The sequence below is a fragment of the Maylandia zebra genome, linkage group LG11 (assembly GCF_041146795.1).
Source record: "Maylandia zebra isolate NMK-2024a linkage group LG11, Mzebra_GT3a, whole genome shotgun sequence".
NCBI classification, from domain to species: domain Eukaryota; kingdom Metazoa; phylum Chordata; class Actinopteri; order Cichliformes; family Cichlidae; genus Maylandia; species Maylandia zebra.
In genome coordinates this window covers 23698315-23926834 of record NC_135177.1, presented here as the reverse complement: position 1 = coordinate 23926834, position 228520 = coordinate 23698315, and the positions used below count along the sequence as shown (strand labels likewise).

General features: G+C 41.5%; 18 protein-coding genes and 1 long non-coding RNA gene across 30 annotated transcripts; 10 read left to right on the top strand and 9 right to left on the bottom strand.

Annotated features, from left to right (window-relative positions):
• The first annotated feature begins 1619 nt into the window (after positions 1-1619).
• Positions 1620-7185, top strand: styk1b (serine/threonine/tyrosine kinase 1b). The gene is made up of 10 exons (XM_004550755.3): positions 1620-1997; positions 2814-2869; positions 3099-3266; positions 3831-4166; positions 4260-4441; positions 4588-4662; positions 4792-5000; positions 5190-5230; positions 6237-6333; positions 6442-7185. The coding sequence occupies exons 2-10, from the start codon at positions 2815-2817 to the stop codon at positions 6632-6634; spliced, it is 1356 nt and encodes a 451-aa protein (XP_004550812.3). The 5' UTR covers positions 1620-1997; position 2814; the 3' UTR covers positions 6635-7185.
• A 49-nt stretch (positions 7186-7234) lies between these two features.
• Positions 7235-14487, bottom strand: phc1 (polyhomeotic homolog 1). Its single transcript, XM_004550754.5, has 14 exons — positions 14329-14487; positions 13503-13624; positions 13255-13368; positions 13091-13156; positions 12603-12746; positions 12247-12390; positions 11380-12138; positions 11148-11280; positions 10866-11044; positions 10712-10775; positions 10537-10624; positions 8664-8835; positions 8227-8458; positions 7235-8138 (listed from the first exon to the last, which is right to left on the bottom strand). Exons 2-14 carry the CDS (start codon positions 13617-13619, stop codon positions 7987-7989), a joined length of 2364 nt encoding a protein of 787 aa, XP_004550811.1. The 5' UTR covers positions 13620-13624; positions 14329-14487; the 3' UTR covers positions 7235-7986.
• A 735-nt stretch (positions 14488-15222) lies between these two features.
• m6pr (mannose-6-phosphate receptor (cation dependent)) lies at positions 15223-26132 on the bottom strand. 2 transcript variants are annotated; one of them, XM_076890059.1, is made up of 7 exons: positions 25995-26132; positions 19159-19331; positions 18831-18994; positions 18547-18656; positions 18035-18183; positions 17823-17949; positions 15223-17711 (listed from the first exon to the last, which is right to left on the bottom strand). In XM_076890059.1, exons 2-7 carry the CDS (start codon positions 19296-19298, stop codon positions 17589-17591), a joined length of 813 nt encoding a protein of 270 aa, XP_076746174.1. In that variant the 5' UTR covers positions 19299-19331; positions 25995-26132; the 3' UTR covers positions 15223-17588. The 2 variants fall into 2 exon arrangements, with proteins under 2 accessions (XP_076746174.1, XP_004550810.1); XM_004550753.5 differs by lacking the exon at positions 25995-26132 and adding an exon at positions 20757-21110.
• A 61-nt stretch (positions 26133-26193) lies between these two features.
• On the top strand, positions 26194-40244 carry arhgef5 (Rho guanine nucleotide exchange factor (GEF) 5). Of its 3 annotated transcripts, XM_012919065.5 has the most exons (16): positions 26199-26630; positions 27175-27691; positions 29108-30530; positions 31306-31351; positions 32096-32145; positions 32813-33174; positions 34025-34185; positions 34518-34670; positions 37261-37390; positions 37484-37558; positions 37703-37792; positions 37953-38095; positions 38292-38435; positions 38525-38595; positions 39349-39453; positions 39551-40244. In XM_012919065.5, the coding sequence occupies exons 2-16, from the start codon at positions 27197-27199 to the stop codon at positions 39691-39693; spliced, it is 3591 nt and encodes a 1196-aa protein (XP_012774519.3). In that variant the 5' UTR covers positions 26199-26630; positions 27175-27196; the 3' UTR covers positions 39694-40244. The 3 variants fall into 3 exon arrangements, with proteins under 3 accessions (XP_004551153.4, XP_012774518.3, XP_012774519.3); XM_004551096.6 differs by having other exon boundaries at positions 26194-26630; positions 27175-30530; XM_012919064.5 differs by having other exon boundaries at positions 26198-26630; positions 27175-29873.
• Positions 40245-46562: 6318 nt separating this feature from the next.
• On the top strand, positions 46563-50712 carry zgc:92606 (gamma-aminobutyric acid receptor-associated protein-like 1). The gene is made up of 5 exons (XM_012919085.5): positions 46563-46749; positions 47648-47737; positions 48391-48469; positions 49297-49415; positions 50225-50712. Exons 2-5 carry the CDS (start codon positions 47648-47650, stop codon positions 50288-50290), a joined length of 354 nt encoding a protein of 117 aa, XP_012774539.1. The 5' UTR covers positions 46563-46749; the 3' UTR covers positions 50291-50712.
• A 2540-nt stretch (positions 50713-53252) lies between these two features.
• On the top strand, positions 53253-58694 carry si:dkey-26c10.5 (C-type lectin domain family 6 member A). 2 transcript variants are annotated; one of them, XM_004550746.5, is made up of 7 exons: positions 53253-53410; positions 53659-53757; positions 56690-56797; positions 57081-57209; positions 57568-57719; positions 57855-57952; positions 58228-58694. In XM_004550746.5, the coding sequence occupies exons 1-7, from the start codon at positions 53320-53322 to the stop codon at positions 58355-58357; spliced, it is 807 nt and encodes a 268-aa protein (XP_004550803.2). In that variant the 5' UTR covers positions 53253-53319; the 3' UTR covers positions 58358-58694. The 2 variants fall into 2 exon arrangements, with proteins under 2 accessions (XP_004550803.2, XP_004550804.1); XM_004550747.6 differs by lacking the exons at positions 53253-53410; positions 53659-53757 and adding an exon at positions 56418-56609.
• On the bottom strand, positions 58641-67970 carry trpv6 (transient receptor potential cation channel, subfamily V, member 6). Of its 3 annotated transcripts, none has more exons than XM_004550748.5 (17): positions 67844-67970; positions 67523-67670; positions 67330-67427; positions 67120-67242; positions 66411-66551; positions 66151-66249; positions 62879-63054; positions 62638-62784; positions 62452-62531; positions 62211-62346; positions 61355-61441; positions 61184-61260; positions 60926-61091; positions 60707-60773; positions 60340-60608; positions 60139-60245; positions 58641-59180 (listed from the first exon to the last, which is right to left on the bottom strand). In XM_004550748.5, exons 2-17 carry the CDS (start codon positions 67651-67653, stop codon positions 58949-58951), a joined length of 2136 nt encoding a protein of 711 aa, XP_004550805.1. In that variant the 5' UTR covers positions 67654-67670; positions 67844-67970; the 3' UTR covers positions 58641-58948. The 3 variants fall into 3 exon arrangements, with proteins under 3 accessions (XP_004550805.1, XP_076746172.1, XP_076746173.1); XM_076890057.1 differs by having other exon boundaries at positions 67849-67954; XM_076890058.1 differs by lacking the exon at positions 66151-66249.
• A 7351-nt stretch (positions 67971-75321) lies between these two features.
• On the bottom strand, positions 75322-119625 carry ephb6 (eph receptor B6). Its single transcript, XM_004550745.5, has 19 exons — positions 119511-119625; positions 108566-108630; positions 102177-102449; positions 97964-98133; positions 97581-97876; positions 86448-86603; positions 85774-86045; positions 85340-85421; positions 84501-84625; positions 82937-83099; positions 81238-81352; positions 81096-81151; positions 80729-80845; positions 80388-80635; positions 80077-80295; positions 79837-79986; positions 78576-78760; positions 78306-78464; positions 75322-76819 (listed from the first exon to the last, which is right to left on the bottom strand). Exons 1-19 carry the CDS (start codon positions 119566-119568, stop codon positions 76714-76716), a joined length of 3015 nt encoding a protein of 1004 aa, XP_004550802.1. The 5' UTR covers positions 119569-119625; the 3' UTR covers positions 75322-76713.
• Positions 119626-121801: 2176 nt separating this feature from the next.
• slc2a3b (solute carrier family 2 member 3b) lies at positions 121802-132291 on the bottom strand. Of its 2 annotated transcripts, none has more exons than XM_004550743.6 (12): positions 131978-132291; positions 131456-131524; positions 131203-131318; positions 128282-128386; positions 127628-127788; positions 127281-127521; positions 126715-126877; positions 126340-126527; positions 124468-124572; positions 124271-124372; positions 123973-124176; positions 121802-123861 (listed from the first exon to the last, which is right to left on the bottom strand). In XM_004550743.6, the coding sequence occupies exons 3-12, from the start codon at positions 131224-131226 to the stop codon at positions 123610-123612; spliced, it is 1545 nt and encodes a 514-aa protein (XP_004550800.1). In that variant the 5' UTR covers positions 131227-131318; positions 131456-131524; positions 131978-132291; the 3' UTR covers positions 121802-123609. The 2 variants fall into 2 exon arrangements, with proteins under 2 accessions (XP_004550800.1, XP_076746171.1); XM_076890056.1 differs by having other exon boundaries at positions 132133-132290.
• A 2389-nt stretch (positions 132292-134680) lies between these two features.
• Positions 134681-163081, top strand: rasip1 (Ras interacting protein 1). 2 transcript variants are annotated; one of them, XM_076890055.1, is made up of 16 exons: positions 134681-134697; positions 155693-155814; positions 156060-156511; positions 156685-156945; positions 157055-157296; positions 157376-157540; positions 158070-158274; positions 158520-158818; positions 158924-159085; positions 160010-160050; positions 160329-160483; positions 160633-160745; positions 161543-161837; positions 162045-162208; positions 162296-162437; positions 162540-163081. In XM_076890055.1, the coding sequence occupies exons 2-16, from the start codon at positions 155693-155695 to the stop codon at positions 162716-162718; spliced, it is 2997 nt and encodes a 998-aa protein (XP_076746170.1). In that variant the 5' UTR covers positions 134681-134697; the 3' UTR covers positions 162719-163081. The 2 variants fall into 2 exon arrangements, with proteins under 2 accessions (XP_076746170.1, XP_012774522.1); XM_012919068.4 differs by lacking the exon at positions 134681-134697 and adding an exon at positions 154737-155019.
• cox6b2 (cytochrome c oxidase subunit 6B2) lies at positions 149408-152452 on the bottom strand. Of its 2 annotated transcripts, none has more exons than XM_004550741.4 (4): positions 152332-152452; positions 151752-151921; positions 150137-150237; positions 149408-149765 (listed from the first exon to the last, which is right to left on the bottom strand). In XM_004550741.4, the coding sequence occupies exons 2-4, from the start codon at positions 151855-151857 to the stop codon at positions 149712-149714; spliced, it is 261 nt and encodes an 86-aa protein (XP_004550798.1). In that variant the 5' UTR covers positions 151858-151921; positions 152332-152452; the 3' UTR covers positions 149408-149711. The 2 variants fall into 2 exon arrangements, with proteins under 2 accessions (XP_004550798.1, XP_004550799.1); XM_004550742.5 differs by having other exon boundaries at positions 152274-152371.
• Positions 163082-174844: 11763 nt separating the features above from the next.
• il11a (interleukin 11a) lies at positions 174845-180887 on the top strand. Of its 2 annotated transcripts, none has more exons than XM_004550739.4 (5): positions 174845-175251; positions 176002-176159; positions 178814-178909; positions 179033-179194; positions 179293-180887. In XM_004550739.4, the coding sequence occupies exons 1-5, from the start codon at positions 175245-175247 to the stop codon at positions 179470-179472; spliced, it is 603 nt and encodes a 200-aa protein (XP_004550796.1). In that variant the 5' UTR covers positions 174845-175244; the 3' UTR covers positions 179473-180887. The 2 variants fall into 2 exon arrangements, with proteins under 2 accessions (XP_004550796.1, XP_076746169.1); XM_076890054.1 differs by lacking the exon at positions 174845-175251 and adding an exon at positions 175619-175754.
• Positions 180888-181247: 360 nt separating this feature from the next.
• On the top strand, positions 181248-191435 carry znf628 (zinc finger protein 628). Its single transcript, XM_004550738.3, has 9 exons — positions 181248-181380; positions 181833-182397; positions 184887-184959; positions 185047-185985; positions 186598-186768; positions 187728-188061; positions 188210-188364; positions 188758-189000; positions 189100-191435. The coding sequence occupies exons 2-9, from the start codon at positions 182012-182014 to the stop codon at positions 191095-191097; spliced, it is 4299 nt and encodes a 1432-aa protein (XP_004550795.1). The 5' UTR covers positions 181248-181380; positions 181833-182011; the 3' UTR covers positions 191098-191435.
• On the bottom strand, positions 187927-201702 carry LOC143421087 (uncharacterized). Its single transcript, XR_013100837.1, has 5 exons — positions 201588-201702; positions 200191-200298; positions 199902-199978; positions 188805-188991; positions 187927-188052 (listed from the first exon to the last, which is right to left on the bottom strand). It is a non-coding gene; the product is annotated as an uncharacterized LOC143421087 (long non-coding RNA).
• Positions 194018-196064, top strand: nat14 (N-acetyltransferase 14 (GCN5-related, putative)). 2 transcript variants are annotated; one of them, XM_004550736.3, is made up of 4 exons: positions 194018-194233; positions 194669-194836; positions 194945-195250; positions 195334-196064. In XM_004550736.3, the coding sequence occupies exons 2-4, from the start codon at positions 194756-194758 to the stop codon at positions 195775-195777; spliced, it is 831 nt and encodes a 276-aa protein (XP_004550793.1). In that variant the 5' UTR covers positions 194018-194233; positions 194669-194755; the 3' UTR covers positions 195778-196064. The 2 variants fall into 2 exon arrangements, with proteins under 2 accessions (XP_004550793.1, XP_004550794.1); XM_004550737.3 differs by having other exon boundaries at positions 194623-194836.
• On the top strand, positions 199122-201026 carry aicda (activation-induced cytidine deaminase). Its single transcript, XM_004550735.2, has 5 exons — positions 199122-199186; positions 199826-199991; positions 200102-200384; positions 200526-200638; positions 200752-201026. Exons 1-5 carry the CDS (start codon positions 199125-199127, stop codon positions 200800-200802), a joined length of 675 nt encoding a protein of 224 aa, XP_004550792.2. The 5' UTR covers positions 199122-199124; the 3' UTR covers positions 200803-201026.
• LOC101488106 (adaptin ear-binding coat-associated protein 1) lies at positions 201453-209530 on the top strand. The gene is made up of 7 exons (XM_004550734.4): positions 201453-201639; positions 202565-202665; positions 204658-204762; positions 205232-205313; positions 205437-205545; positions 205745-205892; positions 207940-209530. Exons 1-7 carry the CDS (start codon positions 201539-201541, stop codon positions 208050-208052), a joined length of 759 nt encoding a protein of 252 aa, XP_004550791.1. The 5' UTR covers positions 201453-201538; the 3' UTR covers positions 208053-209530.
• Positions 209531-209602: 72 nt separating this feature from the next.
• mfap5 (microfibril associated protein 5) lies at positions 209603-213107 on the bottom strand. The gene is made up of 7 exons (XM_004551095.5): positions 212997-213107; positions 211979-212053; positions 211835-211867; positions 211714-211740; positions 211546-211633; positions 210662-210735; positions 209603-210168 (listed from the first exon to the last, which is right to left on the bottom strand). Exons 2-7 carry the CDS (start codon positions 212019-212021, stop codon positions 210056-210058), a joined length of 378 nt encoding a protein of 125 aa, XP_004551152.2. The 5' UTR covers positions 212022-212053; positions 212997-213107; the 3' UTR covers positions 209603-210055.
• A 4436-nt stretch (positions 213108-217543) lies between these two features.
• On the bottom strand, positions 217544-222223 carry sbk3 (SH3 domain binding kinase family, member 3). The gene is made up of 4 exons (XM_004550733.5): positions 221866-222223; positions 220052-220199; positions 219444-219646; positions 217544-218525 (listed from the first exon to the last, which is right to left on the bottom strand). The coding sequence occupies exons 1-4, from the start codon at positions 221869-221871 to the stop codon at positions 217740-217742; spliced, it is 1143 nt and encodes a 380-aa protein (XP_004550790.1). The 5' UTR covers positions 221872-222223; the 3' UTR covers positions 217544-217739.
• Positions 222224-228520: the final 6297 nt, after the last annotated feature.

Below are 228520 nucleotides of genomic sequence, written 5' to 3'. Positions count from 1 at the left end.
ATATTTAAAAAAAAACAATAATAATGAGTCATTATTCATTAAATGTACATTACAATTTACATTTAAGAGTGAATCATTCAAGGCACCAAAACCTTCATATGTAAAGTTTTTGTAACAGAGCAAAAGTGTTTTCTGCCTTTATGATCTCGTCTAAATATAAAAATACTTCTCATATATTTTCTTTCCTGTTTAGTAGTCCTGGCATCAAATTACAACACCATAAAAAGGCTTTTCATTTAAATTATTAACAACTAATGACTTTACAGTAATTTGAACTGGAATATCTGATGGGCCGTTTCTGGCCCTTGTGCCACAGGTTTGAAACACCTTTCCTGACGGAAAGTTCAGACGTTCTTAGAAAGACGAGATGAGATTTTTGTCACCTCGCTGAGAACTACTACGTCATTATTAATTAATCCATCGATCCCTTTGTAACCCATCATTCACAGCAAGCAGGTTTTGAATTTCAACCCTTTCACAGGTAGGCAAGCAGAGGCCTTCATATCCTCCCTCAGTTGAACTGCATTCAGGTATTAATGTTGGAGAGGATGTGGCTTTTTGTTTGTTTTAGATTTGTGTGAGATTAATGACCTGTTGTGGGCGTAAATATCCTCTCTTTTCCTGGTCTGGGTAAGAACGGGATGTGGAAATGGATAAATGCATTAAATGTTTGTTATGTCACAAATGTATGATGCCACAACATAAAGTGGAAAGAAAGACGCTACAGTATACTGAAATACTGCACTTGCTGTTGTGCAAATAGCTGAAATCACTTCGACAGCACTGGCGCAGTGTCTACAGTCCCGTGCCCCTTTGATTGTATGCCTCGCCTCAAACGGCAGGGCAGCTCGGCTGTTAAACTCCTGAATAAAATCAAATGATTCATGCATAAAGTTCAGTTCAATTCATTTTTAATTATATAACACCAAATCACAACAACAGTCGCTTCAAAGTGCTTTATATCGTAAGGTAGAGACCCTATAATAACGCAGAGAAAACCCCCAACAATCAAGCGACTCCCCTACAGATGAGCACTTGGCAACAGTTGGAAGGAAAAACTCCCCTTTAACAGGAAGAAACCTCCAGCAGAAGCAGGCAGCCATCTGCTGTGATCAGTTGGGAGTTTAAGTGCTGAAGACGGGACAAAAGACACACTGAGTGGAGAGCCAGCGATTAATGTGTGGTGTGTGAGCACATAGTGTATCGTAAAGTAACACAAGTCTGTGTGTGTTCAGCATTTCTAATGTTTAGCTTGAACTACGTGTTTTCTTGACAATAACTGTAATATTGCAAACATCAAGTATTGCTGTCATATGAATAATTACTTGTAAATATACTGTAAGTAACCGTGTCTTTGTACAGTGAAGGTTACAGACTCTCCTTCTACCCCCTACATTAAAATTTTAGGTGTAAATATTTTGCACTAAACACAAAAAAAAGAATCTGTTATGTGGTTGCTGTGAATTCTTTGGACCAAGATAATCTTTTCACTAGAGATGGCAGAGCTTGTTATACCAGTTCTGAGCAAAAGACTACCAAACACGTTTAACAAAGGGCCAGCGACTGAAACAAAATTACAAGGAGCAGCAGTACCAGTTTCCTTACACAAAGACGAGGAAGGCAAGGGTCACGAGTCGCTGCTGTACTTCAGGGAAAAGCACATTACAGAATGTGGTAGAGCACATCAGCACACTCTGAGGAGGAGGGAGGTGGAAAGGAGGAAGAAGGAAGGAGTAAATAGGAGAAGGATATGGTGAAGCAGGTGAGGGTGGAGTTAAGAAAACACAGAAGGCTGAACGAAGAGTAGGAGAGAGCGCATTGATCCCCTGAGCCTGACAAATCACCTGAGAACAACAAGACAATGAAGCTCTGAACAGCCCAGCTGAGCCCGGACTCTTCAGCAGGGAAGATGTATGAAAAGTGCCTGACCGCAATAACAGGATTTCACTTTTGATTATTTCTCGTTTGGCTGTTAAGAGTAAACTGCAGGTGGTGAGGTAAGGCTTTGACCCCTATTTTTCTTCTGTCTGTTTGTAACACATGACCTGTCCTTGTGGCAGCATGTAGGAAGAGTGAGCTGATTAATGCACGCTATGTTAACTTTATGAAAGCGGCTGTAGTGTGGTTGGAGCCTTTTAGTGATTTTTATGACATAATGTATTATTTTTAGTCTGGGTGAATGAGCCGGTGCTGTTTTGCCAATCATGTTTGGCCTTTGGGCGTGTAGTGCATCACTGGAACTAATGTGATGAAAAAATGCAGGTAAACAGGTTTGGAGCTCTTGGCTGTGACGTAAAAGCGTGCTCATGAAGATGAGCTTCTATGAATTTAGACATAAATCATTAGGACTGCTTTGTTAGGCTTTCTCTGATATACATCTTTGATTAAAGTAGTCCAAAAGCCTCCGTGACAAAAATAAAGGTGCTAGACTTTAACTCTGACGGGCTGTTTATGTTTATGACTAGTTTGTAGCAGGAGGGAAATGCTCCGTATACCTCACAGATAGCAATACGACATTTGACGTTTCTGGTCTCAGTTACCTGTTTGCTCAGATGCCTCCTCGTACTGATTACCTGTAAGAGTCACATTACTATTAACAGATTCTGTTGCAGGAACAACAGGCCTGTCAGGCAATACATTCTAATTTGACTACTTCATCCATAACAAAGAAATCAATGGTTTTCCTACTGAGAAAATATCTGGACAACTTTTAAGTGTATGAAAGCACTAAAAACCTCCTCAGTATGAAGTCTGGTTGTGTGAGCTTCTTGCATCTCTTCATCGCTTTTTATTTTCTTTTAAATATGTGACAGGATGTCTTCAGTATCAGCTGCAGACTCTCAGTGCAAAACTGGAGACGCTATCTGTGGTAAGTTTTGTGGCTACTTCTGCTGACTAAACAGGTCTGACCATTTATGGGGCTTGACGAGCCTAACCCTTGTTAGAGAGACGTCTTCTGTCTTCGCCTGAAGATAGAAGATAAACTCTGCACGTCAGCTGAGCAAAAATATTAGCATAGACTGCATAACCACATCTGCCTCTTTAAGTACTTTGAATCTAAAGACGGACGTTTCCTTGTGTACATTCCCTGTTTGCAGAGATCCGAGTGTACGAACAGGAGGTGATCGTCGTGCCCGTCTTCCTGTTGGCCAGCTTTCTGATAACTCTGGTCTTCATTTTACTGCTGCGCTTCTGTCCAGAGAAGGTCGATCGTATCCGTCCAAAGTCAAAGGTCACTACCAGGAGGATACTGCATGGCATTGATGGTAAGAACACAAAAAAGAATGAAGTCGACTCTTGTTGTGATTTGGGGCTGCATAAATAAAATTTAATTGATTGAATGTTTTTTGTGATATTGGTAGTTTAAGTCAAATTTGTGGCCTGTATTTGCTTGTTCATGAAACAACATTATATAAAATTTAATCTAAATGAACAAAAATAATACAATAATAATATTTTAAGCTTTTGTGTCCTTTTAATTTTGTTCACTTCTGTGAGACGTGCAAATTTTAATTGTTTTTCTGGAACTGTTTAATTTATTTAACTCATATAAGCAAACACGAACATTTAATAAATGGTTTGTAACACACTGTAATGTTGTGTTAGGCAGATGTAACTTCAGGTGAAGGAGTTTACAAATACTGTGCATTAATAAGTACTGAAAAAATCCTTATATAAGCAACTACTACAATTTTATGTGTTCAAAACCACATGCATGTTTCTGCTTCTCAACTTTTTATAAATGTTAAATAACATGACTTGAAATAGTGTCTAGGTTATGGTCTCATTTACTCCCTGTGTTTTCATACGAGCCTCTATTCTCTCTGCAGCTCCATCAGGTATCAATGTTCTGGAGCATGAAAGCATTGCTTTGGACATGCCCAATTCCTACTCTACCTTCCAGTCCCCGCACACCTACCTCAATAAAGCATTTTCCAATTCTGTGGAGACACTCCCTCAACATCCCAGCCCACCGCCACAGGAGATTTTCAAGCCCACTTTCACTCTCCCGCCGCAGCCCAGAGAGCTGCCCCGCCAGAGGCTCCCCGAGTCCTTCAACCTGGTCACGCCTCTCTCTGGCACCTTCTCCCTGCGCACAGACTCCTCCGTGTCCATCTACAGGGCCCGTATGGAAAACAGGAATGTGGTACTGCGAGTGCTAAATGGTGAGATTTTCACCGAGGTTTGTCTGTGAGTTTTGCAGATCTCATTTGGTTTTCAGTGCAAGATTCAGCATTTTCTTTTTCTCTCGTTGGCAGACTCGGCTAATGCCACAGAAAGGCACAACTTCCTGGGCTTTGCTTCCTTCCTGGCCCAGCTCGGACCACATCCCTTCCTGCCTGAGCTCCTAGGTGTGGTGTCACTGCGAGCTCCCCTGGTTACAGTTGTGGAAGAACTGGAAAACAGAGACCTGCTCAGCTTCTTGTGGAGATGCAGAGAGGTAGGGAGATACATTTTTAATGAGCTTCAAAGATGCAGCGTGTGCTACATTGATTCTCCTTCAAGTATGATAAAATCTAAATGTAAATCTCCAAATCGAGATGTAAAAGAAGAATTATTTAGACATTTTTGTGACTGCCTTTCCAGGACAATGGGGATCCGCCATGTGAAATGACAGAGAGACAAATATTTACCATGGCAAACCAGGTGGCCAGTGCACTGGTTAGTATACAAATATACTGTATTTTCATTGGCTCTTTTTTAATGCTTGAGGGCAGTCTTTTAATATTTATAGGAACTGCACATGCTCATCTGGTTAATCTTGACTTCGCTGTCATGTTGCCCGATCAGGCGTTCCTTCACAGCAAAGATCTTCTCCATGGAAACATCCGTGCCCGTAGTGTACTGATCAGTAAGATGTTCACAGCCAAGCTTTGGGGCCTGCATGGAGTCTATACACGAAAGAACCAAGGAGCCACGCAGAGGGAGGATCCGAGCATGAAGAAATGGCAGGCACCAGAGGTGCTAGCCAAGAGGCCTGCCAGTGAGAAAAGCGACGTGTGAGTTCTTGTTAGATCTCATTTGAGCCTAATTTTATGTGTCACGTCTATAAAAGATGTCTTGGTGCTGTTTACCTTAATATCCTCTGATAGAGATGTTGCTACATGAAATGTGTAGTCTACAAGCTTGTTATTAAACTCCTGGAAGAAAGACTGTAACATCAGTTGCTTTTGTCTGTCCCTTTTTAGCTGGTCCTTTGGTATCTTATTGTATGAAATGACAACTTTGGGTAAGTTCAATTCTTACTTTTTAGAATATACTCGTAACTTTAAAAATTATTAATGAATACATCTTTCAAGAGTTGAATAATAGAACAATTTGAATTAGCTGTTAGACATGTCTCTGTACTTTTTACTCTGGGTTCCTGTGTGCAGATGGACTCAGTGTTTTAAAAACAATACATTTGTGTGACAGTAATTTTGGATTTTTGTGCCGGTGTTGATCCTTAATCTGTAAATTATTTAATTCGATAGAGTTACCTAAGAAAGTCATGCAAACCGTTAGAATTTACTGTATTTTAACATTGCAAAGTAACACTTGTGTACTTATTTCTATGCAGTCACATGAAACTTTGCTCAGTTCAGATTAATTTATCCACTGCTCTTCTAAAGTCTTACCACAGCATTTCAGTCAGATTGAGGTCATTTGAGCAATTCTGTTGTTTTAGCTATCAGATTGATGGCCTCATATTTGACTCTAGAATACTTTGGTATACAGAGGACTTCACAGTTAACTCAGTGTTTGATTTGACCAAACATCTCCACTTTAGTCTCTTTGCTCCAGAAGTCTTGTGGTTTCTTCAAATGCAGCTTTGCAAATCCAAGTCATGCTGCCGTGTTCTTTTCAGAGAGAAGAGGTTCTCTCCTGGCAAGCCTTCCAAACAAGTCGTACTTGTGCAGTCTTTTTCTAATTGTACTGTCATTAACTTCACAAGCTTCTCTGAGCTTTGCACAGTCCGGCCTCACTGACTCCTGGCAGCTGTCTTGAATGTTTTCCATGTGAATCACGGACTTCAAATTGTTTGAAAATAGCCTTTCAATTCCTCCAAGATTGATGGACAGCACCAGTTTCTTCTTTTAGATCATTACTGGTATCTTTTCCCAGACTGCTACTTACCATCTTAATTCCTATGGAAAGAGTAAGGGTGGACTTGGTTTTTTTCACAGGATTGCATCAAAGAGTTTTCACATTTATACGCTATAATGTATCTACTAATTTCTCTTGCGTTTGTCCAGGTGAAGCTCCGTTTGCAGAGATCCCGGCTAATGAGCTTCTGCAGTTTCATCAGCGAGGAAAAAATCTTAAAAAACCATCAAACTGCTCCAACACACTGTGAGTGTCCACTGCAATACTCCAGAAACGCCAAACATGAAGCGCTACACTTCCTCTCGTTAATCACCGCAAAAGTCAGATAAATTTCTTCATCTCTTCTTCGCACAGGTACACGATCATTAAAGGTTGCTGCCAGTGGAAGGATCAAGAAAGACCCACTCTGGCAGAAGTGCGCAAGAAGCTGGCTTCAGGAGAGAAGGCGGCCTCTGACAAGGTCATCAAGGCATCTGGGACAGTTAACATTGAGCAATACCTTCAAGAAGCTGGATACGGCGAAGCCAACAGCTACACTGTTTTCTGATTGCAGTTATCCTCAGCAAAAGCACTTTTACGAAACAAAAAAATGACGTTCAGATGCAATACAATAGCTCAAAACTCTGGGTATGATCACTCTGGGAATTGAAATTGCTCCTTTTTCCTTCTTTCAACAGTTAACTTTGGGAAACATTAGGTTGTTTTTTTTCTTTTTTTCCCCCAAATTTCATTCATGTGTCTTGCCTTTCCCAATGTCTCTAATGTTCAGTTGGAGAAATAAAACCTCCGACTCGACATTTGGACCCGTAAACCTGACCGACGTACAGCTTCAACCTGAACCTGTGCTAAATACTGTCCATACATGATGGTTTGCTAATTTTGTTTGAAGATGCCAATGTATGTTCCAATATATATATTTGCCACATTTTTTCATGATTTCGTATCAGACATAAGTGTGGAAATGAAGGACCCATCAATGTAATTTTGCCATTATTTCCATTGTAAATTATGTTTACTGATCAAGTTCAGTTTATGTGAACATGAAAATCTGTTTACATGAACTCAAATGTGAATAAAATAAAGATGACCTTATTTTTCCATGCGGCTTTCATTAAGTGGAGGAGATAAAAACAAAAACACACAAAGCTCCAGTAACAGGTACTTTTTATTGGTAGTACTGCATACACGCACAGAGAGCGCTTCCAGTTGTTGAAAGAGCAAACCATGAGGAAAACCTATTTTCAGGTAGTTAGGTTGATTAAAGCCACTAAAACTACAGTATCCATGAAAAAATAATTTTGTTTGTAGTATAAAATGGAAAAGATACAAAACTAAACTTTTAATAACCTAATTTAAAAAGCCCAGGCTTTCTGTGTCTTTTCCGTGATATGATTGGAGCCTGGATGGAACATCTATGGCAAACTATAAGCTTAACTACAAAAAGAACGGAAATATCAACGTAATGGACTGTTGCTAATCACGTCGCTAAAGTTAAAGCACCGATTGAAATACAACAAGAAGGCAAGGTTCTTTTTTTTTTTTTGCACCCAAGTGGTGAACTGTCCTAGCACCGATGTCGCTATGCTGTCTGATTTGCAGTTTCTCCTTCCACGCGTAAAAACGCCTCTACTCACAGTGACAGAAAAAAAACAAAAGAAAAACACTACTGACATGTATACTGGACTTCTCACGAACCACTCACACATATGCATTCATGTCTTCTGCACATTCAGTGTCCTGAAAGTAAACTCGCCATCTTCTTGTCTCTACAAGACCGATGGAGCATCTTCATTAATCCCAAAGTTCTCAGTCTTTTTTTTTTTTTTTTTAAGAGTCCAAGTGTTGATTTCAGTGAGAAGTTGGCTATGAGAACACAATCCTGGAGTCCTTCTGGCAGCATTACTCACGCAGGCTGTTGATGGAGGCACAGATCTTGAGAGCGGGACCCAGCTTGATGTTCATGGTGGAGATGAGATGGTCCTCACGCAAAAGCAGCAGCGCCTGCCCGTCTATTTCCTGAGACTGAAACTGGGCAGCCAGCTCCTCACAACCTGATCGACCAAGAGACTCAGTTAATGCAGGAGACAATAAAGAGAAACAACATGTGACGAGTGAACTGTAATCAGATGGACCACCAACCTTGAAGTGAGGAGATAAACCTGTAGACTTCGTCCACGCTCCACTGGGAAGGAGTCGAAGACAGGAAGCTAGCCCCCTCTAGTGGAAGACTTCCAGGAGCTGAGCTGTCAGACTGAAGAGCGCTGTGCTCGGCTCTTGAGCAGGAGCGGGAAGAACTCGGAGACAGTGAAGGAGAATCGTCTTCTTCGCCATCGCTGGATACTTCATCTGAACGACTGGACTCTGAGTTAAACTGCACCCAAAACAGCAGACATTGAACTACAATCAGCAGCATTTTTATACTATTATTATGTTGCAGGACAAAAAAGAAAAAAGGATTTCCAAAAACAGCTGTGAATGTTAGTTTTCAAACATAATGGCCTTGATTTTTGTTTTGTTTTTAAGACTGTTAAACACAGAAAACACACGAGACATCCTTTAAAACCTACAGGTGTTACCTTGACAGGTAGATGCTTGGTTGATATTTTATTAGAGGTGATATTAGAACTGCTCCTGCGAGTGGAGCCCCTACGCCTAGCAGTGCTCTCTGTGGGTGCTGGATTTGGTGCCAGCCCTGCAGCTGTTCTCCCTCTGCTGGATTTGTAGTGCTGGCTGCAGCTTACATTATACCTGCAAATGAAAAGCAAAGTCAGCACTGAGAGAGACATTCTTGTTTGTTTGCCTCCCCTGAGTAAATTTCCAGTGTTACTATTGTCTAAAAAGGGGGTCAAACTTAGTTTCACATTTAACGAAACGGGTAAAATAAAAATCACATTAAGGATCAGATGTCTTCAGCACACATATCTTGCTTAATCTTCTCAAATAAAGCCAATTAACAGCAAATCGATGAACATATTTTTTAGCCATCTTTCTGTCAAGAAAAATGTTTTCAGATAAGAGTAGGCCACCATGGCGCCAACTCACAACAGCCTGAGTATAAAAGCTACTGCCTGAATTAAAAAAGAAAAAAGCTTCCTGATGTTAAAGCAGAATATTTTTGTTCTTGCACAGCATTTCTCACAAGCCCGAACATGAAACAGCTTTATCTGTGCCATAGTGGCAAATTGGAAACTGCATTCAAAGCCCCATCAATTTGAGATTTAGCTGAAAAAATATTTCAAAGATGTACATCACTTTCTACTACACTAACTTTCTCAAGCTTTTGTTCTCTGGCTCTGTGGCTCTGCAGCTGTGTAGATTCAAAATTACAATGCTAATTACAGGATTTTTAAAATGGCAGAGACTGTCTCTGACAAAGGGCTACGTGAGCCCTAGATAAAGAAGTACTTCCACCTCCTTTGAATCTGTCTACTTTCATCATTTGCTTTAATCGGTCGTGCCACCCTGTTAGCTAGTGTGCTAGCTTCAAACTTCAGTGTAAGTGGGTAAATTTGCTTATTTTAGCCCTTAGACAAGACCTGCAGATGGCAGCTTCAACTAGATAGGCCAGAACATAGTAAGAAACTTGCTCTCTTTTTAAAGCATTTTTAAAGCAAATAAATGCAAAAATACCCTCCAAATAATTCAAATTCACTGTAAGCACATTGTTTCTTTGCTTTGAATTTCACTCTTCAGAGCTTGCATGTTCTAACCCAGTGCTAGACCCCCCTTTGTTTTACAAGAAACATCTTCGATACATTTTCAAAAAATGCCCGTCTGTGCAAAATGAGTTTAAAAACATAAACAACTGTGGGATACTGTCTGTCCATGATTTGGACGGGGGGAACAAATTATGGCAGGATCAGCCTGATATTATTTGTATCCCACTGTAACTTTACTGTATGAAGAGCTAACATCTCCAAAATGTCAGGAGTAGTTAGTTATTATAAGAAGTGTTTGTGAACTTAAAATCAAGAATGTGGGATACTGTTTGTCCGTGATTTGGAGAGCCCAGCGCGTGCTCCCGACGCAGGGAAAACCAATTCTGCAGGGGAGACCTACCTTGGAACTTGTGCAGGTGAAGCCAAATTTGGCGAAGCTTCATCTCCTGCTTTGCGTTTGTGTGGGAGCCCCGTCAAAAACCTCTCCATTATGCTACCAGTGTGCAAGCAGTCTTTTTTTTCTCATATCGTGCCGCCCCCTGCAATGGCTCTGCGCACCCCCCCCCCGCAATGGCTCTGCGCCCCCCCCCCCCCCGGGGGGCACGCCCCACACTTTGGGAACCTCTGTTCTAACCAAATACTGCAGTCAGTGGCTTAAACTGCAAAGGCTTTAGCTGTTTTCCTAATAAGATATGAATGTCCTTTGAACCTCTGAGCTTTTATGGCTAATTAAGAAGGAACAAAACAACACATAATGTGTATGTAAGCTGAAACAGAAACAAAACTGTACCTTTTGGCGCAAGTATTAGTACAGAACCTCTTTGATCCTCTGAACTGGCTGGCTGGAGCAAGGTTCCCACAGTATTCACACTTCAACACTGAGTAGGGAAAGAAAGACTTTACACTACTGACCATAAACACAGCTTAAAGCTACCATACTTAATGAATAATAAACCACCACTTACATGGAGGTCCATTTTCTGTGCAGCCAACCAGGGCAAAATCTCCGTCTTTGGGAAGCCGAGCAACCTGTCACATCAAGCTAGTAAGACACTTTTTTTTTTTCTCATGGTAACCTTAACATTCATTATCTGACTGTGCATGTATTATCACACTTACAGGGAAGGGCTCAGCTCCCTCCTGAATCACAAAGCCCTCGATAACATGAGTGAGAACTTGTGGTTTGACGACAGCCTGGGGAACAGGTGCTCTGTCTTTGTCCCCGTGCCCTACTCTTGACAATGGGAGAGGCAAAGAAAGCGTGGGAGGAGATGAGAAGGCAGCTTCTGAAGGAGGAGCTGGTGAATCATGAAAAAGAAAAAATAATGAGCTTACAGTGAGAATTTTGAAGACGTTCTACAAACGTTTTATGCATGAATTGGAGAAGACAAGCTGACGTACCTGAGTCCTTTGTAGGTGCAGGAGATAAAGGAGGAGCAGAGTCTTTCATGGGTGCTGAGTCTGAAGATTCTGTCATCTCATTCAGGCCATCACAGTCATATTTCCTCTTGAGAGAGCCAAGAGGAGCTTTTGTCTAACAGCATGTGGGGGGGGGAAAAAGCCTTGTTACAATCCCTTGTACAAAGACGTCTCTCCCTACACCTAACCCAAGCAGTAAATCCTTTGATCTTACCATAGTACTGTTGCTGGAGACCGTGCCAACATTCCCACCAGATGGACTTTCCTGGGCTGTGCTATTTCGTGCCTGTGCCAGGGCCACAGCTTGCATATTTCCTGCTACGCCCTGCCTGGCTCCCACAAGCTGGACAGGGATGTGAGGAGGGTTGTGACCTGCAGCAGTGGACTGATTATTGCTAGGTGGAGCTGGGAGAATGGGCGGTGGGTGTCGAGGGGGCAGCTGCAACGGTAAACGGTGTCCCTGAACTGTCTTGGGCTGTATTGGAACAGGACCTTTGTCTACATTAGTGCTGGACTGTTGCAGGGGTTGCACCACCAGAGTTTGAGTGTTAACATTTGCCTTTGGTGCTACTGAGCCAATAGGGTAGCCCTGGGTGGAGGTAGGAACATTTGACGTGGGTACTAGGATCACCGGTGCAGCAGAGGGGGTCAGGAGGAGTTGGGAGAGAGGGAGTCCTGGAGAGGAAGTGGATGAAGAAGCTACAGAAGAAGTAGGAGTTACAGTCATGGCAGCCTGATTTCCAGTCTTTACAGTCAGTGGATTTGTGGCAGACTGTTGTGTAAAGCTGCTCTTGGCAATTTGTTGTTGCTGTTGTGGTTGCACTTGTTGCTGCTGAACTGTCTGTGGGAAACTCTGTTGCTGTTGCTGCTGCTGACCAAGAGGAAAGCCAGAAGCATCTTTCCTTTCTGGAAGCTCAGATTTAACAGCAACTGCTTTGGTTGTGGAAGCACAGTGTAAGGCAAGGTTCTGCACCTGAGAGATGAAGAAAGGAGCAGCGTGTGATCAAATTTAAATAGTTCTTCCTTCACAACCATTTCTTCAAGATTACATGGCTAGAGCATTTGGTAAAAGCACACAAACCTGATCATTGTCAGACTGGGTGCTAGCACCGGTAGAAGCAACTTCGTGCTGTTGTTGCTGCTGCTGGGGCTGAGTTTGAGCAACTGCTGCAACAGTAGCAGTTGCTGGGCCACCAGGCATGAAGATGAGCTGAGAACGGTTGACCTATGTGGGAAACAGCAGAGATGGTTAACCTTTATTTCTCTTAATGACTGCAAGAAAGATTTAATGATTTCCCTGCATTTTCTCTGGATTGTCAGTGTGAATTTTACACAAAGGTTTCCAACCGTTCTTACTATATCATAACAATATGTTACATAAATTAATTCAAAGTATATGCATTTAATAGATTTTGTGGATAATCAGTTTTAACCCACTCTAAGATACATCTGTCCCGGTCCTGCTGAGTTTCCACCCAGCAGCACTGACTGGTTGATAGCAGTTTTGGTTGCAGAGGTGGCTGGACCATGAGGACGAGGACTGGACATAGTCCCTCCCGCAGAGGTGGTGCTTAGATTGACCTGGAAGGCACACACATATTTATATTTTAACTCAAACTTTAAGAGAGCCAAGGCTGAGGTGTTTTGAACATGTACAGAGGATTGATAGTGGATATATTGGACAAAGAATACTGAATATAGAGCTGGTAAGTAAGACGAATAGAGGAAAATCAGAGAGAAGGTTCGTGGATGTAGTGAAGGAGGACATGCAGATTGTTGGTGTTACAAAAGAGGAAGCAAGGGATAAACTGTGATGAACATAAATGATCCGTTGTGGCAACCCCTAAAGGGTGCAGCTGAAAGAAGATTCAAATCTTTCTAATTATCTGTCAGATATAATTAAATAATAATTTACAAAAACTTACAGTGGTGGGCACTTGGGAGATGCTGTTACTTGGAGTATTGGACTGGCGACTAGCAGCAAGTGTGGCCTGTTTTAAAGAGACATGAAAAGGTTTGATTGGGACATGTCTGTTTGTTTTTATTTTAGTCTTTTTCTTGTTGTTGTGCATGTATATTCTTGTCATACCTGTTGCACAGCAGCTAAGTTGTGGAACTGAGCACTATTTGCGATCTGCTGCTGCAGCATGAGCTGCTGGAAGTACTGAGCAGCATTAGGCTGTCTTTGCAGAGCTTGCAGAGCCTAAAAAAAACACATACATACTTATTTGGCTAATACCAATTCAAAAGTTTGTTTTTCATTTTTTAATTTAAATGGTACTGTTATTGTAACATGTAAAGCATTCGTTTTGTTAACATTTGGACACAATCACTCACCTGTACAGCCTGTCTCTCATACAGAGACATGCGGGCTATCTGTGGTGCATGAGAATTGCCACTTGTCTGAGAATTTCCATTGTTGGTGCCTGTATTTTGGTCTTCACCTGCATCCATGTTTACTGCTCAAAACGAAAAGGCCAATCATCAGAAGTAGCTGTGTCAACAGTTTTAACTATAAACGATCTATATGGTGTATTTGCTATTTCTCACTGTGGGTACAGAGAAAAATAAAGAAAAAAATAATTAATAGACGACAAATGAAATGATTAGTCACTAAATATAAACAAAGGCGGATTATTAAACGTCCTTTGTTGGACTGCACCCTCAAAGTTTCCAATTGATTGTTTATGTTTTTAAAGTGCAGCAGATTATTCGCTCTTGTGGGCATATCACGAGTTTTTACTATCGTGGCAAGCAGGAGCATTGTGGTATTTTCTACAGCAGGCCTGTTGTCAAGATGATAGATGGGTAGAAAAGAAAGACCAACATGGAGGAAAAGTTGAAAATAGCAAAGGAAGCTAGCTATCCAGCGATGGCTAACTACAAAGGATTACACAGGTTTAACGATCTCTCGACACTAGTACAGTATACCATAGTTTAAAAAATGCATTCCCGTGTGCAGCAAAACTCCGAATGCATATATAGAAAAATGAAAGTAGATGAGTCGTTTGTTTGACGCAAACACCTAACTAAAAAACATAAACAGAGGCTAACTAATTAGCAATGCTATCTGTTTTCTGCAGAGAGAAAGCAAGCAGCTAGCTGACTATTACTGCTGCTACATGTCAGAGCTTAATGCCTTTCGGTGTCCGTTTGTGTCTACCTCTTCTTGGCTTTCCGTCCTTTTCACAGTTAAATTGAGTTCTTTTTCGGATATTGGTTGTAGCTGCCAACAACGACAGGGATTTCTAGGTTTTTTGCCTCCAACAAAACCCCGCCCCTCACAAAGCAGTTCTTTTCCCCTCCTTCTTCTTCTTTTTTGGATATTCTGGAAGACTGTAAACCATTGTTAACAGACGGACGGAGCCACCTACTGTTTCAGTGTGTAAACTGCATCGAAATCTATTTGTGTACTTTGGCAAACAAACTGGGATTTATGCAATTAGTTTTTATATGTTTTTTAAAAACTTACAGCGAGCTAACCTTTGTAATGAATAGAAGTACTTTTGATAACTACAGTATTCTGCAAAAGACACTCTTCATTTCTTTATATTTTCTAGGAGTCATACACTAACCTTTTAGTGATTCAAGCATAAAAAGACGCCTAGCCTAAATCTTCACAGTGTTCCCAGAAACACTGTCAGTACAGTGAAAACATACCTCCCCATAGCCTGGACCTCAATTTTACTGAAGGAGTGCGGGATTATTTTGACAACGGAGCAAAAATTACCCAACACCTAAAGAAGAGTTTTGAATGTCTTCAAGAAGCCTGGAGGACTATTCCTGAAGGCTACTTAAAAATTACAAGAAAGCTGCTAAAAGATGTGTGCTCAAGAATAAACATTGGTCATGTCTGAGCCTCTTTCTCCATGTTAGTTAACAACAGTTTATCACTATAAGCGCTTAATTGCACCTAATTTAATACAAGGTTTATGACTATTCTAGTTTATGAATGCATTTGTTTATATAATCCATTATTTCTAATATAACCTAATTTATTCCATCAAATCCTAAAAGATGAGTGCACATAGGTTTATGGAGTTATCACAGCATAAACTAGTTTTATCATTTCTTTTTAATAGAATCAGAAAAAAAAAACAAAGATTTGTGACTTGTGTCAACTTTTAGCCAAACATAACATTAATCATATGAAACCTCAGACCAGTGAACTAAGCAAAGAAAATTCAGTGTTAACACAAAAGCGAAAAAGACCAAATATCAGTGCTCACAGTGAATACAAGTAGTAACTCAATGATAATTAATAGAAAAATAACACTCATGTCCTGTTCAAAAAAAAAAAGCCTGGTTCAGTCCTTAGCAGCACTGATGTTTAGGTTTATGTAAAAATATTATAAATCCCAAGTTTAAAAGTGTAACATTTTTACAACTAGAGTACTGAAAATGAAGTACCCTCATTGCTGCCGTATGTATCTCCTACTGCAGCCTGAACATGAGTCTATAGTAGTAAGGTGGGTACATGTAGCACTGTTTCTGCGCTTTGGGTCAATTTCACCACATCAAGAAGCAGGTCAGCGTTTAAGCACTATAATGTTCATTATTAAACTGTTTTGTGATTATTAAAATGTAAATATTCCTTTATATTTGATTATTTCATGAAAAAGCACAGAAGACAATTTCTGAATAAGTATAAATAGCAGAATTCAGATATAATTGCCTTCAAATTCTCATCACATTTAAATGACAAAAGATACATTAAGTGAATTTAATTTTGAATTTTAGTTGGATGCTTTGCTCCTCACCACAAATTTCGTTGGTATTGCGTCAGCACCACTGACCTCTGACAAAAATTAAACCGTGGAGCTCAGATTTCAGTCAAGCAGCCGACCTTCTGACTGGGATCTTAGCGCTAAGCTTCTCTGCAACATGTGAGAAAGGACGACGCCCAGCTAAAAATCAAATTCAGTTCAACTTTGGTTTGTTTGCACTGATTTCTAAATGTGTGGTAAGGCTGTAAGTACAGTCCCTGTACTTAAACATTTACATTCACATGTTACAAACCTGACTTTTTAACCTAAACAATAACTGTTTAAACTGCACACACATTTATTTGTATGCCTGTGAACATTAAGCAAGCTCAACCCAAATAAACACAGAGGGGTGTACTATGAAGCCAGATTAATGGGTTAGCGAGGTATGTTGGGCTTTCATTCACTCTCTTTTTAGCATCTTAACTACTGTCATACACGTAGCCTGGTCCTGCGCAGCCTTTCGGTTTGTAATTGAACTGAAAAGCCACATTTTCACTGATTCTCTTATTTACAGTAAGCTTTAGCTGCAATACAGATTCTCTGCTGTAGGAATGTCATTTATCCAGAATATAAAACCTGTTGAGACACTTCTAAAACAGCACTGCAGATTCTAACTGGAATATTCAATTTTTCTTTTATAAATGTCTTTATTTTTGGTCCTAATCTGCTAGAATTTCACCTACTGGAACAAAGTTTAGAACTGTTACACCAAGAATTCTGAATGAATAAAAGTAATTTATCTTACAAGTGACGACAAACTGAAGTGATGCTTTCTTTAGGCTGTGGGAGTGTGTTAAAGTTTAAGAGCTGTAATTTGTCACATTAGAAATCAACAGCAGAGGTGAAATAAATATATTATGAGGTAAACTATTTCATTTACTGATAAGTGTGCGTGTAATGATCGTGACTTCTTTTTTACTCTCGTTTCCTTTGCAGCTGCAGTGTTGCATGTTATTTATAGATCTGTATCACCTGATTAGACGGAGCTCAAATGATCGATTTTGTAAAGTCAAAGAGTTAAATGACGCATCTAAAACTGCACAGAGCATGAAGCAGAAAGCCTGAGTTAATGAAGAAAACTGATAACCACCATTGTAACCCTTATCTCTTATCGGGGCTTCTAGGCTTTTATCAAGCCAGCTAACACAACCCCACCAATTATATTGAATTTGCTTTTCAGTACACCCCTCTGCTCGTGACAAACCAACAACATCTGAGAAAAAAAATAAAGCATTCGTTTAGCAGAAAAGAACTGTACACAATGTGGCATTTAGCTGACACAAGATAGAAATATGATTCTTCAAATTCTCCCTTTTCTGCCAGATTTTCACAGAAGAGTCTTTATTGTGAAATAGCTTTCTTGAAGGAATCACTCATTTGTCTGACATCAAACAACTGTTTGAAACGTACGGTGTAAAAAGTGTGGACATGATCATCAGCCCTATGAGTAACATGCCCTCCTGTGTGACAGGGAGATGAAAGATTTTTTTGCCCTAGGCACAAGTCTGGAATAAACACAGAATTAGCAAGTACTGACGTAATTCACTCACAACCCCCCCACAAGAAAACAGACTTGTGTCTACAAGCAGCCTGATAAGCTGTAACCGATTAAACTGCATCACACGGTGAAGATTTTAGTCCCAACATACTAAGGTCACATAGGCAGCAACTGGTCATCTCTCTCCTCTGGCTCTTCCTGTAAATTGTCTGTAGCCTCTCCCCTGTAAGCTGGCGATTCCTCTCGCTTGCGCGACCGGCACACAAAGTCACATCCATCCTGTAAGCACAGCGAAGAAAAAAACAAAAACAATTGTCCTTATTTATTTATTTTTATTTCATCAGACTCTGACCTTTCACTGACGGTGTTCATCAATTAGATTTAGCTTACCGCTGCCAGGTTTCCAAACTCCACCCAAAAAGCATAATTGGGGAATTGCTCCACCCCTTTAGCTCCAACGATCACCCGCTGGTAGAGGAAACCTCCAACAAGGTAAACAGCCAGAAGAGAGAAACCACTGAAATGTGAGAGGTTATGATTATTGATCATCTGTAATATCACAAGCTCTCACATTCATTAAATTAACAGATGACTTTACATACATGATGAGAATAATGGAGCCAGTGCTGATAATGGAGCCAGTGCTGAGCTTGGACTCAATTACAGGACACACTGAACTGGTGTCCAACTCAAACAGATAGAAACAGTTTTCCTCCTTTTCCCTCTCCTCCAGACCCACCTCCAGCTTACTCTGGGAGAGAGAGTGAAACACAGGTGTATACAAAGTGTCTTTGTGCAACTTTCTAAACATGCAACATGTGTATAACATGTTTTTATTTCAATAACTCTACTGTTTAATACAAATAGGCTCATTCTGTGTTCCACTGTATTAAACGTCTTCGTCACTCTACTGTAAATATCCTTGCTTGGTTTCAGGTGTCTGGAAAGCCTTGAGCTTCACGGAAACATTATTCAGAGCGTCCTCATGGATCAAATTTCATTTTCACAGACCTGATGCAACATGCCGCCACGGCTGCAGCTGACTGCTTTTTGTTTCTGTTTTTTTCCTCAAACTCAAATCTGCTCGGCTAGAAGCTTTGCACAATTCTTTTACCACTTTTACATTCCTGTCGCAAGAGATCATAATGATGGCTTTCCTTTCTTCCTTATTGCAGTGTGCATCGTATTTTTCACCATTTGTGTAGATCAGCATCACCCAGTCACCTGAAAGGACACGTTTGATAAGATTTAGATTTCTACTCCTCAGAGTTGGCCTCAGGCTATGATGCAATTATGAATTATTTATCAGTTTCCAATACAGTTAAGATTCACGCACATGCCCTTACGGTCATGTCTGAACTAATAAGAGAATGTTTTTCGGATTTTGCATAGTCTTACTTCCTCCAATGGCCTGTGTATGCGTGTATTTGCCAATCACTGTTGTCTTCTGTGTTTTCTTGTCCACTTGAATAACCCCAGCATTGGGAGCACCCCCTGCATCCCCACATAACTGGAACACATATGTGTAGCTCTCGTTCGAAGCCTTGTCCTCAGCTGTAAAGCTGTCAAAAAAGAACAAATCCCAGAGAAAATTTAAATAAACATGGCCCATATAGATTCTTCCTTTAACATAAAATTATATTATTAAACACAACAGGGATTCCAAAAACATCTCATCTCCTAACAAGCACTGAATACGCTGGTACACAAGTGACTCATTCCTTACTTCTTTCCTACGAGCGGCTCTAGTCGCTCCAGAACTTTCTGCTGTAATGGACTGTGAGATAACAGTTTGCAGTCTTTGGTGCTCTTCACACTATACACCCCACTCACAGAGAGGACCAGATGAAATGCCATGATCCACATGAGGAACGAGATTCCTCTGCAGCTACTGAACACCTGGAACAGATGTTAGATGATAAAGAAAAAACAATCAAAATGGGCAATTCTCAATTGTGATTGCTTGCTATTTGTTTCATGTTAGTAGGATTACGTTTATTGTGAGACCATACAAACTGTCTAATGCAAGACTGTTTCATACCATTTACATTACAGTAATATAAACGGTGGCATTATTGAAATACTTGCGGTCAACAATACAAAGGCAGTGGAGATGAGCATCAGGGGTAATTTGTAACTGAAGGATAGTAGCAAGATTGAACGGGAAGGCTTACATGATTATAGTGAGATGGTAAAGGAGACAGTGGGTCTAAAATAGCAGGCACACAGGAGGTAGCAGAGCTGAAGATGCTAAGATCTTCAGTCAGAGTGATCAGAAGGGACAGGATTAGAAATGAGTACATCCGAGGGACGGCGGACGTAGAGCGGTCTAGAAAGATAGTTTGAGAGACAAGGTTGTGATGTGCAGAGGAGGGATTTTAGATTCATATGGAGCTGCCAGCCAGGAGAAAAGAGGAAAATCACAGGGTAGATTCATGCATGTCGTGAAGGAGGACATGCATGTGACAGAAGATAAAGGTAGCTTAAGCTGAAAGCAGATGTGCTGTGGCGACCTCTAAAGGGAGCAACCAAATAAGAAGCAGAAACAACTGCAGTGTGGTAGCTATCCCTTTAAGAGCTGAAACAGTTATTGGGTAATGTCATAGTCATATGACAGAAAACTAGAAAAAGAAATATATTTAAAAAATTGAAAAACAAATATTTACTCATTTAATTTGAATATTCATCATCTGTTATATTCAGCTGAATTCTTTTGGGTTTTAAGACTGCTATCTAGAAAAAAATCTAAATATTTAGCAGCACTTTTTTTGATAATCGTCTGACACTTCAAAACACAATGAACCTCTTATGTTAGTTTAATGTGTACATTAAAATGAATCTGTGGCAGTTCTCATGCTTTTGACACCTTGTTACAGGTTGCAGGTTTTTGCATTAACACAAAGTACCTCAGTTATCAGGTACTTACATTTAATGCATTATTCCACAAACCGTTTGCGTTTTTTAACACCACAGTTCATAAAAATAGGTAAAACAAGGGAATACTCAAAGCTTCAGTGGTTAAACTTTGAATATGAAGCACCTTTCACATGCTTCCTGAACAAAGAGAGGGGAGTAAAGAGACGCCCACTTTCCTATTCATTTAAAAATTTAAAGACATAAAACATAGCACTAAACTAAAAGACAATAACGATATAGGAAATTCAGTTGTGAAAGGCGATGTTTGCAAGTCTTTCCTGAAAAGAAAGTATGCATCCAAAATGTCTGCTTCTATTTGCACGAGGCAATAAGTTTTACTGATGAGAAAACAGTCCGTTTATAATTTCTCTGACAAAGATGCTGCTTTGGCCTGGATTGCACACCTACCTTCATGATTTCCGTCACGGCGAATCAGCGGGGAAATCTTCTTTGTGAGAAATCTAACAGTTTATCATACAAGCTGACAGTTTAAACAGTTGCTCTGAGCTTCCTCACGCTAACGTCGCTTCCTGGTTGACTCAATTAGCAACTAGTCGACTCTTTAGATATGCGCATAAAACAAACTTCATCTGCGCGGAGTCTGTTTTATATTATTATTTTTAATCAACGTTTTCCGCCCTTTTAATTCTGCCCTGAAGAGATAACACGCTTTCCATTCAACTGTGCCCAAGAGGCTAACAGGCTAGAGATAGCGGTGAAGGAGTGCGGAAGTGAAACCAAACAGAGCAACACGCGCATGTGACAGTCCAAATGAAACTCAGCCAATGAAAGGCGGCTGAGGCCACGCACACCCGCGTCAGCTGACAGGGGAGCAAGCGTCACAGAAAGGTTTACTAAGTCACAGCGTCACCATTCATGGTATTTCTATGTCAGGCAAAAAAAATTAATACATACAATAATAAATAAAATAAATACGTAAGTAAATAAACAAGATAAACAAAAAAATGAATAATAAATACATAATACATATAAATACAATAAAATAAATGCATAACTAATACATAAAATAAAACTAAAATAAATAAAATAAAGTAAGCAAATGAATAAATGCGCTTGATGGTATAATGTGGAGTTTTGTGTGCGCTGCTAAACAGAATTAAACAACTATTATTCAAACAAATGTATCTAACTAAAACCTGTAAATTTAATTGATCACTGATATAAATAGCAAATATTATCTTTATAACTACATAGTGGAAATTCTTGTTTGTTCAAACAATGTCACATGTGACATTGTTTGGAGTTATTTCTATGATTTAGATCCAAAAAACATATTTTGGTAAAGAAATCATAATTAAAGAAAATTACTTAATTTTAATAATAATATGTCATAATACACAATACTGTCTTGTGCTTCATTTACCTGACAATCTAATAAGATGAATTTATGTAAATACATGTTTTTCAAATTTGCTAAATGTAGTAAAAATTACATTAAAATCAACATTGCTTTAATTTAAAATGAGCTAAAAAAATTTTTTGACTAAGTATAAAAAATAATTTCAGTTTCAGTATTTAGTCAGGTGGTGAAGGTTTTCACTGTGACTCAGACTCTACATGATTGCCAGTCAGCTGCCGACAATAAGTATTTTAATTTGTATGGTATTACTTCCCTATCATGATCATTAAAAAGACTAAAACACTGAAATGAATCAAAATTAAGAAAACATTTCCGAACAATAAAAATAATTCACCTTCTTGATTGGAAAACAAAACTACTTTCTGGGGAGTGAGCATGCATAAATGGAATTAAAACAACTTTGTCTATCTAAAAAGGGTGTTATGGGCTTGGCACATGGTATCATACCTGATGAATATTGCAATGAAGTTGGATGAAAATATCAGTTCCTCGCCTGCAAAATTTTGGTTACTATAGACATCTGCTGCTGGAAATCAGACATCCAAATATTTATAGTTCAAGCAAGCCATCATTCTGTGTTAGCCTGAGCTACATTCCTGAGAATTCATATTCAGAGACATGAATATGTCAGATATTTACCCCAAAAGTTTTTAAGGACCTAGCTCAAGACATTTATCCCAGATGCCTTGATTCTGATGTTTTAGACATTCTTTCAGCTCTGTTTGAAAAAGAGATCAATAAAAGGATTGAACATCAAGAAAATTCATCAGAAAACTTGTATCTGGTATCTCATTGTTTTAATTACCCAGGGATTGTGACTATAGGTGCACCTCCCAAGAAAAGTAACTACATGTCAGATTAGCACAGTCTACAGATGTTGTCATTGGCCTGTTCGGCACGTTCCTCCTGTCGATTTCCCAGTAATGAACATGGCTGCATTGTAACACTGAACAAACCCAAAAACCTATGCAACAGTGTACTAGAAGTTTGAGGCCACTCTGGTAAAAAAAACAATCATAAAACCTCACACCACCTGTCAACCTCAGTGGTTGAGCGATGATGATTTGGGTTTATTTTGCAGCCATAGAACCTGAGCACCTTGCAGTCACTGAGTCGACGAGGAACTCCTTTGTATACCAAAGCATTCTTGAGCCAAGTACAAGGGCAGCTGTTCAAAAGCTTAGTCTTAGCCAGAACTGCGTCATACAACAGGGCAATGATCCCAGTTCTGAAAAAGAAATTAATCAAGGTGTTGCAATGGTCCAGTCAATAGATCTGTCTGACCTTAATAGAGCTGTGCAAGAAATGCCTGCAAACCTCAATGAACCGAAGCACCATTGTAAAGTTGTGGCAAAATTTCTGTGCAACTAAATGATAGACTCATAAAGTCATACAGAAAAGAATTATTTTAAGTTATTGACACCAAAGGTGCTTCTACAAGCGACTGAATCATGGGGTGTAGTTTCTCACAAGCTGCTTTTGCATTTTGTTAAATAAGGATGGGGGAATATGTCATATGTTGCTGTTAATGTCAGGTTGTATTTAGAGAATTTGAGAACATGCTAACGAACAGGTAATTTTTAATATGTTGTGATAAGTAAAACCTTAGAGCTGAAAGAGAGTGTACTTTCACTTTCACATGTCAGAATGTTTACTTGTGGATGACTGGTAGACCAACAACACAGATTTCCATTTCAAGATGGCATAACTGAGGTTACTGAAATATAATCATTACTCAGTGTTTTGAAAGGCAGATTAACCCCCACACTACTCTAGCGTAAACTAAACAATAGCCTCTAAAATTACCATGAACTTGAAATTCATTTAGTAACAGTGGTCAAGTATGGACTTGCTCAGCTTTCGTACAATGTATATACACACACACACACACACACACACACACACACACACACACACACACACACACACACACACACACACACACACACACACCTTGATCACTGTTTCACTTCCCTCAGTATTTTTAGATTGATCTCTGACTGTGTGTTTGAGAATCTATGGCCCTCAGTGTCTGTTGCATTCTGCTGGATTTCACTAAAAGGTAATAAGCTGCACTCGCTATGCTTGAGACCAGTAAGTGTGCTATAAGAGCTCTTTCATTCCTGCATGCTCTGATTAGCTCAGCTACATCAGGCTCTTTGACTTCATTTACATTGTACGTACCGTCTTTTTTATACCATTTTCAGAAATATCAGAAAGTTGACTCTGTTCATCTGGATGTAGCATTTTCAGATCAACAGAATCAACTTTCTGGGATTTCCTTGCCTGAATGATTGAGCATTTATCGAGATCCTTTTTTAAAATGTCATTTTTAGCTCATCTGGTTGAAACACTTGTTGAGATGTTCGCGAGGCGGCCCTTCACAGTTGCTACTCTTCCTGCAGTATTGGTAAGATTTTAGTTAACCTTTCACACAATATATCACCTAATGGACTTGCATCTAAATTAAGGTCAAGAGCGTATCAATTGTTTTATGAATACGTTTCCACTTTCATAAAAATCACTACTTCTCTTAGATTATTGGTCAGATTTTAGTGACATGAGATTAATGCATCTCGGATATGACTGTTTTTGAGGGTCTTTGAGTTTTCAGTGGATTTTAATCCTCATTAGCTTGTGCAATGCAGCCAATCCCCGACAAGGAATCCTATAATTTGCTTTCTGTACTTCTCACATTATAGCAACCTTTGAATAGTGATGGACCATGAGCTGGATGGACTAGTCTTTCCATTCAGGTTTTTTGCTTTAAAGAACTCTGTCTTACTATTTGGTTTGTTCATTCTCTGTTGTATCAGCCACCCTGAACTACTGATAGAAGGCAGGATGAATCCATGCCTTCATGTTGTTTACAGCATGTTGAATGTCACAGTAGAAATTGAGAGTCGTCAGACTAGGAAACATTTCTCCAAGCTTATGTTGTCCCAACGGGAATTTACCCGTTCTTAGCTGACAGGAGTGGCACTCGGTGTGGTCTTCAGCTATTTTAGTCCATCTCTTTATCATTATAAGTGGTTATTTGAGTTACTGTCGTCCCTAGCTGTCTGACCATTCTCCTCTGACACCAATATTTTCACCCAGAGAAGTGTCGCTCTGTGGATTTTTTCTCTTTCTGAGACCATTCTCTGTAAACTCTAAAGATGTTGGTGTGCGAAAATCCCAGTAGACCAGCAGCTTCTGAAATATTCAGACCAGCTTGTCTGGTCCTAACAACCATCCAACATTCAAAGTCATTTAAATCACCCATCTTCCTCATTCTGATGCTCAGTTTGAACTTCAGGTTGTCAGCATTTCTACATGCCTAAATGCAATGAAATCCTGTAGTTCACTGGTGAGACGCTGAGTAGGCATGCCTAATATAATAGGTAGTGCACAAATCTGTTTATAAGATTGGGGAAAGCTGCAATCAGCTGAGACTGAAGAAGTCACTTGGATAAGTGACAAAACGTTTCTCCCACTGAAAATGCTACGTCCAGATGAACAGAATCTACTTTTGGACATAAATCTGACAGTGATAAAATCTTCTCAAACGACAGAGTGCTGAACAAGTCATTTAAACAAGGTGTGGCCATGTATATAAAATCATCTGACAGATTTTAAAGTAAACGGATTTCCTTGTTATAAAGTAAATGGGAAAGGCAAAGTGTAAGAAACACCTTTCAGCTTTAAGTAAAATGCAGTAAAGTTGACTCATGGGGTGTAGTTACTTCTTGGAAGTTGGATCTGTTGCAGTTAGCCAGGTGTGTGTGTGTGTGTGTGTGTGTGTGTGTGTGTAGCAGACAGTATTTTTGTTTTTAAAAAACGTGGTGTTGTGCAAATTCGGTTAGCAAGTGTATAAAATCTGAGCGCAGCTGAAAGTGCAACAAAGTTGTGAAACAGGGCAGTGTGACAGTAATCATGTGGGTTTCTATTTAACAATGCTAATGAGAGTGAGTCACAGCATTTCAGAGCTTTCATGTCAGGCTTTCTCAGTAGTTAATAACCATAGTAAAGTTGTCATTGTTATACAAATCACTCACATATCACCCCTCCCTTAGTTTCCCCCTCTGTGTTTGCTTCATCTCTCTCTCTTTTTAAATCATAAGGAACAGTTGGTGTTTCTCCCTCCCTGCTGCCTCCCTCTGTACAACCTCTCCAGGGAACGCAGGCAAGTTTTACTAGGCCTCTGTTTGCTTTGCTCCAAAGAAGTTAGTATTTTCAAACCTACTTTCTTCCTCCCCTCCCCCACTCTCCTTCAGCGCCCTTACCTGGCTGTGTGTGTCCGTGTGTGTGTGTAGCGCAGACACACCCGACTACCGCATATCAACCAATCACTGATCCAAGAGAGGCGCTCCAAGGAGGTGTGCTTCCTGTACTTCGTGTGAGACAGGAATGGTGCAGGAGTGCGTAGAGAGTTGTGTATTGTGTGATTTGTTTTGGGTTTTTTTTTTTTTTTTTTTTCGGGGGGTCCACAGAGGCGATCTCATCGGCGGAACACGGGAGTGAAGGAGTGAAGCCGTGGACGCACTCGGTTCGAGTTTTGCTTGATTTATGAGAGGTCTCCCTGTTCAGCGACTGCGAGGACAAGACTGGGAGAAAAAGGAGGGCAAAGATAAGTGTCAATCTGTTGAGACTTGTTTGGGAATTTGAGCGAAGACGGGAGGTGGGGGAGAGGCAGCAAAGACATTTTAGGCGTAAACATTAACTTCTCACCAGAGGAAAAGCCAGAGGAGATTTAAAGCTGAATGTATGTATTCTTTAAAAAAGGAGAACTTTTTCTTGGGTCAATCTGATAATGTGAACGCAAGGAGGGAATTTTCTGTGTTGTGCAATCCCATGTTTTTGAGCTGAGCTGGGGAGGAGGAGGAGGAGGAGACCAGATCTTCACCGGATACAACATTCAGGTGAGTTGTTTATTATTATTATTATTATTATTATTATTATTTTAGATGGATTAAAAACACCACGCTGTAAATTGCTTCTGCTTTGAAGACAGATTTAGATCTGGTTAAGCTGCGAGATGTGGTTTGCATGCTACATGCCGTGCCTATGTGTCACTGGGCCTTGCTTTCTCGAAGGCTGCTTTTGGTATGCTGTTCTTTGCAGGTCTCTAATGCATTCTTAAATACTGTAAAAGGGTGTCCCTTTCTTCCACTGACTTGCTTCTTGATTTCCTGTTGTTAAAAAAAGATCTTGTCATTGATTTTTGTTTAAAGTGCAAAACTTGTTAAAAATGCAGACAGAAAACGCACAGATTATTGTCCAAGTTATAACATTTTAGAGGCTGTGGCTCTCCAGATGATTGATATGTCACTAATAGTCATTCAAATTTTTATTAAGCTTTATACTTTACTTAATTTGGTCAATATCGTAGTCATTTATCTGACATATTGGTTTGAATCTTAATGCAATGCAATTTCGAGACTGACACTGACTGCTCTTTTCTAGGTTCTCCAATAACAATGGTACTATGGGGACCAAAAGGCCCAGTTGGACCCTCTTTGACACTTTAACAAAAACAAGCAGGTCTGACCACAAGCTTCAGCCAGGTGGAAAAATCCCCCTGGATTCAAGTCCCAGACCAGCAATGACTGGTTGGTTTAAGCGAGAGCTAGAACGCACGACAAAGAAAGGTGACACATTTCCCAGAATGAAAAAAGGTCTTACAAGTCCTGATAGAAGATTGTGCACTGAGATGGATGAAGAAAGAGGGGAAAGGAGGTGTAATGACAGGCCCCCCAAAAAAGCAGAGACTGATGTCTGGGGCCAAGAAAGAGAGAGGACATTCCAGGTTGAGAAGGAAAGATATGAGGGTAGACGCAGAGAAAAGGATGAGGGGAAACCCACTGGAAGAGGATACATAGAAGATGAGAAGTTACGCCAGAGGGGACGATATCAGGAGTTGTCTGATATTAGGTTTCAAGACGGCAGAAGAGAGGTGGATGAATCTTGGGATAGAAGAATGGTAAGAATGGGTTCCCCACACAGAAGAAAGGAGAGAGAGAACTATGCAGACAGAAAGGAGAATGAGAATGCAAGAAGAAGAGAGAAAAGGAGAGACATCAGGAGTGAAGGTGATGATGATGAGAGAAGGCCGAGGAGGGAAAGAGGGAGGGACAGAGAGAGGGAGGAGCTGATACTTCAATACAGCAGAAGTGAGGGGGACTACATGGGCAAAATGGCAAATGACAGAGATCGAGAAATGCAGCGATATAGAGACAGAAACAGAGACAAAGAAAGAAGGAAAGAAACTGACAGGCAGGACAAGGAAGGTGGGAGAGACTTAAAGGAAGATAGAAGAGACAGAAGAGAGTACGAGCCTGAGAGAGACAGGAAAAAGAGGGGAAAAGAAGCTGGTACTAGAATAGTTGATGCAACAGGCAGGAGCAGTCGATCACCGAAGGAGTGGGCTCCCGGTCCGCCAGCACGAGATCACAGCAGTGGAGAGTGGAGCAGTGATCCTGACAATGAGAAGAGACACAGAATATACAGGGACAGGTATGAAGAACGGGAATCAAGGAGAGACAGCAGTTTTGAAAAGAAAAGAGAGAGAGAAACATGGAGGGATCAAGACAGAACTGCTGATAAAAGTCAAAGGCAAATAAGAAATGAGAGACAAGAGAGCGATAAAGGAGAAAAGACTGGCAATATGCCAGAGCAGAGAAGGATGTGGTTAGAGCCACAGAGGGGCAAGAATAGCACAGACAAATTTGTAGACAGCAACAGGCACACAGAGCGGAAAGAGCTACGGGGAGAAGGAGAGATGAGTATGTACTCCCAGACGGAGAGAGGAAGAGATGGGCGACCAGTAAAAGAGGAACCAGATTGTGAAAGAAGGCAGGGGGGGAGAAGTGAGTACAGGGAAGACGCACAGAGGGAACAGGAGGGAGTCGGTGCAGATCAGGAGAGTGTGGGGGAAATCAGGAGAGGGAAGGAACATATGTCTGACAATGATGCAGGGGTTGAGGAAAGCTGGCAAAAGGATGAACAAGGAGACAACGTCGTAGACGACAGAGAGGATGAGAATGGGAGCAATAACTGGCCACCCTCTGAGAGTGAAGGAGGAAGTGAGGCAGGGTGGAAGAAAGAGAGAAATGAAATGCCATCCACAGAGGATGGCTTCGTGACCGTGTCAAGTGGAGGAGAGGACAGTGAAGAAGGGTTTAGGGACTGTCAGGAATTCCAGGAAGGTGGAACCCAGGCACCTGCTGGCTTCCAGGGGTTTGTGGGAGATCAGAAGAGGGAGGAAGGACGGACAGTGGGGGAGGTGGAAACAGCTGACGGGGAGGATCAGGGGGAGGAGAAGCAGCCAAAGTACGTCTTCTGTGTGGTTGGGCAAACTCTTCCCCGATCAAAACCCAGCAATATTTTACCATTGCAGGTTGATCAGATTGGAGGAGTGGAAAGAAGCGACACGAATTTAGAAACTCACCATGAGTTGGTTGATGACATCACTCAGCAGCCTCAGAAAGACTTGCTTCAGAGATCATGTAGAAATGATGAGCACCCAATGATAAACAACTGGGACACAGGAAGTGAGCATAAAGTTCAGAGGGAGGAGAGGCTCTCCACAGAAGAAGCAACTGAAAGCAAAATCCACTCCAGAGCGCCTTCAGCGGTTCATAATTTAAAATATAGAAAGGAAATGAGACGTAAAGTGAAACAGTCATATTCTGAAATGGGAAGAAAGGACTCAAAAACTGAGAGACTTCTCCAGGAATGGAGAGAGAAAACTAAAGAGCCAACAGACAAAAAAGAGATGCAAACTCCAATTTCTCAATCAGCGATAGATCAACTGCAGCCCATCTTGGATCAGATAAACACTACAGGAATGAGTCCAGAGGAGGTGGAAGCTATTCGGATCAGACTGAGTGGGACATGGAGCGTGTCTGAGGAGCCCAAGCGGCATTCCCAAGCCCCCCACCTTAAATGGGCTAAAAATGTGGTCCGTGAGATCCTGGGACATTCAGAGGAAGAACCAAGCACAGAGGCCCAGGAAGATCAACCAGCTGCCAACCAGACTGAGACCAGCAACGCCAAGCCACAAGAGGAAGTTGCAGAAGAAACAAGGGAGGTACCTGCGATTAAGCTGAGTATGGAAGAAGATGACTTAGAGCCAGAGCTGGAAGAGCTGTTCGATGCGAGAGGTATGGGGCAGAGCCAAGCCCACATGCATGCTGACCAGTTCACGGCTATGCATGTTGTAACGCATACACACACTCATGCTGACACGGCGCTAGAATCAGAAAGGAAGGAAGATTGCAGCATGGACAAAACAACTTTAGAGCCTTCTGGTGAAGTTCAGTTAGGAAAGTCAGACATAAAGGTGACAGTCAGTGAAACTGAAGACGATGAGGTTAATTTGAAAGAAAGCGAAAAAGAAAAACTCAGAGAGAAGGAAGCGGAGATGTATTTAAGTGCGAACAACACCCTTTACAAGCCTAACAGCTGCCCTATTCTTTATCATGACTGCGAGTCTGAGCTCCTGTGCCCCTCTAGTGAGGGTGAGAGCCAGGGGGTGGACTATGGAAGGGATGAAAGTGAAGAAGAAAGACAAGGAAGGGAGCCTGAAGATAGGGTTAATGCAGTGGACGTGATAGTACCAGAACTGACTGAGGTGAATTGCGTAGAGGCAGAAGGGCAAGTAGGGAATCTGGAGAGCTCCTACAGTTCTCAGAAACTGGGTTCCAAAGTGCCGTCTCGAAGAAAGGGAGTCCATAAAACAACTCAAAGAAGAAATGTAGACGTGGAAGAAGATGAAGGTGTTGGAAGGGATCGCAGAACCAGAGTATTTTATGCAACAGGTAAAGAAAGAAGGTTGAGGATGGAAACATTGTGGCTGTCTTCTCAGTTCAGTCCTAATGTTTCCAGGAAAGCTGCATAGTTACCTCACCTCCCTCCTTTTTACTCATTTTTTTTAAAACAAAAAAAACGTCTTTCCTCTTTCAAATCAAATGGCAACGCATGAAATTTTAATCATTTAATCAATGACATTTCAAGATAGACTGACCTCAGAGGAAACTAGATTTAAACGTCTCAGGATTTACTCATGCACCAAATGATGCTTCACGACTGTGTTGGTTTATTTATTTTTTTAAAATGAATTTTACTTAATAGTCATCTTGTCATTTCCACTTACTTGAAGCCTTTACTTTTATTTTTGCTCCTTTTTTTTTTTTTTTTTTTTTTAAATAATTGTTTTAAATTTAATTTAATTTATTTTGAATCAGTCACGGGGACCTCAGATCATAGGCAGACTTCATTATCATTACCCCGATCTGAGCACAAAACGCTACCTTCATTGGAAACTACGTCAATGTTGAGTATACAGGTAGTGGGAGGAGATAAGAGTAGGTGGAGATGGACAAACTCCTGCCCCGGGAAAACCCAGAGCAGGAGTTAAAAAGTCACAGTTGAGCCACAAGAAAGACACAAGAAATAAGCTTTGGACACACTAATCTCTTCAGTTATTTATCAAGCTTACTAAATTAACCAGCTTATTTATTTAAATTATTGCCTATTTAAATGCAACTATGTTGCTGTACAATGTGTCAACAAATGGATACTTTTATATTGCAGATGATGAGGATGATCGGAGCAAAAGCTTGAGCGAAATGGGGCTGAGGTGAGAATAACTGTCACATATACTGTGTGTGCGTGTGTGCGTGCGTGTGTGCGTGTGTGTGTGTGTGTGTGTACAGATGCACATATATATGCTCTTTTTTTTTTTTTTTTTTTCTTTTTTTTTAAACATTTGATGTACCTGATATTAAGAACAGTCTTGTCTTAACTTGTCTTAACTGTGTTGTTTGAGTTTGGGAGTGCTTAACAAATTTATTAGACAGCTTGTGTTTAAAACTAAAAAGGGTATATTGTTATTTATTAGGGCAAATAACAAATTTGAACTGGCACTCTGCAGTTCTCTGAAAATTCAGAATAGCTATCAATTAATTCATATCAATTAAGTAATCAAGCATATATAATCATTTTTCTGTTAATGAATGTAATTAAATTACTAATTTGGCATCTCAAAGAATAATAATATGCTTTACTGTGCTGTTTTTTTTTTCTGCTTTTGTGTAAAACAGTAAATTTGAACATTGGTGGAAAGCCACAATAATTCGTTTTAGTATTAAAAATATAATTTTGATTAAAAGGTTTGGATATTACAGAAGCATTAAAAAAGGATTTGGGCAAATGCTGTTAGGGCGGCTGTGGTGGTCTAATAAATTTGTTAAGTACTGTACATATTTCAGTGAAAGGTCACTCGTAATGTAAATTAATAAAAGAGAAATGCCTATAATTTACTCATTAATGCAAATAGGTCATGTCACATTTCTTATATTTAATTTCCTTCCTGTCGCTGTAGGAATCTTTTGGGCACAATCGAAAGACAGAAAAGTAATTCAAGGTTCTACAGTGAGTATCTCTGCTCTACCTGTCTTTTTTGCTTCTTTACCTTTTTAAAGTAGCCCATTATATATACTTTACATACAAGCCGAGCACATCAACTCAGTTCTTACGATGATTCATTGGAAGAAGGCAACAATATGTCGGTAACAAAGTGACAGGTTGTACTCTGCTCTAATTACAGTCGGGAAAAGTGTGATGCAACTTGAGTATTTCCCTCGAATGTGTGTGATTCATTGGCTTATAACTATAAAGGCCATAAACTTCGAGTGCTGTATACTAGTGCCTTGTCACGTTTATAAATGATGACTTAAAAGATCTAAAATGGCAGTGGTCCTTTTGCCTAATGATATTATGAAATGGATATTGGGAGAAATGGGGCAGTAATGTGTCTTTGGCTGCACTGTATATACCGGTGTATTTGAAAGTCACAGGCGTGTTTCTGCAAGCGTTCATATTTTCTAACATGTTGAGAGGAAACAGCTGCTTCTACAACTTTGCCTCCACACACCTACTTGTTGGAATGCAAAGACAAATGCAAACAGCTCCTTATGGGTAGTGCTGTTCCTGTCTGGCCTGTTTTCCTTTGCTCCTTTTAATTTAAAAAAAAATGTCTACCTTATTTTTCTCTCGTGCACTCTTTATTTATTCGTCTCTCTTCCTGCCTCTCACCCAGATGCTGCACAACTCTATCAGCAATACAGTGAGGCAGCCCAGAACTCTGAGATCCTGCGTCAGGCTCGTTCTGAATTCCTCTCTGTGAGTGAGGACCAAACTTCGTCTCCTCTTCCCTCACCTCCTCCTGCCCGCAGAGCTCTTCCTCCCATTCCCCCACAACCACATCCCAAGTCCTTCTCCCACACAGGCTCTTTCCCTATCCAAAGCTTGCATCTCCCTGAATGCCCCAGGGGTGAACGTAGAGCTTCTTCCCCACGTCTGTCAATCTCACAGTCGTCCTCGCTGTGGCGAGATCTGCCGGGGGTCAGGAACAGTGCTGAGCTAGATGAGCTCACAGAGGACCAGAGGCGGCTACAAGAGGTAACTTTGACTTAATCCACATATGAAAGGGTCGGCATTTGATTGCATAAAAATCATCACAAATCATGCATTTTCCTTTAGACTTCACTGGAGCAGGAATATTATGCAAGTAACTTTCCATCAGATGATCAATAGCAGTAATATTATTAGTCATTTTTTCATAGATGGGCTGTCTTAATAGCAGCTGTTTGCATCACAGTTATCTGTGACTTTCCTTACAGACTTCCTCTTAAGCTTCTGAGCTTGATTTAATTGTAAATTTGATATTTATGTGTAAATGTTAAGGATCAGTGTAACAGTCTGTATTTGCATTTCTGGGGAAAAAACTGGCAAAACATTTTTGCGTAGTGGAAATTCAGACTCCTCCAGATACTTAAATGCCGTTTTTAACATTTCTAGACTTACTCATTGTTTCTTTTGAGTTTTTCTTAAGATTGTAGTGATTCGGCTCCTTTTGCTCAATGTTTCATACAAGTGCTCAGATTGCATTTTACGTTGTCAGCTTTTTAAAAACTGTTTATAGGAAGTCACGTGACTTACGTGAATCAGCTTTTCATTATCATTGCATCACACTTATGCCCACTCAAATTGTCTAAATTATTCCTTGTATTATTCCACACTAACCCTCCGGGTTTTCTACGTTTTACTGGCAGATGTGCATCTCTTGCGAGAATATTCAGTTGCATAAACATGTGCATTTTTCCTTGTAAACTCCCAAAGACTTGTTGTGAAATTGTGCTCCTTGGAAATTTCCCAGCCTCTAGCAGACTGACAGCAGTGTGGTTATTAGCTGCAGTTTTTGGGCAGTTGACACATGCTTAACGTTCGCACTTTTGATTTTGGTTTCAAGGTGAGGTTTGAAGTTATTACCTCAGAAGCTTCCTACTGCCGGAGTTTGGAAATTGTCGTTGACCACTTTGTCAAGTCTAAACAGCTGGGGGCACAGCTGACCACTCAGGACAAGAACTGGCTCTTTTCAAGGCTGGTTGATGTTCGTGCCATTAGCCACAGGTCAGAACTATAACTCTGCTATACATTTGCATTTACTTGAAATAGTTGTCTTTACATTTAGATACAGCTATGAGACTAAAGCCTGTCATTTACTGCTTTTTGTTAGATTTAAGATTAAAGCTGTCTGGATCAAATTCATTATTAAAATATGCATTTGCTCAAAAACCTCTTCTTATCAGTTACATGATTGTAGTTACTCATCATAATAAAGGTGTACTAATATATAGTAATAGTTTTGGCATGCATCGATATTCTTGTGCCCATTGTGCTTTGCAGGCACAAAGTTTGAAGTCGTTGGTTTTTTAAAAAAAATGCTGCTTTGTGATTTTTAGTTTTCTGTCAAAACTGGAGGAGCGGGTGGAATCAGATGTCATGCACTTCACCGTCTGCGACATCATTTATCGGCAGTGTCCGCTCTTCAGAAAAGCCTATGTGCCCTACCTCACCAACCAGTCCTATCAGGATGCAACTTATCAGAGACTCATGTAAGCCACTGAATCATGCTGTGTTTCCTCTGTTTGGTTCTAAAATCTTGTATCGATTTATTTTATTTTATTTTTATTTATTCATTTGTGGTGTGTTGGCTCCATCTTTTGGTCCCATTGAAACGAATTTCAAACTTCATTTGTGGTGTGTTGGCTCTCTCTAGTGGTATGCCTAGAGTGGTACGGCCTGTCTACCCTTTCAGGAACCATTGGAATTCTTTAGATTGCGCGAACTATTCATTAGTTAAGGTAATGGAAAGGGTGTATGCTTGGTGGAAAACTCCATATCCCACAATTCATAGTACGCCTCTGCCGAGTCAAACAATGGCGGCCACTACTTTGTTTTTATATTGCTCTTATTACTGTTTCTAGGTCACCAAATAAACTTTTAAGACATTTTCAGGCGAGAATGTTGCTGTGTAAACTTCAAATATCTGCTCGTTTTATCAATACATCCCATATTAGCAACAGTGTTCAGATGTCGTTGGTGCCGCCTGACCGCTAACTCCCTAGCTAGCTAGTGCGGCTTGGCTGACAAGCGACAGCCCGGCCTGGATGCCAGCAAGGGCGGCTCACTCTCTCGTTTCACCCTTTCGTGATGAGTCTGGGTCACAGCTGGACTTATTTTTTGTTTATATGGGCCGTTGATTTATTTATTCAGTGAAATGTGGTGGATCTGCCAGATGTTAACTTCAAATATCTGCTCGTTTTATCAAGACATCCCATATTAGCAAAAGTGCTCTGACGTTCTGCAAAGAGCTAGACAGCTAGCTAGCTAGCCCGGGCTGTCTGACAACGATCCTGGCTAATTAAAGCCAGCGAGAAAACCTCACTCTCTGGATGTCGTTTTCTCTCTCTCACACACACACACACACACACACACAAACACCGGTCTTTCTCGTTGACTCTGTGTCATAGATGGACTTATTTTTCATTTTTATGGGCCGATGATTTATGTATTCATTTTAATAATGGTATAACAGTAGAAGGTGGTGAATTGTCCAGATGCTGGTCAATGTGAAAAAATAACTCAGTTCTTTGGTGGTGGCTAACGCGGAGCTCCAGCAGAGGCCAGCCGTTTTATGAAACAAAGGACAAGCAGAGACCCGAGGGCCGCCGGTCCGAGTGTCAGGTGAACTTAACTTCAGGTGAGAAGTTTTGACCTGGAGTCTATCTGGGTCTGATATAAACCAAGTTTAGGTGTAGTTTAGTTTCGTTGTGCTGACTTTTTACAATCAGTTACAATAACTCGTACTGCGTGCTAGCTAGCATGACAGAGTTTCTATACAGCTGTGTGCGTGCTATGTTACTGATGTTGAACTTTATTTTATTCATAAGGTTAGTTAGTAGAGTTGCCAACCATCCCGTACAAACGGAATCATCCTACATTCAGAGAAAATATTACTGTTTCGTATTGAGCTGAAAAGGAACACAGTTTGGCCCGTACTTCAGCTAGAATGGGGGGGGGAGACACAAAGCTGGATTTATTCTGTCATTACGCTGCACAGCTGCCTCTTGTGCTGTCATTCTATCCCTCTCTCGCCTGTTGTAACTTCAATCATGAACCTGATCAATGATCAGCTGATCGGCTTTTCTCTCGTGTTTGTTTATCGCCCACTTTGCGCCAGAAAGAGGAAACCAACGGATATCGTGCTAAACAACAGCAGCGCGTTTAAGCTTTATCAGCTTTTGTTAGAATTTATTTGATATTAATTTCTAGTATCAGCTGATGTTTGCTGGAGCCACAGCTGTAAAAGCTGCTGGTCATTATGTCGGTTTGGATATCCTAGTGAGAGGGGAAACATGAAGATGAAACCAGGAGATGTCCTTACTGAATCATCAGAGCTGAACAGGTGATGGAGAAACAGGTTTACCTTTTAGGTGACATGAATGAGTTGAAGGGAAGTTATGAACGGTTTCTGAAAGACAAATAACACCAGGATCCTTTTCTACAGCTGACAGCAGGTAACTGTGCAGGAGCGGATCTGGCAAAGTTTTTGCTAGGGGGGCCAGATAGGGCATTAAAAAGGAAAGGGGGGCACAAAGAAATACTTTTCTTTCTTATTCTCATTTAATATCTAGCTTTTATTAAATAATTATCTGAATCTCACAACCAAAGTTTGTATAATAATGCAAAAGATTGGCTGTAGACCATTGTCAATCAATCAGAACGCTGTGTAAAAATAACAAAAAACAGAATAGTGAATGCAAAATTGTGATGTACTTGCAGCCTCGTCCTCTTGTCTCTCTGTATGCTGCGCTGCATATAGGAGAGATCAAAATACAGTTTACTTTGATTTGCGCCTTGACCTGAATTTTAAAAATATTTGGGGAAAAAGCACTATGCTGCAAAAAATGAAAAATAAATATTTGCAAAATATCTGGATAAATATTTATTTTACGTGTTTGATGTGTGTGGCGGGGTGTGGTCTGCAGTGTCGCTGCAGGGGAGGTGGACCCACCTGAGCAGCATCTGCAATCGCGCCTCTCCGGGTTAAAGTCGGACATAAAGTCCGGCATAGGCACACTTAAAATTTCTTCTGAAATTTTCGCTGTCTAGTTATGGTTAAAATTTCTCTTTTCCTTCCAGGAATGAGAATCCAAGGTTTAAAATGATCGTGGAGAAAATAGAGAAGAGTGCTGTTTGTGAGAGACTTCCTCTTCGCTCCTTCCTTGTGCTTCCCTTCCAAAGGATTACAAGACTTAAGTTGCTGGTCCAGGTGTGTATGAAAGCTCTCTGCAGCAGTTTTAGTTGACGTTTGGTCCTTTTTGCTATTTTGTCACCTGAACACATTCATGCTGTTTCTGTCCAGAATATTGTCAAGAGAACAACACGCGGCACGGCGGAGGCAACGCAGGCCATCAAAGCTCTAAAACAACTGGAGAAGGTACAGCGACACACTTTTTTTTTTTTTTTTTTTTTAATTCACTGAATATTTACAAATAATAGCAAAATTACAGTTACTAAAAATAAGCGGAATATCTCAAGACTACTTGTTGTGAAATCAGTGTTTTATTTGTCGCTCTTCTAGATTATTCAACAAGGTAATGACAGCATCTCTCAAATGAAAAGCATCGAGTCTCTGGTTTCTCTCAGTGCTAAGGTGGACTTTGAGTGCAAGGTGGGTAATTAACGACCTTCCAAATGTGTCCAGTATGCTTCTCAACAATCAAAACTACCAAATCTCTGGAGTTAATTTTTCCCCATTTAAATAGTTTGGCATTAACAGTTAATATCTGCTTTATCTTCCTTTTTTTCTTTGTGTATTTTTTCTATTGCAGACTCTTCCTTTGATTAGCCAGTCTCGGAGGATGGTTCGAGAAGGTCCTGTCACTCAGCTGATGGATTTCTCTCTTAAGGAGACAGAGAAAAATGCTTATTTGCACCTCTTCAATGACTACTTGCTGCTTTCACTACCAAAGGAGTAAGAACAATCACGCTGTTTTGTGAATGCACAGTAATCCATCACAAGGCATTAAGCATCTCTCTCATTATCATTTGGTTCATCCTGTTACCCTCATATCTACTGTCTTATGTCGTCACCTCTTCAGTAATCAGTATTTCCTTCCGCTGTCTCATTTCTTCTGTGATTTTTTTTTTTTTTCTCTTGCTGTTTGCAGAGGGGGAAGATTTACGGTAATTGATCACTGTCCAGTATCAGAGCTGCGTGTTGAGAACTGTCGTGTCAAACTTCACTCCCTACAGAAGAATCTGTTCCTGTTGTATATGGCACAAAAATCCCTGCTCCTCAGGACTGATGCACCGTAAGAGATTGGATAGTAGCAGTAGTGTCTGCAGTGTTTACCGCATAATAAAAATTTGTATAAGATGCATCTTATTTGTATTTTTCCAGGAGTGATAAGCTTCGTTGGATATCCGCCCTCTCCAGGCCCCATACTGAAGTAGATTTTTCTAGTGCACAAGGTAAAGTTTTCACCTTGGGTTAGATGTTGCAATTTGTTTAGTTCATGGTTAAATGTGAGTGAAACCCTTGAATTCCCTTTATAGCAGTCAATAAACCCAACAGTGTGTTAAAGATTCTTCTCCGGTTTATATCATCAATAACAATATGAATTTGTACATGACAGTAAATTAAACATCCGGCTAAAGCAAAGCATTTGATGTTTACCAAAAATAGGAACAGAAATTTTTTTTTAAATCAGATTTTTCTTTCACAGCAGTGCTGAGATTTGGAGAGTCTAGCATTCAAAACAGAGGCCTTTAGATGCAACATTGTAGACAATCTTGTATGGGCAAGTGACCTCAGTCTTAAAGGGAGAAAAGACTCTTGTCTGTTGTCTGTAATGTGACGTTCCTGCACCTAATGCATTTTTTCTGGGTGCTCTGCTTTCCTCCCATAATCCAAAAACACGATTGTTGGGTTAATTGGTGACTAACTAATGCTAATGTAACTAATGTAACTACCTATTGCCCAATGTCAGCCGATGCATAGTTGGATGGACTACTGCAAAGGAAAACATTAAATTTGGCCCAAGATTTTGATTCATACAACTGTAGCATGATGATTTGTCTAAACACACATCAGTCCATTCAGTACTGGAGACAGCATCCCACAGTCTCCTGCAAATAACCTAAATATGTAAACAGTGGGAAACTTTAAGACAATAGTGTGTTAACTTCCTTTAACTTTTATCCTTTCCATTTTTCCTCTTGCAGATTTCGAACAGATGCAATGTATCCGAGCTTTTTTTGCTCAACAGCCAGATGAGTTGTCCTTAGAAAAAGCTGATGTCATTCTGGTGCACCAGGAAAGCAGTGATAGTAAGATCATCTCATTACTTTCATTGTCATTCCCAACTAGAAATGCCTACAAGTATTTGAAGAAATCACTTATGTTGGATTCTATCCTTTTTTCCAGACTGGGTAGAAGGGACGAAGCTCTCTGATCGGCAACGTGGATGGGTGCCCAAATCCCATCTGGAAACCATAGCCAGCTCCAGAGTCAAGAGTCATAACCTGTCAGATGCTCTCAAACTGACAGCGGCCACAGCCACAGCCTGACCCGAGAGTGGACACTATAAAGGATCAAACTCAGTTATCTGATTCAGGAACTGCTGGATTAAAGATGATGGACATTCAGTGACATTTCTAGAGGACAATGCAGCAGCTCAAAATGCTATAAGATTGCATCTCAGTGTAGCAGTGGCTCTCATTTGTTTCATGTGTTGAAACAATGTATTCACTTTACTGCATGAAGCAGCAAAGTGAACTGCTGAAGACTGCCAGAAAGGGGGTGTGGGTATTATGGTTTTTATCTGCTATGCACAGTACATTACAAATATTGTGTGTACATCAGTAGATTTGTTTTAAAAAAATATTTTCTTATGGAAATGACTTTTTCCCAAGAAATATTATTCTTGGAATCTGTATTATTTTTTGTGTTGTAATATACGGTTTTTGAAAAATGGGCCCCTGCGTGCAGGAGAGAAATCATGAGATGTATCATAAGAGATCTGCCAGACAATTCCAAGACGTACAACGAGGTTCATAGGTTACATGGGACACATTTCAGTAAACGCAGACTTATGAAATAAAAACATATTTGAACATTGTGTGTGACTTGACAATGAATTGAGGCTGATTTCAAGCTGAACTTTTAAATTTTAAGCTGAACTACATCAGCAGACGGACACAATGCCAGGATTCTGATTTTTAGGTGGGCCACAGTACTTCAGGTTGGGCCTTGTAATTACATAAGTAAATGGTTTTAATACTACATTCATAAATTATTACAAGCAGGCACACCCGGGTTTACAAATTAAGGAAACAATACTCAATCTATCACTCATGTCTTTGTTGTAGACCAATAATTTTCCTGTTGACTTAAACTCTGAGATCCGTATTGCAATAATTCTGTCACATTCAAATGATTATAGCTGATAGACTGGGTGAGCTACATTGAGCAATATCACAGTGGAGAGAGAGCTCAACATACCACAGATTCATAAATGAATGTCAATAGAAACTGCACGTTCTAAATGTTGTCCTACTTTTAATAGAAAATGTAGTTGCTACATTGAGTGACTTCATCCTTACTCTAACACAAATCCAGTTAACACCTGAATTATGCTTATGTGCTTTACCAGTTACCATTCGTTGCAGCCACAAACTGAAAGAATTTTCCTACTGCAAAAAATGTGAAGGCCTGAATAAAAATGCAAGAAAAAAACACATCAGTTAGTCAGAGGTGATCTGTGATCAAAAGCACAGCTGACATTGAATAAAACACAAAGGAAGTGGTTCTCTTTTTTTCATAGTTAAAAACTTAATATTCTAACATTTTTCACCATGTTCGTGTAAAGTATAATGTAGTGTTTAGACTCAATGTAAGCCTTTGTCAGCTGATTCCAATTTATTATTCCTCTCGAACACAAAACATCAGGGGAAAAAAACAGCTTTTTTGAGGAAAGACACAAACCCAAGTGTGTTTGTGTGACACGTAGAGGTCCACAAATTTGGAGTGAGGGTCAAAGCACTACCAGCAAAGACTACGAACATGTTAATGTCTTCAAACAAACTTTAATGCAACAGTTGCTGCTTAAATATGTTTGATTTTGAAACAAGTCAACTTTGATGAAGTGGCACTGTCTCACAATTCAACTACATAGTCATAAAAATCTAAATTCAGTAAACCTTCTCATGACATATAGGTCACTATTACATTTACAACAACACTGAACAGTCAGAGTTCACATTCTCTGACTTGGTCATTTAAAGCTTGTCTCATGTCGTGTTTTGGAGGATGGTGCTGCAGTGTTCTTGTTGGTTCCCAATAATGGGAGAAAACTCAAGATAATGCTGCTGTTATTTGTGGGTTAAGACTAGTTTATGGTGCTGCACCTAAACAAAGACAATTTTGGGAATGTGGCCGACAGGGAAGCTATTGAGACACCGTTATGTCCACTAAAGATTCAGTCTTCTCTATAGAGAGGTTAAAGCCAACAGCTCAAGCATAAACAAGAGTATAGCCCAATTTCCAGTTGAACCACATATTTTTTTTAAACTGCAGACAAGTTTCAACAAAAATCTACTCTATCTAGACTTGCCTGTAAACGTTTGCCCTGCACCAGTGCAGGCATAATGGTGGAGCCTTGAATTACTTCACTTTATGTGCTTAAATTGCTGACCAGTTTTAACATGTTAACTGTTGATGATGTTTTGGAGACATAGCAAGTGGCTGCACCTCTCTTTCTCTCCACGACAGGAAATTGTAAACTAAAATTAGGACTCCAATAGGAATACTAGGAATCTGAATATTTGTCCTCTGACAACAAATATTACGCAATTGTGTGTGCTGTGCTCCCAGGAATAGACTCCTAGAGTCCCGCATTTCCATAAAAACAGCCTTTTTAAAAATATAGAAATATGTTTGTGTTATTACAAGTGACGCAGTAATAGAGGAAATTAAATCGTCTAGATGATGTTGAGTTCACCTGCAGTTTAATTATAAAACTATGAATTTGCAATGAGAAAGTACAGTGAGCAGAGACATGCAGCTGGTCTCCTCTGAGTCCTCATGTCAGCAGCATGTTGTCCATTGTCCTTGATATTGCAGACAGTTGTCTTTTTGTTACGACATGGTGTAAACTCCACAACACTTATTTGTTGGTAGATTTAAAACTTTGGTAAAGAAATTGTGCTTAGAGAAGATCGCTTATTTATTATTTGTCTCCGATCCCAGTTAAACGATGTGTCATTAATTTGTTGATTGTTTTAAGCCAACTTTTATTTTGGCATTTAAACAAACTGATCTCAGCTTATAATTTAAATCACTGTGACAAATGAAATTCATTAAGCCAACTGACCTATGGAAAAAAAAAAACAATAAATTAAATTTTAAAAAAATCTAATCTATGTCTAAACCCAACGATACAAAGCACACAGGCACACACACAAAACAACAACAACAAAAACACAGATCCTATGTCTCTTGTTTTCTCACACTGTATTTCACTTCCTCATCATCTCCTGTTTTCTCCAAAGTCCATTTTCACCTCTTCCAGTACGCTCACAGCTCAGCTTACAGAGTCCCACACCTTCAGCTTCCACTCAGGGTCTCAGGGTACAGACTACAGCATCCCTGGGTGTCTGCGACGTGAGCAAGTAGTCAGTCGGTGGGAAGATCGCGCATGCTCTCTGTGGACTATCTATGTAAGCTGGCTCTGAGATCCACTGCTTTTTCTTTTCTTTTTTATTTAAATTTTAATTTTCAAAGTTGCCAAAGGGAATACTAATTACAGTATTTAATATAAATGTAGCGATACATGTACATGTACTGTATCTGTACAGATAAAAATAAAGGGCAGGGTGCGACATTAAATTAAAATCCACATATACAAGGAGGGCGGGAAACACAGGTAAGATATATTTTATCTCATACGTCGAATTCATTGGGGAAAATAAATGCACTATAACTTAATAATACTGTAGATGCATGTTTGCTATTAGACATTTAATATTAGCTTGAAACTCAGGGAACCTGATCAGACTTACATTCTCCTTACTGTAAATCATTACAGAAATATCTGAAATATCTCACAAACAACAGGAGGGTTAGTGTTAAAAAAACAAAATCATGCCCAAGATATGCATTCACAGGAGTATCAGGAGCACCAACGAAGCTTGCTCCCCCCTTACTAAACAAATAAATAACCAGCTAGCACTAAGTAGACATTTTTCGAGGCAGTATCTCAAAATTTCGACATATCTCTCTAGTAAATAAAGTTTTATGGCTTTTGGATAGTTAAAAAAGCAAAAAACAAAAAAGCTTCCTTATTAATGAGCGCTTTTTATCCGTGCAGTCACGTGCCAAATGGGTGTGCTACAAGTGTAGATCAGAACACATCCAATGAATTCTGGATTTTTAACCTTCAGGTAGTGTCCTTTAGTGCAGGGCTAAACTTTCCACTGCACATTTTATGGTGACGCACCCACAGAGTAAGGAAATCGGCTACTGATTAGATCTTTGTTATTTCCTGAATTACAAAGCTCAACAAAACTCGACAAATCTAACAATTGTCTGAGCTGATAAAAAATGAAGGAAAGTTGCTTATTGTGAACAGAATAATGACTGTATGTGTCAAGCTGTGATGCTCACTTATTAAAATAGGTCATAAGTGTTATACAGCTCACAGAGTGAACAGCAGGCAAACTCAATTATCAATCAAGGAATCAATGGTGTCACAGGGTTAACATCCACCTGTGATTGTTGGCACAGAGGCACAGTGGTACGCCCCTGTCATCCTGTCTCACATTATTGTCTGAAGGTGATGTTGACATGGATTTGGCACAAACTTTTCATGGAATTTGTTTTTTCCTGCAATGTCTTTAATCTCATAAATTTTATGACATAATTTGTTGCTGTTAGTGGGAAATGATGAATCTGTGTACAGAAATAACTGGAACTCAGGAAGTATGTAAACACAAAAGAGGATCCCCAGTTAAACTGGGCCCTATACTACGAAACAAGTTCAAACTATCTAAGATATCTTTCCATTCTCTGATTCACTTCACCTAAATTGGGATAAACAGCCACACATCAGCATGCTAAGTCATCCCAGGGTTTCCCCGGTCCATTCATGGACAAGGAGTGGTTTTGGCAGCATCTGGTCAATCTAAGAGGGACATGTCACGGGTCATATGACTTCACAGGAAAATGTCTTGGTGGTAGGTAGTAGGTGTCATATTTTAGGATTGTATATTAATGCTTATAGAACAATATAGAAAATTGATGTAAAATTGTTTGCTGCTAAAAGAAGAAAATTAAGAAAAAAAATTGGTAGAGGAATGTATATTTTAAAATTGTGCTGATTCTTATTTCATACACTGTTATCACGATTAACCTTTGCATATTTCATCTTTCCTGTTTTCTGTTATCTGACCTGAACATGTGCATGCTGTTTCGGACCAGAATATTGTCAAGAAAACAACACGCAGCATTGCAGAGGCAACAATTAAAACTAAAACTTCTTGAGAAGGTAAAGAAAGGGGCTCCTTCAGATTTTTCCAAAGGTGTGGCCATATGGGGGCCACTAAAAGGATTCGGGTGGCACGCTAAAAGCGGAATTACAAGTTTTATTATGCTGTTGTCAAATATAGGTTACTTGAAAAATACGACAAAAAAGAGAGAAAGAAAAGCAAATTGGGCCCCCCCCCCCCCAGCGGTCCCCCACTTGGAGGCACCCCTGGGTACAGCAATGCTCTCTTTTCACAAAAAATACCAAGATAAAAGTTAAATAGAAAGTAGTCTGAATATCTTCGACGTCTTGTTGATAAATCTCTTTTTCTTTCATTTTCTTCTCTTCTGAATTACTCGAGTAATGAAATCATCTGCTAAAGTATTGAGTCTCTGGTCTCGTTTAAGGGTGGACTTTGAATGCAGATTAGATGCAAGGGTGGCCCAAATCTCTGCAGAATGCCTCCCACAGAATATCAGAAGCACTGGATCTGCATCACAAGGAAATCTCTCATTACCAGTTGTTTCATCCTGTTAGACAGTTTTGTGTCGTCATCTTTTCAGTCTTATCACAGTTTTCCTTCCGTTATCTCATTTATCTTGTATTTTTGCTTTTTGCAGACAGTGGAGATTTACAGCAACTGGTTACTTGTCTGGTATGAGAGCTGCCTAGAGATGATGATGTTCCAGTTGAATGACACAAAACTCCTTGCTTTTATGGGCTGATTCACCATAAGAGACTTAGACAAGAGCAGTTGTGTCTGTCACCTTATTATAAAAGCTTGCATAAAATGCAGCTTTCTTTTATTTTCCCAGGAGTGATAAGCTTCTTAAAATATATATGTCGCCCAAGGTAAAGTTTTCATGCTGGGTTAATGTTGAATTGTGTTTACTTTATGGTTAAACGTGAGTACAGCCATTCATTCCCTTCACAGCAGTCAATAAACATTTAAAACTTCTTTAGTTTGCATTATCAGTAACAATGTATAACTTATGATAGCAATTTACACAACTAGCTAAAGCCAGACATTGAGTTGCGTGAGTTTTAACAAAACAAAAATGTTAACGTTTCAACTTTAATACACTTAAAAAAGCAGAATGTGCCACACGGAAAACATAAATAGAGAAGGCGAGCAGCAGAAAATGTTAACCTCACCTCCCTAGTTATAATTATGAGAATAATTGCATGGTTTATAAACATGCCTAAACTAAACTTCTGTGGATTCGTATTGGGAAATGCAACTGTCTAGAGCTATTATAAAAAAATCCACAATCCAGCAAACAAAGTTTCCATACCTGATACACTGCATTAAGTAATCGATCTTGCAATCTTAATCTTTATGTGGTGTATTTTTTGTGCATTGTATGTTTTTGAAATTGGGCCCTGCATGCAGGAGAGTGGACTCATATAATGCAAAATCTACAGGACATATCCAAGATGTACATACAGCAGCATAAAACATAACAAAACAATGTACAACACGTATTTGAACATTGTACAACACGCTTGGAGTTCTTTCAATCAATGTTGTTTTTTGTAAACAAAAACTTCACCACCGGCGGTAATTTTGCACGTACACAGTAAGAGTTCACTTGCATTAAACTGCTGGCATGCGTCTGCAGGAGCTGTTTCTAGAACAAAATGAACAGTTCAGATAAAGAAAAAAAAATCACGCTGTGCACGTAGCCAGACTGTGTGCGATCATGGGTGTGGGGCATGGCTCAAGTGCAATCTCACATACAGCCACATATTGGTTATGTCTGCCGTCACTCAAGGAATATGAGGCGGTGACAACTGGTCACGGATCGAGAAATCCACCCAATAGATTCCGTGCTTTCCGCTGTCAATCTACTTGCTCGTCCCCGATTGGCTAAGTTTACAGTGGGCGGGGTTTAAAGTGTTTGTTGTTGTTTTCGTTGAACAGAATAAGTAGAGCGGTCGACATCTTTGACAGCGATAGCCGTCTCGTGCGTGATCGTGCGTTTTTTATTAGCATTTAAAAAGAATTCTGGTTATTTTTTGGGGGGAAATTTGAAAGCCCAGAGCATCACTGGAGTATATCTTTTTTTCTGACCTGTTTTGACTAAAACTTGTTTTAAAGGTATGTGAGCAGTCAGTCTTGATACGTTAGCTGCCGTTACTAGCATTACATAGCATCGTATCGGATTTCTCTCACTGTAATTACGATCGGCCTTTACATGCTAGACTTGGAGGCACTTGGACTTGAATGATTTTAAGGGTTTGGTTGTTTTATGGTTGCTTAACATACGGGAAGCGAGCTTAGTCCGGTGCTGTTGTGAGAAATGACGTGGCCTAACTTCATAATGACCCCAACCTACGTGAACCCACAAACGGGTGTAACCATGATCACAACGGTACATCTGTACAATCTGCACAATCTCTACACTGATAAAAATCAGTCAAGGAAATGTCATACATTATTTTTGTCCATCAGGAGCAACCTGACTGAACCTAAAATGCGTTTTAAGTCTAATTGTCATGGTCGTGCCCTGTTTTAGTAGAGTTAATGAACATGTAAACATTGTTTTGTTTCCTAAAAATAAATCTAATCAAAATAAAATAAAAAATTAGCCCATCATAACTTTGCAGAGCTGACTGTGAGGTCTGCAAAGTTTGACAAAAATAAAAATACATTTCCCGTTCCAAAAACGGCAATGGGTATTGTGCTGTTGACAGATAGATTTAAGGTACAATTTTGTGTTGTTTTTATTTTAATGGAAAACTCTAACCCTGCTTACAAAAATATGCAATGTACACAATGTCCATAATGTCCACAATTCCTAATACGACCTTTGCAAAACTCTTGACCTAAAGATGGATTGATATTAAACAATGATGCACTCTTCCAGCTGTCATCATCACTTGTTAACTGAATGCACTGGGCACTGAAGTCAGTCCACCAGTGTGCTTTCTCCTTTGTCTACTGCATAAATATAGCTATTGTGAGAAACTTCATGTTTCCCTGTGTATGGTTTCAGATGGGCAGTCAGTACCAGCGCTCAGTACCACTAGAAGTGAGGAGAGCAGAGGGAGAGAGAGTTCGGGCCAAGCATCCCGACAAGATACCGGTGAGTACAACAACAGTGACTTTTTCCCAGTAAACTTGATTAATTTTTATAAATTTATACACGGACAACAAAGTGCCTTAACAAGTTTAGCAATTTACTCTTGAAAATTATGCACAGCTAATTTAAGGTGGACTTTCTATGGTCATTTTAAGCATTTTTTTTTTAAATTCTTGGGCTCTATTAGAGTATCTTCGGTTAAAAAAAGATCTTTCTTTGTCTTCTACTGGACCTCAGTTCATCATCTCTCTAAAGCAACTGTTGTAGCCACTCTCCCTTTAAGACAACTTTCATCTGATTGGCTGGCACTTTAAAGTGGCACTTTTGCCTCTCAGGGATTATTTGGACATCTGCTGACCTCAATATTTGGAACTTTGGCCATGTTTAATGTGAGCACCCACCATTGTAACAGTATATATGTGACAGAAAGCAAATAAAAGTGTAATAGATCTACTTCATAGGTTTGTAATAAAAAAAAATGACAACAACATTATTATTCTTTAAGACTCATTTTAATTGGTGGTATGTAGACTGCTGTTTTATATATATATATATATAAATGATAAATGATTTTTTTCTTGTTTATATTCAGGTACTTGTTCTCTGTGCCTTTGTTTGTTAATGATTGCTTTTTGTTTCGGGGTGTGTTTTTGCAGATCATTGTTGAGAGGTCCCCGAGGTCACGAGCTCCTGAACTGGACAAGAAGAAATACTTAGTACCCTCCGATTTAACAGGTGAAACGACATTACAGATATTTTGAAACCAAAGGAAAAATTAAAAAGTGAATGATTGAAGAGTATTTGTAAGCAGGACGTGTTATATTTTAACAGGGCCTGACAAACTATGCAATGTCAAAGCTGTTTTCAAATTACTTTAAGCCAGTGTCAACTTTGCTCTTCTGGTTTTGGTGATCAGCCAACACAGGACTAAACAGCAAATATCTGCTCTATCCACACAAGCCAACCGTATCTCCTATGATGTACTTTCCAAAGCTTTTGGACCAGACAGGATGTCCCTAATAAGTTAAAAGCTTTTGCGGGCATCTTTTTAAACATATTTAGAGATTTTCAAGTGTCAGTGGAGGAGCAGCACAGCAGGAGGCCATTCACTTTGATTAAAACAAAACTAACCACCTCCCATTACCAGTTTTAATGCATTTTTATGTAAATCAAAAGTGAATAAAAAGTACTATTTACATATATATGTAACTGTACATACTCATAATTTCAAACGAAATTCTGCTATTACTGCAACCCTCCCGCAGTACCTTCCCTGTCAACCAGGGGGCACCAGCCACACTTTGGGAATCATAGGTCTGTTTGATAATAACTCGATAAAATTACAGAGAGCTCTCCAGTTCTCCTTTAATGGTCTCTTCAATCTATTGGTAGTTCTCTTAACTTTACAGAAGTTTTGTTTTACGGTAACTGGTTGAGTCACAGACTGATCTGTGACTTGTCATGATCAGTTTTTTCCTCCTTTCTCATCTTACATGAAGTGAAACTCCTGTGTCTGCTATACACTGACCATCCACTCCTTTATCTCCTTCCCCTTTTTTTAGTCGGCCAGTTGTGCTTCCTAATCCGTCAGCGTGTGTCTTTGAGACCAGAGGAGGCGCTCTTCTTCTTTGTCAACAACTCTCTTCCCCCATCCAGCTCCCCTCTTTCTGCAGTATATGAGGTAAACATTTCAGTGCACGCACGCACAGACTCACAACAACAGTTATCCACATTTAGAGATTGCTTTCCTTTTCCAAAACAAAAAATGCAAAAAACACTACACTGTGGAATAGTCTTGAGTAGCCCCTCATTTCTTTATATTTTTCTAGGAAAATGGAAAATAGGTGCAGAAATGTATTGAAACAGGCACAAACCGGGAATGTTTTTAATAGATCCAACTAAAGAAATTAAAATTGGTTCTCTGCTAATTTGTCTGGTATGTATAGACACAACACTGGTTCATCCCTTGAGTTCGGTGCCTTTTTAATGCTTGAATAATTTGAAGGTCCATGTTAAGTGGCTTAAAAAGTAGGAAAAAGCTTTAAAAAGTTGCTGCTCTGGGCATAACATACTGAATTTGTCTTCACATTCTGAAACTCTTTTGGCAGATCTGCTTAGGCAGCAGTGTTACTTCGCTTTTTCTAATCCTATTAATACGCGCCTAACAGAAAGTAAACAGAAGTAAGGATGAGCTAAGTGATATTTTATCATCCGAAAAGTGATGCCAAAATCAGAATATATAGAAAAGAGAAGTGAACATCTTGATACAGTTGAGGGTTTGATTAGCTCTAAAGGTAACGTGTAAATGAAGACACATTTTTTTCCCATTCTTTTTACACTTCGTCAGAGAAGGAAGTTAGATAAATTGCTGACTTGTTTTATTTCACATCCAAAATAAACTTCTGTTTTTCATTGTTGTTGTGTGTCTCCAAGTTCACAAACTTTTCATGCTCATTTGTGGATTATTCCCTGCTATTTTAATGTGTTCAGGAGCACCATGAAGAGGACCTGTTTCTCTACATGACCTACAGTAATGAGAGCGTGTACGGTGCATGAGGACGAACGAAAGACTCAAGCAAGCAAGAGAGCAAATGAGAAGAGTGATATGGGCTGAAGAAAGAATTGGGGCTGTTTCGAAATGCTTCACATCCACCTTTTATTCTCTATAATAGTAGCTTTGATAAGTAACTACCGTGCATGGTGGAAGAAAAGCTTTGTATAAAACAATGTGGTGCTGGCATGGTTTTAACTTTCAACAGTATTTTAAGGGGCGAAGGATGGGTAAGTCATGTTGATTTCCTTACTCAGTAAACAAAAACACAGGAAGGTTTGAAAGCACGAATTCTTTGTAAGAAGTGGAACTTATTGCAATTATGTTGAGAGAGCTCTTTTTTTCCTCACTTACCTGTATTTAATGCAAATAGTACTTTTGTTTTTGTAAATTATCATAAACTTTTGTGGAAAAAAAAAAGAAGCCATCCATTGTGTGCGTTCTTTTCTTATTTGTTTGCCACTGAACGGCTAACGTGAAGTACCCCTGAGCAAGGTACCGTCCCTACACATTGCTCCCCAGGCGCCTGATTGGTGGCTGCCCACTGCTTCACTAAGTGAATGGGTTAAATGCAGAGAGAGTAATCCCCACGGGGATCAATAAAGTGAATATTATTAGTATTTATAATAATAATAATATGTGTGTGTGTGTGTGTGTGTGTATATATATATATATAACAGCAGTCTACATACCACCAGACGCTAATGTTAGATCAGCGCTTGTCTACCTGCATCCTGCATGAGTCAATCTCCGAACAGCAACGGGCGTGTCCAGAGGAGTACACATTGTTGCGGGGACATCAACAAAGCATGCTTAAGAACTGTGCTGCCTAAATTTGTTCAACATGTGAAATGCCCTACGAGAGGGAACAAAACTTTGGACCATGTTTACTCAATTATTAACCAAGCCTACAGATCTGTTCCCCTCCCCCACCCGAGCATGTCTGACCACCTCTCTCTGCTCATTGTCCTGGCATACACACCACTCAGGAAAAGGACAAAGGGCACCAACCAAACTATCAACACCTTTTTTAGGAAGCTCTGGCTCAGCTGCAGGACTGTTTTGCCTTCACAGAGTGGAGTGTCTTCGAACATGTCGACCTAGAGACTCGCACTGCTGCAGTGCTAGGTTACATCAAGCACTGCATGGACACTGTCACCATGTAAAAGCGGGTACGGGTAGACCACAGCCATAAACCCTGGATGACAAGTAAGGTTCAGGCATTATTAAAGGCACGCAACTCTGCATACCAATCTGGGGACCAGGATATGTAGAGCAGAGAAAGAGCAGACCTTTAAAAAAGCATCAGAGCAGCAAAACTTGACTATTTAAATAAACTATCGGATCGCTTCTCAGATAACAACTCTAAGAAGGTATGGGAGTGCCTGAAACACACCACAAACTACAAAGGCAATAGGGCAAATACAGATAAAATAGACATCTCATTAGCAGAGGAACTTAACCACTTCTTAGCCTGCTTTGAGAGAACTGTAAACACCCTTACCATTCACACCACCCTGCCCATAGCTGCCTTTGAGCACAGCCCACACACATTTACTCCCCAAGAACACCAGGTTTACAATGTGTTCAAAGCAGTTGATCAGAGAAAAGCCGCTGGCACTGACGGAATACCTGGGAGTGTCTTCAAAGTCTGAGCTGACCAGCTGGCTCCTGTGTTCACCAGACTATTCAGCCTCTCCCTGTTACATGCCACTGTCCCTCACTGCCTGAAATCAGCGACAATAGTACCAGTCCCCAAGTCCACCATCATCAGTGGCCTCAATGACTACAGACCCATCACACTGACACCAGTGGTTGCAAAGTGTTTTGAGAAGCTGGTCCTAAAGCACATAAAGGACTGCCGCCCACTCAGCTTTGGCCCTCGCAGGTCCACAGAGGATGCTGTTTCCACTGCCCTAAACTCTGCTTAGAATCTTGGGACTTCAGTAAGGAAGTCTCTTCATTGATTTCAGCTCGGTTTTCAATACCATCATCCCAGACATCCTTATAGCCAAGCTGGTAAACTTAGACTCCTCCCCCCGCTACATGTGCATGGATCAAAAACTTTATCACAATCTGTCATCAGATCGTCCTCCCTGTCACTCAGCACTGGCTCACCATAGGGATGTGTGCTGAGTCCTCTCCCATACACCATCTACACCAGTGACTGCACCCCCCGCAACCCCGCAACATCATCATCAAATTTGCAGATGACACCACCCTGATGAGAATCATCACCAACGTTGACAACACAGACAGAGGTCCAGGGTCTGACAGAATGGTGTGACCACAATAACCTTACCCTAAACACAGGGAAACCACCTGTCCCCTCTCCATAAAAGGTGACTACATGGAGAGGTTGTCCTCCTTCAAGTTCCTCGGTACCCACATTTCTGAGGACCTGTCCTGGACTACAAATACATCAGCCTGAATGAAGAAAGCTCAGCAGCTCCTCCATTTATTGAGGGTTCTGAGATGCAACAGGCTGCAGACTGACCTCCTAGTGTCCTTCTATCGTGCCACAATCGAGAGTGTGCTGGTGCACGCCATCCCTGTGTGGTACGTTGGTTGCACAACAGCCAATAAGGAGAGAGGGTCATCCAGACCCTCTCTCCTTATTGGTCATCAAAACTGCAGAGAAGGTGTCCACTCTCCATTCTGGACTCCATTACCAGCTCTAGATGTCTCTCCATTTAATGTAAAATGTCTTTTTTGTGCAATATTTTGGCAGATGTGCAGTTTCCATCCACCCTTTTTTATTATTTGTTATATTCTAGTGTACATAGTGTTCCTATATATTTTTTTCTTCTTCTATATTGTCTTTTACTTTTAAACCTTGTGGTCTTGTTACGTAATTCCATTGTGCAAGCAACTGTAAAATGACAATAAAAGGTCTAAGTCCAAGTTCAAGTCTAAGTCACTTAGTGTCTGTGCAACTGCATGACAAGTTACATAAGCTCATTGTCAGTTGACTAGGCAGGTCTGAAAAGCTCCAGCAAAATCGAAACTGTGAGAAAACAAGAAGAGGGGAGCCATGGAGATGCAAGAGATCCCCAAAGAGACGGAAAAAGCCAAAGAAGGGGATGAAGGACCGAGCAAACCGATGCTGGAGGTGAAAAAAGAAGGTAAAAAAAAAGAAGCTGTTTACATTGTACCAAAGTCTAAATTAAAATTATGTATACAAGTCATGCAAATGTTATGTAAAGTAAGTAAACTGTGCAAAAGATTCAAAACTTGTTTAATAAAAAGAAAATCCTTAAAGTTTTGAGATTTTTAAAAAAGTTTACTTTAGAAAATCCAGATTATTTGAAAGCCGACCACAGTTGGTTCATTTCTCTTGCTAAAATGTGTCCATCTGTATTTTTATCTTTAGAGGAAGCAGAACAAGACCACTACGCCAAACTGCAAATTTCATCTGAGGATGTCTATTCAGAAGCTTTCTCTGCGGCTGGTTCACGAAAACAAATACTGGGTACAGTTTTACACAAAATATTTGTGTCTTCAGCTGGTTGGTTGCCCAGTTTCGGCTCGTTCTTTCTTTTTTCAGTACGTGCTTTAGGTAAAACACAGGATTTAGTATCATTATTATACAGAATAATAATAAATGTGTTTTTTGTCTTTATAATCTACCATCTGGGAGATAAATTAAAGCAGTAAATATTTTGGTTTCTCACAAAAAACGATTCAACCAAAGAGAAAAGAAAAAAAAAAGCAGAAGTGGGTTTTTTTTGGTAATCTTCAAACCGCATCACCAGTTACAGTAAAATGTGTATAATAGTAACCATTGCAGTGAAATTGCGCATGTTTAAATCTTTGTAGAATTTACTGTAGAGTCTGTATAATACTATTCTTTAATGTTTTTGTAGGATTATCAAATAAATATAGTACTGAATATTTGATATATGGTATTAAATGTTTCAGTTTGTAGTATTTAGGGCTGTGACCGTCTTTTTATTTTTAGTGATTTATTGTTGATGTTTTCTTGTTTTACACTAAAACTTACAATGTAGAGGCAGATTTCTTGTCTTTATTAAGACAATGATCTTTGACGTGATACATTATTTGTTGCTTTTCAAAACAAATGAATTTATTGACCATTTTGTCCTAAGTAAATTGTTTCGGCATAAAAAGCTCCCTCAGTTTTTCCCATGCATTTATAATGCTAATGATATGCATCAAGAAAATGTGTTTTTACTAATGTCTGGAGATATTGCAATATATATAAAAAAGAATTTGTGTTAAAAAGTAGAAAAATGAAAATCACTGCGGAGTAACAATGTAAGTTTACCTGAAATATAAGGTACTCTGAAATATTGCTGTCTTATAATTAGAAGCAGTATTAATACAGCTGCCACTGCTAATAAAACTGTTACTTAACATAATCAATAATCTTACCATTAAAGAGTAATATACAGGAAAATAGAACTAGATATATTGGTGGCGTTTCATGATTTCGCAACTTATGGTGTTATTGTCATGCGCTTTCGGTTTAATTCGTCTAAATCACATGGAAATTGTGCAATTTTTAGTATCTAAAAATGCTTTTAAGCAGGCTCAGCAGAACATGGGATTCAGGATTTTCTGTTTTAATGGAGAGAAGAGAAGAAGGGTGAAAAAAATGTTTTTCATTTAGTGTGTACTTTGGGATACTTTAGAGAAAAACTTATTGTGCCCTCTTCTTGTTTAGTTTTTTAATTGTATAATCATTTATGTTATCATATAATCAATTAATTACAAAAATATTTTCTTTATTAATCATTTGTTTAGCATTAATTTTCATGTCTCTTATAGAGTAAAATGTGATATAGAATATTTTACTAATAATTACCTTCTATCTACACGTTAGTATCAAAGGTACTGGCTGTATCGTCAAGGGTCTGAACCTCCCTTACTACATTATAAATATATATTATATTACTATATTATATTAAATAAAATAAAATAATAGTTTCTCTTTACTCTTCTCTTTGTAGGTATATACTGGAAACTGTCCAGAGTACCTATAGTAATTAAATTTCACGTATGTCAACTGTAAATGCTAAGTATCACTAAAAGTAAGTATGTTTAGTTAATCAAATTACATCCTAAGTCCAGAAGAATTACTTACGTAATTGTGTAAAATTACTCTGTAAGATCTGGGCTTTGTTATGAAATGCTACTGCTATAATTTATGTTGGTTAATTAAGCTTAGTTCATGAGTTTTTCCTTCATCTGTTACATCATTTTAATCCAATTTGCGTGCAACCATTATGATAAGACCACATGTAGTTTGAGGTTGCTGTGCTGTTAATGTAACCCAGTGCGAATAAAAATTCGCCCACAGCCTGAAGGCAAAACGGTCTGACAGGAAGTCTGTCTGTTGTGTGTCTTTACAAAGAACAATTTTAACTAAACTTCCCTCTAACCACATTACTCACAACCTGTTGTAGTTTGGCCTTTGTGTTGAACTTCCATCGTTCTTTATTGTTGTAGTGAGTCAGTTTAGTCGTTAAGACAACAACAACAGCTGCATAAATAAATAAATAAATAAGTACATAAGACGGCATGACAACATGGCACAGCAATGTGTCTAACTTTTTTATGATCACTAACCCGCAAAAAGGCAACAAAGCCAATTAAAGCTATCACAGCACGAGTCATGTTCTTTTTTGCAATTTGGTGAAATCAAATAATGGTTTTGTTTACAAGAATATGTTGTTAATTAGATTAATGGAAGATATTTTTATTACATTGCTGAGGTACAAACAAACAAGTCTTGCTTTCTTGTGCTTCATTAAGTCGTCACCCACGTCCTCTTTCTTTGCAAAACCTTGTACTATAACATGATATTTACAGACTAATGTTTTAAATCTGCATCAGTGACGTGTGCATCCTCCGTATCTCCAAAGCATTAGACATAAATACTGATCTGAAATTAGTTATCTGCTGTTTTGAAGGAGAAAGTCTGCTGTGTCTGTGTTTTTCTCAGAACTTTGTCACACACACAGACTAATGTTTAAAATGAGAGAGACAGGAAGAGAGTTTAAAGTTTGGGTCATTCAAGGACAAGCCAGGCACTGTGCTCCATGAATAACTTAGGAATCTATGAAGGTCAAGTTGCTATGGTGATGAGACAAAGGGGGCGTCCTATAACTGCACTGTTGCAGCCAGTCTTGAGTCAGCAGAGAAGACGGAGCACAACAGAGCAAACAAGCTTTCTCTCAAATACCAGGACGTTTTTCTCCATGTATATTAAATTCTGCCGCAGTTACGGTGAGGATAAGAAAGATGAGGCTGATGAAAACTTGCAACCCAAATTATCGGTTGAACTGGAGGGGAAGAAAGGTAGGAAGCTGCAGCTTTTGCAGGCTTCATGGCGGTCTTTGTTGTGCTCATTAACATTTATCTGATGTCGTCTTCCTCAGGCAAAGAACCGACTGGAGGAAATGTGCGTCTGTACCGTGGAGTGTGCTTATTCCTCACCTTAATGTGCATCGTCCTTCTGGTGGTTGTCATTATCCTCAGCCTGAAACGTGAGTAGCTGCAGCCATGGATCTGAATTCATGTCAGCGCTGTGATAACAAACCCTTCCTGGCACCACCATGTTTATAACACCAAAGCAGATTACATAAGACTGAAGGTCCTGGCAGAGCAGGATCAAAATGGTGCACAGTTGTTTTCAGCTATGGATTTTTAAAATTCTATTTCTCATAACAGTGCATAACAAAGGAGTAAAACTATTGCTTATTGCTTTGCTGCAGCCTCAGGGCATTATTCCTTCTCTCAAATCTCCTCCCATTGTGCTCTGATTTCTAGTGCAAACTGGACCCACAGTCTGCCCGGTGGTAGAGGAAAGCGCAACAGCTAAAGAAGCAGTACCTGCGTTTGCTCCAGGATGCTCCTTCGAGAACTGCCAGGCCCAGTTCCCAGCTATTCACATTAAACGTGAGCAGGCACAAAAAGTGGGGGGGATTCTTTCTCAATCACCTTGTTTTTAGCTATAGTTCTGCTTTCATAATGATTCAAATTAGTTTTTAAACAAGTCTCGACTCAAGTTCGTGTTCGTCTTTGGCTTCTTTTTTTGTTTATAGAACAGGAAAAATTGAGACTCTTTTAGATTTCTGTGCAACTGAAAAAATACATGCATAAAGATGAAAATATGATGAAAATTAAATCACAAGCAAAACCCTTGAATATGCAAAGGAAAAAAAGAGTGTGGGAAGCTTCAGGTCTGATTAACAGCTTTTTACTTTTTCATTAACCTGTTTTTTAAATAAGCTTTTCCTGTTCTCTCTGCTTCCAGATCATGGCTGCCGGCTGTGTGGTGATGGGTGGATGACCTTTGGCCGATCGTGCTTTTTCCTGTCGACTTTTAGACTGAAGTGGCACCAGAGCGAGCAGAACTGCACCTCCAGAGGGGGATCTCTGGCTGTTATTACAAGCAAAGAAGTTCAGGTGAATCTGATAACTTTTATGCCGCTCTCTTCCTTCCTTGAGTTATTAACTATATGCTTATATATTACAAGCAAGCAGTTTATGAAGTGGTAATAATTGCTAATAGTTACGCATCAATGGTGTTTTTTCTTTTAGGACTTTCTGACACAGAAAGGGAATCTCCAATACTGGATCGGCACCATTAAAAAAGGCACTGAATGGACCTGGGTTGACAGCACAAAGCTGCAAGAGAGGTCTTTATTCTATAAATGATTCTATAAATAGTTATTAAAACAGACAATTGACTAGTTTAGACATAGTTGTTTGTGGTTTAGATCAGGGTTGCCACTATTGCACTGTGCATATTGGTGTTTGTACATGTGTTAATAAGCTTATAAAATATTTATTGCACAGCTGGCAAATTGAATTACAAGTGTACCTAATAAAGTGGACACTTTGTTCAAACAAAGAAAAAATCCAGATATAGATTGCAGAATAATAGTTAATGACTCTTTCTTTTGTTTTGCAGCTATTGGGCAGAAGATCCAAGAACTGGGAATTGTGGGATCCTAGACAGCACAGGCCCATCTGCCAGAAACTGGATTAGAGCTCCCTGCAACGTCGCCACTTACTTCATCTGTCAGCTGCAGCTCTTGTAAAAGAACCGCGAGCAAATCTGTTCCGCCAGCAAGCATCAAATTCAACAATAACATGCCAAGACATCTCTTTCCAGTATCCAGCAAAGAAATATAAACAAGCTTTTTAGATAACAGTTGCTAAGTCTGACACTTAGCAGTTTATTTACAGTAGATTTTCTTGCAGCTTAGTGTGGAATAATTTCTGCTCTAATATTTGATTGTAAAGCTTTGTAAGTGCCTTGCTCCTTTGTTTTGTATGATTTTATTATCTGCTGTCTGCTTTACAAATGAAGTGACAGTGAAACTGTTTTAAGAAAGTTTTATTCTCATATAAAATTACTCATTACCTACATGATAAGATGAATCTCTATGTTGTTTTTTTTAGCATATATTCCTGCTAGACATCTTTCATATTTCTATAAAAATCACAGTCTGTTCTATGGCATAATACTGCGGAAATAATTGCACTGTTTACTATGTTGAAAAATCAAGATAGTGTGGTTCTTTCACCCCAAGGTCACTGAAATTCAGCAATTCTTTACATCTACTTAATATGTATATGACTCAAAGTTGATGATAGGAAGGAACTTCTGGGTTAGATGGCATCTCTCTCTAAACATATTTAATGCTCTGTTCCTCCTCTGGCTCATCCTGTTCCATCTCCAAACCTAAAGCGCTGTGTCGAACCAGCTCCCACCATCCTCCTTTGTTTTTAAGTCTCAGCTTCAAGGTTCCCTTGAAGTCAGAATTTTCATCTCCCTCCGTTTCCTTTTCATCCTCTTTGGAGAAGACGTTTACGTAACGCCGCATCTTTTGCATCATGGAGTCATTTCTTTCCTCAACCCTGCAAAGAAGACGAATAAAGAAAAAGTCACGCATGTTTCAAAATTAATTATGTTACACTCTTCTTTTTAGTTTCCGGTTTTTTTTGGGGCCCCACCTACAAAACAAAAAGCTTATTCACTTACAGAAGGAAAACAGTTTTGCCCACTGACACTAAATGAAAGCCTTTGATGGACTTCACCCATGAGTAATGCTGTGCCTGCAGTGAGAAGCACCATTCTTATCGTATTACTAATACTATATTTTTCCCCCTACTTATACATATATAACCTACTATTACACTTAAAAGGGTGTATTATGCACATTTTCCCTGTCTACACTAGCTTTCCATAACTTGCAGTTCAAAATGATCCTTATTAGTCTTATACTGGCTTGGAGCAACTCATATTTGTCCAATTCACTTTAAACTACCTGTCTTCTGATTGGTTGGCCCTCACAAACAGGAGCTTGTGCTCAAACAAGGGCTTGCATTCAAAGTTGTATGTCAAGAGTAGAAAGAACTTATAAAACTGAGTTACAGCACTTCGAATTTCAAGCTTTTGGCTTTTGTTTCATGTTTTCTTTCATATGAGCATTCACCAGTTGAGATAAAATAAGAAAAAACACAACCAAAGGAATATTTGATGTGTTGAGAAATAGACTGAATTGATTTGTACTGAAAGGCAGCTTTTGTTAGCCAGGCTGAATGTTTTTCCTCTTTAACCTTGATGAGACGGACGCAAAAATGAAAAGAATCGACTAAGAAAAACATGCAGTGTAGCCTTAGGAGGTGTGAAAGTAATATAAAAACGACAATAAAAAAAAAAGAATTGAGCATTTTATAGCGTGACATGAGCTGTGGCTGTCGTTTCTGTACAAACTTCCTGTTTGACTTTATTTTTAAAGATAACATCCCTTTCTGCTGTGTTAGGTGATTTCTGTGGGTTTTCGTCTGTTCCTGACACAAGGTTGCATCTTACCTGAGATACCAGCACTCTTTCAGGCCATAGTTCAGCCCACAGACCCCAAGTCGAGGCCAGAGACAGCGAGGAAGCCTCCTCTCCAGCATGAGCGTCGTGGCCACCACCTGAATAACAACATTACAGCTGTAAACATGACACAGCAATGCTTAACGCACGCTGAAGAGGTGATTACACATGTGTGTGTAATAACCCTGTTACCTGAGTCCTCCAGAGCTCATCTCTCTCCTGGCCCACCCTCCATTGTGTGTCACTCATCATGGCGGTGAGCAGATTTAGCAGAAGGATGTGGGAAACCAGAGAGGAGGTGCAGTGCAACACATGGACAATCGCAGGTATAGGGATGGTGTGGTCCACAGGCAGATCGATGAGGCCAACGCTGAGCTCAAATTGGGAGAAGAGGCTGATGGGATATGAGCGATACGCAGGAAGGGAATCTACCTCCTGAGTCATGTAGACTATCCAGAGGGCTGAGAAGAAAAAAATGTTTGTAAGAGAGCAGGAAGGTCTCCTTTAAAGAATGTTTTGTAAAATTTGTGTTTATTTTTATTGCTAACAATATACTCACAGGTGGAAAAGGCAAAGAGCACAATGGAAATCAGCCACATAAACTTTGTCAGGTCTCCAAATATAATCTAGGGGGAAACGAGACACAAGCGAGCTCAGTCTGAAAATGTAAAACCTCAAAAACCAAAACAACAAATGAAAACATGTGTGAGCAGGTGTGTGAGCAGAGCAAGCTCATGTTTTTGTTACTCATGGAGCTCGTGTAGAAACCCATCCGCACCTTCTGTATCGTGATGACGTAAGGGCCAAGCATTTCGAAGCCACGGGCGAAGAACATGACATTACACCAGCCGAGGACCAAACACACTGCCATCACCTCGGCCTCCCTCTGCACCTCACAGGCTCTGAACACGCACAGCAGCACCACCAAGCAGGCATAGCTGATACTGGTCAAAAACAAGAGCGGCAGCAAGGTTAGGCAGTGTTCCCAAACATTATGCTTTGCTTGGGTTCTCAGAGGGTGTGTGTGCTTGCTTACAGGATAACATGGAAAGGGCCTCCCAGTGCCGTCTGGCCAAAGTAGCGCTTTGCTCCAACTCTCAGAATATCTGGGATCTGTTAGGAGCACAGGGGATGCATGAGGTCAGAACAGTTCACAGTAATGTACTGTTGAATATTTTTAAACAAAAAGCATATTTTAAATGTCCACCTCCAGCACAAGGATGACAAAAGCTCCAATGACGCTGATAATCTCTCCTGCGAGCCGCACATTATCCCCATGTGTTGTATAACTCTCCTGAGGTGGACAAAGAGGAAATGATGCTGTTATAAATATTAAAATCTCATTATTGTCTGACAGTGTAACTTATGTAGGTGTAAAGTTTGGCATTTACACATGCATTTAGTGGATCTTATGTATTTGAATTTTTACGTAAGTTATGGCTGAAGTAATTTGGGGCAAAAAAACCTCTGGTGGTGCTGTAGTTCAGGAAGTACTAACTGCCAAAGTAGAAGTGACACGCTATGAAAGTGTTGCCTTCCTAAAATGTGTAGCAGGCCCCAGTGCAGGTGGGGACTGGGAAAATAGGGGGTAATAATGGATTCAATTAGAGGAATCTGAATTTTTAGTGGGGACTGACCTAAACATCTACACCCAAAACGTCAACTCCATAAAACTCATGTAATAGAAGTACAAACTGAAAAAATTAAACAAAGATAAGAGGGTAGAAAACTAAATCAAAGTACTCATTATGCAGATTCGGTCGACTATTTGGATCATAATAATTAGTACTAACACGTGAGAGCTGGTTTAATGTTACTTCTAGGCAGTCAGTTTTATAAATGTTCATATTTTATTTCCAAAAGGTTAATCTGAAATATGACTCTTTAAAATAAATGTGCTGTAATAAAAATCTAATTATATTTTTGGGATAGTTCAAAAACAGTCAGCACATTGAACATAAAAATTTCACTTTAGGTGTCTCATTCAAACAGTATAGTGAGTAAAATGTTGAGATCTGTTTAAGGTTTTCTAATGTCTATGATAATTCATAGTTCTGGCCCACCTTGAGCGTCTTCTGAACCCAGACAGTTTTGTCTGCATCTGACGTTGTGTAGTTCTCTGGAGCGTTCTTTAGGGGGCGAAACATACAGCACATTGTGAAAGTCCCGATGTACAAGAGATACAGAAACAGCAGAAACCTAACAACAAAAAGGGAGGAAGAAACCCAGTGTGTTAAACAGCAATAGACATGTGTACAATTCAAGTATTTTAGTTCAGATTTAACAAAACTAACAAAATCTTACCTGAAGTAATGTTTCCCATACAGGTTCCACTTCAGACTAACCAGCTGCCTCACAGGAGTGACCTCCAGGATCTTCCTTGCCTGGAGAGCAAAAATAGAAGAGATATAAAAAATCTCAGAGTCAGAACTAACTTCCTGATAACAATTAGCATTTTCTCCTGAATGCTACCTACATATTCTTCTGTACCTCTTTCTGCTGGCTGGCCACAATGACCTCCAGCACTGACATGCTATCGGCCCACGAGTCGATCTCGGACAGGTCATACAGGTGAGAGGTCAAAGGGCCCAGACTCCACTGGACTACACGCCTTTTGTTAACTAGGTGCTGGAATATCTTTAAGAGACAGGGGGTTAGGATGAGATTAGGAACAATCTGTTCCACCTTTCATGTTTGGGTCACCATGTGAATCTTCCATGGTACTACTCACCACTGTGTTTCCCTCTTTTGCAGCCAGCTTAAAAGGTGTAAGGCCTCGGGAGTTGGGAACCATATCAAGGGGCACTTGCTGGTCCAGCTCTGCATCGCGTGCCATAATCAAGTCAATGACCTGGCAGGCAATGTTCTTGTTGGGCTGCAAGACCAAAATGTGAAGCACTGTGTTGCCTGTATGGAGAGTGTGTACGCAGGAGGCACAAGAAGACAGGAGAAAGCTATTAATTGTTAATAAGACGCTCATATTCAGATATGCACAGCTGGGTTAACCTCCTGAAGGTCCCCATAAACCAGAAATCAGTCATTACTCTGAAACATTTAGCTATGTGAGCAAAAACTGGCAACAATTAGTTTAGCATTTAAAAATGTTTTTTTAATTTTTAACCTATACTCTCGAGGTACTTCAATGATCTTCTTTTAATTACTGACTCTGGGTGCCCCGCGGCCTTAGTTTTGTTGGACCTGTCCTCTGCTTTTGAGCTGTTGGACCATAACATTCTCTTAATAAGGCTTGAACATCTGGTTGCATTACAGGTATGGTCCTTGGTTGGTTTAATTCCTACTTATCGGAGAGGTCCTTCTCTGTCACCATGGGTACCTACTCCTCTTCCATTGCCCCTGTTACCTGTGGTGTCCCTCAAGGGTCTGTGCTGGGTCCTATGCTGTTTTCTCTATATATGTCACCCCTTGGTCATATTATTGAAAAGTACAAACTCTCTTATCATTGCTACACGGATGACATTCAAATTTATTTTGAAATGACTGAGGGTGATACTTCATCAATGCTTCGCTTCTTCGATTGTATAAGTGAAGTTACCCACATAGCAAGCAGTTCTGGCCCGGATCTGGTATCAAGCCGGCACTGCTGGCTGACTTCTGGCATGTAAAAACATATGTCATCCAGATATGGGCCAGGCCTGGCATAGATGGCACTGTCTATGCGATGGCATGCCATATCTGGCTCAATTGTGGTTTGGTTTATGTGGCCCGGGCCCATAGAAAACAGGTCTGGCCCAGATCTGGCATCAAGGTGGCACATCTGACTGACCGGTGTCATGGCAGGGTGTATGTCAACCAGATGTGGGCCAGGTCTGGCAATGGTGGCACTATTTATGTTCCTATTTTCCTATTTTAGTTAGAAGACCCAAATGCCATGTTGCAATACGATACTGCTATGGTAGCCAAGATTTCAAATGCAGGTTTGACAGGTTTGTGAGTGTACACTTTATCCAAAACCAAGTGACGGTTTACTCATCTTCACCAGTGGGTGGCTGTAGCTCAGGCGGTAGAGCAGTTTACCTACTGATCGGAAGGTTAGTGGTTCCAGCCCTGGCTTATCTAGTCTGCATGTTAAGAATGTGAATGTGTATGAATGCAGTTAGGTAGCACTCAGTTAAGAGAAAGTATGTGTGATTGGGTGAATGTGGCATGTTGTATAGAGCACTTTGAGTAATCCGGGAGACTAGAAAAGCGCCATATAAGAATCAGTCCATTCACTGTCTGAACAGAGTTTTCTCATGTTATGGTAAATGGTAAATGGCCTGCATTTGTATAGCGCTTTTCTAGTCCATAGGACCCCAAAGCGCTTTACACTACATTCAGTCATCCACCCATTCACACACACATTCACACACTGGCGATAGCAAGCTACATTGTAGCCACAGCTGCCCTGGGGCGCACTGACAGAGGCGAGGCTGCCGGACACAGACCAGTGTGTCTGCAACTGGCCTTGTGCTGGCCCATGTGTGGGCCACATCTGGCAAACCTGATCTGGGCCACCAAAGGGCCGTCGTTCTTTGCGGTATGTGGGCCATGTGTAAGCACATTGTGTGGGCCAGATCCGGGTCATACCAATTTTGCTATGTGGGTAAAGACTGGCTGCTGAGCAATTCCCTTAATGACAAGAAAACAGAAATTGTAATCTTTGACAGTCACACCCCTAGAGCCCATCTAACTGGTGTCCTCGGGCCCTTCGCTGATTATCTTTCCGATTCTGCAAGTAATTTGGGTGTTTACCAGGACGGCTCCTTTAAACTTGACAAGCATGTGTCCTCTGTTATTAAATCTTGTTTCTATCAACTTCGTTTAATTTCTAAGGCCAAGCCATATTTACCATGTGAGGATCTAGAAAAGCTTATCCATGCCTTTGTCACATCCAGGTTAGACTCCCTATACAGTGGGATTCATTCTGCCCTTCTTCATAGATTGCAAGTCGTCCATAACGCCGCGGCTCGCCTTCTAACTGGTACTCGTAGGCTTGAGTCTATCACCCCAATTCTCACTGGCCTCCACTGGCTTCCAATTAAACATCACATTGATTTCAAAGTCCTACTGCTTACTTGTAAAATCATAAATAATATTGCACCTAGCTACCTTATTGATCTCCTTAGCGTGAATACTCCCAGTAGAACACTGAGATCGTCTTACTTTTGGTGCAACCTAGGTCACGGCTGCAAACCAGAGGTGACCGCACCTAACCTCTGGAATAACCTCCCTCATACTATTCACGCGTCTCACTCGATCCAGACCTTCAAGTCTCGATTGAAAACAAACCTTTTTAGCTTAGCCTTCCCGGCCTCCTAGAGCATGCCTTTTAATTGTACTTTCTTGCCCTCCCCTTTCCTCTCTTTTACTCTTTTACTTACATTGTTTTATTGTTTTTATCGTTAAGTCTTGCTTCCTTATCTGCGTACTTGTGTACTTGTATGCTTGTTTAAACAATGCCGCCCACCTGCTAGCTTATCCGCCTTTGTACTTTACTACTGTTTTATTGGATTATGTGAAGCACTTTGGCAACCTCTGGTTTTAAATGTGCTATACAAATAACGTTTTATTGTATTGTATTGTATTGTATAATGCCTCAGTAGTGTCTTTGATATGAACAGTTTCCTCAATATAATTTAGCTTTGACAAAAAAGAAGCCTGAAACTTTTACCTTTTCAGGCTGATGTCAATTTTTCTTTTTGCATTTTCAGCTGTTGGTTAGATAAGAAAATTGCTAGTTTGAGCCTGACAGTAATTCTTGAGGTTCTTTGAGTTTAAATTACAAGACCAGTGCCAGAAAGCTGCAATTAGTGGCAAACCCATCAGGGTTGATTTTGTCCTTTAGTGGTGAGAATTTTAGACAATGCTGTGATAAATCAAATTAAAAATAAGACCCTAATAACACATGGGATGCAGAATATTTTGTGGCTTAAGCAGTCACACAGTCAAATTTCCTAGCAGTGTAAAATAATACTTGATCTTCTCTCACTCAAGGGCTCATACCTTTGTAATCCTGGATCCTGGTGCTGGCGCCTGCATCGATTACCATGGAGATGATATCCATATTCCCAGCACAAGCAGCAAAAGACAGGATGTGCTCGCCTGATGAAAAGCCACGCGTTTTGTTATTTTGCACAAAATCTCTCTCTGCCTTGTTTTTATCACATATGTTGGGACCAGTTTGGGGTTTTATTGTCCTGCCACTGGCCTTGTAATTAATGGTTGAAACATTTCTTTACGTAAGTTCACTCATGCTGGCTTACCACAGTACATAAGTCCTCCTATCCTCTTCCTGAAATACAGACCAGTGACTCTAGGTGTGGACACGTCACCACCGCGACTAATCAGATGACGAACCAGGTCGATGTTCTGATTCACCACAGCAATGTGGAGAGGAGTAATCCCTGAGGCGGAGCACAGAGAGAAAGTGTACATCAGTTCACTGCCAACACACTGGTTTTCGTTTCACCAGCTTTGGTAAAACCTACACTTAATGCTTTTGCTTTATCCACCACTGTAACCCTGACAGGGTTTGCTCTCCAAAAGCAGCAGATGAGGCCTCATAATTGGAATTTGTTGCCCTTTATTGATTTATTGTTAGATGAATAAAATAATGAAGTAAAAAAAAACAAAACCTCAGCGATATGATTTGACTAATTAAAATATTTTTTAAAATATTAGGGAGCTTAGAAAGAAAGTGACTAAGACTTCTTTAAGTTTCTTTAAGTTTCTTCAGTTCGCTTACTTTCTAAGGTCCTTAGATTTTTTAAAAACCTGCTTAAATTGTTGTGTTAGGCTTTTACATGCCCTTGTATCCACTGTATCAAAAATCTCACAGATTTTGCTAATAAGCTGAATTATTTGAATTGCAGACCAAAAAGCTGCCAACTTGACATCTATATAGTTACACACAGCACTCAGTCTGCATGATGTGCATTGGTGTTTTGCAGTTATGAATTTCTGCATGTCAACCTTGGAAAAGTTCAGAGGTCATGGGCTCGTTAATGAGGTCAGGAGCTCCATCCATCAGAGCCACAGCAGCATCCAGGTTATCGTTCATAACAGCAACGTGAAGGGCCGTCTCTCCCAGGGAGCCTGAACAAGAAGATACACCTTCTAAAATCACGGAAAACACACCAAAAAGGCAGCAATGTAAGGTTTAAACTCCTTGTTCAGTCGTACCTCTCTCAAAGATATTCGTGGATGCACAACCTAGCAGTTTCTTGATGCAACCAGCACTGTTGTTTTTAGCCGCATAGAAGAGAGGAATGTCATTCACACTGAGGGACAGAAGGACAGAAACAAGAAATCAGATTTATGGTAAAACTTTAAACAAAACTGAATGTACTGGAAAGTGGCGTCAGCAGGAGTTTACCCTTTTGTGTAGAGCAGAAATGTCTCATCCAGCATTTCATTCCATCCTTTTTTGTTCTGAAGGCGAAACTTCAGCTGGCTCCACCAATGGTTGAGCTCGCTCGGAGCAGATCTGGCTAAAGACGGTGACATTGGCACCTGAGGTTTGACTAGAATTGTGAAACGAAAAGTTAGGAATGTTTTTTAAGAAACTCAAGAAAGACAAAAGTAGAGTGGGTGAAAAATAAATGCTATGGAGTCTAAATCCACAGGTGGAAAAAAAAATTGTTCATTTTGGTAGTTTTTTCTATTAATAAATTAAAGTAAATCTTTTCAGTCTTACCTCACCCTTAAGCAATGAAACTGCTGCTCCTCAATCTCTGGTGACACTGAGAGAAACACTCAAAAGTGGACACACCACCTTTAAAAATGTCCCCGAGGAGAGATGAAATCCCTGTGGCATCACCAATATATATATATATGTCCCAGCCAAGAGGGAGGAGATATGAGAGCAAATGGGTGGAGAAGGAGGATGCGTGGAAAGCTGACAGGTAAGAATAAGACAGTGACGCAGTAATGAGCAAGGAGACTTTCACTGGTCAGAAGTGCCACAGAGAAAGCTGTGCTTCAACTCCCTGTTGACAAGGAATTCCTTTGTCATGCTGATCTAAAATTATTGGCTTGATCTCCTTAAAAGCAAAGTGACAATGGTCCAGTCCCCAGTTCGCGGATATCTATGCAATCACCAGGCCTCTCAGCATTCCTCTGACTACCACCGAAACCTGCATGGCCACTATGAAAATTCAGCAAGATCATGACAGTCAACACACCACTTGTAGTGAACTGTTAAGAAAACCTGTTTGGAAATTGCAAGCATGCTGTTCTATACCTCGCTTTATGGCATTGCGTTTTAGTTTGGATCTTTTTTTTTAATGAATGAGCAAAATCCTCAGAGTGAAACTGGAATTATTTGGAAAATATGGAGATTATAAAGGATTTTCCACCATGCTGCTTCTTGGACACACAAACACTAAACATCTAGCTTCATTCACAGTGATATAACATGTTGAGCACCATTCATGTGTCAACAGGAATGATCCCAGATGCAGTAATTACTGCACTACAAAGACTATAATGATCATCTAGAGGCTGGCAGCAGCATCATGTTCAATGAGAGAATGTCACTTTTCTCTGAATGTGGAAAACAAAGCTAATGGCGCGTGTTGTTTTGTGAAACTGCAATTAGTTTCAGAGTTGACACATTCAGCTGATAAAAAGCCACAAATTTCATTTACAGAGATCTGATTTATTTACAAACTATTGAATCAGCGAACATTTAAATTTCTGGTCACCTCGGCTGTAGTGGACACATATTTTTCTGCACCATTTTTAGGTCATGACTAAAAAGCTGGTTAACCACTGGATAAACAGGGTTTAGGAAGACTATAGGAGGCCCTGATAATGGCTGCCGATGTGGCCATCATTTAGTATTGTGGAGATAATAGCTGTTTACCAGACAGAGAGCACCATCTTTAAGCAGTGTCATAAAGACCAGTAGTTTCAAAACTGCTAAGGTCTTTATAAGAAAACAATAACACTGTAAAAAAAAACATGATTTTGTGGCTTTGGTGTTCACTGTTTCTGGACATGTGTAACAACACTGAGTTAATTTGAGGTGAGACACCACAGAAAACAATTATTACAGAAATCTTATGACAGCTGACTCCTGAGTCCAGAGTGACTTAATAGTACTTGATGACCGTTATTTAAGAGCCAAACCAAAACGAAAGTTAAACTAGCCGTAAAATCCCACAAACTGTTTAGTGATAGAAATGCAATTAAAATGAAAGAAATCTTCAGGAAATATCTTTTGTAGTTTTTGTGAACTTGGTCAAATCTGTCAGGACAACAAGGATCAAGAGGAAGAAATTAACTGAGACTGATTCCTTATAGCTGTGAGTCTATAAATGTGTAAGGATTACATAATCCTGAATATCTTTAAAAAAAAAAAGAAATATCCTAGAATGATAAAAAGAAAAATAGACCAGCGCAAAACCTTTTTTGACCCTTCCAACATATTTAACTTTGCATACCCCAAAACATTTTTATTTTTAAAAAGCATTAATCAAAGCATTAAAATAGAAAATGATACAACATAAAGAACAACATGATTAACAAAGTGAATTGTAGAGGAAGCACTTGTGAGATATTACAACAAATGTACACCTCTGCGGCCTGCAGGATAAACACACTCCGTCTCTTAGGGTCACAGGTGAGTTAGAGGCTAGTGGCAGGGTACACCCTAGACAGGTCAGCCAACAATCTCACTGATAACCTGACATGCATGTCTTTGGACACAGGGACACCCACAGAGTCACAGACAGGACGTCTCTAGAGTGACTCTACAAAAGTCCCCTGACTGGCCAGAGATTTGAACCTACAACTTTCCACACATGGGCCATTAATCAAAGTAATTTGAAAAACTCTTTGAAAAACTATAAGAATGAAATAAAATAAAAAAAAACTTCCCCCCACATGCTTCTTAATATCCAAACTTTAATTATTCCTAATAGACAGCATTAAATGATATTGCAAGTAAGATGTATTATAATATGTATTTTAAATCATGATTAAATTGGATTATGTAAAACCATCACCCTCTGCCATCTGGAAAATTCCAGGTCACATGAGTCATTCTCATATTACTCTTTAGTTCATCATCAGATTTTTCAGTGTTAAAAAATATTTTGAATCTTTCTTTGACCCCGTAATGCCAAATGTGTCATATTTTATACACACGTTTTGAGACGTCAATGCGATTTTTTTTACCCCTTAAAAACCAGATGTGTAAAGTTAACACATAAAGTGTGAGCAAAAAATATTAAAACTCATATATGTGAATTAATATTTAATTTCTTGTTTAAACAAAATTGTCACAAGCTTCAATAAACACATAAAAAGGCAGTTATTTCATGGTTCAGGCTTCAGATGGTTACGATAATAATTCAGTAGGATGAAGTAAATGTTCACTCACGACTTTGCAGAAAATATTTTAATTTCATTTGCAAGGTTATACTGCAAATGAAATCAAATATACAAAACATAATTTTTAACAACTGTTCAGCCTACATGAGTGCAATGTCGTTGTAAATGAAAAAAAAAGGTCTGTTACAAAAATAATGCTATTTTCAAAATTTGTGAATTACTGTTTCCTTAAAGTTTTTAGAGAGGGTAATTAAAATTAACGTTTTAGATTAAAGCGGGTTGTCTGTCTTTATGTGATCAGAATTGAAATTAAAGCATATTTTTATTTAAATCTTAAACCAATTGCACCTTTTTAATATTCTTCATCTTCATCAACAGTCTGACATGCACAGTGTTTATTTGAGCCTTTGTGTTTAACTTAATGTCAGTGGAAGATAGTTTATATGAGTTAAATTTAACATAGCACCAAGTAAATAAGTAAAATGTATTTATGTAGAACCATTGTAGACAAGGATCACAAAGTTATTCACAACAATAATCAAATAAAAATATAGACATTAAAACACAACAATAATATTCATAATTTAAAAGCAAGCCTGTACAAGTAAGTCTTGAGTTACTTTTTAACCGTTTCATTGCAGCCCACAGAAACGAAATCTGAACTGTAGTGGTGGTGCATACCATAGTTAAGAAGCCACAACCTCAAACAGACAGTCTCTTTTAATGTTCAGTCCAAAAAGATGAACCACCAACAGGTTTTGGTCCAAAGATCTCAATGACCTGCATGTTTTATATGACTGCAGTTCACTAAGTAAGTAGGCATTCAACCATGCATAGCTCTGGAAATAATCACAAAGATACATAATGCAAAGACAGCAAAATAGGTGTCAAGTGAGATCACTAGCGAGCCTAATAAGTAGCTGCACTTTGCAGTGAGTGATTTGTAAGTGATCCAAAAAGGACTTCCTGAGGCCAACGTACAGTGAATTACAACTTTGAGGAAACAAAAGCATGAATTATCATTTCTAATTCTGACTTGGACACCGTTCGACTGAGGCGGGCAGCATTTCACAGATAAAATGCAGGATCAAACAAGGCTATTGATATGTGTATTAAAACTAAGAGCCTGATCAAATCTGACACCTACATTTTTGACATTTGATTGAAACAATGATGAAGACCCAAGACTAATAATCAGAGTGCAAACAAAGCTATCAGTAGCACAAACAAAAACTTTTCTCTGTGTTAACTGAAAATAATTAGCAGCCATCCAGTTCTGTATGGCATCAATACAGTCTTAAAGGATGGATATTTTTACAACATTCTTTGGAGTAAAAGAAATGTACAGTTGGATATCATCTGCATAACAATGATATGAGACACATTCAAAGGTGTTGAAGTGATAGCAAATACATATTGATGCATTCTCAATCACCCAGGAAAGTAAATCTCCAAAAAGTTGATTCTGTTCATCTGGACGTAGCATTTTGTGGGAGAAACGTTTCGTCACTCATCCAAGTGACTTCTTCAGTCTCAGCTGACTGCAGGTTACAACCGCTGCCCAAGCGAAAGCCTGTAGTGATCCCATGTGATCCATGTGATCCCTTTTTTTCTAAACACCGGGTCTCTGTGGCTTTTAAACCCCAAAACACGCTGCGCCAAAAATTGGTCCACCCCAAGGATCGGGTCCCCCGACACAAACAGAGCAACATAGTGTACGCTGTTAAGTGCCAGAAGGATTGCCAGGATTTATACATCGGGGAAACCAAACAACCTCTGGCAAAGCGGATGGCACAACACAGAGGAGCTACCTCGTCAGGCCAGGACTCTGCAGTCTATTTACACCAACAGGCCAGTGGACACTCTTTCAATGATGAGGATGTACACATCCTGGACAGGGAGGAACGCTGGTTTGAGTGCGGAGTCAAGGAGACCATTTACTTGAAAAGGGAAAGACCATCTCTGAGTCGAGGAGGGGGCCTAAGGGTACATCTGTCACCATCTTACAATGCTGTGATTGCAGCCATTCCCCAACTCTCTGTGAATGGTACTCATGGCCATTGATCAGTGGGTTTTGATCAGTGGTCATGAGAATTTGCATAATTAAGATTAAGGAACTGACCTCCCAGCCCATTGTTCCTCAGTGGGCTGGTTTCAGTCATTATCCAAATGTACTGTTTATAAGATTTGGGGAAACCTGCAGTCAGCTGAGACTGAAGAAGTCACTTGGATGAGTGATGAAACGTTTCTCCCACAAAACGCTACGTCCAGATGAACAGAATCAACTTTTTGGAGATAGCAAATACAGTGCAAACAGAACAGGTCCCAAAACAGAACCTTGGGACACACCATAGCACAAAGTTGCAAATGAGGACGCCAAGCTGTCAGCAGCAACTGAGTAAGTTCTGTCTGGAAATAAGAATTAAAAACATTTTAAGTCTGATCCAGAGATGCCCAGCCATGTTGCTAACCTGTCAATCAAAATACCATGATGAATTGTGTCAAATGTAGCTGAACAACGTTTTCATCTGCATCTCTCTTCACTAAAATGCCACGAGAAACTCTAAGAACAGCAGTTTCATTAGGGTGATAGATCCTAAAGTCAATAGTTCAAATTATTTGCAATTGAAAAGGGAAAAAAAAATCTGAATTCATTGGAAGGTCTGTAAATGGTTTTGTTGTGTATCTTTCGCTGATGTTGCTTTTGTGCTTTAATTTAAGAACAGTTTCAGTAAAGACTTAATTTTGTACCATTGTAAAATTTTTAACGTAAAATCCTAGTCTGCAAAAATAACAGCTGTTAATAGTTACCACATAGATGTGTAATTTTACTCTGCAATGTAAAAGAATAGAAAATGCATGAAGTTGAAAAGATCTTAAAGCTGTCTGTGGATGATAATTCCTAAAGTAAAGTTTTGTTGGTGTAAATATTGTTATAATTATCCCGCAGTTTGACATTGGGATGCAATGCTCTGCAGTATGAAAAATATATATACAGTAAAATACAGCAAGGCGCCAGCCAGATTACTCTGGCAGCCATGACATGGAGGTTTGTGTAGTCTTTATATCAGTCCAGATCTGCTCTGATATCAGCACCACTGGGACATGTGGGAGACCTGTTTCTGTTCTTGGATTACTGCTGATCCCAGCAGATCTCTAACTCTGATTTCACACAAACCTGCTGATGTGTGGAACGTGAAGTGCGAGGAGTTCGAGAAGTTCACTTTTGGACACTGTGAAGGTGATATTAGCGGAACAAGGTGAGCCTTGTTCAAACCAGGGGAAATGTTTACATATTTTTTCAAGCGAAATGTGACCATAAATATGTAAATCTGTGACCATGTTAGTCATTCTGTTGCTTTGTCCATGACCGTGACATGCCACTTGTGTTTATCTTTTGTTACACAATCTTCCGACACTATTGTTTGACCATGACAGATAACTTGTTTCTATAAACTATTCTTGGTCAAAAACCATGCAGACTGCTGTCATGCTGTATGTACTGTTTGGCTCCTTTGAGAAGGTAAATAAAGCTACCACAACCATAATGTATAATACAGTATTAGTTTTATATTTGAAAAAGTAAAGTTTGAAAATAAATGTCATAATGTAACATATCTAAGAAAAACTTAAAGGTGCCAATCCATGAACTCATGAGTAATTTGCACCTTTCTTTCATTATCCTTCCCCGTGGCTGCAACCTGATTTTCTTCCTCTGTCTCACATCTTTTGCACCAAACATGATGTTAAACAAGAAAAATCTATCATATATTCTTTCTTCTTGGTTATATGGGCAATTTGTGTTGCTCATTCTTTATTACTGCCATCATGTCAAATTCACATCAGTCAAAATTAAACAAGAATTACTATTGTTAAGCAAAACAGTCCCAGAGCACGATGCTTCACTGTTTCTTCTCCAAACATGGCTCTTGTCATTGCGGCCAGCTCAATCTTTGTCTTGTCTGACCATAAAACCTTTGTCCAGCTGCAAGTTTCAGTCAATTTTTAAGGTGCTGATTTTAGAAACAGGTTTCTTTCTTAGTCGGCACCCTCTGAGTTCACGGCATCGCTGTCCACTGTGACACCGGTGTTCCAGCTATCCCTGGTTCATGGCATGCTTGAGGCTCGGTGGCTCGTGGGTTAATCCTGAGCATACCAACTAATTTCCTTTCATCTGAGGGTGACACTTTATGTCTCCTTCCAGACCTTGGCAAATTGTTGACACAGCTGAATAATTTGTACTAACGTATAGGTTGTTTTTGACGATCTTGTAATCTGCGGTTGTTTAGAAATAACTCTAAACTTTCACAGCTCTCCTTAGATCTTCACAGAGTTCCTCGGATCTTCCAATGAGTATTAGATTTAAGTAAATGTATGTATATATTTGAACCTATATGTATCCTTTTGACCCAGGGTTTATTAAAGATCACGATGACTAAATTACATGACATTAAATGGTAAATGGCCTGTATTTGTATAGCGCTTTTCTAGTCCCTAAGGACCCCAAAGCGCTTTACACAACCTGTCATCCACCCATTCACACACACATTCACACACATTAATGCCCATGATGAGCATATGTAAACTTACGACTTGCCAAAGTGTATATTAACAATGGTTTAGTCTCAGGATTCAAAACATATGCTTTGTGGTGTTTGCATGTGTGGGTGGTGTCATGCTTGCGTCTTCTGAACTGAAGCATTCATTTGCCTCCTGAAAATGACTATATTCATTATTTTCTTTTTGCAAGTCATATTTAATATCACAACTGTTTCCAGATAATTATTATTTTTATATAAGAGCAGAACGGATGAGAAAGAAAATGCAGGAGACTCCTTCTTTAAATAAAATCATATTTATTTTACAAATTTGCACAATTACGGAACAGTGGTGAACATTCATACAAGTAAACACCTATAAATGTGTGTAGCCTGACACACTTGTCTCACACGCGCGCGCACACACACATGCACACACAGACACACTCACTCACACACATCATGTACAGCATGTACGCAATAACAGAGTTTCATATACAGCACACAGACATACGGGCAGCTACCTACAAAGCATTTTGCTTCCTTCCTTCAAGTGTAAATCAGATCAGATTTTGTCCATCTTGCTCATTTCACACATTCACAATGCTCCAATGACTCAGTGTCGTTACTCTAGCAATCAAACAAAAGAGGTGAAGTGTGAAATGCAGACATACTGTAAAGGTGGGTGCTGTTAGCTTCTGTGTCCAGCGCAGGCAGAAGCTCGTGTTTGCAGCTGAGGTGAAGTTTGTTAAGTGTTTTAGAGTAAGTGAGCTCTGCTGTCACTGAGAGGCTCTACAGTGAGTTGCACAAACAGGGCAGCTCTCAGACCTTGGATATGTCTTCTAAAGGCGGATTAAAAAAAACAAAACAAAACATGGCTTACATTTATTAAAAGCCTTTTCGTGCTTAGGTTTGATTTTCCCAATATTATGGCAGTGATTGCTATATAACTTTAAGGATCTGCAGTACCGACTTTGGACTGGTGGTTCATAGTATTTGCTGTAACACTGAACAACCTATACATTTTTCTGACAGCTAACGGTAACACCTCATTAGGTGATTCATTAGCTGCTAGGTAACACTGTTTGTTTAGCATTTGGCATTTAAAGTGGAGAGGAAGTGATACAACTTTACAAATAACTCAAAAAAAAAAAAATAGAAAAAGGCTTTGATTGTCTTCACGCAATTCTTTGTGAGGAGAGATCTCCCTAGATACTTTAACAAAAAATACTTTTGTGGTTTTATTGAGCACAGAGGAAACAGAAGCATTTCAGGCAAGGTGAGTAGAGGAGGAGGAAGGGAGAGATTGGACTGCAGAGGGGGGAGGAGAGGAGAAGGCAGACAACAATAAAGTGAAATCTAGTGGAAAAACATAGAGGAATCTTTAAAGTCCTCCTTGTCAGCAACTTTCTAGCCTCACTTTGAGTTGGGCCGCAGCTCCTGTAGTGTATCTCTCTTCTGTTAGTCGTCTTGAATGACTGGCTGAGAAAGTCTTTTCTCACTGCTTCTGGTTGCAGTGTCAGGTATATCAGAATAGACAGAGTGGCACTGTTAGCTGATTATCTCGCTCTCTTTTTTGTTACGGTTAAAATGTGCACCATCCAAATAAAATGTTGCCGAAACTGGACGCAACAAGCAAAGGAATGTGAAGCCCATAAATCCACAGCACAGGGTGTATTGCTGGTAGGTTTCAGACCTCCACCTGCCCCTGTGTCAGGTGAGCCCTGAGCTGCTGGGCTGCACTGACGATCTTCCTCTGGTGTCCCAGCAGGTTCACGCCGAGATCCTGGACGTCTCTGAAAGAGAGTTCAGACAACAATATTCAAATCTTGACAAAATCAATGTGTAAGAGCAACATAAAATTACCAAGGTAATTTTCTAACAGTTTGGATTATCCCAGAAGGTTGAGTCAGTTCACCTGGACGTTGCATTTTCTCCCACTGAAAATACAACTTTCTGGAATTTCCTTACCAGGATGATTCAGCATCAATTTTCCCATCCTACTGTTGCCAAAGTCCATCCATCCATCCATCCTTTTTGCTTAGGCTGCTGCCCCTGCGACCCGGCCTCGGATAAAGCGGATGAAGATGGATGGATGGATGGATGGATGGAAGAAAAACTTTTGAGATCAACAAAAAACCTGTGTGAAGCACACAGGTGTAATCTACAAAGTTTTATGATGATGGTTGAAATCGGAGCTCAAGCATGGGTTCTTCATGCATTCGTTCCTCTTGGACCTTCTTGGACCCTCGTGCTAACTACTGGCCCACCATTCTGTCCCTATTCTATTCTAAGATTGTTTAAAGAATTAAATCTGCAGGTTGCAGAAGTTTCTCCTTTCCTTATCTTATGGTGACTTGTTTTGGTTATCAGATACCTACAAAAACTGCAAAATCCTCTCGGCTATTTGTCCCTCATCAGTTGCACCATCAGAGCACCTTTATCTTATGGTGTCTGTTTCATAACACTAATGGAGTGCTCAGTGAGTTGCAATGAGACACCTACAGGTCCTGACCAAGCACCAGTATGCAGGGCTGCTCTGAAATGTTTTTGTGCACTGAAATGCACAAAAAAAAAATCGGCCTTGTCACTTTTGTTGCAGTCGGTCTATCGCGTCTCTCTCTCTCTCTCCCTTCTTCTATTTTCTTATTATTCTAATTTCATTTCCCTCTGTCTGTCTCTCACTCTGTTTTTGGGACTGGTGTCCCTCCGCCTGCACAGCTTCTCCACAGCTAGTGCTACAGCTGCCTCCTGTGTCTATGAAGGCTCATTACTGCTTGTTGCTGGTACATTACTACTGTTGACGGCGCAGCAGCAATTGCCCTGACAGCTAACATGTTGCTCAATTTGACATTTCCTGTATCTATTTCTAGCTTCTCTTTCTTTGTCTCTCTTAGCTTTCAGCGCCACCTTTTCAGCTCTTCTTTCACACTAAACTCTGTTCAATAAGGTGTGTAAGAGCACAGCAAAGATTGGGGAGGGTCCAGTTGCATAAAGAGATTTGATAGGGAAATACAGTAATGAAAATGAACAAAAAGGCTGCCAGTGCTTCTGGCACAGTCTAAAAGTGCGTCGGCCCACTGGGCTCTTTACCACTATGCGACAACTCGACTTGAGGATTCAGTGGATACCAGGTGGCTGGTGTGCTTGATAATACTCATGACATAGCTAAAATTAAATTAATGACTGATCTAATTAAATCTTAAGTCAAGAAGGCAGCTTTAAAAATGTTTGATATATTTTTCTGTATTTTTACGTTTGTAACTATCCATGCATACTCACTCCATCGTAAGCTTGCTGACGCTGTCTAATGTGTCCAGGTGCGCTCGATCAAACTCATCCTGATACCTCTCCATCCTCAGCGCTTTCAGCCAATCACTGACTGTCACCACTGACGATAAGTCTGTGGGAGTGGGGCTGAGCAGCGGCTGGGAGCAGCTTCTGTAAATGTCAAAAATGAGAGCACGAGAATCCATAACTGCAGCAGATTGTGCATCACCTGCTGCCTCGGATATGCTTTGCAGGTGCGTTTGCCAGGAGCTGGCGTCTCACCGAGTTGGCTCAGCTTTGAGGGACGCAGGGTGCCTGATGAGTCGATCCAGAGAAGACAGGACTGAGTCGAAACCTGGTCGGTCTGCCCGCTCGGCCTGCCAGCACTGAAGCATTAGAGAGTGGAGGGCAGGGGGGCAGTTGTGGGGGGCCGGGAGACGGTACTGATCTGCTACTGCCTTCATCACCTGCAGACACAAAGAGGAAGGCATCAGACAGAAGTAGGGCAGATGGAGTCTTGTGCAATTAGCCTCCATGAAAGGTCACAGATCTCTCAGAGCTTTCAAGAATGACTAAGAGAAAATTATGCAAATTTCATCAGTTTGGCATTTTGTCACCGTTTAAATATGCCTGTTGTGTAACAGGAGGAGGGGGAGGGAAGTACATTTAAGTACTGGAGGGTCACATTTGTGTAATAATACGTTTATTCCTCTAGATTACTGAAATATTGTACCTAATGAAGGCTGTTTTAACAGCTTAAGCATTTAAAATATGATTTACACAGCACAAATTCATCTTTATTTTGCAGATACAGTATTTTCTGCATCTGTCAGCGTCGGTAGTGATTTGATTTTATTGGTACTTTATTGCTACATGATGCACTGAATGCAAAATTTAGGAGATTTTTTATTAAAAACTTCACATTGGCTGAGAAAGGCAGATAATAATGCCTAATCCATGAGCTTGGCGAAACTTTAATTTGGGCTAAAGAAGGACTTGATTAGATCACTGTGATCCCATTTATTGACTTCATGAGCACCTCATTCTTATGAATGATATGAATGCTATAGCTCAGGAACAGCTGGAAGGAATATTTATGGTGCAAATATCCGTTTGTACTCGAAGATGAAGTTCAAGATCACTTTGATGTCACGTTTTTGGATGTATCTGAAGAACTTATATGCAAAATATGAAAAGAAAATCCCAAAGGTCAAAAGTCAGCTTCACTTTGACATCATAATGTTAAATACACTTTTCTGTCTAATATTTAAAACATGAGCAGAGGGCACCCTTTAGTCCAATACTGAATTGCTTTTGTTGATATGTAATTTCTTGAACACTTTATTAAATTATGTATTATAAGACTTTTAAAAAACTCAGATGTAAATTGCCACCTGACAAGTTAATGGAAGAACACAACAGCAAAGCAGTAATTCAAGTTAACTGTATATTGTTACACCATAATAAAGATAAGTGCACTATACCAAGGGTTTTGCACATTTGCTTCTTTAACAATTCAGGAAACATTTTTCTTCATACTCACCTCTTGATTGCTCATGTCCCAGTACGGACGCTCTCCGTAGGACATAACTTCCCACATCAGTATTCCAAAGCTCCAGACATCACTAGCTGAGCTGAACTTGCGATGCTGAAATGCTTCAGGTGCCGTCCATCTCACAGGAATCTTACTGCCCTGATAGATGAAAACAGAGCAAAAAACATATACAGTCACTCAGTGATGATGGAAACCAAGCTAAAAGGCGCTCCTTCCCTTCTAACCTACCAGTGAGGCAGTGTAAGTTGGTATGTTGTGGTCCAAGCCCCTCATAAGCCTGGAGAGGCCAAAATCAGATACTTTACAGACCAGGTTGGAGTTGACCAACACGTTCCTGGCCGCCAGGTCTCGGTGAACAAAGTTTCTCTCAGAGAGGTAACGCATCCCTGCTCCAACTCCCCTGAGCATCCCGACAAGCTGGAGGACACTGAACTGACCTTCGTTCTCCTGAAGAAATTAAGAGACATGATGGAGAAAAAAAAGTCTCCAGTGTGGTGTAACATGTGCAGGAATTCCTGACAGTGCGTTGTTTTTCTCACCCTGAGGAAGGCATCCAGGGGCCCGTTCTCCATGAACTCAGTGATGATCCTCTCTGGAGGGGTACGGGTGATAACACCCTCTAGTTTCAGGACATTGGGGTGGTCAAACTGTCCCAGGACTCCTGCTTCACTGAGGAACATCCCCTTCTCTCTGTCTGATGCCCCCCAGCGCAGAGTCTTCACTGCTACCAGCACTTCCCTGCGACCCAGCGGATGGTAACGACCACGAGAAACCTCGCCAAATTGGGCTGTAATGGAATAAACACGGAGGAGATTACACTGTGCTGCTGCCAGCATGTAACAACAGCAAGATTTAAAAGAAAGGAGACCATGAAACGTACCTGCACCAATCACCTCCTCGATCTTGAGGTGAGTTGGGTCGATCTCACGGGCAAATTCTTTGACGGCCTCGCTAGGGTCCTCATAAGTGGATGGGTCAACGTAATACTTAACTCCACCTGGGAACAAGAAATCTACTTTTGAAAAACTGATTCAGAACTTTTAGTCCTTTACTTTAGACATGTAATCCCAAAAACAAGGTAAAAATGATCTTTTATAATGCAAAGCTGATGAGCTTTACTTTACACACAGATAGCATTTCTTTGTATTATTCATTTAATAATAAACATATAGAGCATCTTTATTTTTTTCCTGTAAAAAAACAATGAATCCCAAAATAAATAATTCATTTTATTATATTTCACTCACCTCTGTTACTGATGTACCTCTGGAGTCGGTCACTGTATGGACTCTCCCTCCTCTTACTGCCATGTAAAAGCAGTCAAAAACTGAAATACCAGATTAAAACATACATGCATTCATCTGTTATGGCATTTATACCACAACCAACCTGCGAAACACCACCACAACCACAATGGCTGCCACGACAAGGAGAAACGCGGCCCCACCCATGACTGAGCCCACCAGCAGAGGAAGCCGGGTCTGGATTTGCTGTGAATGCTCCTCTGCGGGAGAGAAAATGAAACACCTTCAGCTATCAAGTTCAGATGTGCTTTTATTGGATATACAGACCACTTTATCTTTAGTTACAGCGATATATGTTCTATTTGAAAGTTTGATATTGATGTTAATACTGAGGCAGAGATGTTTTCTTAGTATTAAAAATGACAAAATAACTACAGAGAGATGTTTGCTGTGTTCATACCGAGGTGTTTAACCTCTTAATTTTTGAATTCAGGTGTTTTCAATCCTATTCCCACAGGTGCAGCCATGCAGCCTGTTTTTAGAAACATCTGTAAAAGCATAGGTCATTCTAAATGCCCCACTGAGGTCGAGCGTGGGAACTTATTCCTCCTAGCTATTCCACAATCAACGGTAAGTTGTATTATTGCGAAGTGAATACGCTCAGGAACCACAGCAGCTCGGGCAGGAAGTGGCAGACCATGTTAAGTTATAGCACAAGGTCACTGAGACGCACCTTTCTGCTGATTCAATAACTGCTGAGTTTCAAACCTCTGACGTTAACACCAACACAGAAACTGGTTCACGGTGTGGGTCTCCATGGCCAAGCAGCTGCTGCTGCAGGTGAAATCTGTAGGTGGCCCAGGACATGTATCCATATAGTGTAACTTTGGCCCTTCTAGTGGCACCATCCCGGTTCTAATTGTGGGTTTTTGAGGTTGAATTCTTTCTTTTTCAGGTGTTCAGAGTTTTGTTATGTCTTTTTTATTTTTGAGGATTTTTGGAGCCTTTAGTTCTTGTTTTAATTTAGTCAGTTTTAGAGTTTAGAAGTGTTCCTTCAATAGTTCCTGTCTCAACGTCCTGTGTCTGCTCACTCTTTAGCTCCGGTTTCTAACTTACTCTTTTATTTTGGCAGTCATTTCTCTCCTGTGCTTCGATTCTTTCCCCTCCTGTCTCGCTGTCTTTGATTATTATCACCTTTAATTTTGCTACCCTGGTGTGTCCACTTTTTCTAATTATATCACATCTAGTCGCTGATAGCTGGTTTTGTGCTTCTGGTTTGCAACACAGTCTTCTCATTTCTACATGATGAAGTTTACATTGAGCAAAATAAAGTGCACTGAAAATGATTCACAGTTTATTCTTTGTTCCCTAGTTTCTCTAACTGCTATCCTGAATTTATCATGCTATCCTGACATCTTCCTCTGGTCTTACTCTTACTATTTTTTATGTGAATGGTAAGGCCTTATATTAACCGCTAAGCTTTGTATTACATATAGTAATGCAACTTCACTGAGATGAATGTAACTGCAGTTACAGTAATTGAAAGCTGCCCCAGCTTTTGTCTGTTTTTCCTTTGTAAATGCTTGTTTTTGTACTAAGTACAGTTGTGCACACCCACACTCAAACAACAGCATGTGCATTTATTTTAATGCTTATGCCAATATGATCTTTTGACAGTTTTCTATAATCATTTCAAATCAGTTCAATTCAGTTGTATTTATATAGCATCAAATCACAACAACAGTTGCCTCAACATGCTTTCTATTGTAAGGGACAGACCCTACAATAACAGAATATATACTTTTTTCTTAAACTATAAAAAAATTAATGACTGTGTGCATTACCTAGAGGCAGCGTCGTGAAGTAGATGGTGTTGCTGTAGGGCCCGTAGCCTCGCTCATTTCGAGCTCTGATCTGGAAGGCGTAGATGGAGCCGGGAATCAGAGACTTGACGGTCACTGTGTTAGTCTCACTGTACACAGTCAATGCGCTGTCCACGTCTGAACCCTGACGAACAGAGAGGAAGGGTCTGTTGTTTGGGCTCAGTTTGTTTTGTGTACAATCACGGCCAGTATGTTCAGTAAAGGATGCCTTTGTGTGTATTTACCCAGCGAACACTTAAACCACCGTTGTTTTGTCGTTTGAATGCCATACTGTGTTATGGTGGAAAAAATGGTTCCATTATAAAACATCTTGTTGCCTGCGCAGGCTGGCCATTGTGAACACGAGTTAATGTTCTTCTTGTAGTTTCTAGCACATTTTTGTACATTATAATTTTGTCAGTTAAACAAAGAAATCTAAATAATTCTGGTAATACTGGAAGAGTAAGACAGGCTGCAGTCAAAACAGCAAGATCATGCTCACTGCTGTGAAAACAGGCCAGCTCACTAATAAAGAATACACCACACGTCGGGTAGGTAGAGAGATGCTTGTAGTCACGGTGAAAGTCAAGAGGCCCATAAAAGCTCACCATCCAGTACAAGATGGTCTTCTGCTACAGATTTGATGTGTATTCAGAGATGCTCTCTGCATACCAAGGCTGCAACAGGTGGTTATTTGGGATGATGTTACTTTCCAATCAGCATCAAGGAGTTTGACTATTCTCCTTTGACTTCTGGGATCAGCAAGACATTTTCACCCAGAAAACCTGATCTTTTCTCTTTTTTGAACCATCCATCCATCCATTCGCTTCCGCTTATCCTTTTCAGGGTCGAGGGGGGCGCTGGAGCCTATCCCAGCTGTCATAGGGCGAGAGGCAGGGTACACCCTGGACAGGTCACCAGTCTGTCGCAGGGCCAACACACAGGGACAGACAACCATTCGCACATTCACACCTAGTAACAATTTGGATTATCCAATTAACCTATCCCCACAAGTTGCATGTCTTTGGACGGTGGGAGGAAGCCGGAGTACCCGGAGGGAACCCACGCAAACATGAGGAGAACATGCAAACTCCACACAGAAAGACCCCGGCCTGATGGTGGAATTGAACTCAGGACCTTCTTGCTGTGCGGCAACGGTGCCAACCACCGTGCCACCGTGCTGCCCTTTTTTGAACCACTCTCTTTAATTTCTAAAAACCCTGCCACGTTCAAAGTCACTGAATTCACCTTTCTTCCTCATCCTGATGCTCAGTTTGAATTTCAGCTGGTTATCTTGACCACGTCTACATACCTAAACGTGCTGAGCTTCACGTAATTGGCTGATTAGATATTTGTGTTAAAAACATGTTTATGGCAAAACCAGTCCATAGAGTTGATACTGCATCTGTCTCATCACAACCATTTCGTAACCAAATAACTTGGTTTTGTAAGAGAGGTTGTGACGTCCCCTCACAACCAGCTGCTATCAAACTGAAAAACGAATGCTGAAACCTTCTGCCGGTATGTGTGACTTCACTGAACATACCTTGTCATAGTATCTGAGCTGATACTCCAGGATGTCTCCATTAGGCCTGTCTGGCTGAGGCCACGACAGAGTGATGGAGTCCGGGGCCCGGCTCAGCTGGTGCATCATAGGAACGGTACTGGGAACTGTGGGTGACAAGAGACGATACTTGAGCACGTTAAAACAGGAGAGCTGTTAGTTCACAAGTGACAGTGCCCACATGAGGGCAGTGTTACAAAACATGTAGACAGAATTCAGTTGAGCGTAAAAGTGAAGTAGGAGTTTTTATGGTGCACCAGTCAGGATCTAGTTTCACTCAGTGAGCTGGGAGCAGTTAAAGGGAACTTTCTGGCATTCCATTCATTTGATCAATAAGCTCTGAGAGCACTCACAGGAAGATTTTAGATAATGTGAGCTCATTGAACCTCCGAGCCAGTCTTGATCGGTTTCATGGAAAATTGTATAATGGTGTACTTGGTGTGCACAATGCCCCATTCTCCTCTCCTTTGCCCACTCATCTGCTTTCATCTTTCTTTCTCTCCGTCTCTTTGTCTTCCCATCTCTCATTTGTCCCTTTCTTCCTCCACAGTGACCATAATGGGATCTGACAGGATTTTGTAACCTCGAGCAACCTCCCGTTCAGAGAGCAGGAGCAGAAAACATGGAGCAAAGAGACCGAAAGAGAGGGGAGGAGGAGGGGGAGAGAAAACTGACACACACACACACACACACACACACACACACACACACACACACACACACACACACACACACACACACACAATCTACGCAAACGTCATCATCAGAGCGTCTCTTCCTCTTTCATCTCATCTTTTTCATCGTCTCCGTCCTGTTCTCACCTGACTGGCTCGTAGTGAAATTGATGCTTGAGTATCGAACTGGGAAAGGACTCAAAGCTGACACTTCATTCATGGCTTGCACCTGTCAATACCAAGAACACACAGATGTGAATTTCAAAGCCTTTTTCTCCCCATTTATATTTATGACACGCTTCAACGTTTGAGAAACAAAGACAGACACGTGCAGCGTCCACTATGACAGGTCAACAAACGCCAGGAAATGGGGAAATATCTGTCCATTATGAATAAGGAATAAGCGATGCTTTAGTCAAGGTATGCCGAACTAAATATTAAATGTTGGTGTGTATTTACTGATGCGGCACTTATAATAAAATAATAGAGCACAGTGGATTCATCTCATCTGTGGGTCCAGGAAGTGCTTCAAACTTTGAGTGAGATAAGACAAGGAAGAATCTTCCGTTTTTCCACAGCACCTGTATGAGATACGTGACCCTGGTCAGCAGGTTGTTGAGGGTGACCTTGGTTTGTTTCAGGTTGGTCTGGGAGGGGCTGAAGGTGACGCCCTCCCCACACCAAGAGCACAAAGCCGAGTTGGTGAAGGTCGGTGACGGACAGATGCGACACACCACCCCGTACCACACCTCACTTCGGCCTCCCATGTCCACCGGAGGGCGCCACCTCAAGGAAACCCCACCATCGCCGCTCTCATACTCCCAGGTCAGAGAGACAGGAGCAGACGGAGGAGCTGCGGAGAAAGCAGAGATGGGGAGAATGGGAGGAGTTTGACATACATAATGCAAGCGGTGGACTCTAAGATGGAAGCATCTGGTAAAATGTTTAAGATATGAAAGAACCTGCAGGCTGGCAAAGACATTTATGCAATGAAAAGTAATGGAAAGAACTTTATAAAATAGTTTGATGGTGAGGCAATTTCGTATGAACGAGCGTAGGAAAGTTTCATTCTTAACAGGTTTTTCTGTTGGTGCAATTTAAAGATTAAAATAGTCTTTAAAAGCAAAAGGATTTTGTTCCATTGACTGTGTATCTCGGTTCTCACAGTCTGAGCAAATGACAAATGACTCCAATGAGGCCCCTTGAACGCCTCGCAGAGGAGCCAGGCGTAAACAAACAAACAGACAAAGCTCACTTGTGCAGGCAGAAGAGTTGGCATCGCTGGCGGCCCGGTAAAAGCCGCTGCGACATTCACACACACTCGATCCCTCATGGCTGGTTCGGCTGTTGGATGGGCACACAGTGCAGGGAATAGAGCCTGAAATAGACTTAAAGTAGCCCACAGGACAGGCTGTAAGGAGACATGAAGACAGAAGAGAGGTTGTGTTTTATTAACAGCTTGCGGTTATATAAATAAAGTGATCACTGCTCCATTAGCGGTGTTCACTGCTATGAGTTTGCAGGTTTAAACTATGAAATGCTGCAGCTGCTGTTAAAGAAACAAGCTTAAATTTGGGCTCAGATGCACATACCACTATTTTTTTTTATATGGTCAGAAAATAACACACTGATAACATTCAAGCCAGTTAAGAATAGCCAGCACTTGGATTTGTCGCTGAAATACATTAATAAAAGTTCAGCTGACCAAATATCTTTTGCGCTCAGACTAGCTTCTTCTGGACCTTTCAGTGATATCACACCGTCTTTCTCAAAGCTCAGTTGTCAGTGCACTGTTGAAGTAGATAATGGAAAGTAATCTGCATGACATTCAAAGCGAAAACTTGGGAAGACCTCAGCAAGCGGACCTTCGGTTAAGATTGCTTTGTCAACTCTGATTGCAAGGTGCAGCTGATACTCACAGGTTCACTGAAAGTGCACGTGTACATCATGTGCGACGTAGTTTAAATTGAACATCTGGCATTATTCAGACAATTCAGATTTTGTTTTATGTAAGGTCTTTGCGATCTGTATTATGTGCAGCTCAGAAGTCACGAATATCAAAAAAACAAACAAAAAAACCCTCTTACTTACTCCCTTTTTATTGCTCCCCTCATTTTGTCCAGAACAAAATCAAACTGCAGTAACTGGTTTGGGGTTAAGCATCAATTTCAGCTTGGCTTGTGGTTCCCATTGGTTCAAAAGTTCATCTGAAAGGCAGCGGTCTCTTGTTTGTTGTTGGCTTAACCCGGAACTATCATTAACTTTTGTTTATAGAGGAAGTGGCCAGCAAACCGACAGTCACATACACACACACAAAGACACACACGAAAGGTCATAGTGAGCGTTTTGAAGGTGGAGGTTGACTTATTTACCTCATCTGCACCACTCTCCTCCTGGACAATAAGCAATACGATGATATTACTTACAGAAGCGTTAGTTTACTTCAGCATAAAGACTGTAAACAGGAGGAGACGGTTTAGCCACAGTCTCATGTGGTAAAAGCAATTAATGATAAATATTTATACACACCATAATTAGGAGTTTGAGTGTGTTGATTTGTGAGCTGTAAGGCTGCTGTAGGGCAGATTTGTCTCACTTTGGACAGAATTGGATGTTTTTATTCTCCTTTTGCAGTATTTATGCTAACCTGGCCTAACCGACTGCTTATATGATTTGTATTTATCGTACAAAGAGCAGCAGAGAGAGTGGTGTCAGCCCTTCTAGCAAGTAAGAGTAGAAAATATTTTCCCTAAGTGTTAAAACACTCCTTTAAAGTTTTTTAACTTGTCTAACTTGTCTGAGTTAATATCCCAACTCAAGCGTGGAAGATCGTTCTTGACCTACCTAACAATAACCTCTGTAATCCCTTCATGGCAGCAGTTTTTGTCTGACGACGGTGGTCTCTTTCAGCAGAGTAATGCACCCAGTATTTGAGGAATATGTAAAGGAGTTCAAGGTGCTGTGTAGCCTGTATCAGTGTGACAGATTCACTTTCACCCTACCGAACTTCAAGGATCTGATGCTAACGTCTGGTGCCTGATACCACACGACACCTTCAGAAGTCTCGTGAAGCCCACGCCTCGATGGATCAGAGCTATTTCAGCAGCACGAGGGAGGCCAACACAATATTAGGATTGTGATTCTAAAGTTGCGGCAGAACTGTGTAAAGATATTTATTAAGTACTAAACAATCCTTCTACAGTACGGTGCCTTATATAATGAGCCACTCCTAATTTCTTTATATTTTCTTAAAAACGAGCCAGATTTTCCTGTAATTTCTGTAAAGTTATCTTGAGCATTAGTTCTCTTTCAAGGTTTTTCTTTGCACGCTGGTTGTTTTTTTTCACTCCAGTCCTTGTACATACCAAGCCATTTTTAGAGGAATATTTTTTTGCTTATTAAGCCACTTAACACCGACCTATGAATCAAGTACAAAAAGGCACCAAAGTCAAGGGATTGACCAGTGTTGTGTCTACACATAAGAGATAATTTCACAAGGAATCTATTTTAAATTGTATCGTTAGGCAATTTGCTCATCCTGGCCTGTCACAAAAGCATAATTCTTTTCCTGTTTCTTTAGACGAATCTTTAAAAATGGCAAAGAAAGCACAATTTGTTGGATTAAATAAAGTAGAGCTGCAATGTGTGCGATGTGTCCTCAAAACTTTTGAGTAAACTGGAAAAATAAATGACAAAGTGAGAAGTGACAGGTCTAAAAAACTATCTACAGCAGATAAACAGTAGCTGAAAGTCCTCAATAAATACATAATGAAGAGCTGACACAGGATCTGAGAGATGAATCTGACCCCTGCGATAGAAACAAATTGAAGAATAGAACAAAAATGGTCTCAGTAAAGGGGTGGGTGTTAAGGCCTAATTGCACAAGAACTGAAATTAAGATCAGTGCTAACAGGTCTTATGGAGTGATGAATCAAAATTTGTGATTTTTGGTTCAAATTATCAACATAGAATAGAGACAGGTACAACAACGAGTGTCTGCAGCCATCTCTAAAACGAGGTGGAGGCTCTGTCATGGTCAAAATTGACAGAATTATGAACACAGAAAAATATGATACACCATGCAAAATGACCTAGTAAGTGTTTCATTGGCAATGACAATGATCCCAAACAAACTAGCACTGTGCAGTAAAAGCATACCTGGATAGAAAAATACACAATGTAATGCTATTAGTCGTGGATTGGCCTCTACATTGACCTTAACATTATTGAAGCACTGTGAGATCATCTTGACAGAGACCAGAACAAAAAGGCAGCCAACATCCAAAGAAGAGCTTTGAATGTCCTTCATGAAGCCCGGAGAACGATTCCTGAAAACTTTCCTAAGAGAGTTTAGGCTGTGTGGTCATACCAATTATTAACTTTCAATGCTTACTTGTTAGAACTGTACAAGCTCTCTTGTTCCCTTATATAACAAATTTCCGTGTATGTTTGGACACATTTCAATAATTCGCTGCACGCATTCCTCATTCTCCAAGCAAAAAATAAAGAAACAAGGGTTTTCTCAAGACTTTAGCACATTACCGTAACAGGACCACTTCATTCCTAGGCAAATATTTCCCTATTAAAACATTTTATTGGCCTTTTTTTAATAAAAAGGCCTACTGTCCTCATATGTATTCAGGAATCATGTGCTGGAATTCATAATCCATTGGAACTGTCAAATCAAGTCACATTCAAGCATAAATTGATTATTTCTCTCGCTCTTTCTCTCTCATACGCACACTAACACGCACGCACGCACACAAACAAATACCATCTGAACCTGCAGGCTGTGTTATATGACAGAAAAATCTGTGAAATCTGCCAGTTGTTAATGTCAACTGACCGCTGAGGTCAAGGTGACTGACACATGACTTCATGCTGCTGCCAGCCTGAGCCTCGAGTGCTCGTACTTATGAGGATTTTGAGTCCACAGCCTCCAGGTTGGTCTGCTGCCATTTTTACACTGCGAGTGTGTGTGGGCATGTGAGTGCCATTAAAGGAGTGTCGGCTAAAGGTTGCATCGTTCAAAATGTGCTCCCTTTGTCTGAAAGCTAAATGTAGAGTATGTGCGTATCCTCAGACAGACAACCTCTTGTATTGTTGAGTGCAAATGGCACACTAAAAACAAAAAAACATGACCCAGCAGTTTCATATGTTTTTGGAGCCTTACAGTACCCTCGGAGTTGGAGAATGAGAGCGAGGGCATCAGTGGGAGCAAACCCCTGACCTCACTTATATAACCTTGTCAAGAATGCGTAGCATGTCTTAAACTTGACGTGCTAAAAGAGCGCACGGATGCATTTATGCATGCTTGGCGCTGGTGCAGCAGTGTGGGAGGGGAAGATAAGAAGGCACAAAGTGGAAAAAAAAAGTGGAGAATAAACAGATAAAAGGCTTCCTGTGTTCTCACTTGTCTCTGAGAGCGCACCTTGCTTTCAAACAGGTGTGAAGTGAGAAAAAGGAAGGGGGACTAAAATAATGCGAAGACAACAAAGAGAGAAACCAAACTGGGGAAGAAGTGAACATGGAGACGGATGGACTGAGACAGCTGTAGGATGAACAGCAGAATTATGTATATAAGCCTGAGATGATGGGTGACAATGAGGAAATTGAAAGTGGAAAGCAGCAGGAGGGCGACAACAGAGGAATAGACATCTTTTATGTCCCAGATGCACATTAGCAGACGTGTTCTCCTACAGCACTGACATGAAACATGACTTTGCTACAAAGCCTCTCATCACCAGCGTTATGAGCTCCCTCAACCCCCTCCTCCTCCTCCTTCCCCTCCCCCTCCTCTCCCGCATCCGCCCGATTTGAGCAGCCAATGAACGTGCAGAGCCCTCTGCCCTCTTGCTTGATCTGCATCCCTCTCTCAGTCACCCACCCAGCAATAAAACAGAAAGCGTACCACCATTATAAGCTCAGTCACAGATGCCTTTACATTACAAGTGTGCAAAAGTGCACACAGCAAAGTCCCAGCGAGCCCTGCCAACAAAACAAACGAGCGTCTCTGGCAATGACAGATATAAATATCGCTCGTTTGTTGAGGTGACTGAAAACTGAAAAGATGACACGATTAAGCGTCAGAAAATTAATCTCCGACTACACACACTTTGATAATTTATTTGTTTTTCATCTTTTCGAACCAAAGGTAAGGATTTTCTGCTTAAGTACAGTTAAAACTTTGTGCTTTTGATAGATGGAAATAAGCAATTAGCATTTTGAAAAGGGACCGTTCGCAAACAAACAATAGACGAGCTGAAAATGTGAATACCGATGTGCTTACAGCTTCACCCTAACTTTACACAAAGAAAAAACTGAGGTCTTATTTTTAAATATATAATACCTTTAAGTCTTGCTTCAAAAATCCCTGCCATGTTTTTATCATAATCCAGTGGATTACTAAATGAAGGGCAATGAAATGAAAAGGAGTGATGGGAAGAGGGCAGTGTGTGAAGGTACTGCATATAAACAGGAGCCAACTTTTATATGTCATGTTTTTCTTAATTTGCGGGTCATTTTAAAACAGCAAACCGCTCTGAAAGCAGTCAGGGATGAGATTAAGGTCATAAGGTCAGTTTGTGGCATCATTTATGAAACTAACTCACAACAAACACGACCGGGTGTGTTATTCGTGTGCTATTGCCACAGTGCATTGATGTTTACATGCAAGCGTGTATGTATTTACTGATAGACGGATGGGCGGGCGTATGGGGATAGGGATTAATTTGACAAAGGCTGCATGGAAAGAGAACGAGATTAGGCAAGAAGGATGACTGAAAACTGCATTTATTTTCTAAAGAGATAAAGAGATAAACACAAGCAGAAATAAGAAAGCCACGAGCTGAGTAATTTGATGTTAACATTGTACGTTGGTATGTAGATCACTGACCCAATTTCTGTCTTTTTTTCCTCTTCCTCTCCCTCTTTCATGCACTCATTCCCTCTTTTGGCTCCCAGCATAATCTCTCTCTGTTTCTCTCTCTCTCTCTCGCTCAGACGCACAACAAACGCACGCACACAAACACACAACAGTCACAGATGCGACCACACAACAGACTACATTCGGTAATTTAGTGGATCCTGAAAACAAGACACACACTGAATCGTGTGCTCTAATATTGTCTCTCTTCCTCGTAAGCTCCAGCAGCACTCTACCACACGTGAAAGCAAAATAATCCTTTGTTGGATTTTCACCGCTGATGCAGCGACAAAGAAAATGATTTGAAGACTCCCTCTTACATATCTTGACAAATTACTGCATTAGGCAAATCCTGCATGTTCACAGAAATCTTGGAAGGATTCAGGATTCACCGTCGCTCCCACGGTGAACATCGTGCAGTTTAACGAGGCAACCTTTTGACCTGCACACTCTTTGTCGAGCTGATGTAAACTGATTCAAAAGACAACAGTGTGCACTAAAAATGGATGTTACATAATGCAAATGACCCTAATTGTAGGTGGAGCTGTTGGAGCTGCTGGAGCTGCTGGAGCTGTGATATTTACCTAAGACCTTCACACATTAAATTTTCAGCGTGCTGACGTCTTGTTTCCTCTTCCCTGGGCCTGCATCTGCCCCTGTAAGATTTGAGCTCTCAGCCTAATAATCATGACAGCTCAGCACCGTTTCTGACTTAACAGGGATCATTTTATTTCTTTCAAAACATTTTTTTTAGTTATTACTATCCACATTTAGCAATTTGCAGTCATGTTTCTGTCTCTTCTGCTCTGTTTTTGCTGTTTTTTTTTAACCATTTCCCAGGAGGCCTTTTCCAGGCTTTTTAGCTGCTAAATGCTCCAATAGGTTTGCCAGACTGCCCCTAAGTGTGTCTACATGCCTGTTTGGTGCCAAGCAGAAAGTGTACAGTGGCTTTTTTACTGAAAAAGGAGAAGTGGCAATGAACTGAACTCTGAAATTTGCTGTGATAACGTTTCATAAAGCTGGAGGATGTGCGGATTCACGTGACAGTTTTTGAGAGCCCGGCATCCCCATTTCACATGAATGTTTAAAAAAATGATTGTAATTTCTCCACTGAACTGCCCTGTAAAATATAATGAACACCATCATAAAGAGTTTTGACTCATGTAGCGATTGATTTGATATGATGTGTATGTATTCAAGCTGATTTATCACCGCTGCATGTCAACACCCTACAGCCCAGTCGATACAGTACGTCATTGATCATTTCACTCAACTGTGTTTCTCTCAGTACTTGACCTTTACTAATAGACTGGAAAATCAATTGAATTCCAGCGCTGCTGATGAGTAGGCTTACTGACGGCTTGATGAAGAAGGGGACACAACTGCAACTGGGAAAATGTAGTCGGTATATTCTATGAGACGATTATCTACTTTGTTATTTGGTGAAGAGTGTCTGTTTGGGACTAAAGCAGACTCAAAATAATGTCACACTTGCACTCGTACGTCCTCCCCTGGCCAAATGTTCTTGTTTCTCACCACAACCTGCCTCGGGGTAGTTGGTGGATGTGTCTGTGCTGAGAGTAAGGGCTCTGGGCAAAAAATCAGGACAAACTGACATGTTGAATATTTCAGGACGTAGTCTCACGCCACATAAAATATCAACATGGCTTCAAGTAAGCTCAAAGCTCCATCTGAGCATCCGCCACAATAATCTTTGTCCTAAACCATCAACAGTCGCTTAAGGGGACTCAAGCAGAAGGTGTGTATCTGAGGATGATGCACATCCAGCAGGGACCAACTCAAGCTGCCTCAAACTACAGAACTGTTTCATGTTTGGCTGAACAGGTGTAACTGTGGCTTATGCTCGGTCATGTTTCTGCCTGTCCTCTCTACGTCTCTGTCTCCCTTGTGGGATGCAAATGTCAAAGGAGAAAAACGTCCTGATGCTGCCTGGCAGAAAAATAAAATAACAGCAGGCAGCTGCTGCGTGACGTCTGCCTCTGTTCTTATCGTTTTATAAAAGACTCCAGAAGAGTTTTTATCCCGAACTGACTTCTGAATATTTTAGTGATCATATAGAACTTGGGTGTTCTTGTAGACTTACTTGTGATAAACAAGCTCATAAATAATCAAGGGATGATCTTTTAATGTTTGTCTGCCAAAGGGCCGGCTGTGTTTTTTTAAGTGTCTGATTTTTCAGTTGGATTCTCAATTTATCATCGGTCCAAATGTCGGAGTGTTGTTTTGGTGAGCCTGAAAAAACAGAATAATCAAGCATCATGCCCGCAGTAAACCGACTGAACTATGATGCCTGTGGTGAGTGTCTCTCACCAGGGATTTATTTTAAACCCATGGCAATGACAAATGGTTTCACAATAGATCTGACTTTGGGAGAACATCACAAGATGCAGCTCTTATTAATAACAAATAAACCTACTTTTTCAGTCAGTTTCTCACTAAGAGATGTGATTAAAAATGTATGTAACTGGCTCTATAACAAAGAGAAAACCATATGCGACTAAAAGTTATGGTTGCCATCTCCTTCAAAGTCTCCTTCTGACCACTTAAACATATGCATCTGTGACTCTGCCACAGATCTCAAGCTGCACCATCAACTTCACAGTCAAACTGACCTGACCTTCTTTTAAAGGATCATCACCAGGAATGAGAGATGCAGTTATAAACAGAGACTTTTAGAAAAAGCTGCAGTCTGCAGCGCAAAGAAAGCACATCAGGACTGAAATCAACCAAGACCAGTACTCATCATCTGCCCTATTCAAAGGCTGTGGCTCCCTACAAGCTCTTCCCCTTTTTCCACAATGAAATTTGACTTGAAGTGCTTTTTTTGACACAGTGATCAAGATCCAGTGTGTGCAGCGATTGCACACCTGTAAGTGGCCAGAACAGGTCTTCCAATCAAAACATATTTTGCTGCACAAGATTACAACCTTGAAGCAGATAGGAGGCATATTTTTTTTTATAGTTTCTGCCTACAGGCCCAGCCTCTAACCTTTTTGATTGCACCTCATATGAGTGACTAGTGGCACTGTACAAAACTATATCTATACGAAAAAAAACTTTTAAAGGAGTTTTAAAAACTATTCTTTCGTTTTCTTTTGTCCTCTCATTTGAAAAAAAATACCCACTATTTAGTCAGGTGTGTGCAAATTTTTTAGCAATCCATTTAATAGTGTTATCAAATCTTTCAAAAAATGAACATCCATGAAGCCATGCAGTGCAAATGCATATGGACCACACTTAAGAAACGTACGTCCTTGCCATATTAATCTGGTTTTGCAAATAAAGGAATGCATGATCTTGCCTTGGATCTAAAAATAAAAAGCTATTAGTGCTGCATGTAGTTAAAGGCAATCATTTAACACCGATCGTAATTTTCCCATGAGACTGAGAGGTGGGATCTGATAATCTCCTACGTGCCCCTAAAAACGATGTCTTGCTTGAGGTGACAAGCCTGAGTGTGTGGTTGTCAGGTGGATTTCCAACAGCATTCATTTACATTGTAGGAGTTTAAATAGCAAGTGTAATGCAAATTTTTGTGAAAATTAAAATGAAATGCATTTAATGAAATGCATGGGCATATTAGTTAAGACTGGACACTTGAAGGCAGTGGAAATTAGTGTCAGTCAACTTCTTAAAGTGCTTTTCCCTGTATTTAAAGTGCCAGCAGCATAAAAAAAACATACAGCTTCAAACCAATAATTCAGTGCAGCACAGCTGATAATTTGCTCACTTTGCGTTACTATTAAACAGCCTTGATGTTTAATTTAAACAAGAACAAAATGTACAAGTTGTTAGAGTTAAGGAAGTTCATGCTCCAGTTTCCAAAGAGAACAAGGATCGGCTACTGTTAATAATCGTTGACGGCTGCATTGGCAGTTAACCATCTGCCTCTTTTCTCGACGTTCCCAGGGAGGCAGAGAGGACAACAATGCCAATCCACATCATTAGTCAGTGAAGTGACCAACAAAACATAATCATTAAAAAAAGAAAGGAAAGAAAGAAAGCCGCAACGTGTTTGATCAGTCAGAGACAGTCACTGGAAAAGTCTTCGCTCCGGCAGCCGAGCAGCTTCGAGGAGTGATTTGTCAGTAGTTATCAATCAAACAGAGACAAACGCAAGTGGCAGGTCGGGTGCAGATGTAAAGCAAAAAGAGCATGAACACATTTCACAGCTGACTTGGCAGGACTGGAGGATTAATTGCGCTGCCATTAGTTAGACTTGAGGAATTACAGCCGTTGAAATTCCTGTGAGAATACAGTTTTTTGACTGTAATCCTCAGACGTATGTGGACGGGGTGAGCATCGGCGTCCCGGCGAGATACGCTTGTGTGTACTCACACATTCGCACAAAGACAGTCGCACAGCCCTGCCGTCACGCCCTCGGTACTTTTTTGCCTGCTCAGTTCTTTAAAGTCATTAACTTGCATCCTCCTATCTTTCATTCTCCTTCCACGTCTCCCTATTTTCCCTCCACTCTCTCTCTCCCCCTGCGGTTTCTGTCACTTGTTCACAGACGAGTGGCCATTACATCGCTATGACCTAAATGTGTCACAGTTCTCTCTCTATGACTCTCTCCCTCTCTCCCTCCTCTTGCTCTCTCCCTGCATCCCTTCGTGTCCGTCTGGACATCTATCAAATTTTTCCCCACTTCTTGCCCCTACTATTTACACCCACTTTTAAAAGTGCAACACTTTTTGACCAGTTTTGCAAATGCTGACCTCAGTATTATCGGCCTGCCTCTCCTTTGTCTCTCTGCCTCTCCACTGAAAGTCACTGGAAGAGTAAACAGTCAATATAGCACCTCTGATTTAACAGTTTCTCTGTATTTGTCCTTAAAAGTCCTGATGCAGTTGTTAAATCCCTCCAGATGCATTGCTTGGATTGTCTCGTCCTTCTTCGTCTCATCTTATCCTGACCTGACCTGTCTGCCCTCATCTCCTTCTGGTCTCTACATCAAGCACAGCAGAGTATCGGGGTGACAGCAGCTCCATTCAGTATTGATCCAGATGCTTATCTCAACAAATATCACAAAAAAAGAAAGAAAAAGAAAAGAGAGCTGGCAGGAAATCAAGCCTGGAGCTTAAGTTTTATACGTTTAGAACCAAAGCATTGCAACAGCAGTTTGTGGGTTTATCAGATGTTTCGAGCAAGATTTTTTCTTCACCAGCCACAGTGACCTCCTGGAGTCCTGCCAGGCAGCCAGCTTTGAATAAGCGCATTACCCGAAACACCACACGATTACTTTAATAGATCATGTTTGTCCCATTCAAGCAACTAAGAGAATATATGAAAAAATAAAAGAATATCTGCGATTTTGACCTTTTTTAAAATCTGTCTCTCACAGCTCTGTGACATTTATAAAAGCATATGTCTAAGCTTTGCATCAAAGAAGCATTGATTTCTTTAGTGTCCGTCAACCTGAACAGTGTCCACCGGACTCACCCAGACAGGCAGATCCATTGAGGTTCGGCTCATAACCTTCATCACAGACGCATCCACCGACGGGCACCATCCACTCTCCTTCAGCATTGCAGTGCATGCGAGGGGGCGTGTCTCCTTGTGCCTTACTGTGAGGGACACACGTCCCAGTCACAGGCACTAAAGCAGTTGGCTCGGCACCCGAGGGAGTCGGTGGATACGAAGCTAGGTAGAGGCTCGTGGCTGGACAGCGGCGGTAGAAGATAGACACCCCCATGAGGGAAACGCAAGCTCCGCTGTCGACGACGGCCAAGACAAATCTAAGAAGAAGGGGGTCAGAGAGCATTCATAAGGTTTAGTGATGCTTTTAAATCGTGAGAAACAAAGTGTCGTACAGAAATGATTACCCTTTGCGTGTGAGGGGAGCAAAGCTGCGTGTCTTAATGTTGATACGGCTGTATCTGTTGGGCTGATACTGGTGAGGTGAGCTGGGCTCCACCTTGGAAAAACTCTTATCGGCTGCGATGGTGTCGATCTTTACCCAGCCCTCCCTGGTCTCCCTCTCCCCGCTCGATGGCTGGAGAAAACACAAATTAGACAGGAGACCAAGAAAAAAAGGATAATTATTGGTCAGGAGGAAACAAAATAGCTTAAAGAGAGTGTGGCTGACATCAAGTAAACAAGGGGGAAATTATGGAGGCACTGGTTTACATATAAATATGGTCTGGAAACACATGGTAAGATTAAAGATAAGCTCAGATCGTGCTTTTTTAGTCGCAGGCATATGCATACTATGAAGTAGTTTAGTATGCAGTGTAATCACTGACTTAAGATCTGTGCAGGTCCCAGTGGGGATTCGTGCTGAAGTCCCTGCAAAGACTTTCATCTCTGCACTGCTTCCTGCTCTTCTAAAGCCCTCCTCTGATTCCTCATCAGGCTTTGATTTGCATTTTTTAAAAGCATTTGACTTCCCCAAGGAGAAACGCATTCATCTATACAAACAGAGAATCCCTCCCACTGATGTCTCCTGATGTAGTTCAGGCAATTCACAGACTCAGTAGCTCGAAAAGCAGCAGAGGAAAAGCACTAAATTAAACAACACCAACAACGCTAAGTGCTTAAATAAATAAATAAATCATATGGGAAGTGTCAGTCTTCACTGACAACACATGGGGTTCAGAGATTTTTCCGCACTCCGTAGAAAACGTTCATTGTATGTGTTAAGGATGTAATTAGTGGGGCTGAAGTGACATTTATGGAGACCACAGTGACACTAGATTGTGCTTCGCACCAGTGTAGTCTGAGGATGGTGTCACTTTTTCTTCACCAATCAGTGATTATACAATTGCTCAGTACCATGGGACATGATAGGATTCATTGTTTTGATGGAGCATTAGGGGAATAACAATCAATCACCAACACAGCTCGAGTTTAATGACTCCGTCTGCAGGTGGCCTTGCAGCAAGCGGTGACAAAAAGTCAGGATTTAACACTTGTTCAAATCAACTGTGGCCATATGAGACTCAATTAGAGATTAGTTACTCAACTTTTTATATTTCCAGTTGATGTGTTTGTGTAGTTCTTGGAGGATGCTGAGCAGCAAAACCAAACCAAAACAAACAACAGGATATCTCAGTGCAGTCTGCAGCCCAGCATGTTAGGATTAGTGCACGCAAACTGTGACGTGACTGCCTTGCAACAAGCTTTGTAAACCCACTATTACATTTGTATAAAACTGCTAAGTGCTAGAGTAAAAACTAGATAAAGTGGTGAAAGAGTTTCAAGTGGGAAATCTGTGATTAGGAAGACTTAACAGGCTGTTTATCGTCCTAATCTGTCATTGTTAGTCTATTATATGTGGTTTACTTATTTAGAGATACAGTATGTTTATTGAATGTAACGTAAAAGTCTTGATAGTTTCTATCTAATGTATCAATGTATATTTCATCTGGATGAAATATGCAAAAGAATAAAGTTAGAATAAACAACACTGATGGAGTCAGTGAAAAACATCCATCTATCCATCCATTCGCTTCCACGGGGGGCGCTGGAGCCTATCCCAACTGTCATGGGGCGAGAGGCGGGGTACACCCTGGACAGGTCACCAGTCTGTCGCAGGGCTAACACACAGAGACAGACAACCATTCGTGCTCACATTCACTCCCGCATTCACACCTAAACAGTGCTAACCACTGTGCCACCGTGCACAGTGGTTAGCACTGTCTCGCTCATGATTGTGGAGGAATTTTGCCCCATTATTCTTTACAACATTACTTCAGTTTATTAAGATTTGCAGGCAGCTCTGTTCAGGTCCCTCCACAGCATTTCAGACCTGGACTTTGACTTGGCCATTACGACACTTTGATTCTTTTCACTTTCAGCCATTCTGTTGTAGATTTGCTGCTGTGCTTGAGATCTCTGTTCTGCTGCATAACACAGTTTGGGCTAAGCTACATCTGTCTTACATTTGATTCTCAAACTATTTGCTATACAAAGAAATTAATGTTCGACTTAATGGCCGCAAGGTACCCAGGCCTTTTGGCCATAAAACAAGCCCAAATCATCACCCCTCCTCCACCATGCTTGACAGCTGCCCTATTCAAAGGATGTGACAAGACAGAAGTCTTGCGGTTTATTCACATGTAACTTTGCAGACCTGAGCCGAGCTTAGACAAGAGCCTTTTCTCCTGGGAATCCTTCTAAACAAGCCAGTATTCTGTCTTTTTCTTGATCAAATGTCATGAACTTTAACTAGCTGAGGCCTGTAGATTCAGAGATGTAGTTCTTGGGTTTTTGCCATTTCTCTGAGCATTGCATGGTCTGACCTCGAACTTGCTGGAACATCCACTCCTGAGAAGATTGCGACGTTATCTTAGCACACACCTGAATGCTCTAGAGCAGTAAACTGCCAAAACATCTGTTTTTATTGAGCTGCTCGCACTTGTTGTTGAGCAATTAATCAAATACATTTGACTTGCAGCCTTGCTGCAACTCTTACGTCTTCTGGGTGCACTGTTTCTACAGGACTACACAGAGTCACATGAAAACTTTCTTTTTCATGTGACCATCAAACCCCAACCTGAAATCTTTAATTACCAGTCATAAAACACAAAAGCCTCAATAAATACTCACTGTTGTTACAGTTGCCATATTTAGTCTGTTTAATACTACATATGTAATTTATTTAACACTACAATTTGGCTTTTTTTTTTTTAACATTACTTACAGGTGGATTATTTTCAATCGAAGCTTAGTTTTATTAAAAATGTCTAGGTTAGAGTCCATCACTTGAGTTGCTGCTAGTTTCTTTTTTTTTCCAAGATCAGATGAGTTTGTTTATATCCAGATGTTAGAAGAGTGTTTCTAGAAATACTGCCAGAACTGGGTGAGTGTTTGCTGCCAAATTAATTGTTGGGCTTGTGAGGATGTTAAGCCCTGTGACCTGAATTTAGGCTAATGCACGAGTGGCACAAGCTTAGGCAACAAAATTTCAAAACATGCCCATCAGAGGAGAAACCTTTCTTCATCTTTTTGTCATTTTTGAGCCCCGTGCAGTAGAGACAGACAGGAAACACAGCAGGAGACAGCCGTGACATGACATGCAGTCCTACCAGCTAGCTAGAAGTCAAACATGTGCTGCTAAGGACATTTTAGCCCATGTGGTGCACATGCTTTGAATTTAGCCATCAGATTAGCTTTTCTTTTAGAACTTTTCTTTTGCTAGGTTCTGGTGCTAACCACAAACACTTTAAGGGCCCTTTTCCAACTCCAGATTATTATTCTTGAACTCTGATAATGTAGCTTTGCATTGTTCACATTTCAAAATAATTATATTTATATCCTGGATCTTAGTGCAGCCTATCAGTCCATCCTCTGTCTGAAACAATCAGTTTTTAGCGCTTCTCCTTTTAAGCCAACTTTCTTCTGATTGGCTATCCCTCACAATTAAACTAAGACCAGCACTGCCAAAACAAATACCAGTAAGGACACTTTTAAGCTATAAACGCAGGATATTTAGGGGAGAGGAGTGTCTCATGATTTATGAAATGAAACATCATCAATTTGCAAATTCTGAATATTTTAAAGACCACTGTGATTTTCAAAGAGTTAACACAAGAAAATGCACCTTTGAGGTTTTCATGTATTTTGAAACTCAGTTTTTTTGAAGACCTGAGATGAAAATGTGCCCATCTCTAAAGCGCCTCGGGTGAATTTCTGTTGTTTAAATGTGCTATAGGCTATAAATAAATGTGACAGTCAACACAAAAAAATGTTCATACTTTTTTCATAGTGCATGTATAAATAAATAATTTATTTAACACAACACACAGTGTGCTACATACTGAACTCATGGGAAAGAAACGAAGTACCGATGCTTTCACGCGAGTATCAATCCAGGGACATTTGGCTCGATCTGCCAACTTCTAGTAAAAACTTCCTGAAGCTAAACACTCAGAGCAGCCTGAAGCTGAGCTTTTGGCTCCCATATGATTGAAGCTGCCCATGTTTAATATGAGTAGCCACCACTGTAAAACTATTTGACAGAAAATTAACAACAGTATAATACATCATCTTTAGAATCAAATGCATCATCGCAGCTCATCCAGTGTGTCACCTTACCTCAGCTACCCAAGTCCTCTCCAGCTCCCTCTGGGAGTCGGCCTGCTTGTAGTATAGAGTGAGTGTCTCCCTGCAGGCGGGCGACGGTGAACGCAGGCTCGCGCAGTCTCGCACAGAAAAACGCAACGTGACGAACACCCGTGGAGCCGAGTGGCGGTACAGGAAAGGAGTAGCCAACCAGTTGTCCTGCTGACGGGGATTTTGGTTGACATTGCAGACTTCAAAGGTTCGTATGAGCTTCCCTCGGTCATCCAGGACGCTGACCTCATCCCACTGGAAGACAGAAACAATATTATGAGCTTGTGTAAACTGACCTCAGCAAAACAGAAATAAAACTATAAGCACAGGGCTCCAGAATAGGCCTGTATAAACTGTTAAAACGCCGGTATGTTTATGACTTTTCCACAGCCATGAATCTTACTCATGACTTAGAAGGCGGTTTACATTTTACAAGGTAAATATTGAACATATTGCTGCTGTTGCTGACATCAGCCTTGTCCTTCACTGGGTGTTCTCTATGGAGGCTACTTGAGATAAGTCTGATAGAGCAGTTGTTCTTTTGTTTTTTGTTTTTGCTGTAATATCACAGGAAAAGCTTTTGTTCCCTGTCCTCACTGATCTAGGTCGTCTCTATAGTGCTGCAGAGTAGGCTCTCTAATTACTTAATCAATGATTAAAAGAACAGTAATTTAATTAAACAGCTCCAGCCTTTCATTTAGAGCAACATGTTTCAGGTGGTGAAGACAAAACTGTGTTAACAGGGACGGTTCAGCTCTCACTGTGGTGAAGCCTTTGAGACTTTAGTGTTTTGGTGATTTTTGCCTGTTTGTGGTGCTTAAAAGTGACATTTAACAAGACTGATGCACAGCAGCACTTTTACCTAAATGCTTACATTGGCATACTAGCTAGCTATTATTTGGTACTTATTCTAGCATGGTAGCATGATGACATTACACAGAAAAGCTATCATTAACTGACATATTCAACTGCACCGTCTTTTTAATGGTTTTTTTTTTTTTTTTTTTTGTTTTGCATTTTTAATGTCTCTACACTGAAGTATTTTTGGAAACTGTGCTGTATACATGGTTTTAAATGTTGCAGAACCTGATTGTGACCTGACAACAAGGGATCTACATAGTTATTATTGATGAAAATTGCATTACGGATTCTTGCAACAAATTTAAATGTTATAGTCTTGTCCTCATGAGTGAAAACTAAACATGCTTAAAGTTGCTGAAATAAACATAATATATACAAGAACTGGGATTGTATGTGAAGATCAGATTGGTCCACCTATTGAGGATAGATGCAGACATATATATATGCTCATTATATGTGATCATTATAGTAAGGTTTATCAAATGTGATAATAATTAATGCATGTAATGAACCTGTCTCCAAACACTCATGGTCAGGACTTGGACTGATTACATTCACTCTCAGATTGGCGAAGGTTTGGAAGTAATTCTGACCTAATTTATAAACGCAGACAGATTCCCAACATGTTGCATTCAGTCCGGGTTAGACTGCACCAGTTGTATTCTGGTTATATTCCTATATCAAAGCAAGTGTGCAAAGTGTGATTTTGCAGTTTTGCAGCATCTGCGTTTCTGTTTGTGGAGGAATTTCTAAATTTCTGTTTCAGATCTGTGAGGTTCTGATTCGACTTGTGTATGTACACAATACAAGTCACAGTTCATCGATGTCATATCACAAACAAACTGCATGTAACTGCCAACTTGACTCCATTCTGTTGCAAACTGATAGCAGACCTTTTTTAATCACCTTCTTGACACACCAAAGTCACTCTGAAGATGACTTGGTCCCCATCTTCAAAGCAACCAAATGTATTAAGGTCATAATTTTATCGTCACAGTTGTTGTACTTCTGGTCTTCAGCCACTGTTTTCCCTGGTGTGACTGCAGCATTAACCAATCATTTCAGCTGTGAAGTTTTGGGGAGTATGGATTTCTGTACTTTCATTCACCCAAACTTTGTTGAGATATTGGACTGAAGCGATGACCGTCATCCTTCATGTTAAAAAAAAGGATAATCAATGTATGGTTTCAAAAAGTCTGCACTGATTATATTTGTTAATCAACAGAAGATAATGTCAGTGGACCATTTCCTTAGTACAAAGTACGAAATACAGAGCAACAAGGACGCCTGTGAAAAGACATATTGATGCTAGAATTTCTTCGACGCTCAGATGAAAAATAAATTCTATTTGCAGCTGTTGCTCCGAGGTGGAGGCCGAATTATCAGAGACACATCTGAAAGAGATAAACTTTTTTTTCATGCCTTGACATATCTAAAGGAAAGAAAGAAAGAAGTTCACGGGCGATGCTGGCACTTTGCAATTTTAATATGTTACAGTAGTATAATGCTGTATTATAATAACAATTAATGCGTATTATACAGTGACATGTGCTTGTTTTTTTTCTCTTGCACTAGTTTTGGCATTTGCATGTGCGCCATTGTTCACATGTGACAGGTGGCAGACACTTGTGTGCCTGACTTAGGGCAGCTGTTGTGCAATAAAATCAGCAGATTTTGTTGCATTTTTCGGGAAGATGAATCCACGGTAGATGCGCAAATGGATGTGAGTAGAAGAGAGTCGCACATGGAGAAAATGGAGCAGCCCGGAGACAAGGTTCTGGATGAGACTTTGTAAGATGAGACAAAATGTTAATGTAGCCGCAGGGTTTAGTTTCACCAATTATACAGTGCGTTGCGTTGAAGGATGAAAAGGATCTGCTTTAAGCCTGTGTAGCCCTGAGTGACAAGCAGGGTCTTTTCTGTTGTAACACAGAGGAATTATGTATTAGGCCTCATCATCATTATTCTCCCTATGACAATGGCAAGAGGACAAAAGGTCCTGACACCCTATCAGGGTGTATTTAGAGTGTGTGAATCACTGTTTGTGCATGTTAGTGTATCTCTGCATGCTCATGTCTCTTTCTCTGTGTGGCTCTGACAGCCAGTGTGAACAGAAATCTACTGAGCATCGCACCATGAGAGAATGCATTCATATTTGGTCCAGCTGAAATAATGATAAGATCAGTGAGGAGATAGAAAGAGCCGGAGTCGCTGTCAGTCTAATGGAGTGAAAGGGCAGTTTTCTCTCTCTCAGGCTTTGGTTCACTCTGTCAGACCAGTGTATGAGGGAAAACGGACGAAAGAGTTGGATCACACCGAGCTCATGGTGGGATGCAGGGATGCGGATGGTAGAGGGAGAAATGTGGGAAAAATAGCAAACAGAAAGAGTTTATGAGCATTTTTTGTGACACGCGGCGGTGGGTGCGGTAAAAGCTATGCTGAGTATGTGGCCAGGCAGGGACTTTTAGGTGGAAAGAGAAGCCGCCGTTGTTCGTGTGTGGCATCGCGTGCAGCTCGCTTCTGTACCTTTGTGAAAAAAACACAGCTTTCATTTGTTTTCTGACCCTACACCCCCACCTCACTCCCCCTTTGTCTCCTGCCCCCTTCCCTATTTTTCCACATCTTGTTTTCTTCCTCTCTTATAAAGGAAGAAAGAAAAAGAGGAGGAAAAAAAACGGGCCAGATTGGGGAGTAGGGGGCGGATGAATCGTTATAGGGACGACTCATCTTTGTGATTTAATTTGAACCGAAATGCCAGAGAGCCACGCAACCTCTGCAGTGACAGAGGACAGGGAGGGGCAGGGCCTCGGACACAACCGTGGACACACAGACACAGATACACGCAAGCAGAGAAAGGCACATGCGCATATTTATACACAAAAACGAAGAGCGGGGAGTGAAAATAACAGGAGGGTGGAAAAAAATAAAAAATAAAGTCTGCAGCGAGACTGGAAGTCTCTGCTGGTTTGACACTGAAGAAAAATAAGGGCCAGAGTGGAGACTGACTTGGGGGATAAAAAGAAAAAAAATGAGGCAAAGACCCAGTGGCTCTGTGGCTGTGAAGGGCAAAGGGAGAAAAAATTAAAAGAGGGAGGAAAAACAGGCAGAGATGAAGATGCTTGTCAGTACATTGTAAAAATGGGAAAGAAAGAAAGAAAGAAAGAAAGAAAGAAAGAAAGAAAGAAAGAAAGAAAGAAAGAAAGAAAGAAAGAAAGAAAGAAAGAAAGAAAGAAAGAAAGGAAGAAAGAAAGCGCAGGAAGAGAGAAAACACATTAAAGAATATCCACAGACCCTAAAGCAAAAGTAGAGATGGGGTGTGTGGAAGGGGTTAAAAAAGAAAACACACACACACACAAAGACACACACACAACCTCTCTCGCTCTATCCCCCTTTCTTGGTCTGTCTTTCTACTTCTCTCAGCTTGATGCCCCGGGTCAAATAACCATATCTCCATCTCAGAAGCACTTCTCATCCAGGGACTATAAAGGGAAAAAAAACTCATGCAAATGCTTGACTTGCTCATGCACACACACACGCACATTCAAACACAATTGGATGCTCTCCTATTAGCAGCTGCCATCATGCTTCACAAGTTCCTAACACACACGAGGCCCTAATTATTCAAACATCATGTACAATTATGCTCTGACACTGGAGGCCAGGTGAGGGTGGTAATGTATTCCTGCCAGATGTTGGTTAGTAGCTATTAGACTCCATCCTGACAATAGCTGGTCACAAGAGTCAACTCAGTTTTGTTTTGTTTGTTTGTTTTTTTTTGCCAAAAGTAACAAATAAATGTTTAGCATTCAGCCTGTTGTGGTTGAACAGGTGATGTCCATTTCAAACGGAGTCTAATAGATGCATCAATGTAGTGTTTCAGTAGGAAGGGTGTAACTACGAGCCGTATTAGAACTGAGATGCAATCACAAAGAAATGAATGAATTTAACAATTGGATTGGCCCCCAGGAGTTGACCCTCGCACAGTCACGCAAGTGACCTCCTCCTTCCTCCCCCAAACCTCCATACACACACACACATATATTTACACAGCTCAAGGCAAAGCAACAACCTTGAATACAAATCAACTCAAAAGGGAGATGGGAGATCTACGGCTCAATCTGAGAAGTTTAATTATGAATGACGACACACACACACACACACACACACACACACACACACACACACACACACACACACACACACACACACAGTGGAGTAGAACAACAGATAAAAAGAATTGGGGGAGCATTTAGACCTTCAAGGTTATCTTAAAGGAAAGGTGAGTTCCTGCCCCGTCTAAGACTGTGTTCAGCGCACTTGAGGTATTACCAGTGACATATGCCAGCCATTCAGGAAGATAATAATCCTTACCTCAAGCCATAACTAAACATAAAGCATTTATAACCTAATTCTTAATAATCTTTGATCTGCGACTTCTGTAAACTCCAAGTGCTGTTGTGGAGGCCTGCTGCACATCTCAGTCACTCTAATCTCTCCACTATTCAAAAAGTCCCAGAAAGCCCCATCCATGCTTGATTTTTATGTGTGAAAGTGAAAAGATGGTGGGGAGTGGATTACATTCATCAACAGATGTTGATAACCAAACAAACTGATCATTCATGAAGGCAGTCGTCTGCATATGTTTGTTGTTCTGGTCTTAAAGTGTTTTATTAACTGAATGTACAGTAGCTCAAACCTAATATACTGAATAACAAGGCACAGGTGATAGAAGGACACAGGTGGAAACAATCCACGGTGGATGCATGATGAGGTTGGGGAATAAAAGCCCAAAGGCATGAACGGAACAGGAAGTAAAACTAGAGCAAGACTCTGGAGAAAACTCACCTTCGAGGCACAAAAGAAAGAAATGAACGATAAGTGGCTAACACTGAAACATGAAAGGTAACATTAATATGTGATGACAGACCAGAGAAACTGGAAGAACCACAAAACCAGCCAGCGTAACAAACCAAAACACAACACAGACAAAACAAAACCACGACATGTCTACAGATCTGACATTTCCAATATCTTCAATCTGTTCAACCTCACCCAAAAGACTTTTATCTGAGTTTAGTGACTGGCATCTAATGAATTTTGAAAATCAATCAAGATTTTCTTGTTGTTCAATGAACATCCTTGGCTTTCCATTATTTTCTAACCCGCATGTGCCGAGCAATAAATCCAGAGTGTAAACAGCAAATCGATCAGTATTAAAATGAATATCAGTTGCAGTCCTGTACCATTTATCACCATTATCGATTTAATGTCTAAACTTTACCACCAGCTGCCTGACAGAATGATGAAAAACGTTATAAAACTAAATGTATTATTTCATAGCATCCTGTTTTAAGCCCTCATTAGCATTACAGCACAAGGCCCGACTAACAATGCGATTATAACCCGACACTTCAAACATCAGCATGTGCGACACGTGTATAACACATTCTACAGATGGCTTTAATGCTGCAACAGCTGGAAAACGCATTGACACTCAGCTCCCTGCTTACCCCCGTATCTGGATAGGTGATCCAGCCCAGCTCTGAGGTAGACTCTGTTGTGTCCAGCAGCATCACTGTGGGACGAAGAAGCAGAGACAAAGATAAGGTTAGAAAAAACAGACAGGAAACAGTTGCGTATGCTTTCATTTTAACGCAAAGAAAACAGGCAGACGTGTGCGCGAGCTTTCAGTTTAAACTTTGATTTCAGCTCAAGAATTTAACTGAGAAACGGAGTCGGTGCTATAAAAGCTAAGTGACTGTTAAACAGAATTTGTAATCATGAGATATTCTCTGAAGGACTGAAAACCAAATAGTGTGTGAGGCTGTGAGGCCATAAAAACATATAAAACACGGATTTGCTCCAGTGAAACTGAAGCAGAAAAGCACTTTGCAGAGTATCCCTTTTGAAGGCGGTTGTATAATTAATCCTTTTTTTTCCTTTTGTAAAATACCACAAGTTGTTGGAACCATTAGTCCCATTTTCTTTGATTTTTCTCCCACCACATCCAATAAAATCCAGGAGAGCTCAAGCTGTGTGCATCTGTCAAATTTAATGACTGCTATAAAGTGATGATGCACTCTGGCACACTATTCTGGTGTTTGAAAAATTAAACTGATTGACCTGATGGGGCACTGTGATTAAAGGTCAAATTTCCCAACTTTAAAAGGCCATAACAGTTACTGTCACGATTTGTTGAAACTTGCCGTGCTGATGCTTTTCATAGCTTGTCCCAAAGGGAACCTTCGTCATGTTTCGGGGGGGTTAATATGTTCTGTGTTCCTCTTTTGTTGCAGGTTTTGCTCATTAACCCTGATCAAGAGCGAAAGCACAAGAATAGCATATGAGTTTTATGCTGGAGTGTGTTTTCCCATAATTTGCTTTAAGTGCTTCAAAAAGCAAGCTGGCAAAGAAATTACACACACAGACACACACATGCAAAGTGACTTTAATGCTGAGTGTTGCGTGCTGACACATGGCAGCTTCCCACACAAAAACTGAAGCCCTTGAATTTTCCATTAGCATTCCAAAACCGTGGTGGCTGCCGCTCCTTCAGTCTGGCACAGTCTGCGCTCGGTGCTGTTCAAGAGCCACCGACTGAACGCGGGCCAAAGTTTGTCGTGTACGCAGAGGTACCAAAAACATCAGACTTCAGATTTGGATGCTTGCACAGATGGAGGTAATGGAGGAAAACGCTCAGTGCCTGATTGCATCAAGCACAACGCTAATCAACTAAAGGGCTGTAGACACGTATACACACGAGACATTGTGGGAGGCCGGCGGCATTCGCCTCTGTTTACAAATAAATAATTCTTCTCATTGTCGTTATACAATTTTTATGTTTTTGCTTCCATTGCATGTCACACAATAATTCACCAGAGAAAAGGGGCCTCTCTTTTTTCCTGCCTCTCTCGCTGACAACCAGACAAAGGGTGGCGGAAAAATATTATCTACATAATCAGCACTCGCACACGGGCATTTGAAAAGGTTCCCCGGTCCACCAAAACACCAATAGATACATTGTGTCTCTCTCCTTCTGCCAGTCAAACACAGAAGTACCCAGTGGCACCGTGAGCACACTCAATCCTGCCGCATGCCCCAATAAATAAAACAAATAATAAGAAAACTATATTATTTGTGGCTCATGACATGAATCGACCCCACCCCTACTGTTCTCTGACTACTCTGTAAACAGATTTTTTCGGATTATAGTCACAGATGGACACCCCGCAAATCTGTGCTTCAAGCCTTCCTTTCCCTCCTCTCTTTTTCCCCCCTTTCCAAACCCCTCAGCCTGTCTATCCGTTTTCACCCACTGGCTGGTCTTTATGTCACTCTTAGTAAATTCACACATTTTTCCATGGAAGTGCTCCAGGATTTGGAGTGATATGAATTGTATCAAGAAGAGAATACAAATAGACTGTGACAGCTAAGGATTATATGCAGCCACAGGCATCAGAATAAACAGTTTTTAGTGCCGCGCACGTCTGGGAAGCTTGGCTAGTGGAATTTTGGAGGCAATTGGGATAAAATCAGCTAAAGGAAGAAAGCTAAACTCACCAAGCCAGGGATGCTTAAACCTCCGAATTTTGACAGTATCCACCAGTGAGACACCTTTCATGCTTTGTTTGACTCTAGCTGGAAACGGTGTACAATTCCAGCTGTGCGTGATGGCATGCAAACTCATTATTGATTAGTTTCTTGGCCCTGTGAAAAATAATCTTCAGTTTGTCAGATTGACTAACATGTTATATGTGACCTCATTAAGCACCATTTGATTTATATCAGATAAGCAACAGACACAAATGCTGCAAAAGTGTCATTCCAAATTCAATTAACCTTCTGCTTCAGGGCACAGTCATGCATAAATAACACGGAGCAAACTATTTTTGACATTAATATTTATGCCTCTACTATTTAGTTTCTTGTCGCTGGGCCTTGGGGACAGAGGTCCTTACATCGCCTCCGCTCTTTCTTCCCGGGATAAACCTGTACATGAAGATTACATGGAGGAGCGTTCAAAGTGCTTCATGCATGTCTCGTTGCGTGACATTAGCATGTTGAATAATTCACCATGACATCCTAAGATTAGCATTGAAGTGGTGTGTTATGCACACCTTTCAAAGATTAGTTGGAGCTTGGGCACCGTGGCTCTGGTGCGCGTCTGTTTGTGTGTGCGTGAGACAACCATGAACAAAAGAGAGGGACATTTACTGGCAGGTCCACTTGGCAGTAAAAGCCCCTTTATTTAACTCTCAGACAGCCCACTCCATGTGCGCAGAGCACTACAGCATCTCCGTTATTGGTCCATCCGATGGCTGAGATGCTCGAAGTTTGTCCCTGACAGTTTGACGAAGTGCTGAGTCTGCAATCTGAGCCTGAGTGCTGCGTTAATGCACGCTGGCCTCTTACGTCCTCCTGTTCCACTCTGATTTTTTTTACTCGCTCTGCTTGATAACTCTACCTCCATTTTGTCCCTTGTCCCTTGTATCCTCCTCCTCTTTGCATGTGGATATTATTCCTCCAAAATGTGACAGTAGGGTCTGTCAGATAAAGAGAAACACTCTTCTCCGTTACTGATGGCAGCTCTGCTGTTTGTGTGGAAAGTGGTTTGATACTCAGAGAGAGAAAAGGGGGAGACAATATAGTAGACAAAGCATCATTATGGAAGGAGAGGCTGGCGGGATTGTGTTTGCGCATATGAATGTGTTTCTTTTGCTCTTTCCCCCTCTCTTTCTGTCCACGGTGTGGGTGTAAATGCTCTTCTGCCTTGTTATAGAGGTGACCTGCATTAGTTCATGAATGTCCCCTCCGCCACTGGAGTGCTCACTTCAGCTGAGTGACCCTCTCTGCTCTCTCCATCCATTTCTCTGAGTCCAACACTTTTCCTCTCTGTGCAGCCATGCATACACCGACACTCTCCAGTGCTAAGTGTAGTGCCATTGTTCATGTCACGCCTCTTCGACAGCAGATGTATGCTACTTTAACGCCAAATTTTGCAAGGCAGTGGAGCCCCTCCTGACTCACTCTGAAAAGAAATTTGCTGTAAATATTAATGCCTACTAGAGGGATCCGAGTGTAAATTATGCCTTAACACCAAAGTGAATGCACCAGCAGAGAAGACATAGTCAGCGAGCTCACAGGTAACAACACGTTACAGAAACACACTCATGCACACACACACACAAAAAAATTCCCACAGTGCCTGCAAGCGTTTTGAGCAGCGGTCAGCTTGTGTTTTGTCTTTTGTCCACTCATCCACCCATCTCCACCCTTTCTTGATACACTCCAGATGCTCCCTCCCACAGACAGTCAGTCAAGGACAAGGCCCTTACCAAACCCTCATTACAAACAACCACAGTGAGAGAGTGATACGCCAAGTCAGAAAGCGAGCAGGAGGAGGTTGGACGAAAGGAAGGAAGGGGATTAACATGTCTCCAGAAATAAGCATGCACATGTCAAAGGGAGTTATCTCAAAAAAACTGAATGAAAGCGCAGCTGCACCAAAGAGCACAAACAACCAGGTTAGATGATCAATCCCTACGTGCAGGCAGCAACAGGCACAGGTAGGAGGACACATCAAAACAACTGACTCTCTGTCTTGATTACAGCATGTTTGCTAAAGTAAAACTGGCAGACATGAAGATTTTAAAATTATAGTTTGACTTCTTGAGAGAAACAGTTATTTGCTTTCTGTCAATCTTGTTGCAATAAAAACCTGTTTTAGTTGTTCAGGCAAGCTCGCAGGCAGATTGAAATAACAGGCATTAGTGGGATGGTGGCAAGCAGCAACCACTGCAGTTGAAAAAATGAAGCCAGCACAAAGTGCCAAAAAGTGCAGCTCAAATGGCTGACTCCAAACGTGACTGAATCCTCACAGACGCCATGTTAAAATGTCCAAATAAACATGTTACAGGCTGGTGCAAAACACAACAGCTGGATGGACTTTTTTTTTTTTTTTCAAATTTTCCAGTTTAAAATGTATTTGCTTTTATTTTCTAGCAGTTATGCAGCCAATGTGTCACCTCAGCTAACTAAATTGGACTTTTGTTGTGTTTGTGCTGTTTGGGCCTTTTACATGTTTTTAGAACAATTATCTGACAGTTAAGAAGAAGTCTGTGCTCCAGTTTTGATGAGTGAAATCCTAATGTTTTATTTATTTAGCTCGCACTAATCAGGTATCTTTAAGGTATCCATACAGTCTATGGATGCACATTGCTAAGCTAGCTAGCTAGCGGTACTTGATAACTTAGCACTCTAAATATAGTCAGTTCTAGCTCCAAAAACCAAGATGGTGACGTTAATGGGTCTCTCAACATTCCTGGAAGAGATTCATAGTGTTTCACTTTGTTCTTCACACTGAAAGTGCCACAAAGAGCTGTAACAAATGAAAAAAGTAAGCTTGGGAAAGAAGTTCAAACCCAGCTTACTTTCACACTTCTTCATAGCTGGCCAATCACAGTGTGAAGTGGGTGAGAATATTGTATTGTCAGTTTCAGAAAGTCACAGAAATGGTCCGACAAAGGCCTCCAAATCTGAAGGTGGTAAGGAATATATGACTAAATAAATTGTAAGTGAACTAAATTTAAATGTGGAGACTGACTCTTATGTCTGGTGTTAAATAGGAGACACAAACTGCCACTTAGCTTAGCTTAGCAATGAAGGTGGAAGGTGGGTAAAATCTGCGTGCCAGTTCTCAAAACCTCATAACAAAGGATTTGTTATGATCTAGCCTTTATTTTTGGCTAGATCTTTCAGGATTGATATACTGTGGGTCTGGCATGTTGTATTTCAAGGCCAGGGTAGCAGTTTCCTGTGTGTCTGTGTGGCACTAAGGCAAGCATCTGCAGGTTCTGATTTAATGTCTGCAGTGCAGACATGAGGGTGGCATCAATTTTATAACCTCAGTATTGTGACAAGAGCAGATAAAGGTATAACCTACTAAGTTAAAAGTATTTACTCTTTCTTTATGTCTGTATCTAATAATTTTATATTTTTTGTGTTTAATCTACGTTCACATTCACACCTGAGGTTGCCCATGGTAACCCCATGCAGCTCTTTGTGTTGTGGAAGAAGCTGGGGAGAATGTGCAAACTCCACGCAGCAAGCCTCCAATCTTGATTCAAACCCAGAACCTTGTTGCTGTGAGCTGACAGTGCTAACCACCACACCGCCATGCCACCCTGCATCTCACCCTGTAACAGCAGGGAAAGGCTCCAGCAGCCCTGAATTAGGTAAGCAGAAGGAAATGAATGGATGGATCTGTGCCATAGATATGTCATAATTGCAAAAAGTATTTGACATGCAGAAATATGACTAAACGTCATCCTCAACCAGCACACGATTAAACATGTTGCCAACTCCACTACCGAGGTATAACTCAGGTGTAACTTTCTCCTCTTCTTTGATCAAAGGACTTGATTTTAAAGTCAGGAGCAGATCAGAGATATTTCACTTGTTCATTTTTGTCTGAGAATTTCAACGTTTTGGAAAGACAAAAACAATCGTGATACAAGTTTTTACTCATCCACCAGGTCAAAAGTGACGAATGCTAGGGGTATAGTTAGAGTTGAGCTTTGTTAAATAGGCAAATGTCACCTTTCAAATAAAGTTTCATATAATTATTTTGGCATAACAGCTTCAATTTTAAATAGTTTTCACTTAATCCAAATAAGTAAAAGTACTATAAAAAAGTGGGGGACATTAACCCAACCTAAACCCTACCCCTCACCCAAACGCTAAATGTTTTGCTAGTGGCATGTTGGTTGTTAAAAGGATAATAATTCACTCGAGTGGAGTAATGTGTACAAAGACAAAAGCTTAAAAGTTTCTTCTAAACAGGCTTGACTCCTCCATTAATAGATATCCAGTTACCACCAAAAACAGAAGCCGCAAACATCATCTTCTCCACCCTCAACCCTCAACCCTCACCGCTGCCAGATGAAGGAATGCAAGAGATCAGTTTAATTCAAACCCACTGTGTCATTTCTCATTAGTGAAGCCTTCAACAGCCTAACTCAGCTCTCTGTCCGTTCGGTTGGTGCCAGCACCCAAACTGCCAGGCAACTGCTTTAATGTGAAATTCAAAACTAAAAACTGCATTCCAGTGTTACAGCAGCCCATGCCACGTGTTCATCTTTTAGTATTTTTTTTATTTTTTTTGGCTCTAACTCGTTGCCTGTCCACACAGGCGTATTATCTGTGACGCTATCTGCCACGACAGTGCCTGGCTCAAAGCGGAGAGTCTTGGCTGAACCTCTTATATCACAAATGGCAGATGTGTCATTCATTTTAATAAAAGTGGCCTAATGTCATTACAAAGCTCTCAGCATGCTGGAACTAAAAATAAAGCTGGGTCACAGTTAAGTGTTGTAGTGTCAATGATGGGTTGAGTTGAGTCCTCCACTTCCCACCAGCATGTGATTTCTTGGTTACTGCAGCCCCGTGCACATGCAGGATGGAAGGACGGGCGCAAGAAGCTGCTGAGGGCTTTTAGCGGCATCCGTTCTGCAGCACTCCCACTGTGACAAGCATGCCATTTATTTTCTTATCACACTTTCTCTAGTTGATCATGTCCTGAAAGAGTGGCTTATTACGCCTGGGATAGGGAGGGCACTCTGCCTAATTAATACCCAGTTAAAACCAGAGACAGCAGGAACGATGGCCCAGATGACCTTAGAGTGAGAATGTCAACATGGCTTTAAATTTATGCAGTCTGGTGTTTCAAGAAGGATTCATGTCCTTTATTTAATTTAAAGCAGCAGTAAAGCAGTATGTATAGAGTGGCTAGCTAAAAGGATCTTACTTGCAGAAAAATGGCCTCTTACATCATTACATCCATAATACTGATGCATCAGTCTGTAAGCAGCATTGTAATGATGTAGCTGTCACAGTATTTGAAAGCAGGACCAAAATGCAGGACCCAGGCAGACACCAAATGACAAAAATGGACCTTTATTTAGCTGGCAGTCCAACTCCCAAAAAATAAAAGTCCAAAATGAAAACAAACCGATATCCAAAAGGCCATCATAGGGAGCCAGGCAAGATTGACAGATGCTATGACAATGCTTCACAGTGTAATAAGGGAAGTGGAAATCAGAAATAGGTGCAGAGAATAATGACAGTCAAAAGTCAAAGTCAAACAAAGGTGACAACAACTTCCAAAGTTAAACAGGTAAAAGCAAAAGAACCCAACAAAGTAAAGAGAGGCAAGAAAGCAGAATAGCATAAAGACATCAAAACAGTGGCTGCCGGTGGAAACTGCGCTACTGTTGGCTGAAGGTAGAGAGGGATGAGAAGATGAAGTCAGAGAGGCAAGCCTGCGATGGTTCGGACATGTGCAGAGGAAAGATAGTGGATATACTGGACAAAGACAGAAGGAAAAGGACGATGGCTGTAGTGAAAGAGGACATGCAGAGGGTTGGTGTGACAGAGGAGGATGCTAGGGATAGGGTGAGATGAAAGGAGATGATGCACTGTGCCAACCCCTAAAGGGAGCAGCCGAAGAAAGAAAAAGAAGAAGGAGAAGGATAGCTAACTCAAAACGTAACCAACAGGGAGACAGTAGGTTTTTATACTTTTATAGTGCTGGTGTAGGTTAGTGGTAGATTCACAGCACATTTGAAGGGCGATGAAACAAAGTCTTTCTGTACAAATTAGTTTTTTGACATTGAAATGTTTCAGATGTGATATTTAAATGGTGCTATTTGGTAAAGTGGTAACAGCTGGCTGCTTTTTTTGTAAAAAGTTATGCAAAAATTTAGGGAGATATTTTATAACATCATAAGGGGTTTTTTTGTAAAATCTTTATGTGAAGCCCTGCAATAGACTGACAACCCGTCCACTCACCCTATGATGGTTGGGATAGGCTCCGCCCATCCTCACTCCCAACCGATGGCAGGTTATGGCTGCCCCTCCCTGAGCCTACTTCGGTTTCTGAGTTTTTCCTTCTCAGTGTTGGGAAGTGCTTGCTCATAGGGCGTAGTCTGATTGCTGGTGTTTTCTCTGTAATATCTTCCTCTACCTCTTTACCTTACAATACGTATTAGATTTGGAGCTATAGAAATAAAATGGAATTGAATGGAATTAAGTGTAGGGAGTTAAAATATATTGCATTTTTTTCAGAAATGTAATTAAGTAGAATTATAGAAGAAACGTTTTATTTTACGTTGAGAGAAATGCATGAATTCATTAATCAATGTTGTCGTTAAAATAAAAAATCGATACATTTTTTGAGCAGCCTGTTGCCATCTGGTGATATTCAGAAGAGATTACCTTTTCAAGGCATGAAACAAGTTTAACTAACAGTGCAAGGTTAATTCCTGGAACTGCATAGTTCAGTGAGCATCGCTGCAACTCCGCTCGTCTATGACAGAAAGGGCCGGAGGGGCATCAGGTGTGTCTCCCGTTCAGGCCCTTCCTTGGGTGTGAGGTGTTAATCCAAAGTGAACACGCAATCCTCAACACAGATTCGTAAGGTTCAGAGGCTCCACATCAACAATGCATGTGGGCGAATGGAGCAACACTTACACATGGCTGCATTTGAGAGATGCAAATCAGTTGTCGCTCACTTGTGATTTGTCTTCATGAGAAGCGGCAAAGATTTAGGTTTTTTTTAACCTAGAGGAAACTATTGAAAAAAATGACACTTCCTCATATCTTGTGACATAAAAATAGACAATAATTCGGATTTTTGATGCAGATATAGTGTACTTGAAAAGCAGATGGCTCACATTTCACAATAGAAAGAACGACTTTAAAAATAGTTAACGTGCAGCTATATCCAGCCGGTCCAGACGTCATTTGCTGCGACGAAAGCTGAGGCAGATGCCAAACCGTCCATTCACGATGTAACTGGATGTTTCACTTCATGTGGATTTATAGGGACGCCCATGCTACTGGGTTAATACTGTATTATGTCGAGCTCTGTTTCAATTACACAGAGTCAGTATGGGCTCGTTACACTGCCCGGCCTCTCTCCTCGCAGTCATTCTGTCTCATCTTAGTCCAAGCCATCTGTTACAAGCGCGGCTCGAATCCACGGCGTGAGGCTGACATATAAGTTACCACTGTAACAGACTATTACTGACACACACCTCGCAGTAAACTAAAGCCAAAGAAGAAGATGAGCGCGAACAGGTGCAGCTCTTTGCAACATAGAGACATATCCTTTGAAAGTAATTGCGTGCTGACTGCTGACACCCTCTCTAGTGCTGGGGACAGGGTGTAGGAGCGGGAGCTATGTATAGGCCAAATCTAAAGGCATGTATGCACCTATAGCCAAACACATATGGAGACGCACACACACACACACACACACACACATATATGTATATATACACATGTATGTGTATACACTTATATGTATATATACATATATGTGTGTGTGTGTGTGTGTGTGTGTGTGTGTGTGTGTGTGTGTGTTTGGCTATATATATATATATATATATATATATATATATATACACACACACAAAGCCAGTTTGAGTCATCATGTTTTTGCAGGTTTCTCAAGTCAGCCCACTCTGATCTGACAGAACACTTCATAGATGGAGTCTCACTTAATTATCCATCTTTTTAGACTGTCTGTCACTCGCTCTCTTTCTCTTTCTCTCTCTCTCACACACACAAACAGTCACTCAGTCTTGCACTTTTTAAGGCATACATTCTTTCCATTTATGTAAGCAAAGCATTAAAAGTTACCAGGAGAGAACTGGAGAAACAGGAGAAACAGGAGACACGCTTTAAGGACACCAGTGCAGAAGAAATAAAAAGGGGGGGGGGGGGGGGGGGGGGCAATGATAAGAAGAAGAGGGGGCCTGCGGCTGTCACATCCATGAGATCATGTGTGACACGGGAGGGGGGTGGTAGGTCACCGAGTGCATAGTAAAGAGAAGGGGTTATGCGGCTTAATATTCATTTGTCTTCTGCCTTATTTCCATATCCTTTTGTTGCCGGATCTTGATAGGTCCTGGCACGCACCTGGCCCTTCCGTGCCAACAAACTACTATCTGATGTGCTTCTACAGTGGTGCACACAAGCATCTGCATGCATATTCACGTGCACTGTTGCTTTGAGACACAACACAGAGCCCAGAAAACTAAGGGCTGTCTAAGCAGGGGTAAAGCTGGTAATTATTCCGGGGGTCCCAAGGTGCAGGTGGAGGACTCATAATCCAGGGTGGCTTGACTCGTAGCGTGGCAGACTAATGTGCCACAGTTTCACACATTGTCAAAGTCCCATTAATTCCCACAGAAGCTTGTTCTTAGAGAGCTATAACAGTTGCATACTAAGTGCCCATCCTTCACTTGTGGACTTGTTTCAGGAACGTGATGAGAGCGCTGTACAAACACGGCATCAAGCTTTATGACCACACACACACATACATACACACATACACGCGCGTGCAGTCACAGGTTTGACGTGAATAAATGCAATCAAAAGTTTGGTTCTTACCTTCCTCAGCTGAGTTAGGCTGGAAAAACAGACAGAGAGACAGAAAGACACTCCACATCTCCACTACAGAATGACACTGACAGGGAGAGAGGGAGGGAGAGAGTATGAAAGAGAAAGAGGGAGATAGAATGAGTGTGTGTGACAGAGCAAGAGGTGGGGGGGGGGGGGGGGTGGAGAGGGGGTGGAGTCTGTTTGCTCCCTTTATCTAAGAAAAAGAGAGAGAGAGGATGGGGGGTGGATGGATGAATGGATGAGGGAAGCAGAAAAATATTTACAGAGCAGCAGATACAATAAGTACGCTGCCAAGTGAGGAAGTAAACAAAACACCGTTGTCACAGAGACAGGAGGAGAGAACGAGTGAGAGGAGGAAAGTGGGAGAGAGGGTTTATTTTCTTATATGGGAGAAACAAAGACAGAGAGGAGAGCCAACAAGAGAGTGACAGAGAGCGAAGGGAGAGAATTAATAAACAAGTTTTTCTGGTCTTTAAAACAGCTGTCTAGACACGACTAACGGCGTCCATTGCAACGCTGGCTGGCAGGCTGTGGCATCCCTCTCATGTCTGGACACTGTGCTAACCCGCATTTTTTCAAGCTGTGGCATGTGAGAGTGACCAACTTTTTATTTTTTTGCTGTTTTTCTTGATCTCACTCAGCTCAGCCTTTATGGAAAATGAATATCATTTAGACATGTTTTTTGGGACGCTCGCCATCCTTCATGTGGCTTCATGCTCTAACACCCCTCCACCACAACCACCACCCTACTCTCTCAGACACACTCCTCGCCTCATAGGACAGCTCATCCAGACAGTATGCAGACTCACACTCAGGCACACACACACACATCTGAGCAGCCCTTCTGGTCTGTGCACGCCACTAGCTGGCCAGCCTGCAGTACTGCAGCTTGTTGATGGGCTTTCATGCTCCAGTTCACTGCTGTGAGTAACTGCTGTGGACTCTTGCAGGGAGATGTGCTGTGTGGGTTTGACACAGTTAGATGGCACCATTCCCAGCCAGCTGGGGGGCCCCTTACCAAAGGCTGTGTGCTTCTTCGATGGGCTGAGGTACACAAGGTAAAGCCAAACAGGAAATGGAAGATTATATTGTATAGCTAAAGCGACCAATCAGACTGAAGCTTATCTTGTCCATCGTCAGAAAATTTTTGATATAAGCAAAAAAGGGAAAAGGGTAATTTCAGCTTTCATTCAGAGCAGGTAGCTTTACATCTTGGATTTAGCAGATTTTTATGCCAGATGGCCCTCTGACACAACAGCCAAGGGATTTGTGTGTCCTCATGGAATCAAACTGGGCACCTTTGTGCTTGTCAGACAAATATGTAAACATCTACAATTGACTTGTGTGCCCCACTAGGGGAGAAATTTCAATCTCAGTCTGGTTGTCCACATATAGGTGCTTAGAAATGAGATCACCCTTTTGGAGCACAGGTATGGGGTTTAGTCTGCCACACAGACCCGATTCAGTGTGACTCCGATCATTGTGAATAAATGATTAATCTGCTTAGAAATCATGGAAAACTGGAGTCGCTAACAGCTTTTAATGAATTCAGTGTGATGCAGGCACGTAAACAAATAGTGGGATGTAAAATATCTGTAGCCCACAGGTACTCAGCAGATTCTTCATCTGTCAAAGCATTATGGAAATTTGAGCCATGATCGCAGCTTAAACTGAAGACGGATAATGTATTACAAGACTAATGACGAAAACCTTTAATATCAACTTTCGCCTCAGTTTTGTCTGCGAGCAAATTCTAAATGAAGCATCGTAATCAGTGTCTTTTTGCTATTCTGAAAAGCGAGTCCCTTTGGATGTGACCTCACAAACACGAGATCAGTGATTTAAAAACAGATCACAGGAAGTTCCCTCTGCGTCTTCTGATTTGATTTTTGAGCTCGTAACAAAAATGTCAACACAACACCCAAATGTATTATTTAAACCCGATTCATCAACAGCGGCGCTCGTGGCTTGTGTTGTAATACCGCGCCTCACAGCTCACTGAGGTTTTTCCACAGCGAAACGAGAAGGAAACGCTGCAGTGGAGAAGTGGTTGCCCGATGGATTACCACGGAGCGACAGTTAACATTAAACATTCATGATAACTAACTGGCTTTGACTTGTGGCCTTATAAACTCACAAAACTTATCATGTTCACGCTCATTAGTCAGGTGGCGCTTTTCCCTTGAAACATGTAAAACTTTTTCTTCTTGGTTTCTCTAAGCCAAGTGTCTCGCACGAAATGCAGAGCAGCAAAGGTCATCTCTAACTCTGACACACGCTCAACTTGGCTAAGTGTTTCTGTTTATTTACACAAACAAAAAAAGAGATAACAAAAGAGCAAAATATACATATTAAAAATGTGAAAACTGCAAAGCAACACAACTGCATCTGATACAGTGACACTAGGAGTGCAGAGTGCAAGAAAAATCAAGGTGGAAGTAACAGGTTTCACAGGACAGGTGAAAACCGCACACCTCTCGAGCACGTGCGACACATTTACATGTAACGGGCGCAAACAGTATGCGCAATCATTATTCAGTAGTCTGACTGCCAAAGTGCTAACATAACCCTGTTAAGCTCATCAGTTTGTGCACACCCAGAAGAAGATGCTGCTCTGCAAACACCGACACATCATGTGCTGCAGCAGCTGATCAGTGTGCAGTAACTGGAGCCTTTACAATATATTCACATCATTTCAAACAGTTAGAAACAAATGCAAACAACGACTCTTCGGTTCTAAAATAAATACAATTCACGTAGTGTTTTTTTAATTCAACATCGTCAAGCGTGTGTAATGACCTGTTTTGACTGAGATGTGTGTTTAGTTATCAGTAGACCACAATGTGCTTCTACACATCCCTCAAATGAGGTAACAGTTTCACACTAGCAAATACTTTAAAACACTGCTTTAAAACTGTATTTTATTTTACGACCTACTTTGCAATAGCTGCTTCTCTCAAATGCTCTACAGATGTGGAAAGAGTTTCAAGTGCAGTGGTGGATAAATATCCTTTCTGTGCTGTAACAGTTGGGAGCTATAAACATACACAGTTGGCCACCTGAGTTTCTAAAATCCAATCTGAGCTGTAAACGCCAGCATTTTTTTTTTCTCATTCTACTTTGTACCCTGCAGTGAAATCTGCAAACTAAAGAGGTAAGCTTTTGTTTTTTTGAGAAGCCTTAAAGAGGCTTTGTTCAGGCTTGGCGGTGCTGGACTACGTCTCTCTCATCCTCACACAAATATTACATTTGATGCAGACGGCTCCAGCTTACAGAACTCGCCTTGTTTTGTTTCTTTCTCGGCACAAAAGCTGTCGCATCCAAACAGCGGACAAGCAGAGACATCCTCTGCTGTCAGGGTATGTGGTGCTACTGCTGGATGAGAGGAAGTCTTTGTTTTCTACATACATAAATATATTTATTCAAAATCTATATGGACCTGAAGTGGAGAGGAACTGCTGCTAAACCCCCCTCAGTGCTTTTTTTCTGCCTCAAGGCAGGCAACAAGGCATTTCAGAGAGGACAGCAAGTCAATCTTTTCTTTTTGGGGGGTCAAACAACCGAACTCCAAATCCGTCTTTTCAAGCTTGACCTCAATACATAAACCCCCAAATCCTGCAACCTTTTAACACTGTTGGTAGCTGAAGACCTCACACAGAACATATGCTGATCCTCTTATAAGGTAAAAAAGGATGGGAGCTGGCACCGGAAATGTCAACAAACCTTAAATACTGGTAATTCATTTAAGTGTAGACCGTGTTTAAAGCAGGATTAAAGAGGAATTCAGTCCATTAATTAAGCATTTCTAGCTGGGAGGGATCTTTAAAAACACTCTTTCATTTTTTTAAAAAGGCACTTTAAAAGCACACATATAAAATACCAAAACTTTTTTTTTTTTGCATTAGTACACTGAAATGGCTTCTTCCAAACACACACCTTTCATTATTTCTGACTTATGCAATATAACTTAATATGTAAATATAAAATAGTATATATAATAATAGAACTTTTACACTAGCTATGTGCAAGGCCCATGTTTGTCTGCTTTGTTTTGCACCAAATCTTCCTTCGTATCTTCTACAGTTTTTCATTTTGCTTCTGAAGGAAGATTCACCATGGGAACTTTTTCTGTGGGGGACATCGGTGCAGGCTCTTTGTTTTCAACCACAACTGCCTCAGGCACCGGGGAGTGGGAGGGTTTTTCCACCCTGGCGGCGAATCCCTGTGCAATGTCGTCAAAGGTCCTCCCTTTTGTCTCAGGGACTCGTAGGTAGGTGAAGATGAAGAACAGGATGAGGAGGACCATGAAGATGATGAAGACGTAAGGGCCACAAATTTCCTGGGAAAATCAGAGGGATGTTTGTTATGAGACAAACTGGAAGACGACTATTATTTGTACATGTGTGTGAATGTGAACATTTTCTGCAGGGATGATAAATGTGAAAAATACCTCCAGTCTAGGGAAACCCAGCCCCACCAGGAAGTTGGCAGTCCAGTTTGAGAAACCAGAGACGGCCATGGCTGCAGGTCGGGGCCCCTGGGAGAAGAGCTCAGCCACGATGAACCAGGGGATGGGACCTGGACCCATCTCAAAACTGGCAACAAAGCCAAACACAGCCACAATTGCCAGATAACTTAGAGATGGGGTGGTCTTCTGCTCAGAGAAAGAAACAGAGAGCATGAGGAAAAGATGTAATGCAGCAGCAATAGGCTGGCTTCTCATTTTTATTTTACAATGACGAACTCACCACTAAGGACAGGGAGATGGTCATGATCAGGGCGCAGATGGCCATTCCAGCCAGTCCAATCAGGTGCAACGTCCTGCGTCCCGCCCGTTCAACCAGGAAGAGCTGGAGTTCAAAGAAACACAATTATCAACTGACATTCAACGTAATATTTAACCTGTACTAAATTAACGAAACCACCTGCGCACTCAGACACTTACAGAGACAACAGTAAACACTGTGTTGACGACTCCAGCGCCGATGGTGGCGTAGATGGGCTCAGATACACCAGCGTTACTAAAGATGCCTGTGGAGTAGTAAAAGACCTGAAAGAGGAAATGAAGGAAAAGTCAGTTAATATTGATTCTGATTAATAAAAAGTGCTCAGAACATGATTTGATTGCACATGCATCAGTTTGTTTTAGATTTTTGGCAGATCAAAAAAAAAACAAACAGTTGAAGTTGATGCTGCAGATTTGGAGCAAGACTTGCATTTGAGTCTAGCAACATGAAAAGAAGTGAAACAATGTGAACACTTAATTAATACTATCATATTTAGGGTATTTTTCTTTTCCATCACAACAAGACTAACAGAAAGTTTTGTCAGTTTTTTTTAATCATATTGTAAGTTTTTGTAATTATGTGTTTATTTCCGGGTCGGGGATGAGTTCCTGCCCCAAGTGGAGGAGTTCAAGTATCTCGGGGTCTTTTTCGCGAGTGATGGGAGAAGGGAGCCGGAGATCGACAGACGGATTGGGGCTGCAGCTGCAGTAATGCAGATGCTGCACCGGTCTGTCGTGGTGAAGAGGGAGCTGAGTGTAAAAGCGAAGCTCTCAATTTACCGGTCGATCTACGTCCCTACCCTCACCTATGGCCACGAGCTGTGGGTAGTGACCGAAAGAACGAGATCGCGGATACAAGCGGCAGAAATGAGCTTCCTCCGAAGGGTGGCTGGCCTCTCCCTTACAGATAGGGTGAGAAGTTCAGCCATCTGGGAGGGGCTCAGAGTAGAGCCGCTGCTGCTCCACATCGAAAGGAGCCAGCTGAGGTGGTTCGGGCATCTGACAAGGATGCCCCCTGGGCGCCTCCTGGGTGAGGTGTTCCAGGCATGTCCCACCGGGAGGAGGCCCCGGAGCACACCCAGGACACGCTGGAGAGATTATATCTCTCGGCTGGCCTGGGAACGCCTTGGTGTTCCCCCGGATAAGCTGGAGGAGGTGGCTGGGGAGAGGGAGGTCTGGGCCTCTTTGCTTAGGCTGCTGCCCCCGCGACCCAGCCTCAGATAAAACGGATGAAGATGGATGGATGGATGGATGGATGGATGGATGGATGGATGGATGGATATGTTTATTTACTCATACATTTCTGTTTATTTTCTATTACACTCAGTTTTTTCCTCTCTCTCTCTCTCTCTTTTTTTGCCTCCTCACTAACCCCTGATATATTATCTGATTCTCTTGTAACAAAATTCTCCTTTATGCTCAGCAGCTACAGTCGTCACACAGTGGCTTTAATAGTTTCTTTCCTCCTGCTGAGGCTGGAAACAAGGTTGCTGAGAGCAGTGAAAGTGCAAGGATGCAAGGCAGAGTTGAGTGGAAATTCTCCACGTGTAGTCATTTGACTATAAAAAATCTGATAAATATACGTTTTGGAACGGTTGCACAAAAAACAATACACGTAGCAGCGTGTAAAACTGCACCAGCGTCTTTCTGGTGAGTGATATGGGTTATGTTGCAGCCTTTAGCTCCAGGCTCCTTCACAGTGATTGTCAGGTCAGATACAGCAGCTGCTAATGAATTTAGTCAGCCCGGTTACATGACCTTATTAACAAAATAGCTATTAAATACCACTGTGCTTATCTTCTTCCAATCAGCCTCAAATTATTCAACTCAATCTAACATTGCCTGAAGCCAAGAAGCACATCTTCTTACGTGCTTGTCAAAAACATTTGTGCAATTTCAATGAATGCTCCTTTAAGCATTCGTGGCTAACGTTAAACATTGCTTTTCTCACATTACACTTTCTCCCAGTTTGACATGTGCTAAATATATCCCTATCACGTCGCTGTATTATAGGATGTGACGTCTACTCACAGCGTTGATGCCAGACAGCTGCTGGGAGAGCTGCAGGATAATAGCGATAATGATTGGCTGGCGATAGTTTGGCGAGCGGAACAGTTCTAAGATGGTCACTTTCTTTTCCATGGCCATCTTCATCCCTTCTTCCTTCATCTCTTGAATGTCATCATCCACGTCTTCAGTGCCACGCAGACGCACCAGAGCTACAAAAAGTAAAACAGATCAAAGAAATAGGAGGAGGAGGTAAGTATAAGTAAGAAAAAAGCAGCTCGGAGCGTTATATAACAAAGTAAAGTTTCCCACACATCATTAAAAATCAGTCAGAGTCGGTCTCACTAACCCGACGTTGCCAACTTGGTTTGTAAGTATGCAAACTGACTTAAGACTGACCTTTTCTAGCCTCCTCCTCTTGTTTGAGAACAATGAAGAGGTAGCGAGGGCTTTCAGGGCAAAAGGGCAGCATGATTGTCTGCAGTACGGCAGGCAGGATAGTCAGAGCGAGCAGGAGAGGCCACAGAGTGTCTGAGCCCAGCAAAAACTCCAGACCAAAGATCTGAGGAACACACAGCAAAAATAATGAGGGAACGAGGTGCATAAAATTGACCCATTTGAGCCAATTTACTCCTTGTATATGAAATTCTTCTCTTTCAGCTATGAGTACACAGACACACACACACACACACACACACACACACACACACACACACACACACACAGGTACATGCAGAAAAGTGTGAGCTCTCCAGTGTTTTTAGCTACACTGCCTTTTATCAGAGCAGTGTCTGTTTCCTCTTTCATTATACACACCGTTACACACGGCTTATAAAACAGGATGTGTTTCGTTTATTTATGCTCATCTAAATTTCGGTACCTGTTGAGAGTAAATGTGACCTTCTATAAAAAGGAAAAGATTATTATGTCGGTTTGCATGTTTAGTGTTGAGCGTGTTTGTGTACCTGTGCCACCAGGATGCCAATAACTACACCCAGCTGGTGCAGCGTGCCGAAGGCTCCGCGGACAGCGGTGGGAGAGATCTCGCCCACGTACATGGGCGTCAGACCCGTGCATAGACCGCAGAACACACCGATGATGAACCGGCCAATTATGACCATCTCAAAAGATTGACTCAGAGTCGCCAGTCCCATCATACCGCCACCCAGTAGAGCCAGGATGTTGTTCATCAGCATGGACTTTCGCCTGGTAGTAAGACACAAAAACAGAAGTGAAATCAGAGTCTGTATCGCACTCTCAGTAGTAGATCGTTTGGTCGCACCACCACAGTGTTTATCTTTGATTTTCTCACCTGCCAAATTTGTTAACCACTGCTCCAACAGAGAAGGACCCGATCATGCCTCCCACGCTAAAGATGGCCACAGCAAAACTCCAGACCAGAGTAATTGTCTGTGACTGAAAAGGCTCCCCGTATCGGCTCTGAGACACATTAGAGAAAAATGTCCGCAGTTTCTGAAAAAACAAACAAGAAAAAGGTTGGAGTGTTAAGATTATTATTATTTCATGAAACATCAGTGAAGTCTACCAGATGTAGTGGCACTTAGGGGGTGTTTTTAACTCTTCCACATGGGGGCAGTATAACTTTTACCATCCTCATGAGAGCATACAAATGAGAGCAGACATGTAGGTCAGGGGCATCCAACTCCAGGCCTCAAGGGCCGGTGTCCTGCAGGTTTTAGATATCACCCTGGGTCGACACACCTTAAATGATAATCGTGTAACTAACGATACGATAACTAATCGTAAGGCTGGTGCTCCAGTCTGCATGCCAAGGTATTTTTAACAAGAGTGTGAAAGTAGAAAGCACTTAGAAAAAAAGTGCTTGTATGAATGTGTGTGAATGGGTTAATGTGACATCTTACATAAGGCACTACATAAGAACCAGTCCAGTTATCATTTTTGAAAACGTAGGAAAAACTGTGCATGAACTCAATCAATCACACACCTGCTCGGGTGCATTGATGACGCCGGTGTTGTAGCCAAATTGTAGGGAGCCGATGACTGCTGTTGAAACGCAGTAGAGAAGGTAAGGCGTCAACTTCTTCTTGGGCTGTTGAAAGAGGAGAAAACACAGAGTTATTATCTATCGCCACAATAAATTGCAGATGAAGCCTCTCTCCAATCAGTCCCTCAGTTTGAATGTCCTCTTCTGGGCTCTACAAAGCTTTCGTTGTTTACAGTCACACTGGTAATTACAAACAATGAGCCTTTCTCCATCTGTTCTCGCTTCTTGTTTTCGCATCGCTGCATTAGTAACTGTAGGCCCGCTGCAATGCAACAAAGTACCATGATTTGTGGCTCTGAGGTATTTCCCTGATAAGTAGCTAAAGACACCCTGAGAGACTAAGTCTGAATCCTCTTGGGAGTGTTTGCTCCTGCTTGTTTCAGAATTAAAATGGGCTTAGCACATACTAACAAGCTAATACACCTCACATTAATCCCTTACACTGGCACGGTTTGCTTGAGGAGTGACATTTCCAATATGTAAAGTCATTCTGCTAAGGAGAACTGAGGTTTAAATGACGCCAAACTTCAGTCATGCTGCGTGTGGGCAGCATAAAGAGAAAATGTGACTCTCGATCCAAGTTTTGGTTTGACTTTAAAACTAACCTAACGATTACATCCTTACAGATTGTTACATAACAATCTCTAAGAACTGTTGCAAAAGCTTTCCTTCATGTCTCCTAATGAGCAAATGCTAATGTCCAAACAGGCTCATTAATGAAAGGAAATCCATGTTAATCAAGTTTAATCCATCTAGTTTTGAAATCTGCTGCTTATGCAACATTAACTCGACTAAGCAGCATCCGTGAAACATTCATCAGATGGATTAGGAGCCTGTTTTGTACAGTTTGTCAAGTCAAAAACAGACACTTTTAGAAACAGTCCTGCCAAGATAAGCACACAGACTTGTCCATTTATCATACATGATATTACTGTCTGGACAGATTAAACATCTTGAAAGTTTTTGAGAACAGAGTGCCTCAATATTAGCAACATTGACTTCTAAACAGCTGCTCACAGACTGCCTCAAACAAGCTGCCCGTTTTTGCATGTGGTTAAGCCTTCTTTCAAATGCTACATTTTTACAGGAAACCAAATGCCTGTACTATCACCAAAACAGGAAAATGCTGGTGCAATGTAGTTATCTTAAACTGCCACATGACAGTACTTTATATCACTCATATCCAGTGTGCTGTAGTTATCAAAAATATCGCATGGCTCAGAATGAAACATGCATGCAAGAGGAACTGATGAACCAAATAAAGACAGAGGGCTGATAAGTGACAATATTTCACTGAGACTGAGGCTGCACGCTGCTCTGCTTCTCACTGAGATATCACCGCTTAAAACAAGCTGAATGTACAAGTGTTAGGGAATTAGCTATTTGTGACATTCAATAATGTGTGGGGTCTGTGCAGTTGCAGTCAGTCCTGCTTTTAATGAGGACATACGTTGGTGAACTAAAGACAATTTCACAATTCATGTTAGTTCTAATTCAAACTGAGACTTTTAGATGCGAGGGAAGAAAAGGTAAAAATGTTGGAAGTGACCTCATTTTTGAGAATAACAGTGACATTAGCACTGCGTGATCTGAAGAGCAATAGAGTAATGTGTGTCCGATTGTGGAGGAGATGGAGGCTGAGTGTAGCGGGTGCTCCTGGGTGCATGTGTAAACGTGTGTGTTACCTAAGATGTGACTTTAAAATCACCCTTAAAAAAATCCCCTCTTACTGGGGCGTGTCCAGCTGAGCGCGGAGCATTACAAATCTTACAACCATAACGCATCTGACTCTAGGTTGTATCGACTTGCCCCGAGGCATGCGATTGTACAGTCATGCATTCACATGATTGTTTATGCATGTGCCATTTGTAGGTTACTAGTAACATCAGCAGCCAAGCCCACAGTGTTGCTCAATATCTATTTTTCTTTAATGACTTTGGAGTAGAATTTGCATACCAGTCCAACTTTGGTTTGCAACTAAGGATTCAGCTAAAAGAAAAAAAGAAAGCATCAGTCTGCAGCTGCTTGAACTTCGCCTTCTGAACTCGACTCTCTTAAATTCTTGTCTTACTGCTGACTGATCTTTCCTCTCACATTAATCATTTAGTAATAAAATATTAATAAGTACATGCAGTTAGACTAGATTGAAGCCTGTCTTAAAATAATAATAAAAATCGGAAAGCAGAATTCAGCTTCCACATTCATACTATCTTGCAATTGTCTGCCCTGTCCAAGATTATGTAAAGAAAAAAGTTAGGAAATAACCATGAAAATGAAGTAACTGCAAGAAACGTCTTACAAAAGAGAAACCGCAGCTATGCTTTGCAAAATGCTAAGTTCAGAGGTAGCAGGGAAGCAGGTGCATTAAGCTCATTTATATGAGCAATAACACTAACTCCTCTGTGCTGCACGTATCAAAACATTGTGACATTGTTATAAGAAGGTTTGCAGTCGAACTGCTATGCCCTCATCCCACCTCTCTCCAAGTCAGGACGCAATAAAAACAAGGAACTATGACATGCTCAAGTTCAGACTTGCCAGCCAACAGTCTCGACTCCCAATCACACTCTCTTACTCATGTCCTGAAGTGCTCAACTCTCATCCACCACTCCTGCTTTTGCCAACATGGAAAAATACAGAAAACCAGCAGGTCTATTGTATAAGGCTCACTCTGACTTGCCTCACATAAACTCATCCTTTGGTGGTTTTTTGTAGTGAAACTCAGCATCCGTTCCAGCGTAACGCATGTGGCTCATTGTCAAAAAGGTTCAAATTGATTTCTGATAATGAAAATGAATGCCAATGAAAACAATACCAGCGACACTTATACGAGAGCATAAGCGAAAGACTATGATGTTCACCTTGTCATCATCCAGATGCTGCATCCTGATCTCTTCTGTTTGATGTTCGCAGAAAGGACAGCGGGAGTCTTAATTCTTTATGCGCACACCTGTGTGCAAGCAGTCAGCAGGAAAACCTAAAAAACAATAAGCAAAGCAAACACACACATTAACATATTTTGATCAAAATCCAGAATCAGACAATCTTTATGGATCTTGAGGTTTACAAAGAAAAGAAGCCTCTTATATATATTAAGAGCTATAAAGTACATACCCCTAATGGATTCTGTTAAGGGAGAGTCTATGCGCAGGCAGTTGAGACACTTCTCGGCACTGTGTGAATCTGTCAGTTGTGATGGAGAATGTGTTAGAGCAATGACAATAAGTCCCTCCCTCTATTTCACTCTGTTCACCCTCCACATGTTCGCTCCGCAGTTTTAAAGTTATAAAGAGTGAAAAAACTGATATAACCTCATCTTTCCCAATTAAATTACTGCCCTGCCTTATTTCTTATCCATATTTTTTTTCTTATCCATATAAAGCACAAAATAACGCATCAGTGACATCTACAGAGAACATTATAATAACCCATGTGATGCGATGGAGCCGGAGATGATGCTGAACTGATGCCCGGATTAAAGTTAAAAATGTTTACACCCAACAGGCTATTTTAACACTTTTATACGAGCAGTATCACTAAAGAATATAACAATGAAGTCCAAGCAAAGTAAATCTCTTTACAGAACTAAATCACATAAATGAATCAGCAAAGCAAGTTTTAAAATTAAAGTTTTACCGCTTTGTTGGGTTTGTGCCAGCCTCTGTGTATCCAGTTTATAATAAACCTCGTGTCTACACCTCTTATGTATCTTCAAAATTAAGTCCGCCTTCCTATCGGGGTGTGTTTTAAAGAAACCTAGACGCGCTTGGCGGCACGTCTTACTGTCTTACTCATTGTTGACGAAAGCACACGATGCGTAGTTTCCGATCTGGGCCGATCACTTGTTAGGAAATCGCACAGCCGAGCTTCCGCTCAGCTGCAGAGAGAGAGACAAAGAGGTGGATGGGGTCTATGTGCTCCTGACCGCGTGCGGAGCGGAGTGATGGGCGAGCAAACGGTGAAAAGAGGCTCTGTGCTGGTTCGGTCGGCCGCCCACCGAAAACAAAAGGCAGTGTGCCCAGAACTCAGATACAAAGCCCGGTCATGCAGAAATCATGAGACCGGCTCAGTGGGTGGTTAACAACCCCCCCAATCCACCCGTAATTCTTCATCAGCTTTAATCTTGACAGTCCATCAAATCTCAGTCTGGAATTTAGCAAATTCTCTAGAAAACGTGAGAGCGAAAACGCATCCTGGTTTCTTTTGTTTTGATAATTTAGATTTGGTGTGTCTTAATTACATCACCAAGTGCTTCCAGTGCCCCTGGTATTGATTGGTTGTTTAGGATCAAAATACTTTAATGTACCTAAATTAAAAGGAACTGAATGATCACATCTAACTATCTGATCTTAACTAATTACATTACTTTAATATTTTTTTCCCCCTGGAGTCTGTCACAAGGTAAACAGAGAGAGACAGACAATTACTCACTCTCACATTCACACCTATGATCAATTTAGAATCATCAGTTAATCAAACCCTGCTAACTGCATGTCTCTGGACTTTGGGAGGAAGCCAAAGCTAAACCTTACATTTGTTGGTGTCACTGTACAATAACAACATAGTTCAGTAAAAGTTATATAACAACGCTAGTCTACTGTAGTTGTAAGACTGACATTGAGATTGAGCACGTAGAAATAAAATAGCACTAGTTGTGGAAGAGACACCAGAGGAGGTCGGTGCCACCCTATACCCCAATTATGGATACGCCACTGGTCCCTTTCTTTCTTTCTTTCTTTCTTTCTTAAGAACAAAAATTTCAATATATTATTACAAACAGTCCAAATCAAAGTCACCTCAAAGGTCAGTTTGAGGTGATGAGGTAGTTTTAGTGAAAGGTAAAATTTTATTGTGTTAGCTACCACCTGCAGTGGTTTCTGATAATTACCAAAACAAACAAACAATGAAGTAAGTTTTAAACAATGTCTTCAAAGCTTTCTGACAGTCAGTTTATTTTAAGATTATGAACTCATGCCTGTGGTTCTTATGAAGCCGCCATTACGCACTGTTTAGGAATTGAGGAAATCCTGCATTGCATGAGAACACTATTATTCACACAGGCCAAACCCAAAAAAGGACTTAAACATGAGTTATGTTTTAACATTTTTTTTTCATTTGGAAAATACCTTAAAGCCAATAAGTTTAATGGGCATCAGTGTTTTGGATATCCCGTCCTCCTCCCGTCCTCCAACACTAAGCTGTGATATAGTTTTCTCAACTTTGACTTGTGGCGTCACTTCAGTTGTGACAGTGACTAAATGTCAAGGTTTTTCTTTTTCACGTGGGTGGCTTCTTCCCTTTTAGCCTACTGAGGAATCACAACTATTGATCTCGAAATAAGTAAACGCTAAAACAGGAAGTTAAAATGGCAACGTGCAGATATTCAGGTTCAAGCCTTTCAGTGCCTTAAGGGCTTGTAAAAATACTGTTTGTGCTTCTAAAACCACACCTGCCAGCATCTCTTCTTCTGCTGGTTCAATTAGTAAGGAAAAGCTGCAGCATCTTCTCTAGTAATTTAGTCTGAGTGAGCAAATTATAAAATATCTGAGCAACCAGATGAGTGATAGTGAAGAAGGAAATAAAGTCTCGCTCAGCCTGACTTGCTATCACAGATTTGAGAAGAGATACCGTTCATAATGCTAACTTACAATAATTTCCTGGAAATTTGTCTAATCCATCTTAAATCAACCCTTCGCGCTAACACTTTGTAAATGACCTCATTAATATTTTGTAAAGTGTTTTGTAAACTTATGAGTGGCTATTATATTGTTGGAGCTTGGACCCAGTGGATGCTTTTATTTTGAAAGTCACAGAGCGACAAGGTGCCGTAAATCAAGTGGTGTAAACCATATAGCAGAAGCGCGAGTTTTAATGCACAGAGAGTAGTGATGGGATTTCCGGCTCTTTCGGCTCCGAACCGGCTCTTCAGGTTGTTTTGTTGCTTTAATTAATTTATTATTAACAATAATATAAAATTATGCACAAAAGGAATTACTAATGTAAAAAAAAAGTGGTTTTATTTATATATGTTTATATAAAAATATATGTGGTGGCCCCTAGAAACAAAGCACGTACAAATTCCAAAGCACATTTCTTGTCAGGGTCCTGGGTCCCCTGACCCAGCTTTTTTAGTTCTTTGTGATTTTTGTAATATTGTACTTTACTTTGAAGGTCCGTGTCTTATGTGAATGTGTTCAGTTTACCCTTCCTTGTCTCGTAGGTTCTGATTTCCTCCAGCTGTGCTCTCCTTCTGTGTCTCATTCCCCTCGTTACTTCCCAGTGTATTTAAACCCTGTGTTTCTCTGAGTCAGTGTCGTGTCGTCCCTCATGCTGTGTGGATCTCCCTGTGTCTCACTGTGAGTTTTAGTTTGTTGTTTCCCAGTTTAGTTTGTATGTTTTTTTTTCCTGCCAGCAAATAGAGCTGTGATTTTTGAGTTCATCCCCTGAGTCTGAGTCCTGCACTTTGAGTCCTCATCTCCTGCCTGCCACACAGCGTTTCATGACATTTCTAGCATTAACTGAACTTCCAAAACAGAGCTACCTAGATCATTTAAATTACACAATTGAAAGCATATGTGTATGGTTTGTGTATTTATACACAAGCACACATACATATATTCAAATAATTTTAAAAAATGTTACCTGTTACTACCACACACCAAATCCAGTCGTTGGTACTTCCTGGCTTGTGTAGCCACTAGGTAACAAAAACTCTGCGCCCTAGCATCCTGGAGCATTTCTGTTGTGTTTTGTACGTGTTTTGGAGTTTTTACATGTATTGGAGTTTGTACGTGCTTTGTCTCTAGGGGCCATCGTAAATATACTTTTATTTATTCACTCCACATAAAATGTAATAAATCATATATTACAAAAATCAAGTATTCACAGTTCAGCTTTTAACTATTTACATTTTCAGCTTTTTCCTTTTAAACAAATTTAAAGTGAAACAACACAAAACACTGCAAACCACAACACAATTAAATATAAATTATAATATGAAAACAAAAAGAAGATGCACATTCTCTGTCATATGGACCTGCATGAATAAACTTTCTGAATCCTTTATCATCTGCAACTGAAAATAGTTGTGGATGATTACTATACCTTTCTAATGTGACGTTGTTGTCCCTGGCTCGTTCTCTCTCTCTCTCCCTCCCGCTCTGTTCCTGTGCTACTGCGAGCTTAACTACTGCCCCTCCCCCTCTTCCCAGCGCAAAGCACAAGACTGCATGCGGAGTGAAGCGGAAAAATATGAGGTGCCGTAAGGGACATTATTACTGAAACGCTCTCACACACACTACTGAAATTTTAGCTCTCACACACACAACTGAAACGCTCTCACACACACACCACTGAAATTTTAGCTCTCACACACACTACTGAAATTTTAGCTCTCACACACACCACTGAAACGCTCTCACACACACCACTGAAACGCTCTCACACACACTACTGAAATTTTAGCTCTCACACACACTACTGAAACGCTCTCACACACACACTACTGAAATTTTAGCTCTCACACACACTACTGAAACGCTCTCACACACACTACTGAAACACTCTCACACACACAACTGAAACGCTCTCACACACACTACTGAAACGCTCTCACACACACAACTGAAACGCTCTCACACACACAACTGAAACGCTCTCACACACACTACTGAAACGCTCTCACACACACAACTGAAATGCTCTCACACACACTACTGAAATTTTAGCTCTCACACACACTACTGAAATTTTAGCACACACAACTGAAACGCTCTCACACACACAACTGAAACGCTCTCACACACACTACTGAAACGCTCTCACACACACTACTGAAACGCTCTCACACACACTACTGAAATTTTAGCTCTCACACACACCACTGAAACGCTCTCACACACACTACTGAAATTTTAGCTCTCACACACACTACTGAAATTTTAGCTCTCACACACACAACTGAAACGCTCTCACACACACTACTGAAACGCTCTCACACACACTACTGAAACGCTCTCACACACACTACTGAAACGCTCTCACACACACTACTGAAACGCTCTCACACACACTACTGAAATTTTAGCTCTCACACACACCACTGAAATTTTAGCTCTCACACACACTACTGAAATTTTAGCTCTCACACACACAACTGAAACGCTCTCACACACACTACTGAAATTTTAGCTCTCACACACACTACTGAAACGCTCTCACACACACAACTGAAACGCTCTCACACACACTACTGAAATTTTAGCTCTCACACACACCACTGAAACGCTCTCACACACACTACTGAAATTTTAGCTCTCACACACACAACTGAAACACTCTCACACACACTACTGAAATTTTAGCTCTCACACACACACAACTGAAACGCTCTCACACACACTACTGAAATTTTAGCTCTCACACACACTACTGAAACGCTCTCACACACACTACTGAAATTTTAGCTCTCACACACACTACTGAAACGCTCTCACACACACTACTGAAATTTTAGCTCTCACACACACTACTGAAACGCTCTCACACACACTACTGAAATTTTAGCTCTCACACACACTACTGAAATTTTAGCTCTCACACACACAACTGAAACGCTCTCACACACACTACTGAAATTTTAGCACACACACACACTACTGAAATGCTCTCACGCACACTACTGAAATTTTAGCTCTCACACACACTACTGAAACGCTCTCACACACACTACTGAAATTTTAGCTCTCACACACACTACTGAAATTTTAGCTCTCACACACACAACTGAAACGCTCTCACACACACTACTGAAATTTTAGCTCTCACACACACTACTGAAACTTTAGCTCTCACACACACTACTGAAACGCTCTCACACACACAACTGAAACGCTCTCACACACTACTGAAACGCTCTCACACACACTACTGAAATGCTCTCACACACACTACTGAAATTTTAGCTCTCACACACACAACTGAAACGCTCTCACACACACTACTGAAATTTTAGCATACACACACTACTGAAATGCTCTCACGCACACTACTGAAATTTTAGCTCTCACACACACTACTGAAACGCTCTCACACACACTACTGAAATTTTAGCTCTCACACACACTACTGAAATTTTAGCTCTCACACACACTACTGAAATTTTAGCTCTCACACACACAACTGAAACGCTCTCACACACACTACTGAAACGCTCTCACACACACTACTGAAACGCTCTCACACACACTACTGAAACGCTCTCACACACACTACTGAAATTTTAGCTCTCACACACACAACTGAAAAACCAAGACATTTCAGTTGAACAGGAAGGCGTTTCAGTTAAACAGGAAGGCATTTCAGTTTGTAACCGAGGACAAGGGATGAGTAAACGGGGCAAAGAAATAAATTGATCGTTTATTTATTACATGAGTTAGACATAATAATTCCCAGTCAATTCCAGACAGGACTTACAACACATCCTGCTGATATCCCAGCTGCACATGAGACTTACCACACAAACTGTGCGAAAATAACAATACTGCAACCCGTCACACCCCGCTTAGCGACACTGCAATCGTGGCGCACACTGCAAACAATTCGGGTCTCAGCGCAGCTGGGAATAAGTGCTATGTATGGTGTTAGTTAGGGGTGGGTTTTTATAATCGATTCATCGATTAAAATCGATTCTGGCTTGGATAACGTGAAATCGATTCATTAAAATCCTGAATCGATTTTTTTAATATAAATTTATTTTGCCCGAAATGCCAGAATCTCTGGTGAAACCTCACAAAATTTCAACAACCACCAAACAGCTAAGACAGTAAATGAGAGCAGGTACACAACACACAGCGCAACCCGCGGATCAGAATCAGTGAGATGTCGCCTTTCTCACCCGACAGCACGGACACGGTCGGGGCTGAAAGCCGACAGCTCGCTGACTCTGATCTGTCGGCAGGTCCGCGCTTTGTTTTCACGCCGTTTTTGCAGCAATTCTAAAGCTGTTAGTTTTATCTCTCTCCAAACAATATTGACTGAACCAGCAGCAAAAGAAGATCCAAACTGCGCTTCACATAAACATCGTCATGAATTCCCTCACTGTTTTGCTTCCACCACGATAAAATCGCACGTCATGCACAGCCCTCTCTCTCTCTCTCTGTACTTCAAGAACAGTTTCCCGTCTAAAAATCAGTTTTCTGTATTATTCGCTTGCTTGTTAGGCACAAGTCTACTGTTGTTTACAGCGCAGTCGGCTGCTGTTTTTTTTCTTCTTCATTTTACATACTTCCGAAAAGAAAACCTAATTTCTGCCGTTGAATACTGAACAAATTTAAACTTTTTAAAATTATGCAAAATGCAAAACGTTAGCCGTGTCTCTGATAAAACCGCTGTAATGTCAGAGGTAACGTTCATATGTTGATTAATGGTTTTCTTTCGTTTTTGATGTACTGCAGAATATTTTTTATAAAATCCCAGGTCAGGAAAACCACCTTCATGTTTTTATGTGTTTTATCTTCAGCTACTTTGACACAAAGGCATCTGCTGTGATGCTCACACCTTTGATAAAGTCTTGCGTGTGTCAGCTTCCTTTTTTTTAAATACAAAAATATATGAAAATGTACTGATCTGAATTATAATATTTCTGACTGTCAAAATTCCCCATAATCAAATCGAATTGAATTGAATCGAATCGTGGAACAAATCGATTCTGGACCTTAGTGAGACAGCTGCATTACTTAACAATATATTAGCCTCAGCATAAGTCAAAATTTAGAATAGCGGGAGACGTGCATTATCCTGGTTATTTTTTTGGCATATGTGCTTTTTGTCTTTTTTAGCAAAGAAAAAGATATCTTAAAATCATCAATAAAACCAGGGAGAGAAGGCTTAGCGTTCCTCCATTTAGCACAATGGATATGATATTTACTCAAAAGTATGATGATGTTAATAATGTCTGAGACATCCAATGCTAGATGATCCATATAAAAAAAATTATGATGTAATTCAAACAGTGGCACATCATTAATATTTAGGGAAATCCAATTTTTTAAGTTGCACCAAATACATTGTGTGATAGGGCATAGAAAAAAAAAAGATGTTCTAGGGTTTCATTTTCATCAGTACAAAAAGAACACTGATCCACCTCAAAGCCAAATCTCTTTTTTTAGAAATTCTGCCACAGTATTAGTTTTGTTTAAAGTGTGTTTCTTTAACTTTAGGTAGAATAGGCTATTTCATAAATTTTTAGTATGCTTTATCCAGTGTATATGAAATAACTAAATTAGAACCATGCCATGTAACCATTCTGTTGTAACTATGAAATATTTTGTCTTTGAAGAAACTAGTAACAAATTTCTTATTGCATTTTTATCAAACAGCTGACATTGCCCTAGCAATAAATTTGGGAGCACTGATGAGAAATTATTGTATATCATAAAAATTTTAATCAAATGAAGCAGAGGCAGTGGGACCAGTTCACAAAATGTGTTATATTCTCTTTGAGAACAGTTTAGACAATATTTTTCTGAAAAGTCTGTGTAACTTAGAATGACACCGTTATCATCCAACAAATCTGTTATGAATATAATATTTTTGTTCAAATCAGTCACTCTTGAAAATTGATTTTTGATTAAGTGTTATTACCCTATTATTCCATAAGGTTGAATTATGGGGAGAAGTTGTGGGTAAATCTCATTTTCCCAAAAATGCAACGTCTGTTTTGGAAAGTTTGATATCTTTATGGGGATTTTATTTGCCGCAAAATCACATTTCAAAATAAAGTCTAATCCTGTATATTATTTTATTAAACAAGAATCATGGGATGTGGAGCTAAGTAGAGTCTGGCTGTGACAGACAAGATTTTAACCATTTAATTCTAAGGGTGCCAACCATAAATTCTAATTCTGGAGTTTTATTGTATCCCTTCACAGGCTGAGATCTTTCTATGTAATGGGTTTTATTCCTCCACAAAAATTCGAAAACATTTCTATTAATGGTTTTCATGGTATTTATCATTTTATTTTATTTTATATCGTTTACGTGGCGCAAAAAAGGTTGGGGACTGCTGTACTAGCAGGTTGCTGAGTAGACATCCTTGTAGTGTTTTGAAATATACCACTTTTTCCATCAGTTTCCTTGTCAGGAAACAACTTCCTGCTCAGCGGAAATGCCTCTGGTTTCAGTTGTGTGTGTGAGAGCATTTCAGTAGTGTGTGTGAGAGCGTTTCAGTAGTGTGTGTGAGAGCTAAAATTTCAGTAGTGTGTGTGAGAGCGTTTCAGTTGTGTGTGTGAGAGCTAAAATTTCAGTAGTGTGTGTGAGAGCGTTTCAGTAGTGTGTGTGAGAGCTAAAATTTCAGTAGTGTGTGTGAGAGCGTTTCAGTAGTGTGTGTGAGAGCGTTTCAGTAATAATGTCCCTTACGGCACCTCATAGAAAAAAGTGCGAGAGAGTGAGAGAAAGAGGGAAAAAAAACAAAAAACAAACAAACCACGGCTCGCAATAAGGAGGCGGCTCTAAGAGCCATTTCGTTCACGACCGACACATCACTAGTAGAGAGAAGGTGTGCTCTATGGTTAATGGACGGGAATTGGAAAAAGAACGGCTATTAAGGTGCAACACTGAGCAGTTTCTTAGCACCTGGTTGATGAGGGAACAAGGTTTGTAACAAAGTTTGTCCTGTGGATATGTACTTTGTTGTTTTACGGAGCATATAGCTGCTGACCGCTACTAAGGATAAAGGCTAAGTTTTCACCCACTAGAGGGTGCTAACATACCTCGTCATGTTTAGGCAGCGATGCAACGATTTCACTTACATGCAAAATTTGTTTCACTGTTATATGTTATTGTGGTATCGCAAGAAATTAGTAGGTTATATAAATATATGAGTATGCATAATAGTTATTATTCATAGATACCTACATCCTAAGTTCCTGTTATTCTTCTGAAAGAAACAGAATGAGTGTGTCGTTACAATGGTAATGCCAGGAGAGGCAGTATTAGTTCTGTGTTACATTAATGTGTAAGGAAGTGGAAGAAGAGTGTGTCCTGTAGGAGGCAGTAGAAAATGGATACTGATGTTCGGTACATGCCCTGAAAGAAAGGTTCAGTAAACCAGTGCAACGATACTTCATTGTAAGTCTCACTTATTGTATTTTTTATTTTTTGAAGATGCAACAGTTATGTAAAGTTAAAGATAATTACTTTGTGATTAATGAATAAGTCAAAAGGTTAAAGGTAACACACTGTTTGATTTACTAATAGTCTTTTAGTCTGTATGTTGTAGCTCTTACGGTGTGTTCACATACACGGCTGTTTAAGTTAATAAAAGGATTCTGAACCATCAATTTGCGAGACCATCTTTTCAACCGGGGATGCTAAACACTTAATGATTTACACCATCAGAACTCGCTGTTTGTCTATAGAAGGAAGTTAATTCCACCAAAATTGTGTTTGTGCTTCGTAGATATTGCCAACGGTTTAAAAACATTAACTTATGTTTTTGAATTTGTCTTCCATCAGAAAATTAGTTTCAGTTTTGTTCTGACAGTCTTGGTTTGTAATGCAGTTCATTTGAAAAGTAGAAGTTATGAAACAATTTCATTTCTTCCATTTTCTGTAGCAGCATGTTGAAAACAATAAAGGTAGCTTACAACACTTCTTGCAAAATGTGGTATCAGTTACTGTGTATAGTGTCGTAAGCAGGTGGCAAAATGTTTACTTGATCCTGAATTTGTAAGTTTGCTCACTTCCAAATTAATTACAGTCTAGATTTTTAAAACCCAGGACTGAGTAAAATAAGGATTTGAACTTTTTTTTTTTTTTATAAGTGAGCAAACCTACACATTCAAAATCTGATGAATGTTTCCAGCACCTTGCTGAATCCATGAAAACAATGCTGAAAACAAGTAGCAACCAGGTGCTGATAATCATATGCATTTGGCTAACTGATCTAAAGCACTTTGAGGCAACAGTTGCTGTGATTTGGTGCTATATAAATTACATTTACAGTGGGGCAGTCAAACGTTTACTATAGGTCTTTACCAGGTTTGCACACACAGTAGCTGGTATTTTGGCCCATTCCTCCATGCAGATCTTCTCGAGAGCAGTGATGTTTTGGGGCTGTCGCCGAGCAACACGGACTTTCAACTCCCGCCACAGATTTTCTATGGGGTTGAGGTCTGGAGACTGGCTAGGCCACTCCAGGACTTTCAAATGCTTCTTACGGAGCCACTCCTTTGTTGCCCGGGCGGTGTGTTTTGGATCATTGTCATGTTGGAAGACCCAGCCTCGTTTCATCTTCAAAGTTCTCACTGATGGAAGGAGGTTTTGGCTCAAAATCTCACGATACATGGCCCCATTCATTCTGTCCTTAACACGGATCAGTCGTCCTGTCCCCTTGGCAGAAAAACAGCCCCATAGCATGATGTTTCCACCCCCATGCTTCACAGTAGGTATGGTGTTCTTGGGATGCAACTCAGTATTCTTCTTCCTCCAAACACGACGAGTTGAGTTTATACCAAAAAGTTCTACTTTGGTTTCATCTGACCACATGACATTCTCCCAATCCTCTGCTGTATCATCCATGTGCTCTCTGGCAAACTTCAGACGGGCCTGGACATGCACTGGCTTCAGCAGCGGAACACGTCTGGCACTGCGGGATTTGATTCCCTGCCGTTGTAGTGTGTTACTGATGGTGACCTTTGTTACTTTGGTCCCAGCTCTCTGCAGGTCATTCACCAGGTCCCCCCGTGTGGTTCTGGGATCTTTGCTCACCGTTCTCATGATCATTTTGACCCCACGGGATGAGATCTTGCGTGGAGCCCCAGATCGAGGGAGATTATCAGTGGTCTTGTATGTCTTCCATTTTCTGATGATTGCTCCCACAGTTGATTTTTTCACACCAAGCTGCTTGCCTATTGTAGATTCACTCTTCCCAGTCTGGTGCAGGTCTACAATACTTTTCCTGGTGTCCTTCGAAAGCTCTTTGGTCTTGGCCATGGCGGAGTTTGGAGTCTGACTGTTTGAGGCTGTGGACAGGTGTCTTTTATACAGATGATGGGTTCAAACAGGTGCCATTCATACAGGTAACGAGTGGGGGACAGAAAAGCTTCTTACAGACGACGTTACAGGTCTGTGAGAGCCAGAGATTTTCCTTGTTTGAGGTGACCAAATACTTATTTTCCACCCTGATTTACGAATAAATTCTTTATAAATCCTACCATGTGGATTCATGGATTTTTTTTTCACATTCTGTCTCTCACAGTTGAAGTGTACCTCTGGTGCAAATTACTGACCTCTGTCATCATTTTAAGTGGGGGAACTTGCACAATCGGTGGCTGACTAAATACTTTTTTGCCCCACTGTATTTGAATTAAAACTTAGCATTTTAAATGTTAAAGTTTATGACAGTACAGTCAGAAAAACTGAAAAACTACATCCTGGAGTAAGCCTCTTGTCTCTAAAAAGAACATGTTAGCACAACTTAGGTTTGCAAAGTTTCATCTGAATGTATTACAAGATCTCTGGAACAATATAAGATGAGATAAGATAACCTTTATTAGTCCCACACATGGGAAATTTGTTTTGTCACAGCAGGAAGTGGACAGTACAAAAGTTATGAAGCAAAAATTTGAATACAATAAGAATAAATACAGTACACAACTGTACAGAATAAAATAAAAATAAAATACTATATACAATAGAATAAAATATACAATAGGACAAAAATAGAATACAAATGCTGTATCCAACTGAGTAAAAATACAATGATGTCAGAAAAGATTATTGCACTTACTGTTACTGCACATGTGTGGATGTGTGTGTTTGATCAGTTATAGTCTTTGTTGTGGAGTCTGACAGCAGTGGGGAGAAAAGACCTGTGAAATCTCTCCGTCCCACACCGTGGGTGCCGCAGCCTGCCACTGAAGGAGCTGCTCAGTGCTGTCACAGTCTCCTGCATGGGGTGGGAGATGTTGTCCAACAGGGATGATAGCTTAGCCGCCATTCTCCTGCCACTCACCACCTCCACTGGGTCCAGAGGGCATCCTAGAACAGAGCTGGCCCTTTTAATCAGCCTGTTCAGTCTCTTCCTGTCCCCGGCAGAGATGCTGCCACCCCAGCAGACCACACCGTAAAAGATGGCTGAGGCCACCACAGAGTCATAGAAGATCTTCAGGAGTGGGCCCTCCACTCCAAACAACCTGAGTCTCTGCGGCAGGTACAGCCTGCTCTGCCCTTTCCTGTAGATATGCTTTGGACAGACAAGAACAAAGTGGAGATGTTTGACCACCATGCACAGCGCCAAACACGGCATAACCACACAAACACCTCATTCCACCTGCCAGTCATGATGGAGGCAGGTTACTGATTTGGAGGGTCACTGAGTAAACCATGAATTCCCCTGTATATCAAAATATTCTAGAGTCAAATGTGAGGCCATCTGTCTGACAACCAAAGCTTTACTTAAACTGTGTCATGCAACAGGACAATGATCCCAAGCATAGCAGAAAATCTAAGCAAGAGGGGCTGAAAAAGTAAAGAATCCAGATGTTGCAGTGGCCCAGTCAAAGTCCAGAACTCAAACGGTCTGAAATACTGTAGCAGGACGTTAAGAACGCTATGCATGAACAAATGCCTGCAAATGTCAATGAACTGAAGCAACACTGTAAAGAAGAGTAGGGCAACATTTCCCCCACAGTGACTCAACAGTCTAAAGTCATACAGAAACCATTTGCTTCTAAGGTGTTTCTACAAGTTACTGAAAGATGGGCGTAGTTTTCTCCATGCAGCTTCTGCATTTTGTCTAAGAATTTCTTAAATACATTATTATTTCCCCTGCTGAATTTACAATTTTCCTCACTTCCAAAGAAATATCAACCAGAATATTAACCATAAATAAATAATAAGTATTTGATCCACAAAGCAAAGCATGATTCAGTAATTGTGGGAGAAACCGTTGTTGCTGAGACATTTCTTGTAGTTGGTCACCAGGTTTACCCACATTTCAGGAGGGACTTTGGCCCACTTGTCTATAGAAACTCGTTTGATCATGTAGGTCTCTTGGCTGCTGCTTAGGAACTTGAAGCTTCAGCTCCCCCCACAGTGTTCCTCAGGATAGGGATACGGAAACGCCATTCCCATGACCTCAATGTGCTTCTTCTTCTGTAGTCACTCCTTGGTTGTCTTGACAGTATCTTTTTGACCATTGTCATGCTGGATGACCCATCCATGACCTATCTTCAGTATTCTGGCTGAGAGAAGTAGCTTTTCCTCCACATGTCCATTGGCCCCTCAATATGGTGAAGTCCTCCTGTACCCTTGGCAGAGAAACAGCCCCAAAAAATAATGTTTCCACCTCCATGTTTGACTGTTGGGTGGTGTTCTTTGGGTCATATCATTTCTTTTCCTCCAAACACACTGAGTTGACTTAGTGCCAAAAAGCTCATTATATGTTTCATCTGACCACAACACTTTCCCCCCAGCCTTCTCTGAATTATTTAGACGTTCACCTTAGAACATAAGACTGGCCTTTAGATGTGCCTTTTTGAACAGGTGGACCTTGTGTGTGTGTACCTTAGATTTGATAAAATTCTTGAATACTTATCTAACACATCCTCTAATCCATACTGCCAGGAAAAACATTCAACGGGGGAAATAAATGTCAGAAAACATTGCTAGGGGTATTTTTTTTTAAGGTAAAGCATTGTGTCCTAAACAAGCGTATTGCACGAAAAGTGGTGTGTTATGGAAGAACATCATTTTGTATATAGTAGCTGGCAAGATTTAGACTCTTTACTCATGTGAAAGTTATTATCCTACTTAGGAGGTTTAATGGTGCAAATGCTTGGGAACAAAATACTTCAAAGTAGCTACATTAAAAAGAACGATTATGCATGATTATTAATTATTATCAATCATGGTGGTGATTTAGAGGGGCAGCTTGTGGTCACTGAGTTGTCCATGAATTCCTAAATATACCAAAGTATTAAAGAGTCAAATGTGAGGCCATCTGTCCGACAACTAAAGCTTCACCAAAACTGAGGTCGTGCAAAAGGACAATGAACCCAGTGAACTCATCCACAGCAACAAATCTACAAGATAATGGCTGAAAAGAAGAGAATCAATGACAAAGGCCAGACCTCAACCTGACTGAAATACTGTAGCAATATCTTAAGAGAACTAATGCCTCCAGACTTCAGTAAACTGAAGCAACACTATAAAGAAGAGTGGGGCAACATTTCCACACAGTGATCTAAGACTCTGATAAACTCATACAGAAACCAATTGCTGGTATTTCATGTGTTTTTCTGAGGTAGTATTTTCCTGATTTTAAGACCGGACAGATGATTATATTTATATCCTGATAAGTAAACCATTTGAATCCTTAACTAGTTAAGGAACCACGTATGCTGCAACACAGGAAAGGCCTTGCTTATTACAGAAAATTGTCAAACCACATTCTGCATTTATTCCAGTAGCATGGCTCCATACTAAAGATAACATTTCATATATCTCCCTTTGGGCATCAATGCTTTTAAGCTTTTTAGCTGTGGGTGAACATAGGTTATTAATGTTAAGATTGTGGGTCATGTGGGTTATGAAGTAATTTCTTTTACTGCAAAGATCTGACAGACTGTGGAGGGATAGTACACTAACTAGTGCAACACTGCCACCTCATGTTTCAGATTTGCTATTGATCCAAAAGAGCATTTTTTTTACTAACGATTGTAAACACTCCTACTTATTCATTTAGCTGATATTTATTGAGCAGAGGCTGTTACAAACTTATAAATAATTATAATAACAAGGTTTATGTTTCATACACTTTTTTCAGTCAACTCAAGTCAAGTCAATCTTAGACAGAGTTCGAGTAGGCATTTATCAGATCCACAATAAACTGAAAGAAAATGTGATGCATAGTTTGATGCATACCGCCTGGGTCTCCAGCTTTGGAAACTTTGCATGTAGTGAACAGTCTTTGAATCAAACAAGCAATAAATGAAAACTAATTTTGAGCAGATATCATGTTTAACTTTAGATGATTAAGCGTATATTTTCTACAAGCTTACGTCAGGATTGATAAAGTTCTCATTGTAACCTTCTTGATTAATTTATTGGGGTTTCAGTCACCCGTTCATTAAAACGTCTCGCACTTCCCTCTCAGGGGGAGTTCAGTTGGTGCACACCCACCTCTGATGAAATCCATTCTTGGTGTAACTTCCGCATGCTACACAGTTCAGTTTATGACATAAATTTGGGTGTAGCACCAGCTATGCACCAATACACCCCATACAGTCTCTTTCTACATCACTAGCCAATGACTCTTACATGCCTTTATTGTATCCTCTGGTCAGTTTTGATCTGGGCCAACTATAAGAGAAGGACCACATCCTCCATTCAACTCACTTCTATGTGAGGCGCACTTTGGAAGGGATACATTTTTTAAGTTCCAGGCTCTCCCTTTTTGAAATAAGACTAAAATGCCTTTATTTGCACAGCAAGGTTAAAAGAAACACATTTTGGCACACAGGTCTTCAACAGGGAATAAAACATGAGTCAATGAACAATGAATGTTTCCTGAATAGGTGGAATACCACTCAGAGAAGAGTTTATTTGATATCTAAAAACACTTATTTTGGAGTAAAATATCTATTATTACAGGATATGATGTTCAGTTTTGCCAAACACAAACAGACGTGGATTTAAAAATAAATAAAATTTTAAAAACTCGTGCAAACTTCAAAGTGTGTGTTCAAAGCAGTGGTATGAAACCTTTCATGTGGGATTTCAATGAGTTTCCGACACTCACTGAAATTGCGACTCAGATTTGAAGCAGGAACCTTCTTGTTATGAGGCAACAGAGCAATCCACTGAATCACAGTCCTGTCACAGATCTTGTGATCCTTGTCAAGTAACCCTCTGACCTCTGTTCCATGCATTATTTGCAGTGTATATGACCACACCTGTGCTGCTTTATTCTTACACTGTCTGGAACAATCCTTAAGAAAATGATAGGTTGATGTCTTCAAGGGAACCTGGACAAATTTAGTGGGAACACAACTGAAGACGGTGCCAAGTTACCCCTTGAACCTTTGTCCTATATTATCTATTGTATATCTCTATCTATCTATATACAGAGGTAGTACAAATTGGGATTCCCTAAAGCCACCATCCTTCTTGATCTGACTCATGCCAATGGATCTGAAGCATTCTGATTACATTTAGCACCTATACAGCAGTATATTTTCATATAATTTGGATCACATTAGGGAAAGTAATCAAATTCCAAGCCAGAGAATGACACTTCAGGTGTTTTTACTGTGGTTTGGTATAAAAACTGTTCCAAATTGACTAAAAAAAAATTATGTAGGGTCCAATTATTTTAACTATTTTATACAGCAAGTGAGTGACAATAGTGCACCCTTGTGGTAAAAAGGGTGGTTTCAACAAAATCAGCCTCTGACCTCAGTGCTCCAGCCACTCCGTGGAAACAAAAAGAAAAGTTGATAAATAACAGTGGGTGCTACCATTCAGTCTACCAGGTCGAGGTTACCGAGATTTAAACTCCTCAGAGATCTGTAGTAGATGCACCTATGGTATCAATGTGAAAATCCTACATCCCAGCTTTCTTAAGTTATCACATTCAAATTTAGGTGTTCGCCCTGGGTGACAAGACCGCATCAGCATTTTGCTGAGGGTAACGAATATATCTGAGAGGATTAAATAAACTTAGTTACTCATGAAGGCCTTGCTGATACTAAATAACAGAACTGAAAACCTGCTACTGATATTCAAGTGAACTTTAAGACGAAAGCAGGCAGATATGTAACAAGGCCAATGTGAACAGAAGTTTTTGTCAGATAAAGCTTTGGAGCATTTTTGTTCATTAGTTATTGACTTCTGTGTTCACATTTTAGACATAATTACACTCTAAATGTAGTTGTAGGAGCGCACTCAATTTATTCAGCTTACTGATTTTAAATGCTGAGAAATAATAAAAGAATGAACTTTTTTGATAATAACACGATCGTTTTAAATTACAGATGGCAAAAAAAAAGAAAGAACTCACAATTGATTTGTGAAATTGATTTATTTGCTCTCTGGTGACTCACAAGTCAATCCAAGACAGCAGAATACTGAACAACTTCCTGAAATAAAGCTGCACTGGTATTTATTAAATCAACCACACTAAAGACCAGTTTATAACAGAGGCAGGAAACACATGTTTAAGCTTTAAAACTGTGCTTGTTGTGCGTGTTTTTAGTTTGTAAGACCAGTGCTAATAATGAAAGGGTAACAGTTGTAAAGACATTTGTAGGCAGATGAAAGAGTTTGCAAGTAATAGTCTTGCAGCCACCTGTCATGACGGGTTAGTTCAGATCTTTCCAGGGAAACTTCCGTTTTCTATCTGCTCATCCCATTTAGAAACCTGCAGGAGACATTAAAGAAAACATGAGGCTTAAGTGTAACTTACGCCTACCAGCAGCATTATTAGCCTTGGAAATGGTGATGAGACACAACAGTCTCACACAAGTTACATGTGATGTGGAAACTGTTTCAAAACATCAACTGCAAACAAGGTTTCCAGCTTTGACTGCAACACATGCAGCAGTGAGAACTTTGTGTCACAACGGTAAATGTGATGAAACGCAAAAGCCTAATGTGGTTAAAGAGCCCCAAACTCCTGTTTACTCCAGAACAGTCATTCAGAAGAAAAAAAAACAAAAAAACAAAACACTGGAAGTACAGGGAAACAAACTGTGGCAGTCAGAGACATCTGCAGTTTCTTCTTAAACTTACCCAGCTCATAGGGCAGAGGCTCTTGTAAACCTTCTGGTACCACTCACATGGAGAAACTTCCTGGCCTTTGGCTGACAGAGCTTTGTTGCACCTGTGGAAGTCTGCAAGAACAAAAACGGTACAGGGTTTACTTAAATGATAAAAGTCTTCTTGAAGATAAATAGTACCGGCATGAAGCAAAACTAAGAGCTCATTGTGAAAACAGGTTAAAGCTTTTCTGTTTACATAAAACATCATTTTAAGCTGAACTGGTGTTTACATTGCTGAAGTACCTAATATGAACACTGAATGCTTGGAGGAGGGGAATATGTCTTTTTTGTCCTTCTCTTCAGGATTTGTTTGATATGTTTCAACTTCCTGAATAACAATACCTATTGTCTGTCCAGTGCAGCAGCTGCTGTTATTGCACTGATTTTTATCTTTTTTTTTTTAATCTAACACATTTATCTGAAAAAAAGAGAACACAGAAAGATAACAGCCAGAAAACAATCAGGTTAGAATGTTAATATTAAGTAAAGTTTTGTTATGGTTTATTTACAAAAAGGTTTAAAGTCCACATCTGAGAGCGAGTGAACTTTTAAAGAATGTTTGGCAGTCTTGTCACCAAGTCAAGTATCTTTTACTCAACATACTCGCAAGTACTTAATCGCTAAGAAATTTGTTTTTACATATCAGTTAAAAAAACATAGCGATCCAAGTATAACATATAGCATATCATTATACTTGGATGGATTGTGTTACACAGTGAAGGCATAGTGATACTAGTGTAACATTGGGCTTTATAATGTATACTTTGTGAGACTCATATAGGGAAGTTTGAAAATTATGCATGAATTAAGAGTACCAATTCCAGTCATCAGTCTCTCCCCCTCCATTTATTTATATTTTGCTTCCAAGGAGTCAGACTTTGTCATTTTTAAAGTTGTCTTGAGTAACAGTTCTGCAGCCTTTCTGAAGACCTTTCAAAGTTTCTTTTGACATTGGCTGCTTTTCGCTCATTATTAGTCCAGTCCTTGTACATGAACATTTCCAGAGGAATATTTTTTTGGTTTCTTTGTTTAGCCAACGAACACTGACCTATAAAAGCATTAAAAAGGTCAAGGGAGGAACCAGTGTTGCATCCACACATAACAACAACTCAGCAAAGAACCAATTTCAGATTGCATTTTTGGCACTTTGTTACTAGCACCAGTCACTGATTCCCATTTTTAAAGTTACATCTAAGAACCAGACCTTTTAAATTTTCTACTATTTTCTACAGCAAATGACCAGTATCATGTCCTTGAGAAAGGAAACATCAAACAAAGACTTGACAGATGCATCTGGACCGACTGTCAACAAGGGACACATGGGGGGGGGGGGGGGGGGGGGGGGGGGGAGAAAAGCGTATCATTTTTTTAACCTTAAATACTGTATTTCCGTGTTTGTTTACATGTTCCAATGAACTGCTCACATTTCCCATTTCCATAGCACAAAGTGAAGAAATAAAAAGTGTTTTTGCACAGTACTAAAATTAGCCCCATACGCGCATGTGAAGTGCATGTCCTGTTGTGTTAAGACAGTTCTGGTCGGGTTAATGTATGATAATGTGTGATCACAGCACAGCAGTCCTCACCCAGGTAGTTTTGGAAGCAGTTTCTGGTCTGGTTGGTGTTTGGGAATCGGGCGTCAAACGGAGCCGTCTTGTAGTTCTTGATCTTATCTGACACGGCTTCGGCCATTTTTCTATCCTTCAGTCAGTGGGAGGTTTAAACGATGTTGAAACAGGGCACGGCCTAGGTTAGCCTGCAGGGGAAACAGGAATAAAAAGGTGTAAGACAAACGAGACATTTAACTAGTGTTAGCTATCACAGAGGGAACAACGTTAGTTAACCGAGCTACTAGACGTTTACAGTCTTATTGTTACTAATTCAGATACACACAAATTACATGTTTTGAGTATATAAATCTATTGTCATAAGCACACAGGTCGGTATACAAATGAGCCCAGTCAACGTAATCACACAAAATAACTCAGGCAATAGGTTATCGCTAGCCGTTAGCTCAAAGCTAACGAGTTAATCTGTGTGTATACGGCCGTAATTAACACGCAGCACTTAAACCGTTTTAAACGACAAAAAAAACGCTGGAAAGACACCTTTAAAGGTTCAAAAGGTTAGGATTAGAACAGCATACTACGAAGTTACGAAGCTAACCTTGGGACGCTTCTTCAACGTGTCCTCTCTAGAAAAAATTGTCCTTCCTCTCCGACGCGCAAGGCACGCTGGGATATCGCCGTAATCAAATCCGTCCTGTTTATTTACGACAGCGTTTAATCTTTAACAGTCACATATTTGTATAATAATTGTATTTATGTTTTTTTCAGAGGTAAAAAGTTAACATACAGCGAAATAAGAAGAGTCAAGGGTCATAGAAGAAGTTTATTATATATTTATTTATTTGCTTCCCCCCGTGTGACCTCCGGATTTGTTGCTGCTTGAGGGAAAGCGGTGGTTTTCATTCTGCGACATAATATTTACAGATTTTGGATCAAAAGATGACCTCACCTTCTTGCCTTTAAGGCTGTTTGGTTCCAAGTCACTTAGACCTCAGATTAAATCAATGCCAGACCCCAGATATCCTTAAAAAAATCAGATACATTCCTGTGTTTCTGCTCTTAATTTGTACCCATATTTTGCTGCCCCCTCCCAGAGTTTCCGACACTGTGACATGATAAACAGAAGAAAATATGTAACCTATTAAGAGCAAATTTTTCAAAGCATAGCTTAACCCAGTATTATTATTATTATTTTATTTTTTTGGTGACATCTTCTTCTTTTAATGTTTTGGTTGCTCTTAGATAGCTTGCATATATACCCACTAAATACTTCACTACTTATATGTTGCTAGGGTTGGGCTCCCTTTGATTCAACAAGGTGCTGGAAAAATTCCTCAGAGAGTCTGGTCCACATCGTGATGACAGCATCACACAGATCCTGCAGATTTGTCAGCTGCACGTAGGTGATGTGAATCTCCTGTTCCACCACATCACAAAGGTGCTCTATTTGAGATCTGGTGACTGTGGAGGGCATCTGAGTACACTTGAACTCATTGCCATGTTCAAGAAGCCAGTTTGAGATGATTTGACCTTTGTGATGATTTGACCAAGGTGTGTTATCCTGCTTGAAGCATCCATCAGAAGATGGGTAGACTGGCGTCTTAATAGGATAGACATGGACACGGCGTTTAAATGATGATCAGTTGGTACTAAAAGGTCTAACGTGTCCCAAGAAAACATCTGCCATATTGCAACAGCAGCAGCATGAACGATTGATACAAGGTGTTCTTTCATGTTGTTTACACCAAATTCTGATTTTACCATGAATGTCGGAGAAGAAATTGAGACTTATCAGACCAAACAATATTTTTCCAATCTTTTGTGTTCTAATTTTGTTGTAAACTGTAGCCTCAGTTTCCTGTTCTTATCTGACAGGAGTAGCACGTGTTGTGGTGATTTGTTGCTGTGGCTCTTCTGCTTCAAGGTTGACATGTTGTGCTTTCAGAGATGCTTTTATGCATATCTTGGTTGAGAAAGGGGGTTATTTGAGTTACTAGTGCCTTCCTATCAGCTCAAAGCATTCTGGCCATTTTCTTTCGACCTCTGACAAGAAGGCAGCAAAGGATGTTCACCCAGAGAGCTACTGCTCACTGGATATTTTCTCTTTTTTTGGACCATTTTCTGTAAACCCTAGAGATGGTTGTGTGGGAAAATCCCAGCAAATCAACACCTTCTGAAATATTTAAAATCATTTAACACCCTTTTCACATTTTCTTCCTCATTCTGATGCTCAGTTTGAACATCAGCACCACATGCACTAACAAGCAGTTGGACAGGTGTGCCTAATGAAGTGACCGGTGAGCATAGGTAATACATACAGTACTCCTCTGTTTCGCAAACAATACGAAATTTTCATATCACTTCACTGGTAGTGACAATAACAGGAAATTTAACATTTAATCATAAGTAATATATTATTTTCTCTTTTAGTCATGGTAAGAACTTGGAAATGGTGGAGGAGTCTTTGTAATGGGACAAACTTTATTAGCCCTTTATGATGACTGTGACAGTTTCTCTTTCCATCAACATCTTCCTGTTGAAGACCAGGTCAAAGATCACAGGTGTCTCGCTCTAGCTTCCTGTCTCACTGTGTGCATTTCCTTCATCCTCTTTTCAGCAAAACTTCAAACTTCCTTGCATTTTGTTGAGCACTGTGATAGTCTTTCTCATCATAAATCACGTCACAGTACCTGGTTTAAATCAAAAATAGTCTTTTAAACCCATTAAGGCTTTTTCATATAATTTAGCTTTATTCTGTGACATTTTCATTTAACTCAGATGGGCAAAAAGATAGATATCAAGATTGTTTTGTGCAGAGTACAATACAGTATATTATATTCCCAACAGGGTGCCAAACACCCATGTGTGTGTTTGTGTGTGTAAATTTACCGTTCTCTCACTTCTACCAATCTCTGCCTCTCTTTCTCACTCAGTCAGGATATAGGTGTTGTCCAAAGCAAAGGAAGGAAATTCTGTCACTTAGAACAATGGGTTGGTTTCTCTATCTATAGACCCAGAGCGCCCGAGAGCCAGAGAGGGAGGTAGCAGCCACTTAGAGTAAAAAACTAATGTAAAGGGGCATTTTCTTTAACAGAAGAAAAAAGAATTATTAGAATTAAAGATACCTTTGTCCATTTTTAAGGAGCCGAGGCCTTTAGAAAATGGATTTTCATCCTGAGGAGAAGGACGAGCGCACATTTTTTAGGGTACTTTGAGCTGCGCATTGGCATTTTGGTGGCAAAGGATAATCAAAACACACTATAAAAAGGATTTGAAGTAACTGTGGGTAAGTTTGTTCAAAACCAAATAATTTGAGTAATTTCTTTCTTGTAGTATTTAGAATTCTGTGAAAATATCCCAACATGGTTTTCTAGGAGAGGAGGCCTTTCTGCCTAGAATACCAATAACAGATTTTAGGTGTGGACGCATGTCGAGAAATGGCGTGTCTGAGGGAACAACTTTAAAAAGGAACTCATTTTCAACATAGTACTAGCCTTTATCTCAAAATTCTAATCGTAGCTAAAAGAAAACATGTTATCCTAAATTGTGATGGTAGGTTAAATAGAAGTGTTACAGAGAATTGGACAGGCAGTGACCTTTGGAGTGGGTTTTTCCCTGTCACTGCGACAGCTGGACCTGAGTCCTACAAAACACACTTCCTGTTTGAGGATAGGAAAACACACTGGGATTTTCAGGGGCTGTAGGGAGGGCTAATGTCTTTTCATTTGTTTTTACCATGTTGACAACCTGCTGTAGGTATCCTGTTGATATTTTTGAAGGTTGACATCATTCTATTGTTATATTGTTTATATCCTGGCACTGGTGACACACAGCCTTTGGTATGGTGCAGAGAAATATTATTAAGGGAAACCTAATGTTTATATATCTTATAAAAAGATGAGTTATTAAGTTGATTTTAGAGAGAATTGCCCTTTAATATCTGAATTCTTCTCGGTCAGATGGAGGGATCTGGCAGTCCTCGATTCAGAAAACTCCATTTCCCAGTGGGTTTGTGGATCAACTCCCCCAGGAAACACTTTGCAAAGCTTGGTGGTCGTTGGCCCAGCGCGCTCTCTGTCAAGTTGGTCTAAACTTCTTTAATTCGCTTTTTTAAAATTAATCTTTAGTTTTGTTCCAACTTGTGTCCTGCATGTAGAATTAGTTTGTGTATTGATCTTATCTTATCTCACTTCCACTGTCATTTGTATTCATGTCTTCCATTTATTTTAGTCCTTGTTGTTTGTCAGTCATAACTCACAGCTGACTTGTCCCTTCCTTTCTGCTTCCTCTCTCCTCCATCTGTCTTCCCTCCTCTGTTGTTTCCAGGTCGACTACCAGCTCTGACGCAGCCTCTCTCCACGAGGCCCCCTCTGCTCCTTCCTCTTCCCTTTCTAACTCCACCCCCTCGCTGGCTTCCCCTACCCCATCTCCATCTCCTTCCCCGGCCTTCCTCAGGCCGCGGCCTGCTGCACCCCAGTCCCGTGCTAAGCGCCTTTCCCATCTCTTCTTACGGGGGCGTTCCAACAGTGACCGGGACCGGGCAGTGGGAGAGAAGGAGAGAGAAGTTTGGGCTCATTCGGCAGCCCCCTCCTCCCACCACTACTTGCCCCCTGCTTCTTCCTCTGCCCCAGGCCTGATCAAAATCTATGGAGATGCACTCTCCAGTGGAGCCAATTATCGCTCCCTGCTGGCCAACATACACTCCACAGCTAGGCAACTCATTGCCCAGGTCATCACTCGCTACACTGAAAGAGAGCGGGAGGAGACAGATGACGCAGGTATGAAAGGGAAATTTTGGCTCATTTGGACCTCTGCTGCGATCCATGACTAGGAATTGTTTGCTTAAAAATTTTTTACCAATTGGGAATGACTTTATATAAACATAAATAGCAGTGTTATGGAAAAATAATTACCCTCCCCCTCATTCCCCCTTTCCTCCATTACTTTCTAGTTCTCCAGAAACACAGCCCTGAAGACTTCCTATTGTGTGATGTCATTGGAAAGCCCATCCAGCAGCCAGATGGAGCTATCAAATGGGAGACAGAGTGCCGGAGAAGCGTTGCCCCGTGGGAATGTCCTTTGTTGTTAGTGGACATGTGGCGGCCTAAGGATGGATTTGAGCGGCGCTTTGAAATCCAAAGGAAGGAAGACTATGAGAGAGAAGAGTTAGAGAGGGAGAAGGAGCGTGAGAGGGAGGGAGAGAACTACCAAGGTACGTATGAGATGCAGCAGATAGGTACAGTGGCAAGAAAAGAAAAAATTGACCATTTATGCACAGCACAGGGCAAAGCTGATTGATACTTGGGTTGTCTGGGCAACAGGTGTGCGCTGGCGGCGGAGCAGGATGTCATCAGGTAGCGGAGCAGAGGAGGGCGAACGGGGTCACCGTGGAAGGAACACAGAGCTGAGGAGGAGCATCAGCGACATGAACCTCAGTCTGCGACGTCGCCAAGGCAATCACGTCAGCAACGACCCCCGCGGTTCTGGAAACCGGCCTAACAACAGCGCAGGGGTGCATGACAGGAAGAACATTGTGAGCATGATCAACCCACAGCCAGGAGAGGTAAAGAGAAGGCTGCAGTAAGTAGAAGCTGAACTGACCACACGTTCGGTCTTCTAACCATCATAAACCATTTCTGCAGATCAGGGCGTCGAAAGCTGAAGGGAAGGTTGGATGGACAAACCAGCCGGCAGAGGATGAGAAGGATTATTCCAGCTGTGACCTGGAAGTGATGTCACAAAGTCTGATCCTTCCACCTACAGACCGGCCTTACTTCCTGTTGCTGCAGGGTTACGATCAGAGCAAGGCAAGACATGCTGACAGATGGTATCGCCCATACAAATTCTCGCAAACAACACCCACGCACACGTACATCATGTAAACACATAAACACACATAAACAGCAACGTACTCGTTGACATGCGCTCTCATGTGCGCATTAGCAAAAGCGCAGGCATGGCTGTAGTGGAGTTGTGCACACGCGTGCACGCACCCTGTGCATTACATCATACCTGCATGTCTGTAATCGCCACATACCATCAGGGTTTCCATCCCTCTACACGCTTCTCCCATTCACCACCCAGCACAAAACAGCCTCTGAGCAGCACAATGCCAGAAAATGTATCCATCAAATGCACAAAACCCCCCTGTGTACATCACTTCATCTCACACAATGACCTCACACAGGTCTCCATTGTAACAAACTGTGACACACTTCATTCCTTATCGACTGCCTTCTGTTTGGCTTAACATCTGATAGAAGATTGATATAAACCATAACACTTAAAAGATAACAGACCTCCCTGACTCACTGATCCACTGTGTGTTTTGTGTAGGATTTTGTTTTGTACATCATGTCGGGACATATGCATGTGTTTGGAAGGAAACCCACAATAAGGGAGAGAGAGAAGGATAGAGAAAGAGAGAGGAAGGGGAAGAGGCCGCTGAAGGTGGACACGTTCCTGTCTGCTCCTGACCTTTTGGCTAGACACTTACTAGTCCGGAGAGACTCCGCTGTTCCAGAGACACCCACTGGACAAGGTACACCGGCACAGATCATCGTTAGAATCTTGCTGCACTCTCTTGCAGAAAATACAAAACTAGAGAAGGTAGATTGTTCATCCAAAGTAGGACATCATTGTTCTCAATGTTATTCCTGTTAAAAGAGGATTCTTCCTCTCCATTTTTGTCAAATGCTAGTTCAGAGGGAATAATTTACCTTGACATGACTGTCATAAACTGGTGGGTAAATTTAACTCAATAATATTTTGTGAATTTTATCCCAGCCCTGATGCGACCTTTCAGAGGAGGTGCAGTTACACACAATGGAGTGGCCCTTTACAGGGAGACGGTCCTAAAGCCGGGCGATGTGATTGGTCTGGGGAACCACTTTCTTTTCTTGTATCGTGACCCTCGTGTGACTCCGCCTCCACCGCTGGCACTGACCTTGCCATGGCAGACTGATGCCTCCACCACCTGCTGCCCTTCAGGGTTGGTGGACAGACAGGAAGCTCTGAGGCAGTACCTGGGCTCCACTGAGGCCGTGTTGAAATTCCATTCTCGTCACGCCGATTCCTTGTTACAGGTAAGAAGGGAAAATAGCAGACTTCTTATAGTCTGACTGTAGTTATCTAGTCGAAATAAACTTTTATTTATACATATATGTGTTGATCCTTTACTTTTCTCATAGGAGATCATCTCCAGAAATTCCTCTCCAGACTCTGGAGGCGGGCCTTTAGCTCCTGCTTATCTCCTGTCAATCATGATAGATCATGCCTCCAAACACCTGGACCCTGCTCTCCTACCACAGATATTGCTCAAGTCAGCCAATCTAATAAAAGAAATTGTGTGGGTAAGTAACACAAACAAACAAAAACAATAGCTTGATGTCATGTTTGGTATTGTTACTTGTTCACATCTTGTTTTTGCAATCCTCAATTTAGCATTTGCTGGTCATAAACCAAAGTATTGGACAAAATTAAAACTTTAAATGGCATTACATAAAAAGTCAGGAGATGGGTGTCAAAATATGTCACTAAAACACAACAATCTCAGCCTCCCAGTGAAAAGAAGGTGCGAGCTGATTCATGTTGGTGTATTCTTTTATATCTGTTGCCCACTGAAATAAATTACTTATTACTATTTCAAACCTACTTTGCGCACCTGAATTCAATTTATCGTTCCAGTCTTTCCATTTTCCGTCTTAGTGTCAATAAAACATTCAAAGGATCAGCAAATTCAGAAGGATTCATCCACTGGGGACCATGAGTCTCTAGACCAAAGCTCAAGGCCATCAATTCACCAGCTGTTAAGATAACTTGGACAAAATTAATGGACCAACTGGGAGACATTGCTTTCCAAAGGGTCATGCTGCTTGTGTAATTAAAAAAAATACAACATATATAATCATATCTGTGACGTGTGAATTAATAATATGTTGGAGGAAGTCAGAGAGTGGCTCATCTATGGAACAAATGTTAAGTTTTTTATATTTAATGACAGTATGGTCGTGACCACACTTAAACAAGTCTGGCAGATAAACCTCAGGTAGGCAGATTGAGAATGCCACATTAAGTCAGACAGAAAAACCAGCAGACAGACATATGCCCTTCATTGTGGCCTACTGGCTTGTGAGCAGGAGTGAGGATGGGCTGATGTCACTTCCCTCCCGCTGGAAAATCTGCTCTAACTGTCCAGGCTGCAGGGCTAGACTCCACTCCCCCTCCTCCACCCCCACACTAAGTCTCGTCTCTTCTGTTTCCAACTATCTTTGCAGGATAACATTAAGGAATTTGGGGATAAGCATCCCACGCAAAAGTAAGAATATTTATGTTCTACGTAATGTTTCCTCTGTTTAGAGATTTCCAGCTGAGTGATTCATGATACATTTGTGCCTGTGCTGTTATGTCTTTGGTAAATTTTTGTGGTATGATGGAAGCATTGTCTCGAATATAGCTAGATAATAATAACTCAGTCTATTTTTACTTCAGTATGGAGCGTTTTGCTTTTAGTGCACAAACACAAACCTGACAGGGGAATGTTCACAATACTTGATAGCAAACATAACTTTGGAATTACTTAAATGTGTTGTCCAGTTCAACAGAGCAAGAAGGAGAGATAAGCACGCCAAACGTCCAGAAACTGTCATCTGACCTTCGACCTCTCATGTTCTGGATGTCAAATGCCACGGAGCTCCTCAACTTCTTCCAGGTTAAAGTAGAAGTGATGGAGAAAGAGTGGGAGTTTGAAGGTGAGAATAACTGGAAAACAACAGAAGGCCGGGGGGGGACCTTTAGAAGATCAAACGTATAAGCTGGCACAGGAATTTGGCAAAGCTAAACAGAGAAATCAAAGCTGACACTGAGCCTGGAATTGATCATAATGATTGTTTCTTTGAAGCCCCTGGGGATCCAGTTTTGACAGCTGATATGGACACCTGCTCAGAAGCTCTGGCACAGCTGGATGATGTCATTATGCACACCTTCCAGCAGTGTGTGTATCACCTTACCAAGGTAAAGTGGAAAAAAAGCCAGATACAGCGGTCCACATACTCCGATGTGCTTTGGCTTCAAATCAACGTTACCATTTTATGTGTAATGTTGCATGCCCTTTTAAACTGTAACTCCGGATAGCCACTTCTATTTAACCTCCCCGAGAGACAGCACAAATTACTTTCTTAAGACATAAAAACTGTTCCTTTCTGGAACAAGCTCACCACCACCCACAATTGATTTTAATTTTCTCCAGCTGCATGCAGCTCCTCCAGTCCCTTTGTGCATTGCATTCTGAGACCATACTTAGGATGTACTCATTTGTGAAATCATACTTTTTTAGCTTTGTGTGGAAAACCTGTATTGAATTGGAACATACTGACATGGAAATAGCAATACTAGAGGATAACATGTCCAGAAAGCCGATGCAAGCATGTTGATGGTGTAATTTTTAGCATGTTAGTCATCTTCACTAAGAGTCCCAGCATGATCCAATCTATGATTTAGCACAAAGTGAAAGTGAGTTTAACAGAAGTGTCATTAGTGTTGTATAGTTGTGCATTTGCTTATGAGCACAAGATTAAAAGCTTAACCTGATGATGGCGCTAGAGGAAAAGTCACCAAGGTCAGAGATCTGGACCTGTACAAACTATTGTGATAGCCATCACTTCAAGTGTTGCTACAAATCATCTTAACATCTTCTTCCACTTAATTCATTCCAGTTTATACTGTCCATTCAACATCCATCATTTCCGGATTTTTATAATATTTTTAATATAAAAATGAACTTACTTTTTTTTCTCTTTCTGTCCACAAAGACACTGTACTCCCTTCTTCCAGCCCTTCTGGACACCAACCCATTTTCCAGCGAGGAGAAGGAGAAAGAGAAGGATGGAGCTCAGGCTGCAGAGGGAGAAGAGAAAAGAGGAGGAGAAGAAGAGGTAGATGATGTGTCCACCTTGCCGCCCAAGGTTGCTGGACTTGTGGAAGTGTATCGCTGTTCCCTGATGCTGTCACGGGAGGCATGTCTTTCCCCACCGCTCACCTCGCAAACCTTCGGCTACCTCTTCTTCTTCACCAATACCTCCTTGCTCAATACTTTGCTGGAGAGAGGTGAGAAGGCACGGGGCAAAGAAATCCTGTGTGGTTAATTCAGCAATAAATACGGTATCACTTTGTAAAAACTGAAGCTAGAGATGATAAAAGTGACCTTTTGGATAAAAGGAAGACTCACTGCTTTACTCCTGATAAAACAAACAAAATTAGCTTTTTTCAAATGTTTTTTCTGTTTTCTCCAACATCCTCTCCCCCTCTTTTCAGACGGACTGTTTTCATGGTCCAGAGCAGTACAGATCCGAACAAACCTAGACCTGGTTCTGGACTGGCTACAGGGTGCAGGATTAGGAGACATCGCCTCAGAGTTTATGAAGAAACTGTCAGTCACAGTCAACTTCCTGTGTATTCCCAAGACTCGACTCATCCAGGTAACACAGCTGCATGTACAACATGCCCTTTGAGCCCTCTCCTAGAATGCCATCTAACATCTCCTCCATTAACTTCTTATCTCCAAGTCATCCTGGGCCAGTCTACAGGAAGAACATGCTTTGTTAAGTCCTTCTCAGTTGCACCACCTGCTCACCCATTACAAGCTGGGACCCAGCAGAGCTCCACCAGCATCCTGGGCCCCTCCGCCAGGCACTGAACTCAGTGGAGGTAATAAATCAAAAGGGCTTATGATTGAACATTTAATAACTATAATGAATAGTGGCATTATATGTCAAGTAAACTGTTTCTCAACCTTTTCTCATTTTTCAGACATCTTTGAGAGCTTTTTGGACCATCCTCCTCTTATCCTGCCAAATGAGACACCACGCCTTGACCTCTCCCAGCCAATCCCAAGCCCTGAGCTACAAAAAGAAGTTACACGTCTCCGCACCTTCTTGTGGGGACTCGACCAGGATGAGCTCCCAGCCAATCAGAGGACTCGGCTCTGAGGAAGCCCTTATATGTCTCTGTATTAATGTCTCATAGAAGTAAAAAAAAAAGGATATCACCAAAAACATCAAACTGGACACCAGAAAATAATGCAAACTGGACATGCTTTCTGTATTTTTATTGGCTGGTTGTTGGTTTTCCTCACACTTCATATCATCTCATTTATTCACTTAGATATTGTCTAGCTAAATAAATGTACTAGCTCTGTCATGCCTTTATAGGATTTGTTTGAAAGCAAGGAGCAAAACCCCATGTCTGTTAGGTAACATAGTGTTGTGCTTTACGTGGCTGTTTTCCTTGGCTTCCGTGTATGTTTTCAAACTACTTGTTTTTAATAAAATGCTGAATTCAAGCCTAAAAGACTTACAGTTTCCGCATGGTCTTTGACAAGCTTGTTTCCCACAGCGGGGCCCCCGGGGCTTGGCACACACCTTTGCTTCTACACCAAAGAAACATTCCACAAGGTGGCGATGCAGGACTCACTCCACTTGTAGGTTAACCGATGAGTCTGCAGGTAGAACTGCCTGACTAAGGAGGTGACCGTACAACTGCATTATCGACTGATCCAAAGCACATTCTCATTTCCTGTAATAATGGCATCATTTTACGCAGGGGTCATGACTCAGCGAGCAAATGAGACTGTGATCATCGCACACAAAGGTTACCTTTACCAAGGTGAGCTGTTGTAAAGGCCAAAGCTGGTTACTTAAAAGCAGGAGTGAGTTTTCACTCCTGGTGTGTAGGGTTTCCTTTTTCATTAATGTGGTGCGATCCCCCTGGGTCCCTGAAGAAAAAGTCCAGCTCATTAAGCACAAAACAGCAAGAAGTTCTCGTGAGTAGACAGCAGACAGGTGATATCATCATTGAGAGTGAGTAACTTGAAAGTGCGTCTGTTCCAGTTTGGCAATATCCAGTCAATTTAACTGCGGGGTCAGCCAAACGTCTTTAGAAAACAGTTCCCAACTTTCTTTATTTTGAGTATGAAGCTCTGTGACGTCTCAGAGAAAGTTATCACGCTCCTCCTTTGGCGTCCATCCAAATGGCTTCCTTTCTTCCGGTCAGCTTCTTAGATGAGTTCCTTTACGGTAAAAAGCCAAAGAATTTCCAAAAACACATCAGTCCCGTGGGAGACCCCTGCTTACATCATTACTGTTGCCACTGGTTCTGTTCCCCCGCTTTCTTACTGTGCCGACACTGAAAAACATGCCACTGAAATAGACCAGTTATAGATTATGAATCATGAGGAGAGGCCCCCTGTGGTTAAATTCATCAATTAGGTGATTGTAATCACTCTCATTTGAAATTCAATGTGGCGTATGAGTGAGAGTGAGACTGCGTTGTGTGCTAATTTAAACTTTCCAGTAATGCCATACAGATGTAGTTTGTAGCTTTATAATTAAACACAGATGGAAGACAGACTGGTATAGGTCCGTGCTCATTGTGTGATAATACAGTAGTCTGTGATACAATGCGGTGACCAGTGTCTGAGTACTATCACTAACAAGTGAGGTTTTGTAAGGATGTGACACACACAAGGTTTTCTGTGATCTCAATCACTAACAAACTGTGCATGTCAGCCCCACTTTCTCCCAGAATTGCGTAGTCACACAGAGACGCACAACTCTTTTCTTTTTTTTCTTTTTTTCTGTCTGACACACACACAAGGACTAAGTACACTTCTTTACCCAGGTGCACAGCCCCACACCTGTTGTTGCAGCTCTCTGTAATTAGCCCGACACAATTATCATTGGTGGATGGAGGGAGGGGGTGAAGACAATGGGGCAGTTATTCCGTCCCTATCATCTCTTTCTCTCTCCCTGCTGTCGAGTAATGAAAGATACTTCCCTTCTTCAAAGGGACGGAGTTTCCTACAAAACGGCTGAGTCAGAGGAGAAAAGGAGGGAAGGATGAAAAGAAAAGGAGAACAGTAGGGAGGCACGGGTGGTAACGCAATGCTGCTGGTGTGAGGCCCAGTGGACCACAGTGATTGTGCTCATTGTTGTACACACAGGAGTGAAAAAGCCTGTGGCTCTCACACTTAACGCTAACAGCTACAACATGGCACAGCGTCAGTATCTATTTGCGATCTGGTAGCACTTTACCTGAGCCTTGCGTCATCCTAAAACCTACAGTATAAGAAGGTTTTTCAGGTCATATGTCAGGCAAAAAGGGCAGAAAATGCTGACTACTGGATCACTCATATAGGACAAAGAAATGAGACTTGTGAGGTTCAAGTGCAAACTAAAGGTAGTTGTAGCGTGAAGTCAGCTGAAAGTGGAATAATGTGCATGTCCCTGTCAGAGACAACAAAAAAGACAGACTGGGGGATGTAAGAATCTGTGTGGGGTTTGAGATAACTGAGGAGAAGGTCAGGGATGCTTGGAGGGACATCTGTGAGACGCAGACAGACGACAGGCTGAAGCTGAGGTTGGTGATGGGGAGACTGATGATGAACCAGACAGCAGAGCCTCAGTGGGGTAATTACAAGGCCAAGAGAAAAGCTCAAGGGACAGATTTGTTTTCTCCTAGTTACATCACCCAAACGTGAACTCCTCACATAAACACATAAACTTCTTCTTCTTTCTTTTTTTTGGTGCATGCATGCATGCACCTACACACAAATGCACACAGGCATAGGCCGTGATATAAAGGAACCCCTGTGAGGTCAGATCCACCGAGCTGAGGCTGTCCACTGTTAGTAGGACTAGCCAGGTAAGCCTCACAGTCTCTCTGGCAGCTACAACCACCACCACCAACCACTGTATCTTACCCTGCCCTGTCCTGCCCTGCCGCGGCCTTCTCTCCACTGGCGGCTGTCTGTCCTAGGCTGCTGCTGCTGGTTCTCTCAAGCAGCTTTTGCCTTCATGCACGTGCTGTTCAATTTGAGAGAGAGGTACAAATTTGGAATTGGTGGTGTTTTCCTCTTTACCAAAATGCCCTCATCTACCTCTTCCCTTCTCCTTTCTTCTTTCCTTCTGTTTTCCTGCTTCTCTCTCTCGCTTTCGTTCTTATTCAGTATGTTTCTCCCGGGCCAGGGGGCCTGTGGGCAGGGGCCTTATTCCACCAGCCTGGGGCTTCTGTCAGAGGCTTGTTCCATTTTGCGTCATGGTGTTGACTGAGCGGACCCCACACTTAACTCCCATAGAGCCATGGGGTTGGGCGGCAGGGCGGCCGGCGCGGGCTAACGCGGCCCCGTGTTCAGCGTGGTAATCTGATGGCCATGTTTATTTTATGTAGCGCTGCTTTGATGGAGCAGAAAAAGTCTTTGGGCTTTTTGTTTCAGCACTTTCACTGCCAGGTCAGAGGTGCTCGCCGTGGTTACGCTCAGGAAGAATAATATTTGCCCTTATATTCACTCCAAACAGGCTTTTTTCCATATTAGTGTCAGGGATACTCTCTGGGTTTCTGCCTTCCACTGATTCGGCACATTGGGGGTGAAGGGTGGCGGGGGGACCACACCTCAAAAGCATCGCTGCCTGGAGGATAATGAGGGTGTTCCACAGGTCGTCCCCAGGCCTGGTCTTATACCCCTGAGTGAACCCCCATCACACTCAGCTCAGGGCCTGAGAGACAGACCTGCAGCCACATATATGTATGTATATATATAAGTCCCAGGAGTGAAGGAAAACACACACATAAACACATGAAAACACTCTCCCTCCTGCTTGGTTGCCGCAGGCTCCACCTCAGCTGTCAGTCGTCCAAACTTCCCAGGGGTTCTTTTTAATGGAGTTAATGAGAAAAAGAAAAGAAAAACTCCTCCTTGTCTGCCTGAGCCTTTCACTGCTTCACCTCAAAACTCACACACCCACTTATCAGCCTTGTGTCAGCTGTTTCAGATGGGTCGAAAAGCCAGAGAACCGCACCGAGTCATTTTATGAGGTTTTGAACTAAACATACGAGAGAAAAGCATAACTGTCCACGTTCACTGGATCCAATCCCGACCCTGCACAACCACACCATAAAGTACAAATGGAGTCTCATGTATTGGCTCTCATCTCATCTCATCTTGGTCTTTACTTACTGTGTCTCCATTAAGCTTTACAATGTTGACCTGGTCTAGGAAAGTATTTTCTGACTGCCAATTTAAATGACCTGCTTTGTCAAGCAAGAATGCTTCTTACTTTGAAGATTAATTAATACATAGCTTTTGAAAGAGAAAGCCCAGATTGTGGCTGAGAATATTGTTTATCTGTCTCAATTTTGTTATTATATCTGGCCAAGGTCTATGCTATGATCATGATATTACAGGAATGAATCAATGTCATACAAGATAAGACACCCTTGGGAGTTTTTTAATGTTTCATTTCCTTCTAGGTTGTTATTTATGATCTGAATACAGAAAAGACTGGGTTTAGGCCAGATAGGAACAATAAGCAAACATGCAGAAGCACATATACAGGCACACACTAGCATGCATGAACAGAAACTAGATCCCCATCAACCATCTTCTACATCTCTTATCTTTCCATTGAGTTGAATAAAAAAAACATACACAGGAAGGACTGTTTACACTTCCTGCCCTGTTTCATATATCCCATTATCTCCTTTGTATTCTAACACATCTGACATGTTTTTGGCCTCCCGTGCATCTGTGAGGTATGTGCTTACTCACAAATGAAGGTGCTTCTGTTCTGATGTAATCCGGGGAAAATGGGGAAACAAGGAGGGGGGTACTACCCCGGTGGTAGGTAATCTAATCCCTCCAGTCGCAATTTGGCAACTCAAAACAATTACCACCTGGCTGTTCAGAAAAACAGCAGCCAGACAAAAGGGGTGTAGGCTCGTTAGAAGAAGCTGATGTAAAGTCGCATTTAGTAGGTCACTACAGACGGGAGGCTAATCTGGATCAGGGTTTGGCAATGTTGCGCTCGCTGTTTAAACCATGTTTGAAAGCCTCTGCACATGCCACTGCGTGGGAGATGGCAAGAAAAAGTCAGGTGAGTGAGTCATACAGAGGCGGTGTCAGTCAAACCGAAGGGTTCACCAGCAAGAAATCGGTCTGTGAGGTGTGTGTCCTCTTCCCAGTCACAGTCACCCAATCAGGGCTGATTAAAGAGCTTTATCTTTCCTGTGACATGCCTCTATCTGAACGCCCTCTTCCTGCCCCACAGCCAGCTCTCGATCTCGTTCAGCACCCTTTCAATGAACGATAGAGTGATTTACGTCTTTGTAGTTGCTATCTTTATTCAGTCATTCTTTTCCATGGTACCACTTTGTTTTTTCAAATCCACCTCTTCCTCTGTTAATTTGCTCTTTTCCCTATTAGTGTCCCACCTATCTCGATCCAGTCATCCCAACCCCTCCTGTCCCTTTCTTGTCTCTTTATGTGTGTCATGGCCCCATCCTTTTCTTCATCCTCTCTCTCGGCCTCCTAATAAAGCCACTGCCTTTGTTCACAGTTTTAGAGTCATAGCCTAGACCTACGTCAGTCTAGATTTCCTTCTTCCGTCTTTTCCAATCCCACCTTTTATCGTCATTTATTATCCCAGATGAATGTCCTTGCCCCCGGTTGCTTTTGGGCATTTAGTCCAGTCTACTGCAGGGAATTTCCTACTTATCGTTCACTGGGCCATTCCTTGCATTCTTAGCATACTTCCTGGCACTGCTGGAGGTCCAGCCAGCCGCAAGGGTGTCAGCAATGCAAGGCAGGCGCTGATGCAAACTAACATCATTCATACATCCAGGGGTTTGCTTTTGATGAGGATGGACAGTGTGATTGATGAACAGAAAGAGGATGAGGAGAAGGAGGTGACATAAAAAGAATGAAGCGGTGGGTAGTGGTGGTGGAGGGGGGCTGCTGTCAATGTGTGTGAACTCTGTGCCAAAAATAGAAAATTCTGGATAGCTTTCATTTCTAAGTCCTTGACTCAGAAAATGTTATTGAAAAAAAGGAGACATGCAAGGCATTTAAATGTCTCCCGAAAGAGCAGTTTATGGGTAATTGGAAACAGCAGGGGGGTCAAAGTGCACATAAACAGTCTGAATAATTATAGAGAGATTAGAATAACTTTCATGTCGTTCCTCTTAGTCATAGACCTCAATGATACAAATGGTTCTCAAACTGCATCCTAAACTGAGCTTTTTATTTATTTATTTTTTTTTGCATTCCCACGATGAACAAAGGTCAAGAAAATAAAACTCGAGAGACACCGGGGGCTGTGACAAGGATGTGCAGATGTGCAAGGAAAAGATGGCCGTCAAACTTGTCAGCTGGAGATAATGATAAGGGTGGTTAAGAAGAATGCACGCAAACACATTACTTCCATATCTTACTCTCACTATTCCAGAGATAAGATAGCATGTCCAAGAAGTATGGGGGATAGACAGTTCACATTTTAAATAAACATTTACAGTAAATGTTTTTGTTCCTTGGAGAATACACAAAAAAAGAAAAGAGAAGAAAAACAAACAGCAACACAACAACCGCTGAAATTTGAATCTAAGACGGACGACAGTGTATCTTCTGTGCTGTGTTTGCACTGCTTTTAGTCAAAGTCACTTCAAACCAAAGTTGACATTTCAGTGAACTTGAGGTCCACCTCCCCTCCCTGTGCGGTCAAAGCGCAGCCTACTGAATGTGGAGAGAAGTCTTTCTTGATTTCCAGACATTTTCAAATATACTCTCTAAACCAGTTGTCCTCGGCTCCCAATCCCTTTACGTACTCTGCTTCAAAACATAAACATTGACAACATGCGGATATGAAACTTCCTTTCCTGTGTTTGCTCTCATTTATGATGAAATTTACACACTCTCTATGGCTGACGCACAGGAAGTGTTCAGGAGAACGAGCTGCCCATGTGCTCTCTTATAAGTTGTGTTATCTGCTATCATTGTTGTGGGAGGTTGATTTACGATTGTCAGTGTGTAATGAGCGTTAATTTAATGAATGGCAAGTGATGAAGGGACCTGAAATGCGTCAGCATTCAGAGAAACAGCCGGACCTTGTCAGGTTAAAGGGGATAGTGGCCTATAAATAGTTTTAAATGCTGGTGTGAACAGACGTAAGCATATGTGTCAATGTGTATGTAGGTGTCCATCTGTCTGCAAAAGGGCATCCTCCCGCCTCCCCCAGTGTGACTAAGGTCATGTCACGTTGACAAAGTTGCTCTCTAGGGTAAACTGTGACGTCACGCAAGTCCTCTTGCTTTTGTCTGCTTGCGCCCCTCACTCTTTCCCCATCGTCTCAGCAACCTCTGCTGCCCCCCGCTCCCCCACCACCGCACATTCACTTACACCCTTCCCAGTTTCCCCTGTGTGTTTGTCAGCAGCTCTCAGCTTCGGTAGAATAACACGACGACAGGCTGAATGTGTGACTGACGCAGACGCACTGCGCGCCGGTAAGTAGTGGTCAGCTTTGATTGAGTACACATCTCACATAGATGTAGTAACTCACCACAGAAGTGGTGCAATCCTGACAAAGAGACAGCGAATGCACAAGTAAGGTCTCTGGGGTAACTACTCTGCAAGCACCAAGGAATGCACCAAAAATAGGAGCTTCACTTTCACTCCCCTCTTTTTATTCCTTTACTTGAAAAAAACAAAACAAACAAACCTCTGCATGGAGTCAGCGGTGGAGTGATATGTCGGGCTGGTGAATAAAAATTTGCTCGAGCACTATTTCACGGATCTTTCTCTGCACTGTCATAGAAAACAGGGAGATCAGAGGTGAAGGGGAAGGTAGCGAGTGAGTGAAAGAGAAAGCGAGGGGGAGCTGAGGGGAAGCACTTTGAGGGGAGGAAGAGATGAGGAGAGAGCGGGACGCAGACAGGACACACCATGACAGGAGAGGAAAGAATGTTTAAGGCGACTGAGAATGAGAGTGAGAGGAGCGGGAGGGAGAACCGGAGGAGAAAGCGGGAGCTCTGAGACAGGCCTGGGCTCTCCAGTGTATTAACACCAGTCTGAGATGAAGGAAGCAAGCAGGGTAGATGGAAAGAGTGTTTGCACAGTAAAAAGTTCCTTGTGCGTGGGTTGCTTACTTCCTGCTGTACACCCCACCACCCCTCCCGCCCCTCGTCTTCTCCTTCTCATACTCCTTCTGTGACCTGTTCCTTCAGCTCGCGATTTCCTCACTGGCAGACGCATAAATTCTTGGAAGCAGTGAGAGAGAGCTGGGGAGGTGGTGAACGTGAGCAGGTGAGCAACACAGAGTCAGCGAGGGAGAGGGTTTCGGTTGAGTCTGCCCGCTACACATACATGCACATACACACACATACACTGTGTTTTGTCACATACCATAGAGTTTGGTTTCCAAACAAAATGACCCTTGTAAAAGTGTGCTTAATAGAGAGTTGATTTAAACGTTCTGGCTCCCCAACTTTCTGCCAGGGAGAGACGTCTGCTTCATGCTCTCCCTTTCATCACTGCATCCTGCCCTTTTGCACGGCTCTGTGAACTAAGCCAGCGGAGGAAACCTGCCATAATGATGCTGGTTAATATGCTCCTTTAATGGGCGAATAAAAAAGGCAAAGCAGTAGATGCACAACAGCCATATCTGTCTTGAGTGGGCTGCTCAAATGGAAAAGGAAGAGAGCAATTGACACGCGTAATTTGTAAATCGCGTCTGCAGGGAGTTTTCTCAAATAAGAGCTTGCCAGTGGCACAGAGATGTGGGGACTTGAAAGAAGCCCCTTCTGTCTGATAGCTGTTTTTAAAAAAGCGCAAGAGCACATTAAAGCTGATCTTTGACATGGACAAAGAAAGTCAGAGACGTCACTTTATAGCCCAATGACTGCAGCCCCCTTTCTGTGTGTCACTATTTCTTCTTTCCCCCCAGAACTATTAGCACACTCACTCGCTCTCTGACGTAGGTTGAGGTACAGTAACAGGGGTTAAGCGGAGGAAAGAAGCGGGATGGAGCAGTGATAGTGATAGGTAGGATAGGATACCCCGCTGGAGTCCCCCAACTGGGAGCAAGCTGGAGAAAATGAATGAAGGACAGAATGGCAGAGGAAAGAGGAAGAAGACAGGAGGTTGAGGAGGTCACAGGGAAACTTGAAAGCGTACTGTTATAGGAGGATAAATATTAACAGTAATGGGTCGGACATTTGGTTTCCCCTTTGAACGTAATCTCCTGGTTTGTTTTTTCAGGCCCCGTTGGAATTCCCAAGAGGAAATGAGGGTGTAACATAAAAATGGTGAATTTATTACTACTTCTTCTCCCATAATCCCTTTTACCATCGAAGCAGAGTTGCGTCACGGCCAGCGTCTTCACTGTTTACTTATGACACTGAGGCAAGCAGAACATGAGACGTAACCCTAAAATCCACAAAGACTACTTTTTCACCCACCTGGACCTGGATATTGACCCACGGCAATAAACATTTATGAGAAAACCAACATTAACAGAATGGGCTGATTTGGTATTTGTTCTCATAATCAAAGTACAACCACAAAGCACACTAAAGTAAACATTGAACAAAAAAATCCCACATTACAAGATCTACTCTTCAAGCTTTTCCCTGTCAGTTTATTGCAGGATGTTACAAAAATACACACACTCCTGAATTTGATAGTTTTTTTTTTCTTTTTTAAATGACTAATGATTTGAGCAGCTGTGTGGATTAACAACGAAGCAAAATGTGAGAGAAGTGAGCGAGGCATTCGAGTGATTCGAAGAAAGCATAGAAGTGCGAGTACATGTCATGGCGCACAGCAAACCCAGTGTAAAGTACGGGCGAAGTGAGAGAAGCTTGTGTGAGTAAAGTTTGTCTGGCAGCGAGGCAGGCTGGCAGGCTCTGTCACAGGTTCCCCTTCCTCTCTGATGTCTTTGAGGTCGTAGTCTGAGTGTCTCACTCTGTTTCTCCTCCTGTGGTGGTTTACACAGATTGGTGATGTAATGGGTAGCATATGAAGGCCACACACAAACACACTCTCACGCACAGACGCGCACGCAAACGCTCATGCATGTTATACAGACACCGCACTTGTACCACCGCATACCCATAATTACACACATATACTGTATGCACACCCATTTACACAAACCCTGGATTCCCCCTTTTCCAACATGCGCCGCTCTGTGCTCGCTCTCACACACGAAAAGCAAACGTCTAAACAAAGATACAGAGCTTTTTCTTTTTTTTTTTTAACTTTGCACACTGACATCGATGCACGTGTGCACACTCCCACGTGCACAAACGCACACAGACGCACTCCCTGTGTCATAGTGTGTGAGTGATCAGTGCTGGCGGATGGCCTAACAGTGCTTCAGAACCACCCAGGAGACCCCCATCATAAGAGGCAGCCCGGAGAGGGAATGAGGGAGAGTGACTAACTTCACTCTTTCTTTTCTTCTCTCCCCAGCTGTGTCTTCAAACGTCCCTTTGATGTGGGAAATTAAAAAGAGCGAGTGTGTCAATATCTCCCTACGTCCAACCGCACTCATCTATTTCTTCTGCTCCTTCCCCCTGCTCTCCTCCTTTCCCTGCTTTTTTTTTTCTACTGTTGACCTGAGAAAACAGAGCATGACCCTTTTTCACCACAACAACTCCGCCACCCACTCGTTGCCACCGGGCCCTCATCATTTGGAGGGTGTTTGTTTGTCTGTGTAGGCCCACCGCTGGACTGGCAACTCTGTGTGTATATGTGCATGAGTGTGCAAGTGTGCGCATACAAAGCCCACCACTAATTATTTTCTAACCACACCATGAGTGTATGTCTGTGAATGAGGGTCTCCTAATCTCACACCCAGACTCAAAAACGCTTTCTTCCTTTTCCCCGCTCTCTCTCCCGTCTCTCCTTCCTTCTCTCACGTTCTCCCTTTTTTCCTCCCTTTGTGTATGTCTGAGTGAGATTCCCTTGTGATTTACTTTACAGTGTGTGTACAGTATGATGCATTAGCTGTCCCAAATGTGATGACTGGAAACTCATTTTTGCCCTTTTGCAACAGTGGGCCACGCTTTACTGCACCTGACTGAGTGTTTCCAGGCTGCCCCGCTCTGTATGTGTGTGTGTGTGTGTGTGTGTGTGTGTGTGTGTGTGTGTGTGTGTGTGTGTGTGTTTGTACGAAAAAGAGACACAAACAAGTTGGAGTAGTGAGTCTGTGATGTTTCTGCATGCATCAGCATGTGCGTTTTGGTGCCAGAAAAAGACTGTTTTGGTTTATTAGAGCTGAATCCTCCTTTCTGTGACACATCCACATGCATCTGTCTCTATATGATGTTGACCCAAACACAAACACAAATAACCCACCACCGCCTCGACACTCCTGTGGCGTGTGTCCGCTCACTGTTTCTATGCAACACTTTGAGAGGCCCCTTCTGGTCTGGACAGCACCTCTCCTGCTCCTATCCGTAGTCTCTCACTCTTTCCTTCACCCTGGAGAGGGAGAGAAGAAGTGAAAAAAAGAGAGGGGGTGGGGGGGCAGTGGAAATAACAGGCTGCTGTCTCAAGAGGGGCTCTGAAAAAAATAGCAAGGGGTAAAAAAAAAGGAGGAAAAGAAATACAGGAGAAAAAGGTGTTTGCTAAAAGGTATTAGCCATAATACTGTACTGGGAATGTGACGTGTGTAGCCTAAACCACAAGCAGGAGCACAATTTCTGTGACATTTCCCCCTGAAGTATAACAGGAAAAAAAACACAAAAACACACCAGCACGCAAGAAAAAGATAGGACAGGTAAAACTAGAGTGTAGAGGCTCGAAAAGATACATGGTTACATAAGATATACTGATACACATGAAAACAATGGGCTTTTTAAAACATCTGCAGTGATAGAGAGTTAGGGGGGAAGAGATTTGGCGATGGAAAGATAGAAAGAGGTAGATGCGACTGATTGGGGCAGGTAGCGAGATGCGACGGAGGAAGTGCCGGAGATAGGGACAGGACAGGATAGGATAGGATAGAGAGAAAGTGATAGAGGGGGAAAAAAACAACGGAACATTTTTTTAAAGTTTCGCAAAGGGAGACAGGGCAGAAGGGAGGGGAGGAGGAAAGGGAGAGAGAGGGCGAGAGAGAGGGCGAGAGAGAGAGAGAGAGAGAGGAGGGAGAGGGAGAGAGAGCGTGTGTCTGCGTGTGTGTGTGTTTTTATGAATGAAGTGAGTCACTGCCGATGTGTCATAGGCCCGACGTCTTTATAAAGGAAGTTTTAAACAAGCCTAAACACTTCACTGCGCGCAAAAATTGGACTTACCACACTCGCATCCCTCTCTCTGCATTTCTGTAGCCTCTCTCTCTGTCTCTCTCCAAACTGCCAAAGTGCTTCTCTGCCTTCAGCACTCTATAAAGACTGCAGGGGCTCCTCTCAAACTTTACTGAAAAAAGAAAGTTTGACGATATTCGCTTTTTTTTTTTACCTTTAACTTTCTGACTTTGCCGTCTGAGTGCTCGCACTCATCACTCTGCGCTCTCTCATTCAGTGTGTCCTGACAACTTTCCTCCTCACTCTGACAGAAGAGTGAGCAAGAAGAAACCGGAGCACGTGACAGTTTCCGGAGTTCAATTTATTTATTAATTTTCTATTTATTTATTTATTTGCCTCCGTTTTTCTGCTGGTTTGCCTATCTCTTGGATCCGAACCAATATGAAATGTAAGTGATTATATGACTGTGGGTTAAAAAAAAATCTTATAAATGTTTCTCATTTTTAATCAGCTTTGTTCTAAAAGATTTTTGTTAGTTTTTTGTTGTTGTTGTTAAAAAGTTGCTTTCCCCCCCACTGTGCACAGGTTAAATTATTTAGAGATCAGAAAATCTAAGCAACTGCTTCTTTATTGCTCGACTGAAGATTTGGGCAACTTAATTCTGTTAAAGTTGCTCTGGGACGAAGAGCTCAGATGCTTCTGCAGTGTTATTTTGGCTGCGATTCTTGTGGTTCACCTGTAATTATCAAGCATTCATCATCTCAACACCACTGTGGTTCCCTTTTAATACTTAGTCTACCTTGTACTTGAACTTGAAAGGACAAGAATGAATGAGCTTACTGTTAGGAGAGTTGACTTGGCTTGACTTGGTCTATATAATTTATACCACCGGCTCACGTACCTATCGAGTTGCAGGTGTGACAATCAGCGGCATTCATTGCCTTGCTTATGGTAAAGATGAAATGGAGCTATTCTGTGTCAAAGCCTGGCATTTAATGTTTTAATGATTTGCATTCAGCCTGTGAAAACATGACTCTGAAGCTCTTCAGGATTCTTCTTGCCAAGTCTGGAGCTATTGTTTATATCATGGTGCAATATCTTCCCCTAAAGCTGACAGCCGTGCCCCGAGGCCATTATCATTATGGCGAGATGACAGCGCCTCTCCACTAATTGCTTCCGTTTTGTTCTACCCCTCCAGTGCTGCTCGACTCCTCCTCATCTCTCCTCTTCTCGCTGCTATTGGCTCAGCTGCCCGTGTTCACGTCTGCCTCTCCGGTGCCACAGCGGCGACCCAGTGACTTGGATAAACTGTCCAATCAGACCAAAAATCTAATGAAACTCACCACAGAACTGCTGGTAAGTGATGAAGCTGTCCTCAAGACCATTAGGTTTACCAATCAGCCTCTGACATCGGGAGTGGAGGCTGCGAGGCCCTGACCACCCCGTGCTAATTGAATTGGAAGACGATGCTGGTCATTACACCACAGACTGATCTTTTACTAATTGGATTTGGGTGCTAATGTTAGCTTTCGGTTTAGGTAACCTCACACATTAAACTGCACCCACTTTGCATCACGCACTATTGTGCAAACGCATACCAGGTTTGCTCGGGGCTTTAGTCCACCTTAAGCTGCTTTCACGAGTCCATCTGCATGCTTACACGGGGCAACAAACGTCTCGGGGGGGATTTGACTCAGTGATCTCACTTTTAATCCACACGGGAGAGGCGGTCTGACTCAGCAGCATGCCGGTGTGCCTGGTCACCTCCCCTGGTGGCGGTTGCATTAAGACTTGGTGGCAAAGAAGGTGCCAGTGGAGGTGCAGTGAAATTAAATCTACCTCCATCCAGCTACAAAAACAGCCAAGCACGCCGTCTGTGAAATGACAGCAGCGTGTATCGCATGCTTGTTTACACAGAAACATGTTTATGGTCGGCGGTTGGTGAAGTGTTGAGCTTCTCTCCCCAATTAAATGCGACAAGTCTGGCCCGAAATCCTATTGCGATGACAGTCGAGTTAGTAGGGAAATCAGATTTGAGAACTTAGACAAGATTTGGATCCGACAGGTGATTGTGTATCAACACTGTGTTTTAACAGGTGAAAAGAAAACGGCATCATATCTCTGGATCTTTGGTTACACATGGCTGATATTGATTCTATTTTTGCATTATGCAAATCTTTAAACTCTTTTGTTCAGGAGATAAAATTAGAAATAGCCACATACTCTCTCTAGTCTTGTCCAGCAGTGTTGAGAAAGTGTTTGCGTGTGTGTTTGTGTTTGTGCTTTGAAATAATGTTATAGTCATTGTGTAGTAGCATCACAATCTGAAATCCAGATGTGAGCACACCAGGATTATCAAAGGGCATCCGAAACAGTGTTAGACAGTGTTCACTAACACTGGGGATTTATTTTTAATTCCCCCCCCCCCCCCCCCCCCCCCTTTTTTGTGTGGAATTCCACTAAAAAGAGGACAAAGTTAGGAAAGATAAATAGAATGGGAATCCATGGAAAGTCCCTGCAAAAGAGCAATGAAACTGATGCTTTAAAGAGGGAGAAATGTGCGTATGTGTATAAACATAGTTCTATATGGGCCCAGGTTTTCCAGTGTGCCTGTGTATGAGTCTGTGCACACTTGCATACATACAAATGTGTATACGTGTGTGCATGCGTTTGTCTGTATGCATTTTTGTGGCCGTGTGTGTGTGCATTGAGGGCTCTGTAAATAGCCGTGGTAGTGTAGGTGCGGTGTTTAGTGTTTTGCTTTCGGTCGCCACAGCAAAGTGACTTGATAAAAATCAAAAAGATTTATCACATTCCAGTATTTGCATTCAGGAAGAAAAAGGTTGGATGCTAGGTTCTGTCGGGTGAGGTCATGGTCTGGGATGAAGAGAGCGAGAGAAACTGGGATAAGAGGCAGAATTAAAGGCTGAGAAAGATGGTGCAAAAACCACAAGAGATGAAGAGAGATCAGAGAAACAACTAGATGACAAGCCGGTGGTGTGTGTGTGTGTGTGTGTGTGTGTGTGTGTGTGTGTGTGTGTGTGTGTGTGTGTGTGTGTGTGTGTGTGTGTGTGTGTGTGTGTGTGTGTGCATGCATGCACATGTGCACGTCATGTTGCATGTGCCTGTGCACCTGGTATGAGACACAGGGAGAGGCGAGGGACGGGGGAAGTAAGGTACAGCAGGGGAGAAAACGGCAGCGGAGACAAAACATTGGACCACAGACATAAGTGAGCTCTTATAAAGGGCTGATGGAGAGACAATACAGGACATTTATCTCCAAAAACATCAACAAAAACAAGTGGAAGCGAACAACAAGTAATGCAAGGGAAGCACAGAACAACAGGTTAAGGAAGCAATAAGCGCACTCAACTTGTTTATACAAAACATTTCTCAGCAATCATTATTCTAATGTTGTTATGTTCCTCTGCTGATTAGAAATGACGCATACCACTTCACTCATCTCTATTTGTCCCTATTCATTACTAAAATAGGCCTACGTCTTTAATACTAAATTGCACTACTGATGAGCTCAGCTGCCCTTCCAAAGCAGAATCCCATAAACCTGGCATTAGGTTGTTTATCCCCCTCTGCTGGTCAAAGTGGGCACTACACAGGCTGAGCTGGGCAGCGGCACTGCGTCATTCTTTCTTTTTATAGCTGTGACCCTGGAGTTTCCCCGCAGGCCTGTGTTGTCTGTCCCACTTGGAGCTTTCTTAGTCACTGCGTATGTTGTTATCCACACTCCCAGCAGAAAACATCCTGTGGGTTCAGCTCATTTTCTCTTATTGTTGACATTTGGGGAGGCTGAATGTGGGTGAACTCACACTGACCCGATCGACCACACTCCCCTCAGTGAGAGCTACTGTCTCTAAGTGCAGAAAACAGGCACCCAATCAAGATGCTAGACTAATACTTTCCTCATGCTGCCGTGACTTGTTTCAGGATGAGTAAAATTGCGCTGATGTAAATTGCTAAGGGGCTGCTCTGTGTCTTGTTTTCTCTTTCAGAAGGAGCATGCATTTGACTCAGAAGTGGAGCCCCACAGGTTCAAGTCTCTGCCAGAAATGAGCAACAGATCAGCCCATGACCTCAACAATCTTGAGGTAATGCTCTGATAATGTATTTGTGTGTGTGCATGTGGCGAGAAAGAGAGAGAGGGGGCGGGGAGCTGGCCTGTTTCGACACTCCCATGCTAAGTCTCTGAAGTCTTTTTGCGTTGTTTCCAGCTGAAGCCCACGCTCTCACAGCTTCATTCCGACCTGAAGCTGTACGAGCACCACTTTGAGTGGCTCAACAGAGTGTCGAAGAAGCACCACCACCCTGCAGTGCCCAAGCTGGTGGAGATGATCAGAGAGATGAAATCTCTCATCACTCTGCTGCACCGTCAGGTGAGGAGCTGAGTTTGTCTGTTCGATTCTCAGCGCGCGCCACCGCCGCTGTGATTGAGCTTTCTAATCCGTGTGTTTGCCCGTCTTCTCCTCCACAGATGCTGAGAGTTGAAGCACCAAGGCTCAGTCCGGCGACCCCCTCCCTCCCCCCTCACCTCCCCTATCAGTTTGATGTCCTGCAGTCCACCAATGAGCTTCTTCAGCACTTCAAGCTCTTCTGTGACTGGGCGTACAGAGCCTTCCTCAGCCTTAAGCCCAAGGTCACTGCAGTCCAATGATGATACAGAAAGTAAAAGGGGGCTGCAGAGCCAGTGAGAATACATGGACTTCCGTCCCCATCAAAAGGGAAACAAGACCATGTCAGTGTGCACTGTAGTTGACAGCATCCCTAAAGAGGCCCAAATATCAACCTGTGTGTCAGCATGTGTGTTGAGGAATGTGTCTTTCCATCAGAGCCATTGAGGATGCACCACAATGCAGCCAGTTACAACCATCGATTCCAGCTCAAGTTCCAGTTTAACTCCAATGATTATGTCAAGAAACCGTCATGTCATGACCGTGTTATTTATGTATTTATTTATTTATTGAATGTTAGTTATTTATTTAATTTTTATTTATTTATCTTATTTCTGTACTAACGTGAACTCATTTGCCCACATTTCTGTAATCTTTCCCTTTCTCTTGTGTCTCACTGAACCCAAAAACAAAAACAAAAAACAAAAAACAAACACTGTAGCACTTCCTGAACTGATAGCTCTGATAATGACATTTGTATAAATCAGCTTAATTTACTTTTACATTTTTATTTTTCTTCAGATGATAATTCTTCCAGTAGATGTAGCATGCATTTGGGGCAGCCTAGGCCTTCACTATTCCTTATTTATAGGGCCCTTAAAGTATACGTTTCAAAAGCTCATAATGTCATCTACCAGCCATGGTAAAATATTCCACATGACACATTAATTTATCAATTCCTTATCAAATTCATTTTACTTTATTTCTTCCACGTTAGGATGGTATTTGAAGAAAAGCGAATCCTTTCTTTCGTACCACAGTCACATTTGTGTTTTCAGTGCCTGCTTCCCTTGTGTTCTGCACGTGGAGGCGTAGTTAACATTGTGGTAAAGTCATATGAATGTGCCCTGTTGCTAAGCACTGATGATTCTGATTAGATTCTTTGCACAAACTTGTCGGGATTGGCCCTTCCTAAGAGTGGGATGGCTGATTTTGAACCTGTGCTTTGGTGTAGAAAAGTTTGGGGATTTTTTTGTTTTTGTTTTTAGTTAAACACCCAAAGCCTTAAAATACTATGTATTGTGACACTATGTTCTGTACAGGTGTACATAAATGTACAAGAATGTAAATGTTGTATACAGTGCTTTTGTGTATTATGTCGTTTTCTACAACATACTGTAGATGACCAATTTTATCACTATAATTTTCATTCATTCCTATTCTAGTATTTGTTACAGTATTGACTATTTATTTAAGTAACTTGGTGGAACTATTTATTTTGTGCTGCAGTGGAGCAAGTCTCCTGTCCTTTTGTACTTTTATACAGTTTTTATTCTTATTCGCTATTATTATACCATCACGTTTAAATTATTGTTGTAACATCAAAATGCCTCTTACACACACTAATTGGCCTCAATGTGAAATATGTGCCTTGGTGAAATAAAAACTTCAGAATGTGCACACTGGTTTTTGTGTGTCTTTAAATATGCGTGGCCTACTACCACACCTGTAATATGAACTGTGTGACAGATGGACGTTTTTTGAGGGGGTGCACACTCAGAAACTACATTACCCAACAGTCTGTGCAGAAGAGTCGAGGCAAAAACTGATAAATGTTGAGCTCGAATGTGAAAAAAGCTTTTAGATTAATTTGGAGCATCTTGGAGTATGGATCCTTTACTAATAACTAGCTTACGCCAAATTTTGATTTTCTAAATGTTTTCTGGTAAGAACGTCAACCTGTCTGTTCAAGCCCCCAGCCAATGGGAGTAGCTCATCTATTGTACATATCAGCCAATCGCTGCCGCTGTTCTTGAAAGGCGGCATTGGGTGGAGAACTGCTGTTAGTTTGTGCTGTGTTTATTGTTAAGGTTGTGTGGATTAGCACTGCAGCACCCAGTTTCTTTTCATATGATCAACAATATAGCTTTAAGATGAGTTAAGTACCCGCGGTGAGTACGGCCTCAGCCCGCATTCATGCACATTCATGGCGAGCAGTTAAAAGAAGCTGTTCCGCACTGAGCCGGAGGCTTGGTTAGCTTTAAAAGCAGGCCACTAACTGTTTTTGTTAATTCGCCAAAGAATCTGTGTGTGTGTCTGCTTTAACTGCTGGATTGCAAGAGCTCGTCGGAAGACATTGGGACAGTTATAGAGTAGCTCGGTGTGTAACTTTGCTGTAGCCGCTGGTTTGTGGTGCTAACAAGCACCGCACTGCGGGGAAGGACAGAAACCGTGCGCCAGTGTGGAGATACAGCGCACACGGACTGACGGCCGGAGGAAAGACAGCGGGGAGGGAGGACCAGCTTCAGAGATGGGAGGGAGGGAGGGAAATTTAAAGGGAGCTTTGGTACCAACTGTTATAATGTTGTAATACTGTATTTATTTCCATCTCCTTTTATCTCAGACTTGCCCTCATTTCACTGCTTGGGATGACAGCTGGTGCTACAGTGGCCAGCAGGGAAGGAATTTATGAAGGCACAGAAGAAAAGATGAAAGAAAAACCATGATGCCGCACACAAACTGATCCCACCCACCCCTCTGCCTCTAAGGAAAACCATCATCTGCCACCAGGTTGATCTGGTAATGGCCAACTCAGTGGCCCTAGTCGTCCAAGCAGAGCTTTTGCCAGCTCAGTCCACCACGTCCCTCTCACCTTTCCCGTCTCTTCTTGGTTCGGGGGAAGATGGCGAGGATGAACGGGAGAGAGGGGAGCTGGTGGAGGGAGAAAAAGGGGGAGTAGAAGGTGGCGAGGAAGTGGTTCTGGACATGGTGTCATCGTCAGTGTCCGGGTCAGTCCCGCAGCCAGAGCAGACGGATCATCCCTTCCAGTGTCTGGACTGTGGCAAGAGCTTCAGGTGGTCATCCAGGCTGACCCACCACCTGCGGAGCCACAACAATGAAAGGCCCTACCGCTGCAACCTCTGTCCCAAGGCCTTCAAGGGCTCCTCTGCTCTGCTCTATCACCAACGGTACCCACACTAAAATTATATTAATATTGAGGATTCACATATTAGGAAGTTCATGACCAGTTCTGATGTCTAAAATAATGTTTTGCTGTAGCTTTCTTCCAGTTAAAGGGTTGTTTTTCCTTCTCACTGTCACCAAGTGCTATCTCATAGGCAGTTATCTGATTGTTGGGGTTTTCTCTATATTTTTGTAGAGCCTTTACCTTACAATATGAAGCACCTTAAAGCATCTGTTGTTGTGATTTGGTGCTACATAAATAAAATTGAATTGAACATTTTAGCTGTTAGCAGATACCAGTGATGTTTTCCAGTTTGTTTTCTTCTGTTAATAATTCCAGTCTTTGTACCAGGAGGAGTAAAAAAAACAAACCCAAAACTGTGTTTCATAAAAAGATCAGCATCTCCTTGCTCTTTATGCTATGTTTGAACATTTAGTCACCCCAAAAAACCACAAAAGGCAAATGTAAATGCATATATGTTGGTATGAGTCAACAAGGCTAATATCAGCCGATATCCGTATTTGGCCGTTATATCATTAAGTTTGATACTGTTACAGTTTTGTCTTTTAAGGCTAATACGGTTCTGCACTAACAAATTTAGTCATTTAACCTCCCTCACCTGCACATCTCAATGTGTCCTCATTAAATATGTTTGCCAAAGGTGGAGTCTGCTAAGCAAAAAAAAAAAAAAAATCACCCTTTTTCTTCAATCAGCAGTCATATTATCAATAAACACTAGTGACCCGGTATTCTGACAAACCATCCTACTTTGGGAAAACGTCCTACCGTAAGTAGTTTATGCATATTTCTGCTGTCACAGAGTAATTCCAGCACAAATTTAAGTGGGTATGATGGTTTGCCACTTAACTTTGCCCATCAGAGTATGCCTGTAGCTCATAATTATAAAGCCAGGACGGTTTGCCACTTCATTTTACCCGTCAAAGTATGCTTGTAGGTAACATTCACAAAGATAGCATGGTTTGGCACTTCATTTTACCTGTTAAAGTATGCTTTTAGCTCATATTCACAAAGGTAGGATGGTTCGCCACTGAATTTTAGCTGTTAAAATATGCTTCTAGCTCAGATTAACAAAGGTAGGACGTTTTGCGACTAAATTTTAGCTGTTAAAGTATGCTTGTAGGTCACATTCACAAAGGTAGGACGGTTCGCCACTTAATTTCATGTTGTGCGCATGCGCACAAACAACGAATAGGATGGTTTGTCAGGTAGGATGGATTTCCAGAACACCGGCTCATCCCATAACATTTCCTCCACCATGTTTTACAGATAATGTGGTAAACCTCAGATCACAGCTTTTTCTCTTCTTCTCAGTGTCATCTAGGGTTGGTTTTTTTTTCCCCAGAATGGTGAAGGCTCATTTAGATTTTTTTTTTTTTTTTTTTAATCTAATGTGACCTCCTGAGTGTAATGAGGGGTTTGCACCCTGTTGTGAACGCTCTGTTCATAAAGGCATCCCATGATTGTGGACTTTGACAATGACACACCTCCTTGGTTGGATGTTGTGAAGTTGTTTTTGTAACCATGGAAATTCTGTCATCATGAACTTTAGCTGGCTTTGGATTTCTTTCAGGCTTTTTGGTGTTACTGAGTTGGCCAATGCATTCCTTCTTTTGAAGAATGAACAAAATTGTTGATTTGGCCACTCCCAAAGTTTATTTAATCCATCAGATTTATTTTATTCGTTTCGGTCTAATGATGGCCTCCTTCACTTCCATCGCCATCTCTTTGAACCTATTCTATTAGGATATCCAGTGAAAAGCTACGAAGTGCAAATTCAGCACTTGTGATCAACTCCAAATATTTTATCTGTTTAATTTATCACGAGTTAAAATCCACTGTGGAAGTGTACAGAGGCAAAAATACCAAATTATGTCGCTGTCCAAAAACCCTAATGGACTAACTCTATAACAGGGGATTCAAGAATTGTCTGCTACGTCTTTGTTTCAATCCTGATGGTGTTTTCATGTTCGCCATCTCATATCTAACTCGATGATGTACATTTCAAATACAGAAGACGTTCTGCAGTCAATTGGCTTCTACAGCTAAAATACAGATCCATTAATATTTTAATTCCTGCGATCAGGAATACAGGAATAGCATGTCATGTAAACAATATTTAATAAACCCAGTTTACTAGAACTGACCAGGAGATTAATCAGAAGCAGTGAGTGATTAGGGAATGAATGAGAAGAGGACTGAATATCAGCAGGAAGACATACAATCTAACCAGCACCTCCCAGCCTTCCTTTTTCACATCTTAAATCGGGCCACAGTCAGGTTGATGGAAAGTGTCAAAAAGGCAAATTTCAATGTAAAATAAAGAGCTAATTTCTGACATAAAACAAGATGTTATACTATACGATGCATAGCAAAAGAAATTACTTAGATATGGGTTTGATTGTATTTTGCACAAATAATGATGTCATATGATTAACCATGTTTTCCTCCTGAATAGTTACCTTTATTTTGCAGGTCACACTCAGGGGAGAAGCCTTATAAATGTCAGGACTGCGGCAAAGCCTTCAAACGCTCTTCTCTTCTCCAGGTGAGACGCCAAAAAAGGTTTTTTTTGTTTGTTTGTTTTTTTCAATGTTTACAAATGAGATATTTCACCATATCGGTTTCTGCCCAGGTCCACCAGAGTGTCCACACTGGAGTGCGTACCTTCTTGTGTCCCTACTGCCCCCTTACTTTTAAATGGAGTTCTCACTACCAGTATCACCTGCGCCAACACACAGGAGAATGCCCATACCCGTGTGACACTTGTCCGAAGGCCTTCAAGAACTCGAGCAGTCTGCGGAGACACAAGAATGTCCATCTCGGTCTCAAACCTTACACCTGCACAGTGTGTAACAAATCCTTCACGCAGTCCACCAACCTGAGGCAGCACATGAGGATACATACAGGCGAGAGGCCCTACATCTGCGGTGAGTGTGGACGAAGCTTTACTCATTCGTCAAACCTGGCCCTGCACAAGAACTCGCACTCCAACCTAAACGCAGGTGGGAAAGAGGGAAAGAGGGGCGAGGATGCAAGGAAGAGAAATGAGGTAGTGGAGGTGGTGGTGGGGGGAGAGGAAGTGACATCATCAATGTTGACAGACATGGTGGGATTTGTGAGCCAGGAAGGAACTGATGGAGTTGGGGTGGGGATGGAAGAAGTGTTCCTGTCAACCACTTCCTCTGGCCAGAATCCAGGCCTTCTCCCCCAGCTCACCCTCACTTCTTCTGGGGAGAACATGTGCACATCTAGAGCCATTGGGACAGAGGTTCACCTGAGTACAGACACCGGAGCCAGTGTGCTCTTGTACAGCTGTGGCAGCTGCAGCCACACTTTTGGCACACGGACAGACCTAGAGGAGCACCAGGCCATTCACATGGCTCCAGAGGAAGATGGGGTTGGTGGAGGGGCAGGGGTCGGCTCTGGGATGGAAGTTGGGGATGGGCTGGTGGGAGCTGGACACCTGCTTGCTGACTTTGAGGAGGTGGTGGAAACTACCACAGTGGCTGAAAGTGGACACACGACAGAGGTGCTCCTTGGATTGTCAGAGGGAGTAGATGGCAGCAATGCAGTAAGTGATGGGTTCAAACGGATAAATGCACATTGCATAAAAATATTTATCTCAAAAACTGCCAACATCACACATTTCTTTAAATGCTTTAAAATTTGTAGTTGTACAATTAAGCCCAATTTAGATCCTACAAATAGTAGAAACACATTCATAATAGTGGTAGAACCGATTTGAAATAGGGCGTTAGGCAGAAAAACTGTGATAACCACGAATTGTTGGTTGTGCACTTGAAACCGCTGTCAGTCAACTCATAGGCTGACACAGGTTTTTGCAACAAACTTTGTGATTGGCTCATCCTGTAACTGCTGCTGCAGCTTATGTGTCGTCTGAACATGATGTTGGTGTGTGAAGGCCACAAATGATCAACACCCAAACAAGCATTGTTAACATGAACCCAGTGGTATGCAAAATAAACTGGCGTGAATTCAAAAGGTTTTCCCTGTTAGATAGTGTAGCTTCTGTTTTTTATGTAATGTGGGGCAGAAGTATAAGTACTCTTAATTAAAATATACTTTGAATTGGAGCAAATAAAAGTCCCTATAAAGCCAATGAGTTCAGTTTGAGGACATATATTTTTGATATGTATTACTACTTCCTTTGGTTTGTCCTCAGAATGTCGGCACCACCCAGGCCCAGTTTGACCTGTTACAGAGCTTCACTGAGGTGACTCAGAGCTCTGAGACCGTTCAGCCAGAGGCCAGAACCACATGGGCAGGGCTGTCATGTGGCTACTGCAATAAGACCTTTAAGACGAGCGGAGGCCTCAATAGACATGTATCACTGGTGAGAATGACTGTTGCAACTGTTCTACTACTAACACTTTTGTACAGATTACAAAACCTACAGCAAGACTAACATTTATCCATCTTAAAGGTCCTTTTGTTAGTGTTAGTATAAGTGTGTCATATATCAAGAATGGGACTTTTATGGATTGTTTTATCATGCCCATGCTGTGTCTGTAGCTCTACATGAAATCTAACAGGCCTTTCCAAAAGAGCCCTCCAGCTCTCTATGAACTGTCGGTAACAAAAAAAGTCCAAATCGCACACATTTAAAACCACAATCCAACTCAGTACAGTGATGCAGTCATGCTGAAGTCACTATGTTAGATAAAACACAATGTTTTCCTGCAGTTGTGTTACCATTTCCAATAGTACATTAATTTTTAGCTAATTTTTCACTCGTTTGTGTTTGGGAATGCTAAGAAATAATCCAACTAATTTTAAGTGGCACTGTAGGTGATATAGGGAAAAAAATGCACCCCACTCCCAGTCCTTGTTTATTGGTCTGAAACTGGTCTTCGAGTTTCCATAAGTTCCGATTTCCTCCAAGAATGTTTTCTTTTCCTGCTGAGGGAACATTGCCACCAAAAATAAAAGTAGCGCATTGGAGTGCACGAAGACTCTTACATGGTCTTGCAGTAAGCAACAGGAAATTTAGTGTCATTTATTGCTTTTCTTGTGGCTGAGATGTTTTGGAGTCAGAGCTGGCAGTGCCAAAAAGGAAAAAAGTTGGATCGTTGGTGTAGGTGGGACTAAAGAGTTGTGGCATCACAACATTATGAAAGTCTTCATAGCTTGTGTTCAAGGCAGTTTCTGAGTGAACTGTGTGCATTGCTCTCTGGGTTCTGCATTTTCTATAATGTACTAATATTTATTTAGATCAGTGCTTTCTAATAAAAAAAACAACAACTATCAAATGAACTACCTCCTGTTTTCATTTTCTTTTTTTTTTCCCTCCAGATGCACTCTCTTTCATCACAGTCCCGTTCCCAGTTCAGCTGCTCTGCCTGCGACCGCTCTTTCCCTCTTCTCTCCTCGCTCCTCACGCACCAACACTCCCACACTCCCGAGCAGCGTCTCCTGGCTGAGGCAGAGGCCGAAATCGTGTGCCCTCCATCGCTTTCCTTGTCTCTCCCGCTTCCCTCTTCTCCGAGCCAGGCTGACAAGCAGCAGGAGGACCAGAGGGAGATTCATGTCGACATCATAGCCGTTGGAGAGGAACAAGAGGAGCAGCCAGCAAAACCAACCAAAGCCCACAAAAAGACGGGATCTAGCAAGAGCACTCCTGCTGGAGGTAAAGATAATTAGAAAGAAAGCAGATGAGGCATAAAACTGTGCTGATATTCAGTCTCTTTTTTTTTCTATTTTTTTAAAGAACTCCTTATTCTGCTGTTCTTTTTGTTGTTGTTATTTTTAAACTCGTGTCTCACATGTTCACACAGAAAGGCCATACCGCTGTTCAGAGTGTGGAAAAGCCTTCAAAGGTTCATCAGGGTTGAAATACCACATGAGGGATCACACTGGGGAAAGGCCCTACCGCTGCACGGAGTGTGGAAAGAGCTTCAAGAGATCATCACTGCTCTCTATCCATCAGCGGGTAAGGCTCACTCTTCTGTTCCACTCAAATAAATCAAATAAGGTTTTAATTACCAAAATAATTTTCTTGATGTGAGGTTTCTTGATTGTGGTCTGTGTGAAACTCTACATTCCACTTGATTAGGTATTTTAGCTCTCATGTAATTACCTCTGGAGATGAATGCAGTCTACATCAGGCAAATGCAAACAGCAAAAGGAAAAAAAATATGGTGTAAGTTATTGGTCTCTCATGACTAAAGTCACTGTCACTCAGTGCTTCAGTTGTAACAAGCGTTCATATTTTGATGTTCCCTGTGATGACTTCCACTCTTTGTCAAGCTCAGTTCTAGATTCTTCTTTTGGTAGGACACTAAAAATTAACTCCCCCCTTTTTTTTAACATATATCTTACCTAGGTGCATACAGGTGTACGGGCATTTCAGTGCCCTCACTGCCCACTCACCTTCAAGTGGAGCTCCCACTACCAGTACCACTTGCGGCAGCACACAGGTGAGAGGCCATATGTTTGTAAAGAGTGCGGCAAGTCCTTCAAGAACACCAGCTGCCTGCGCAGACACAGTCAGATGCACTCTGGTCTGCGGCCTCATACGTGCTCCATCTGCTCCAAGTCCTTCTCCCAGACGTCAAATCTGAAACAGGTCAGTGCAGCTGCAGTGTCATGTTATAAAATGTTCAGTTTTATCAACTGATTTCATAACTTCGTTTCTTTTTTTTGGTTACTATTTTTCTGAGAGCAGCATGAACGCACGCATTCAGGCGAGAGACCTTTTCAGTGCACCCACTGCAGTAAGAGTTTTACTCATTCCTCCAACCTTCAACTCCACCTTCGCACACACTCCTCACGCAAGGACTACAAATGCCCCTACTGCTCGAAGGAGTTTGTCATGCACTCCTACTTGCAGAGGCATATCCGCACCCACGGCACTGGCGTTTCCCTGCCATGCCCAGGTGGTGGAGGTAAAGACGGCGTGGCTGTGAAAGCCAGTGTTGGAGGAGTAACCACCACCACAACCCTGCTGAACCCCATCACCCTGGAAGCCTCAGGAAACAATGGCAGTCTGATTGTATCCCAACCAGCACTTAATATTCCCCCCAACACCTCCCAGAACTACTTCATGATACAGACAGCAAGCGGCCTGCAGCTCATTCCTCTGTCAACGCCTACGCCAGTCCAGCCACCACCTCCTCCGCCACCACCGCAACCGTCCCAGCCTCAAAACTTCCTCCTCTTGCAGTGCCCCTCCAACAACGGCAGCCAGTCCAGCCTGATTCTCCTCCCCACAGCAAACAACCCTCCACCAGCTCCAGAGCCTCAGTCCCTCCCCATGCTTCAGACTATCCAAGCATTCCAGCCTGTGCTTAACCAAAACCAGACTCAGATACCCCAGTTTCCATCTGTATCACAGCAACAACAAATCATAATTACTAACAACAGTAACAATGCACACACTCCAGTTGCCACACCAATGCACAACCTCTCAGCCAGCTCCCTACTTACGAAGCCGATACTGGGGAAGAGCACACGGACTGCACGAGGCAGACGGGGGCGCAAACCAAAAGCTACACTTCTGAAATCGGCCCCAACCCCAGTCAGTCACACTGCAGGCGGAGCTGCTGCAGTAACAAACTCTAATGTGACCAGTGGCACCCAGACTGTTACTGCTGCTAATACTACCACAAACTCATCTTCTCTACCCACAACATCTGACACCATTACCCCGACTCTGTCATCCCCTGCCACTGTAGCCCCCATAGCGGATACCTCAGGACCCTTGCCGACTGTTACCATGGTTACACCAGCCACCACAGTAGCTGCAGCATCAGATTCTGCTCCTGTCCCTGCAGAAAGGAAACCTCATTCCACTGTGGAGCAAATGAGGACTGGGGAAACTTTGTCAGGGAAAGAGTTTGTGTTGTGTTTTGATAATGAAGAACAGGCAAAGGAGGGGATGAATATCGGGGAGGCCGGGGAGTCATACGTGCTGCAGTTTGAAGGGAATTCATCTGGGGAGGCAATCGATGAAGGAATGGGTGGAGAGGGAAAGTCACTCGTGCTGCAGTTCAAGACAGATGTGCCAGGTGAAGAGGAAAAAGGGGTAGATAAGGGAGGGATGATGTCACTCCTGCAAGAATGGAGTGGAGAAAAGCAGGATGGGAGACAATCGGGAGGGGATGGCAGCCAGGGGGAGTCGTATGTCCTTCATTTCCACACTGACACACAGGATAGTGGTTCAACCAGTGCTACCTTCAGCCAAGGGCAGGACAACAGCCTGCAGCTTTCGTGCACATCTACCCAAGGCTTAGTACCCCTTAATGGGCAGGAGGTGGTGTTTGAGCTGGGGGGTGAGACCAAGCTGGAACAGGAAACTGAGGAAGGCATGCAGATGATAGCCCTGATAGAAGGTGAAGGAGGAATGATAGGAGAGGAGGGCCGAGGTTGCAGTACTGGAAGTGGCACAGTTACTGAGGGTGGAGGAGGAATGGAAAGTATCTTTCAGCTGGAAAGTGGAGATGAAATTGTAATAATTGAAGTCAGCACCAGCAGCTTAAGAGAAGGGGGAATGGAGAGAGAAGGGGACGGGGAGATCCCACAAAGTAGCGAGGTGAAATATGAAGGTGTAACAGCAGAGGCCAAGGAAAAGTCTACAAAGGAAGTGAACTCTGCAGTCAGCTCAGAGGAAGACGCACTGAATGGACCTAGCTCTAAACCTAAAGAGGTGCAGTTCTCTAACTGAGAACGGTGTGCATGTTAGAGACGAATAAAGCGTATGTATGAGTAAATGCCTCACTTTTTGTGGGCTGTTTGTTAGCACTTTATAGTCAGTTGAGTTCTCATGCAAGTGAGTGAGGACATGCAGTTAGATGAGTACTGTGTTGTAATGCCATGCCAAATGTTATACATTTAAATAGGCTGTACATGGACCTCAGAATATTCCTAAAGATTAGTTTAAATGATACTGTCGTTGGCAGTTTTATTAAGTAAATATGTTTTTTGTGAATAAATGTTGTATATTGCCTACTTTCTTCACAATGTTAATAGTAACTAATAATTAATAAATCTGTTAATACCTTTTGTCATTTGGATTTTTAATTATTTTTACTACTTGTAGGTAGGGTGTCCACATCCCAACAAACAAAATGTTGAACAAAGAGTGTGTTAATATTGTTTAGTTGTATTTCACCTGCTGTTTAGTTTCAGTTCAGGGATACATCCAGAGTTAAGCACGTCCATTTCTGAGGTACATACAAGCCACAAGGCAGGATGACTGGTCAGGTGTCAAATTCATTTCAGTTCATGGACTGCATGCCACCACTAAAGGCATAAAATTAATAAGAGCAACCCTTTTTTTTTTAAGTAATAGTAAAAGCCCACATCGCAGCACCACAAATAGCCTTTGATTATACACTCACACGACTATTTCTTAGATATACCTTGCAAGTACTGAGTTAGACCCTCTTTTGACTTCAGCACAGCCTTAAATCTTTGTGGCACAGATTCAACAAGGTGCTGGAAACATTCCTCAGAGATTTTGCATCACAAAAATGCATCACAGATAGCATCTGCAGATTCGTCGGATGCATGATGTAAACCTCCTGTTCCACCACAAAGGTGCTCTGTTGGATTGAGATCTGGTGACTGTTGGGGGCCATTTGAGTGCACTGAACTCACTGTCAGGGTCAGCAACAGTCCACATAAATGTGATGGGCAATCAACTTTGATGAGGGTCATTTGGCTCAAGTCACTTTGCTATTTCAAATTTTTGCTTTTAAAAATGATATGCTCCAGCTGCAGAAATGGGCAGTTGATTGTGAACACACAATATCCATATTTTCAAGTAGTGTCATGCTTTAACACTAGCACACGTTAATGAATGACCTGCTTATGGTGTTAGTGAGACATGAGAGTTACTTCCCAAAACGTGACTTGCAATAAATCATCCGCTCATCCGCACCAGGATTGCTACACTAAACTACTTTGAACTGAATAATTATTCAAATTCAAATTTTATTTGTCACAACCATACACAGTATGACATGGGGGTGAAATCCTTGTAGCTGTACAATGCCCGACCATTAAATGACAGAAGAAAAGTTTTACAATGTTTACAATTTACAGTTTACTACAAAATTTACAAATTAACTTAGGAATTTACAGGAAAGAATGTGCAAATAGCAGAAGAGATTATAAAGATTATAAAGATTATAAATTATAGGATTATAGGAAATGTGTGGTTGTGCGTGTGGTGATGTGATGTGTGTGAGAGTCCAGTCTTATAGTGACGTGTGTGGGAGAGTCCAGTCCTACACCTGGTTCAGGGCCCGAATAGCCTGGGGGAAGAAGCTCCTCCTCATTCTCTCTGTTTTGGCCTTAAGGGAGCAGAAGCGCTTCCCAGACCTCAACAGTGAGAAGAGTCCATTGTTGGGATGGGAGAGGTCCATCATAATCTTCCTAGCTTTGGACTTGCACCGCTTGGTGTATTAAACTGAGGTTGCACTGTAATAACTTTTGGTCTTTAAGTTTTTTATCACAAAATAGTATGAATCAATGTAACTTATAGTTGGACTGTATCAGGAGAATTCAGCTGAGAGGGCAAAGTGACTTTACTGGGATTGGACTGGATCCGTGAGGCTCATCCATAACACTGATGAATAAAACAGTTTGATACGATTTGAGCTTTGTTGTATTTTCCCGCACAACAAAGATCGGTCTTTAGTAGATGGACATGGTCAACAATAATACTCAGGTAGATACTAACACTCTGTGTGAATGGGTGCAAATGGGTAAATGAGGCAAGCAGTTGTAAAATGCTTTGACTGCTTGGAGTTAATAAGAACCAGATCATTTACCATTTATTTGTTACTAAAGAACTAAGTATACAAACGAAATATACCCCACACCATTACACCACCACCTCCAGACTGAACTGTACATACAAGGCAGGAGGGTTCCACAAGATCATATTATTTACACCAACCTCTGCATACCATCTCATCTGAATGTTCCAGCAGAAATCAAGACTCACCGGACCACACAACTTTTTTCCAATCATCTATTGTCCGGTTTTGGTGAGTCTGTGTGAACTGTAGCCTCGGTTTCCTGTTCTTAACTAACAGGAGTGGCACCTGGTGTGGAATTCTGCTGCTGTATACTATCTGCTTCGAGGTTTGACTTGTTCATTCAGACATGCTGCATGCCTCAATCATGACAAGTGGTTTATTTGACTTTTGCCTTCCTGTCAGCTTCATGAGGTCTGATTATTCTTCTCTGATATCTGGCATCAACAGGGCATTTTCATTCAAGTGCCGCGCACGGGATATTTTCTCTTTTTCAAACCATTCTCTGTAAACCCTAAGTGCGTGCGAGAGAAAATCTCAGTAGATCAGCAGTTTTCCGAAATGCTTAAACCAGCCTGGCTGTAGTTTTGGCCATGCCTACAGACCTAAATGCATTGAGTTGGTGCCATGGGCTTGACTGGTTTAATACTTGCATTAAGAAGCAGTTAAACAGGTGTACCTAATAAAGTGGCATACAGCAGCGACTTTGCCACTGTAACTCCATCTAGACTGGAACTTGGTTGACGTCACAGCGACCACCAGACGTACGCAGCGCTGTCACGTTGCGTTCGCTATTCACGTAACAGTTGCGCAGTGTAAGTTTTACGTACGCAAATGGCGTAGGCAGCCACATTGAAAGCGTATAACGGGCATAAAATAGAGTAAGCTTGTATTCATAATTCCCTTCTTTCTGCAAGAAAACATATGATGGTCATTCAGTGAAACGTACCAAACGTACACGGGCTAAAAACCAACAGAAACGCACAGAGCGCGTTTCCCACCTTTCAGCTTGATCTGAGGTACTCTGTGCAGAAGGTAAGCGAATCTGGGGGTTAAATGTGTCAGGAGACCGCAGCACTTCGTAATAACCATATAAGGATTTGAACCAGGTCTTTTCGCTTTCGAGTGTACCTTTGATGATCTCTGTTAAATGTAAAGACGAAAGCTTGATGTATGTGAATTATACAGTACTGAAAAACGGTGCTGCAGGCTGCAAATCCCCCATAATCTCCATCTGCCTTTGTTGCTTGGAGCCAGCGTGGGTGTGCTGTTACAATGCAACTACTGGCTCAGTGGAAGCGAAGTCTAGTCCATTTCATAGTTTTGAAATGTATTGACCTATTTTAACTACGTCACGTTTGTCATACTATGTGTTTAAAAAAACACTAACCAGTATCTTACTCTCCAACAAAATCATCCACAAGCGTTTCACCAGAATTACATCCTCCTATCCATCCACTCCTCTTCAAGGCTCCCTGTGCAGACGGTGTGGATGCTGAAGTTTGCAACGTAAGACAGCGTTGGAGCAGGCCAGCTGTTTGAGCAAAAAGCCTAAATATGGTGAGGCTGGAGCTTGACCAGGTGGTGATAAAGAGGATGAAGGAGGAGGACATCGAAATTGTGAAAGCCCTTATCAAGGTTTGTATTTAGACAATGCTTTGGGCTTCATCATGTTGGGTATTAAGTCAAATCCTTTTGAGGTTAGTGCCCTTTATTTTTTTAAAAAGTGCATGAATTTCTTTGCAGGAGGGCTGCGAGGGCACGGAAAATCGTCTCATCCTCCACATCCTCACTCGCCCACTCTGCCTTTTCATCCTGGCTGTGTTTTCCTCAATTCTGCGCTGCCTTGTCCACTCTTTCATCCTGGCCCTTGCTATACCTGTCTTCCTGTTAATTGTCTTTCTCAAAATCACCATGCCGCGGTCAACCGGGGTCCTGGGCAGCAGCCGGCCCTACTGGGACTATGTGGGTAGCAGCTACAGAGAGGCACAGGATGACACCCTGCAGAATCCCTACTGCCGGATCAGTGGCAAGACACCATTTACAAAAAAGGTTAGTCTGTTGACTTGCTTAAATTCACTTTTTTTGGAGCAGTTTTTATTTAAGACTAGTTGCTAAATATTACTTCTGTTCAGCCAAAGCGCCGAGCTGGATCCAAAGACAAGGACAAAGAGACGACAACAGAAAAGATCACTCCAGAGAGGGAGCAGGCAGCAGGGCAGGTCTGGCTGGCAGAGTGTGAGGGAGATATCCTGGGCTGCATCTTCCGGGAGGGCGAGACACGAGCGGGCATCAGCAGGATTTGCAGGCTGGTGACAGGCTCCTGGTACCGCAGGGAGGGCCTCGGTCGGCTGCTTGTCCAAAGCCTGGAGCAGAGAGAGAGGGAGACAGGGGCACACAGAGTGTATGCACACGTCCCCTACCCCTCAAAGTTGGGGGAAGCCTTCTTCAGGAAACTGGGTTATCGCCAGCTTGGAGTGGAAACTAGTGATGAAGATGATATGGAACTGAAACAAGAGAGTCCTGAGAGAGGCTTCCTGGGCTACCCCCTCACTAAAGTGTATTACAAAGACTTGTGATTGAGTTTTAATGGACACGTGCAGTTTAAAAGGTAAAGAAGTGCGTCTGATTTCTGCGGCAACATGTTCAAGTATTTCATTTTTGTAATCTTTGTGTTATTTATTCGATTATTTATTGAGTGTGCTGCTATCCCGAGGATTCATTGTTTTGAGTTTATTTTTTATCATCTCGTCATTTTCATTTAGATGAAAAACGGATTCTTTATTTAATCATTCAAAGATTGCATGATCATGCCTCAGCTGTGCTGTTCTCTGAGCATTTGTAATAAAGTAATAACTACATTTCATATCTGTTAGCTGTGTTTGTGCAGTTCCTTTTCTTAAGCAAAATCAACACTGTAAAAGGTGCGTGTGTGTGCGCGCGTGTGTGTGTGAGTGTGTGAGACTGCACGCATTTCTTTGTGTGAAACCAAACAGATGTGTAGGAGGCTGTACAGTTACTGTATAGGAAGTATGTGCGGTTTCGTGAATATGCAGAATTTATCTACTTTTATCTCTGCACTCCCTGACTGCCGCTGCTCACCTTCGTAATAGCTTGTGGGTCGATGAGGCTGCAAAAACAGCACAACCTCAATAACGTTTTCTTCCACTTTTAGTTTTCTATGTTATATTTTAGGCGATGGTAAAGTTATCAATCGCAAAGAGAGTGCATACTTTAATGCTAGTGTTAATTGATAAAATATATAGTGCTTTAACAATGCGTTCTTGTTCAATTATACATTATATTTCCTTAATGAAGAGGAAATAAATCATTATTTTCCACTTTCATTCATTTTAATTTATACACTAGAAACTGTATTATCTTTTTTTAAAATTAGAAGCTATTGTGGGTCACAGCATCATAAATGCAAGGATTTTTTGTTTTTTTCCATTTAAATTTACGTTATCACTAAAATACTACATGTAGATTCATTCTGCAGAAAGTAGCTATTAGCTGCATCCCCAAAATACTGAGTTATTACAAAGATTTAATCAAAATCAGTTATGCTTTCATTTGTATGGAGATTGTAGCACGCTATGTAAAAGTTATACATAGATATTATGACTTGAGCATGTGTGTGGTTTGCAGGTGAATGGCAGTTTATATGACTAAGTGGGGAAATGCACACAACCCCCCTGCTTGAGGCTAACCTTAATATGGTTAGCAGCCCTCACGCTTGCATTGCGAGTCTACCCCACTGCTAACCTCAGACGATGTCAGTATAGCATCAATCTGCCACACATAAACACCACAGGATGTTTGTGCAGTGTTAATGTGTGTGGGAAGGAGGCATATCACACCTGATGTGAAGGCAAATATAGGCCTATACTTTGCTGCTAAATCATGCAAGCCAAGCCATAGTGGAAAATCGCCGTCCTTTAATTAACTTAAATGACAAAGCTGAAACACCTAGTAACACAGCGGTGTTGTAGCATGCACGAGTAAGTGTGTGGTCAGGGCATTTTCGCCTTGTAAAAGCTGTAGTCTTTACTTGTGACACTTCTCGGTCATCATCAGGTTGTTTCCACGTGACTGCCAAACAGTAGACACCTGTAAGCTGGGCCTCTACCCGCCTGATCTGTAGCTATTATTGTTGTCAGGAAACAGATGTGAGTTCACACACTGGAAAGAAAGTCTGTTTGTGACTGTGGTCATATGCGTCTGCACGGTATGGCTGTGTGAGTGTGTATGTGTGTGTGTGCCTGTGCGCGCATGAGCAGGGTGTGGGCGGGTGGGTTTCGGAAAGTATGACTTGGCATTTCTTACACCCGGTCCCCCCCATCCTCGACTACGGTTTAAATGCATGTCTGGCCATACGGTACTACTCCAGCACACACACACACACATTCATACAGTGCACAGGAGGGGTGGTAGTGCACGCATGAGTGTTCATGAGTGACTGTGAGATGACCTTGGTCAACTGTGGTCAAACCCAGAGAGGTGGTTGGGAAGTGGTTACATATAGTTTGGCATTTGATCAGCCTCTTGAAGTCCAGAAAAGACACATGCGCTCAAGATCAAATGTGCAGAGACATTAGGCTTAGTGCGCTGTCAGAGTAATGCAATATGATGTGAGGTTGTTCAGTGCATGTAGACACACACACACACATGAATCACTCTAAATTTGGGGGCACCACACAATCACAGGATAAATTAGATAAATTTGTTCCAGATGATGTATAACATATAGACTGTGTTAATGACATGCTCATACAGATGGCCAACACACACATGCTTGCACACATACACACACAGATGAGCGCCAAAAACAGCCACCCTGGGAAACGGTGAATTCCCCAAACCACAGAGTGCATGAGAGGGTGAGGGGAGTCATGGGAAAGCAGGATGCCTGCATGCAGTGCCACTGAGTGAGCAGACTGGGCCCAAGCTAAAACAGACTGAGCAAAAAAGAAGCAAAATAATACACATCCTGATTTGGCACCGAACCGATGACAGCATCTGAAGGTTCAAAGGCTTGTGAGTGCGATTTATCCACACGCTGTGGTCGGTCAGCTGGCCAGCCAGTCCGGCAGGCACGTAGGACGAGGTGGGTCGATTACAGGTCTGCTCCCATCCTGACACAGTTTGGGAAAACCCAGATGAAAATACAAAGTACGTGTTACGTCTGGGAACGCCTGTAACTCCACCAAATCTTGGGGCCCCTGAGGAAGTGGGGAGGGGGGACCAGCTACGTGGAAAAGACTGAATAGCACTGTAAATCAAGGTGAGACGGTATCTGGAAGCTTTTACTTGATGATATGGCAAAAACAAACAGTTGAGAGCCTGTGACTGCATGAGTCTTAAGTGTCTGGAAAGTTCCATCCAGTTGGCTCCATTTACTGACGTCTGTAAAAACTCTAAAGGTTACAAATCACGTCAAACGCTCCTCTCATGTGTGGTCACTCGGATTATTTTTTAAAATCTGCGTTGTGTAATCTCCCCCTCCAATAAAATTCCTTTATTGCCTTTCACCAAAAGAATGGTTTCACTTTAATCATTGTTTAAACAGATGTCAAATTCTTTAAATAAACATAAGAACCACGAAGCATTCAAAAAGAAAACATTTGGCCAGTGAGTAATCCAATTACAACTTTAATTGCTTAGCAGCAGCACGGTGTAATCCAGCAGTCTCTTCTGTATCACGCCTCCCCAAATTATCTTTGAAAAATCATTCTGTCCAACCAGATGCTGCCTTGTGTTGTATGCAGGATGTTTATGTTTAGAGGTATATCTTCTCAGTTCCCTCCCTTTAACCCCCCAACACACACACACACACATACACACACACACACACACACACACACACACACACACACACACACACACACACAAACACACTTTCACTCTTTCTCATTTACCTTCCTTTATGCTACCCAAGCCCGACGAGTGGCAAAGCGCGTCTTTTGAAATGATTGCAAAGCTAGACAGGTAAGCAAAATGGATATATTATATTTATATGTTGCATTTATCGTTCCAAACAACAACTATTTGACCAAATTGTGCGTGCAAACTATTTAATTAAGAAAAAAAAGAACGCTTTTTTTATAGTTCTTTTACCACGCTACGATACTTTTGATGCCATTATAAGATTTGTCATTGGAAATCTGTTTCAATAATTATGACCCTTTACTCGTGAGTTATATCAGGGTTTCAGTATTAACAAGTGATGAATAACTGTCCTGCTTTCACTAAAAGTCGTGAAACTGAGAGTGAGAAAAGGTTTGTGAGTGAACGTAAGCCGCTTTCTGACTGTCCATCACTTGTGTTTGGTTAACCACAGGTTTTGCATGCATTACTTGTGCTAACTTAAGAGATAAAACTTGTATTAATGAGCGACTCATCTAAGTAGTAATAAGAATTAGTCTCAGACCTTAGTGGTGTAAAATTATTAATTGTGCGAATGACTAGGGAAACTTTCTGACACCACAAAGCTGCCACACCTTTTGCACTGAAATGTTGACTGATAAATTCAACATAGCGTGCTTTTAAATTGTATCTTGTTTTTTTTTTTAATCTGTGCTGTGTCTACTGCAGTGTGCTCTTTAATGTTTTCTCCCTTTATTTCAGTATGCTTTTGCCCAGAAAAAAGTTCCTCTATCATTACAAGAATGTGCGCTGGGCAAGGGGCCGGCATGAAACATACCTCTGTTTTGTAGTAAAAAGACGAGTAGGGCCTGACTCCTTGTCCTTTGACTTTGGACACCTCCGCAATCGCAATGGCTGCCATGTAGAGGTAGGTAAAGTGGGAGAAGATATGAAAAGGGTCTGCTCAGTAGCAAGAGAGAAAACAGCAATTGAATGAAGGCTGTATAATGATTATTTTATTCTTATTTTTCTCTGCAGCTGCTGTTCCTGCGCCACCTTAGTACATTATGCCCTGGTCTATCTGGGTATGGATTTCATGGGGAGAGGAGGGTCAGCTACTCTATCACCTGGTTCTGCTCCTGGTCTCCCTGTGCAAACTGCTCTTCCAGACTGGCCCAGTTCCTCAAACAGACACCCAACCTTCGCCTCAGGATCTTTGTCTCTCGTCTTTACTTCTGTGACATGGAGGACAGTCGTGAAAGAGAGGGTCTCAGGCTGCTTAAAAAAGTCGGCGTGCACATCACAGTCATGAGTTACAAAGGTGGATGAATGAATTTATGCATATGTGGGCGATAAACAGAAAAAGTAGAGACATATTTGACTTTAGAGTTGTGCACTATTCCCTAAAATAGTCCTTTCCTGGATATCAGTAACAATTATTTATTTTGCTAATTGTTTTAAGACTTCTTCTACTGCTGGCAGACTTTTGTGGCTCAGCAAAGCAAATTTAAGGCCTGGGAAGATCTGCATCGAAACTCAGTACGTCTGGCCAGAAAACTCAACCGCATCCTCCAGGTATAACATGTAACACACAACATATTTTCCCTCAGGCAAGCAGGATGAGGCCAATCGAAATAATGATGTGTTCAGAATGATAATAATGTCCTGTTCTGCCTTTTCTCTTTCAGCCCTGTGACACAGAAGATTTAAGAGATGCCTTCAAGCTTCTTGGACTGTAAAACAAACCTGTGGCTGCCTCTGAAGTTAGCATTAAGTCTATTATTAAGTCTGATGAGAAAAAGATATGTTGGTGTTGGACCATCACTACAAGAGCTAAACTGAGAATTAGAAAAACTGAGAAAAAAATGCTTTCAAGTTGTGGCAAGGCTTGTAACATTGGGTAGCTGCTGCTTGCTGTATCTGTAGCGAAGTCAAATAAAGTACTTTACAATCAGATACTGGATTGTGTTATTGATTGCGAACGGTAATCATTATTAATGTTATAGTTTTATAGTACCAATTATTCTGGGCCGATAAGCTAACTACCGGTAGGTAGTAGCTACCATAACCCACAACTGTACTGGAATAGTTTTTAACCATAATCCACGTGGATTATGGTTAAAAACTATTCCAGTTTTTCACATTTAAACTGTACTCTGGCAATAAAGTCGAAAAACAAAGGTCGTAATCAAAGCAGCAAAGGCTTAATATCAAAATTTTAAAGTTAAACCGAAAACAATCCCATAATACAACCAAGAGCTATTAATCATTTGATTTGTTCCTTTTGATCTAGCGTAGAAAATGTGTGCGTAACACCCCTTTAATGTAGCAACGTGTCGGTAGCAATGGCGCAGAGGGACCCGCTTATGCGCAAATACACCGTCTATTACGGTCAAATAGCCGTTAACGCGGCGCGGACACACCACACCGTCACCATCACCGCCACCGGCGTACTCCGACTGAGTAAAAGTCAAGATGGCGACTGATGGTCAGTTCGAATATGAGTCGATCCTCTGTGTCAAACCTGAAGTCAACGTTTACCGAATCCCACCGAGAACATCTAACCGGGCTATCAGGTGAGGGATGGGGGAGGTTTCTGACCCAGCGCTCGCTTGCTGCTGCCTTTAGAAGCCGTTGCCTCAGCGACCTGCCTACCAACCTACCCAGCTCATCCGCTAGTCACGAAGCCTCACGTAGCGGCGGCGGTAGTTTATGAGCAGGTTGTTTTTGGGTGTGTATTTACAAGGTCATAGGGTTGTACTGGGCCCTGTTAGCCCACTTAACAACGACTGTATCGGATCGGCTACATCCCTCTCGGTTTGTCTGTGTTCGTGCTTTCATCCTGTGACACATCAGGAGAGATCTGGCACTTAAAATCAGCTATCAGCTGAGAACAGCGTGCTACACGTCCTAATTTCGCTAGTTTGTCGTTTAAGTACAAACAGAAGAGCATCCCTGAGGCTGCAGAGAGGCTAGAGTCCTCCTCAAGGACGCTTGAACATTGTTTGATGTTGCTCCATGTCAAGGGGTTAAACATGGGATGTCCTGGCTCATAGCCAATGTGGTCACCTCAATCCATTGTTATGTCTTTACTGTGCAGATAATGCATATGTTATAAAGAGGTCGATATTGGTTTGTTTACCCCATTTTTCATTGGCTGGTCCTTCAGCATGACCTGCTGCAGCTGCTTCTGACTGGACATTACACCAACCAAACAGTAGCATGTGCCTCAGGTCCCATGAGCCACAGGATTGGTTAACCGCTGACCATATGTATTGTGAGTAAGGGTGATGATGTAATATTTCATCCCCATGTCTCAGTGAAATGTCTTAGTCACGTTTTGCACACGTAGAAAATGAGTGTGTCTGAGTATGACAAATCATAACAGTAACTTTCCTGTGTCTTGCTTATTCACCTCCTCTGTCAACATCAGTCTGAGTAAACTGTCAACAATTCACCTACATCACAACATCTACCTCTGTGTGTGTGTGCGTGTCTTAGGGCTGCTGATTGGAAGCTGGATGCTCCTGACTGGACGGGACGCATGCGTGTGACGGCCCGGGGCAAAGTAGCCTACGTGAAATTGGAAGACAAAGTCTCTGGTGAGAGACGAGCAGACAGGGCAGCGCCATTGTTTACCGGGCTGTCGCTGCTGTAAATCACTTCACTGTATAGTCTCCTGTTTGTCACCCTGCCCCTCTGTTACTCATCGATTCCAAGGTGACCCAGCCTGCAGCCGAGTGAGCAGTCTGGAGGCTGCATCAGTGCATTTTTTAGAAACTTAATGTCCTTGTTTTCTGTAAAATACACCTTTTGTTTTCCATTCACGTAACATGGCAACAATTACAAGTTCTGGTCTGATTCTTTAAATCCTAAAGAAAGGTGGTTTATTTACTACCTCCTTCAGCATAGGATACAAGTAATGTCCTGCAGAACAATCAGAATAACAAATAGGTGATGCAGATCGTGTAAATTTGAATTAACATAACCTGATGATATGTTTTGAACCTGGAATAGCAGCCTTTAAATGTGGACACAGAACTGCTGTGATAAAATCTTCATCATGAAGTAAATCATTTAGAAAATCAAGATTATTCAATTCAGTTTTATTTATCTAACTCTAAAACACAAGAACAAACACCTCAAGGTGCTTTATATTATAAGGTAAAGTACCTACAATAATGCAGTGTAAATCCCACCAATCAACTAACCCATTTTGAGCAAAGATTTGGTGACAGTGGGAAGGAAAAACTCCCTTTTAGCTGGAAGAAACCAGGCCCAGGTAGGAGCAGCCATCTGCTGCGACCAACTGGGGGTGATGGGGAGAAGACACAATGTGAAAGAGATTCATAGCTGTATTAAAATGACCAAAGTGAGTTTAAGGTTTACAGTAATTGAGCTTGAATACGTTATAGTACCATGCAAAAGTTGTTGTTGTTTTTTATGGACATTGACTACTTTTTGGTTCATTTTCGGTCCAGTCCCTGTACCTGACCATTTTCAGAGAAATGTTTTTTTTCTGTTTGTTTGTTAAGCTGGTTAACATTGACCTGTGACTCATTCAAGCATAAAAAAAGACACCTGACTCAAGTGACAAACCAGTGTTGTGTCTACACATAACACTTAGGAAAGAACCCAGTTTAATTTGTACCTTTAGGCACTTTGTCACAAAAACACATAATTTGTTCCCATGTCTTTAGTTAAATCTACAGTAAATGCCAAAAATAACACTGTTGGAGAGCACAAAATAGTATTTTTTGTACCAGCAAGGTGATTCCCAAAAATTTGGCCTATGTCAGCATGGTGTGTAGTGTATCCTTAAAAAATGAGTAAACTGGATGAGAGTAGAGGAAAAAAGAAAAAGTGGGAGGTGTAAGACACTGTCTAAAGCAGATGAACAGAAAGCCTTGTCCTTAAGAGGAAAAACTACAGCAAAGACCTGAAATTTGCAGTTCAAGTCATCAGTATGTACGGAGGAGGTACAACAGCCATCTCCAAAACGTGTAGAAGACTCTGCCATGGTTTGGGGCTGCATTTCAGCCAATGATGTTGGTGAACTTGTCCAAATCGATTGAATTATGAAAACAAAGAAGTACCATCAGATTTTGATAATATAAAGAAATGATGAGGGATACTCAGGATGTTTGCATAGGACTGTATATCCGTTGTTGTATTGCTGCCTTTAAGATTATCATGAATTCATCTGACCTGAATCACATAAACCTTTATTAAAGTAAGTGAGGACATGATGACCAACTAATCTGAGTATGACCGGGATTTTTACTGACTTTATAGGCTATATATTCCTGTTTATTTAAAACCACCTGAAACATATTGCAACATACAAAGCTATAGGTGAGTATCTAAAATAAGCTTTTTGTAGTCCATCTTCAGGGCCCTGTAGTTTCAACACAGTCGACATCAATGATGTCATCGTCACATTGTTTAAGAGACTTTTGTGAGTGCAGTCAGATTCTCACCAGCTCCACACTTATTTAATTATTCTCCTTCACATCTGTCCTTTACCTCGTGGCATTTTCCATCAAACCTTCAGACTGTTTTGCCAAGCTGATAACGAACACATATCTTTTCAGGGGAGCTTTTTGCCCAAGCACCAGTGGACGAGTATCCTGGAGTTGCAATGGAAACAGTTAGCGACTCAAGCCGTTACTTTGTGCTGCGCATCATGGACGACAACGGTGGGTAAAACAATTATTGCTAAGCCATAAAATATTGAAAAAAAATGTGTTTGAACAGGATACAAGGACATTATCCGGATTGATGTGGGTTTTTTTTAAAAGTCTAATAAATTTAAATTAAAGAATGTTGGGTATTTTTTTAAAGCCTTTAAAATATTTTTTATAGAATCACATACTGTCTGTTTTAGAGATTACTGAACTGTGGAGTAGCTGTATCCTTAATTTGTTTCGCAAAGACAAAACTTTATTACATAATTCAAATTTCGTTCAGTCCTGATTTTTATTTTAAAGGTCTTCATTTTTAAAGTAATGCAGGGACAGTGTTCATTACAGAAGTTCTGTTTCTGTACAGCACATTTTCAGCCAGTTTGTGCTACGGTGTGCAGGTCATTCTGAGAGACCTGTGGGTTTATTTTGTTTGTTATTACTGCTGTAACTTGATTGTTGTCTTTGTGTTTTTTTATCAAAGGCCGCACTGCATTCATAGGCATTGGGTTTGGAGACCGAAGCGATGCCTTCGACTTCAATGTTGCACTTCAGGACCACTTTAAGTATGAAGCTGCTCTGTGAACGCAGCTCTAATCATGACTAATTGAGTTGTCAGTGTATTTTTTCCTTTAGTGTTTCCTAAGATACATTTTTGTATCACTGCTTTCCTCCCTTGCTTTCTTCAGGTGGGTGAAACAGGAAACTGAATTTAGCAAGCAGGCTCAGGCTCCAGACTCCACTCCAAAGCTGGACCTGGGCTTCAAAGAAGGACAGACCATTACTCTGAACATTGGGGTATTATTTATTTTCATAGAGTTTCATAGTACTAGTGTGGTGTTCAGGCCTTTTTCAAAGCTGTACAAATATGTCTCTGTCAAGCTCAAATGCATTGCATCGCATATATTTACTGCTAGGTTTAAAAAAGCATCAATCATACTGGATATACCCTCATTCATGCACAGATTTTGTTTCCTTCCATCTATATCTTATCTAGCAATCGAAAAAGAAGGACAGGTCTCGTCCACAGAGTTCAGGCGGCTTTGGGCTCCTTCCGCCTCCCCCTGGGGGCAAACTGGCTCCACCCCCTTCTTCCAGATCAACAAATCATAACACACAACCATCAGCAGGAGGAAGTGACTCTGGTATGTAACAGTCCAACAACAACCCCATGTTTAATCTTCACCTCAATTTACAATGTTATGAGGTTAAGAAAAGATATAAAGGAGGTTTCAGAACTAGGGCTGCGGTATATCATATCGTCCAGTATGATACCGGAATAAATTTTTACGTGATTTAAAAGCGTCGTATCGTGATATCAGCGACAGAGCGGCGCCATGTGTTTACATTCCCTAGCATGCACAATAAGAAAACAAGCCCAGGCATGTCTGACTGCGAGAGTCGCATGTCAGCTTCCGATGATGATTTAGTAAAAGAGGGAGCTACTTCACTGAACTCCAAACACAGCACAATGGAAGCAACAAACTTATTTCACCACTCGAGGCAAAAACAGATCGTTGAGTTCAAGAAGGCTGCAAAGGTGGAGATGCTAGCAGCTGGTGATGTGCAGCCCAAAAGTAAAACAAATGAGTCACATGAGTCGCTGGCTATACTCCATATGACAGGAGGAGCATATGTGGATGGAAATTACTGATGCGGTTACTCTGTAGAAAAGTAGGGCTTTAAGGAGCTGGTTAAAAGTTCTACTCAAGGTAGAACATCCCGGTTGAAATGAAATGCTGTTCACTTTCAGTTTTATAACATGACAAATCTGTGCACAGTCCTAAAGAGTTTCAAGTTGTGAATTTTTTTTAAACACCGCATAGGCTTCTTCATCGCTTACATTTGACTTAATGCTGTGTCACTACTACGCTCAAAATGATGCTTGCAATTCCACCAGGTGCAGCGCAGCAGCTCTGGTCTGCGATACTTAAAATAGCATCGGGTCAGTTTTTTTATAGAACGACTGTCAAGCTGCACAGAGCCAATAAGGAGGGCAGGAAGTCAGGTATAGAAATCTGGCCACTTTTCAAAATAATAGACCACATGCACAGTTTTCTGAAACTCTCCTGTTGTGATTTGAAGCCGTGCTAAAGGCAACAGAAAACCGCACTCGAGACACAGTCTCACAGACAAGCGGCAGGTGTATTTCAGGGGTTAATGTGAAGGTCGTGAATCTGTGCAGTTTGCTGGTTGAGCCCAGTTTTTAATTTATGTCAGAAGCAGTTTTTTTGATTTATAGTGCAAATGAAGGTGAACCTTATTACTCCATTAATGCTTCGAGTTTGGGCGCTGCTTTTTCATTTACAGTGGGGGATCTGACCTGCTTAAAGCAGAAGTCAAACTGAAAAAAAAATGCTTCCAGAAATGAATCAGAGTGTTGAAGATTAGTTCCTTGAGCTTGTCTGTTTCCATTGAAGCACAAGTCAGTCTTCATAGTTGATGTAGTGAGTACAGTGTTGCGCAGGTCTATTATCCAAAACTATGACACATATTTTTTTTAAATATCTTTCATTTAGAAAATAGTGTTTCCTGTAGCTTCTGTAGCATAGATGTTTACAGAGCTAAACTGTGTCATGGTTTTCTACACTCTTCTAGTGGTATCTAATCATGCGCGCGGTTTCGGTTTCGTGTATTAAGATTTGTAGATGCCTGTGTAAGATTTCCTCCGCCATCTGTATAGAGCAGAGGTGAATGTGTGTTTAAAGCACTGAAAAACATTCCAAAAGCTTGTCTATCTGAAATCATTGTCCTGTTAGTGGCGCGGTGTGTGTGGTTTGTCCAGAGTAAATGTGGGAAAAGACTCACTAGTTTTGAGTTTCAAGTGGAAATTTTCAATACTTTACCACCATTGTGTTTGGGTGGCGGCAGAAGTTTCAGAGGTCGAGATCTAGAAAGCTCAGTGCATAAAACTGAAACCGTGTGCATCACTGATACCACCAGGGTAAACTGGAAAATAGTGCGAATACCACTGTAAGTAAAAGTTGTAGGACAATATTTTTTTGTTATCTGGTGAAATTATATTTTTATCGATTGCTTAGAGCTGATGTATTATTTGAGAAATCCTTGTATTGACATTCAGATAACTTTTTTAATCCCTCAAAAAGACAATTTGTTTGCAGATTATAACATATGACGTGTATTAAAGTTTCAGATGTGCGTCTCTCTTTTTCTTTGATTTCAAACTGCCAGGGTGTTTGCTAGACCTGGACTCCAGTAACTCCAACTCTGTGGCTCCACCCAACCCCACCTCGACAGGCAGCTCTGACCTGTGGGGAGACTTTGATTCTGCATCCCCGAAGTGAGGAGAGAGTCCCCCTGTTTTTTTCTCCCTTTTCTCTGTAAATTTATGCAGCACTTTTTGCAACTTTCTTTTCCCGATTACGGGGTCCCGTATCTCTCCCTGCCAAGCAGGGTAAGCCCCTGTCGTAGTTTTATTTCTCTTGAATTCCTCCTACTTTGTTCTGACCTCACAGCACCGTCTTAATTACGCTTACAGCTACAGCTGCGGGCCAACTTGACATATTCAGCAGGCTCTGCATCCCCATCATTCACTCCATCTGCTTGGACTCTGTATTTGTCTAGATTCGCCCTGTAACAGTTTATTCCGCCAATTTTCCCGTTCTTACAGTGTTTTATTTGCTAATGATACACAATAGGAATATCAAGGGAGGCATAATCTTGTCATCAACATCTAATGATCTACTGAAATCTAATGAAATGTTCATGAATGACTTAAATGTACAGAGAATATTTATTTTAAATGTGTATATACATATATTGTAAGTGGTTTGTAATTATTGTTGTTGGTCTACGTCCTGTTTCTCCAAGTCTCCAGCAGCGGGACTGATTATATGCACTGACTGACGGTCGCATCTGTCTGTGTAGTTAGTAATTCATGAAATCCGCAGTGAACGCCATGATTGGCTCATGCTAGCTTCAGTTTATTGCAACGTTTACCGCATAAGGATTTTACTTGAAAGACTCCTGTTAAGTCGCAGCTGATTTACAGAGCGGCCGTGCTCTTTAGCACTCTCTGCTCGGCTCTTGCGGTTCTGCAGCTGTCAAACACATATTCCACCGGGGACGGGCCGCGGGAGCCGCGCGCATTGTTTTAACCATAAATCAGGACACTTGGAAGCAGGAATGCTGGATGGGAGAGGGTGTAAGCAAAAGAAGGAGAGGCATCAAGTGCTTTTATCTTTGCCTCAGGGGGGAAGCAGAGATGATTTAGTCCGTGTTATGTCATCTTCACTCAGCACAGCTGTTAAAGTTGTGACTGGTGAGTCATTTAGGTCACGGCCTCTCTCCTCGTCAGTGAATCGCTCTGTGTTTCTGTCTCCGTAAGTGTTTATGAGAAGGGCGATCGGGTCGTGCTCAAGCACAGCGTGTTGTGCTGTACAGATGAGTTAAATGTGAACTCCAGTTCCATATCAAGGTGTTAAGCTATCAGCGGTATTGTGATGCAGACAAATGCAACGTGGAAATAAGATAGTCCGTGTTTGATGCAGTGTTTTGTTGTGATATTGTTGTGTACCCAGAGATGGATTATGTAAAAAATGATATCACACGCACATGTGTTGTAACAGATGTGCAGTGGAAAGTGGTGTGATAATGGATCAGAGAACAGAGTGTGTGTGAGTGTAAAGCCCCAAGGATGCTTGTCAGTGTTTGTTTATTGTCTAAATTATTTCTCCCAGATGTTACCTGTTATTCAAACCGTAAGTGTGTGTGCAAATGAATATGCAAAGAAAACTATAAAGAAAACACTTAATGGCCATAACTTTCTTTTGTGGTTGTTGTTTTTTTTCTTCTTCTTTAAATTGAGTAGTAAAAAAATAAATAATCTCGTGAACAACTTCCATTATATTTTATTGGTTACAATAGTGCACATAATACTGAACGGTCAGTGTGTACCTTACAATCCACAACAGAGTGGGTCTTTGTTTTACTTTGTTTCTTATACGATTAAGTGACTCAGTGCTCCTATAGGCCCATTACTGCAGTACCTCAAATGGATCGTAAACCATGGAAGACATGACCTGTGTCCAATACACACGGACGAAATGAAATACTCACACAGTAAAAGGACGAATACATAAACATATGTAGATATGACTCAGCACACGTGTGTGTGTGTGTGTGTGTGTGTGTGTGTGTGTGTGTGTGTGCTCGCGTGAAAGAAAAGGAAAGAGACCCTCAGGTGTGGCGCAGCGGATTTATGGTGTTTTTATTGGCTGTTTTCGATGACGACGCCCATGGGTCGCACCATCGTCACCCGGTGGTCACGGGCCCATTCTAGGCAAGATCAGGCTTTGTTTGCCCAGGTTTGGGGGTTGCCACGACGATTGCGACAACGTTTGCTATTGGATGACCTCTGGATACGTCTGGGCCACCCAGACAACTCTCTGCATAATTCAGCTGTAATGTAAAGAAAGGGGGGAAAAGGGTTATTTATTTGTATGCATATTTTCATGGACTGTAAGATCACTGTTCCTTTATACAGACAGGTGACAAATGAAAGGCGAAACCTGAGCCCTGCAGTGGAGGGATCCTGTGGCTCTGACCTGCTGTGGTGTGGTTCATACCTGCTGTCATTTTTATCATTCTTCATCTATTAAACAAAAGATCCAAGTTTAATTTTAATAAAATAAAAGTGAGCGTTACAGCATCAGCAAATATATTATTATTATTATTATTATTATTGGCGATTTATTTGGTTTTTACCCTCAAAATCAAGCTGATGAATGTACCAACTTGTTAAACTGCACTCTTTGGCATCATCAACTGAGGGAACAAATTATATTTTTTTGGTTATTTGTTTTAGAGAATCACTGCCAAGGAGCAATGAAGCTGCTCCAGTGTTGTCTTTTCCTTTAATTTGTCACCTGTGTATACATTAAGACTAATTCACCTTTCAGATACTCATCCTCACGGCACACTGTCCTCACACAGATCTCTTTGTTGATCACATAAACACGAGGGAGGCTGCGAGAGCACCGGGGTAAAACATGAACATTATGAGGATGGATATACTGATACAGGCTGACAGGGTAACTGTGTTCAGTAATGAAAGTCTTGTGAGCTCAATACTGTTACACAAATATTGTACTAATAATTAAGGACGCTATTTGTAGTACTTTATACTTCTAGCTGTGTCTGTTAACATATCATTTAAGTAGTCTTCAGTAGTAGTTTTCCAGGCTTCTTGAAGGACATTCAAAGCTCTTTACTACTTGTACTGATGCAAAGATGAAGCTGTCATTTTCAGGGAATACCTCTTTGGGAATCACCCTGTCGGTGCAAAAATACTATTTTATGCCCGTCAAACGAAGTTATCTTTGGCATAGATTAAATTACAGAAATGGCAACAAATTATGTGTCTTCGTGACAGGCTGCTGGTAACAAAGTGACTAAAGATGCAATTTAAAGCTGCTTTGCTGAGCTGTCTGTTATGTTTAGACACAATAGTGGTTCATCCCTTGAGTCAGGTGCCTTTTTATGATTGAATGACTCATGGGTCGGCGTTAAGTGGCTTAACAACCAAAAAATAAAAGTCCTCTAAAAATGATCAGGTGCGAGGACTGGACTGAAAATGTGTGAAAAAACAGCCAAAATGTCCAAAGAAAAGCCTGGAGAACTGTTGCTCAAGACCATTTCCTTGTTTTCTTTCACCACCTGTCGTTAAAACACTGAAGAAAAAGTAAGACCTTTACTGCTCAGTTTTTAAAAATAAGTAAGTCCTTTTTCTGGAAAAAAGACTAATTAAAAGTGTGTTGTAGAGGATTTGCAGATCACCTGTAGAGACAAAGACTACCAATACATCTCTTGATGGGCTTGTGAACTGAGTACATCCTGGTGCAAGGATACGTCTCCTCCCTACATTCTGCAGAGTGATAACAGCGGAGACACATGTCATGTTGATATTGTGTAAATCACAAAAGTCCTAAAAGTGGAGATACTCACCGGTTGGTATGGCGTTCCCAGGTGCTTCTAGAAGTGAGGAAAGAAAAGAAAAAGAATAAATGAGAAAAACTCAAAGAGTAGCAGACGTCTGTCATCATTATCAAAAGTAAAAGGGCTTTACCAGTTGGCTGAGTTTGGGCTATAACCGTGAGTGCTGTGGAACAGAAACCGCATGAGGGGAGAGGTTTGCAGCATAAAAGCAAACACACAGCGACTCAACCATAATTAAACAAGTTGATTTGTGTGTCCTGTTTGGTAACGTTACCCTGGAAACTGCAGAGGAGCAGGACCACTGGGAGGCTGCCCATTCCTTCAGCTTGTAAGGGGTGAACTTTACGAGCTGCAGGAAACCGAAGAGGAAAAGAGTCGGGATGATTTCACAGAGTGGAACTGCTCAATATCCTCACTATGATTTTTTTTTCTAATTCCTTAACTGTTTATGTTTCCTTTAATCCCGTTACATAAATGCTAACAACATTTCAGCTCAGGGTAATGTTTTCCTTAGAGTTTTGCATCAGCTGAAAACACAGATGTGTAGCACAGTGTCGCACAAGAGCCTCTGATGTCATTTTTCCTACATTTATTTATTCTAGTATTTATTGGACTCCTTGTAAACAGATAAGTGATGCCTGATTTCCTTCCTCCTTCCCCCCCCCCCCCCCCCCCCCCTTCCCTCTCTCATCTCCCGCCCTGCACCATTCCTCTCCTGATGTGTCACAGTAACTTTGGAGTCCAAGATGTGAGTTCTCGCAAAAGAATGTGTTTTTTGTGTGTGGCCTATTTGAGGACCCCTCCACCCCTCCTCTGTTACGCTCTCACATTCTTTCCCAGCTTTATTTTCAGAGAACATATCGCCGCTTTCCAACTGTACAATCATCGCCAGCCAATCTGAACTCGATGGTGTTTTTTTTTTTTCCACATCTTGTCCTTTCAGCAGCGATACATCCCAGAGTCACACATTTGCAATCACTCAGTTGAAAACACTGCATTTTTCTGCTTTAGCTGCTTGTTTGTCTCCGTTGGCTCGTTTGTTTTTTCACTCTTTATGTCTGCTGAACTTCGCATGCAATCAACCCTTCACTCGTCTACAAAGCCTTTTTGACTAAGTTAGTTAACTAGTCAGGCATTCTCCTCCTAACTTGTGTTTACATCTAATCAGAAGGATGTATCACCCAGTTAATGTCTTTGGCTGTGAGTTATCCTGAGTCTGCAGATGTTCTTCTGTGTAATTCCTACAGAATGTGTACAAATCAGGTGGAAAAAGAAACATAACTTGTACTCACAACTTTTGCTGTCGTCCACAACTGCTTTAGTTTTATGAATCTTTTGTCTTCTCTTCTTTTCCCCTCCTTCCCTCTCCTGCACCCTCCTTCTCCTCCTCTGCTTCCTCCTCCCTCTCCTCTTCCCCCTGTCCTCCTTCCCCTGGCACTTTTCATGCTTTTCGCTATTTTCATGTCTCGATTTGATAAAATCTTCTGCCTTTGTCGTCATATCTGATGGTTAGTATCCAATTATATTGCTGTGATAACACGCTATACTCACTTTACTTTGTAAAGGTAAACAGTCTACTGGACTGTATTATTCTCAAATCTAAAGGTGGGTCTTTATGACTGTTAGGATGCAGAGTAAATTCAGGGGGCCTCCATGTGATGGATAAGAACTAAAGCTACCTGAACCTTTGCACAGTAGTGCATCTTTATATATTTTTACTTCCCCGTGTTTCACTGTTTCATCAGCATACATCAGCAGTTATCCTTCTCTGAATAAAGGTAGATTGAGCACAGGAGTTACAGACACGCTCAACAACTCATTTTCTTTGTATTTGCTTGAAAAAGCACACACAAAGATAAAAGAGATAGAAAAAGCTTTAATTTAATATTTCCTCTTGTATTCCTGTGACAAATGAGAAGGCTGTAAACATGAGCCATTTATTTCCTGGCATATGTTTGTAGTTATTTCACAAATTAACAGTCAAGAATGAGCTCCAAATCTGACTTTTGCAATACTTGGTACAGCCAGCAGATGGAGCAATGCACATAAGAAAGTGGTGCCTCCCATTAACAGACAATCGTCTTGACACATGCTCAATCATTCAGGTAAGGATGCTCTCGTGGCCATTGATCAATGGTGAATGATCAATCATCGTGACAATTTGCATATTAATGATCATGATTATGATAAACAACATGAAGGCATGAATCCCTCCTGTCTTATATCAATGGTATTAATAGTGTTGGAAATATTTTCTTGGTACACTGTGGGTTCCTTAGTACCAAGCGCAAGCACAGCCTAACTGAGTGTTGTTGTTGTTGTTGTTGTTGTTGATCATCTCCATGCCTTTATGACCACATCACAGAATGTCACAAAGCTCAGATCATTTCAAACTGTCTTCATTGAGGCAGTTCTGCTTGCAAAAGGAGTTCCAACCCAATACTAGCAAGATGTAGAAAACAATTAACTTAATTAAAGTTATATGAGAAATGGATCATGTTATGACCTTTATTTAATTTATTGCCTGAAGTTAAAGGCGATCGACCTTGTCTGTATTTACAGATTACACAGGTAAGAATTAATCATGAATGCTCTCAAGAAAATAACAACATGTAGCTCCAAAGATGGTTTCTCATCCCCGATAAGCCCAAAGTACTTACACTCTGTCATCAGCTCACGCAGCTCGCTGTTTGTTCTCTTTCGAAACAAAGAGATGCATCACAATTGCTTGGAAGACCACAAGTTAGACAGGGAGTGGACATTTTTTATTACTGTATATAAACTTGTCATCTGTGGACTACAGTTCATTACATACCTAAGCTATCGTTCAGAGTTGTCTTATCCATGTAGATGAAGGCCACTGTTCCAGACCCTTTGTCTCATTGTGTTGAAAGCTTTCTTTCATTGTGACCTTTATAGCAGCTTTGGTGAAACTTGACTCTTCTTTGGCTTCTACGAAGTTGACCAATATAAATATTGCTACGCATACTCTTGAAGCTACAAAGTCTTACTGGCTCTCACCATGTGGTGGGCCAAGTCAGCTCAATAGGGACACACTCATCATCTCCCTTGACATATTGGGGCTACATGGACTCCAGGTTGAGCCTGCGGGATGCCCCTAACAAGGTCGACAGGGTGAGGATGATGACAGCTTGACAGATAGAGGCAGTGTAAGCAAAAGAGACGAGGAGAGGAGCCAATAAGCACGATCAGTCCTGCGAACGTATCCAACTGCCCCTCGGTCTACACTTCTGTAGCAGGAGCTACAAAGTAAAGCTAAAATGAAGACAAAAAAGAGGATTAAAGGGGTCAGGTGCTGAGCAAGAAGGACCAGCAATGGTTAAGGCAAAACATGCCTGACTGTAAACACATGATAAAAACTCTAGTTGTTTATTAGTTGTATGGCATTGCATGAGGCATGCCGGCAATGCAATACATACCCTCTCTCCTCTCTTTCACCCCAACATGCTTCGCCTTCGCTCTTCGTCTCACTTACAGTCTCTGGATTTCAACCAGCTGATAGATTTTTGTTTTTTTCTAGTACTGCTGTGTTTCCTGTGCACGAAAACCAGCAGCGCAGCACACTTAAGCACTTCGTTTTCTAAACTAGATCCAGTGTGGCTCATTGATGCTTCTCGCTGTTCAAAACTGATAATCTCAGGTTCTCCCAGTCAGCCAGAATCACCTCTGCCAGTCCTGTTTAAGTAATTAAACCTGCTGAGCTGTAAGATGCTGCCAGGTGGGAGAAAAAGTTGCAGTGGAAATATTAGGCCATGATGGGCAGAGGGTTTGGCTTCCAAGTTGGGGTACATTTCGTTCATTTGGCTATATGAACATTTAACTTGGTCAATTAATCTGGCTCTTATATCACTGTGCATTTTTGCAGACCTCATTCTGGTGACAGGTGAAAACCTTCATCAGATATCTGTCTAAATATCTGTTACATAGTGTGGAGTTTTCAGGCTGGTTTTCTCTGTGCCCTCTGTCTCACCTTTGTAAAAAATGCACTTTTAAAAACACTAATGCATGTCCTCTCAGAGTCAGAAAGAAGGCAAACGCTGTATAATGTAAAGGATGAAAAATAAGCAGGTAGCTTGAAGGCAGCGAATGTGATGATGTAGACCTTTACAGAGTTTAAACTTTCCAGCTAAAGTGTGCTTCATGCAATATTGGTAACACGCAATCTCAATGGCGCTGACATCTAAATACTAGCTTCTTTGGTTTCTGGACGTGGGAGTGTGTCTTTCAACTTGACAAATGTTCAAAGGTCTGTCATGACATGTGACTTGGAAGTACATACGTGAGTTAAAATAAACTAAGCTGCATCTCCAGCTTGGTTCAGCAATTCAGCAGTAGTCCACATGTGTAGCTGTCCTTGTTTCTCCTGTTTTCATCATCCCCGCTATCTGTCCTTCTGAACCTCCAACAGATTTGCACCTCGATCAGCATCTTTGTGTTGGCACTCGATTGTCTCAGCAGTCTGCACCATGTGTTTCCATTTGTCAGGCTGAGGTCCTCCTTTAACGCCCAATCTGAGTGTCACATGAGCTTTGGTTCCCAGAAACCAGTAAATCCCAAACCACCATTGCTAAAGGAGATAACAAATGTTTTCACGTAAACATTTGGTATTGTGTGACACAGCTGATACGCGGCCGTGATCCGAGATTAAAAAAAGAAGTAAGTAGAGTGAGGGAATGACAGCCGTCAAGTGTGAAGAAAACAGATCTGACTGTAATTGCAAAGATGAAAGGGAAAGACCAGGTCCAAGTGGCACGGCAGAAGAAAGGGAAAAGTAATCTGCACAAGGGCCAGAGATAAAACGAGATGAGGGTAAATGGGCAAGATGGGTCAAAGTGTTCCATCAGATTGTGCTGCTACAGGCCTGTGGGCGCCAAGGCAGCCTGACTTTTGCGTTTGGAAGGCTGTGAAGTGCAGATAGTCAGAGGGAGGTGATGATTTGCATGGTTTGTAAATAGATGGCCCAGAAGTCTATTTATAAATCCATCTGGAGTGGTCCTTAGCAGGGGTTAGCGCAGGCCCCACCAGCATGCACACACTCACGCACAGCGCATTAGCAGCTCGCTACCAGCAGGGATCCAGTCCAAATGGTACATTTGCTCCACATTAAATAGTCCTTGCACCATTTAATATCTAGCAGGGTGAGGACTGCGTCGTGTTTTTTCTTACATACTACTGGACAGTTAACATCACAGCATGACTGAGTGACGGCAAATGTGAACAAAGGCGCCATCAGCAATTCCGTGAAATCCATTTCGGAGGGTTCTGTATGCAGGCTTGCAGGTGATCTTTCAACAAGTAATTATTCTCTCTGACAGATACAGGACAGCTCTCTCCTGAATCCATACTGAGGCCAACTAGCCACTTGCAGATTTCCCATGAGGTGTGTTTCATTGTCAGTACATCACCTACAGTGGGCATCACTGAGAACAGCATGAAGGGGTTATTTTAGCCCTAAAATCCTTTTCTCTCCTAGTATAGGTGCCATGCCTGTGATTTTCATCACTCCAGCACGAAAGAAGATCATGCTGGTATCGCTGTCAGACTGTATTGTTAGTCCAATTTTAGATGTGCTCCTGCTGTTCTGCTGCACCTGTTGCTTCAACACCACATCCAAGATGTCATAATTTCCATAGATGTGCTTGTCTACGTGCTGTATGCAATGCTGTCTAAACAGAATAAAGTCTAGGGTGCTTTGTAGTGTCTTCAAATGTAGCTTTTATCTGAACCATCATCATCTGCAAATCCTCTTTATTGTCAGCCTGACTTGCTACTTATATAACACATGCAACACCACTGATTTATTTTGCATAAACCAACATTCCAACACAAGTCTTTAATAGCATTATAATACAGCTTTTTGTTCAGACATCACACTTTTCTTGTATTATTTTCACACAAACACACATATTTACAAACGTTCACAAACAGAAATATGTACAATGAAGTTGCACTTTGAGTATTAAGGGTACTTATAAAAATATGAAAACGCTTAAACAGTTTCATAAAGACAAAGTTTATCTCTCCCCCCTTCCTTCCCTGAGCAGCTCTTCTTCTACCCCCCCTCTCTCCCTCATTTTTCTGGCTTCCTTCTCCGCCTCCTCTGCTTTCCTCTTCTCCTCTCTCTCTGTCTCCATCAGCCACGGCCCTCCCAGATAGCTCAGGATCTCCTCTGGAGTCCCTCTGTGTTTGGGCTCAGGGTGGAGTAGCTCCTTCAACAGAGTCATCACTAATGGGCTGAGGCCCTCAAACTGTGAAGGAGGAGGATTGTCTCTTTGTTTTCTCTCCATAATAATGTAATCATCAGCGTCCTCCTCACCCCTCCACTCGCCATCTCGCATTTTCTCGTCACGTTTGGCCTCACGGTCAAACCACTCCTTATATTTTCGGTAGCCACGATCATCGTGAGTGCTCTCCTCCCAGGGGAAGCAGCCAGTTAGCAGGCAGTAGACGAGCACACCAAGAGCCCAGCTGTCAATGCAGGGCTCTACTGATATCCAGATGTCTTCTACCTCTTCTTCAGTTCCTTCAGTCCGCCTTCTCTCCATCTCCTTCTCGGCCTCCTTGGCAGGTTCCACCTCAGGCGTGCAGAAAGGCGACTCGTACCAGACAGCTCGAACGGTGGTGCCAATGGCTCGGGCGAGGCCAAAGTCCCCGAGTTTGACCCAGCGACAGGAGCTGTCACAGAGGAAGATGTTCTCAGGTTTGATGTCACGGTGGACAAAGCCCAGAGAGTGGAGGTGTGTAACTGCACCGCTCAGCTGGGACATCACCCTCTGCACGCAGTCCTCATTCACCCCTGCCTGAAACAGACAGACAGTATGATTGAGTGGTGGCCCAATATCAGACAGTTATTATTATTTTTTATATAATATTTTACAAGACAATTAGGCCAAGTGGAGTCTGATAGGAGGACTGTGTTACTGGCACTAAGACAACAAAATCTTAACTGGTTGGTGACGCATTTGGAAATCCCTGTTTAACTTCATGTACTCTCTCTTCATTGAGTGAGAGCGGGCTGTTCTTATTCTTATCAGCGCTTCATTGTGTTATTGGCAGAGACACAAACAGGGAAGTAGGTGAGCTGGAAGCTGTTATCAAGCATGTCTTATGTTTAAACTTTTAGAAATGAGCGCTCAACAAGTACAAACTCCCAAAAGAGTAAAGGAAAATTTGTGGAATAATATGCCAGTCTTCATGAATACAGTTAAACACTGTGCATGCTGCTGCACATCTTGTGATGTGATGCAGTTTGTGTGGCTGAGATGAATGTTAAGGTTTAGCTATAGACTCCTGCAGTGATTCATCACACCTGGTCACTGTTCACCTTCAGGGTTTTTGTTAAAGTATCGAATACTGCAGTGTTTTTTAGCTGATATGTCATAGTCTAAGAAGGAGAAGAAACTGAATTCAGGGTAGGTGATGTGAGTGAGGACATGTAGTTATATTATACAATAATATTTGGAGACTACAGCAGGAACACTTAAACAACAATACTGTGATTCTATTGAAAGTAATAAACTGTGTAGGCTGTAATAGCTGTAATAGCTTTTTAGTTCTTTGGATAAAATGACTGGAATATTGGGATTCTGGGGTTTATGAAGCAAAAACATATCAGCTTGTATAACATTTGTATTAAGTTTTGCTGCTGTATATGTTTTCTGTTGTATTAGTAGGGCGTGCATATAGTTTCTTTCATGCCACACGTCAGCCAAACTGACCTCGGACACTATAACACTGTAGAGGTCACCGTATAGACCGGCTTGCTGGGCAAACACATAGTAGGATGGCGTGGAGAAGAAGATGCCCAGGGCTCGTGTCAGAGACGGATGGGTGCAGTAAGATAGGGACAGATTGTATTCACGCAGGAAAGAGGTGAGCGAGGTAGACTGACGAGGGAAGAACTTCAGAGCCATAGGAGTTCCTGATGAGAGTAAACCAAGATGAGATCTAATTAGCTTTAAAATTCCCTTATAAATAATCTCACCACCTGTGGCATGTGAGTGTTGTCCATCACCGACACTGTGAACAAATATAACTTCCCCTTTGGGGAGACCATATTTCACGTCTACACCCCAGTTGCAGCAACTTTATCCGAGAGAATGTAAGAAAGCTCTTCATTAGAGCAACAGAATAAAGAAGGATCTGTTCTCACGTTACTGCAGAGCTGACCCCACAAAAAACATGTGGTTTCTTTACTAGAAGGAAAACTGAGTCTGAGGTGCTCAGGGACACTTTTGCAAATACTTCAGATAGGCAGCGAGTTTAAAAAAAAAATGGAAAAATGTTTAGTTAAAGAAGCTCCCACTGAACTGAGTCTTGCACTAACCTCTCTTTCTGTGCACAGCCAGCATGACTTTCCCATAGGATCCTTCTCCCAGGAGCTTCACCATCCGAAAGTGTTCAGAAACTTTCAGATTGGGCATGGATTGCGCCGAGAGGAAACATAGCTCGTCGAGTTCCTGAGCTGCTGCAGCCTGGGAACATATGAAAGCACACACACATAAATCCAAATTGATGAAATAAGAGCCGCAGCTTGAGCAGCATGTGTTGATGTTATTGATAGATAACTTCAGAGAATGAAGTCTGAATCTGAGGGAGCACGTTCAGATGCGTTACCTGAACCTCGGGCATGACAAGACCTCGGGACTTCAAACCTCACACATCACATTAGCTGCAATAGTAAAAATCTTTTTTTTTTTTTTAATTCTATGCAAGTTTATTGGCTTACTATTTAAGTTTAAGATGTTTGTGCCATCCCAGCAAACATTTGGCAGAAAATACTGGAACATGTTGGGGTATATAGACACTCCAGACATCAGGATGTCTTATCAGGATGATCAGAACATTTGGCAGCGTGATTTAGTGTTCATCCCTATTGTTATTCGTTGCTTCATGAAGTCTCACGCATGATGATTTACTTTGAAGTAGATCCGCCACCACATAGCCCATAACACCAGGACGGGTGTGAACAACTAAGACAAGAGCTTAACGCAAAAGATAAAGAGACTCCAGAAGGATAACATATTTTTATTCTTGACCTTCTACATGTTGTGTAACTGTGACGTCCCTGCAAACACCTAGTAGTATTTGCTGTGCTGGTACCAATCAATATTTCTGGTTTGAATTAATATAATAAGCCTGATTACTGTTACAGAAAAACATTTCCAATCACTTACAATCATTCCAAATGGTTGGAAAATTGATTAATTTCAGCTTTGAGTCATTTTTAAGGAAACTGATAGACTTGATGTGCAGCCAATACCGGAAAAAAACAGGTTTTGACCAGCCTGCGAGCACGACGTTGTGCAGATGAGCTGTATTTTAAACAGACTAATGATGGCCCGTTTGAGGACTGATACTGCACAGATTAATGCTGCAGGTGCAACAACAGACTCTGCTCTGCAGCAACTAAAACATTTTATATCACAAGGAGGATCAAACATGACATTTCAGACAGCTTCCACATGCATGAAAGCAAAATGTTGAAATGTTTTTAAGCACATTTCCACGAGTTTAAGCCTCAGTGGGATTTCGTTCCAGGAGCTGTTAACACGAGTTGAAGTTATCGCATTGTCAGATTCTTTTGGTGCTCCTCATTCCACGCGTGCTTAAGTGAAAATGACTATCATTTATTTTATCTAGGTCACAGTTTAGCTGAGTGACTCCTACACATTAATCACACAGAAGCATCTAAGACACTGGTTGTATGCTGATACTTGCCATGTCCTAAGTCACTAAGGTGATTATTAATTAAAAGCTCTTTGGCACAAAGAAGTAAGTGTTATAATGTCTTAATGTAGCTCATCACTAACTAATTTGAAGTCCATTAGAAGTGTCAAGCATCGGGAGTTGAAAACACCACTTAATGATACAGTCTGAAGCCAAAGAGAAATGCTGTAGTAAAAAGTCATCAGTGTATTCATGCAACGTCTGCATGCCATCCCATCAGCTAGAGGCAAATCATTAAGGCATTACAGAAAACCTGCAAACGGTCTGCATGTGCACGATATTACTGTTTTCTTGACAGTAGTTTTTCCTGCACTCACATGTTGACATTATGAGTTTGATTAAAGTCACAAATATGTATCTGAAAACTAAATGTAAAGGTTTGGATGGACAGGAATAATGTGCAATACTTACTGTCATTTTCTGCTCAGTTGGATGATCTCTACTCAGTTTTCTCTGCTCTTTTCAGCATCTAATCAAAGAGACTTTGAAAACTTGACAGGCTCCTGTTAGGGAGCTGCTGTTCAGGCTGAAGATCTACTGAATGTTTGCAGCTAGACTGATAATCAAAGTGGATATTTTTGCCTTGGCTCCCTTGTTCCATGCAGTAGCACAGCTGACTTTATAAAGGAGGCTTATAGATGTTTACTGGAGACCAGGATATTGGCTGTGTGTTTCTCCCCATGAGACACATGCTTAACTCCCTCCCTCTCTTTTCCTACTCTTGTGCCAAGACTCCCGCTCTCTCCGCCTCTGGCCTGTTATGCTGGCAAATACGCACGAACCAGCTACAAGGCATTTCAAACCTCCTACTCCCCGTGTGCCCCTCTCTACTGCACAGCACTGCTAATATCCCACCTCTTCCAATCTGTCAGTCAGCCTGACCACATTAACCCATCGCTCTCCTGCCTCCCCTCTCCTCAGCTGTCATTCACCTTGTACCCCCTCGTTTTCCTTCCATGTCTCTTTCTCACCCTCTCAGCCTGTCTGAGTCAGTGAAATCCACACACAGTATAGGATTCCTCTTTTAATCAACAGGTATGCTGGAATGATTGGAATAGGCCAACAAGCTGTATCCATGATCCCTGAATCTTACTGGGATTACAGCATATAGTTACAGAGCATTTTATTTTTAAATATTGATGTTCTCTCTTCCTTATCCTTGATATCTGCCACTTTCTGATGGAGGCATTTAAAATTGATCAAAATTAAAATCGACTAAAATATAATCATCACATCCATAAATGAAGGTTTTCATTGGTCATCATAATTCCTCTTCTTGTTACACAATGCTATCTGACTTACTCTCTTTTCAAGCACATATTAATCATCAGACTCATATTAAGAAGATCTGAGACCTTGCTTTAAAAGAAAAACATAAAACTTAATTCTGCACTTGATCTAAATGCCAGCTTTATTTCCTACTTAACACCAGCTGTAGGTCAGGCCTTTCCTCCAGCTCCCATAGCTTCAACACCCTCCTCCTCTTTCGGTCTGCTCAGATAGATTTCCCCTGGTACTACATACTACAGACATATTCTTGCCACTGGATTGTTGGCTGTGCATTATGTAACACAAACACTGGCTGCTATCACAACGGGCCAGTCCCTTCTCAGGTTACTAACACCACTGCTTGTGTTCAGCTGGTCATCACCGACAGGCTGCATGTTTGTGCATGTACCACAAGGCTCTTTGGCCTCTGCTGTGACAACCAACTTGCCCACTCCACCAACAAAACTCTTACTGCTCTCATTTTGATGCCAAGATGCATTCAGTTTCATTCACAAATACTGTGTGTAAGGCATGCATGTACAAAATGCAAACAGATTGCCCACTTTGTTGCTGATGATGTTTCACACAAACTTTCACCTTTGCTTTACTGGCACATTACATAATATACAGTAGATAGATATATATACACAAAGTGGGCCCCATTTGTCCAGGTTCCATGTTCTTTGAGGGAATGTTCTGTGCTTATTATACGGGGGGGCACATTAAAGAAAAATCCTGAACCTTTGACCCCTGCAGTGCTGGAGTTATGCTCTGGTTGGGATCTTTTCTGGCACGGGTTAGTCTTCTTGTCTCCCACAGGAATGGGTGAGTGCAAATTAGTACAAATAGTCCAGCGTCACCTTCATCCTGCAATGACACATTTCCATGCTAATGAAAGCAGTCTCTTTCAGGATGTCACTGCCCTTATCCACTGGGGTTTGATAAGTATGATAATGATGGTAATCACATCATCTTAACCAAATCATTTATGTCGGGCTTCAGAAACAGAAATAGTGCACAGTCACCTCACAACACAGCCTGACTTTCTTATATGCATTTTGAAATAAAAGAATCCTGTTACAACTTGGTATGTTTGTGTTTCCTTATTATTTTATTTTTTCATCTATGGGTACGACATTTTGTCCTTATTTCCTGTTTCACTGATAAAAGTTCATATTAAACATGGCTAAATGTTTCTACATGAGCCAAAGGTTGCACTAAAGGTTTGGGTTATGACATTTTTTTCTATTGCTGAATCTCTGTGATGTCACAGTGATGTCTTAATATGGGCACGGGACTGTTGTGGCAGCCAGACAAAATAAGGTTAGTTTAACGACAAGCTAAAGCTGCTTGTTTCAGGCAGCGGATGAAAATGAGGTGTTTCACCAAGATTGAGTATGCAAAACCATGCAAAGCGACTCTGATACAGTCTAAACAAAGAGGAAAAACCTCTCACCTCTGAGACAACTGGAGCAATATTTGATGGGTTTATCTCAGTAACACAGTCTTCTCACGACAAGAAGGTCCTGTGTTTGAGACTCCAGCTAACAGAGATGGGGTTTTTTTTTTATCTGTTTGCATGTTCTCCCTCTGTGCGTTTCTCCCACAGTCCAAAGACCTGTTAGCAAGCATGCCAAGTTAACTGATGATGCTAAATTGGCCATAGATGTCAATGTGAGTGTGAATCGTTGTGTCTCTTTCTCTCTCTCTAACCTCGCTCTAGTTCATAATAAAATGAAAGTGCCTAAAAAATGAATCACTTCAGTTAGTCTTGAGTTGATGCAGTATCTTTTAGTCAGTTTGTCTTGTGGCAAAGTAATAGTCAGGTACTGAGCAGCCGATAAGCAATGTATTACAAGTACAGTTTTCAAAGAAACTGGTTTGCCATCTCCTCACTCATCGGCAAAACAGGAATGAATAAATAAATGGAAGCAACTGCATTTACTGAATAGCCAGGAGCTCAAAAGAGGCCAACAAAACAAACTTATACAGACTAATACAAAAGGCAATTTTAGCATGATGATAAATTATTAATTCAAGTGATTGTGACAAAAGGACCTGATACGTACACAATGTTGCAGGGTTGAGCCTACAAACAAATACCTACTCAGAAAAAAAACGGGTTTTTTTAGTAATAAATAAATAACTAGACATAAAATGAACAGAAACAGATCTGAGAGTTCATTTGTCAGACAAGAAACCACAGTGATGAATGTTATTTACATCCAGAAAGTGACAGCACAGACTTTCAAAAGAGCATCTCGTGAGAGCTTCGGTGTTAGTTTGTTTGATTCCTCCTCTTCAAAAGCCCCTCCTCAGGCTGAGTCCAGGTCTTTCTTTTAAAACAAAGTAACAATCCTCTCCTCTTGGGGGAGTGGGCACAGAGGAAATACTAAATAAAGTTTCAGTGTGACATAATAGTGGAACGACACCTGTCAGAATAATTTATACTTGTTATAATCGCCGGCATTTTGCTTGTCCTCATAAGATTAGTGTTTCCAAAGCAGAGTAACATTACATTACAGTCATATAGTTTGCTTGAGTCACGCTGCAATGTTTTCTTCAATCTCCTCCTCCCTGGAGAGAAGGGAAAGATAAAGGGATAAAGAGATGAAGGATTAAAGGGGAACTTGTAACACACATGCATGCCAGCTGTTGTTCTGATCCAAGAGGCTTGCGGGGTATTTTTCATGGTCCCAGGGAAGGCAACGCTGGTCTGGTGTCACACCAGATAGTTCGAGGATGCCTCTCTGTGGACGGTGAGGGTCATTGCAGTTTTGGGCAGAAATTGTTGCTGCACGTTAAATCTTAAGATTTACTCAATTTATGGTGTCACTTTTCATGTTTTCATTCATTAAGAAGTGAAATACTTCCTGCTCAAATATTTCTCAATATTTTTCACATCATCAGTGTGCTTATGGGTCTTCTCACTCTGACAAGAAGCTTCAGTTAAACACAACATCAAAATAGAGTCTTTGGAATTTTACTTAAATGATGCGCTGTTAAATAAATAAATAAATAATTTGTTCCTTTCCTGATTTTTTTTGTGCTTATTTTTTTTAATACACCATAAAATCAAATTCGTTTCCAGAACTTAAAAAAAAAAAGTAGTAAAGCTTACTTAAGATAACTAAGGCAGGACAACTTGTTCATTGTGGGTACACAGTACTAAAAATAACTTGAGTTTTCTTTTTTTTCTTTTTTTCTTTTTTTTTTGGCCTGTCCCGTTTGGCTCTTTTGCCATCAGAATTGTTGTCTAAAGGCAAAGGAAGATGCCCAACGGATTTACTTTACCAAACTGACCATCCCAGCCTTGCCATAATGGTCCATTTGATTCACCTTTTATTGTTTATTTTATTTTCACTTACTGAATACGGGACAGACTTGACTGGGGGAAAGAAGGGGAGAAAGAAAGAGGGAAAGAGAAACAGCTGAGAAGAGGGACGGGGGAGAAGGGCAAAAAACAAAAACCAACAGAACGGGCAGAGAAAAAAAAGGGAAAAAAAATGCATATATCAATCACCTGGATCACCTGCTGAGAAAGAAAAAAGAAAACAAGCAGAAGAGAACAAGAGTAATAGAATAAACAGCATCACAATGATATATGGGAATATGACAGTAAATACTAAATATTAAACATTATTGTGCAGCTCATAAGATCAACAGAACACAGTGTGCTTTGAGGTAGGAGCCAAAAAGGGTGTAGTTTGTGGGTGTGATCACCCGTGTGTACACCTGTGAGCATGGACGCGCTTGTTTTTTTGGTTTTTTTTAAAAGGTTCCTTCATGTAATGATCTGCCTGAGGGTGTGGGGGGGCCACAGCCCGTCCTCCAGGGCATGAAGTAGGTATGGAGGAGATCAAAACTCCAGACATCCAGAGGCCCTCAGAACACAAGAGACCAAGGAAGACCAACAGAGGGGCAGCTGCGCCACTGTCCCAAAAAGAGCTGAGGAGAGTCCCAGATGAGGGTTCACTCAGCAGCCGCGGAGCAGAAGCCAGGGGGAGTTGCAGTGACACGCCCGTGAGCTCCGCCGGCAGCCAGCCGTGCCTGAGTGACCGAGCCCCAGGCTGAGAGGCCGGGGGCACCCCACCTCCGAAGTGGCCCGAGCGAGCCCCAGGCTCCAGGCCCCGATAAGCGGCCGCCAAGGAGTGAGCCGGTGTGTACCTGGACGCCCATCCCCGGACACAAAGAACCACCAACGCACCGATGTCTGAGGGAGTCCGCCACTGGCAGGGGAAGTGGTGGTAGGGGGAGATAGGCCTCCAAACCTTGGAGGGCCTGAGATGTCCCCAGAGAGGTGGCGCCTGACACCCAACCTGACATATAGACACAGAAATACAGGCACACACATATACAAACATCCATTCCCACCCTCATGCTCTCATATGCACTTACTCCACACTCAACCAACGTGGAGACAGACATAAAGAGACGCTGTACACACGATCACACTCTCCAAGCGTACTCTACAAACCGGGTCTAGGTACCCTTGTCCCTGGAGGGGGGAACTGCACCCAGACCCAGGTGGTGTTACCCTTTTCCCTGCGGTGGGGGGAGGCAGACCGCCCCGACTCCGCAGCAGCAGGGAGGCCCCACACTCCAGACCGCAGTCGGACGGCCAACTCCTCCTCCTAGCCCCCCCCCCCCCCGCTCCAGCAGGCCGCAGAGAATGGGGGTGAGAGAAGACTCCAAACCTCCCTCCACCCGCTCATTGTAGTGTTGATGCATGTGTGTTCTAAGGTGCATTTAAAACCCAGGAGGGCATGGAGCTACCTGCCAGAGAGCAGCAGGTAAGCGCATGGTCCCTCCTGCTAGCCCTCAATGTCTACGTGTATTTAACTTTGAGAGGTGGGCAACGACGCCATGGGTGGGGTGTACACCCTGATGGTACTTTGGACTCCGTGCATCGTGCCCACCCCCAAGATCCTATATGTATGTGTAATGAGAGTGTGAGTAATGTGAATGTCTAAGTTGTGGGATAAAATTGAGGCAGAGGCAGCCAGAAGGGGACAGAGGGGGGGGGGGCGAGCCTCCTCTGCACCCTGGTGACATACCCCTACTCCAAGGTCCTGCATGTGTGGGTGGATGTGGTGGAGCGGGAAGGGGGAGGCAGCTGGAGATGGGGAGGGAAGGAAGGGAGGGGCAAGTGACCCCTCCCTGGGGCCAGCTCCCCCGCTGACCCCAGTAGGCACCCCCATACTCCGCCAGGGAAAGGGGGCCCAGGCCCATCCAGACCGGGGCCCAGTGGGCAGTGGACAGTCCACCCAACCCCACCACAGAGAAAACTGCACCCACCCCACCATCCACTCATCTTCCAGACTACATAAGACAATAAACACCCAGGCTGAGATCTTCCTCCACCTCTCCTGTATAACTTGAGTTTTCTGAGTGAGCAATACTAAATATTTATCCACTGACAAAAATCAACTAAATTAAATCACAATTTGTGAGAACTTTAAATTTTGCTTTCATAAAAATTGAGTGTAACTAAACTAAACTAAACAAATTATGTTTTATCATCCTGGAGCTTAAGAAATTTCTTATACGGTGTTCATATTAAGTGTTGTTGTATGTAAGCATAATTAAAAACACTTCTTGTAATGCAATTAAAATCAGCCCAACTTTTATTTTTAAATGCAAAAACAGTATTTCAGCCAACATGCTGGACACCATTCTGCTGAACAACAAACAAGTATACTGCAACCATTGTAGCTTGAGTTATTTAAATATTATCAAATTGAAATGTTATATTTATTTTTACACAATTTTAAACTTGAATAACCTTACAATAAAA

What these genes read in the sequence shown, in the direction of transcription:
- styk1b (XM_004550755.3), top strand. Translation starts at nt 2,815, where the DNA reads ATGTCTTCAGTATCAGCTGCAGACTCTCAGTGCAAAACTGGAGACGCT. An exon ending in ACCAGGTGGCCAGTGCACTG is followed by an intron (nt 4,663 to 4,791) that starts GTTAGTATACAA and finishes TTGCCCGATCAG; the next exon opens with GCGTTCCTTCACAGCAAAGA. An exon ending in GCCAGTGAGAAAAGCGACGT is followed by an intron (nt 5,001 to 5,189) that starts GTGAGTTCTTGT and finishes GTCCCTTTTTAG; the next exon opens with CTGGTCCTTTGGTATCTTAT.
- phc1 (XM_004550754.5), bottom strand. Translation starts at nt 13,619, where the DNA reads ATGGATGCAGGTGAAGACCAAAATACAGGCACCAACAATGGAAATTCT. An exon ending in CCCAGTCTGACAATGATCAG is followed by an intron (nt 12,139 to 12,246) that starts GTTTGTGTGCTT and finishes TTCATCTCTCAG; the next exon opens with GTGCAGAACCTTGCCTTACA. An exon ending in GTTTATCTCCTCACTTCAAG is followed by an intron (nt 8,139 to 8,226) that starts GTTGGTGGTCCA and finishes TTGGTCGATCAG; the next exon opens with GTTGTGAGGAGCTGGCTGCC.
- m6pr (XM_004550753.5), bottom strand. An exon ending in GGCTCCATTATTCTCATCAT is followed by an intron (nt 17,950 to 18,034) that starts GTATGTAAAGTC and finishes CTCACATTTCAG; the next exon opens with TGGTTTCTCTCTTCTGGCTG. An exon ending in AGTTTGGAAACCTGGCAGCG is followed by an intron (nt 17,712 to 17,822) that starts GTAAGCTAAATC and finishes CTGTGCTTACAG; the next exon opens with GATGGATGTGACTTTGTGTG.
- arhgef5 (XM_004551096.6), top strand. Translation starts at nt 27,197, where the DNA reads ATGGGGACCAAAAGGCCCAGTTGGACCCTCTTTGACACTTTAACAAAA. An exon ending in AGGTGGACTTTGAGTGCAAG is followed by an intron (nt 37,793 to 37,952) that starts GTGGGTAATTAA and finishes TTTCTATTGCAG; the next exon opens with ACTCTTCCTTTGATTAGCCA. An exon ending in CTGCTTTCACTACCAAAGGA is followed by an intron (nt 38,096 to 38,291) that starts GTAAGAACAATC and finishes TGCTGTTTGCAG; the next exon opens with AGGGGGAAGATTTACGGTAA.
- zgc:92606 (XM_012919085.5), top strand. Translation starts at nt 47,648, where the DNA reads ATGGGCAGTCAGTACCAGCGCTCAGTACCACTAGAAGTGAGGAGAGCA. An exon ending in AGCATCCCGACAAGATACCG is followed by an intron (nt 47,738 to 48,390) that starts GTGAGTACAACA and finishes GTGTTTTTGCAG; the next exon opens with ATCATTGTTGAGAGGTCCCC. An exon ending in CTCTTTCTGCAGTATATGAG is followed by an intron (nt 49,416 to 50,224) that starts GTAAACATTTCA and finishes TAATGTGTTCAG; the next exon opens with GAGCACCATGAAGAGGACCT.
- si:dkey-26c10.5 (XM_004550746.5), top strand. Translation starts at nt 53,320, where the DNA reads ATGGAGATGCAAGAGATCCCCAAAGAGACGGAAAAAGCCAAAGAAGGG. An exon ending in GCTGGAGGTGAAAAAAGAAG is followed by an intron (nt 53,411 to 53,658) that starts GTAAAAAAAAAG and finishes TTTTATCTTTAG; the next exon opens with AGGAAGCAGAACAAGACCAC. An exon ending in AGCACAAAGCTGCAAGAGAG is followed by an intron (nt 57,953 to 58,227) that starts GTCTTTATTCTA and finishes TTTGTTTTGCAG; the next exon opens with CTATTGGGCAGAAGATCCAA.
- trpv6 (XM_004550748.5), bottom strand. Translation starts at nt 67,653, where the DNA reads ATGTCACCGTCTTTAGCCAGATCTGCTCCGAGCGAGCTCAACCATTGG. An exon ending in TATGGGAAACATTACTTCAG is followed by an intron (nt 62,347 to 62,451) that starts GTAAGATTTTGT and finishes TTTTGTTGTTAG; the next exon opens with GTTTCTGCTGTTTCTGTATC. An exon ending in TTGTCATCCTTGTGCTGGAG is followed by an intron (nt 61,261 to 61,354) that starts GTGGACATTTAA and finishes TGCTCCTAACAG; the next exon opens with ATCCCAGATATTCTGAGAGT.
- ephb6 (XM_004550745.5), bottom strand. Translation starts at nt 119,568, where the DNA reads ATGTGGAGTGTCTTTCTGTCTCTCTGTCTGTTTTTCCAGCCTAACTCA. An exon ending in CAATGGATCTGCCTGTCTGG is followed by an intron (nt 86,604 to 97,580) that starts GTGAGTCCGGTG and finishes GTCTCCTTACAG; the next exon opens with CCTGTCCTGTGGGCTACTTT. An exon ending in GTCAGCAAGCTTACGATGGA is followed by an intron (nt 76,820 to 78,305) that starts GTGAGTATGCAT and finishes ACTCTCTTTCAG; the next exon opens with AGACGTCCAGGATCTCGGCG.
- slc2a3b (XM_004550743.6), bottom strand. Translation starts at nt 131,226, where the DNA reads ATGCAGCATCTGGATGATGACAAG. An exon ending in TTGGCATCCTGGTGGCACAG is followed by an intron (nt 126,878 to 127,280) that starts GTACACAAACAC and finishes TGTGTTCCTCAG; the next exon opens with ATCTTTGGTCTGGAGTTTTT. An exon ending in AGAGGAGGAGGCTAGAAAAG is followed by an intron (nt 126,528 to 126,714) that starts GTCAGTCTTAAG and finishes TACTTTTTGTAG; the next exon opens with CTCTGGTGCGTCTGCGTGGC.
- cox6b2 (XM_004550741.4), bottom strand. Translation starts at nt 151,857, where the DNA reads ATGGCCGAAGCCGTGTCAGATAAGATCAAGAACTACAAGACGGCTCCG. An exon ending in CTGCTTCCAAAACTACCTGG is followed by an intron (nt 150,238 to 151,751) that starts GTGAGGACTGCT and finishes TTGTTCTTGCAG; the next exon opens with ACTTCCACAGGTGCAACAAA. An exon ending in GCCTCTGCCCTATGAGCTGG is followed by an intron (nt 149,766 to 150,136) that starts GTAAGTTTAAGA and finishes TGTCTCCTGCAG; the next exon opens with GTTTCTAAATGGGATGAGCA.
- rasip1 (XM_076890055.1), top strand. Translation starts at nt 155,693, where the DNA reads ATGGAGGGATCTGGCAGTCCTCGATTCAGAAAACTCCATTTCCCAGTG. An exon ending in TCAACCCACAGCCAGGAGAG is followed by an intron (nt 157,297 to 157,375) that starts GTAAAGAGAAGG and finishes CCATTTCTGCAG; the next exon opens with ATCAGGGCGTCGAAAGCTGA. An exon ending in AGGCACTGAACTCAGTGGAG is followed by an intron (nt 162,438 to 162,539) that starts GTAATAAATCAA and finishes CTCATTTTTCAG; the next exon opens with ACATCTTTGAGAGCTTTTTG.
- il11a (XM_076890054.1), top strand. Translation starts at nt 175,634, where the DNA reads ATGAGCTTACTGTTAGGAGAGTTGACTTGGCTTGACTTGGTCTATATA. An exon ending in CATTCATTGCCTTGCTTATG is followed by an intron (nt 175,755 to 176,001) that starts GTAAAGATGAAA and finishes CTACCCCTCCAG; the next exon opens with TGCTGCTCGACTCCTCCTCA. An exon ending in TCACTCTGCTGCACCGTCAG is followed by an intron (nt 179,195 to 179,292) that starts GTGAGGAGCTGA and finishes TCTCCTCCACAG; the next exon opens with ATGCTGAGAGTTGAAGCACC.
- znf628 (XM_004550738.3), top strand. Translation starts at nt 182,012, where the DNA reads ATGGCCAACTCAGTGGCCCTAGTCGTCCAAGCAGAGCTTTTGCCAGCT. An exon ending in AACGCTCTTCTCTTCTCCAG is followed by an intron (nt 184,960 to 185,046) that starts GTGAGACGCCAA and finishes GTTTCTGCCCAG; the next exon opens with GTCCACCAGAGTGTCCACAC. An exon ending in TCAATAGACATGTATCACTG is followed by an intron (nt 186,769 to 187,727) that starts GTGAGAATGACT and finishes TTTTCCCTCCAG; the next exon opens with ATGCACTCTCTTTCATCACA.
- nat14 (XM_004550736.3), top strand. Translation starts at nt 194,756, where the DNA reads ATGGTGAGGCTGGAGCTTGACCAGGTGGTGATAAAGAGGATGAAGGAG. An exon ending in TTGTGAAAGCCCTTATCAAG is followed by an intron (nt 194,837 to 194,944) that starts GTTTGTATTTAG and finishes ATTTCTTTGCAG; the next exon opens with GAGGGCTGCGAGGGCACGGA. An exon ending in AGACACCATTTACAAAAAAG is followed by an intron (nt 195,251 to 195,333) that starts GTTAGTCTGTTG and finishes ACTTCTGTTCAG; the next exon opens with CCAAAGCGCCGAGCTGGATC.
- aicda (XM_004550735.2), top strand. Translation starts at nt 199,125, where the DNA reads ATGCTACCCAAGCCCGACGAGTGGCAAAGCGCGTCTTTTGAAATGATT. An exon ending in ATGATTGCAAAGCTAGACAG is followed by an intron (nt 199,187 to 199,825) that starts GTAAGCAAAATG and finishes CCTTTATTTCAG; the next exon opens with TATGCTTTTGCCCAGAAAAA. An exon ending in CACAGTCATGAGTTACAAAG is followed by an intron (nt 200,385 to 200,525) that starts GTGGATGAATGA and finishes AATTGTTTTAAG; the next exon opens with ACTTCTTCTACTGCTGGCAG.
- LOC101488106 (XM_004550734.4), top strand. Translation starts at nt 201,539, where the DNA reads ATGGCGACTGATGGTCAGTTCGAATATGAGTCGATCCTCTGTGTCAAA. An exon ending in GCGCATCATGGACGACAACG is followed by an intron (nt 204,763 to 205,231) that starts GTGGGTAAAACA and finishes TTTTTATCAAAG; the next exon opens with GCCGCACTGCATTCATAGGC. An exon ending in AGCAGGAGGAAGTGACTCTG is followed by an intron (nt 205,893 to 207,939) that starts GTATGTAACAGT and finishes TCAAACTGCCAG; the next exon opens with GGTGTTTGCTAGACCTGGAC.
- mfap5 (XM_004551095.5), bottom strand. Translation starts at nt 212,021, where the DNA reads ATGGGCAGCCTCCCAGTGGTCCTGCTCCTCTGCAGTTTCCAGG. An exon ending in GCTCCTCTGCAGTTTCCAGG is followed by an intron (nt 211,868 to 211,978) that starts GTAACGTTACCA and finishes TCTGTTCCACAG; the next exon opens with CACTCACGGTTATAGCCCAA. An exon ending in GGTAGTCTTTGTCTCTACAG is followed by an intron (nt 210,736 to 211,545) that starts GTGATCTGCAAA and finishes GTGCTCTCGCAG; the next exon opens with CCTCCCTCGTGTTTATGTGA.
- sbk3 (XM_004550733.5), bottom strand. An exon ending in GGCTGTGCACAGAAAGAGAG is followed by an intron (nt 219,647 to 220,051) that starts GTTAGTGCAAGA and finishes TACTCTCATCAG; the next exon opens with GAACTCCTATGGCTCTGAAG. An exon ending in ACAGTGTTATAGTGTCCGAG is followed by an intron (nt 218,526 to 219,443) that starts GTCAGTTTGGCT and finishes TGTCTGTTTCAG; the next exon opens with GCAGGGGTGAATGAGGACTG.